The following is a 288,358-nucleotide window of genomic DNA, read 5'->3' on the forward strand; positions in this document are numbered from 1 at the left end:
CTGGAAGTCCTGCACCCTTCCACCCCATTTGTTATTTCTGATGAACAATCTTCAGTCATTCTTATCTTCATTTTCTTGTATATGATGTGTCTTTTATCTGGCTGTTTCTAAGATTTTTTTCTTTATCCTCGGTTTTCAACCATTCCATAATGTCGTGCCTTGATGTGGATTTCTTTCTGTTTTTTCTGCTTGGGGTTTAGTGGGCTTCTTAGATTTATGGATTGATACTATTAATCAAATTTGGAAAAATTTCAGCCAAAACTTCCTTAAATATTCTTTCCTCCCTTAATTCTCTTCTCCTTCTGATAATACTACGTTAGATTGCTTATGTTCCTATAGGTAATGGAGGCTCTGTTCATTTTTTTTTTTCAATTTTTTTTCTCTACAGTTTAGTGATTTTTGTTGACTTTTCTTCAAGTTCCTTGATCTTTTCTTCTGCCATTTCCAAACTGATGTTAATTCCATCCAATATTTTTTCAGGTATTGTATTTTGCATTTCAGACATTGTATTTTTCAGTTCTATGATTTCTATATGGTTCTTTTTTAGCGTTTTCATATCTTTCCTGAAATCTCCATGTCTTAACCCATTATATCCACTTTTTCCTGTAAATTCTTTAACATTTATAATAGTAATTTAAAAGTCCTTATATGTTAATTCCAACATCTGCTTTGTCTGTGGGTCTCCTTTTATTTTCTGGGGTTTTTTTTTTTTTGGTCTCTTTATTATGGGCCACACTTTTCTGTTTCTTTGTGTGTCTGGTAATTTTTTTCTCTACTGGACATTGTAAGTGATACACTGTGGAAACCAAATTCTGTAATGTTCCTCTGATGAGTATTGGGTTTTGTTCCAGAAGGCAGCTAAATTTCTTGTGGATAACTATAATCCTTTGCAGGCTTGTTTCTAGGTTTTGTTAGGCTACTTATATTTTATTTTTTGCCCTTAGTCCTAGGATATAGCTCATAGTCCTGGGATGTGGTCTTTATATCTAAGGCATGATGCTTCTGGTCTGGCATATCATAGGAATGCAAGAGATGTTTATCAAGGCCCTTTAATTTGGTAGATTTTAACTTCAAACTCTATCTCCACAGCACCAGGCAGCTACTGAAATCTCTCCTCTGCTCTTTCAGGCGTCCAGCTGTTGTTTTCTGCTATCCTTCTTGGAGTCTTGCCCCGTGCATTTGCAGTTGAAGAATGGCCAAGGTTTTGAGAAGATTTTATACATAGATCTGGGGGCTCCCCCCCGTTACTTCTAACCTTTTGGGACTTCCCTGCCCCCTTCAATTTCCAGTTGCTCTGACAGCCTTGTACTCTAACCTCTAACTCCTTAGTCCAATAAGTCTGTGTTCTGCAGATTGGTGAATGTCTGCAGGGGAAAAGCCAGTTAAATGTGGATTATATCTCTTCCAGTTTGTGGCTGCTTTTGGTCCTTCTCTAGTGCCTTGAAGCAGATATATAAGCAGAGTTTATAATTATTATCAGGGAGAGGTTTAGTTTGATACAAACTACTCTGCTATTACTTAAAGCCTTTATATATTTTTAAACGTAAATGAGATCATGCTATATATTCTGTTTTATAACATTTTCTAATTGAACAACATATTTTAGATATTGTTCTGTGTCAACATATATTAATTGACCTTATTTCTTTTGCCTGACATATGGTGCTCCAAATCTTCAACTATAAGGCTGTATAACAAGGATAAACTGTTAAATAGAGTTATGGGTTATGAATTAGACCTCTTTCAAAGTTCTTGGAAAGATACTAAGTTATTTTCTTTTGAATGCAACTCCTTATGAAGAATGGACCACAAGAGACTAGTTATATTTGGGACTGTAGCATCATAAATTTAAACAATCCTCTATTAACACGCATTTTGGTTGTTTCCAGTTTTCCCTATTATAAGTAATGATGTAATAAACATCATTGTACATTAATTTTTTGATCTTCTCTATAGAATCATTAAGACTGGAATTGCTGAGTCAAAGCAAATCTACATTTATAATTTTAATATATAATACTCTCCAATAAAAGTTATACAAATATACACTCTCCAGCAGTATAAGAGAATGCCTATTTCTTCACAATTTTAACAATGGATATTATTAATATTTTAAATCCCATAAGCATAAACCACTCATATGGCATCTCATAAAACGGGAATTATCCAGCCCTCTTTTCTGTTCTCAACCTTGATTCTGAGCTATTGCCCCTTCCAATTTTCCAACATTGTGTCTCCATCTTGCCCCTTGAATAGGACAATCAATGCTGTCTTCTGAGCTCCCCTCAAAACCAATATGGATTCTCTCTCCAGGTATGCTTCCTCTGACTGCACTGTGCAACATTTCCAGCTCAACCCGGTCCAGAGCTATATCCCCTAGTGTTGTTCCACCATGAGTATTCACAATTTACCTCATTCCCTTCATATTCCCTCATTTACCTTCACAATTTACCCATTCCCCCAAATTTAAAATAGACAGTTTTGTCTTTGTGAATTAAGATCACTGCAATTTCATTTGAACCATACATCTGCAACAATTGGTTCAAAGTACTTGGTCAGCAAGAAAGGCTCTGATATGCCTCCAGAATTATTGCTGTAGCTTCCTTACTTTTAAAAAGTAATCATGAAGAGAGAACATTACATACTGGAACATTTTCTCAGTAAAATATACATGAAGGAAGAGTCAAATCCACTTTAGAGAGAAGACTAAAAAAACACATTTTCCTGTACTTTCTCTGGATCCCCACTAACTGATACAAGGTGACTTTTTTAAAGACATAAACCCAAGAGGGAAAAGAGAATTGGAGAGGAAATGATAGTTACAAAATGTTGCAAGTTGGAAAGCAAAAGGAGGAAAGACAATGGACCTATCAGACCCAGGAAACCTATGTTTTAAGTGAGCAAGCTAAGTAGTAGCCTGCTTTCCAATGTAGAACCCGAAGTCTCAAGAATTAGAAGCATCAGGGGTGTATGATTTGAGAATGAAGGGGAGGACAGACTTCTAGGAGGGCAGCCAGACCCTACCCCCAAGGTTCTCTTCCTTCTTTTATGCGACCAGGTGACTAACTCTCCTTCCATCTCAGCAGAAAATGGGAGTTTATACTCTGGAGAGAGTGAAAACAGGAGGTGTCTGAGATGGGGGACACATGGCACAGCTGAGGACAGTAGCCATTTTGAAAACAGGAAGATTAAGTACTAAATATTAAGACCTTCCCCAATAGCTCCTGGTCCTTTTCCACCACTGGGTTCCAAGAATACTGTACAGGATATTAGAAGATTCTTCTCTGAAAAACATCTGAGAAGCCAAAACAAAAGACCTTAAGACACTGACATTAGGGTTATCCAATTAAACAGCCCAGGCTGACCACCCTACAAGTGATCTGGTGGACTTCAAGCTTCACCCACAATACAGAGCTGCCATTAAGCTTTTTAGTGCCCCAATTTTAAAAATAAATGAATAGCCAAGGATCACCAGACATTTGAAGAAAGCCTTAAACATGAAAGACAGAGATTAAAAACAAAGAGATTAAAGTAATTTGGAGAAAATAGAAATCAGATAAGAAGATGAAAACTATCAGAGAGCTAGGAGAATATATTGCAAACGAAGCAATAGGACGCTACTTTAATAGGAACATTCATAAAACAAAAAAAGTCTTAGAAATAAAAAAAATATGGCATAAATTAAAAATCCAGTTAAAAGATTAAAAGGAAAATTTGATAACACCTTCCAACGGGTAATAAAATGACATAAAGTAGGAAAAAAAGATATGAACATTTAAGGATCAAGCCAAGAAGTCCAATATCCAAACAATATGAGTCATAGAAAGAGGGGAAAAAAAATAAGAAAATGGAGGAAATGAAATCACTATAGAACTAATTCAAGAAAAATTCTGAGAAATGAAGACTGTTGTCAGACAAAAAGGGCCCATCAAGTGTATAGCAAAACAAATAAAATATATCAGTCAAAATATATCACTATTTTTAATTTAAGAATATCAGAGTCAAAGAGAAAATCCTAAAAGCTTGTAGAGAGTGAAAAACTGGTTAGATTCTGACAAAAAGTCAGAATGACATCAATCTTCTCAGCAGTAACCTTGGAAACTAGAAAAAATTCTGCAGAAAGATGAATTTTATAGAATTTTATGCCTAGTGAAACTAGCAAAAATTAAAATTAATAAAAATAAAATTAGTAAAAATTAAATAATATACATAAAGCCTTTTTCAGACATGCAAGCTCTCCAAAAACATCCCACTCTGCACTGTTCTCAGGATGCAACTGGAGGAGCTGCTTCACCAAAACAGGGGGATGAAACAAGAAAGAGAAAGACATGGGATCCAGGACAAAGGGGGCCCCACACAAGAGAGAGGTGAAAGAAATCTCCTCCATCTGGTTGAAGGGAAATCGCAGGATAACGGCCAGGCAGCAGGCCTAGAGGACAGCTAGTCTGGAGCAAGTCAGAAGACTCTGAGAGGAATCTCAGATGATGAAATTGGAAGAATGCCTAATGTGTATGAACATTTTGAGAGGACGTTAAACTCCCGAGCGAGAGTTTAAGGATGAATTAGTGATAAATACATTGGAAATAGACAAATAAGACAAATAGCTGTAGGTAAAACCAAAAGCTCTTGAAGGAAAAGTAATCATGGTTCAACATTTATATTACCATATTAGTACTGATCCAACCAAAATTATGGTATAAACATTGGGAGAATGAAGGATAGGAAGTGTGTATGTGGGGGGAGGAGGGTAGTAAAGGAAGGCGAAATGACTCTGTAGTGACTCTATAGTGAGAAGGCAGTAGATAAGGTCCACAGCTTGAAAAATCAGTGACTCAGCAATTCTACTCCTAGGTATGTACCCACTGAAAACATACGTCCACACAAAAATTGTACACAAATATTTGCAGCAGCTTTCTTCACAACAGCCAAAAAGTAGAGCCAATCCAACTGTCCATCAAGTATTGAACGGATAAACAAAATATGGTACGTCCATACAATGGAACATCACTCAACTATAAAAAGGAATGGAGGGCCGGCCCCGTGGCTTAGCAGTTAAATGCACGTGCTCTGCTGCTGGCGGCCCGGTTTCGGAAGCCCGGGCGGGCACTGACGCACCGCTTCTCCGGCCATGCTGAGGCCGCGTCCCACATACACCAACTAGAAGGATGTGCAGCTATGACATACAACTATCTACTGGGGCTTTGGGGGAAAAAAATAAATAAAATTATTAAAAAGGAATGGAAGTACTGATAGATGTTACAACATGGATGAACTCAGAAAAAAGTGAAAGAAGCCAGACACAAAAGGCCACATACTGCACTATTCCATTATATGAAATGTCCATAATAGTCAAATCCATAGAGATAGTAAGATTAGTGGTTTTCAGGACTGAGGGGAGAGGGAATGAGGAGTGACTGCTAACATGTATGGGGTTTCTTTTGGGAGTGATGAAATGTTCTAAAATTAGATAGTGACGATGGCTGCACAACTCTGTGAATATACTAAAAAAATCACTGAATTGCACAATTATTTAAAAGCATAAATTTTATGGTACATGAATTACATCTCAATATAACTGTTATAGAAATAATCAAGGAGTGGCAGTTTTAAGAGATGTGGTGAATCCCAAATGAAATAGCTAAATAAATTAAAAGTGGTTTCCACAGCGGAGTTTTTATTTATTTATTTTTTTAAATTTTTTGTTTATTGCAGTAACATTGGTTTATAACATTGTAAAAATTTCAGGTGTACATCATTATACTTCTATTTCTGCATAGATTACATCATGTTCACCACCAAAATACTAATTATAACCCATCACCACACACATGTACCGAATTATCCCTTTCACCCTCCTCCCTCCCTCCTTCCCCTCTGGTAACCACCAATCCAATCTCTGTCTCTATGTGTTTGTTTATTGTTGTTATTATCTACTACCTAATGAAGGAAACCATCAACAAAACGAAAAGACAACCTAACAATTGGGAGAAGATATTTGCAAACCATACATCTGATAAGGGCTTAATCTCAAAAATATATAAAGAACTCATGCATCTCAACAACAAAAAAACTAACAACCCAATTAAAAAATGGGCAAAAGACCTGAACAGACATTTCTCCAAAGAAGATATACAGATGGCCAACAGACACATGAAAAAATGTTCAAAATCACTAACTATCAGGGAAATGCAAATCAAAACTACAATGAGATATCACCTCACGCTCATCAGAATGGCTATAATTAACAAGACAGAAAACAACATGTGTTTGGAGAGGATGTGGAGAGAAGGGAACTCTCATACACTGCTGGTGGGAGTGCAAACTAGTGCAGCCACTATGGAAAACAGTATGGAGATTCCTCAAAAAATCAAGGATAGAACTACCATATGATCCAGCTATTCCACTGTGGGGTATTTATCCAAAGAACTTGAAAACACCAGTTTGTAAAGGTACATGCACCCCTGTGTTCATTGCAGCGTTATTCACAATAGCCAAGACTTGGAAGCAACCTAAGTGCCCATCAAGGGACGAATGGATAAAGAAGATGTAGTATATATACACAGCAGAGTTTTTAAATGAGGGGAGTGGATGGTCATGGACTGATATTCTTTGCAATCAGCCTTGCTAAACTATTTGGCTCTTTATAGGATTGCATTACTTCAATGAAAGTAAAAATTAAAGAACAAGTGACTGAAGATCAAGTGGAAAGATCTGGAAGTTCCTGCCAATACCCTAAGCTGGCAGCACTGACTGTGGTTTTTGTAAAGTCTGGGCCATGTGAATTGGCCTCAACATGATCGTTGCCCCTTCAATGTGGCAGTTCCTCCATCAGCATCCTGACGTGTTCATTTAACTTGGCAACAATGGACACAAGCTGCACTGAGCAAGGTACTGTTCGTGTCTTGTCACCACGGCCCCCTCATTGCCTTGCACAGCACCTGACATTGGCTTAAACATTTTTTGAATTAGTGAACAAATGAAACAACATCCTTAAACTAAGTCCTGTAGGCAAACTAGAGGCAAATGAAATAATACTACATGATACCACCTCTTTGAATATTGAGGTCCTGGGATGCAGGGCCCAGGACAGTATATGCTACCTGAGTGTGGTCAAGGACCAGGGCACAAGAAATGGCACCTCACTGCCAGGGCTGCAGAATCGGCACATCGAACTTACAGTAATGTTCCCAGGTTACAAGCCATTGTGTATCACGCCAACCTCTTTCTTTCTCCCTGTTTCCACAGTCATTGACTAGCATTTATGAAAGAGATAACCTTTGATAGCCTTCACTCTGTCACCTTTGGCTGTAGTTCAGGGAACCAAAAGGCACTACTGAGAAGTGGCATCTTGGAGAGAAGGACCCAAAAGCCAAATAAATGGTCCAACAGAGCCACCAAAATGAAGACTAATAGATGAGGGAACTCCAGGACCAGGCATGAGGCAGACAGTGGGGAACCAGAGCATCCTCACAGGAACCTTTTGACCCCTTGGTGATGTTAGGCCTCCTTTCAGTGTGCTCTCATAGTTCACTGATCTTTTCCTTCTTATTGCTTCTCGTAGCTCATAACTTTTCACTAGATAGTAAAATCCATGAGGACATGATCAGTGCTTCTTTTGTTCACTATGATACCCCTCACCCATGCTTGGCACATAGGAGGTACTATAAAAAACTGTTTTTTAAGAGAATGAATAAATGAACTAGCCAAGAGCAGGAAAGTTTGAGGTGTCAAGTGAGATACAGAGCCTGAAGAAACAATAGGACACCATGGTGGCTTGATGTGGGACACAGCAGCCTGGACATGGGAGGGAAGAGGTTCTTATAGGTGCCAGCCACTCCTGGAGACTCCAGCAGTTAAGACACATACACATTGGTTTGTGCCTGAAGCCCTCACCGTGAATCTTGAATATTGGGGCCATTACTGCCCAAGCAAGCCCCACCTTACAAGGGAGACCACCATGGTTGGAGATCTGTTTAATTCACAGACAATGGGGCTGGGAAGGGAATTCCTCAGATTTTCACTTGGAAGCCCAAAGAGCCAAACCAAACAGGTTGACAAACAGCAACCTCACATAATCTTTGCTGGGATTAACATTTCAGATGATAGGCCATTTCTCAATCCCGTGGATGATTTAACAAGATTAGCTGTTTGGAAGGCAGGATGCAGTCATAGTCATGTCTAAAGGGCAGGAGATTATTCCTCAGAGGGCAGAGTAGGCTAATGACATTTCACTTTGAAAATAGTTTTGAAGTCTGCCCCATGGGGACAGAAGGATGGCTTTGGGGTGGGGAAAGAGAGCAATGAGGATTCCTTAGTGAAGTCAAGAAGGAGCTCAGATTTTATTTGGCTAATAAAGTCAGAATACTCCCCAGAACACTCAGATACTAAGACAACTTCTTAATACTGCCTTCATAATTGTGGGAGAAATTTAAATTTAAACCATTTATCTAAAATCAGTGTTGCCAGGGATGGGATGTGGAATTCCCCTGCTCAGAGAAAGAGAACAGGCCTCTTCTCGCTGAGAATCTGGCTTTTCCTACACTTTCTCATGCAAAAGGCTATCAGGAGGAGGTTATGAATAGAGCTCTTTTCCTTCAGCCAATGAGACAAACACCCTATTCAAAAACCCATGCCCTGCCCTGCCCACAGACTGTCTCAGACTGGATTATCTTGGCTTTTGATGAGATCCCGAAATCCCACGGGGCAGTAACTGCAACCTCGCTTTGCTGTGCTATTTCACATGACTTTTATGGCTAGTGGCAGGCAGGAGCTCGTAAAGATCATTTATTTTATGAATGTCACTCAGTCATTCTCTGCCATAATGAGGGGAGAGAGGAGCTGACACCAAAAATCCAGCAGGTGGGCTGGAAACATTTTGGTGCAAAGCTGACATAGCCATCCGGAGGCCCTCAGTGGTACCTCGGGGGTTTATAAAAAACAACTCAGATGGGGCTGAGTTCACATTTCAGCACTGCTGTGTATTTGAATGAATGACCTTGGCTGCGTTAGTTAATTTCCTGAGTATCAGTTTTCTGACCTACAAAATAAGGCTCAAAGCCTGGCTCCTAAGGTTGTCAGAGGATTACATGATACAACACACTTGAAACTACCTTCCAAGTGCCTGGCTCATAATAGGAGCTCCATCAGTGCTGCTTCCTCTTCTTATCTCCCCTTCCCGCGTCTCTGTGCTCACTGCATGTGAATGTGGCGTTCCCGCAGAATGAGTCAGTTGAGACGGAGCAGGAATTTAGTTAATTGGGTATGTTCTAGCACTGCTCTACATAAATGCCAGGAGGCAGTTCCTGCGCAGCCTGTAATGGAGGGTGGTGGTGGAGGGAGGGGACATCCATCTAGGTTACCTGTTCTGGAAGAGTTCTTTCTGTGCTGAGAACTGTAGCAGGACCCCCTCCCTGGAGCCTGGGATGTTCTGCTTCAGCATCTTCCTCTGCCCCTGGGAACAGCAAAGCATCAAGGATGTGGAATGTAGGAACATTGCGGCCCAGCACTTGTTGATTCACTCTTTTAGCAAATACTGAAAACCTAAGTATAAGACAGGCACCATTTATTCATCATCAAATCTTTCTATAATATTTATTCTATGCCTGACACCGTTCTAAGCACTTGACAAACATTATCTCATTGACTCCTCATAACGTGCTGTGAGGTTGGTACTATTGTCCTTACTTCAGAGGTAATGAGACTGAAACACAGAGAAGATACAGAACTTACCCAAAAAACATGAGTGCAAGACTTTCTTGACTCAGGGAGAGTAGCGTTTATAGTAGTGCATTGTGTGTCTAGTGGTGATGGGCAGCATACATTCATTTGTTCACACTTTCATTCATTCACTGAGACTTTCATTAATCATGAAGCATGTGCCAGACCTTGTGTTAGGAAAGGTGGGGGCATAAGATGCAGGTCTGCCCTCACAGAGCCTACAATCCAAAGAGGCCAATGCCTAATGTTGGAGAGGCTGTGGAGAAAAGGGAACCCTCATACACTGCTGGTGGGAATGCAAACTGGTACAGTCACTATGGAAAACAGTATGGAGATTTCTCAAAAAATTAAAAATAGAAATACCACATGATCCAGCTATCCCACTATTGGGTACTTATCCAAAGAACTTGAAATTAGCAATTCAAAGAGATTCATGCACCCCTACGTTCACTGCAGCATTATTCATAGTAGCCAAGACTTGGAAGCAACCCAAGTACCCATCAGCTGGTGAATGGATGAAGAAGTGGTATATAGATACAATGGAATACTACTCAGCCATTAAAAAAGACAAAATTGTCCCATTTGCAACAACATGGATGGACCTTGGAGGTATGATGTTACGCAAAATAAGAGAGACAAAGAAAGACAAACACTGCATGATTTCACTCATATGTGGAAGATAAACAAACACATGGACAAAGAGAACAGATTAGTGGTTACCAGAGGGGAAGAGGGTGGGCAAAAGGGGTAAAGGGGCACATATGTATGGGGACGGATAAAAATTAGACCATTGGTGATGAGCATGACATAGTCTATACAGAAACTGATAAACACTAATGCACACGTGAAATTACACAATGTTATAAACCGTTATGACCTCAATAAAAATAAATAAAAATGAAAATAGAGAGAAGCTGAAAAAAAAAAACCCACAGAAAAACAAAGAGGTAAATGCCAAGTGAGCCTCACTGTGGTTTTTTTGTTTTTTTTTCCTAGTGAGGAAGATTGGCCCTGAGCCAACATCTGTGCCCATCTTCCTGTACTTTGTATATTGGACACCACCACAGCATGGCTTGATGAGCGGTGTGTAGGTCCATGCCTGGGATCCGAACCTGCGAACCCTGGACTGCCCAAGCGGAGTGTGTGAACCTAACCACTATGCCACCGGGCCGGCCCCTGCCTCACTTTTATCCTTTGACTTTGGCACCAGCAAAGAGACAGCTGGCTTGGGTCAAGGCTTGCACTATTGCCAGTGCAACAGACTTCTTCTTTATATAAAATAAATGACTTTATGGGACATTAAACATGTGGCCTTTGGCCTTAACAAGGCCCACGCTAAGGAGCCTATCAGGAGCACTTGCTTAGACCTTCATAGTTCCGAAGAAAGAATGTGTGTAAGGCTGATGTCCCCATCAAAAACCCAACAGGGTACATGGCCAGAAGAAGGGCCCCATGTTCCCAAACTTCATATATGTATCACTAATGAAGAATATTTTGTATGAGGTGTTAGGTATTTATGTTTACATGTACTGTAAAACATTATATAAATAATGACATTGACCCATTATTTCAAACATACTGTTGCTTAAAGGAAATTTTTTTAAAAAGTGAGTTAATTTAAAGAAAAATATTACACTAATAATGGCCCAGGTGGTACATTAGATATTGAAGATTATCCAAGTGGTACTCAAATGACTGGAGTTTGTGAAGCACATATCGCGTTTTGGGTGGGGCAACTCTTCCTTGTGTACGGCTATCCCCCACACTGCCAAATGCCTAATATCCCCAGCTCCTGCCCACTACATGGCAATGGTGCCACCTCCCTTCCCCCCAATGCATGGTGACAACCCCCCACAAAAAAATACCTCCAAACATTTCCAAAATGCCACATGGTAGAGGGCTGGGAGATGTGGTACCACTCCTGGTTGGGAACTGTTGCTAAAGGTTTGCTGGAGGACCCTCCGGAAAAACAAACAAGCTATTTTCAGATATTTTTTAAATAGAATGAGGGAAGATAAAAGTCAAGTTCAATTATGAAGTGGCTTAGTGGGTGAGGCACCAGAGTAAGCAAATGAGACCCAAATGAGAAGACAGAAAAGACAGAAAGTCCTGCCAAGAGTGAGGACAGACAGAAAAGACCTGGGGCAACAGACAAAGCCTTCCTGGCTTGGGCTGCTGTTATGGGGCAAGACCAGCTCCTTCCTGCTTGTCTTACAGGTGCCACCCGGCATCTGACAATGACCAGAGAGAGTGCCCACTGCATGCTGAAGAATAGGCCATACAGCCTACTGCTTGAACTAAATGCAGTATGACACTAAGCCAGGAAGGTATTTTTCAAGGACACAAGAATCATATGATGAAAAATGTGACAGGTTATCAATCGTTAAAGAAGGCAAAGAAGGTTCCAGAAAACCACAAGTCTCTTTCCAAGTGACCCAAAATGTACTGCTAACAGTGAGGGTGAATTGTGAGAAGATGAGAATAAATTAACGCTGTTTGTATACTACCCAAGATATTGTTAACACCCTTTAAAAAATCTTGGTTATTTTTGGTACCTTTGAGCCTAGTTTACCCAGCACACTCCAAGGTCGAGTGTCTTTTGCCTCAGTCTGTCTGTAGAACAAATCTTTCTCAAGATGTTAATAGGTGGTGTCATGGAAAAAAAGCTTCCAATGTCAAATAAGTTTGGGAAATACTGCACATTTCCATTTTGGAGATTCACAATGCACACTGGCACCTTAAAGGTTTGAGAAGATTTCTTCCGTTCCCTTCGTAATCTGAAAGGCAAAATCCAAACTCCTTATCTTGTTTTACAAGTCAACTGCCCTGCCCCACTTGAGCTCATCAATGTAATTTCCTTGGGAGGCAGTCTCATCATGACTGTTCCTATATGTATCTTTTCCATCCTCACTGCTGGGCCTTCTCTCACAGTCCTCCTTCCTCTAGAAACACCCTTGCCCAGCCTTTCTACTCACTGTACTTCTGTCACACCCCAGCTCAAGTTTCATCTCCTAACTTCTGTTCCCCACGGTGAACTTGCTCTTCGCTGTGAATCTTCTCAGAACTATATCTGTACAAGGCGGTGTCACGTCATTGTGATTACTTCCATGTTGCCTTGGGAGTATTGTCTGAGTGTGTGATATATGCAGTTTGTAAGCAGGTTTGTTTCTTTTCAATTTCTCATGTGGATTATAAAGGCCTGGTAGAAAAAACACTGTTGATACACATCCGGGTGGATGTGCCAATGGCTGGCTTTGTTCCCTTGTAAACACTCAGATTCTCTGTGTCTCTGTGAATTAGCAACCATTGGGTAATGGGTGAACATATGTAGTACTCACATTTTCTATGTTTAATTACTCGGACATTCCTCAAATTAAATAAAATGTCTGCTGTAACAGATTCTATCTAAAACTGTACAATCTTCAGAGTATTCAAAGTTAAGAATGTGCTCCTGGAAATGGAATTTGACCTTTTACCTGCACGAATACTGAGTTTATTTTTATTTCTGATATATTCCCTACCTTCCCCTCCCATCCACCAAAAACCTGCCTTTCCCATGGTCTTTCTCATATCAGTTAATAGTGATTCCATCCTTCCATTTGTTTAGGACAAAAATCTTGGTGTTCCATCATTGGTTTTTTTTTCTTTTTAACACCACATCCAATCTATCAGCAAATCCATTTGGTTCTACTTTCAAAATATATTTAGAACCTGACCACTGCTGACCACCTCCATGTCACAGCTTGTGTTCCCCGGAAGCTGATTCTGAGATGAAGCTAAGCAGGCAGGAAGGTTATTAGGGAGTGCTCCTGGGATCAATGCCTGTGGAAGGGAAGGAAACAGGCTTGGGCAGAGGGAGAAGTTGGGCTGTGATGCAGTCACAATGGAAGGCCTGAGCTGACTTCACGAGGAGCTCTGAGCTGGGATGGCCTTTACAAGTTGTCCTGAGTTGAGGTGAGGGGCCAGGCCTTTCAACCCCTTTCCAACAAGTCACTAGAGCAGGCTGCCCCAGGAATGGGGAATGCCATGGGGCAAGATGACTATTTTCAGTGAAGGCAATTTTTGAAAAGGGCTGACAGCTTAAGGCCATTAGCCGGAGACCTCCCAGCTGCTGGAAGAATAAATCTTTCATTCCTGAAGGGAGCTGAGCAGCCTATCACACACCCACTACGCTTCTCCATGACCTTCCAGATCTGAGCCCCCATCTTCTCAAGATTAGTGCAATAGCCTCTTCACTGTCTCCCTGCTTCAGTCCTCTTAAAACGTTAGCTAGAGTGATCCTTTGAAAAGATCTTAGATGATGTCATGCTTCTGCTGAACACCATCCAGTAGCTTCCCGTCTCACTCCGAGTAAAAGCCAAAGTCATGACAGTGGCCTACCAGACCCTCCACGCTCTGGTCCCCACGGCTCTCCGACCTCAGCCCCTATGACTTGCCCTCCTGCCCCCTACACTCTAGCCACTCTGACCTCCCTGCTATTCCTCAAAAATGCTTGAAATTCCTTGAAACTCCTCAGGCCTTCACATTTTACTCTTTCCTCCACCCAAAATGTTCTCTCGGGCCTCAGCATGGTGCCCTCCCTCTTCTTCAGGTTTTTACTCACACTACCTTCTTATTGAAGCTTCTCTGACTGACCTTCTTAAAATTGCTTGGCTCCTTCCCCTGGCTCTCTGTGTCCCTTTGCTGTGTTCTTTTTCTCCATAGCAGAGCGCTCCAGGAGGTGAGAAATTTTGGACTCTTGTATTGACTGCCATAAGCCCAGCACCTATATCCATGCCTGGCACATAGTCGGTACTCAAAACACATGTGTTGAATGAATTTCTGTAAGTTAAAGAAAACGTCTCCATGATTGGACCAAATTGACAATTGTTCCATGGGTTCTCTAGGTCTCTAGGAAAGTCATAATAGCTTTTTTTCCTTTCCTTCTGTTAAACTTTGGTTATGCAGACCATTTGTTTTTCTTTATCCAAATTAAATGAGGAGATAACCTAAGTGTCTTTTATAGAATAGACAGGATGCCAGAATTCTGACTTTATCTCATATGCAAACCTTACGAAAACAGTTTTTTCTTTCAAATTTGCTTTAGGCTCTTAAAAATTGAAGAAGATATGACTTTTGACACTGTTGAACCTTAACTGAACCCTGCGCTCCCTGAAAGCCATAATGGTTAAGAAATCCCCATACCCTTTTTTTTGCAAGGAAGATCAGCCCTGAGCTAACATCCGATGCCAATCCTCCTCTTTTTTGCTGAGGAAGACTGGCCCTGGGCTAACATCCGGGCCCATCTTCCTCTACTTTATACGGGATACTGCCACAGCAAGGCTTGACAAGCAGTGCGTCGGTGCACACCTGGGATCCGTACCTGCGAACCCTGGGCCGCCGCAGCAGAGTGCGCGCACTTAACTTCTGCGCCACTGGGCCGGCCCCCCACACCCTTTTGTGTTCCAAGAAATAGCTAACCACCACAAAGGACAACCCAGCCTTCCCATATTCTGAGATAAGACCCACCTTCATCCTTCCCCATGATTCCCATGTGATCTGTGGATGCCTCTCTTGTTTACTTGCTTCTATGAAACCCAGGCCTCATCCTCTTCCTTCAGACATTCTTCATTAACAAATGTTCTCCTTATTGCAACTGCCTGAATAAAATTACATCCGTAATTGACTGGTGTATTTTGTCTTTCACTCTTTCATAAAGAAGGGATTTGTGTTGGGAGGGTTTATTTTTAGCCTCAAAGATAGTGTTGGAAAATCTGCAGCTGACAATAGTAAGTGACAAAAGTACTCTTGAAAATAGACAACAGATAACCAAAGGGTCTACTCCCTCAGCAGAAAGCCAGCGTGGAGCTCAGCTTCAGAGCAGGGAATAATTACTACTTCCAGAGGCTGACAGAAACTGGATTCAAGCAGATGGTTGGACAAGAAGATATTTTTGGAAAAAATTTCCCAGTACATAAAGTAGAAGTGGCTCTATATAATTTCCCCCTGAAATCAACTATCCCCAATGTGCTGGGCACAAAAATCTCAGCTCTTCTCTGTCTAGAATCCCTGGTTCTAAAGAAATAGGATGGAGTCAGGAAGCTCCTAGAAGCTAAAGATTGTCATACATTGCATGTCTGTAAGCTCTTACCTTCTCAAGAGGTGGGTCCAAGGAGGGCCACCAGCTTGCCCTCCCATTGGGCAGAAGCTTTGTGACCAGCTGTATAAAGATCGGGGCTTAGACAAATGACTTCACCTTTATTCCAATACCTTGGTCAGCCCTTCATACAAGGATTTACGTCCTAGCGCAATCCAACAGAAACACTTAGCTCCATTTTGTTGGAAGCAAGACCTCCAGATACTCTATAAAACCAAAAAATGACCAGTCAGGCCTAGATGCTGATGAAGTCTGGTGCTGGGGGCCCATTTATAACCTGTAGACTTAGAGTTCTTGGGGTGAGTGAATTGGATTCAGGGGTAGTGGGAATCCCCTAAAAATTATGTGTCAAACGTTGTGTGTGTGTGCACATGTGCATTTTTCTAAAGATTGGTTCCACAGCCTTTTCGCATTCTTAAAGGGATCCATGCCCCCTGAATGGATAAAAAGCACTACCTATCACAGCTATTCTGAGCCTTCAAACAAATATTCCCCCTCATCCTTGGCCATGACGTGCCTAGGAACACCAAGTTCACCACCAGTCTATGAATGGGCGTACTTACTTCATTTGTAGGCACTCAGTCTTCTCCTGGGATCAGTAATGAGCTGGTAAGTCATGCCAAAGACTTTGGTATCAGCAAAGTCCTGGACTAAACCAATTCATTTCCTAGAAGCTGACAAGAGGGAGGTTATATGCCACCAAGAGAACGACTAGTAATTGTTTGATCAAATTCAACCCATTTGATATTGTCTTAGTCTGTTTAGGGTGCTCTAACAAAATATCACAGAGCAGGTAGCTTATAAACAACAAAAACTTATTGCTCACAGTTCTGGAGGTCGGGAAGTTTCAGATCAAGGCACCAGCATGTGAACGCCCTCTTCTAGTTCATTGCTGGAGCCTTCTCCCTGTGGCCTCATATAGTGGGAGGAGCTAGGGAGCTCTGTGGGGTCTCTTATGAGGGCTCCACCCTTGTGACCTAATCACTTCCCAAAGGCCCCATCTCCTTATACCTTCACCTTTGGGGGTTAGGATTTCAACATATGAATTTTGGGGGGACACAAACATTCAGAAAACCATAGCAGATATTTTCCACAAATAGTATCCATTCAGAATGTAATCTGACACCAAAAACAGCACTGGCTAGAGAAAGAATATGAAAATGAAAGGGAAACATATGAGCATTACGAAGACATTGGGTCCATTTTTTTCTTTTTAAGTACTCAAACCTATATTTCATGGTCTATGTTTTGAATTAACAGCTTTCAGAAGTATTGTTATATATTTTGCCCAATTTTAACAGACAAAGCTTAATTGACTCACCGAACTGTGTCTTTGTGAGACTTTAATTTTCCTATAAAAACAGTAAATGCCAACAAGATAGACATCCCTGTTCTTCTAAACTCTGTTTACAGTTCTAAGAAGTTATCAGGCAGTTATTACATTAAAAACATTACCTGCATGCCAGCAACATCTAATTTTAATCTGTGGGGCTTTTAGAGAAATAACTGAGGGCTAGAGAAGAATCTCAAAATATGCCTGATATCTAAAACCTGAAGCCTGATCCAATTCCACTGTGGATAAATAAACCACACGCTTCTCAATATCATTGTTGTCTTGATACATACAATGGGATAATATTGGCCACTTAGTCTATCAACAAGATTCTCTTAGTTTCTAAATTGCTTTGAGATAGCATCTTGGAGGCATCTTGTAGATCCATGGCAAGAAGTGTCATTTGTCAAATTGGATATAAAATAAACTAAGTGGAATTCTGGTGTCCATATGCATTAATGTTCCCCAAAGAGGCCAAAGTACTAACTTGGGCAGAACTTACAAACGCTCAGTCGAGGTGTCACCTCCTCTGTGGCCAACTTAATTGCTTCCTCCTCTGTGCTGGCCAAACAGTATCATAATTGCTGGCTATTATGTCTGTCTCCCCAAGAGGCTGAGGTCCTACAGGGCAGAGACTATGTTTTATCTATCTTTGTATCGCTGGTAGCTCGCACTAATTGGTAGCTTGCTGATTGTTTTGCAATCAGTAAGAATTTGTTCGATGACTGTAGGGATTCATTGAATGGTAGCCAAGTGTTAGATCAGAATCCCATCCCAATTCTGAACATGCTCTGAAGTGTGCCTACCAGTTCACGTTCCTTACCTTTAGAGACTGGCAAAGGTACTGAAGGACCATGGGCTTTCTATTTCCATATCACACATCACAGCAGGAGAAGGTGATTCTGACGCTCACACTTCTCTGGGTCCTGCTAGGGAGAAGAATATTAGAAAAGTCCTGATAGCTAGAAAAATTCAGCTCAATGATTTAGCAATACATTTCTCTGGGCCAGGCACTGTTCTAGGCAGGTTACACCTTTTATCTTGTGAGGTCCTCACTGTGACCTGAGGTGGGTGCTATTACTGTACACATTTTACATAAGAGGAAACCAGCACAGAAAAGGGGAGGAACTGAAGCCTGGGGGACTAACTGGCATTTAAAACCAACCCCCTATATTTTGCTCCAGCAAAAGTAGTTTTTAAAATAATTTTTAAAAAGTTTTAGAAAGTCAAAGTAGTTTTGAAAAATATGTGTAACTTTAAACCAGGCAATTCCACTTCTAGGAGTTTACCCTAAGAATCTTCATGGCTATGTGCCTAGAGGCCATCAACATAAATATCTGTGGGAACTGAGCAGGTAATGCAGCAGGCAGAGGAGCTGGGTAAGGGGCACGCATTCTGTCGATGGTGTGGAGGGTGGCACGCTGGAATGGGCCTGCCCATTATTGCAGTGTGACAAGGGGGACCCAGAGTGGCTAAACTTCGTTTTTTAATAGGGCTGAGAAATACCAATTTTAAAATATTGGCTTGTGGTAGATTGCAAAAAATGAACGTAAATCATTCGCCTCCCTCTTTCCATGACCTGGGGTAGAGCCTTCCCGTACTGACTCTGAGCTAGCCTTGGGACTCGCTTTGGCCAACAGGATATTAGCAAAAGGGATGCAAACAGAGGCTTGAAAAGTGTTTGCATACTGAGGCTTGCCTTCCTGCTGCCCATGGGACCTCTACTGCCACACCCAAGTGAAGATGGCTGGACAAACCTGATGGGCAGAGACATGTGATTTAGACACCTCTGTTGCCCCAGGCAACAGCATGCCGCCTGCCAGACATGCGAGTGAGGCCATCCTAGATCACCCAGCTCGGCCAGCCCACCAGCTGACCACAGATGCACCAGAGCCCAGCAGAGATCCGCTGAATAGGCCCAGACCAGAAGAACAGTCCAGTCGGCTCCCAGAATTGTGAGCTAAGTTTTAAGCCAAAACATTTTGAGGTGGTTTGCTATATAATAAAAGTTAGTAAGAAAATTTAAATATGTTTGGAGCGAAACAAAATAGGGATCCAGTTCATTGTAACCTCTGGTAAATTTAAAGATTTAACAACTAGGACTTTTCCTGCATCACTGTTTTTGATAATGAAAAAGCCAAAACAACCTAAAGATCCATCTAATGCACTAGGGAAGTGCTAACAAGTGATGGCAAGTGCATACACTGGAAAGGTGTGCCACCACTAACAACAATGGCAGAACAGCAGCCACATACCCACGTGATGTGGTGGCACCACATTTGGATCAATAGGCACAATTTTACTGCCCCCCAGAACACACACTCTTGTAGAAACGGAACACTGAGCTAAGCAGATCGCACGGGGCAGTGGAGACGGCATCTTGTTGTAAGGAAGAGACAAAAAGCTCAGAATAAAACCCAGAATGTTTATGGGAGGGTGCTCAACTTTGCTTTTTGCAGATTTAAGAGTGCACAGTGGGGGCAGTAAACAGCTCTTCTCAAGTAATGACATGCTTCTAAGAAGGACTGAGCAAACTGGGATAACCGTGGATGACAGGGAGAGACATTGTTATACTTAGTATTTAGTGTCTTTTACTTTCTTCAGACGTGCTACCAAAAATTATAGGACTTAAAAGTGTGCTCCAAACACAAAAGACATTGAAAATCACTGGTATGGAAAAATATTTAATGACATGGAAATATATGTTAAAAGAAGCCAATTGTAAAACAGCATGCACAATACAATGCCATTTTTGTTATAAAAAGAATATGCAGGCACAGGAAAGTAACTGGAGGATACAGACCAAACCCCGGGTGTAACAGTGGTTATCTTTGAAAATTTGAAGTAGGGGTAATTCTTATTTTTTTCCTCTTACTCATTGGTATTTTTTCAAACTGCTATAATAAACATGGACTATTTTTGTACTGAGAAGATTTAATAAAAGTTATAGCTTTAAAAAAGTTAGGGCAGGGGCTGGCCCGGTGGTGTAGCACTTAAATGCGCACCCTCCGCTGTGGGGGCCCAGGGTTCGGATCCTGGGCGCGCACCGACACACTGCTTGTCAAGCCATGCTGTGGCAGGGTCCCACATAAAGTGGAGGAAGATGCGCATGGATGTTAGCCCAGGGCCAGTCTTCCTCAGCAAAAAGAGGAAGTTTGGCGACAAATGTTAGCTCAGGGCTAATCTTCCTCACACACACACACACACAAAAGTTAGGGTGCATATTCATGCATGTGCATGAGCACATGTGTGCACACACACACACCCAAACTGAAGTGGAGCAAGGCTTTTCTTTTTTTTTTTTAGTCAAATGCTCTGCCACCTCACTGCACTCATTCAGAATTTCATTGGGGGTAGGCAATCTCTGGAACTGTAGAATCTCCTCCCATGCACAAACACACGGACTCCTTGCAGACACATCACCCAGCAGATTCTCCTGGGAGGTAGGCAGATGCCACGTAGCATCACTCTTTGCAGCCAGAGGTAGAAACGAGGCAGTGATTTCGATGCTCTGTTCTTCTGTCCTCCCAATCTTCTGCAAGAACGTAAGCGGCCCGAGCAGGTGCAGCTGCCATTTGCTGATGGAGACATTCTGCTCATTAGGGACAACAAGTCAGAGCTCTCTAACAGCCCCCGCAGCCCATCGTGGGCAAGTTTGTCACGAACTGTCCTTCACTGCTGACAGAGCACAGGAGTGTCTGTGTAAGACAGCTTCCTTACAAATGGCGGGAAGATGACCCAGCTAATCATCAGACCCACTTCTAATGCCATCTAGTCAGATGCAGCCGAGCCAAGCTATACTCACTCATCCATAAATGAGAACAAAAACCAAAGCAACTCTCTGTCGGAAAACCCAGGGGGACGAATAGCAATGTAACAAGTCCAAGGCTCAAAATGACAGGCAGTTTATTGAAGATGCTGTGGAAGTACAGTCTATCCCTGGGCACAGTGATGGGGCCAAAAGTATGAGAATTTTACAAGATAATGAATTAATGGCTGGGCTACAAAATGGAAAATTAGAGCTGATGAGGCCAGCAGACCATCCTTCTGAACTGTTTGTTGAACAATAAAATAACTGATCTATTTTAGGAAAGGAAATATGGTTACTAGACGTCTGAAAGGATGCTATCAACACACCCCTGTCATCTTTTCGAGCACCCACTTCGTGTTCAACTCTACCACTCTATATACTTGTCCTCGGAATGGAGAGAGGTAAAAAGTATAATTTGTTCCCTTTGAAAAATCCTGAGTTAGGTGAGGATTAGGAAATAGATTTTCCAATTATTCAGGACAGATCACAGATTGGGAATGTTCACCTGTCCCGCTCTAGATTGGACTGATTGTAGAGCTAATAAAGTCACATTCCATCTTAAAGCTTAGCGAGTACCATGGCAACAGCACTTCCTCCTATGGTGCCTCAGCTTTGTCTGTGAACTGCATCCACGTTCAGCCACAGGAGCATATTAACAGCTACCGTTTCCCAAGAGCTGACCACGGGCCAGCCGCTAGACAGGCCCTTGGCAGACATTATCCCTTTAGTCATCACAAAAATCTTGGAGGTGGGGACAATCATTTCCTCATTCTACAAATGAGGAAACTGAGGCTTAGAGAAGTGAAGTAACTCGCCCGAGGCGATGGGGCTCACAGGAGGAGAGCAGGACTCGAGCTTCTTCCGAGAGCACATGAGAGAGGGGAGGAGAAGCAGCGCGGAGCAGTTGGAAAGGAACACACAGGAGCAGTGCTCCAGAGACACACATTCTAGCTCATTCGCTCCAAGCAAATCACTTAATCTCTCTACAGAAGGAGGCTCACCTCTCTCCCCCAACTACTTCATAGGATTTTTGTGAGGTCCAAATGAGATCACATATATGGAAAGCCTTGAAAACAGTAAAGCATTTGACAAATACCATGTGTTCTTAATACAAAGACAGAAGCCTAAATCATACTCCTTAGGAGCACACACTTCAATCATTAAGGCTCCAACGGAAAGGCCACGCCCTCTTTTGTCTTCAACTAAATCCTTTAAATAAATGCACAGGATTTTCTTAAGCAATCTTTTAAAGACAAAGGGCTCAGGTATGCATGCTGGTACTTGAACTAGTCTTTGTAGGGAGCTTTAGTATCTTAAATTTAATGCAGACACCCTGCCTGAGCTATTTATCTTAACTGGAGAAAGTAATCATTTCACTGTTACTATCACTTCTGTTCCAAAGAAATGACCGCTGTAGGGCCGGCCCCGTGGCTTAGCGGTTAAGTGCGCGCCCTCCGCTGCTGGCGGCCCGGGGTTTGGATCCTGAGTGTGCACTGACGCACCGCTTCTCCGGACAACGCTGAGGCCGCGTCCCACATGCAGCGACTGGAGGGATGTGCAACTATGACATACAACAATCTGCTGGGGCTTTGGGGGGAAGAAATAAATAAATAAAATCTTCAAAAAAATAAAAAAAGAAATGACCGTTGTAAAATTAATCTTATCTATGCAATCCAAAAATGAGAAAAGAATGAACAATACTTTCTCACGAAAGGACCACATCATATATAGTAATTCACTTTTTATTATCATCATCATTATTAATAGCAAAGTCCAAGTTCAATTCCCAGGAAATGTAAAAGTGGATGTTTTCTTTATAGGACACCTGCATGTCATGTGATAACACGGTATTCTTTTTTGAGCCACTATGATTTACCAGTCTATTAAAAGGCAACCACGCAATTAAAACCTGCACAATTAAAATAATGCAATCGTTGAGCAATTAAAAACAATGAATTGTCAAGCCAATGTGGGAGATGAGTAATCTAGCCTTTCAAGCAACATCAAGTGGAAATCCTATTTTCTCCTTTCATCAAAAGATCATTAAAAAGAAAAGACCATCCCCCCACCCCCCCACCCCCACACCCAAGAAAAACTACCCTCCCTGGGTGAAAGGCAGGATTCGGCACATGTGACCTGGGGATGCTCTCCCCAGTGGGCTGATGGAGGCACCATCATTCCAGCATGTGCTGGAGCACTGAGGGGTCCACCTCCACGGCTTGGAGAGCCCTCTGCAAGCTCCACAAGGTGGCCTGCTTCCCGTAGCGCTGCCTCCAGCGGACGAAGGCCTCCACCATCTGGGACTGCACGTTGTGGGGGTGGTTGGCCTTACAGCGGTAGATGTCCGTCTGCGACAGTCCCAGAGACAGCACCACGGGCTCCCACTCGGGGCCCAGCCTCTGGGCCAGCCGGTTAATCTGCCGGTCCGATGGGGAGCTGTCGAGGATGTGCAGGGGGATTCCAGTCATCTGGTCGTCTGGGGAGGAGAAAGACACGAGGGTGAAAAGAGCATGCGAACATATCGGTCGGGGACAGAAATGAGAAATGTGGGGAGAATGACACAACGCTTCCAAATGGCAGGGGCCAACTTTTCCTAGTCTCCTTAGGGGTTGCTCAGTACAAAGCCATACATAGGGGCTTAAGAAATATCACTTAGCATCTATGAAAATGTTTATTACAGAAAATTTGAAAAGAAGAAAATAAAAATAACTAGAAATCCCATCAGAGAAACCCATTGATAATAATTTGATCAATTTCCTTCCAGTCTTTTACATATAAAACATACATTTAGGATTACATTGTACATACTGCTTTGTAACATGCTTTTTTCACTCCTATCTCTTTTACCAGAGAGGCCAAGCTGGTTCTGGGGGAATTTAAGAACGCCTGCATGGGCCCCATGTCCCTCTGGCACTGGCCTGTGGGAGCAGGGTGACACTCTCTCCTGCAGGAATGGCTAGTGCTGGAGGGAAACAGGCCAAACAGAACAGCTACTCCCTCCTGATAAACTTGAACATTACCAAGAAAAGTTGCAGTTTCTCACAGAAGCACGAGCCAAGAGGCCCGCTGAGAAAAAATAAAATGTAGAGGCCATGAGGCAGCAGGAAGAGAGGAAAGCCCAAGTTCATCTCCCAGTACAGGCCACAGGAGGAGAGTTACGGTTCCTGGCAGAGCACACAGGAGGAAGACAAAGCATGTGCTGAGGAGGGGTGATGAGAGAACCTGACCTTGCACTTCCTAAACTGGATTCCAGTCTTCTGAAGGCCAGTCTGCTGAGGAAGTCTGACATTGAGTGAGTGACTATAGACGTGCCAAGCATATCGAATGTGAAGTGCCACTGGTCACATAGAAGGCCTTCCAGAAGAAAGAGTAAGCTCTGAACATGAGAAGAAGGAGCCCAGTGAAAGGAAAGGAAAGGAAAGTGTGCCCTGCGTAGAAGGAACTGCATGTGCAAAGGTCCTGAGGCAGGACAACACAGCCCCTTCAAGGAAATGAAAAAAGTTCACTGTAGCAAAGTGTAGAGATTGAGAAGGACTCCAAACACCCAAAATTACGGTGCTGGTTATTGGTTAGGCCAGGTCTAGAATAAGGTTTTCATATCCTGGTTCAGACATCTGTACGATAGCACATTGTACTACACTTTCTGTCACCAGCATCACAGGATTTCAGTTCAATCCCACTTCACACTCAGCAGCCCACTCTTTTGATTTATGAATTTAATAAGAAGGCAAAAGCCATCTTATTGAAATAGCTGATGTTTGCCACTGCATGTGCCTTTGGCCTCTAGGCAGTTGCCAATACCTTAGGCATGAGTTGCAAAAATATTGTCAAGGACTCTTTCTGGTGTTTGTCAAGACAGCAGGTTGTTTTTTTTTTTTTTGAGGAAGATTGGCCCTGAGCTAACATCTGTTGCCAATCTTCCTCTTTTTCTTTTTTCTCCCCAAAGCCCCAGTACATAGTTGTATATCCTAGTTGTAGGTCCTTCTAGTTCTTCTATGTGGGACACCGCCTCAGATGGCTTGATGAGCAGTGAGTAGGTCTGTACCCAGGATCTGAACTGGCGAACCCCGGGCCACCGAAGTGGAACGTGCAAACTTAACTGCTACGACACTGGGCCAGCCCTAAGACTGCAATTGTTTTTAAATGACTAAGAAGCAATTAGAATAATGATGATACTTCTGACCAATATTTTATATTAACAGTAATGATTTTATGGCTTTTATAAAAATATGGACCCATTAAAAAAATTCAAACAACACAAAATAGTACAAAGAAGAAAACAAATCATTCAGTATCCCACCATTGAATTTACAGTTGGTGAACATCATTCTGGATCTCTTTTTATGCACGTATACTGTTAGAAGGGTAACAGTTTTTTTCTAATAAGAATTATTTAATTTTGCTTGAATATAACAGAAGAAAAAGGAGTAGAAATGAAACTAAATGGCTTTCTGATCTGCACTTAAATACTTTAAAAAACACCAAACACATATAGACGCAAAAGATTTAACGCTAAGAAAAAAATTTATGAAAATTTAAGAGGTAAACTACATGTTTTCACACCAGTGCTCTATAATTAACACTTTATATTTCCTCCCTCTTTCTTCACACTTCTCGATTTTCGTTGCTTATATCATTTTTATTTGTTGGGTACATAACATTTATATGCTTCTGTAACAATAATGCCCCTTTCATCCAGTTGTTTAGTCTTAAAACTACGTTATAACTATTTGAATGTTCACCAGTGCTGTTTTATTGTTACTGTTTTTTAACGGTGGTTTTTCTACTTTTGAATCTGTTATTTTGACTGTAGTCATTTGGGTCAATTTCATGATAGGGTTTTTTCAAAAAATGCTCATGGTTCCTATAAATATATATATATATATATATTTGTGTGTTGCGTGTATGTGTGTATGTGTGTGTGTGTGTGTGTGAGGAAGATTGTCCCTGAGCTAACATCTGTGGCAATCTTCCTCTATTTTGTATGTGAGTTGCCTGCCACAGCATGGTCACCAACGAGTGGTGTAGGTTGGCACCCGTGAACTGAACCTGGGCCGCCGAAGTGGAGTGCGCCAAACTTAACCACTAGGCCAGAGGGCTGGCCCTCATAGTTACTATATTCCTTGAGCTCTTTCAGATCAAGACTGTCTGCTTACTGCCTTCACTGTTGAATAATAACTTAATATTTATAAAAACAATTTCATATTATATTATTTTAATATCATACTTTAAATTATGAATATAATTGTATGTTATTTAAATAATTTTATTCCTCTTACAAGTTTATAGATCTTGCTCATATTTTCTGGTGGAGAATGTTGGGATGGAGAATTCTGATAACAACTTGATCACCCTTCAGTTTGTATAACTTGATTTTTCTGTCCAGAGTTTACAGTATTGAAGCTTTAGACCAGGATATATCTTGGTCATTCTCTGTCTGCTATTCCAGGTATGTAGCATGACCTTCTGACCAAAGATTTAGTCCTTCCTTCCTTTTAGAAAAATATTCCTGTGTTATACCTTTGCATTCTTTTTCTGCTCCATATACTAGATGGCTTTGCCTATCCTCCACGGCTATCATTTTCTCCCTTATTGGTTTAATTCTCTTCCTCCGATTATCTCATAGCTTTTCCTGATGCCATTCATTTGATTTTCAGTTATGTATATTCTGTTTTGTTTTTTTCTGGTTCAAATCTTGTATCGTGTTTTTGTTCTCAATCTCTTTTCTTGGCTCTTTAATCCATCTTTTAAAAATCCCATTCTACTTCATACCCGTTAGGATGGCCACTATCAAAAACACAGAGAATAACAAGTGTTGGTGAGGATGTGGAGGAACTGAAGCCCCCATGCACTGTTGGTGGGAATGTAAAATGGTGCAGCTGCTATGGAAAACAGTACGGAGGTTCCTCAAAAAATTAAAAATAGAATTACCGTATGATCCAGCAATTCTACTTCTGGGTTACATACCCAAAAGAATTGAAAGCAGTGACTTGAAGAGACATTTGTACATCCATGTTCATAGCAGCATTGTTCACAATAGCCAAAGTGGAGAAGCAACCCAAGTGTCTATCAAGGGATGAATGAATAAACAAAATGTGGTATATTATATATTAGAATACTATTCAGCCTTAAAAAGGAAAAAAATTCTGGCCCATGCTACAACGTGGATGAACCTTAAGGACACTACGCTAAGTGAAATAAGCCAGTCACAAAAGGACAAATACTCTATGATTCCACTCATATGAGGTACCTACAATAGTCAAACTCATTGAGACAAAAACAAGAATGATGGTTGCCAGGGACTGTGGGAGGGGGGAATGGGAAGTAGTTCTTTAACAGGTACAGAGTTTCAGTTTTGCAAGACAAAAAGAGTTCTGGAAGTTCGTTGCACAACAATGTGAATGTACTTAACACTACTGAACTGTACACTTAAAAATGGAAAAGATAGCAAGTTTTATGTTGTATATTTTACTACAATTAAAAATAAAAATTAAAAAGAATCTCATTGTTGTTTTATCATAACTACCTTGAGTTTTTATTTCTACTGAATTGAATTGATACCGAACTCTTCTCTAGCATGAAGTACTTGTGCGGTTTTCACGGATTGGGTTTGCTCTCAGACCAGGTTGGTTGTATGTTTATTTTTTGCAAGCGTGTTCCTTTCTTTCATTCCTCTGCTGCAGCATTTTCGCCTAGCTGTCAGGACACTTGTCTTCATCCTGCTCATACTTAACAGAGTATCTCTATCCAAAACTTCTGTTTGCTCTCTTACAGTAAGTTGATGTCTCCTTGACACTCCGCTCACTTTGTAGGGGACCAGTTGTCTTCCTCCCTCTGAGCTCTAATTTGAGGTTGGCTGCTGCTTTCTATGCAGTGTTCTGCCATGGAGGAGAGAGGTAGGACTCACTGGGCCTGCCCTTGCTGGGGGTCCTACGTGCTGCCCTCTCTTTTGGAAGCCAATTAAAAGTCTTATACCAGATCCCGCTCTGCCGAGCCAGGGTGCATTCACCCCTACGGTTTCTTTCCCGTAACTCAGTATAGACTGGGAGATGGCCTGCTCTGGGTTGCCTTCCTGCCTCTCCTGAAGGTGTTTCCTGACATTTACCAAGCCTATCCGCTCACCTCCTCAACCAGCTTCTTTCCATACTGATGGAAAGGAGGAATCCTCAGGATTTTGTCCCCTTCCCTACCTGTCCCAGTATTGCTTCTGAGGGGTCAGAGTGGGGTGTTTCCCTCCTAGTCGCCCACTTTTCAAAGAGCATGGCAGAAAGTTGTGATCAGTTTGTTTGTTTGCTGCTGGGCAATGTTTTTGTTTTTAACTGCTTTTTGGTTCAGTGCATTGGGTGTTGGGGAGGAGCATCTGTGATTCTGCTGCACTCTGCCATCATTCTGACTCCCGGCCAACTATTAATGCAACATATTCTTTGAGCCAATTATTTGGAAGTGAGGATAGTATCTGCTGTCATTCCTCCACATTTCAGGGTCACATATCCCTCGCGAATACTGCCACATAACTGGGAGATGAGCAGCAGTCTAGGGGCACAGACTGGAGCAAAGATAACTGGCACATAAGTGCCACCCAGCCAAGAGCAAATCCAGCTCTTCCAAGAAGACCTTTACACACACAGAGAGACAATAACAGCTGTTTGTGCCGTCTGACCTCTATCTGGAAAAGTATCCTCACGAGGCCCTTCCAGCTCGTGAATTCTGCTGAATACGACGTTACTTAAAAATGAGAGTCCTCAGGCTCTGGTGTCAGTTCCCAAGGACATACTACACAAAATCAGGTCAGGCTACAAATTAATCCACTGTGAACATCTGGCCACTGTTTCTCAAAGGTTGATCCACACCACTAGTGGTGTGCAAGATGATGGCAGGTGGGACACAGGTGAGCAGTCTGTATTAGAATAGTCAGGGATCTCTTTTAACAGAATTAGAAAAGTATAAATAGAATTTCAGACCCATGATTGCAAGGATTAAGATAAGTAAATAAAAAGCAGATATAAAATGACAAAAAGTAAACAAAAAAAGTAAATTTTAAAATAAAAAGTAAATTTAAATAAAAGCATTAAATTAGTGGCACAAAGATATGGCAAAAATTGTACAAGCAGAGCCCAGATGACTAAAGTTTGGGAAGGCCAGCGTTGTTCAACAAGTGCACCACCGGCATTTCAGGCAGGACAATCCACTGTGCAGGGCTGTCCCCAGTGCATGGCAGGGTCTTTAGCACCTGCAAAGGGTTCCTGGACCCAATTCCAACGTGTGTGTGGAGGCTTCCCCACACCAACAAGCAGTTCTCAGGCACCAGCAGGGTGGCAGAGAATTCAACTCAATTCTGACACTCTCTACCCAGAGATAGAAGCAGATTCCACAGGTGAAGGGCTCTGTTCCCCAAGACTGCCCTTCACTTCAGATGCCAGTCGCAACGCCAGGCTGTTACCTGTGCTTCTGACTGACCGGCTACAAACTGGAGGTTCCAATGAACCCCTCCAACTCCAGATGCAATTGCAAGTCCAGGCTGTCATCTGTACTTCTGACGGACTGGCTATAAATCAGAGGTTGCCTTGACCCCCTTCTCAGGTTCAATTAATTTGCTAGAATGGTTCACAGAACTCAAGAAAACCCACTTGCTCAGATTACTGATTTATTACAAAGGATATTACAGGATATGAATCAACAGCTGGATGAAGAGACAGACAGGGTGAGGTCCTGAACAAAGGAGTTTCTGTCCTTGTGGGGCCTGGGGCCTGGCATGGTGGCACGTGGAAGCATTCTGGTTCCCCAATGTAGAAACTCCTCAAAAAAGGAGTGATGAAGTGTCCTTTTGTTTTTTTATGGAGGCTTCATTACATAGTTATGATTGACTGACTGACTGGCCATCGGCAACTGATTCAGCCCGAAGACCCCCGCCCCTCCCCGGATATCAGGGGCTGGGACTGAAAGTTCCCATCCTCTGCTCACCCGGCTGGTGCTCCTGGCCACCAGCCCTGCTTTGGACAGAGTCCAAAAGTCACCTAACAAAACACCCGTTTCGCCTCTACGGCTCTGAAGCATTTTTAGTAACTGAGAACAAGAGACCAAATATTATAACCAAAGATGCTCCCTCTGCTCTTATTGCCCAGGAAATTCCAAGGGTTTGGGGAGCTATGAGCCAGGAACTGTGGAAGAAGACCAAAAATATCTGAGAAATCTATTTTGGTCATCTGAATGACCAAATATATATATTTCTTATAAATCACAATATCACACATCCTTGGCCTGTACCTACTTAGTGCTAATACTGTCCCCTACCCCTGCCTGAGCACAAATGTCCACACACCCTGGGGTGAGGCAGTGCCACCCCTGGTTAAGATACAGCACATAAGAAAGTCCATCCTAGTTTTAAAAACCCTAAACAGGGATTGAACTCCCTTTTTTTTTTTTTTTTTGTGAGGAAGATCAGCCCTGAGCTAACATCCATGCTAATCCTCCTCTTTTTGCTGAGGAAGGCCGGCTCTGAGCTAACATCTATTGCCAATCCTCCTCCTTTTTTTTTTCCCCCCAACGCCCCAGTAGATAGTTGTGTGTCACAGTTGCACATCCTTCTAGTTGCTGTATGTGGGACACGGCCTCAGCATGGCCAGAGAAGCGGTGCGTTGGTGCGCGCCCGGGATCCAAACCTGGGCCGCCAGTAGCGGAGCGAGTGCATTTAACCGTTAAGCCACGGGGCCGGCCCTGAACTCCTTTTATACTGACAAAATGTTCTTCCTGTGCAGATCCTAAATCTTTCACGCAGTCCTTTAATCTCATTCACAGTGAAGGTAAAACTCACCTGTTTCAAAGGGAACAGCACTCTCTGACAAACTCATCTATCACGATAAAGCCAAGGATCCACTTAAAGAAATGAACGCCCCCCCACCCCCCACACCCCCGATCTCCCTACTTACCCTCCCACCCTCCACCCCCCTGTCTTTGTGGTCATCACACGAACAAAAGCAGCAGTGTTCCCTCCTCCTTCTCCAACTATCTCTTCCTCCCTCACACCTATTAAGAGCTGCTCTGGCCTCAAACCGAAGTCTCCTTTCCAATTCCTACTGCATTTAGAGTCAGGTCTGAAAGAGTCACACACAACTTTTCTATGTTTCTTATACGATATTGCTGTCCCCCAAGATCATTATGGGTAGAGACCATGCCTTCTACTTCTGTGCCCTCCTTCTCCAACCTTTAGCTCCTTGCTGAGCACAAAATGAAACTCAATGTACACGTTTTCAGTACCTGATCGTATTCTTAAAACAAAAACTTCCTCCAAGTCAAGTGTCCGACTCACCATCTCCACTAGCTATGTGTTTGTGACTGTTTATTTGTTCTAGGAAAAAAGTCATCCCTTCCAACAAATCTCTGTGCAGGCAGCACTCCTTGGTCTGTCTTGGCTGGGTGTGGGTTCTCCGAGTGAAGGAGTGTCCACAGGCCCAGTGTCCCATCTGGTCAACCTCCCCTTTGTACCCTGCCTCGTATGATACGTGGCCACCTTAATGGTGACCTGAGAAGAGGAACTATACGGGTTCAAAAGCACAGCTCAGAGACTGAAGGCCATGGTAGAAAGGAGAGGCATGGCACACATGTAAACAGCCACTAGAGAGTCAGATAAAGCTGTGGTCAGGGGTCTAGAATAACAGAAAGGTTTTTAACTGTAACACTCCCTTTTAAGTTCAGTTATTTTGTGATATCACTGGAGATGTAAGCACATATGCGTTCTTTATAACAGTGACTCAGTTGGGTATAGGGTAGCACTTTGAAAAACCATACACATTCCTTTGGAGAGTCTGGTAATATGCCACCCTCCCCAACTCACTGCTGCAGTGAGCCACTGTCACTGTCACTGAAGTGTCATGTGCTTTAGGTTTGCTGGGCCAGAAAAAAAGCTGAGTTAAGAGACTGTCCTCTTCTGGTGCAGCCACTTTTTAGGAGTAAAAGGCTAACCCCTGCTCGAGGACATTTAAGGCCCCTGCTCAGGTCAAGTCCACTAATGTTCCATTGACCAAAGCAAGACATGTGGCCAAGCCCCAGACCAATAAGACAGAGAATTAAATCTTCTCACAGGGTAGGAGGAGTGAAAATTTGCTGAGCAATACTCTATAAACACTCACAAGTATACTAATACATTTTTAAGATCTAGATGAAGTGATACACTACTGGGAATACATAAAATGCCAACATTGGTGCAGGAAAAAATAGAAAACTTGAACAGACCAAAGTATTAAGTCGTTGAAATAACAATCAAAGCCCTCCCCTGCTAAAGAGCCCTATGCCCAGATGGTCTTACAGAGGAGCTCTATCAAACGTTCTTGGAACATTTAATTTCCTGTCTTATATAAGTTGTTCCAGAAAACAGAAATAGAACAAAAGCTATGTAGCTCATTTTATTAGGCTACTATACTTTTTATTCCAAACACAACAAGGAAACACAAGAAAAGAAAAATCATAGGCTTATTTCAGTTATGATTTTTGATATTATGTTATGATATTAACATAGTTAATGATATTAATTATGTATGATATTAACTAATTGAGAAAAAATCTATTCAAAATAATATATTGTGATCAAGTAGAATTTATCCCAAGATTATAATAATTTCAACATCATAAAATCTATCAACTCAACATGTCAATAGTCTAAAGAGAAAATTCATTATTATCTTAATAGATGCAAAAAAAGCATTTGATAAAATTTGACACCCATTTATGATTTTTTTAAAAGATTTCTTTAAAAATTAGAAATATGGTGAACTATTTTAACTCGGTACAGATTATAAAAGCCTTCAATAAGCACCTGATTTAAGCGAGGACTTTAAAATGTGTTCCCTTCAAGAATGGGAAAAGACAAAGATGTCCACTATCTCCACTACTGTTGAATACAGTAGTGGAGGTCCTGACCAATGCTATAAAGAAAGAAAAAGAAATTAGGAATAAGCATTTGAAGGGAAGAGATAAAACTATCACTATTTTCAGACTATATGATCTAATATACAGAAAAAGGCCAGGAGCAATAGACAATCCAATAGAACAAATGAGAGAGTTGAGCAAAATTGCCAGATACAAGATCAACTTAAAAATCAACAAAGCAGCATTTCTACATCCTAGTAATAATCAAATAAAAAATAAAATAAGCAATGAAAACTATAAAGGATCTAGAAATTAAATTAGCAAAGATCACATAAGACCTCTAATGGGGAAATTTTAAGACTTTATTAAAAGACATAAAATAAGATCTGAATAAATGGAGAGTCATTCATGTGCTTGGTGGGATGACATTATTATAGAATGAAGATGACAATTCTTGTAATGACAATTAAAATTTCATAATGGGGAAAGGAGAGTCTTTCTCCAAACTGGGGGAAACTAGATAATTACATACAGAAAAATGAAACTGGACTTTTACATCACATCATAAACAGTGACAGATTCCATGTGGATAAAGGCCCAAACATCAAAGGCAAAACTATAAAGTTAATGGAAAATAATGTAGGAGTATCTTTATGACCTGTGGTGGGAAGTGACTTTTTAAATGAATTACAAAAAGATGAATTTTTTTACACTAAGAGTAAAGATTTCTGCTCAGTGAAGGAGACCATGATCCAAGCTGACAGAGCAGAATGGGAAAAAATACTTGTTAATGTCTAAAACCAAAGAGGGAGTGCTATCTGGACTGTATAAAGTACTCCTGAAACCAACAGGAAAAACATAAGACCTCCATAGGAGAAAGGACAAAGGTATGACCAGGTGATTCAAATCAGAGGAAATGCAAAAGCAAGTGTATGAAGAGACGCTCAAATTCACAAATTTAAGAAATAACAATGGAAACAGCAATGAGAAATCACTTTACGTGCATAGAAATCTAGACAATAGCAAATTGGGGCTGGGATGCAGTGAGGGATTCCCTCCCTCATTGCTGGAGGGAATGAAGACTGGGCAGCAATTCTACGAACAAGCAGGCAGTGTGGGTAAAATTGAATATAGTATACAATCTTGTTCCTAGGTCTACGTACCCAAGAAAAATTCTGAAAGAGACCCATAAGGGACAGGTATAAGGTTGTTTGTGTCAAGTTGCATTATTTACACTAGCAAATATACATATACCTTATAACCTCGCAAACCTGTTTTGGAGTTTATATATCCCAGAAAAATCCTCATATAGATCCATGAGGGGTCATGTACGAGGTTGTTTATATCAAGTAACACCGTGGGAAGAAAGGAGCCGGAAGGAATTGAAGAGTTCATTACCAGGGGAACAGATAAATAAACATGAAGGAGCACAGCTAGGATGGACTAAAGCAAAAATGTATGAAAAAGAAAGGAATCTATAACAATGCAAATTTAAAAAACATGTTCAAAACAACACCATTTACAAAAACACACACAAATAAGAGAATATCCATCAAGACACAATGTTAGGATGGGAGGCGGGGAATGGGGCGGCGGGGGGGGGGGGGGTGCTCCCAGGCTGAGAAAGCTGACCTGACCGGCCACCTCCCAGGGCCCACATATTAACCTTGGTCCCTGACTGCAATGGCTCTGCAGAGAAATCCCTTTGGCCCAGGGACTGGCTGCCTGGAAATGAAAGAAAAGCACCTCGAAGAGAAAACTAATTAGAACCCCTTGTTCTGACAGATAATCACAGAGAACAATCTGGTCCTCAGAGAGGTAAACTGTTTGGTCTTACCGAAACCAATTTCCAGGATGATGAAGTGACAGCCTGCTCCAAATAACAAGGCCATGTTGCAAAATACGAGTAAATCATGCTTATTGTAATGGAAAACTTGATTTGACTATCAAGTCCATGGAAGGTCAACAACAAACTGTTAGCAATAATTGGGTCCTCACTGAATTAAAAGGTGGGAGGTCGAGTGGACACAGCTCTGGGCTAAGAACTAGCAGGCCTGGGTACTATCTAAATTTGAATCTGTCCCCAACTGGCCATAAAATTTGAGATAAGTCATTTAGCGTCTCTTAGATTGTTTTCTCATTTGTAAAAGGTTAAGGACTTTCAATGCCTTATTTAGATATAACATGTTATACTATCTTTTTTTAAAAGTAATTTTATTTTCTACAGATCTCATGGTTTTGACTCCTCATTAACCAACAATTATTCATTTATCGTTGCATCACGTCTCCCTACATGTCTTCTAAGATAGAACCAAGACTTTGGGGCTTTTAGTAATGTTTTTCTGCTTGTTTCTGCTTTTTAAAGATCACTCATGGAAACTTATCCTTCTATAGCAAAAAACAGTTAATTGAATACTGGTACAGTAAATTTTTTCAAAAAAAGTATTAAAAACTTTAAAGGTTCATTTTACAACTGGCTGGGCCACTCATTTTTCTCACGTACTTGCACAGACCTGACGCAGCACCAACAATTTGTCATTCATCCTGCTCCTTGAACACACCAGCCAGCCTGAAACCTTAGGGCCTTGCACTAGCTGGTCCCTCTCCCTGAAATCTTCTTCCACTGACTCGATCCACCAAATGTGATGTCTCAATGGAGCCCACCCTGACTGCCCTACTCTCAATCACAACTCTCATTCCACTCTGTGATCCCCCTTATCCACTCATCACCTCCTAACATGTTATATATTTTACGGTTGTGCTATATTTGTTGTTGCTGACTGCTCCCACCCCACACACCCATCCCATGGCTGCTAGAATGTAATCTCCTCACAGGCAGGTGAGCTTTGTTGGTTTTGTTTTGTATCCTAGGCACCAAGAATAGCGTTGAGCACATAGTAGACACTCACTACATAAATGAATGTTGTTAGATAAATGAACAAATTAAAAGGAATGATCCATTACAATTACAACATATTCATTTAGCTCTGCTCTCTACGGTCACAGTGTTACCAAGTGCTCCTACTTTTAGTTTACTCAGCACTTAAAAACCAAAGAAATTATATTGCATAATTTGGGAGGGAATAGAAAATTTAAAAAGAGGGTGACTCCATAACAGTAAAATATTGTCAAGGTTAAGGGTGGGTGGTTCCCTACTTTCTATACTAAACTGGGCCACAATGAACTTGTCCCTCCCACTAGAAAGACAAAGTCCGAGATGGCTTCTGGGTAAGTACGGCAGGGCGAGGCCTGATCCCAGAGTCTTCATCCCTCCTAATACCTAAGGAAACGAACAAAAGGTAAGAAAAAGAAGCCAACCAAAATAGATGGCAGACCCACGCTCCAATTCCTATTTCCCTTAAGCTATATCAATTATTCAACAAAACTCATCTCTAAGAGGTTCACTCTAACATCCTCAAATCTGGAGAGGATGAATTAAGTGGGTTTTCTTATCATTTTTTCTCTCTGACTTCAGTTGAGTGGTGATAGTAACTGCTGCATGGAGGCATGGGGAGATCAGATATGTGAACAAGGACTGACTGTCCCTGGCAGGAGCAGTAAGACCTTTCACGTGGTCTCAGGAGAGACTGCAGGGCACAGGTGTTACAACGTGGCCCACACATCAACAACTCAGCCAAGCTCACTCCCCTGCCCCGACTCCTCTGCCAACATGTGTCCTTAAGCTAAAGAAAGTGGACAGAAGAGGAACTACCCAATCCTCAAGGGGGAACAAATTGTGAGTCAGAAGTGTGTCAAGGATAAATCACCCCAGTGTATCAGAGCACCAAAGACTGAACACAACTGCTCAACCATGAGCAAGATGGGATGAAATGGCAATTGAGTAACACACTATAGTAATAAATGATTTAAAAAGGAAACATTATGCAGAAAAAAAAACTGACAAAAAATCCACAATCCCTAAGGAATAAGAAAAAGTATTTTGTCATAGAAAAATTTAATAAGAGCATAATGGAAACATGAATATGGCAAAACAAGAGCTTAACAATGAGATAATCAAATAACAAAATGAGATTTAAAAAGAAGCTTGTCATACTAAAATGATAAATTGAGGACTAAAACAGCACCATCATGAAACTAATAAATAAACTAGAAACACCAAGGAATAGAATTATCATGACTCAAAATAAAATTATGTATATTCAGGAAAGGCTTGAGATAATCAGAGATAAAAGGCAGAACTCAAAGCAATTAGAGAAAAATGATAGATATGGAAGGGAGAAAAATACAATCCATTAAAAGGTTAACGAGCATCCCTGAGGTAGAAAACCCAGCCCAAAGTATTCAAAGACCTAATACAAGAAAATATCCCTAAAATGAATAAGCAACAGAATCTCTAAGTTGAAAGAGCATACTCTGTTTCAGGAAAAATTGATATAGAATAATCAACTATGAGACATATTCTGGCTAAATAATTAAATTTCCCATACCAAAAAATAATTCTTCAAGCAGAAAAAGCAAGTGGCCTACAAGGAAGAGAAAGTCAAATTGTCAACAGTACTTTAAATGCAAATGACAATGAAGCAATTCCTCTAAAATTCTAAGTGGAATAAAGTGTAGTTACTGAAGATTATTCCTAGCCAAGATGATTTTCAAATGTAAAAGCAATCAGTAGATATTCCTGAACATAAAAACAACTCAAGAATTCACCATTCTGGGCCCTCCTTTTAAAGTCCTGACAATCTAGTCAGCACAAATAAAATAAAGATATCAGCGGTGGCATACCGAGGGTGGGTAGGTGGAAATGGTTTGCTGCAGATGCAGATGCATAGTTTATAGAGAATTTTCAAACAGTAATAAAACCACTAAAAATCAGTCTGCTTTTCATATCACCATGTGCCAACAATTCTAAACAATGCGAATGATAAAATATCCCTCCTCTCTGGGGTGGAACGCTCCCCCAACAGACAGTCTCCCCTAAGACCCCTGACCTGCCCCCTGATATCAGTAATAGGAAAGCCACAGTAAAAAATCAGTACTGGACATTGAATTGATTTAAATATAAAACTAATTTTAAACAATGGAACAGAACATGTTATCTATCTTGATTATATGAAAACAGTAATATAACTAATCAAAATCAAGGCTAGATTATAAAATAGAATGTAAATATTATATACCTTGACTGTGTGAAAATAACAATGTAACTAACCAAAATCGAGAAGAGGGGAAAGAGAGTGAGAGTGCTTATGATGTCATTTACCTTGGCAGGGAAGAAATCCATACTGTCTGAAATAGAGATGGCAGCAGTCAGGGGAGGCTAAGGTATTTATGGGAGGAAACAAGCCCTAAATCTCAGCGACTTAACAGAGCAAGAGCTCATTCGTCACGCACACAACCTCCACTGCAGGCCCACGTGTTTCTTCAGGGCAGCACCCCCACGTGGTGGTTCGGCATTCTATGCCACTTGATGTTACGCCCCTCCACATTCACTTGAGCATCCATGTTCACCAAGATGGGGAAAGAGAGGGTGAGAGACTGGAGATCTGGCAATTAAATGCATCCATCCATAAGTGACACTGGTCACTTCTGCTCACATTTTGTGGTTAAAGCAAGTCACAAGGCCACAGCTAACTCGAAGGGAGTGAGGAAGTACAATTCTCCTAAATCCCAGATGGGAAAAGAATTGGGTGAATAGCAATAACGTCTACAAAGAAACATAATTAGAGGAAAAGAAAAAACAAAAACATCAAGTTCTTCATCATCTCTTCATAACCTCATAAGGAAAAAAGAAATAACATTTCTTGCTGTGAGAAAAGTTTTTTCAAAGTTCAGTAATTTCTCAGTTTTCACTTAGTTTGTTTTTCTCCAGTTAAATTCAAATAAAATCAAATGTAATGGTTTTTAAATTAAAAAATGAGCATATATCATGATTCCACTTTTATGAAAGCATTTCTCCCTCTGTATTTATCTATCTATCTATCATCCAGCCAGCCAACCATCCATCTTCCCATCTACAAACTTGCTTAGAGAGATGTCCAACAAGATGTTCACTTAGTGTTAATGAGGCTTATTTCTGAGTGATAGAATTTGTAATCTTTTTCTTTTTACTTTTCTGCATTCCTTGGATTCTTTATAACAAGCATGTGTCATTTTTACAAACACAGTAGAGTCATTATGAGAATACTGAATACTGAATGAATGAATAAATGAGAAATAACACTTCACCTTCTATTATTAAGCCTTAAAACCACCAGATGGTGAAAGAGATGTTTTTACATTGCTATAGGAAAGGAAGTGGGATTAAAGGAGGACAAAATGTAATATTTCACGATCATTATACAAAGTCTGAAATTACAAAATGGGAAAATACCAATCGCTTCAGGCCACGTAGCCAGCTTGAAACAGTTATGTAAAGGACATACATTTTTATTTTACCAAAAATTTAAAAGACTTTTATATCTTATTCAGAATGGTTGTTGATACAGGTCAGGGCTGATAAGGTCATTCCTATGAAATATACCAAATATGCAGTTGCTTAGTGAGTTTAATAGAGGTGTTGTATGGAAAAGGAGTTGGTTTTTTCCATTAAAAAATGGACATTCAATACAAAAGTACAATTAATAATCTGGAGAGGAAAAAATAGTAACTTCTAACCAGAGCGATCTCCATTAGGCACAGTGGGAACAGTGCTAAGAACTCACAACACTTTTGGGGGCCCATGAAAATGTTTCAATTTCTTTAAAAATCACAAGAAAAAATAGACTTTGGGTCAAAGAAAAAGTCTGAATATGTAATATTAATATATTCATCTTTATACCAACACAGTCATAAATGTAATTTGTAATACATTTTTTTAATAGAGGAAGGGGCCACAAAGGCAACAGTGCCTCCAGCCCATGAAAGTCATAACGTCGCCCTGTTTCTAACATTTCTAAGTCACAAATTCATTGGCAGATGGTAAAAATTACTTGGTTTATTGAAACGTCCTTAGAAACTACCGTTTGAAATTAAAAACAGAGGGTAAAGAGACAAAATTCCAGGGTGCCTCGTCAGTTACCCAGGGTGTACAGATAACTACCGTAAATTCTCAACATGAATGACAACACTGCTTGATCACAGGCTGTTAGCAAACGACATTAAAGATTCCTTTATATGGAAGTTGCATTATATGGACATAAAAATTTGAGTTTTTCCCCTTTTATAAATAGGGAAAATGAACCCCTTAATCACATTATTCCCCATAGATGACTGTTCTCCAAAAATTTCAAAACTGTTTAAGAATATTTGTAACTTTATTTTAGTCTTCAAGATCAAATACATAAATATTTAAACTGATACCCAAAAGAAAGAAAACAAGCTGGCCCAGTGGTCCCTTGACACTATCTTTGCTGCTGCTTCCTGTGCAGTAGAGAGAGAGTTCATTTAAGAAGCTTCAGTTGCACATTATAAATTATAAAATAACAACTCTGATAGATTTAAGTTTTCCTTATCAGTCCCAAACCTGGCTAGAAGAAGGATGGGATCATCATTAATAAGCAATTACAGGCAGCTGACTTCACGCATCAAAAGTACATTCCTTTGATGGAGTTCAGCTAGGTTGAGTGGCTTGGTCATAAGACCAAACAAGGACGAAGGTCACGTAAATTTGCCAAGCAAAATCTTTCAAAGCTATGACACAACAATAACCTTAAAAATGAAACTTCCCGTCCTCTTATCAGCAACCTAGGGAGAGAGAGAGAAGGCAGACGTTTTAATTTGCCACCTTCCCAAAACTAGAAGGGACGACGAATATGGTGATTGACATAATGAAGAATCAAAATAATTTCAATAGATTGATGAAATGACACTAATAAGATTTAATTTGTTTTGGGATAAATGTGACATCCTATCTAGCTTAAAAAAATCAATCATAAAGATTCAGAATGTTTTCAGCCTGCCTGAAATGCAGTTCGGGAGAGAAGGTTCAGATGTTTTAAATGACTACAAATGCAATATGATCCTAGCGAAAAAAACCAAAAACAGAACACGAGTGCAATCTTGGTTCCAAACGCGTAAGTGTGGAATCAGGAAGAAGGCAGATGACAGTCTCACAGAATTACCATTAGTCAGACAGACCACTTCCAAATCAATGACCTGACTGCACATTATATGGACAGTGATGCAGGCAAAGCCTGAACGCATGGTCTGCCCAAAGACCTCAACCTGCAAGCACATAGGAACTCAGTGTGAAAGCATCTGGGATCTACCCCGGTGAACTGGGAGCTCTAGCAAGACAGGAACCAAGTCCGTCTTGTTCACAACGAGGACTAGCACAACGTCTGGTATGTAGCAGCTCCCAGGAAATATCTTTTAAGATTTTCATTTAAGAAAACATTTGGGTTGGGGCCGGCCCCGTGGCTTAGCGGTTAAGTGCGTGCGCTCCGCTGCTGGCGGCCCGGGTTCGGATCCCGGGCGAGCACCGACACACCGCTTCTCCGGCCATGCTGAGGCTGCGTCCCACATACAGCAACTAGAATGGATGTGCAACTACGACATACAACTATCTACCGGGGCTTTGGAGGAAAAATAAATAAATAAAATCTTTAAAAAAAAAAAAAAAAGAAAACATTTGGAGCGGTTGCATTTTATGCAGGGGATGCATTCTGAAGAGTTCACATAACGTGAAACTAACCTGGCAAAGCACAGGCGCACTGCCATGCAGCAAGAGTTCAGCACAGCAGAGAACCCCCTTTGGCTCTGGAATTTTGTGAATCTTGACAAAATTTTAATTTTCTAGGATTTGCATTATTTCAAATTTTGTGCCTAAAGTGAGACTTCAGTAATAATTTCCTGTAAAATGCCATGGCACTTTAAGGTTAGATACACTAATTCAGCAAATATTGACAGCTACTATGTTGCTGGGCATTTTTCAGTGCTGATGATACAGCAGTGGGCAAATTTAGCTATTTACGTAAATTGTATGCAGTTTGTCTAAAGTATGTCAGTAGATCTTAGGGCTTGAAAACTATCTATCTAATAAATTCATTTATTTTACCAATGAAGGAAATAAAATCAAAGGAATTAAAGTCACTTGCCCACTCACAATTAATTGGCAATGGCTTGGAAGACAGCGATCTATAGATGCCTATCTAGCAGGTACTCAGCACGTGCTTGTTGGCGCAAGTAAGTAGCTGAAGTTAGCAGTTTGGGGGTACATTTACAAAAGAATCTCAGAAATAACAGAGTCATCATTATTAATACATATTATTTTAACCTCATTTTTAACATTCTCAAAAATGAAAATTTTTCCAGACTATGTTTTCTGTTTTTTAACCAAAACTTTCTTTAAAAAATATACATGTATTGGGGCCGGCCCGGTGGCACAGCGGTTAAGTGCGCGCACTCTGCTGTGGTGGCCCAGGGTTCGCAGGTTCGGATCCCGGGTGCGCACCGACGCACCGCTTGTTAAGCCATGCTGTGGCGGCATCCCACATAAAGTGGAGGAAGATGGGCACGGATGTTAGCCCAGGGCCAATCTGCCTCAGCAAAAAGAGGAGGATTGGCATTGGATGTTAGCTCAGCGCCAGTCTTCCGCACACACACAAAAATAAATAAATAAATACGTGTATTAAAAGCACATTCATGTATGTGTGTGTGAAACAAAAAGTTTAACAAAACAAAAAATACTTACCTTATATGCTATCCTATTTTATTTTATTTTAATCTTGATTAGCAACCACTAAAACCACTAAATTGGTTTTATGTTCCACTAACAGGTAGCAACCAGAAGTTTGATGAACACTGTTCTAGTGTACATTCGGCTGATTAATTTCTACTCTACATTCAATAATCAGCTCACATGTCATCTCCTTGGAGAAGCCTTCCAAGACTCCTCCAAGTATAAATAACCTTGCCCTTCTTTAAAACCGGAAATGAGGGACAGTGAGGACACAGGGAAGGGGCAGATTCAGGAAAGAATGGGAGGCAGCCCTGGGATGCCTCTCTGTGTCACACCTAAGCCCCTCATTGGAGCAGGACCCCCTTAAGCAACGGGCAGAGAGGGTCCTTTCCACCCCCAATGGATCGATTTCCTGGCTATGGAGCACTTCCTGGCACATCATGAGTGCTCAAGAAGCAATTGTTGAAATAAATCCTTGAGGGAGCTGATGAAAGAGCTGACCCTGAAAGCAAATAAAAGAGCCCATCCATCAGAGGCTGCACACTGGTAGCCAATGGACTGAATTTGGCCCACAGATGTGTTTCATTTGGCCTGTGCTGTTTGAAAAACTACAGAGACAGCATTTGAAAATTCAGAGGTTTCACAAAATTCCAGATTTGTGGCTTTGCTTGTCAGCTCACCAGAGTCATCCTCGTGCTGGTTGTCCCCCAGCATTCACTCTCTCCCACAGTGCGTGTGAGAGCCCAGCTGCTGTGCTGCCTGCCTACGCCCAGGACCGCTCAGGCCCCACAGGTGTTGGCTTTGTGACTCCTGTACCACGCAACGGGAGAAAATCCTGTAGGGTGCCATAGCCTCATGCTTGGTGACTGAGCCTCCAGCCATCCGGGGGAAGAGAGCACACAGAAAAACGACCCTTCTCGCTCAAGAAAGCACAGACCCTCCCAAGTATCTGAGATCTTTCCTAGGGTGAAAGCCTGCCTGTGATAACTGTCTTATTCTCTTTCTGTCTCTGGGAGGACATGAAAAAAAAAAAAAGGGTGGATTCATAGGAAATAAGGACCAGAATTAGAACATTTTATTTTTCCTTGTATCCGTTGGCCCTGAATAACACCATTTTGCACAGGTGGGTTTTCAATAAACGTGGAAGTGAGGTTGTGGAAAATTTCTTAAATGCTGTATTGGTCTCAAAATTCCAGTTGTTCAGATATAAAAGTGATGTTTGAATACCTTCCTCCCATGGACACATCCCCATGAAAGCCCAATCGAGATCACTCTCAATCAAAATCCCAGCATATTTTAAAATAGAAATTGACAAGCTGCTTCTAAAACTTGTAAGGAGATGTAAAGGAACTAGAATAGCCAAAATAATTTTGAAAAAGAACAAAAATGGAGAAATCACACTACTTGATTTCAAGACTTATTCTAAAGCTACAGAAATGAAGACAGTGTGATGCTAGTGAAAAAAATAGAGAAATAGATCAATGGAACAGACTAAAGTACAGAAATAGGTCTACATCTCTAAGGACAACTGATTTTTGACAAAGGTGCATACGCAATTCAGTGAAGAAAGGAAAGTCTTTTCAACAAGTGATGCTGAAACAACTGACTATCCATATGCATACATAAAAAAGAGAGAACTTCAATCCATACCTCATACCATATACAAAAAGTAACTCAAAATGGATCACAGACCCAAATGAAAAACCAAAAACTATATAACTTCTGGAAGAAAACAGGCAAAAAACACTTACAACCTCGGCTTAGGCAAAGATTTCTTAGAAATGACACCAAAAGCATGATCCATAAAAGAACAAGATGTTATCAAAATGCAAAACTTCTCTTTGAAAGACACTGTTAAGAGAATGAGAAGACAAACTACAGATGGGAAGAAAATATTTGCAAATCATAAATCTTATGAAGGACTTATATACAGTATATATAATGAATTCTCTAAGCTTAATAGCTGTATATTTTAAAATATACAGAAGGCGAATGAATACATGAAAAGATGCCCAACATCATTAGCCATTAGAGAAATGCAAATTAAAACCACAATGAGATACCACCATACACCTATTACAATGGTAAACATTAAGAAGACTGATATACAATGTTGGCGAGGATGTGGAGGAATTGGAACTCTCATACACTGCTGGTGGGACCATAAAATGGGACAAGCACTTTGGAAAACAGTTTGGTAGTCTCTTGAAGAGTTAAATATACCCTACCAAAGAATCCAGCCATTCTACTCCTAGGTGTATACCAAAAAGAAAAGAAAGCCTACGTCCATTCAAAGACTTGTACATGAATGTTCACAGCAGTTTTAACCAACACAAGTGTCCATCAACAGGTGAATGGAGAATAAACTGTGGTGTATCTGTACAATGAAATACTGTTCTGTAATAAAAAGGAATGAAGTATTGATACACACGTCAACATCAATGAACCTAAAAATAATTACGCAGAGTGCAAGAAGCCAGACAAAAAAGGGTAATGTATAACTCCATTTATATAAAATTCTAGGAAATGAAACTAACATATGATGACAGAAAGCAGATCAATGTTTGCCTCAGGGTAGGGGTGACGGGAAGAAGGAATTACCAAGGGTTATGAGGAAACTTTTGGGGGTGACAGATATGTTCATTATTTTGATTGCAGTGACGCTTTCATAGGTGTATATGTGTATCAAAACTTATCAAGTTGTACACTAAGAATATATGCAGTTATACCTCTATAAAGTAGTTTGTTTTAAAAAAACAAAATGAACAAAATAAAACAACACTCAGCTGTGCTGTCTCCTTGTCCACTGACCCCATATCACTGAGCTAGGTCCTCGTTTCTAGACTTTTCCATAGCACTGCATGCTGACCCCACTGCAATCTTTATCACTGTGTATAGTTTTCATCTAATTATTAAATTGAATGCAAAACTGCCAGTGTTTTACCGTTTCTGATCTAGAAAATGGCCACTTCACAGGGCTCAACCGAAATGCTTGCTTGGCAACCGTACCCGACCGTGAACTCGCTGAGGTCCCAGGAGTGTCTGGCCCAATGAAGTCTGCTGAGGGAATGTGCTGCCACTTTGAAAATCCTTTTCTCTCCAGCTCCTCCCTCTCCCTTGGGTCACCCCAAGCAGCTGAGAAGAAGGCTCCGGGGCCTGCCTTCACAGCCTCATCCCTTTTGTCCATTTAAAATCACTAGAACACCCTTTCCTGTAAAACATCCTTTTTGCATAATTTTAAAACTTCCCATTTGAAAATGATCTTTCAAAGCAACAGAAACACACCCCTAGGCTGCTGGAAGCAGAGCATATAGCTTTGAAAATGTAAAAAGTGTTAAACATTTAAAGCAACCATAAATCAAAGTAAGACTCTGATTCCTGACATTTCTCTGAGGAAAAATTCCAGAGGCTGCAGTACTTTAAAATAATATCATGTGCTTCGGGCCTGGCCTTGGCTGCTTCTCCCTTGGAACAACAAAGAGAACTGTGCCAGCTATTAAAGGCGGTCTTGTTATATAATGCAGTTAATCTCACATGCTCTTCCCTATGGGATTTAACCCAAGTTTCACAGTGGTCTATTTTACTTAGCATTGATAGTTTTATTCATTTCTTATTAAAGAGATCTTTCCACAGAATTGGCTGCTCTCTCAGCCTTGGCTTGAGAAGGAAGAATATCTGAATTAAAAATCTGTGCAACAGATGGACCTCAGTTACAAAGAAAATCTCTGGCTTCAGAAGTTCCTCACAGAGGCAGGTGTCAAGCCTGTTAATAAGCTCCTGGCTTTCAGATTTCCCTGAAGACAGTGGAGCCCTCCCATTTATGTACTTTGTAGGCAGAACAGAAAATAAAAGCACAGAGCTCCATAAATACTTGTCAGATTCTGGGGATGTATTTCCCTCACCTTTTGTTCATTTAAAAGGAACTGTACTTTTATTGGGAAAAACAATGCCATCAGGCAGATTTGAGGAGGAGGGAGAGACGGGCCACTTTGTATTGTGGACATGCCCATCCTCCTGTATAGGTGGGGTCCCAGGCAATGAAGGGTCTGAGAGGTAGGGAGAGAGGATTTGGACATCTTGTTTACCCCTCCTTGGTGTGGTGGCTCTTTCTTTTTTTTTTTTTTTTGGTGAGGAAGATTAGCCCTGAGCTAACATCTGTTGCCAATCTTGCTTTTTTTTGCTGAGGAAGATTGGCCCTGGGCTAATATTTGTGCCCATCTTCCTCTACTTTGTATGTGGGACGCCTGCCACAGCATGGCTTGATAAGCGGTGCATAGGTCTGTGCCTGGGATCCGAACCTGCGAACCCCAGGCCGCCAAAGCAGAGCACGTGAACTTGACACTATGCCACTGGGCCAGCCCGGCGGTGGCTCTTTCTTTACCAGGAAGGGGTTGAGAAGGGGCTGCACAGAAGAGGTACTCTTGGCTCCTACTGTTGTTCCTCATCCTCATCTTAGGCAGCACCTCTACTTCCCCTCCTCGCTACTGGGTGGATAACAGAGAGGAGAAGCAAGATAAGTCACATCCTTCTCCTTCTCCACTCCATCCTTCTCCACTCTATGACTAATATGACGAATGTCCTGCTCCAAGCTTATAAACAGTTTCAAACACCATCCTGTCTGGTTTCAGAGAGTCCTCATATGAGTGTGTCCCCTCCTTGTATCATTCGAAAACAAGGAGAAGGGAAAACAAAGGAAACACTTTGACTGTTCAAGCCATCACCATGAGACAGGTTTTAGCATCATATCTTTTTATGAAGAGGGCATTAATATTAGAAGAAGCTGAATGACTTGCCCCAAATCACTCAGCCTGAGAAGTGACAGCCTGGTTTCAGACCCAGGTCTGCCTGGCCCCCGAGTCTGTGCTCCTCCGATGAGTCTGTCTCTGCTCTGCTGGCTCTGAATGATTTGTTGAATGTTGGCAAACCCTTTGAGAGAGAAAAAGGATTACTGGCCAGTAAGTTCATGCTGGTTCAAATATAGTTCCCCGACTGCGCAGATACCCAGAGACACATACCGAATGGTTGAACCTGGAGCCAGTGTGGAAAGGAACGCCTGCAGAGAAGGATTTATTCACTTACAGCCTGAGGATCCTGGAGGGAACCAATTCTAGTCAAACAGTTTTGGGATTAGGTGCACTTTAATAAATAACGCCAACAACAAAAACAACAAAACCTTATTTTCATGATTGATTTAAAATAAGTCCGTTGTAAATCCGCACCTGTAATGTCTATCTGACTGAAAAGATAATGTGAGCATTTAATTGACATAAAAAGACAGATGGACCCAAAGGGGCACCTCCTGTAACGTGCCCCACCCCCACACTCCACTTTGTGTAGTGGCAGCTTTTATCTCCTGCGGTCACACTCTGTGACTAGAAGCGCCATTCTCCCCCAGTGCAGGAGATGCAGACACCACAATCAGCATCTAACATTTTGATAAATGAATACTGTGACTTCCCAGAGTGAGCGCCTTCAGGAACACCACTCAGCAGAAGGCTAGGTTTTAGCTTCAGCTGTAATACGTCATTCTAAACATATTCACATACGTCATTCTAACTGTTAACACAACAGTTCCGTGAGTAACCTGAGCTCTGACAAATACATTCAATGTAATTTTTTTGAATTTCCTTCTCCAGCAGCAAGGTACTTCTTTAAAAAAGAAAGAAGAAAAAAGCGCAAAACAACAGAAAACCGCATGTAATATTCTTTTAGCCTATTTACTGGCAGCATTGTGTGTGTGTGTGTTCCAAAGAGCACAGAAGCAGCTTTTATGGTTAGAAAATTGAAGTGCTATCAAACCTAGGAAATTATAGGGATGAAAAACAAAACAGCTTATCTACATATGTCCCATCTGCTTTTGGTTTGGTGTTTTGCACAATCAATTACTGGAAGCACTGGAAAGTACGCCGAGACACTGAAAATGAGAGCTGGAGTGTGTCACAACAGCGACCTGGAGGTGCGTGTCACGCCGCCATAGAGCCTGCATCAAACTCAGAGGCTCGCAGGAGAGTTTCCAGGAACCATCAATGCAGGGTATTACAAACAAAAACACAACACACACCAAACTGGGGCCAGTGTTTTAGAACATGGTGAAAAGCAAATTTCCATTCACTGGGGAAACGCCGTCTATTTCATTATTCTGTCAGTGTGGGTCAGTGTGTTCTCCACAACTCAGCATTTTTACTGCAGAGAGCAGTTACTCGGAAGCTGCTTCGACTGTGGACAATCTGCTATTGATAATTTCCCAGACTTGTGCAGGGTTTTTATGATGGGACCCCTTTATAGCATGGTCTCTTTGGACCACTCCATTCCAACAGTCCTCCTTCTTCCTCCTCTGACAATTCCCCACTCCACGCCCCACCTCCATTACCTACTTGAACTCTCCCGGCACCCTCAACGCAATCACTATCTCCACTTTGGCATGAACCACAGGCAAGGATAAAGATCTTATTTTTAAAAAGACAAAGCTAGACAAAAATGAGAAGAGCAATGGATTCACACTTCAATTGAATAAGATCAATGCCTGAACTGAAGAGGTATCATAACGAACAAACATTCTTTGGCTGAAAGAACTTGGTGGCAGAGAATTCTTAAAAGAAAAAGAAAAAATCTTTCCAGTCCTGTTGATCCAACCAATTAATGGATATACATCATTAGTGCAAAGTAATTTTAGTCATGATTTTGAAAATTACTTTTGTCTAAGGGAAGAGAGTGGAGGGGGATGGTGTTAGTTATTGACCCAATACTCACTCTTTTGGTGTATTTTTTAAGGAGGGGAAAACAGATAAAAGCCCCAGGGATTCTAGAAATGAAATCAACAATGTGAGCCTATTCTTAAATGAGTACATTTCATTTGCATAAATCATTATGTTCATTAGTCTGCCATCATAAGGGGATGAAAATCTGTGAAATCATAAATCTGATTTCCATTGTTGAACAAAGACTTGGAGAGTTGAAAGAGAGAATTTGATTTCTACATCTATGTCTAGAGCAAAATATTTCTCTTGCTGATATTCTAATTACACTGGTTTAATCATAAGAGAGTGTTAATACATGCAGAAGTTCTTAGATACACTTGAATACAGATTTTTTAAAGTACTATTAGGAATTATCAGACATTTTTGGACTCCAATGGGAAACAAAAAAGAGAATAATACAATAGAGACAAAGCCTAAAAGGTGAAAGCATGTAACACCGAGCTCCCTCCCATGGCTTGCCTTTGGGAATCTGTCCTGTCACTCCTTTTTCCTCCTCATAAACAGCCTGCCTTTCTACAGCTTATGAAGAAGGAGCCCAGAGTTGCCATGAGGATGAGGTCTAGAGTTGCTCATGACTCAGAGCAGCCTTGTCTCTCAGCTTCACAGCAATGATTCACTGTGGTACAAAGAGGATGCAGTATCCAAGAGGTTCTGGTAGTTGTCAAGGCTAATTTCCCTATGGCATGATGTGGCCTCCTTCTCTAAAGAATACAGGAAGACTTTTTCCATCTCACTCAAGACTCTAGGGCTGTAATTTATTCCAGTTCCTCTTGACTTGTCAAAGCCATTGTTTGCCAAGATAAATCGCATATTTCCCATTTTGCAGTGATTGATCTGTCCACAGTAATTCTCAGGGTGTGACAGTGTAGTATGGGGCACTGAGCCCAAAGATTTGCTCTCTAGTCCTTTTCCTGCCACTAACTCATTGCTGTCTACATCTTGATTTCCACATCCCTGAAAAGGTGGCAACCCAGCTGGCTCCCTTCCTCTCCGTAGTGTACCTTTCTGTAACGCACAAGGAAGAGGCTGTGCCCTTTGAAAGCTGTCCAGATTTTATTTCCACGGTCATTTTCAATCTTCTCTATTTCTCCACTTTTCTTGTTTGGGCTAGAGTCACAAATGCAACGTACATGATATTCACAGAACACCATCTTGGTCCTCCAGACCACATGTTCTACTTTTCGTGTGGCCACAGACATAGCAAAACAACTAAAGGGCACATTGGTAGCAATCACAGCAGGAAGAATAAGTAACCAAGTTGCACAGTGCGCTTCCTTTCAGTCTTCAACTGAGAGACAGCTATGATTCAGTAGAGAAGGCAGAAGCCATGAGATGGTTTACAATCCAGTACAAGACTTGGAGACTGAAGTGCCACCCTTCTAGCCTCAGCTTCCTCACCTGTAAAATGAAGGGGTTGAACGACCTTACGGAGCCACAAATGCAAATGTCTACCTGGGCCTGGTGGGGAACCTACAGGGGTATAAAGTATGGAGCAGTAAGGGCTAAGGAGAACTGGAGTGCGCATGCTCCAGCTAAGGGGCACAGCTGCCAGCCACCTGTTGCCTTGGGAGGAAGAGGTCCAATATCTCCACATCTTCTAATCTTTGAGGAGAAGCCAAGAATCGATATTTTAGGTGAAATCTTGATTTTAAGTAGTGTCAACTAATTTAAAATTTTTAAAAACACAAACACAATGTGTCTGCAGGCTGGCTATAACCCTAAGTGTTCCGTCTATGGCCTCTGTACTAGGCGAGTGTCTCTCAGCTCTCTTTAATATTCTGTGATATACCCCAGAGCTAGTTTTTACAGCAAAATCTCCTACCTGATTAATAGCTACTACTAGAATTAATATATTAATATAATGGATATTAATATATCACTGTGGACGACAGAATGGAGCTCAGATTTGATTCAGAGCTCAAGGAAAACAGGAAGTCGTGCAAGACTGGGTGTGGGGGTGATATTGGAGAGAAGTGTGACATGATCCAATTTACGTTTTAACAAAATCAGTCTGACTGCTGTTGGAAGAATGAACTGGAAAGAAGGGCCACTGCACATGGTTGAGCAGGTGCTGAAGCACAAGGGCACCAGCCAAGGAGGAAAGTGGGGGTGACATCTGGCCCCAGTCTGCTCACAAAGGCCTGGCCCAGGGCTGCAACTCCTTATACGAACGATGTACTTTTCCACACCAAGGGGCCCTGTAGGCTTTCTGGTCTTGATTTGGATTAGACTATATTTCTCTTTGCTCGTTATTTTTCAAGGTCCCCTGTTGGGTAACTCTAATATTATAAGAAGCTAATCTATATATTGAGGTAGATTTTCCATCACTGATTCTACTTTGCTTATCTGGTGCAACCCACTATCTGCCCCCTGTCTATGCATAGCTGCAAATACTTTTATCATGCTTACCATGGAGTAACCTGCTCCCTTCTCACAACAGCCCTATGACAGAGGTATCATATTATCCTCACTCTCTTAAACGAGGAAACAGGCCCAGAGAGGTAAAACAACCTGCCCAAGGTCACCCAGGTCATAAGTGCCTTAACCAGAACTTGAACTCAGGCCATCTGGCTTTTAGCCACCACACACGAAGTTCCACTGCCTCCTCAAACATCTGGGATGGTGTTCACAGCTTCTTTTAGTCCCCCCTCTTCCACACTAAATACCCTTGGTTCCTCACTTGAACTGGCTTCTAGATCCCTCATTAGCTTTACTTCCCTCACCTGAGCTGGTTTCTAGACCCTCCTCCCTTCATTAGCTTTATTTTCCTGCTCTTGAACCACCAGTTTGCTGGCTTGGACCACGTGTATGAATGAGTCTTCTCTTCTAGACGAAGGGCAGGAAACAGCCCTGTGTTTATTCCTTCTGAATCCTTTACAAAGTTGCCAAGAGTGCACACACAGAGCAAGCCCTCATATGCAGACCGGGCCAGACCAAGTCGGGACAACAGGTCTGCCCACATGGATAACAGGAGTCGGCTGGGAATATACTTTTATCTGTCACAGCCCTAATTAAGGGAAAAGGCCTTATCTTGTGGCTAGAAATGTCAGCATAATGAGTTGGCTAAGTGTTCCTTCTTGCTGCAGACCTTCTCCGGTGCTGTCTCCAGGTCATGGCTTTGAAGCCGGAAAGCACCTTATTTGGCTATACCACATGATATTACTGACCCCGTGTATGGCACAGCTGCTCTGGGCCCAGGCCATCTCTCACAATGTTTCTGGTCCTGCCTTGTCTCTTTGGGGTATTTTTCTGGGGCAGGGTTACTGCCCCCTTCAAGACAGTGGGGCAGAGCACCCCTTCACTCTCACTCTGTGGTCTTCCTTCCTGCCCTGTTCCCCAGTGGCTGGGAGGGGTCAGAGAATACCCACCATCTGCTCCCTGCAGGGGCCTGAGAACACTCCTTTCTGCTGTCACTAGGTAACTGCTGGCTCACCACCATCCCTGAACACCCTCCCCTCTGCAGATCTTTCTAACTCAACAAACCCCTGCATGCCTCTCCTCCCAACTGGCCTCTATCTTTCCCACTGCTTATTTTTGTCTCCACCTCCCACACTCTAATGTGTCAGGAAAAAATTGGTCCAGGAAAGGAGCCTAACCAGAAGATATAAATCACCTGGCCTGTGCGGCAGATACATCCTTGTTCGGGAAAGGGAGGCCTCAGACAATCTAACTGGAGAAGAAATTGGGAATACGGGTTGTCTCTGGGGAAGAGGCTAAGGAACGAGGAGGGGGGGGAAGGCCTAAAAGGGAGGCTGACCTTTTTCACTAGGTGCTGTTTTGTATCATGTCCTCTTCAACTATAAATACTTCATTTTTCAACAATAACCTAACTCCTCTAGTTTTGATTCCAGGTATGCTAACCTTCTGATAAAAGTCTGACTCTTCACACAAGGTTTTGGGGAGAAAAATATGCTGACCTGCAAACATAAATATCTGTGTCCTCTTAGGAGGAATTTTTCTTTCAACACATTAATGAACAGGTATTCTGACTTATACATCAGTCTCTCATAAGACTGGTTATCACAAATCAGTTTCTCCCATCCCCTCTCCCAGCCTGCTCTGTTGTGGGTCCGAGAATCTCTTGGTCTGCAAAGCTGAGGAATAGACTTGGAGAGGGAGCATCCTGGCAAGGCACTGCCCATCTGCAAGGTCCTGCCTGAGTGGCCAGACAGCCCCCTTCTGGTCTTGGGAAGCAGTTTTTCCTCCTACGAAAGACTAAGGCCACAGCAGCAACAGCAGCAGCTCCCAGTTCTAGATCCCCAGAAGATAGGCAAACTGGATCCTGATTGGCTTAATAATGACCTGACGATGGTTGAATGTCACACATTCCCAGCTTGAGCTTCCTAAAGAAGGAATCGGAGCCATCAAATGGAAAACCACTTCAGAAGTCTGAGAGCCACAGAGAGTGGATTAGAAGCCCCCACTTGTTTTATGATGGGGTGCTCCTCACCTGAAGCACATTTGTGGTGGAGGGCTGAGGAAGGAGGAAGAAGATGTCATGGAAAAGAAGGATATATAAGAAGCAGCAGGCAGGTTACGCCAAGAAAGAAAATTCTGCCAGGCAACCGTAAAGAATGGAACGCTGATAGCTACTGGGACCTGGGGCACGTTACTTAACCTCTTCTGCCTCCATTTCCCTTTGTGGAAAATATGGATAACTAAAGCATCTACCTCAAACGGTTGTTCTACTGACTCAGTACGGCAATATATGTAAGGCAGTTTGCCCAGCCAGGCTCCACATTCTCTGCCCCCACCCACCCTCTACACACCACACACACACCACACACCACACACCACACACACACACACACACACACACACACACACACACACCCCTGAACATAGCTCTCAGGCATTTTGAAAACACATTTCAAATACCTCAGGGCCACTGTGGGGGAGACCTGGCCAGAAGCTGCAGTTCCTTGAAGAACCAGGTCGGAGGCTCTGATGGAGCTCCTTCCAAATTAGGAGACATAACATGGACAGGGAAAGACCTTAGAACATCATCTGGTCTAATTCCCCTTGTAAGTGCATTCCATCAGTGAGCTAAATGAGAAGACGAAGAGAAAATGAGAAGAAAAAAGGAATTACTTAAACAATAGTAAATTTGTGAAATTCTACAATAAAGTTCTATGGTACTGAGCCCTTGAATTCCTGGCACTCAACCACTTCTCCAAATCCCGACCTCTCATTCCAGATCATTGGTCCTCCCTCTGGGGCAGGCGCCCTAGCACAGTAAACTGTGTGAGTAATACTTAGCAGGAATTCTCCTGTATTTTTGTTTTTTGGTGACGAAGATTAGCCCCGAGCTAACATCCGTTGCCAATCTTCCTCTTTTTGCTTGAGAAAGATTGTCCCTGAGCCAACATCTGTGCCCATCTTCCTTTATTTTGTATGTGGGACGCCACCACAGCATGGCTTGATGAGCAGTGCACAGGTCCGCCCCTGGGATCTGAACCCGCAAAACCCAGGCCACCGAAGTGGAGTGCGTGAACCTAACCACTATGCCACTTGGCTGGCCCCCCTCTTGTATTTTTAAAGCCTTTGACTCTGATACAGGGAGTGGGTGGGTGATGGTAAATACCACTCGCTGCAACCCTGCCCCGGCCCACTGTCATTCTCACAGGGATGGGGGCATCCTTTAGGCTGAGAATCACCGCATGATGAGAGAAGTTATGGAGGGTAGTGCCTGGGTGGGTGAACCGGGTAGAGGCAGAAAAAGGGCTGAAAGCCATTTTGCTAGAGCTGTACTGTCCAATAAGGTAGCCACTAGCCACGTGTGAGATGAGCCTCGTATGAACTGAAGTGTGCTATAAGGGTGAATTACACATCAGCTTTTGAAGACCTAGTGTGAAAAAAAAGTGTAAAATCCCTCATTAATAATTGTTTGCTATTCCTTTCATGTTGAAATAATAATACCTCGGATGTATTATTGGGTTAAACAAAATACATTATTCACACTAATTTTACATGTCCTTTTTACTTTTTTAAATGTCGCTACTAGGAAATTTAAAATTACAGATGTGGTTCACACTGTGGCTTGCAAGATATTTCTGTTAGATGACACTGCTACAGAATCAGCTGTCTGTGCTCTTTTTCGTCTCACCATTGCCATCCTCACGGTCAATTCCCACCCTTCACGTGAGTGAGCAGTGATGGGGTGGGGAGCTAACTAGCTACACCTGGGCCTTTGTTACCCTGGAAAAGAAAGTAGAGAGTAAACTAAAATCATGTTCTGTTGGTTGCCGGTATATTCCCCACCCACCCAGTGATCACAGCCAGAAACACTTCCAACCTTAGAAAGCCAGGCCCCTCCCTCACACCCCTGGAGCACCAGGCACAGAAAGTGAACCGGTCCTCAGAGCAATGGCGATTCTAGACGCAGCTGAGCTACTAACCAGCTAAGGGATTTTCTATGTTTCATTTCTTGACATATATCTCATCTTGGCTGCCAGGCTGAAGGCTTCTTAAAGAGAGGGATCTTATTTTTGTCCATAGCACCCAGCTATGTACCCAAACCCCTAGGAGACAGTCAATAAATATTTGTTGAATGCAACACATGAAAGACTTAATGGGCTTCAGTTTACTCACCCATAAAAATGAAGACACTAGACTAAATAATCTCATAGGCTAACAGAATTTTAAAGCTAAAGGGAACTAGGATCCTCTGCCCAGTGGCTTTCAATCCAATCAGATACAATGTATTTTTTATATCATTTTATAGTACTATATTTACTAATTTGATATAAAATAATATAACCTACTGTCTTGACATGAGTACAGCCATGTTTGGCCGCTCCATTGACCTACAGCCACCAGCACAAAAAAGAAATACAAGGCTGCTTTCTGCGTGGTGGGAACTGGCCCTTCTCTCACGGAGGGAGTTGCAAGTTGTAACATTTCAAGGCTCTTGGAGCGTCGTAGCACGGGATGGACTGGCCATCTGTGCCGGGCTGGGACGATAACCAAAGAGAACAATGCACGTACGCAACTACTGGGCTGGGACGTTAGCCAGGGGGCTCAGTGCACGTACGCCACTGATAACCATTTGTGCATGGGAACACTAAATGCTTGCTCTGCAAACTCTGTAATTGCTTACTCTGAAAATTACTGATGATATAAAAACTGCTGGAAACTGAGACCGGGTGAGAGTTCCACCTATGGAAGGGACACCTTGCCCAAGACGTGTGATCCTTGCCCAGCCGCGTCGATTGACAGGGCTCTCCCGGCAGTGGGGCGTGGATGTTGTGAGTAACTGATTTGATGTGAAGTAATTGATTTGATGTGTTCTCTTTTCGGTTAACCTGGTGTTTCTCTTTCCGGTTGATTTGTGTCATTTCTCTTCAGCCGATGTGGGTGTTTTCCCTTTCCAGTCGGGCTGATGTTTTTTCCTCTTAATATTTGACCTATTTGATCTGTTTGCAGACTGTCACCTTTACTATCCTCTATATAATAAAATATACCTTCAGCCCATTTGTTTGGAGTGGAAAGTGTCTCTTACGTCTCCGATCGAATCCCCGAACCTCTGATAACACCTACCGATACACATATTTTTAAAATTAATATGCACAAATTGCAATACAAAGGGGAAATGAAAAGAAAGTAATTTCTATAAAATAATATGTATTTCAATATATAAACACTCTGCATGAACACTGTAAAAAGCAAGGAAGGGGCTGGCCCCGTGGTGCAGTGGTTAAGCTCAGCATGCTCCGCGTCAGTGGCCTGGGTTTACGGGTTCAGATCCCAGGCACGGACCTACAACACTCATCAGCCATGCTGAGGCGGTGACCCACATACAAAATAGAGGAAGACTGGCACAGATGTTAGCCCAGGGACTACCTTCCTCACCAACAGAATCACCATGAATGTGATGAACGTGACAGCCACAACACAGACGGTATAGGTGTGTGGTTTCGGTGACTCAAACATCATTAGTGTTTGTTATTGGTGATCTGATCTTTCTGAAATGATGAATAACTCTTGGTAAAGTTCTCAACAAAACAAAGTACAATCTTTCCTCCAGTTATACATATTCCTGGAATATTCAGTGTATCTTTTCAAACATGTGAAAAATACTATACATTTGCATGTAAATAAAGTTGGATTCTTTTAATATCCAGCAGGACATATGAAAGCCATGCAGGTTATGGGACAATTCTTTGCTTTGCAGGACTGTCCAGAGTAGTATTTAGTAGCCCTGCCCCTGCCCATCAAATATCACCAACACCCACCCCCAATCATTGTGACATCTGAAAAACACCCCCACAGGTTGCTAACAGCACCCAAGGGGGTGATTCCAACCTCTGTAGAGAACCCCTGATAGGCCAAACCTTTTAATCACTGGTGCAATTTGAATAAAATTAGGGGGGCACAGATACCAGATATAGTAATGGTAAGTTCTGATTTTCTATTTTGAAGAAACAGTTGTGTATATACGCTGTCACAGAATGAATGGAACCATGAACCCAGGATTCACAATTTATGTGGCTGATTTCATGCATCCCTGTTGGTTCTGTCTCATTTCAAGTTATAAAAATGACTTGTCCTCTGAGATGCTTTGCCATGTCCTTACTCGACAAAGGAGGCCTGGAGGCTCAGGGCGCTGGTGGCAGGCTCAGCTGGAGAACCCAGGCCTCCTGGTGCCAGTTCCACGTTTTTAGGCTTGTTTCCTCTGGCGCACTCACAAGTCTCTAGGACGTCACAGCAGAAGTTGTACCAGTTGCAACACTTCTGACTCCAGCTGCAGTGTTTACTTTCAGAGCCTTGGTCATTACTGCTTACATATGATTCTAGGATTCATGATGAGGGTAGATTAAACATTTAGATCCCTCAAACAAGTTAAATTACAATTGGACTGGAGTTCTAGTGGGTAATCCCACTTGAACCTCGTTTACTTTTGGGGGGAATGTGGCCTCTACTCATTTCATTCAAAACCTGCATAAACAGAAGGTGAAGTCAGCTCCTCTCCATCTCCCCCAACCGCCAAACTGCTTATCTCAGAATAGGCAATCCATCCAGTTCCTCAGAGGATTCGTCTTGCCTTGCTCACAGCAGTGTGTGTACTCAGTGGGAACAATCTGCTCATGCCAGGAGAGTAGATCCCATTTGAATGACAGTAGTTATGGGAAAACAATATGTCCACAGCCAGCACCAGAGTATGGTTTGTACTTTGTGGCTGGCATTCCCCCAGCAGAGAATCAGCAGGCAGCTGAGAAACAATGCATGCCCACCAGGCTCTGACAACCAACTCGACTACTGCCCTTGCTTTCTCCCACCTGTCTACACCCCTTAATTTGAGCATTTGGTCTGCACGTAATATTCTCTGGCTCCAAGTCAACTTCTTTTCTGTGACACCCTCAGCAGGTGGGGTAAAGGGTGGTTCTGGCTTACCCTGGGCTCTAATCTGCTCTCAGATTCCCCAGAAACACCTTCTTTTTCAAACCTATTCTTCCACTTTCCTGAGTAGCTCTAAGCTCATCCTGCCCCCTTCTCTGGCTCAGTTCCATACCCTTCCTCAGGCCCCTGGTTCCCCAATGTCCACAGAACCCAGGCCAAGCCCATGTCATGCCAGCAAGGGCCCCTTTGTTGCTGGCACTTGGACAACTGAGGTCCCCATAGCTTTGAGATAATCTGTCATACAGATCCCAGCATATGAGCCTGAGACCTCAACCTAAAATAGTTACAGAAGTTGGATAAAAGAAACCAACTAAACTGGTCATTAAGATTTCTCCAACACTCATGGATGATGTGAATGTGAGAGAAGGTATATAGGTACAGATACATGAAGGAAAAAGAAAAGAAAACAGAAAAGAAGAGAGTAAGGGTTCCATCCCAACTTCCCCTGATTGCTTGTAATTCAATGTTTCTGAAATGAGCCAGGAAAGGCTGTCAAGCAAGAGGTAGGAGGTAGGACATAAATGTAACATTTAGTCTTTAGCGCTTTGTGAAAGCCCAAAGACTATCTAATGCATGTTCTCAACAACCCCGGTGTTGTTGTGCTGGATTCAAGTTCTGTGGGATTTGGCCACTTTGGGCATTTTCGCATGGCTAAATTCTTAGTGTCTAGTGAAAACAGGAACGGGACTCTGACACACTCAATTTACAGTTACAGAATAGGTGTTAGTTCTTATTTAGTTACACGATCCCTTCTACTCTATTGGACGTTGGCAAAGTTTTCTGTGCACCATTTCAGTGCTTTGTGATGAAATTCTTTTATGATTTAACATAAAATTTACGTCACTTAAATTTATATTTATGGCTTATTCTTCCCACACTAATTTCAACCATACAAAAAAACTTATACAAAAGAGGAGAAACTTCATGCAGGACAAACAAGGATATTGTATTGGGGCAATTCTTGATTAAAGTTAGCATTTTACATAACAATACGGGATATGGCAAAAATCAACTCAAGATGCCTTATATTGCAATGACCTTATAACTAACCAAATCCAGACCCAAATTTTATACCAACAGTAAATCATGGACTGAAATGAAACTCATGCCTGAGCCAGAGTTTGCTTTCTTGGATTTGGCAACAAATTATTATTAACTTTCCATAAGATAGACAGCAGGGGAGAAAATATTACATTTCTTTAAACCAATTCATGGTTTAAAGAACAGCTAATTCTCATTTGGTAACCAGTTAGATTTTTAAATAATAATATCACTTTTAATTAAAATTGATAAATCTAACCCAAACAGAAACTATATCTAAATGACATTATTGGAACTTAGAGTAAGAATAAAATAATAATGTCTATCATTTATTAGAGCCTAGTATGTACTAGTTAGTAGGTTACTTAGTTTACATACATTGTCTTGTTTGATCTTTTTATAAAACTTTACTTATGTGTTTATTAACGTCCACAGTTTACATTAGGATTCACTCTTTGTATTGTACATTGTACAGGTTTTGATAACTGCATAAAGCCATGTGTCCACCATTACACTATCATACAAAATAGTTATACTACCCTAAAAATCCCCTGTGTTTCACCTATCCATCCCTCAGCCCCTCACCCTAAACCCCTGGAAACCACTGATCTTTTTTACTGTCTCCATAGTTTTGCCTTTTCCAGTATGTCATATAGTTGGAATCAAACAGTATTTAGCCTTTTCCGACTGGCTTCCCTCACTTAGCAATATGCATTTAAGCTTCTTCCCTGTCTTTTCATGATTTGATAGCTCATTTCTTTTTACTGTTGAATAATATTCCATCATGGATGTACCACAGTTTGTTTAACCATTCAATTATCAAAGGGCATCGTGGTTGCTTCCAATTTTTGGCAATTATGAATAAAGTTGCTATAAACATTTGTGTGCCAGTTTCTGTGCGGACGTAAGTTTTCAACTCATTTGGTTAAATACCTAGAAGCAGGACTTTTGGAATATGTGGTAAGACTATGTTTAGCTTTTTAAGAAACTGCCAAACTGTTTCCCAAAGTGACTGTACTAGTTTGCTTTCTCATAGTTTAATCTTTTAGCAGCCCTTCAATGTATGTACTTTACACCTGTTAGTCAGATGAGAAAACTAAGATTACAAGAGGTTAAATAACTTGCCCAAAGTCACAAAGCAGAGTAAGGGCTAATGCTGGGATTCAAATTTGGGTTGGTCTGGCTTTAAAGCTGTTGATCTTTCTACTACACTACACTGCATCTTGGAGCAAACCAACACTCTGTCGGGGCAGGGTCCTTCAATGGCATATGTGTATGCAGCCAATCTCTAGTGGATGTATTAATATCCATGTCCTGATTCTAAAGCCAGACATCAGGGAACTGTCCTACTGCAAAAGCCTTATAACTTTCCTCCTTCCCCTGAATCAGTGTTACTCTCCCCTCCTCCTCTGCCACAGCTCCAGGGAGGGGCTATGAGGCCCTGTGGATAAAGCAGGGGGCAGGTGCTAGATAGAGGAAGCCATGCTTCAACACAACTCTAGCTGTAGGCAAAGACAGTTTGCTATCATTAAACTTTGCATTTGCACTCCAAAAAAGCACTTTCAGTAATGCAAATACTAACCAAAAGCCCCAGCATCAGATTTCTGAATTCAGGGCTTTTTTCAAAGAACTAGAACACCAGCAGCTGGCTGCTCTAGAATGGGAGGCTGGAGAAAAATGTCACCAGCTGCCACTTAGTTGTTTTACCAGAAACAACTTAAGAAGACTGTCATAGACTCATACGTGGAAGCTAAGAGATTTAGTCACCTAAAAATGTTTCTAGATTTTTAGTATAAGATAGGAGAGTTTTGCATTGCACTCCTGAGGTGTGATCTGCGACAGTCCATATTCTCAACCAGGGCAGAAATTCAAATGCTGCACTTGTGCTTGATCATCACAACACACAGCGTAGGTATTGGGGAGGGGTGACAGGCAGTGATGGTTGGGGGGAGCAGGGGCCCCGGCCAGCCTAGGTTCACTCTTAGGAGTGAGTTTGAGGCCCAGCCCTGTCCCTACTCAGTATGACCTTGGGGCATGATATGGAGACGATTCCACCATCTGGAACGTGGGAAATAATATTTGCCACATCATAATACACATATCAGCTATACTGTATGCTGCAAAGGGCCTAGTAAAATCCCCTATACTTATAGTATATCAATTTTTTCTCTTTCTCTCTTCCCCTTTCAGCAATTCCAGCTACATTAGTCACATCAGCTTTCAAACAAGGCATAGAATGTCCTACTTCAAGAGGAAGCACAATTTGGTACAGCCTGGAGAAACAGCTTAAGAAACTTCAGAAGAAGAGTGATGCTTGTTCTCATGGATAATGTGATCTGGTTAATTTAGGGAGTGTGCTTTACACATCAATTTGGACGAGCCTAGAAGCACCGCCCTTTGCTGACAGTAATTTCTTTAAAAAGTTTATGTAACTTTTCAGCTGTTGGTTGAGGTTTATAAGAAAATATTTCTTTGGCTGCCACCTGTAGAAGTGGCTAAATTTCTCAAGGAGGACATAAATTGAGGGGAAGGGATGAGAATATGTTGAATATGAAAACATAGAAATTTATTTCTATAAATTTCTAAATCTATAGAAATCTTATGCCCATGTCTTTATCTGCCAAGGGAGGGCCATAGATTTAATTCATATTAAATCTATATTTCTATCTAGGTAGGAAAGGGAAAGACAAACGTGTAAACCAGCTATGCCAAGATGCCTGATCATTCTTTATTCATTCAATAATTAAAATCGTTACTGTAATTATGAGGTAGTAAAGAGGATAAGGGCAGCAACCTGTACAAACTGGACCTTATGGTCTATAAAGTGTAATCACTTGGGCCCTATGGAGTCACAGGTCTGGCATTCAAGATTCTATGTCATTATAGAAGGACAGGAGGATTTGACTTTGTGATTATCTAGTGTGACTGCTCACCTCCCCCCAATTAATATAAAGGAAAATGGAGTACAATAGGTTTAAATGATTTTCCCAAGGTCACACATTTATGGCAAAGATCGGGCTAGAACCTAAATATCTCCATCCTCAATCCAGTATTCTTTCTAGTACATCCATGTTCCTCAAACTGAGGCAGAACCACTCCCTGGGGCACAAGCAGTGTGTAAAGCAACAGGATAAATATGGTGCATTTTCCTGGAGGGTTGATCTTATTAAATGATAAATATTTTTATATTAAAACAAACATGAATATATTATGGAATACATGTCAAAATTCACAAAACTGTTTAAGATAAAAAGAAGCTTTCACAAAGATTTTGTGCTTGAGATGAGCTACGTTTACCTTTCCAGATCCTCCTGAGAACATGGTCAGTCCGAGGTAGGGGTTCTTCAGAGAAAATCTGGAGAAGTACCAGTGTGCTCATGGTGTTCAGCTACTCAAGGGCATTGGTTCACTCAGAGGTCATCATGGACCGGAAACTTATTAACTAAAGTCACAAAGAGCTGGACTGATAAGATACAATGCAGAGCAGTCCAAAATACTGTCACTTACGAACACCTTCTAGTCTCACTGGCCTCCTTGAGAAACTGGGTAGGAACAGTGTTGCAGTAAAGGGGAGCTGGATAATTCCAAGAGATAAAATCAAACAAATCTACTACAAGGGCATGATGTTACTTCCCCAAGGAACTGAATACTTATATTGGCCAATTAGGATACCCTCTCCTTTCCCTTTACGATAAAACTTCAATAATTTATCTACATTGGCTAAATTGGCTGTTTCCAATTTTTTCCTCCTCTCCCTCATGAACCTATTGCAGAAATGAATGAATGATAAAATGGCAAAATTAATTTCTAAATTTATAAATCAAATAACTTTAATTATATTAGATATATTTCTAATCTCCTTCTGAGTTTTGTGAACCAACCTAGTTCCATGATGAAATTTGGAAAATAGCCAAGTGTCATGGGTAACACTGAGCTTTTAAAACTTTGTTTCCAAATTATGGGGCTATAGTCTGCCTAGATTCTAGATACTGAAGAGATGACACCTCAACCCTAAAGACTACACACCGCATTGTATCAAATTCATAAAACATTTTAAGATAGTAAATATGTACTTCCTTATTTCATCTTCATACTTGAAAAACAACAGACTACAAAAGTTTCTGGGTCCTATACTGTTAATAAAACTGAAACCATCTAGGGAGTGTTCTATTTATACAGAACAGGAATAAACAGCTCACATATATATGTCTTAACTCCCATTTTTTACACAGCACATTTGTACTATTAAGCTAGGATGACCAACTCACACAGCCATGCTCGAAGGTCACTTAAGGCAAGAATAGGTCTGGTTTTCAGAGCACGCCCAGCCCTCTCTTTCCTTGGCTCTAGATCTGCCTATTCCATTCCAGTTTTCACCAGGTCCAGATCTTGTTCTTCTGCTCTTGGTGCTTTTGAATGATTTTGGTTTCCCCATCTTGACTCCCTGTGCCCTCTACAAGATTATGGGTTGTGTTCAATCCTGTGGCTCTTCAGGCTCCGAGCTGCTTTGGATGGATTATCTAAGACCCAACCAACTTGTACTCCAGCTTCTTCTAAGGAAGAATGCAGGTCTCAGCTCTGACCCTTATTAAGCACTCAACATATGTTAGCTGCTATTATTATTATTATCAACATTATCATCATTATCATCCATGCCCCTGGCTTCAAATATCACTCACTCATTTGCTAATGATTTTCAGATATAAATCTCCAGCCAAGATCTCTTACCTCTTACTCATGTCTGAGTTTCAGACATGTATTTAACTATGTATTTGACATTCCCAGTGGGATGTCATTCCCAATGGGATGTCATACAGGAATCTTAAATTTAACATGACCTAATCAGACTTATTTCCCTCTCCATACTCTCCACTCCAAATCCACTTCTTAACACAAACTCCCCTGCCCATCCTTCTGCATGTCAATAAATGGTACTACCCTCCACCCATTTTCTCATGCTGACTTGATTTTTAATTTCTCATTTCTTTTTTTAATTGAAGTATAATTGACATACAATATTATATTAATTTCAGGTGTACAACATAGTGATTTAATATTTTTATACACTACAAAATAATCACCATGTTATGTCTAGTTACCATCTATCACCATTATAATATTATTGACTATATTCCCTATGCTGTACATTACATCCCTATGACTTTTTTATGACTGAAAGTTTATACCTCTTAGTCTCCTTCATGTATTTTGCCCATCCTCCATCCGCCTCCCCTCTGGCAACCACCAGTTTGTTCTCTGTATCTATGAGTCTGTTTCTGTTCTGTTGTTTGTTCGTTTGTTTTGGTTTTTAGCTGCCACATATAAGTGAAATCATATGGTATTTTTCTTTCTCTGTCTGACTTATTTTACTCAGCATAATACCCTCTAGGCTCATCCACATTGTCGCAAATGGCAAGATTTCATTCTTTTTTATGGCTCAGTAATATTCCGTTGTGTGTGTGTGTGTGTGTGTGTGTGTGTATATATATATATGCTACATCTTCTTTATCCATTCATCTATCATTGGACATTTAGGTTGTTTCCATACCTTGGCTATCATAAATAATGCTGCAATGAACAAAGGGGAGCATATATTTTTTCAAATTAGTATTTTTGTTTCTTCAGATATATACTCAGAAGTGGAATTACTGGATCATACGATAGTTCTACTTTTAATTTTTTGAGGAACCATCATACTGTTTTCCATAGTGGCTGTACCAATTTACATTCCCACCAACAGTGCACAAGGGTTCCCTTTTCTCCACATCTTCTCCAACACTTGTTATTTCTTATCTTTTTGATAATAGCCATTCTGACAGGCATGAGGTGATATCTCATTGTGGTTTGATTTTCCTGATGATTAGTGATGTTGAGCATCTTTTCATGTGCCTGTTGGCCACCTGTATGTCTTCTTTGGAAAAATGTCTATTCAAGCCCTCTGCCCATTTTTAATTGGGTTGTTCATTTTATTGTTGAGTTGTATGAATTTGTTATATATTTTGGATATTAACTCTTTATCAGATAAATCATTGGCCAGTATCTTCTCCCATTCAGTAGATTGCCTTTCATTTTGTTGATGGTTTCCTTCACTGTGCAAAAGCTTTTTAGTTTGATGTAGTGACGTTTGTTTATTTTTGCTTTTGTTGCCCTTGCCTGAGGAGACAGATCCAAAAAAATATTGCTAAGACCAATGTCAAATAGTTTACTGCCTATGTTTTCTTCTAGGAGTTTTATGGTTTCAGGTCTTACATTCAAGTCTTTAATCAATTTTGAGTTTATTTTTGTACATGGTGTAAGAAAGTGGTCCAGTTTCATTCTTTTGCATGTAGCTGTCCAGTTTTCTCCTCATTTCTAATCAATCAGAAAGACCTGCTCAATCTATCCCAAATTGATCCAACTATATCTCACGATCTAGGCTACCACTACTCTAATTCGGATTGTAAATTCTTCAGGAGGTTGTTGTATTAAAACTTACGTTAAAGATATTAACTCTTGGTCATTTGTGTTACAAATATTTCTTCTTTACTTGTGTTTTTTACTTTGCTTATAGCTGTTTTGCTGAACGGAAGTTTTAAATATCTATATAATTAAATTTATTATTTTTTTCCTTTATGGCTTCTTGGTTTTGTGCCATGCTTATAAAGGCCTTTCCCTTACCAAAACTATAAATATATTTCTTTACATTTTCTTCTTAGTACTTTTACGGTTTCATTTTTATCTTGAATCCTTCAAGAATTTTTTAATGATATAATATTAAAGGGCTAGTCTATTCAAATTTCCTTCCTCTTCTCTAGTCAACTTTAGCAACTGATATTTTTCTAGAAATATCCATTTCATCTAGGTTTCAAATTCTTTGCATAAAGCTATACTTAAAAGGATATTAAAATGTAAAATAAATATCTCTCTCTCATTACATTTCATTTTTCATTCCTAAAATGCCTTACTTTTGTTTTTGCTCCTTTTACATGATAAAGCTTGCAAAGGTTGGCCTATTTTGTCTCTTTGAAGAACTAGCTTTTGGTTTTATTGACCAAGGTTACTGATTTTTGTACCCATTCTATTACTCTATTTTGCTTATAGCTGTTTTTAATTTTCTCCCTTCTACCATTTTAGGATTTATTTTCTTGGGCCTTTTGTTTTGGCTTCTCCTAGCCTCCTGAATTGAACGCTCAATTCACTTATGTTCCATTTGTCTTGTTTTCTAATTAAACGTATTTAAGGTTGTTAAGTGTTTCTCTCTGTGCTAACTTGAGTGGGCAAATCCTCTCCAGGTTTAATATTTTCCATTCTTATTGTTGTACTGTAATTTCAGGTTTTATTTTCTCTTTACCTTAAAATTATTTAAAATGTTGTTTTAAAACATTTTAGCTCTCCTTTGGTAATTTATAAATTTTATTTCATGTAATTCATAAAATTTTTATATTGTAATTAGACACGTGGCCTGTATGATTTCTGTTTTTGAAATTGGTTGTGGTTTTCTTTGCCACCTTGTAAAATTAAGCTTTCAGTTCTCAAAGGGGTTTACTGGCAAAGTGGAAATCTAACAATTTCTCCTTGTATTTGTATGCTTTTATATCTTTTTATATTTTGATGCAATATTATTAGATCCACAAAGTAGCTCTTAGTACTTCTTTCTATACTGTACATTTTATCAACATGAAACATCACTCTTTGTTATATTTGATACTTTCACCTTGAACTCTATTTCTAATATTGTTATACTCACTACCACCTTTGTTTTGTTTGCCTGGTATATTTCTTCCAATTCTTTATTATTTTTATTAATTTTTACTTAAATTTTTTAGAGCAGTTTTAGGTTTACAACAAAACTGAGAGTAGGCACAGAGATTTCTCATATACCTCCTACCCTTACAAATGCATAGCCTCCCCTATCATCAACGTCACTCACCAAAATTGTGCATTTTTTAATCAAGGATGAATCTACATTAACACACGATAGTCACCTGAAGTTCAGTTTACCTTAGGGTTGACTCTTGGCATGTTACATGCTATGGGTTTGGACAAAACTATAATGACATATATTCATCATTATAATAACATGCAGAGTATTTTCACTGCCCTAAAAATCCTCTGTGCTCTGTTTATTTGTCTCTTCCCACTTCTTCATCCTTGGCAACCAATGGTCTTTTTATTGTCTCCATAATTTTGCCTTTTCAAGAATGTCCTATGGTTGGAATCATAGTGTGTAGCCTTTTCATATTGGCTTCTTTCACTTAGTAATATGCAACTAAGGTTCCTCTGTGTCTTTTCATGCTTGATAGCTCATTTCTTTTTAGCACTGAATAATATTCCATTGTCTGGATGTACCATAGTTTACTTATCCATTCGCCTACTGAAGAACATCTTGGTTGCTTCCAAGATTAGGCAATTATGAATAAAGCTGCTATAAACATTCGTCTGCAGGTTTTTGTGTGGAGCAACACTTTATTTTTAACCTTTCTTTGTAATTTTGTTTTAGGCAGGTCTCTTGTAAACCACTGCAATTTTATTGGGGGTGGAAAGTGGGGAGACTCTCCAATCAGAGAGCCTCTATCTGGTAAAAGGGGGATTTATTCCATTCATTATCTATATGTTCCTGCTCATTCCTCAAAATTTTTTACATACCATATTTTCTTGTCATTTCTTTCTTTTCGTTCCTGATTTTTTGTGAAATAATTAAGTTTGTGTCATTTTTTTACTCCATTTCTTGAAAGTCATGTATTCTGTTTTTATTCTACTGATAAATTTTAAACACACATATTTAAATTAGAGCTTTTAAAACATAATTAGAGTATATTTATATACTCCCCTGAGCAAAACAATATCTGTGAAATGCCTGCTTTTCCTCTATCTCCTTTGCCTCTCTCTACCCCATTTCTGCCACTTCCCCATTTTGAAAATTATGTACAATTTAAGCTCCAGATATTTTAACTGCATAAAATTCAGTACCATTTTTTAAAGTACAAATGAAAGAATAAAAAATTTTCCTTCTGCCTAGAATGCTCTCCCCCAATCTTTAATCCAAAACCTGCTCCCCTATAGCCTTCCCATCTCAACTGATGCAATTCCATCTTTCAGTTTCTCAGGTCAAAACTTTGGAATTATAGTTGTCTGTTCTCTTCCTCCCACATCCCATTCCAATCTGACAGGAGATCATGCTGTTTCTACCTTCAAAATACATTCAGAATACAATCACTTCTCACAATCTCCACTCTAACATACCTGGTCCAAACCATCTTCATCTCACACTTGGATTACTCAGCCTCCGAAAGGGCTCCCTATTCACTCTCACTCCCAGACATCTGTTCTTCAAACTGCAGCCAGAGGGATCCTGTTAAAATCTAAGTTGGCTCAAAACCCTGCAATTGTTCTCCATTTTGCTCAGAGTGAAAACAGAATCCTCCCAATGGCCTACAAGGCCTAGATGGCCTGGCCTCTGGTGATGTCTCTGATCTCCTGTCCTAACTAACACTAACCCCCTCACTTACTCTGCTATGGCGATATTCTTCCCGTTCTTCACACATGTGTCAGCCATGTTTTCAACTGAGGACCTTTGCTGTGGCTCTCCTCTTTATAGTCACTTCATTCAAGTCTTCACTTACAGGTCACCGGCTCAGTGATGCCTACCCCAACCACCCTAATTAAACTTACATCCTGTTCCCATGCTACCTCTTTTCCTTAGACTGTTCTACACCTTTTTTCTTTGCATAACACTCACTACCTTCTAACACATCGTATAATTTACTTATTTATAATACTTATTGTTTATTGTCTGTTTCCCTCCCACCTAGTTGGAATGTAAGATCCCCAGGCAAGGATCTTTGCCTGTTTTCCAATTTAAACCAAGTACCTAAACAGTGCCTGGCAGATAGCAGGCACCCAATAAATATTTTCTGATTTTGGACGTACTGATTGGTTTTTACGTGGATGACTTTAGGTCTCAACTTAGATGCCACTTCCTCTGAGAAATCATTTCTGACGTCTTAGCCAAGCTAAGTCATATCACTCAGGTGATTTTCATTATAGCTTTATCTCTATCTCACGTGTTCTCATAGATTTATTTTCTCTGTCTCTCCATCTCCCTGCCCCCAACTTCACAAATGTATAACCTTATCTGTCTTGATTACCAGAGTATCTCTGGTACCTGGTACCTAGGACAATACCTAGCACATAGTAGATACTCAATAAATGCCCTAAATCATAAGCTAGAGGGCTGTTTCTTCATCTATCAGCCTGAAGGAAAGGAGGCCATGAGTAATCTGAGCCTGAGACTTTGGGAGAAGCTCCTCCATCTCCTCCGTCACCTTCTGTTGGAGGTAACTGCCTGCACCCAGAAAGAGCCTCAGTGCACCCTCAAATGGACCTGACCCACAGGATCTAAACTGATCTAAACGGAGCCTCCTGATGCTTTCCCTCAGTCTGTCTCATCCGCGCCTTCCATATTCCTCCTACTAGAAGGTCCTCATCGGGTCCATGATCTCTTCCAGAAGTCTCTATTTCTGGAAAGTCTTCAAATGGTCTTTCCAAAGGCATAGTTTTATGAAAAAGAGTTCCTACATCCTCAACTTCCAACTACTCTTTTCTACAACTGCCTGACAGCTTTTCGGCATTAACAATATTTTTTCTCCCACTCTACAAAAGAAAGTCATATTATTCATATATCTCAAATCTCACCATGGTGCGCTGCCCTGAATGATTCAAAACATTGGTTTGGGGAAACCTCAGGCTTTTCTATCGCTCCCTGTCCTATTACCAGGTCTGTAGAGGTGAGGCTGTTCAGTGTTGGGAAGTTCCAAACTGAGAACAAAGTAACACATTAGTGATGCAGGTTATTTTAAAAGTAACTATTTTAAAAGTAACTGCAATGTTAAAACAATCTGGAACCATCAGACTTTTCAAGATATGTTAGATAAGGTCTACATATAAGTTTTTTTTATCAATTTCTTTCAGATTTAATATGTTATTTAGTAAGGTTATTAAAACCTATTTTATCAAATCACACCATGACATAATTTATTCCACACATGATGACTCTTCACTTCCTTTCAACTTACAAAATGTGTAATGTTTTCTACCACCTATTTAACAAATGATGAAAACATGTAGATGTCAAGTTAAAAACATGAGAAAATACATCATTTAAAAAAATTCTTTTAGAGGGTATCTAGCAAAAAAGTTTGAAGACCACTGATCTACAGTTAATTCTCTGAAGGCAATGCTTCTGTTTGGTGAAGATAAGTTGAAAATGAATTCTCTGGAACCTGCTGTACTACATCTAGTAGAAACACCTTCAAGTTTCTGACACGTGGATAGCACCCTTCTCTGACTTCTAGCACTTAAGCAACATATTTCTTATTTTACATTTCATTTAGGATGGGAGAGAGGGTCAGATGACTATCCCCAGGTACTAGCCACTATTTAAAAAATAATCTGGCCTGCATGGTGAAACCGTCAGCAATCCAGAAGTCTCACCTTGATCTCTTATAAACATTACACGTCATACCCTGGCATAAAGCAACTACTAAGCTTTGCATTCACAGCGTTTCTCAGCAATAGGCAAAGGGTTGGGGGGAAGACACTTCGTTAGTTTCCAAACCACCAGAGGAACAAAGAATGACAGTGTGTCAGTCCACCTCTTTCGTTTTTCAAAAAGGCCAGCTACACCCGTCTGATGGTAACTGATATTTTCAGCTGCTGAAAGAAAACAGAGGAGAACCTGGAAAATTTCCTGAGGCAAGAAAATACACTGAAATACCTAATCAGCTCATTACCAGCGTGCTGCCATTGCCAATGGCTAAGGACACAGTAACTCTCACAGCGTTCCTGCCTTCAGCAGGCCTGAGAAGTCACATCCTCCATTAGGGGCTTACTGTACTTGCCCAGCCAAGCATCTCTGAGTAGTTTCTGGAGGAACTGAGTCCTATGCAGCATTATGATGACCCACGTTCTCCTCTTTCCCTCTGACAGATATATTCTAATAAAGGCACTTGCCTCACACTGTTCCATGGCCAAGAAGCAGGTTGCTGCCCAGGGTACAAAGTATAGGCCGTAGGCAGTAGGCTATGATTTTCATGTCCTAATTTCACATAACAAATGAATGTGGATTTCTAACAGTCTGGCTAATATATATTTTTTCACGGAATTTGTGTGTCGGGGGTTCCTACATTAGTTAGCTGCGTTTTGTTTTTTGTTTTTTTTATATACAAACACTGTGTTCCTTTTCACTGAATGACTCAATGTACTGGGTAGGAACAAAGGACAAACCGGCTCCGAAGACTAGCTCAAAAAGAAAAAAAAGAAAATTGACTATAAAGTACAATGTAAAATCTTTTTAATATATATAAATAAATTTATTAAAATAATTCATTAAAATTTTTTAATAAAAACAAATGCATTAGACTTTATATATCCCTTCAAAGTAATTTCTATACTTTAATGATTTCCCATTTGCTACTTTAGTTATATATGTGAAGAAGAAAAGACATAGAAATATCTTTTGGACCACAACTGACTTCAGTGTAAGGCTGATATCTATATTATAGGATTCCGCAAATGGTAAGAGAGAGAAACCTCAAATGCTGTGCCCAAAGACAACGAGACTTGATCTTCAGAACTGCATGACAGCTACAGCAAGGAAATTACTGTAGCTTTAAGAATATTTAGCACACAAAGATAACTAAGTGGTGCCCAACTCAGAAATGACTCACTGAACTCATCACAGTCCTTAAAACAAAAGCAAGTCAAATCTATTCTGAGAAGTCTTAAAAGCACAGCTCTTACACGTGGCTTACTCATCATCCTTAACCACCATTTATTAGTTCTCAGCATCTTTGAGTGGCAGGTATTATTAATCACCTTTAGGAGTTCTGGGACGTTAAGAACCAGGGAGGTTAAGGCAAGGTCAAACACTGAGTCCACAGCCCAAATGAGATGAAATCTGAATCTACGACTCTTTCATTCAGCTTTTGTTCCTAGTTATGTGTTTACTCCCTCTCCTCCTCCCATTCCCCCCTCCCCTCTGCCGGGTCATGAGGTTTTATTTTCCAACTGTTTTGCTTGGTGTGAATTAGAAGGGTGACACCCTAACTGAGAGATGAAGCAGCTAGCCACATTTCAACAGTAGAGGAGGGGTGGTGATTTAGAAGGAAACAAAATCTCAACTGTGTTGCTGGCCCAAGGGCCTGACCACAGCATTCAGCGGCTCATCCTGATGAACGCACCATGATTCCAGCAGACATCCAGGACCACATTTCATTGTTCTCCTGAGACAGAGGGACTTCTTTAGCTTCCAGCTGGATCTCACATAGTCTGGATAGGTCAACACTTGCCAGACATCCAGATGAAAACTGCAAAGTTCCCCTCAGACATAGCTGGTCTACACCTAGCTATATAATTCCAACATTCAGATATTTGGAATCATACGTATGACTGACTAAATGTTCACATTTTCCCTTGAAGGTCTGACATCATTTCAACAGCTTGGATATATTTCAGCTGAGGAACATCCTCATTGACATCACTCTTGTCAAAATGCATTAATTAAGTGCCCAAGTTTCCAGAGATAAATACTAGGCATCAAGGACTTTTAAACGTGCCTACTGTACAGATATATATACATACACATATATATTTAAATTTAAGTACTTTTTGTGGGATGGTATATTAGTTTTCTACTGCTGCTAAAGCAAATGATCACAAACAATGCTTTTGAATAAGACATTTATTTATCTTACGGTTTATTATCTTACAGTTATATAGGTCAAAAGTTCAACATGAGTCTCACTGAGCTAAAACCAAGGCATCAGCAAGGCTGTGTTCCTTTTTGGAAGCTCTAGGAGGGGTTCTGTTCCCTTGCCTTTCCCAGCTCCTACAGACTGCCTGCATTCCTTGGCTCATGGCCCCTTCCTCCATCTTTCAAGACAGCGACAGTGGGTCAAGTCCTCAAGTCACATCTCTCTGACCCACTGTTCTGCCTCCCTTTTCCACTCTTTTCATGTGATTAGATTGGGTCATCTAGATAATCCAGGATAATCCCTTCACTTCAAAATTAGTACCTTTGATCTTTTGCCATATAAAGTAACATATTTCCAGGTCCTGGATATTAAGGCATGTACAACTTTGGGGTAGGGGGGCGTTATTCTGCCTACCACAGACGAGTTTCTGTTTTGTCTTGTTTATTTTCCATTTCAGCTGGTAGTAATTTGAGACTTCTGCTTCTCAGAAAACCAGGAGAGACAGACCTCCTGAGTTAAGACTTGCTAACAGCTTATTGGCAAGGCACTTACAGTTCTTTTGGATGGTTTTAGATGCTTAGTGCCAAAAGGTGGATATGGAATGGCTTTAAGAGAACAACTGTATCTGTTAAGGTAGGCTCAAATACAGTAGACATTTCTTTTCTTGCTCACAAACAGTACTGGGTGCATGAACAGGTTCAAGAGGTGAATTCCTCTTCCATGCATTACAAATGGGACTGCCACGCTTTATGCACCTCCTGATGGGACACACTTGAGAGCATACAGCACCACTTACGAAGTATGCTTACCGGAAATATTTAGCCTAAATTTAATCAAGCCTCTAGATCCAACTACTAGCTTATAGGAAATATAGTGGACAGAAAAACATATGAAACACCACTACAAGAATAAAATCACCCAAATCCAGAATGTGGGAAACTGTACGAGATAAATGATCCATCTACCTTAATAACGTATCCCAAAATATATGAAATAAAAAATTAAAATTTAATGAAAAAAGAATCGGCTACTTGTTACTGCATTTTCTACTAATGAATGGTCGGAAGCTGGTGTATTCAAAGGTGGGATCCACGCACCACATCTGCTCACCAAGTAAACAAACATGGCACTGGGTGCTGTGGCACAGGTTGTTTGGATGCAACTGCTTATCGACCTGCGGCAAGACCTCTGTTCCCCCAGCAAAGAGACTCTGATTTGGCCTTTTCTTGGTGTGTGATTCTGATGCACAGACTTAAACATTAAACCACCTGTGTATTTTTCTCAGTAATCCAGAACAACACAGTCATTATTTCATACCTTTATTTTGTTCTCATGATCTCAAGTCAAAGACACAATTTACTAAGTAACTTAAGAAGCTGAAGATTTTTTCTATAAAATGTCTTTTAATGGAAATTTCTGCTGCAAAAGAAAATAGCAACCTAGACATGTTCACCATTAAATGCTACCTTATCATTGTTCTACCTGAAGGCTGTGGGTCATGACAAGCTGGGGAGGGGAGGGGAACAACAGCGTACTTCCTATGCGGCAAGCAGAGGCCACATTCCCCCCAAAAGTAAACAAGGTTCAAGTGGGCTTACCCAGTAGGACTCCAGTCCAATTGCAATTTAACTTGTTTGAGGGATTTAAATGTCTACCCTTTAGATGTCTAAATGACATCTAAATGTCTACCCTTATCATGAATCCTAGAATCACACGTAAGCAGTAATGACCGAGGCTCTGAAAGTAAACACTGCAGCTGGAACCAGAAGAGTTGCGTTTATATTCACACGGATGTGTGTGCTGGGTTATAACGTAAAATGTTATTTCAGAAACTCTGAACGCGGCTGCTTTAGGTGACTGATACTCGCTCCCACTGCAGTCACAATCACAGACACAACGTCAGAAACTGAAATTAAGAGGCAGGAGTCATGGCCGGCCTGGTGGCGTAGTAGTTAAGTTCATGCATTTTGCTTCGGTGGCCCGGGGTTCAGATCCTGGCTACGGACCTACTCACTGCTCATCAAGCCATGCTGAGGCAGCATCCCACATAGAAGAACTAGAAGAATCTACCAGTAGGATATACAACTATGCACTGGGGCTTTGGGGAGAAAAAAGAGAAAAAGAGGAAGACTGGCAACAGATGGTAGCTCAGGGCCCATCTTCCTCAAAAAAAAAAAGGCAGGAGTCCATCAGAAGATGATCCCAAACAAGGTTATGTTAATTTTTTACTTAGTGTTTAAATAAAAATACCCAGTTCTCAGAGAACTTTTGGATCCCCTGGGTCCTCAGACCCCAGTTTGAGAAAGAATAATAAAGTCCCTCGTTTTAAGATAAGGAAACCAAAACACAGACAGATAAGAATACGTGCCCCTTCTCCATCTCTCGCCCTGTCCCTCACCTATTCTCTCGGGACTCTGTTCCTGGAGTCCCTCTCTCTTCCACAGGCTGTACGAGGGCAGGGGTCCTACGGCTAGACAGCCAGGTTACAAGACCTGGGGGGCTGGTGGCTGCTATGCCAGGTTTCCCCAGGGCCGCAGAGAGAAATTCCTCAGCACGGCTTGCCTGCTTTTCCGTCACCTGGCCTCGCCATCCGAGAGTTAACTAGGGGCACGTCCTCACAAAAGGAGTCAGCCACGTGGTTCAGCTTAGCTCTTTAGAAATAGTACAGCAATAGTAACAGCTGCGACCCGGCAGACATCACATGCTCAGGACCTGCGCTCTCGCAGTTTCTTCCAACCTTAGAGAGGAATGAGAATGGTTAAGAACCCAGCCTGTGGAGTTCAGACCCCGTCTGACTACCTACTAGACTTTGAGCAAGTCACTTGACCTCTCTGTGTCTGTTTCTTCCCCTACAAAATGGGGAGGAATGATAATACTAATTGGTATCTCATAGGGTTGTTATAAGGTTTGAATGAGTTAATATATGTAAAATGCCTGAACAGCGACTAACATAGCTGCTGTTTTACTCCAGCAATCTTATTTCTCACTATGCCTCTTCACTTATGCTTCATTCCAGGAAAAAAAAACAAAAAATAAAAACACTTCTGCTTCTAGTATCCCTTTACTCATGTCCCCAACAACATTCACTCAGCAAATACTTGTGGGGAGCCGCAAAACACAGACAAGATACAGTTTCCACTTTCAAGAAAGGTATAATATTCTGGGAAACAAAGAAAAATACATAGAACCAATTACAAAGAACGTGTCAGGTGTAAAAATGGAGAAATGTGCAAAGTGCTATAGGACCGGGGAGGAGAAAGCAACTGAAGGGTCTCAGGAGGGGTCTCAGGCGAAGCTTTAGGAGAGAGGTGAGGGCGGTGAGGCTTCGAAAGAGATTGTTTCTGGCCTTGAGTAAAACTCTACCGGTTCCCTTAATAAATTACCCAAAGTCTGAAAGATGCTACTAGGATGGAAAAACAAAATTAGCTGATTCACGGAGTGCTGGATTGTGGACTCAGCCCTGAAAGCTGCTTAGAGACAGGAACAGCCTCCTATTGGACCTTCTATTCATTCACTCAGCTCCGCCCCGACCACCTGTCTGCCAGACATTGGAGACTTGTTTGGCTGAATGTGTTCCTTTGTCTTCGTTTTTAATATTGCTCTTGGCACACAGTTATGTACTGTTATAATGTTCTTTGGGCAATAAAGACATTTTTAACAGAATTAAAGACACATAAGCACACTAAGCACACATAAAGTATAATATGAGCAGCAGAGCTACCTATTGCAGGGGTGTTAAAATTCTTTGGACAAAATTATACCAGGTCCTACCCAGATGTAGCCCAGATGTCAAGGGGGCTCTCACTGACCTTCAAGAAGTAGGAAAGATTGGCTCAACCACCCACCAACTCTCTAGCCTCTGGAGACCCAAAGCCCTTCTCACCATTTGGCGAGATTATGTTCTCAGGGCCTTCTTTTCTTCCCAGGCTCCTAACAGCTGAGTGTCTTCTCCACACTGTGCTGCATCAACCGTGATGTGAATCTCGGTGTCTCCAAGTTCACCCCTGAAATCCACTCCATGCTCGGCACACACCAGCAGAGCAGACTTCACAGAAAAGTCGCAGGACCACAAGGGACAGCGGCACCATGGTCCTCCCCACCGTCATCTGTACTCGGCTGGTACCCGCCCCGCCTCCACCATGCCCTCTCTTTTGTCTCGCACGTATCTCCCTGGCTCTCTCAACAACCAATAAACGCTTCCCCTTGACTCACAGAGTCGCTCTGCCAACACACAGGCCTTTGGGGCCTCATATTCTTCCTCAAGCACTCATCAAGGTGTTCTTCCCAAGATTATTTCCTTCATAAAGCAAATTCTGTTGCCAGATGTTCCGATAATAGCATTTCCATTTTCCCCAGCTCCTAACATCTATATTTTAGGGGAGGGGCTGATCCCAGTGGAAGCAGGAGCTGTGGCAAGCAAATGCAGCAGTGGCCAATGTAAGGGGCAGAGGGGTACCAAGACATGTCATGTGACCTCTGACCTACACTCAAGAGGGGAGAGAGATCTGCAAAGGGCTGGACCTCTAAAAGAGCAGAGGCGGATAAGAACCAGAAAAATGAAAATTATTAATGTCAGAGACCCATTAACCCTAGGGCCTTAGGAAACAGTGGCTTCAAGTAAAAACTCTTAAGAAAAATTATAATCTTGACAAGGAAAGGTGTAGCCCCATAGAAATGTTTTCATTGATCTAAAAGTAAACACTACTTAAAAGGAAGAAGTGTTATTCAAATGACTTGTACATCGTAGTTCATAAAGAATGATCTTGACAAAACAACAGACTTCTACTTATACCATGCAAAAGAATGTCAATAACAAAATTGTTAGCTGTGGCAGGAAAAACTCCCAATGGCTTAGCTTTATATAAAGTTTTTCCTTAAGACATAATTCTTTGAGAAAGAGCCCAAAAGTCCTTGGGGAAAAAAAAAAAAAAGAAAATGCATCCTCCAACCACTCTATCAAGCAGATACAGATAGGTATTATTACACCCATCAGACAAATAGATAAAATTTGGTGATTCCAACTTATCCCTAGTCTAGAAGATTCTTGAAGTATTGATCTACTCTGGGATGTGACAAAGGATTTCACTTTGGTCAGGAATTTCCTTATGCCCTCTTCAGAGAAGACTAGAATTTGTTCAAATCCCTGGGTCAGTCCTGGCTTGTCTCGGTCTAACAAATGGATAACCTTGCACTAACAAATGGATAACAAATAGATAACCGCAATTTTACAGAAGGCTGCACAATTATCACATTAAAATTAGGATTTGAGCATAGTTTTTAGTTATATAAGTCAGCCTGGGAAAGGGCCTTTCTAGCAGTTGATCTCACTAAACTAGAAATTTATGAATTATTTGCTACATGAAAAGAAAAACATAAAGGGGAAAGGAAGCAGCAAATTGACAATTAAAAATAGGCAGAGACAGATACGAAGACACAGGTGTGTTTTAGATCAAAGAGCGAATGGAACTGGTGGATCTCGGCTACTCTCTGCTCAAACTGGGAAGGGTCCTAGCTCTGTAGACGAATGATGTGAAGTTCAACACTGCTGGAGAAAAGGAGATGCAAGCAACCGTGAAATATTATTGTCTTTCTGAGAAATTGAGAAACTGGACAAAACCCCTCTGGGTGGTGCCCCAGATAGAATCTGACTACTGGAAATGACAAAGAACCCACAGCACAATATTTCTTTAATCTATTTAAGAATGTTGAACAAGCTTTTACACGGTACATAAGCACAGAGTCCAAGGCAGGGGATGGAGGATGGGGGAAGACTGTATAGATCAGCCCTTGGGAGCAAAGTTCTTTGATTTTGAATCAAAAACAAAAGTTGTTTGCTTGTTCATTCATGCATTAAGTATCAACCTCCTACATGTTCCAGATATTGTTGTAGGTACCAGGGATACAGCACTACACAAGACGAACAAGGAATATGCTCTACTGGAGTTTATAGGCTAGGAGCAAGAAATAAGACACAAACACATGTGCTTTTACATAAATTCAAATAAAACAGGCTATGGGCTCGGGTGTAAACTGGGGTGATATGGGTACTTCAGATAGGATGGTCAGGGAAAATCTCTGCAGGGAGGTGACTTGAGCTGAGACCTAAATAGTGAAAGGAAGCCAGACTTACATAGGGATCTACAGTATACGAGGGCAAGAGAAGAGAACTCCAAAGACTTTGAGGTAAGACACCACTTGGTATAGCCAAAAAACAGAGAAGGGACCCGTGTGACTGCAGTAGTGAGCCAAAGGAGAGTGGCAGGAGATAAGGGACAGGTGTAGGCAGGAGCCACATCATGAAGGAGTTTGGATTTTCTTCTAAGTGCACTGGGAAGCCAACGGAGGATTTCAGTAGGGGAGTGACATTCAAAAATGTTTGAAAAGACTGCTCTGGCTGCTATCTCCGTAAAGTGCAGACGGCAAGCATAGAAGCAGAGAGACAGGTTAGGAAGTAATGTGGAAATCCAGTGAGAGACGTCAGAAATTTGGACTAGGGTGGTGGCAGAGGAAATGAGAGAAGTAGATGGATTTACGTAAATTTGGAGGCATTTCAATAGGTCAGACTGATGAACTAGATGTGGGAGATAAGAGAAAAAGAGCAATCAAGGATGATGCTTAGGTCTGGGGCTCAAGCAGTTGGGTGTATAATGGGGTTACTCACTGAGAGGGGGATAATGGGAAGGCACAGGTCTGTTGGAGAAAGCAGGAGTGAGATTAGAGTTCTGATCTGGACACATTAAATTTGAGATGCCTCTCCGACTTCAAGTCTGGAAGTCAAGGGTAAAGATGTAGGTTAGCAAACAGAAAGTATGTAAAGCAATAGGACCCACTGAGATTACCTAGAGAAAGAGTATAGAGCAGTCCAAGGAGGCTTTCCAATAGCCAGATGTCAAGAGGAGGAGGAACCACCAGTAAGGTGCAGAAAAAACAAGAAAGTGTGAGTTCACATCAGCCGAGAAAAGAAAATTCTCTCTCTTCCAAGAGAGACAAAGTGATCTATTACATGAAATGTTGCTGAAAGTCAAGTAACATGAGAAAAAAGAACTAACCACCATATATGGCAAGATGGAGGTCAGCGGTGCCCTTCACAGAGATACTTTCAGTGGACTGGTGAGAATGAAAGCCAAATGAAGTGGGTTGAACAGAGAGTGGAGAATGAGGAAGTAGAAACAAGGTATACAGAGGTTCTTTCTAGAAGCTCTGCTATGAAGAAGACCAGAGAAATGAAGTAGGTAGGATAGGAGTCAAGGAAGGTTTTTTTGTTATTGTTGTTGTTAACTTTTATTTTCTAAAAGATATAGAAGAGTACAGAGAACAGTTTAATGAATCCCCTGGGTCACCCAGCTTTGACAATTATCAACTCCTCATCACATTTCTTTCATCTCTTCCCCCACTCATTCCCAACTCCCCTCCCACAGGAGTATTTTGAAGCAAATCCCAGACATTATTTCCAGGAAAGATTGTTTGTTCATTTGTTTGTTTGTTTTTTGTGGTGAGGAAGATTAGCACTGAGCTAACATCTGATGCCAATCCTCCTCTTTTTGCTGAGGAAGACTGGCCCTGGGCCAACATCCATGCCGATCTTCCTCTACTTTATATGTGAGACGCTGCCACAGCATGGCTTGATAAGTGGTATATAGGTCTGCATCTGGGATCTGAACCTGCAAACCGTGGGCCACTGCAGCAGAGCACGAGAACTTAACCACTAAGCCACCAGGCTGGCCCCAGGAAAGATTGTTTTTATTTTGTTCTGTTTTGTTTGAGAAATATTATTTGTTATGAAAAAGAAAAACAGAAAACCCTGTTAAACAATGCTCTTGCTGAAAAAATTCCAGCTCCATTGCTTTAACAGACTGACTTCAACAAAGGCATAAAATTTATTTTTCTTTTGAAGCAGGGAGTCTCAAACTATGGCCCACAGTCCACTGATGGGCCATGAGGGATTTCCAAGTGAGCAACAAACTGATGGCAAAACCCAAACCCTTCTATTGGTTATAACGGATGGAGGAAGAGGAAGTCCAAGTTCACGGTCTTTTGTTTGGTGTTTTTTTTTTTGTTTTTGTTTTTTTTTGGTTTTGTTTTTGTGCAAGAATAAGTAGCATAACTTAAGTAAGTTGTTTAGGATTACTAAAATGAGTACATTCCTAGAATTTGCAGATGACACTCATTCAAAATTACGCTAAGAATTCTGACTGCCATACAGTGCCTGGCACTGTTGCAAAACACATACCCAGATGGTTGGAATTTCTGTAAATTGGAGGAAGGATGCCTAATCACCCGTGAATGTCTTGAGTTACTTGCAGTTTGCAATTCTCTATTCTTGCTTGTTGACTACAAATTAGCTTCATCGGCAACAATGTAGTTTATTGTGGGTTGTTTGGCTAAACCCACAGTACACAGTGATGCATACTTGTATCATTAACGTTAATTTGCCACTTGTTCATTCATTGGTTATCTGTGGTCCTGGGTACGAGGAGTTGAGACAGAAAAACTTAAAACCTAGAAAATTCTATATATTGTTAACTTTTTCTGTGGATTGAGGGGGACTTGATAATTTTATTTTAGGTGTGGAAACCCTCAATCCTGTTGAGACAGTGTGTAACAGTTACGAGCATAAACTGGGTCTAGCGAGTCTGGGTTCAAATCGAGGTTTTGCTACTTAGTAGCTGTGTGACCTTGGGAAGTTAAGTTACTTTTCTATTCCTGTTTCATCAACTATAAAATAAGGATAATAATAGTACTTGCCTCGTATCTTTAAATGAGTGAATATCTGTAACTGGAACAGTACCTGGCACATATTAAGTTCTATATTTTTCCATAGAAAATATTACTACTACACCTACTACAACAATTGCTACTACTATTACAGTTTGTGATACCAGGGTTCTAAGAGAGGACACTTTGAAAATCACTAAAGTATAACTTGAAATCAACTTAAGTGGTAGATATAATAGCATAAGTGGTGGCTAGCTTTAAACCCAAACCTATTTAACCCATAATATAACCAAACTATTCACTAACAGTACTAGCCTGAATTCTGGATCTTGGAACTCTTTGGAGCAGAAAGCAGTGAGAAGATATGAATCCTTTTGTGAATACTGGGCCAGCCGTAGAAAACGTTATAAAATAGGTGGAGGAGGGTCTTCAGCATCTTCTCACCACCCTCCAGCGAGCCTGTCCTACTTTCTAACTCCATGCTTTCTAAGCCCTCAAGTACCTTTATTTTATGCTGAGTCCTTTACTGTAATACTTATCAGGCCAATTCTCCCCTAAAGTATTCTTGTCTTCAAAAATGAATTCTTTCTCTAGGATCTTCTACCCCCAGTTATGTGTGAGGAGAAAAATTCTTTAAAAAAATTTACAATTATTTGAATACATGGCTATTAACATCTTAAGAGTCTCGGAAGTATATTTATCCTTAAAAGAAAGTTCTTATCACAGTATCTAATCACTGGAAATTTAAGCAGAGTAACAAAGCTAAGAGAAAAAAATCAAGCAGTCTGGGAAACCATACAGCCTATTCTGGAAGCTAGCCTTGAGATAAAGAAATCCATTAGCACTATTTTCATGGTTTCTTCTCTCTTTCTATTTTGAAACAATGTAGTATTTTGTTTAATCTAATGTTTTTTCTACAACAGCTCCTGTGGTAGCAGAGACCCCAATGTTTGAGGGAAGAAAGTGGGGAGAAGGGGGGTGAAATTTGCCATTTGTATAACAAGAGAGTGTGTGTGTGTGTATGTGTGTGTGTGTGTGTGTGTGTGTTTAACATTTTACTCCTTAGAGGAGATGCTGATACTCAATAATCACTGTTAATTGAGTGATTTCTTTCTTATCTTTTGGGGGGTTTAAATATGATTATTTTTCATAAGAAATTCACATTTAGTCAAAATTTGGGACTTAGAGAGTCAATTCCCGAGGTCAGGAGCAAACTTGAGGACTGATCATGCTTAAACCTAAAAAAACATATTGGTTTTTCAAATTTACCATAATCTTTGATTTTTCTAGCACAAGTATCCCTTGCCCAAAGAAAAGTCAGTGGATTAAATCACATATTTTATTCTCTGACTCACTACAAAAAAGATTTTAGGGGATTTCCATCAAGAACATACAAAACCATCAATATTCAAAAAAGATAGAGTCTAAGCCATAAAAATATAAATAAAATAGAAATTCAAGACCAGAGAAAATGTAAACACAAGTATGCAGACCATGGCTGTTACAGTGAAGCTTCCAGTTTACCTCTGAGTTTCTTGGGGGCTAAAAAGAAGAAAGGAACAACACTCCTTACAGTTATGAGAAAAGCAAGCTCTTTCTGCAGCTGGGTTCCACAAGATAGTTTTCAAATGGGCTATAACTTTGTGGCCTTGAGTAACAGAGTCAACAATATTCTCAACTGGGCCAGAGCCCACACTGTTTAAGGATTCCCACAAAATTCCATTAAGTGACAAGCTCCCCTGAGGGTTGGGGGTGGAAGGACTTGTGTTCAATTTACAGAAACAACATATGCATACAATTTTCTGAAACCACATCTACTACCTAGATTATAACTTTAAAAGAACTTCTAAAGAGGTCAGACTACTTTTACGTATTGTGAGATCTCCAATTAGAAGGCCCTAAACAGAATTTGTGAAGGAAGGTAAAAAACCACAGAATAACTTGGACTGTGGTTTTTCTTTCTAGAATGCTAATCTCTGCAGCAAACATTTCTTTTCCAAAATTTCCCTCCTTCCAGAATAATGAAGCTATACAACTTTTAACAACTTTATTGAGCTATACTTGACATATAATAAACTGCACATTATTTTTTTTTTTTTGGTGAGGAAGATCAGCCCTGAGCTAACATCCGAAACCAATCCTCCTATTTTTTGCTGAGGAAGATTGGCCCTGGGCTAATATCTGTGCCCATCTTCCTCTACTTTATATGAGACGCTGCCACAGCATGGCTTGACAAGTGGTGCGTCGATGCGCACCCAGGATCCGAGCCTGTGAACCCAGGGCCACTGAAGCGGAGCGCGCACACTTAACCACTGCGCCACCAGGCCGGCTCCTAAACTGCACATATTTTAATATGCAACTTGATACAATTTGATATACATATACATCCGTGAAACAATCACCACAACCAAGATAATATACATATCCGTCATCCCCCAAAATCTCTGCCTGCTCCTTTGTCATCCTTCCCTCCCACCATGCCCCACCCCCTCATCCCAGGCAACCACTGATCTGCTTTCAATTTTTAAACTATATGATTAAAAAAAGTTTTTTTTTAATCAAAAACTAAAATCTGTACTTAGTCATTCCCTGTATCTTCTAAATCAGCCAATCACCCTATGGTCTATCTCTAACATTATCAACCATTGGAAGTCAAATACCTTGTCTTCTGGTTCCTTCACGCTTTCGCAGAACCTGCTATATCAGGGCAGCATGCACAGGCTGCTGAGGAAAGAGGGAGCAGCCCTGACAGTCTCTGACCTTGCAAAGCTTGACTACTGTATAGTTAAGATATACAAATAACCCACCGGAGGAAGAAGAGGTAAGAGCTAAGATCTGTGAAACAAAGTGCTACAGCACTCCAAGGGAAAGACAGCTCCTTCTATATCTGTGCAGCCAAGCTCATTAATAGAAGGACAATAAAGGCAACAAGGACTATATCCACAGTTCCCAAAATGCTTTCACATACCCTGTCTCCTGCATCCCCCACAACAATGCTGTGAGTAAACCACTTTATTGGTCTCCCTCAGAAGGTGCAAAAATTGAGGCTTAGATAGCTCAAGTGACCACTAAGGAGAGCAGAGCTGGGACTAGAGAGTGCATCTTCTGATTCCAGTGCCATTGCTGTTTCTCCTTCCCCAGACAGCATCCTCAAGAGGTGATGATAAAGGTGACAACAACCTCAGAGCCTCCCTCTAGAATCAAGGACATCATTCAAACAAAGGCTTAGTGACACATTTGGTAAAGAGGTGCTCTGAGATCGATCCTCGGACCTTGGGACCACACACACGGTGCCCAGGTACCTCAAGAGTGTCTACACATTCCAATGTTCCTAAGATGAACCGTATTTCAAATGCACTAGAGAGGCTTGACACTTCCTGGAACTCCAAATTATCCTTTAAGGAAAGGGTAGGATAACTGACAATACTACTATTAATTACACTCAAGTCACTTGTTGAGTAAATTTGTATTCTGTCATATCAGGCTTCCTTGAGGCAAAGCATGTTTGTATCATCACCATCATCACTGCAAGTGCTTGATAATGCCTGTCATACAGCAGGCCTCAAAAGGTATTTGTGGAATGAATAAATGAGGTCAACAGGCCATGCCACAGAACTCTTAAATTTTAATACCAAACACTCAGATGAGAAATTTATTTGTCCTCAAATCATGGTAGAACAATCATAGCGAACAATGAGGCAATCCTTTCCAGTTTTGACAGTTTTAAAGAACTCGGTATAGACATGTATTTCTTTCCGTTAAAGTCATCTGAGAGTGAACCTAATTTGTTTCATTTTCTTGGAGGAAATCTATCCCTGAGCTTGATGGTATGCCATAACATTTAAAAGGAAAAAGCAAATAACTGGGTTTACTAAGAGGTAAGTACAAGGCTCTTTAAGAGGACATACTATAACATACAGATGAACACCACCCCTTTCAAAGCAACCCTGTTGGGAAGCTACAAATATATTCCAGTGATACTGGTTTTGAACAAAAAACTTGCAGAATGGCTCTTTTGCAACTGCCTTTATCTCTGCAATCGATAAAACCTGTCATATTACTTTATGGTCCTGGCTCATTTTTAACCAAAAATTACTCTAGTCAGTTTGATCACCACTTATGTGGCAGACTTAGTGGTGAACAGTTCTCAGCCAGTCCCCTAAATCAAATCTACCTTTTAAAAATGAATACCATCAGTGTAAAAAATCTTCAGCAAAGTGCACCAAGGGCTCTAAAGGCAAATTCCAAAGAGAGATTTCAAAGATTTCCCGAGCAACCGCAACATTATTGGAAGAGGTGTGAAGCCCCTCAAGGTGAACTCATACACAATTCTGCACAAACTGTATTCTAAATCTCTAAAGAGCCAAGACAGTCTTATAGGGAACAATTCCACTATGTCTTAGTCATCTTTATGTTGTTCCCCTAGCATCGTGCCCTGCACGTAGTAGGGCATGTAGCAAATGCTTTTCTAAATAGCTTTCCCTCGGGAATAATCAAACTACGGAATTACCATCAGCCACAGCAGGGCCTTTGTCCACTAGACTTTCTTTCTAAGGAGGAGATGTGGTCCCATGTTTTTTCATTGTCAAAGTCAGTTTTTGCTGCTTTAAGGCTCTACCTCAAGAGAGTAACTGACAGATCTATTTGATTTTAGTGCCTCCTGTATCCACTGGCAAATAGAAAACTTATCCCTCCAAATGGTGTCTCTTAAAGATGAAATCTTTATTTTTAACACAACTGAAATGTAAATTGAAGAGATTTCAGAATCTATGAAAAAGCACTGGCATCTACCATTCTTTTCTAAATTTTGAGCAACTGGCCCTTCTTGTAGAAGAGCCACCACCACAGCCAACATAATGGAATTAACATTTAGAATGTACCTACTATGATGTGTGTGGTGATGGGTTGTAATTAGTATTTTGGTGGTGAACATGATGTAATCTATGCAGAAATAGAGGTACAATGATGTACACCTGAAATTTTTACAATGTTATAAACCAATGTTACTGCAATAAACAAAAAATTAAAAAAAAAAAAAAAAAACAAAGAATGTACCTACTATGTATTAAGTACCTTGTTACACGTAATCTTTAGGAAATCCAATGAAAGAGGTACTACCATTCTTATTTCTACAGATAAAGAAACTTGAAACTTTGAGAAGTTAAATACAGACATACAAGAATACATTTTTTTTTTGATGTTTTAATGGTTTTTAACATTGTGAAATTTTGGGTTGTACATTTTTGTTTGTCCATCACCATATATATGACTCCCTTCACCCCTTGTGCCCACCCCCCACCCCCACTGCCCCTGGTAACCACAGTCCAGTTTTCTCTGTCCATGTGTTGGTTTATATTCCACATATGAGTGAGATCATACAGTGTTTGTCTTTCTCTTTCTGGCTTATTTCACTTAACATAATATGCTCCAGGCCCATCCATGTTGTTGCAAATGGGACGATTTTGTCTTTTTTTATGGCTGAGTAGTATTCCATTGTGTATATATATATATATATATATACCACATTTTCTTAATCCAATCATCAGTCGAGGGACACTTAGGTTGCTTCCACTTCTTGGCTATGGTGAATAATGCTGCAATGAACATAGGGGTGCATAAGCCTCTTTGGATTGTTGATTTCAGGTTCGTTGGATAGATTCCCAGTAGTGGGATGGCTGGGTCATAGGGCATCTCTATTTTTAATTCTTTGAGGAATCTCCATACCGTTTTCCACAGAGGCTGCACCAGTTTGCATTCCCACGAGCTGTGTATGAGGGTTCCTGTTTCTCCACATCCTCTCCAACACTTGTTGTTTTTTGTCTTGGTGATTATAGCCAAAGAATATAAACTTATTAGAGGGGAGAGCTAAAGTTCAAACTCAGGTTTGTCAGAATCCAAAACCTTGTCCCTTACCTCTAAAATGTAGAGTGTACACCAGTAGTCTAAAGCAGAAGGCCCAATGGCCAGCTATATGTGCCCTACAACAACGATCTGATAAAAATGAAATGACTTGCCAGTGTTCAAAAATATGGGTTTTACATAAAATACAGATTTGTAACTCCCCTACACCAAACTCACTTTACTCATTTGCCTACACAAGCCAGGCAAATAACGCATTTGAGTCTGTGACCCCTGCTATTCCCTGCTGCCTCCCCAACACTTTCTTTTAAGGCAAAAAAACAAAACTAATGGTCTACGTGTCCTATCTTACCTGGATATCCCACAAGAACTTAGATCACACCATTTGATGAAGTAGAACATAATCACTGAGATCAAACATAAGCCCTGCATATAGACTCTAAGGTCAAAGAGTTACGTGACTGGGTCAAGGTCACAAGCTACAGGATTAGATCTCGAATGTTCTTATTCTTCTCTGCTCCAATACTCAGCTTCTCACTGGCAGCCAAACATACGTCTGAATTAACGAGCAGTGAAGTGGGGTATCACTATTCCTCCAAAATTTCCTTTGAAATTATTATCATGAGGTTGCATTTCTAATAAACACTACTAGTACTGCCAAGACTTCAAATCTGTTTGCTTTAATTCACCAAAGATCTCCCATGAACAAATCACTCTGCTTTTAGAGATCCACTCCTTGGCCTCTCTTTCCTGTTCTGCCAGGAGCTGCTAGCAGCAGTTGCAGCTGAATACTGAAGGGTAAAAGAAGCTATGAAGGAAGCTCCAAAGAAGCATCCTTGACTTCTAACCCATAGGTCAGAGATTAGGAAGAGGAGGGGGATGATACCAGTGGGTGAGTCATACAGTCACACATACCAGTGGGTGACTCACACCTACCACCCCCTGGAGGAGACACGATTTTTATTTTTCCTTCTGATGTTAGCCACAGAAAATCAGTTTGAGTTATTCTCATTTATTACGTAAATACTAAAGCATATTTCAATCATATAAGCTGGCAAAATTTCTCCCCCTTCCTCCCAAAGGTACTAAGTTTATCAAATTTAAATTTTAAAACTTCCTCTCCTAGACCAGGAAAAGGTACCAAAGAAACAGCTTGCCAATTGCAAATCATTTTTAGAGGTGTTTGTAGCATATGCATTATCAAATATAGTTCCTAAAAAAAAAAAAAGCAAAATACCATGTTGTACTCACTCCAATATTTCTGTATGTGACTGAAGCTAGAAATAGCATTTGTGAAAATATCATTCTTTTGAGGAAAGTACACCACATTAATAATGAGCTGTGCCTGCAGAGGTTTTAGGATTTCAAAATAAGCAGGCTCTGTACTTTGCTAAGAAATTGATAAGGAATAGACACCTCCCTTTATTAAGCAAGACAGATTTTTTTACTTATACCAAAATGATATTTCTTTGCCATTTGTTTTCATTTCATTTCTGACCTAATTTCTTTCTGATCGTCTTGAACGCATATCCATTCTTATGTCCTTTAACTGTCTTGCAAGGTAGGCAGGCCAAGGGGCTTTCCCAAGTAAATCACTCAGGGACTCTGTTTTCTAATATCAAATCTGTGTATCTAATATTAAATACCAAAGATTTGCCATGTGTGCTTTATCAGTCTCTGCATCTCTTTCTGCTTGGCTCCAGACATCTGTAAAACTGTAAAATGGAGGTCTGGCACATAACAAAGGTTTTTAAGGTGCTCTGAAAATCCGCAGAGGGACATGTCACGGCAGTGTGGATTACTGGGTGTTCACATCTTTCTGCTAGTGTTCTGAGATCGCACAGTGGTTAGAGAGCAAAAGCTCTGGACTCAGAATGCCTGGGTTTAAAGCACAGCTCTGCCATTTACTAACTGTACAACCTTGGGCAAATCACTTAACCTCTCTGTGCCCAACCACTATAAAATGGGATTGCTGAGATGGTTAAACACGATTAGGTATTTAAAGGGCTTAGCACAACTCCTGGCATACAGTAAGACAATAAATATTAACAATATTTATTATTTGTCCATGTTTGATGCTCTCACTGGCATGCCCTGGGTATGAGTAAAATTTTGTCATTCAGCTTGAACATATTTAGTGCCTTGATTCTTGAAGGAAACAACAATGTCAGACCCATTAGTATAATTTTCTAAGACTCTAGTCAGACATCTCTAGGGAATAAATCCTTCTGTGGGAGCAGCCATGAAGTACCGCACTGCAGATGTTGTGGAAAATCACACTACATCTTGTAAAGCAGAGGGTGTGATTCATGCATGCCCTGCAGCAGAAATTCAGTGATGTGGCTTGCTATCATTCCCTGACTGATGGCTGCCATTTCTTTCATCTAGAGCATCACACATGACAGATGACAGTGACATGGCTGCACATGCCCACGGGCACACCTGGGTTTTATAAATGCCAAAATAATTTTGCAAGAAAGTAAAGCAAATAGTGGCTTGGGGGAAGTTCAGGATTTTATTTGTTTGTTTTGCTGGGTTTAGAGGATTTCTTTATTTGTGATAGTCTTACAAGTATTTTACAAACACATGAGAAGTGAAATCGGCCATTTTTCTCTGGCCTCCATTTCTAGTAAAAAGATGATCAAATATATGCTGTTGAAGCACAAGCATAAATAAACCTTATTTTGTGGCTTAAATTTATAGAGTTTTACTTTTTTATGAATATGAAGAGAGTTGCTACACATTTCACTCTCACCACCATTTTGCCTTTGATTAGGTCTTTGTAATTATCACAATAGGAAAGATACCTTGCATCTTTCTCATACCCCAGGAATAGGCAGATGCTACTCCACTTGATTTATCCTTATTTACTTATTGTTTAACATTTATCCATAAACAAAATTGAAAATTAAAATTAAAAAACTATAAAATGAAAGGACTATTTCTGGGAAGCAGCACAAAATAATGCATAAGAGCTCAGATTTTGGGGACAGGCAAACTTGGGTTTATGGGCAAGACACTTCATCGCACGAAGCTTCAGTTTCCTCATCTGTAAAGTGAAAATAATAATAGTATCTACATCTTATAAGGCTGGTAGCACCAAAATAGTGCCTGGTGCAAAATGTGGCTCAGTAAACAATTTTTGAAGAAATAGAAGGAATGTAAAAAAGGAAGAGAGAGAGGAGAAAAAGGAGTGAGTAGTCACGACTCTCCCTGAGTTATACAAGTAGTGGCTATGGTCCAGGCCTTTCGCCAGCATTCTGCCTCTAAAATAGCACAACTGGATCTTTTTTAGTATGTAAATTTTCCACATACAACAAAGTAAAGAGAAAAGTGTAGACAACCCCCATGAGCATATCACCAGGCCTCAACAATGATGACATTCTACCATTCTGATTTCATCTATTTCTCTAAACACACTTTTTTTTCTTGTGATGAAATATTTTTAAAGGAAATCTCAGGCATCATATCAATTCAATAGTAAGTGCTTCTAATAAATAAGGACTTTTACAAAAATAATCATAATACCACTATCAGAATCAAATTATCAATAATTACTTAATAACATGTAATAAACAGAGTATGTTTCATTTTCTCCTGTTGTTTAAAAAAAGAAAGGTATTTTTGTAGTTCATTTGTTCAAATCAAGTTCCAAAGAAGATTCACACACTGCATTTGGTTTATCAGTCTCTTAAATGTTTTAACTTATAATAGTTCCCTCTCCCTACTTTTTTCCCATAACATTTATTTGCTGAAGAAATTGAGTCATTTGTTTTGTAGAACTTCCCACATTCAGAACTTGGCTGATTCATACTCTGGTGGTGGTATTTAACATGTTCCTCTGTCTCCTATATTTCCTGTAAACTTGGAGTTAGATATAGAAGCTTGATGAGATTCTGGTTTAAATTTGTGGGAAGGGGGTATGAGCAAGAATACTTCACAGGTGGTGCTATTTCTTTTCTATCAGATCACATCAGGAGGAGTATAATGTTCCGTTGTCTGACTTTCAGTGATGTTGAGATTGATAGTAGTTTCAAGTACTGTCAGGCTGATTCTCCATTATAAAGCTCCAATTTCACCTAATGATTTTAGCATCCATTAATGATTATTGCCTAATTCCATGATTTTATTAGACGTTGCAAAATAGTGTTTTTCTATTTCTAGCAGCCTTCTGTAGTTATTAGCTGTACTTACGCTGAAGTACATACACATACATAAACATATTTGTATTTTCCCTTCTCTTATACTAAAAGCAGCATACTATATAAATACTTTTTTCTGCTTTATCACTTAACAACAGATCCTGAAGATCACTTCATGGCAAAATGTAGAGATTTTCCTCATTCTTATAACTTTCTTAAAATTTTCCTTATTCTTAGAACTATATATTATTCTTCTTTATGAATATACCATTTCGTTATTCAACAGTTTCTCTATTGATGGATATTTGAGAGGTTTCCAGTCTTCAGCTGTTACAAGTAATGTTGTAATAAATAAACCTGTGCCTGTATCACTTTGGATTTTTGGCACAACATTCAGATGAACTTTTCAGTCCTCTCTTAAACATGCCATCTTAAAAATGATCTTTTCAATACATTATACTTAATTAAAAAGAAGCTGACATCCAAGGTAGGATATGGTGCAGAGTGGGTTTTTTTAAACGTGATTCAATAGACACTTGTATCACAATCAGTCTCCTGGGGTGTGTGACAAAATAGTGAATTTCTAAGCCCAACCCCAGTACTTCGAATAGTCAAGTGTGCGAGTCCCTGATCTAGCGGGGAAAACACTGTTCTTAGAATCGGAAGGCTGACGGCCGGGGTTAGTCACGAGATCTGAGCCAACCTGATCAGCCTTGATTTCTTTAGGAATGATTCCTTGTAGGTTGGAGATAATAAATAACTTCGGTACCAACTTCACAGGATTTCCGTGAAGTTGAAATTCAACTATTTATAAGAGAACAGTTTGGAAACTAAAGTAAAATTAAAATGTTAACATCTAGCAATAGAAAGGGCAATCTCCCCACCTTCTTTATTAACAAATATCCTACTCCCACATTCAATCTCAAAGACAAAAATAAGGGCCTTTTTTCCTTCATTGATTCATTTTTGAAGCTTCATGTAAAAGAACCTTGCCAGTTGGCATCTAAAAAACATTCTTTATAGAATACACACTTGCTCTTCAGGAATACCCACCTCTGCCTAGAACACCACGAGGCAGTCATGACAAGGATTCGGTCCAACATAGAGAGGAAAAATAGCTCAAGGCTACTAAGAGTCTGCCTTTGACTAATTTTATATAAAGGTGAAAAATGCTTGATGCTTCAGAAATCATTGCCAGTAATGAGACACACAAAGAAAGAAAGAAAAGCCCAACCCACCATAAATGTCCTAAAGAAGAATTTGTTCTGCCATAATTTGGTGCGTGGTGTACTTTCAATCTAGTTCTATAAAGCCAATAAATCCAGACAGGTTCAGAGTCTGTTTATCTTTTAAATGACAAGCAAAACCACTATAATTTTTGTCATCCTGCCAAAGTAGAAGACTATGCACTATTCAGTGGCAGTTTTTTCTTAAGGATCCAGAACAGTTCCTACCCTCTGATTGTGAAAGTCATTCCTCCAATACAGGGCTTGAATTACAAGGTATGACCAAACAATACGTAGGGGAAAATATGAAAGCTTTCAGAAGGAAAGGGGGATGGCTGAATGGGTGGGAAGAAGCATGGATGTTTTCTATGTCTACTCTGGGGAAAATATCTTTAGTCAACATTCATTGAGGGTGCAAGGTAAGAAAGCTTTAGATGACCTTTCAACTGCTGGATGTGAGTAAAGCATTAAACATCCATTTTCAGGATGCATGTTAGGGGTAGGTTTTTGGTGGATAATTAAATTTAAAGAGTCTCTTCTCTGAATCAAGAATTTACTATTCACAGATGGCCGGTGCCACTAGGATAGGCGCCGGTGAAGTCAGAGCCTCTATTCTCCGTGAGCTGTGGGTTCAGAACAGGCACCAACAGCAAAGAGCACCCTTTTCTAAATGAATGTTGATCTTCTAAACACACATTCAGGTATAGAGCAAATAGTGAAGTCAAATGATTTCACATTCATTCCTCAACACCACTGTGTTTTGAAGTTGTATGTTCAAAAAAGGTACAAGCAGGGGAGTTAGATCTCTCCTTCTTGATAAGAACAGTTTCATGAAAGAAAACGGATTTTTGAAGGCTCTTAAAGCTTTGTAAGGGAGGCCAGGTGACAGATGTGGACAGGGAGGATCAGCCCAGCCCAGGGAGTAGGATGGACGCGGAAGATGAGGTCCAGGCTTGAAGGTGGACAGTGGATTTGCTGACAAGACTGGAGGAACAGGCAGAAGATGGGAGACCAGAGGGCAAGAAGCAATACATGGGAAGCAGAAGATCAGGAAAACCCGAGCAGTTCGTGGATGAGTCTTAAACTATGAGTGAGGCTCTTGGCCATTATTCAAAATAATACTTAACATCTACTGAGGGTTTTACTATGGGCTTTTTACTTTAAGGGCTTTTATGTGGATTAAATCAACAATCCTGTGATGGCGGTACTATCCTCACCTTCATTTTTCAGGTGAGGACACTGAGGCACAGAGGTAACTTATCCAAGGTCACACAGCTAGGAAGCAGCCAAAGTCAGGACTTGAACCCTGGCGTTCTGACTCCAGAGCCCATGATCTCAACCGCCCCTCACTGCTGCCTCTCTGGAAGAAAAGAGGGAGAGTCACTGCAGGATGTGTTGGAGGAGCACGGCACAGTTGGCGTGGCCGAAAGATGAATTCTTCCATAGTGTTCAGGCCCGTTCTGGGAAGAAACAGGAAAGACGAAGACTAAGTTACGATAAGTAAAGTGGGAAATGGTCTAGTTTTGACCCAAGGGTTAAGTAGGGCTGAACACTGGGGATATTATAAAAGATGAGCACAATTTCAGTATCCTTTGAAAAGCGGTACGCCAAGGATCCACCCCAATCTGTGTTTTGGGTGAGGGAACAACAGGTGAGGGTAGACAGGGATGATAGAGAGAAATAAAAGAACAAAGATGAGACACAGTCCAGGGAGGCTGCATGGTGTCATGGAAGGAACGTGAGATTTGGAACCAAAGACACCTGGGTTGAACCCTGGCACTTTCAGTTTATTTCTGTGTGACCGTGTGCAAGGCAGCTCTGTGTCTTTGTTTCCACACCAGTAAAATAAAAAAATTTTTTGAACTGAAAGCATTAAATATGATTAAATACATAATATATGCAAAAGCACTAGCAAGTGCTTGGCATATGTGAGGTATTCCAAAAATATTGAGACTTAAAAAAAAAGAAAAGAAGGAAAACCACATGCCAGCTGGTGCTTCTTAGAACGGGGAGACTGGCAGGAAGGGCTTCAAAAACAGCAGGAAACGGAGGCGTGACTGCAGCAGTATCACAAGTACCATGACATAGTGCCTGCACACCACATTTGCCACATACATGGTAGGATACCAATGTGTGTATTGGCCAGGCCTGTTTCCAGAAAGGTCTGCCAGTACATAGCAAAAATAATTTGCCTGTTCATTTATTCCTCCCTTTGTTCATTTAACAAACATTTGTTCCGGCCACAGAGCTTGGCTAGGAAGACTGTACAATTGAGGAGATGGGGGGAAGAAGACCATCATGATGTAATGGCCCCCTGGAGCTTTGTGGTCACCAGCCTAGTAGCCACATGCAGCAGCCAGGATCGAAGTACAGTACAATGACGACTAAGACACATTCCATAGTTGCCCTCAATGAGCTCACAATCTACTAGGAAGGAGACACAGGAACACATTTTTACAACACAGTATGATCACTGCTATGAAGTGCTTTGGAACAGGGGGGCAAAAGCAACAAAATCCTGTAAAAGATCTCATAACTGTCTGTACCATCATAATCAATGTCCCACAATTCTGAGAGTCAGGCAAGACCATATATGGTTACTCCAACATTACTCTTCATGCAATTTATTCAACAACAGTCATGATTGATCAGTCCCTTGTTCATTTTGTATTGTTAAACACCAAATGTGCCCTGAACATCATAAACCTATTCCCTGTTATATTCTTCAAGTGCTGATGTTGCCATGGAATTCACCCAAAGTCTGGCCCTGAATACCAGCTATAACTCCTGGCACTGTTTTGTTTCAAGAATAAAATACAATCCTGTTAATCCCATTACTTTAGATAATTTATTCATTATGTGGGGAAATGAGCTATTTTCAAAGAACCACCATTTGTTTTGAAAAAGTGAATACTGACTGCAGCTCTGTCCCGGCAAAAATCTCACAAGCATTGCTTCCAACCTACCCACAGGGCAAGATTAATTCCACTTTATTTCAAAATTCTGCAAAGTTTTAATCTCAACACAGTCATGTTATACGCAAACAGGTTCCTAACCAATATTTTATTTCTCTTCTTTGAAGATCAATAAAAAGAAAACCACTTAGAACAGAGCTATTGGAAAGGCAGGCAGTGTGATAACCAATCATTTCCCTGTCATAACCTGAAGGGTCCCTAAAAAATGCCCAACCACCCATCCCCTTGAACAACCAAGGCAGCAATTACTCTTCAGAACTTCCACATGCCTTTCTTGGATAAAAATGGCACCATAAGAAAATAGTCTTTGATTTCCAAGATTTTGACAGTACCCAAGGGCTATCCTATTTTTGACTATGTATGAAACAGAAATGTCTGTAATGATAGAATCTTAGAGTCAGAAGGTCATCTTGTCTAATATCCCATCCAATGTATGAAACACCTCTTTATATCTCTAACAGATATAATATAATCTCTGCTTGAACCTTCCAAATTATTAGAAAGCACTTAATTATATTGATGTGAAATCTATTTGTAACTTCAAATTACTGCTCCTATCTTAAGCTATCAAATACTTCACACACTATGTCTAATTCCTCCTCAAGCCTCAAAAGGTAAAGCATAAATAGGGATTAAAGCCCAAAACAAGTATGAATATGCGTAACTCCCTTAAAGGAGTCCAAGTCACCAAGCCAAGGTGAATTCTATTCTAGGATGCCGAACGAACTGACAGATATGTCTAAAGATGTGGAATATTCTGAGGAATCAAAGTGAAGGAAAATGATCCAGTCCAGATTTTGAAAAGGATAGAAGAGTTCAATTCTCTAAATCATAGATCAATGAACTTGATGTCTATCCCTGGCAGTTTGAGAACAAATTATTACACAGATCAGCATTTCCCAAATTGTGCTCTCATGAGATGACACCTATTAACTTTTCCAGCATCTTTAGAGTTCTTCAGAAAACAGCTTGAGGAATGCTGCCATAGATAATTCATAAGCACTTAGAAGGCAATAAATATCAGGAATCACCAGGGGTTTACCAAGTATAATTCAGGCTAAAAAACTTTATTTCCTTTTTCGATAGAGTTGCTATATGGATATAGAGGGGGAATGCCATAAACATGGTATTTTGATTTCAATAAAGCCTGTCTGTCTAAAGTCAATAATATATATAAAGTAGTAGGTTCACCCAAATATGAATGTACCCCACTGAGCCTAGCTTAATTCAACTTATTTATAAGCCATATGGTATCACCTCTGTCAAATGATAGGGTTACCAGTTAAATAACTAGGAAGGAAGGGAGCAGGGAAGGAAGAGTCTAATTTGGGATGCTTTGTGAACCTATGCTGCCTCCTAAGGATGCTTACTTTCATTTACAATTGTTCACTTGCAAAACACAATCTCAAACATGCCAAGGTTCAACAGCAAGCTCTTTGCTCTGGATAGTCCAAGAAGAACCCTGAAAAAAGAAATCAAGACTGTTTTTGTCTGTTTTTTATCCTTTTGATATTCCATCTTCCTTGTTTCTCCTGCAGTTACACATTGTGGCTCTTCAATAACATCCACTGGGTTTTTACTTGTTTGTTTATGTGTTTTACAACATAATTTAAGATGAAAGACACAATCCTGTTTAAAACAGTGCTGACAGGCATGGGAGTCAGGGTGTCTAGTCAAAAGAGCCAGACTCAGCTAGTCAGATCTGGATCTGAATCCTAGCCCATCACTTATTAGCTATGTAACTTCAAGCTTGTTGTTAAATCTTCCTGAACCTCAGAGTTCCCACCTGTAAAATGGGGTTGATAATAATAACACATACCATACACAGATGCTGTAAGCACTAGAAAAAAATGTAACTAAATTCTCTTTCCTAGTACTCAGTCCTATCTAAAAACTCAACAATTGTAGTTACAACTATTATTATCATCACCAATCTTGTGTGTTTCAATTTATTCTTAACCATGTTTATGTTACACATTCCAGTTTGAAGATCACTTTCTTTGATAGAGAAGGAGAGAAGCCAAATAGTTGAGTAGGTCTGCTTTTCGTCATGTTAACATTATTCCATCTGCCCCAAGCAATGGGCTTAGCCTTTACTTGTTCTTCTTGGTTTGAACACAGCTTTAAAGAGCCCTTTTCTTTTGTCTTGAGCATTCTCTCCAGCCTCAACTCAGTCTGAACCTGAGCTTTGCAGATATTTTCTTCCTGGTTTTATGCCATTCTTCTCAATTTGTCCTTGAGTGTGTGGGTGTCTTTCAAGCTTCTGGACATGTTCTCTTAATCCAAGCCCATCTAAAACTTCCTTATGCTTTGAGTGGTTCCCTCCCTTTTTCTTCCTCATCCAAAAAAATTGTAATTTTGAGTTCAAAATTTTCTTTTTTTTTTCTTTCTTTCTCTCTTTTGTTCTCCATTCCTCTCTTTTTGTCCCATCTTTTTTAAAGTCTAGGGACATTGAAAAACACCTATCTTTTCTCTAAAATATATTTTCCTAAAGTCATCATTACCAGTTGCTTATGCCCAACTTTCCTTTCTTTTGCAGTTTATAACACAATTCTATCAGGGTTACTCCTTCCCAAAGTTTTAGTCAGTTCTACTCCAATAAACAGTTTTTCTGGTTGGTTAGAACTGAATTCAGAGTAGAATTTCCATCTCATTGCTTCCTCAATCTGTGGTTTAAACAAAGAAAACAACAGAAAGGTTTTTGCTTTCCATGGGTTGAAACATCTATCAGACATTGAGAAAGTTAAAGTCCTCATCAGTGACAAGACTATCTTGGGTTTGTGGCAATTCTGACGTTTAGCTGAATCTAAGTATATGCAATACCATCAACCAGCAAAGTAAGACTCCCCCTCACTTTACACTAACCTCTCATAGTTGTTCAGGCGTAATTAAAATGTTTTGGCTCCGCTGCCAAGAGAACAAGCTGTACTTTGAAGTTGTCATGACAGTTCACAGTCACAATTTCTAAGGGGGTTGGCAAAGGATGAAAGTTTATACCCTCAACTCAGTAAGTGGTGGAAACACCTTGCTCTCACATTCTTTTTTATTTTGCTTTATTTATTTTGTTTTTTTCTTTGTTTTTTGAATTAAAAGATAATTGAAACATAATCTCCTACATTCTTGCGTCTTCCCGTGAATTCATTGCTACTTCCAGAATCCTAACATGACAACACAAGAAGGAATTCTAATACAGGCCATAACTGATTACCTTTAAAATGTATTTAAGAGAAACAAACCAAAAAGTAAAACAAACCAAAACCAAACAAAACCCTGTGTGGCTATGTGTAGTGGTTAAGATTTAGCTAATAGCCAAAAACAAAGAGCAACTTTAATTATCTTGCAGTTTATTCTGTTAAAATTGTATTCTTCATTTATTGAATGAGAGGGAATTCCAGGCGAGAGAGTTTGCATTTCAACAATCAGCTAAACACACTGAGTTTTCCCAAAGGCCTAGATATCGACATACTCAAAGTAAAATCTCTAAGTCTGATAAGTATCACTGAGCATGGTTACTCCTTAGTTAACTACAGGCCTTAGACTAAGAATAGCAATAAATATAAAAATATCCACCAGTTGTTATTCAACTGGTGCGCATGTGCCAGAATCACTCCCTTCCTTTCTCTCACGCTCTGAATCATCGACCAAATTTTCTCTCAGTGCTAAAGGTTCTTTAGCAAGTCAAAATAAAATTAGAGGAAAAGTTATTTCTTGGAAAGGTTTAAAAGTGGGTGAGATTCCCATTTACATCCTAATCAAGCACAAGGACTAATACTTTAATATCCATGAGTATATTCTTAGATGAAGTTTCTGGAGAATAAAGCATATCCAGGGTAGTGAATCGAATATAGTGACAAAGAAAAAGACTTCTGCCTGCTACACAATAATTTAGGTCAATACTGACTAACACGTGCTGATCTGGGCTTCTAAAGCAAACTGTTGGTAAAACAGCGGTAGCCACCTAAAAACAATCAACCTTCAAAATGGAACCATGAAGACCTACCTCAGCTCTTTCTAAAGCGAAAACCTCGGACCTGAAAGTAATTAAGAAGGTTTTGGATGTTACAGTCTGATCTAATCTGTGCTGCAGAGCCACGATGATGGGGAATGAGGAAGGGTAAAGAGCGTGTTCAAAAAGCCACCATCACAAGGAAAACTGGGCTTCGGCAGAAAGGTGTGTTGCTTTTCCTTTCAGTGTTCACGGCAAGAATAACCCTCTTTCCTTTGAGCTAAATTTTATCAATCAGCACAACTCAGAGGCCACTTAAAATCATAACTCCCTTTTAAATATTCGTATCATGATATTTACTAGCAAACACATTCCAAGAGAAGAGTCACTTCCACTATGTAGAAAAAGCTTAATTGCTGAATTTAAAACTGACCACTGCTCTCACTCACAGACGAGAGCCTCATTGTCCTTTGTGACCCTAGGTCTCCCTCCCCTTCTCTCTGACTCAGCAGCTGAGCTCAGCTTCCTCTCCCTGACCTTCCTTTTCCAAAAGCTGGAGCACAGCAGGCATTTCTAGGTCAGCAAGGGAAACTATTACTGCCTTCCAGGAGAACAGTATCTTCTGTGTATTCGAAGGACTGGACAAGGACAAGGAGTCAGTAATTCAGTGCACTAACCCCTAGTCTCACCCTGACGAGGGCACAGCATTAACTGCCTCTTGTCTCCATTCTGCCAGGGGGGAAAACCCACAAACCACCACTGTAGCTGGCTACCATCAGCCACCGGAATACTCAGCTCAGTGTCACCCAGAGGAAGGCCTTCCCCATCCAAATTCCCTGCCACATTGCTATAACATTGTCTTCTTGCCTGTCCCACAAGCCCATGATAACGGCCACATCCTCATCCTTTCCATCCCGTTCCATGCATTCCGCCACCACTCATTTTTTCCAACAGCTTTATCGACATGTAAGTCACATACCATAAAATTCACCCATTCAAAGTGTGCAATTCAATGGTTTTTAGTATACGCACAGTTGTGCAACCATCACCACAATCTAATTTTAGAACATTTTCATCACCCCAAAAAGAAACCCTGAACCTATTAGCAGTCACTTCCCAAATCCTACCTCCCTCTTCACCTCCCCAGCCCTAAGCAATCACTAATATACTTGCTGTCTTTATGGATTTGCCTATTCTGAACACTTCATATAAATATGTGTGGTGTTTGTGACTGGCTTCTTTCACTTAGCATAATGCTTTCAAGGTACATCCACGTTATAGCATACATCATTACTTCATTCCTTTTATTGCTGAATAATATTCCATTGTATGGATATATCACATTTTGTTTATTCATTCAACAGCTGACGAACATTTGGGTTGTTTTCACCTTTGGCTGTTATGAATAATGCTGCTACGTACAAAATTTTTGTGTGAACATATGTTTTCATTTCTCTTAGCCACCACTTATTTTTAGCAGGCTCTTTCCTCTTTGCCTCTTCTTCTCTGGCTCTAAGTCTAGGATCCTCCTTAAAAAGAAAAATGCTTGGGAAAAAGGAATTCACATACACTGTGGATAGAATAAAAATAAGTACAGCCTTTCTGGAGGACAACTCACCAATATCTATCGAACTTTTAAATACATGTACTCTTTGACCTGGGAACTCCATTGCAAGCACCCTACAAAAAACCCCTCCACAAGTTTGCAGATAGCTACAAGGATGTTCTCTGCTGCAGAGTGTGTAATAAATAGCAAAGGATTCAGAAAATAAACTTATAGATTGTTCAATAAGAATCACGTAGAAGCAGTACAGGACAAGTATTCTGTGGATTAAAAAAAAAAAGGTAGAACTATGTAGTAGTTGGAAAGCTATCCTTTTCATATTATCTTTTAGTATTAAAGAAAGCAAGCTACAGAAAAATGCATATATTAAATGAATCCATTTATACAAAAAAGGATTTATCTGTGTGTGCTTGTATGAGCATATAAAATGTCTAGAAAGATACTTTTTTTAAAATGAGGATTAAAGGTTTGGGGGAGAGGGACAATAACATTGCATTTTACATCCTTTTGGTACAACTTGAATTGTTACTATAAGAATGCTTTTAGAATATAAAATGTATATTTTTAAAAAATACAAGTTCTCCTGACACTTTACTATGTATATGTTACAGGAGCCTGTGAGAAAATGAACCCAAAGGAGGGAAGAGACACACCAAAGAGGAGCTGGGATGCTGAAAACAAACACCTCGCTTCCTAACTGATGCTGGGCAGCCCTGATTCTAACCTCCACAGTGGAAAGTATCACAGGATTCTGACTCTTATCTGCGTTCTCAGAGAGGCAGGACAGGGCTAGGGGAGAAGAACAGATATCAGACAAGCCTGAGTTCTAAGCCAGCCTCTGCCACTGACTGTGAAATTTTCCTTTGCCCTCTCCTCCCCCAGAATCCCCTTTGCCAGGCTACAGAATAGCCTGTGCTGTTTCACCATTACTGAACAGCTATACTTGAGATGCTTTGCCAGAAAGGCAACCCTGTAACAACCTTACAAATCTAGGCTCTAAATAGTACCTCTCAGAGACAGCTTTCTGAAAATCAAGCCCCTAATCCAAACCTGTATACGTGTTCGCACATCCTCTGCAGTGTGGGTGTGCCCCCCTCTTCATACTGATTCACGGTTTTCTGATACTTCATGCATCTTACTCCTGCCTCTACAAATTCTTCTAAGGGTCTGTATCTCAGCAAAATTTACACAGAGCCCATTGGGCCTAGAAGGATGGAGTCAAGAACTTGCTGGCTCACAATAAAATATCTGTTGACGATTACTAACCTGTATCCAAAAGCTTATTTTATGTAATTATTTACTTGTAAAAACCCAACAAAATGATAGATGAATGGTAAATGTGAGTGCTAAATGCTAATTTAACACAGGAGACTTGATCATGGTTTTGGGATTTTGTCTGTTTTCTTCCCCCATTTTTCTCAATGCCCAATATTATCTACACCGATTACACAAATACATACACAAGTGTGTATGTTTCAGAGTAGATCAAATTCCCAGTAAACTCTAACCCATTCTTTAAGATCCAGTTCAAAGACCTGCTTCCTCTATGAAGCTTTCCTTTACTCCCTCTCCCTCCACACCCCACCAGCTGGTCACTTCCACCTTATTCCTTCCACTGCACTCTCATTTTACGTAGTAATTATTGTTTAAATGTTTGACACTTTCCTTTGGTTGTGAATGTTTCTGTCTTAATCACTGCTGTATCCACATCGCCTTGTGTAATTCGTTAGACATAGACGGGGGCTAAAGAAAGGCTGCTTAAACACACGAGTGGGTGAGTGAAGATTAATCCTCACTCTCAGTACAAAATCACGAGAGGCTGTGGGGCCTCCAGCCCTAGAGTCTCTCTCCCATTACCCTAAAATACCAAATCCTTCCTTCCTTCCAAAGAAAACTGAAATCTACCTATAATGACGGGAAGAACACGTTTTAAAACTCTTCATCTTCACATGCCAAAAGGCAAGGGTGACCCTATGGCAGAAAACAAAGAATGATGTTTCAAATAATTGACATAATAAATAGCAGCATTTGGGAGAAGCAGATTTAGGTCCTCTAGTCCTACTAGTAGCTGGCAGATCTTGTATAGGTCACTAAATTCCCCAGACCTTCAGGCTCCTCATCTATAAAAAGAGAGGGTAAAACCTGACCACTTCTAAAGCCCCCATCAGCTCTAACGCTCTACAAGTCCATGGGAAGGAAAAGAGAGAATCCATTCATTTTTTTCTTTCTTTCATTTACGCAACAAATATTACTGGATGCTTATAGTGGAGGACTATGTGTTCACCAAACAAACTCATTTTGTTTTCCTCCTCAGACACACATTTCCCAGGCTCACTTGAGATTAGGTGCGTCTCGGGAACTGAGGTCTGGCCAGTGGGATATGCGTGGAAGCGATGCGCACCATCTCCAGCCTGGCCCACAAGCCTCCTGCGCAACCCACCTGCTCACGCTCTTCCATCATCTGCCCTCGAGAGACAGATGACCAGTGAAGGGTTCCAAGGCCTCAGGGAATGGCAGGGCCTCCGGATGAGAGAAGTCTGGATCACTGAATGGCTGCATGGAGCAGAGCTCTCCTTCCCCTCAGCAGGAAATAACCTAAATTAAACCACTGGGACTTGCCGGTTCTTTGTTATAGCAGAGAGCTTTCTCTGACTATTAGTACTGTAAATACATTATCACCTTTAACCCTGCCAACAATCTGAGTGGTAGATATTACTATCTATATTTTACTGATGAGGAAATTGAGTCTCAGAAAGAGGAAATAATTTGCTTAAGGTCACACAGCTTCAAAGTGTCACAGGTAAGATATGAACCTATGAATCTCTAACTCCAAAGTTCATCTTCTTTATTCTTTACCACACAGTCACTAGCGAAGCCCCTCTATACCTCTCTCCTTGCTCTTGGGTACCTTTACTTGTTGCTAACAGTTCCTGCAAGTACTGCTTCTGCATAAACTTGTTACTGAGAAACAGTGCAAGGTATGGCAAGCAGTCCTACCTAGAAACCCTGGGCAAGGGAAGGTCAGAACCCGGCTTTGCTGCAGCCAAGTTTGGTCGTGGATCTTACTCAACTAGCCTGTGAACAGGAGAAGATTAAAGCTCCCGCTAAGACCAGACCATCAGAAATACCAATAACACACTCTAGGAAATAATCAGGAGATAACTATAGCATTTTAATTTTCCCTTAAAGGAGTCAATCTGATATCACCAAGAGTGACATTTAAATGCTAATTGAAAAAGCAGTGTTCCCATGTCTCTATAGACAAGTATTTGCATGTTAATTAATTCTGAAGATAAGAAGACCAGCTTGCAGTATGAAGTGTCAAAAGGAGATAAGAGTTCCTTTGCAGAGGAAGACGATAGGCTGTGGCAGAGACATAATTAAATTACCTGGTTTCAAGAGTTTTAAAAAGAAATAAGCTCTCCTTTGCAATGCAAATTCATATTGCCTCTTTTGTGAAGAGTGCATTTTAATGAAATGACCAAAATATAGATTTCCAACATCAATGCCCTTTTAATGCAGTGCCCTCATCACAGATCAAAACTGCTTTTACCAGAATGGTGGCTAATGAGCTCACAAAGGCTGTCAATAGTGGAGACAGAAGCCGAGTGGCCTAAAAGCCCATATACCACAAACACACCCTGAATTGTCACAAAGAACATCAGCTTGAATTTTTTAACAGCAAATCATTTCTTTTTAAAGGAGCCATGCAAATTAGTACAAACCCACAAACCACAGGCTCAGAAAGATGTTAGGCTAAATATTTTATAAATTAGGTTACCTCAAAAAATAACAATTTTAATAAAGTATATATTCAAATTGCTGCACTTATACCATACTTATTAGCATTATAATTTGTACTGCGTAACATTTACAATTTGCAATACTTGTTTTTATATATGATCTCACCTTAGCCTTGTGAGATATATCATATAAATGTGTCTACTATACAGACGAGGAAATTAAGGCTCAGAGAGAGTAAGTGGATTAACCAAGATCATAGAGGTAAAGAGTAGTGGGGCCAGGTCTAGAACCCAGGCTTCTGGCTCTAATTTCATTGATCTTCCCACTCATATTATCTTTCTTCTGTTTTATCTAGTTGCTGATAGTCCCTGCTACCAAGCACATTATTGCTATGATGTTACTAAGCATGTGAAGGACATAAATATTTGGGGAAAAATCACAATCTGAATAGGCTAAACAGAGTTTTCTTTTTTTGCTCCTCTGCAAAGGCCTGCTCTAGTAACAAAAGTATACTGGTTAATGCATTTATTGCACAAATTTATATTTTGTAAATATATGTGACAAAGCGTTTTTATTTGTGATATATAAAGAGCACTTACTAATTAATAAGAAAAGGATTAAAACACTGTTAGAAAATAAGCAAAAGCCATGAACAGGTTATTCACAAAAGAACTACAAGGGCCAAATGAAACCTTGTTCAATCTCACTAGTAATAAAAATGCAAATTGAAAGAACAATGAGTTATTATTTTTTCCTATCAAATAGAAAAATACTAAAAAAAAATCACCAACTCTCTAGGTTGGCAAGAGTGGAAAGTATTATAACTGTGGGTGAGAGTTTAAAATGATACAATTGGCACGGGAAGATAAAAGTGCATGCTATATGACCCAGAAATTCTAGTTTCAGGAGTTAATTCTAAGGAGAGAGAAAGGTACTAAAAAAGGTATATATGTGAATGTTCATGGTCATACTGTTTAAAACAATGGAAAAAAAAATAGAAAGAACCTAAGCTTACAACATAAGGGTATTGATTAAATAAATTCTGATATGTTACCCACAAAATTCTATAGCCATTAAAAAGAATTATGTTAAAACCAAATAACTTAAACGTAAAACACTGAACGAATTAAAGAAGACCCAAATGGGAAGATATTCCATGCACATGAACTGAAATGCTTAATACTGCAAAGACGTCAATTTTTCTATAGATTTGATTATCAAAGGAACTGACCTATAGATCCAAAGCAATCTTGATGAAAATCCCATGCAAGTCTGAGTGTGTCTTTGCATGCGTTTGTGGAAACTGACAAGCTGGTTCTAAGCTTTTCTTGGAAATGCAAAGGGCCAAAGAATATCATCAGGAATCAGTACAAAGAAAACTTAGTCTTTCATTTATTAAGTTACAGTAATGAAAGCATATATTAGCACAAGGGAAATACACCAACGGAAAAGAACAGAGAGTCCAGAACTGGACTTGTGCATATACAGATACTTGCTTTACGACAAAGGTGGCACTGCAGAGCCATGGAGAATGGATGGTCTTTTTGATAAACGCTGCTTGATCAATACCAATGTGGAATAAAATGAAACTTAATCCTAACTTCTCACCATACACATAAATTAACTCCATGTGAACTGTATGTCTAACTGTGAAAGGTAAAATAATAAAGCTGATGGAAGATAACACACAATGATATCTTCATGACCTTGGGGTTGGAAGTAAGCAAAGATTTCTTAGAACTCAAAAAGCACTAATAATAAAGGGAAAAACTGGTAAATCGGATTACATTTAAATTAGGAATTTCCATTAACTTCTATTAAGAAAGTAACAAAAGCAAGCCACAGAGTGGGAGAAGGTATTTTTAACACATATAACTAACAAAGGAACTTACATCTAGAATATATGAAGTACAAAGAAATAAGAAAAAGTCTCACAATTCTATAGAAAAATGGGTAAGAGACTTAAGTACTTCAACCCCTCCCATACCACCAAAGATACGCCAATGGCCAATAAATATATGAAAAACTGTTTAACCTCATTAGTCATCAGGACTATGCATCAGGAAAATGCAAATTAAAATCACACCTACCAGATTGGATAAAACCAATAAAACTGACAATACTAGTACTGTCAAAGATGTGGAGCAACAGAAACTCTCATACCTTGATAATAGGGTGTAAACTGGTGCAACCACTTTAGCAGTATCCCCTAAAGTTGAACACAAACATATCCTATGACCCACCAATTCCATGCCTAGGCATATAAACAAACAAAAAGAATTAAAACCTGCTCATGTATACCAAAAGCCATGTACAAGAACGTTCACAGCAACATTTTCATGATAGCCCCAAACTGGAAATAATTCCAATGGCTATCAACAACAGAATGAGTAAATATTTTGGCATATTCTTTGAATGAAAAAACATTCAGCAGTGACAATAAATGAACAAAAAATACAGGTTAAAAACACGGATGAATCTCACAAACAAATGTTGAGTAAAGAAGTCAAAAACAAAAAACCACATATGTGTCTTTTACATAAAGCTTAAAAACAGACCATACAGTGCTAGAAGTCAAAGTAGGAGTTATCTCTGGTGGGGAAGAAGAAGCCATTGGGGGCCTCTGGGGTACAGGAAATGTTTCTTGACCTGGGGGTGTATTACATGGACGTGTTTGCTTTGTGGTCATTCACTGATCTGTACACTTAGGATTTGTTGCTTTTCTGAACATATGTTATATTGCCAAACATTTTAACCTGTATTTATTGGCTTGGAAATATGTCCATGATGTATTAAGCAAAAAAAGTAGCTTAGTAAATTATATTTTTCTCCTTTCGAGATATAAAGAGTAGAAGCATTCTTATTAACACATCTAGGACCAGAAGTTAATTGCTTAATGTTGAAAGCTAGTAAAAGTGAGGATTCATAAAAAATAAAACGTTTTATTTTTTACTTAATACTAAGGACTTGAGTATTTGCTTACTAGAATTCCACATCGTCTTTCCTGCATAATTGACGTCCATAATCCATCTTCTCTATTTTCAGTTTTAGTTCTGTTAATATGGATCAAAAATTTAAATATACTTGTGAAGCAATACCAGGGTGGAATCCTTCATGACTTTTAACATTTCTTTTCAAATCTTTCACAGTTATTCCACCCACTCTGAATTCCAGAGCAATTGTTTTAGAGATTTGTCTTGATCGCATTTTGCTAAAGCATTCAAACTAATTTTAGTGAAGAAACAGCTCTATTTTTATACACATATTTCATTGGTTTATGTAATATTTAATTAGATTACATAATTGCAATAATAAGTTCAACTGGCATAAATAGGGCTAAGAAAAAAACACAAATGGCTTTTAGTAAGCACACAATTTTGGGTATACTAAACAGAAATTTGTTAGCAGAATGCCTTAAGACCACTTCTAATATATATGTTTAATTCTTTGCATAAGAAATATGGAATGATATACTCCAAAATGTTAATACTGGTTTATCTTGATTGGAGGGGTTTCTGGTAATGCTTAATCCAACTTGCTTGTGTGTATTTCTTCATAGGATTTGTATGCATATTTTTCAAGTCATAAGAAGCTTGTTATAAGACCACTTTATGACACACTCTTGAAGAACGGTGGGAGTAGGGGGAAGTAAATGACATGAACCCTGTCCTCCTCTAAGAGAGTGTGCAATGTGATTAAGGCTTATCAATCAAACAGATCAAGACAGAAACTCCAGGTCTGTCATTATCAAGCTGTACATCCTTGGGCATGCCTGTTCTCTAAAATTCAGGTTTCTTTTCTGTAAAATGGGGATAATACCGTCCACTGCAAACAGCTGCTATGAGAATTAATGTGATAATGTAGGATCTAAAGCCCAAGCACAGTGCCTCACACAGACAAAGCCTCAATAAATGCTACCTTAAAAAGTGAAAACAGGAGCATTCATGTTTGGGTCTCTGAGTTTCAAACTTCATAAAGAAATTTCTATAGCTTCAAGTATTCTTCAAATTGCATCAAATGAGATTGCATTTACCCTCTAATTGTACCCCTTCCTTTGATATTCCATGGCTGTTGACTCTTTTCTAAGCCAAGTGTGTTATCTTTCTTCTTCCAAGAATTCACATAAATTGAACCATAATTGTTCCCTGAAATACTAGTCCTATGAAAAATGGCAATCAACTATCATGTATGTCTTAACACAATGTGCTTTTAATGTCATCTGAGAACCAACCACATTTGGTAGTGCAATGATGATATTTAATTTTTAAAAGAGTCACAAACTGAAGCCAAAGGAATTTCTCCAGCATCATGTCTCATACAGAGTAAGCCTACTTGGTAGATATCATTGTAGACTGTAATTCCAGAAACAAACAATTCATAAATTTTAAATTGCACACCATTCTGTAGCATGATGAAATCTCACACCATCCCACCCTGGACGTGAAGCATCCCTTTTGTCCAGCATATCCACACTGCACACACTACCCACCCAGTAGTCACTTAGTAGCTTTCTCAGTTATCAGATCGACTGTTGCAGTATTGCAGTGCTTGTGTTCAGGTAACCATTATTTTACTTAATAATGGCCCCAAAGTGCAAGAGTAATGATCTAGTAATTCAGATATATCCATATAATCAGGAAGGAACTTTCAACTCCCAGCTTCTCCCTGAGGAGCGAAGGGTTTGGATGAGACATCTAGCACCCCAACTTTTAAGACTCCCCCACAAGGAATGGGCCTCCAAAACACCTAACTCTGAAAGCCAATGGGGCTTGTGTCCATGAGAACCACAAGACTAGGCAAACAAAGCAGCAGTTCTTAATGGACACGTGAGCACTCGTCAAGGTTATCCCCCAAGGGCTCAGTGCAGAAGGAGCAGACAAAAATGCCCATCTCCCAGTCTTTCCCTGGAAGGAGTTTGACTGCATATTTTACAAGCTGCTGCCTGAGAGTCTGGCTTCAAATCAGCCTGCATCTAGGTGCTAACTATGATCCTCCCCTTTGGTCTTGACACACACTTAACTATCAGGAGCCACTAAGAACAAAGATGGCAGCTTGGAAAATCACAAAAGTTTGACAATCAGAAGCTCAGGCTAGGCTGATTGACAAGGTTCATCTCCTACATGAGACCAGTCTGTCAAGAATGGGAGAGGTGGCTGTTTTACCTAATCATGGAAACCAATACAGAGAGTCAAGGATAATGAAGAAACAATATGTTCCAAACAAAAGGATAAAATAAATCTCCAGAAACCAATCTTAATGAAATGGAGATAAGTGATTTACCCAATAGACTTCAAAATAACACTCATAAAGATGCTCACTGAGGTCATAAGAGCAATGTATGAACAAACTGAGAATTTCAATAGAGATAGAAAATATTAAAAAGTACCAAACGGAAATCATAGAGCTGAAGAATACAATAACTGAACTGAAAAATTCAGTAGAGGGGTTCCACAGCAGACTAGATCAAGCAGAAAAAAGGATCAGCAAACTCAAAGACAGGGCAGTGGAATTCATCCAATCAGAGAGAGGACAAAAAGAAAAAAGTGAAAAAGAACAAAGATAGCTTAAGGGAGTGTTGGGACACCATCAAGCAGACCAACATTCACATTATGTGGGTCCCAGAAGAAGAAGAGAGAGAAAAAGGGGTAGAAAGCTTAACTGAGGAAATAATGGCTGAAAATTTCCCTAATCTGGGGAAAAAACAGACATCCAGGTGTAGGAAACCCAACAAGTACCAAATAAGATGATCTAAAGAGACCCACAAAAGAAACACATAATTAAATTGTCAAAAATTAAAGACAGAGAATCTTAGAAGTAGCAAGAGAAGCACAATACAGGAGAACCCCTATAAGACTATCAGCAGAGTTTTCAGCAGAAACTTTGCAGGCCAGAAGGGAATGGAATGGTATATTCAAAGTGCTGAAAGAAAAAAAACTGCCAACCAAGAATACTCTACTCAGCAAAGTTGTCCTTTGGAATTGAAGGCGAGATAAAGAGTTTTTCAGACAAAAGCTGAAGGAGTTCATCACTACTAGATTGGCCTTACAAGAAATGTTAAAGGGAGGTCTTCAAGCTAAAGTGAAAGGAGCTAATTAGTAACAGGAAAATGTATCAAAGTATAAAACTTACTGGTCAAGGTAAATATGTAGGTAAATTCAGAATACTCTAATGTTGTAATGGTGGTGGGTAAATCACTTATAACTCTAGTATAAAGTTTAAAGACAAAAGTAACTATAACTACAATAATTTGTTAATGGCTACACAATATAAAAAGACGCAAATTATGGCATCAAAGACATAAAATGTGGGAGGAGAGATAGCATAAAATTGTAGAGCTTTTGTATGCATTCGAAGTTATCAGCTTAAAATAGACTGTTATGGGGCCGGCGCCATAGCATAGCGATTAAGTGCGCGTGCTCTGCTGCTGGCGGCCTGGGTTCGGATCCCGGGCACGCACCAACGTACCACTTGTCAGGCCATGCTGTGGCGGCATCCCACATAAAGTGGAGGAAGATCAGCACGGATGTTAGCTCAGGGCCAGTCTTCCTCAGCAAAAAGAGGAGGATTGGCATGGATGTTAGCTCAGGGCTGATCTTCCTCACAAAAAAACAAAATAAATAAAATAATAGACTGTTATAAATCTAAGATGTTTTATGTAAGCCTCTTGGTAACCACAAAGCAAAACCTATAGTAGATACAAAAATGGTAAAGAGAAAGGAATCTAAGCATACCATACAGAAAATCATCAAATCACAAAGGAAGAAAGCAAGAGAGGAAGAAAGGAACTAAAATATAGCCAGAAAACAATTAACAAAATGGCAACAGTGAGTCCATACCTAACAATAATTAGGTAAATGGACTAAATTATCCAATCAAAAGATATAAAGTGGCTGAATGGACAAAAAAACAACACTCAACCATATGCTCCCTAAAAGAGATTCACATCAGCTTTAAGGACACACGTAGAGTGAAAGTGAAGAGATAGGAAAAGATATTCCATGCAAATGGAATACAAAAGAAAGTAGGGGTAGCTATACTTATATCACACAAAATAGACTTTAAGCCAAAACTGTAACAAGGACAAAGAAGGTCAACATATAATGATAGAGGGGTCAATTCAATCAGAGGATATAACAACTGTAAATATTTATGCACCCAACATTGCAGCACCTAAATATATTAAAGCAAATATTAACATATCTGAAGGGAGAAATAGACAGCAATATAGTAATAGCAGGCGACTTCAATAACCCATTTTTAACAATGGATAGAACATTCAGACAGAAAATCAACAAGGAAACGTTGGACTTAAACTACATGCTAGACCAGATGGACCTAACAGACATATAGAGAAGATTTCACCCAACAGAGCAGAATACACATTCTCAAGCACACATGGAACATTCTCTAGGATAGATCACGTTAGGCTACAAAACAAGTCTTAACAAATTTAAGAAGATTAAAATCATATCAAGCATCTTTTCTGATGACAATGGTATGAAACTAGAAGTCAATTACAAGAAGAAAACTGGAAATTCACAAATATGTGGAGATTAAACAGCATGCTCCTGAACAACCAATGGATCAAAGAAGAAATCAAAAGAGAATTAAAAAAATAACAAAGATCAGAACAGAAATAGAGACTAAAGAGACAATAGGAAAAAAATCAATGAAACTAAGAGCTGATTTTTTTAAAAAAGACAAACAAAATTGACAAACCTAGATTTTTTAAAAGATAAACGAAATTGACAAGCTTACCTAAGGAAAAAAAGAGAAGACTCAAATGAAAAAAATTAGAAATTAAAGGGGAGACATTACAACTGATAACATAAAAATACTAAGGATCATAAGAAACTACTATAAACAATTATACACCAATAAATTAGATTACCTAGAAGAAAAGGATAAATTCCTAAAAACATACAACCTACCAAGCTGAACCATGGAGAAACAGAAAAACTGAACAGACCAATTACTAGTAAGGGGATTGAATCAGTAATCAAAAACCTCCCAAAAAAGAAAAGTGCAGGACCAGATGGTTTCACTGGTGGTTCTACCAAACATTTAAAGAAGAATTCACGCTAATCCTTCTCAAACTCTTCCAAAAAATGGAGGAGAGGGAACACTTCCAACCTCATTTAATGAGGCAAGCATTACCCTGATACCAAAACTAGACAAGGACACCACAAAAAAAAGAAAATTACAAACCAATATCCTTAATGTACAAACGCAAAAATACTCAGCAAAATATTAGCAAACTGAATTCAACAGTACATTAAAAGGATCATACACCATTATCAAGTGAGATTTATTCCTAGGATGCAAGAATGGTTCAATATATGCAAATCAATAAATGTGATACAGGAAAAGCATCTGACAAAACTCAACATCCTTTCACAATAAAAACTCTCAACAGGGACCGGCCCCATGGTGCAGCGGTTAAGTGCGCGCGCTCCGCTGCTGGTGGCCTGGGTTGGGATCCTGGGCGGGCACTGATGCACCACTTGTCAGCCCATGCTGTGGCAGCATCCCACATAAAGTGGAGGAAGAAGGGCACAGATGTTAGCTCAGGGCCAGTCTTCCTCAGCAAAAAAAAAAAAAAAAAAAAGAGGAAGATTGGCATGGATGTTAGCTCAGGGCTGATCTTCCTCACAAAGAAACACTCTCAACAAACTGGGTATAGAAGGAATGTTACTGAACATAATAAAGCCCATTTATGACAAAGCTACAGCTAATATCATACTCAATGGTGAAAAGCTGAAAGCCTTCTCTCTAGGATCAGGAAAAAGCAAGGATGCCCACTCTCACCACCTTTATTCAGCATAGTACTAGAAGTCCTAGCCAGAGAAATTAGGAAAGAAAAAGAAATAACAGACATACAAATCAGAAAATAGAAGTAAAATTGTCTGTTTGCAGGTGACACGACATATATAGAAAACTTGAAAGCCTCAATCAAAAAAAGTTATAGCTAATAAATGAATACAGTAAAGTTGCAAGATACAACTTTCAATATACAAAAATTTCAAATTTCAATGTACAAAAATCAGTTGCATTTCTGTACACTAACAACGAACTACTGGAAAGAGAAATTAAGAAAACAATCCCCTTTACAATTGCATCAAAAGAATAAAATACATAGGAATAAACTTAACCAAGGAGGTGAAAGATCTAGACACTGAAAACTGTAAGACTTTGATGAGAGAAATTGATGAAGACACAAACAAATGAAAAGATATTATGTCATGGATTGGAAGAATTAATATTGTTGAAATGTCCATACTACCCAAAGCGATCTACAGATTCAACGCAATCCCTATCGAAATTCCAAAGGCATTTTTCACATAAATAGAAAAAACAATCCTAAAATTTGTATGGAATCACAAAAGACCCCTATTAGCCAAAGCAATCTTGAGAAAGAACACAGCTGGAGGCATCACACTTCCTGATTTCAAACTATGTTACAAAGCTTCAGTAATCGAAACAGTATGGAATTGGCATAAAAACAGACGCAGAGATCAATGGAACAGAATAGAGAGCCCAGAAATAAACCCATGCATCTATGGTCAATTAATTATTGACAAAGGAGCCAAGAATATACAACGGGGAAAGGATAGCCTCTTCAGTAAATGATGTTGGGAAAACTGGACAACCACATGCAAAAGAATGAAACTGGACCCCTATCTTACACCATACACAAAAGTCAACTCAAAGTGGATTAGAAACTTGAACATAAGACCCAAAACTCCCAGAAGAACATAGGCAGTAAGCTCCTTGACATTGGTCTTGGCAATAAGTTTTTGGATTTGACACCAAAAGCAAAGACAACAAAAGCAAAAATAAACAAGTGGGACTACATTAAACTAAAAAGCTTCTGCACAGCAGAGGAAACCATTAACAAATGAAAAGGCAACCTTTGGAAAATATTTGCAAACCCAATAAGGAGTTAATATCCCAATATACAAGGAATTCAACAACCAAAAAAAACCCAAATAACCCAATGAAAAAATGGGCAAGGGACCTGAATAGACATTTTTCCAAAGAAGGCATGCAAATGGATAACAAGTACATGAAAAGGTACTCAGGATCACTAATCATCAGGGAAATGCAAATCAAAACCACAATAAGATATCACCTTAGACCTGTTAGGATGTCTATTATCAAAAAGACAAGAGATAAATGCTGGCAAGAAAAGGGAACCCTTGTGTACTGCTGGTAGCAATGTAAACTGGTATAGCCACTACAGAAAACAGTATGGAGGTTCCTCAAAAAATTAAAGATAGCAATACCCTATGATCCAGTAATCCTACTTCTGGATATATATTCAAAGGAAATGAAATCACTATCTTGAAGAGACATCTGCACTCCCAAGTGTATTGCAGCACTACTCACAATAGTGAAGGTATAAGAAAAATCCACATGTCTGTTGATGGATGAATGGATAAATAAAATGCAGTGTGTATATATATATATATATACATATACATATATATATATACATATATATACATATATATACATATACATATACATATATACATATATATATATATATACACACACATACACACATACACACACATACACAATGGGATATTATTCAGCCTTAAAAAAGAAGGATATCTTGCCATGTGCAAAAACATAGATGAACCTAGAGGGCATTATGCTAAGTGAAATAAGCCAGACAGAGAAAGACAAATACTGCATGGCATCACTTATATATGGCATCTAAAAAAAAGGTCGAACTCATAGAAACCAAGAGTAGAATGGTGATTGCCAGGGGCTAGGGGGTGGAAGAAAAGGGGAGAGGTTAGTAAAAGGGTAGACTTTCAATTATAAGATGAATAAGGTCTGAGGATCTAATGTATATATATCATGATGACTACAGTTGATAATACTGTATTACATAACTGAAATTTGCTAGGAGAGTATAACTTGTGTTCTCACCAAAAAAAAAAACACAACAGAATTGAAAAATATTAACAATTTAAATTGTTCTCAGTAATCATTTTGTTGGTGGTAGTGTTAGTACCGTTACATTGAGACTATTGTGTATATGCTGTGGAATAAAGCAAATGAATTATAAAAAAATGAAAACAGGGGAAAGAGAACAAATGTATACATAATATAACAAAATAAATGCAAGGCAACACAGCACAACCTACTGGCAATATGCTGAGGAAGCACCAAGTGAGGCACGAGGGATCTATGGTAGATGAGGCTAATCAGGGAAAGCTTCTTATAAAAGAAGGGGCTCCAGTTAAGGCTTAAGGGAAATGAAGAACAGAAACCAACAGTTTACATTTCACCCAGTCTCTGGAAGAAAAAGGATATGAAGAAATATAAATAAATTTGCTGAGACTATTTGCATATGGCCGGAGCTTGGAACATATAGATAAATCCAAAGAAACCAGATTCTTTGTGAATGTGAGATTTAAATTTTGGAGAGCACAGGCAATCGGCTTTCTGCCCAGCACTAGACAGAAAGGACAAGGCCCTTGTCTCTGGCTGGGTACAAGTGAGGGAGAGAGAATCATGGAAATGTGCCCAAGCCCAGTCTATATCTGTCACTTGCCACCATGAGTCCTGATGCCCAGATCTTTACATTGAGCCAGCTGTCTCCAGAGAGTCTCCAGAGGAAGTGTCATTCTTTTAATCAACAAATCTTCCTCTACAATGTTCCAGGCACTGTTCTGGACACTAGGAAGAGAGGGATGACTAGAACAAGTTCACTGCCCTTGTGGAGCTTGTATTCCAGCAGGTTTGACTCTCTACCACCCAGCAAAGGACAGTTGACGCCATCAACACTTAAAATAGCCGTCTTCTGAGAAGGGGGAATACTCGAGAACGAGGGAGACACAAGTGTCTTCACCAGGACCAGCTGCACCTTGGAGTTAGTTTTAACCTTAACCAAACATATAATGACAACTAGAAAGAAGCATCAGGAGTTTTGCCAATTCAATAAAGGAACTGCAGGACAGCAGCCAGAAAAAAGTCCCTGAGTGGCCAGAGGCATTCAAATCAGATGATACAGCCCAATGGGCAACTCCAAAAAAAGTATATTGTTATAGGTGACAGTGGGGAGTCTTTTAGCTTTCGTTTTAATCAGAAAAAGCAATATGTTTAATTACATTGACTATTCCCTTATTAAATACATCCCCATCACTAAAAGACTGCACATTTTTGGCTAAATCATGTGTAGCAAAAGACATTGTAATGGGGTGGGGCGGGGGGAGACAGAGTATGGCACAGTCTATCTGCTAAGCTTGGCCCCAGACTCTTAAGATTCACTAAGAAAGACCTGGGGTAAAAGAGTCCCAAAAGTAACCAGAGACTTAATAACCTGGCTAGTTTAAGCTGTCAGAAGACGAAGGATGACAAGTGGAATGGGTAGGCGTCTGGAGTTTTCCATAAATAACCCTTCTAAAAATAAGGTTTCCTGTATGTATAATGCTATTCTTTCAAATGAAAGAATATCTAATTCATTTGAAAGAATGAATATGAATATGAATAATCTAAAATCTATACAAATGTTCCTCACAAGGCAGTAAACTACCTTTTTAAGGAATGTCCATTTCAATCACTTTCAAAATGTCTGTTAGTGGTTCTCAAATTATGCCTCCGAGGGTTACTGGTTGGAGTTCCTCAATCTGGACCAAGATATTCTGCTAAGATCATACATAGTTTGACTAATTCACAGAAAAGAAGTCAATAAATACAACATTCTCAATGTATTTTTCACATTTATTTTTCTTAAACCTGTGGCACGAATTAATGTTTTCTTAAAGAATGCTAGAGGAAGATAAGGACACATAGAAATTTTACTGGAAAAAAATGAGAAATGACCGATCATGCTTAGTCCAACATCTTTTTTGTTTCCATTCACATGTGTTTTTGGAGGTATGCTTTTTACATTGCAAACCTCCAACGTAATCCTAGGAGAGAGCACTCAGGGGACGGTTCACTCTCTCACCCTCCCTAAAGAGGCTCCCTTTCTCCACCACACAGCTGCACTGTGGATATCAGCGTAAGGTGCAGGGGATATTCGTGTTTACTGGAAAAGTACTGCTGTAGGAATCAGATGACCTGAAGTCAACTTCTTGGATCTCAGTTTCCTCATCTCTAAAATGGAGATATAATATTTGCCCTGCCTACTTCACAGGGGGCTAAATGGATCATGCATTTTAAAGAGCAGTGTAAACTAGAAAGTGCTATGCAAATATAAGGCATTGTTATTATTACTAGGATTATTAATTAAAACCTTCATTAAAAACAAAAAAGAAAACCAGTAATTCCCTCTTGACCTCTCTCTGAATAACTGTTCAAAAAAGCCCTTTACTCCCTTAGCAGTAGGCAGATTGTGCTAAAACGATGTTTATCCTCAAGCATAACAAGCTCACAATCTAATAATTTCAAAAATATTGAGCCTTTTTTTGCTCTCTGGATTGGACCTGGACTACATCTTACATTTCCAGTTTATAAACATGCTCCAGATTTAAAATATCCATTCAGCCATATCTCAATTTCTGAACTGGAGAAATTTATTGATCCCTTATGTTCATTTCTCCATAGAGATTTCTTTCCCAAATAACTCAAAATTGGATGGATGCCTTTCATTTATATGAGGTATTTATCCTCTTTACCACATTCACAGAAGTTGAATTCCATAAAGATAATTTCCTCATACATAAAATTGCATCAAAAAAATTATTAGGAGAGATAAAATGAATTTTTACCTACTATAAAGTTTTACATTCCATAAAGTTTACATACATACTCCATTCCACTCCCTGTAGACAAAAAGAATGGTAATAGTAATTACTAAATACTATAAAGAATTCTATAATTACGAAGATAATTGTTCTGCGATACCACAGACTCCTTCCTAGCAGGAAGGTGAATGTCCTGAGCCACTGAGACCCTTAAACCTTTTTCTCATGAAAAATTAAAAAGAAAGAAAAAAAAGGGAAAAAAAACATGGAAAGAGATAAAGAAATGTGATATTTGAAACTCCGAGATGACTTTATTTTATTAAAATCCGTCAACGAAAGACTAAGAAATGCCTCCTCTGTATGCCCTTTGTCAGCTAAGAATGCCACCACCATCCAACCAGTTACACAAACCAGAAATCCCCCACGTCAAGCCCTGTTCTCTTCTATCCCTAAACATTTCTAGAATTCTCTCGCTTCCCTCCATCCCCATTGCCAGGGTCACCACTCACTGGGTTACTGTAATAGCCTTCAAACAGGTCTCCCTGCTTCCAGTCTTGTCACTTTCAATTCATTGAGCAGCCAGAGTGATCTCTCTTAAGCCAAAAACCCAATCATGTCCGATTTCCTAATTAAAATAACTCACCAGGAAAAAAGTCCTAAATCCATAATAGAGTTTACAAGACCCTTCAAAATCTGAGCCATGCAGATGGCTCCAGTGTCATGTCTCAACCCTAGCTGACCCCTCACAGTCTGCCCACCAACCATACTGAACTCCTTAAAACCCCCTGAACAGGCCATACTTTCTCTCTGCTTCTGGGCTGTAGGAAAGACAGAGCACCCTAAAGGAACAGTTTCTTTCTCTCATCTAACAAAAAGGGCCACAAGTAAGCAGCAGGAGACCCTGGTAAACATCTCAATGGTTTCAGAGCCAGTGAATCTGCTATTCATTTGGCCTCACCCTCAAGGTCCCAGATGGAAGCCACAAACGGTTGCATTCAAACGCTAGGCATGAAAAAAGTAGGAGGAGAAACTAGAAAATGGGGTGGGACTAAGAAAAAGAATAACAATAGCCAAGAGTGTGTTTCCTTTGGGCTAAACATTGTTCTAAGTGCTTTATACTCATTGAATTCATTTAAAGCTTTGGGGTAGACAAGTGCTTTATACTCATTGAATTCACTTAAAGCTCTGAGGTAGACATTCTGTTCTATTCCTCATTTTGTGGGTACAACTTGCCCAAGGTGCCATGACCAGTAAGTGGAAGATCTAGGATTCAAACCCAGAGCCCATGTTCTTTAACTAGACCTACTCAGCCCCCTAAAAACAAACAAAAATGGCCCATTGCATATCTGTTAAATGGGAGCTCTCACCATCATGATACCATACTGACCCATGTGTCACCATTGAGATGCTGCAGGGAGGGCCTGAAGTCCCCTTCTGCCACAGGATCCGGGCATTGTGAGTGCAGCCTGGGGCCACAGTCATTCACATGCACACTAATAAAAACGTTGCCTGTACAAAACAACAATATCCTCCCAATTTCATTTTTTTTGCATTTAAAAGTAGGTAACAATCTTCATTCAAAGGAGATGCTGGACAAAAAGAAAAAAGATGAAAAGTATTTCTGAACTTGAATCCAAATGCTAATTAGAATTAGAAGAAGTATATATTTGTTATTCATGAGACTCTCATCACTTCAGGTTCAAAAACTCAAAATGAGAAAGGCAGTTTACCCACATTAAGAAAAAAATACACTGCCTTGACTTACAGCCCCTGTAACTGAGCTGTGAATTTGCCCTTTTCCTGTCAGCAGCACTTTTTTTTTTAATAGAGAGGAAGAAAGCTTCTGCTCATTTTTTTCTCTCTGGTCACCACAAGTTCACATCAATGTCTCAGAACTTAAAGCCACAAGAGAAAATAAGAATGACAGCGGTGATTCCAGAAATACAGTACCAAGAGCTTCCAATCCAGGGAGGCAGCGTGACAGCAGAGAAGTCAACTCAAACCCTGACCACACCTTCTATTTGCTGTGCAGCCCAGCACAAGTTTACTCAGCCTGAGGCTCAGCTTCATCATCCGTCAAAGGAGGAAAAGGCCCACCTTGCGCAGCCGTTACGGAGACTAGAGAAATTCATGGTGAAGTTCTAGCACAGCAGTACCCCCATCCTCTAAGCAGGAGGGGTCACAGTTGTTTACTTTCTCACTATCCATATTCCAACTGGTGTGAAAGCAAATACCTCTGGGCAAGCAAAGCTCATTGGTGTGTTGCTCACCACCAATAAATCAGACCAGCACAGCTGTGGCCTCCCAACAGGAAAGTGAAGTATTGGGCTTTTTTTTTTTTTCCAGCTTACATGTATTTTAGCACTGAGGAGGGATAAATTCGAAAAAATGAAAATATTTCATCAATTAAAATAAGAAAAGCTATATATGGGGGAAAGTATTACATTATGTCTGGAAGGAACTGTAAGAAACGAGTCAGCACTGCCTCTGGAAAGGGGACCGAGGGACTGGGGACAGGAGTGGAAAGGAGACCTTCACCATCTGTAATTTGGCGTATGTCAGCAGTTCAAAATAAGTAAAATTTTAATATTAACATATAACATTAAATAAAGGTCTACATATCATTCAAGGTCTGGCTCAACTTCCACCTTGACTCAACCAAACATTTGAGAGCCAAGCCCTATAGCCCAAAGGCCCTTACTGACCTCATGGCTCTTCCTGGCTGACCTCCCCTTTCTCTGAATGTCCACTGCTCTCATCTCCATAATTTAGCCCCCAGTTACGTCTCATGTAAGTGTTAACTAGTTCAAGACAGTCAAGCATATCTCTCCAATAGACTGCAAATCCCTTAAAGGCAAGGGACAGCCTTCTGATCCTTTATTGCCCTCAGCCTCACCCCAGAAATGGAGGCAATAAACACTTATTGATTATGCCTGCCATAACCCAGGGTAGGAGTTACGATTGATCACACCATCCGCAGGTTATCTTTATTCGGAATATATCATGATGGAACCCAGAAGAGGCAGACTAACACTTTAAAGACAATGAATCCTTTCTTGAGCTTAAAAAAAGGTTTCAAGTTATTAACCTTTTCAAATTTATTTTAAGCTCATTGGGCTTGTCCTTTCTGCTGAGTTGGAGCTTTGTTTTAGGTTTTTATTGCAGTAGGGTCGTGTTTCCTCTAATGCTGGGAAGAAACAAAGCACAGAAGATGGCAGGGAGCAAAGCTTGTCCTCCAAAAAGACATCGCAATTTTCTGAATTCACAGTATTCATCTGCCGTCCTTTATATTAAAGCATGCGCAGAACTTTTCTGAAAACCAGCAAGAAATCAATCAGGACCTTAAAGCATACTGAGCAAGAGAGAATTAAAATTGGAAAAATTTCTTAGAATTTTCGCTCCATTCCTACTTGTCACAAAATGAAACTAGTGCATAAGACCAATTTGGTCATATAGTGAATTGTGCTGACAACGCGAGAGTCCATACTAGGCAATACAACCTACCAGTGCTCTAAGAGAGGTATGAGCTTAAAGAGTGTAGAAGGTCACGGTGTGGCATATGAGCTGTGTCTTAGAGGAGCAGTTTGAGTTTGCCAGGGGACAATGAGAAGGGGATGACAATTCAGGCCGACTGATCCCCCTCCCCTCTCCCTGCACCCCCAAACCTGCCTTTCCTTCAGTTGTCCCTAATTCAATTAATGGCCACTCCACCAACCCAACTGTTCAGGCCCCAAAACCAGGAGTCATCCTTGCTTTCTCTCTTAGCCTCACTCTCTACTTCCTGAAAGTTGCCCCCATGGCCACCTTAGTTTAAGCCACCCATCATCTCTTGACCAGACCCCTACTACAACCTCCTAACTGGTCTTGCTGATGACACCCTTTACCTTTCTCCTCCCGTTTACCCTTCACACTACACACAGCCTCAAAGTGATCTTTTAAAGAATGACAATCTGATTATATCACTCCCTTCCAAAAGCTTCCCAGGACAATCAGAATACAGTCATGCATCGATTAATGATGGGGATACGTTCTGAGAAATGCCTCATTAGGCGATTTCTTCGTTGTGCGAACATCACAGAGTGTGCTTACACAAAGCTAGATGGTATAGCGTACGGCACACCTACACTACCTGGTACTAATCTTATAGGACCACCATCATATATGCGGTCTGTGGTTGACCAAAATTTCATTATGTAGCACATGACTATAAATCCAAACCGACGTTAGAGAAACCTGGGGAGCTTTTTAAATATGTTGATGCCTGGATCCCACAAGAGAGTCCTATTTTAACTGGTCTAGGGTGCAGCCTGAACCAGCTAGAGGACTGCAATGTGCAGCCAGGGCTGAGAACCCTGCCAACCCGTCCAGTCTCAGCTCCCACCACTTCTCACCTCGTTCATTGAACCCCAACCACAGTGGCCTTCTCTCCCTTTCTCACACACCCCAAGCTCATGCCTACCTTACAGCCCTTTGCAAGCCCACCTGTTTGAATCAATCTTCCCCTTGATCATGACTTAGGTTTCAGCTCAGATGTCACTTCCGCGGGGAGGCCATCCCAACCTTGCTGAAAGCTGCCTACAACTGTGCATGAGTATCCCTAAATCGTCACTAAAGAAACTGGTGGAAAACAGTGAGGCACATGGAGAGTAGGGAGCCCCTCACACTCATCCAGGATAAACTGTACCTACAACGGTGCTGGTGCTCAGTGGATGTTTGTCAAATGAATGAACAAACGAACCGACGAAGACATGAACCCTTAAATGCAAGCTCCTAGTGAGGAACCACCATTATATATCCAGACTCTGGTTTGGTACATTGTGAACAGTGAGATAGTAAATGCCAGTGACTATGGGGTGGGGCGAATTATATGAAGAGTCTAACATCTCAGACATCTTATTTTCTAAAAACAGACAACGGGAACTGCTAATCTAGCTAACTTTTCTACAAAACAAAAGCAAGAACTAGGATGATTTCTCATAGCAAATAAAACATTTTCAAAAGCAAACAAAAGCAAGAACTAGGAAGATTTCTCATAGCAAGTAAAACATGCCTAAATAAAATGATTAACCTTCTATATACATTGGCCAAACTCCTAAAAATGTGGCCTGGCATTCAAGACCTTATATTATCAGGCAGAAAAATACATTTTCCTCCCCTTCCATACACTCTCCCCTCCAGTCATACTAAATAGGTTGGTCCTTTTCCAAACTTGCCTCATGCCTCTCACCCTCCATATGACAGGTCAGAGATCATCCAGAGATCATCTTGCCTCTTGCTCTAGCAAGTCCCTTCTCTCCAAATCTCTGCTTGTCAAAGTCCCAACAATTCTTAAAAGCCCAGATAAAATGTCACCATTTTCAGAACATACTCCCTAATCCTACAACTTCCTAATACTCCATTTTTTCCCCCATATTATAGAGATTTTATTGTGACTTCCATGCTTCCACTCTGGTATTCTCCATTCATCAAACAGACTGGACTTTTAGAAATAAAATCCCAGCAAGACACTCCCTTTCAACGGTTTTCCACTACAGCTAGAACACAATCCCAACTCCTTATGGTTCCAGGCCCACCTCCTTCTTGGATCTCGTCTTGGACATTCCAGCCTTGCTTGCTCCAGCTATCCTGACCTTCTCCAGCTCTGCAGAGTGGCCCACTCTCCCCCTCAGGGCCGTGCCCTTACTGTTCCCTCTGATCAGGACATCATCTCTTGGCTCTCCCCAAGACTGGCTTCCTCTCATCCTTCGGATGTCTCCTGAAATAGCCCTCATCAAGGAGCCCTCCCAGCCTACACTAGCAAGGCAGTTTCCCCCTTCACTCTCTGCCACTGCAAAGAGTAACTGTTTCCTTCATAGCCCTTTTTAACACTTGTAACTATTTACTATTTATATGCTTGTTTCCTGTCTCTCCATTAGCATATAATAAGCTCCTCCCAGGCGGTGACCATACCTGCTTGTCAACATTGTTAATTGTCTCCTCAGTTCCTGGCACAATGCCTGGCATATGGGGGGGGAGGGGGAGGGGGGGCGGGGGGGGGTGTCTAGGAATGAATGAATGAATGAACAAATGAACGCAGAAAGTCTTGTCTAATTCTTAGTCTCCACAAGTAGATGAAGTCATTTTTCTCAGACCCTCCAGGGAACTTTGTTTTCTGCCTATCTAGTAGTCTTCTCATGGAGTGCCTCGTATTGAAACCGGTGACCAGATAGCCATTAATGATTATTCTTAGAAGTCATGTTGATAAGCAGTATATTCTCAGACTCCCACTAGATTCCTTACAGATAACATCTGTGACATTTCGGTCACCATGGTACTGGGTATTTAAGTTGTTTTTCAGGAACTGAGAGTCGACCCTTTGTCCAGTTCAGGCTGGTTGAGTCCACCAACCCATCAAGTGGGCCTGTGTGAATGCCTGATAAGTGACTCTTTGATGTCAGGGGGCCGAAAACTCCTGCTCAGATCATGCTAACGCCACCATTTTGTGAACATGCGTCCTATGAAGAGCCATGAAGCTTGACCATGCTTGCGCAGATCATCTCTTACCTCACTAATCCTTACCTCCAATCATCTATTCCCACACTTAAGACCCTGCCCCTCTATCCCACAGATATCCCTAATCCCCATTTTCAGAGAGGCGGATTTGAGACTTGTTCTTCCGTCTCCTTGCTTGGCTGCCTTGTAAATAAACCCTTTCTCTGCTGCAAACTCATCATCTTGGTGATTGGCACACAGTGCAGTAAGCAAAATGAGCCTGGTTTGGTACCACCTTGTATTACAGTTATTTGTGCGTGGATCCGTCATCACCCAAGCGAGATTTGTTCTTAATCATCTTTGCTTACACCTCAGCACCATACTAAGCTCAAGAAAGAACAACAAAAGGAAGGAGGATCAGGAGAAAGGAAGGAAGAGAGAAATCAAGGGAGAGGGGGAAAAGGGAAGGAAATCATAAAAAGATAAGAAAGGAAGGAGCGAGTCTATTGGGAACATGAACATTAGAGAAAACTCCTTTATAACTGATTAATAACACACAGTTTAGTAAGGTAATGGTTTTCTCCTAACTGTAGTTTTTGGGCCAACGTTTCAGTATTTTTCCCTATCCTCTTTTCCATCTTCTTTCCATTTCAACTGAATATCCTTCCTTGCCCTTCTGCTGTTTTTACCTTGGGGACCAGATTGACAAGTGACTAGTATTCTCCACTTCTCTTGGTGCTAAGTTAGTCCATTATTTCTACAACCAGCAGACTGACCTTGAAAACCCAACAAGGGTAGCTGCCATTCCTCAGCCTCAGAAGGGAGTAACTAACAAGGCAGTCAGCTCCAGATCAAAGTTTATTTTGAAAAGAGTAGACTACCAATAATTTCCATTCCTGGAAATCAAATGAACAGTCTGCTGTTCTCACATTTTCCTTTGGCCACTTCTGTCTATCTTTGTGGAGCTGAGCTGCGTGTTTTCCTGTATTTCCTGTTGCTTGTTTCTCTGGGATCAGACTGAGGTAGGATGTCTGTGAATGTATCCGACCAAAGGGATTTTTCAGTCGGCTCATAAAAGAGAAAGTTGTTAACAAGTTCCTTCCTTGGAAAGGAAAAGAGGTGGGAGGGAAGAGAGCAGTGGAGCAAAGGAAGAATGAGATGGGGAAGGCTCTCGGGGGCAAAGCACAACCTAAGCTGACAACAGAAATGATTTCAAAATAGCCAAATAGTATCCTCTGGTGACGAAAATGAAAGACGAAGAGCTTCAGAGAGCAAAATAATGGAATTAGTTTTTCATCCAAAGAACCAGAGGAATATTTTTCTTTTATCAAGTAGCTAAGCAAAGAAAGATTGAAGAAGTTTGTAAATTTTCAGGAAAACTAGTTGAAGGTTTTATTATTATTCATTCATCTATGCAACTCTTTTTAACTGTAATAATTTTACTGTAATTGCTAACAGATTTTTTTTCTCTTCTTGTGCCATAATCCCCATTCCCTATGCCCCCCCAACCCCCTCTGAGGCAAATTATATCAACATTTATTATTTCTGTGTTTTTTTCCATTCTGGTTACATCATGTGCAATAAAAGTAAACATATTTATAACATGGCATGTTGTGTAACACAATACACGTCTCCATTTTGCTGGCCCTTGAAACTTAAAAAGTAATAAACACTCTACGCTCCCACAAAATTAAATGCCTTGGTATTTCAAATTCGTAGTAGAGTGTTTCTTAGCCCTTGAATTCCTAGAAACCTGTAAGGATAGCTCAGAAGAAACAAGGTACCACAAAAGCACAACAAACAAGGGCTGAAAATGATTATGAGAACTGATTTAATTTCATAAGACTTAGCTGTGAACAGTCCCAGCCTCAAGGTTACATATTTTTCTTTCTTATAATAAAATAATATAATAAGATTGGACAGCTGAGGTTAAACTGTGTACCCCCAGGATCTTAATGAAGCCTTCGAATATAAATCAATATAAAGTGGTATCAGATTAAAATCTATCAAGTCTAAATTAATGATAAAATTTTCACGTAAATCAAACTAATAACAAATCAAACAATTTGAATAATGCCAAACACAAAACCTTCTACTGCATCTAAAACTCTGAAACACTGAGATTATCTTATTTTATTCAAAGCTGCCATGAACGATAAAGAACCACCAAAATTTTAACTGAAAGAAATGAATCAAATAAGTTATATTTCTTAGTATCCTATGAGAAAAATTTAGTTATTGATTTGGAGATTTGTGTTTATTTCCTTAAAAATTGTGGAACAATTTTTACTAAACAAGCCCCCAAATTACCTTTGTTTGATAAATTATCTAATAAGAATTGCAAGGGGGGAAAAGCTCATGTTCATTGCTAAACATACATTCTGATAAATCTTCAGAATTAGATTTTAGATTCTAATTGCAAACATTTGGATCACTTGCCCACAGGGTGGGGACAGGGCTTCATTCTATATTTTGTAATGTACGTTTTGGAGCAAACCCAACCATGGTAAAAATAAGAGCAATGAGGATTAACTGATATACTTAATTCGTTAGCAACAACAAATGGAGGGTGTTAATACAAATTACTAAACTTTAATAACAGGAGCAATGTACCATATTATCTGCTCAGGCCCAACACCTGGCCCCGTGGGCTTCACTTCGATTGCGTATGCTGAGTCAAGCCACCCTTTACTATCTGTACCATTTCCACCCTCATCCAAGCCACCGTCACCCCTCACTTGAACAACCGCCATCGCTTCTTGACTGGCCTCCCCGCTTCCTCCTTGATCCTCTCCAATCCACTTTCCACTCCAAAGCCAGAGGAATCTTTCAAAACTATCTACCAGAACATGATATGTCCCTGCACATTTTTCCCTTCCCTTCTTCCTCCTTCTTACCCTTCTTTTCCTGCAGAAATAGAGAGGCTGCATGAACAACATCCTATTGCTGTTTTCTCCTTCTCAAGCTCTGATGAGAATGGGGATAAGGAAAGTGGTCCCCCAAATTAACACATTTTTAGTAGTGATATCCTACTACTTTCAAAATTTGGAACAGAAAAATTATGTCATAACACCTCACTTATCCAGAAGCCACATGTCTGATGAGCCCAACCTTCTAGAACATTGCTGAGAAGAACCAAAGATGGGAGAAATGGGAAAAGGGACTCATAAATATCACAAAGTCCATACGTTTCAGTTCACTCATATTTTAGACAAACCTAATAGACTCGGTCATCTATTTTTCTACATATAACCAGAGAGACACATCGTTGAGGACTGGGAGCTCTTGAGGCAGACATCTAGACAGCATCAGAAAGTGAACACTAATAGCCTACCAGAGAGGAGGAGACAGCAAAACTATGAAAAAGAAGCATGAGAATTCAAAAAGTATAATATATGATCTTCAGTGTAACAGAAAAACTCCACCTAGAGTAGACCCTAACTGTATCACTGTTTTACAGCATGATATTTCTAAAATGATCCTGAAATAATAGGAAAATATTAGATGATATTCCAAATACTTTATTAAGGAGCTGGGGAAATAAATGTACAATATGTTTTAGTAAATTTTCCAACAAAATGGTTGAAATAGTTTTAAGGGATGGTGCTTAAAAGTTTACAATTCACTCATCCCTGAGATGAAAAATGCATTCCTCCATGACAACGGTAATAAAGTGAGCAAATACACTGATGCAAAGAAATTAACCTTCTGTTTTAAGTTGAATTATTTCTGTCAGTGGCATGTTCAGCCTCAAGTGGGTGCTCTAAGCTTCCCACCTACAGGTGTGTCAGGAGGAGGGAGACATACCAGTATGGATGAAGGCAAGGAGGCTATGTGTCCTCACTGTTTGGAAGTTCCCTGGATACCTGAGAAGCTAAGAGGTTAAGGTTTTATGCCTGTATGGCATGTTCTCATCAGCTTTTTCCCAGCGGACCCATTTCCTTTTTGGATTGCTCCTCCCTCTTCTACTCCTGTACACAACAGCTACCTACTACTTGGGAAGACTTTGCCCTTAGTCATTAAAAAAAATATTTACTGATCATCTACTATATATCAGGCCCTGTTCTAGATGCTGAGGATACAGCAGTGAACAAGAAAGGCCCTGGAATAAGTAGCTTACGCAGCTCTGCCCCAGGCCTTCATTGTTGTGTAGGGTACGGGATGACACTAGGACACAGACGAAGGACCTTCCAAACCAGAAGGAGATAAAAGCCTGTACAGAGGAGATGCAGGACTCCTCTGACGTGTGGCCTCATAAGCCCACCACTCCTTTGTGAGGGATAAGGCAACACTCAGGAGCTGTATCCATTTTACCATCAGATACAGCCTTCATCCTAACTGGTTGGAGGATATCTTTTACCCAAGATAAGTAAGAGCCACAGCCCTTAGTTCAGTATGTATCCAAGTGCCTCAAATGACCCACTAATCCACAGGGGTCTCGGGCTCTCACAGCCTAAACACACCCTGTTAATTTGACTGGTCTATTTCTCCTGAATACTTAACAGGGGCTGTGGTCTCAGTAGCCAGAAAAACAAGATATCAAAATTCCTCAATGATCACTATCAAAACCTAAAACCCCTACCTTTAATATTAACATGGCCGACACCCTTAGCAGGCCTAGGTAGAAAGGCCTTATCAGTGGACCCAAAGAGCCTCCACACTATGAGTTAGCTGGATGGTCACCATCCCAGTCCTTAATGCTAGCTGTACTTTGGAACGCTGCCCTGCTTTACCCTCCACTAGAGTTCAGTGGGAATGAGGACCCAGGAAAACAATCCTGGCCCACACCAGGCAAGTCAAGATGCTTTCAAGCGTTCCTCAAGTACACTGCAGGCAGTCACCCGCCTGCCCCTCTACCTCAACCTTGGAGGCAGAGCTACCCCATGTTCTGTTTCCTCACCACCTTCTTCAGAGACAGGTGCCCATGGGCACTCCGTTTATAGTTGTCAGATACTCAGAAGCTGCTGCTTTGCCACCACACACTTTTAGGTAGAACTTCTGAGTTCAGTCTGTGCCAGAAGATTAATAGTAACTGTAGTTGTTATGCAAATACAAAAATATTCTGTGATCAGTGGAAACTGAGAAAAGCAACTAGATATGAGTATACTTAAAAAAAATTACTGTTAATTTGTGGGTAAAAGAATCTAAGTTTTAGGTTTGAAATGTTAAGCCTCAAAAAATTGTTTGTTTTAAAACATTAGTCCTTTTGGGATATCAGCCTGCTAAATGACCCAATGATTCTTGCCTCCTAGTATTCACAACCCTGTGTAGCCCTCCCACCCAGGGTGACCTGTAACCAATAGGATACTACTGAAATGATGGAGAAGTGTGACTTCCAAGACTAAGTCATAAAAGACATTGTGGCTTCCACGTTGCTCTCTAGGATTGTCAGCTCTGGGGGACAGCTCTAGGACACAGACGAAGGACCTTCCAAACCAGAAGGAGATAAAAGCCTGTACAGAGGAGATGCAGGACTCCTCTGACGTGTGGCCTCATAAGCCCACCACTCCTTTGTGAGGGATAAGGCAACACTCAGGAGCTGTATCCATTTTACCATCAGATACAGCCTTCATCCTAACTGGTTGGAGGATATCTTTTACCCAAGATAAGTAAGAGCCACAGCCCTTAGTTCAGTATGTATCCAAGTGCCTCAAATGACCCACTAATCCACAGGGGTCTCGGGCTCTCACAGCCTAAACACACCCTGTTAATTTGACTGGTCTATTTCTCCTGAATACTTAACAGGGGCTGTGGTCTCAGTAGCCAGAAAAACAAGATATCAAAATTCCTCAATGATCACTATCAAAACGTAAAACCCCTACCTTTAATATTAACATGGCCGACACCCTTAGCAGGCCTCCATGCTACAAGGACACTCAAGCAGCTCATGGAGGGCCCCAAATGAGAGAGAAGGGAGACATGCCAACAACCAGCACTGTGTGAGTTGCTGCATCAGTCTCAGCCTATTCAAAGTGATGCTATCTGCTACAAATGCCCCAGGCACTCACTTGGGCCCATACTACTTGTGACAAGCCCCCAAGGACATTTTCCCCACCAAAGCCACTGTTGTGGCTGGACCAGTCCTTGTGGTTCTTATTATGATTGCGGGACACACTTCAGCAAAAGCCATCAGGGAACTCGGAAGAACAAGATTTATTACTCACAAGTCCTGGAGGGCACACAGCATGCCAAGGGCCACACAGCAAGGTCTCAGGTAGAGAGAGAGGGAGGGAGGACGGACCTGGGACTGCGCCTTTATTAGAGTCTGAGGGTGGGGTACCTAGAGCCTGTAGGTTCACTCTTTATTGGCTAATTTAAAGCACAAGGGTGGGGATTAGGGTGTGGCAAGGGAGAAGCAGGGTCACTCAAGGGGTGAGCTATCTAGGTTACCCACCACTTTCCAAAAGGGGAAATTCAGGGATGGGGCGGCCCAGTTCCTTATCTAGTTATTTTGCTAGTAGCTTTGTTATACAGCTGGCACTATGTTTATTCAAGATGGATGTCTTTGAAATGGATGCCCGGGCAATCAAAAGCTTAATGCTAGGCACTTAGACTACGTGAGTGCACCATCTTGGAAGCAGATCCTCCAGCTCCAAGCTAGCATTCAGTTGACTCCAGTCCCAGCTGACATCCCAAGATGTCATGAGAGACCCCGAGCAGAGCTATTCAGCTAAGGCACTTTCGAATCCCTGACCAAGAGAAACTGTGTGAGATAGTAAATGCTTATTGTTTTAAGCTTCTCGATTTGGGGGTAATTTGTTATACAGCAATAGATAAATAATATAAAACTTTATACTGTTAAGTTGCTAGCAGATAAATGAATCATTAGATGTTAACTATCAATTCATGTTAACTAGGTCCAGCTGCTACACACATTTGAATAAACAATACATACAAACGGGTAGTCAACAGCCTGGACTCTACAGTCAGACTGACAAGAGTCAAGGGTATGCTCCATACAGTGTGACCCAAGACAAGTTATTCATCATCCAGGCTTGTAAAGTGGGGATAATAATAGTCCCTATCTCATAAGATTGTCGTGAGAACTGAGTTAATCCCACCAAAAAGCAGTGTCAGGAGCACAGTCAGTGCTCAATACATGCTAGCTATTGTGATCATGAATAAATAAATGAGACTATTCTTTATAAAAGGGAAAAATGATAGTAGAATTGATTGAGAAAACACACTCATTTGGCTGTTGACTCTATCTTTTTTTGGCTTCTGCCACATGTAAGGAAGGAAAAAGGGGGGCAGGGAGACCAAAGAAGACAGACAAAATTTGAGTTAATAAGCCTAAACCACACCTGGCCAGGGTAAAAGTAGGGTGACCACATAATTTATCATAAAAACAAGGATACTTCTGAGAGTGAAAAAGAGCCCTATTAAGAATAGTGTTGAGAAATAGGCATAAAACAGGACCGTCCCTAGCATACCAGGTATATATGCACCCTTAAGAGACTATACTATGAAAAAAACTTGAGACTAAATCTCTGGAAAGGAGATTCAAATTCCAGAGCGTTCCTGAGAGAATCAGTCAAAGATAAGGATTTAGAGTCAAGTATTTAAAGCATTATACTAAGACCTTAATTGAGGTCAGTACTAGGATTCCTTTAAGCAGTGATCAAGAAGTTAACAATTTACCAAAATGTATTAAATGAATGTTTTATTTCCTTAGTTTTTCTCTTACTATGTCATCTGTTCAAATACGAGTAGTAATCTTCCTTTTCGTAACACTTATTAATGGGGCAGAAGACATAATAACACAGGTTTCAGTTAATACAGTAGTGACTTTAAGGGGACTTTCAGTGTAGACCAAGAGGCTGTACCCAAAGCATCAGCTGGTGACAGCAGGCCCTCACTGGAGGTAATGGATCTTTGAGGAAATACACACCATCCGGTGCTAAACTTTCAAATGTGATGGATGAGATTTTTATGATCTGTACTTAGTGACTTCCTATGCTATTGGTCTAGTAATTCTTTATAGTAAACAATTTAGAATTGACTTTTTCCTATAATTATGTTCTTACTTTTTTTTAAAGCAAAAGAATCAAGATTTGTATTTGCGGAACGTCTCTCAAGCTTACTTACTTATTTTTTTTTCCCAGCATACAAGAAAGAGTATGGTAAACACAGGCACGTTCCCAGGTCAGTTCAATGAGAGCTTTCCCTGAGACTGGCCTAAAATTCACTAAGATTGTTTATATTGAACTTGGACAGGGACAGACGCCCTCAGAAAACCTCTTAAAGTACAGGTTTTCTGTAAGTGAAATTTTTACCTCTGTATCATACTATAATTCCCCTTATTGTGATATTTATGATCTTTCCAGTCAGACGTTACATGGTAGCATATAATTAGGTAATTATAGTGACATGCAGATTCATGTCTAAGGACTTTACTGAACATGAATGTCAAAATATAATTTTTAAAAGATTAAAAATATAATTCACATACAATTATATAGCGAGCACAAGTCAAAGACTTATGTAACTCATTAATGAGGAAAACAGCAAGGTGGCAAAGAAATTGATACCTATAGTGAGTTTAAAAAAAGAACACGGAACAAGATTGCTAAATTACATACAACACCAGTTAATATTCTATAGGGAAATAAAACATAACCTTTGGGGTTATCTTTTCTACCTGCCAGAAATCATTTGCATCATAACTTTCTATAAGTTAACTTCTAACTTTCACAAGTTTAAGTACTAATCAATAGCAAATAGTAGTAAAATGAAGTTACATTTTCTAGAGAATCACATGACTCAGGTCTTGTTAGACAATGCTCTACTATGACTTTGAAAGGTTATATCTTCATCATATCTTATAACCAAGTTTCAGATCATTTTTCTTAATGGGAATAAAGTCCTGATTCAGCTGTCCATAATGATAACAACTACACTTCTCTCTCCCTGAAAAATCTACTTGATTAAAAAGAAAAAACAGAGGCTAGATCTGAGGTTCAAATGCCAAACTTATATTCGGAAAGTTTCTTTCCACGTTGTAGTCACCTCCCTTTATTAGGGTCCTATGCTAGACACTGACTTGCGGTTCTGAAGTGGTCCTAGCTAGACAACAGTCTGCTTAGAGGAATAAACCTGACATACTCATCTTCATGTTCACCATGAAAGCCCAGCAGATCTCGCTGTTTATTCATTCATGTAATAAAACTTTACTGAGTACCTACTATGTACAAGGAGCTGTTAGGTTTGCTACATTGAACCGAATTCTATAAAGGAAATCAGCACAGCCAAGAGAGGATGCCCCAAAGGTCATGGAAGAAATGGACAAAAAAAAAAAAAGTCTATCACAATTGCAAAACAGAGGGAAGAAAAGAGAAAGGATTAAAAGAAAAAGCATGTCAATGCTGGCAGCAAAGGATGGGTGTGTTGGAAAATAAACAGACAAAATACATAGTAGGAAGCAAAAAACAGGTAATAGGAGAATTGCTCAATATTACAGAGGTGACTGCTCATGCATTCTTTCACCAAAAAGCTCAATTAGTGATGACAGTTAATTGGATTTGAAGAGAAAATCTAAAAAATAAAAAGGGACAAGTGACTTCAAATTATTTACATTTGAGTTAAAAACAAGGGAAACATTGGAATATTACCAAAGGAGCCTAGCACCCTGCCAGTTTTTAATATTGCATGATATCCACTTGAGAGGCAAAGCACTCTTATGCAAACCATGTCCCTCTCCTGCTTAAAACCCTTCAGGGGCTTCTTGCCCTTTGAATGAAATCCATTCTCCTGTCCAGGGCTTACAAAGCTCAGCAAGGTCTGGCCCCAGCCTGCCCTTCCCTCCAGCCCTGATTCTCTCCCCTTTGCTCATGAAATTCCAACCACAAAGCTTCAGACAGTCCCTAGGTCACACCAACCTCCTCGCTATCTTAGGTCCTTTAGACTTGCTGGTCCTCTATCTAGAATGCTCCTGGCTGGCTAACTCCTACCTATCCTTCAGGTCTCAGCTTCAATGGCACCTCCCCAGACAGACTTTCCCTGACCACCCCACCTCAAGGAGTCCTCACCCACCCACCCACCCACATCTTATTATTTTCTAACATAGTACCCTCATTTGTTTCCATGACAGCAGGGATCTTGTCTATGTCATTAACCATTACATCCCCAGAACAGTGCCCGGCATACACTAAGCACTTAATTTTATTGAAAGAATGCATATTATCAATATGAAGAGCTAGAGTACCAACAAACAGGGCCCATGGCAAAGCCCTAGAATAGTTGTGCAACTTCTAGTGGCTTCTTATAAGTTCTACTGCTATTCCTGTTAGGCCCTGGCCCAGGGAGCAATATCAGCCCTCATGGCTGCAAAGAGCTTCAGGTAAGCCCCAAAGATATCTGGCTCCAGCCTAACTCCCAGAAGAGACTGCAGATTATTCTTTCTTCCAGAAACTTCCAAGTCCGAGATCAGGCCCTAAAGAGAGATTGGATGCCTTGGTCAGGCCGGATACAAATGCCCACACCTCGGGGCCTTCATGCCTTTGCTGACCGCTGATCCATCACAGCTGCCATACTCATCACCTGAGAAGCTCCTCCCCTTCTGCTTACAGATACACTGCATCTCCACCGGGTCCTGGCTCCCTGCTTCTCAGCCAATGTTCAGGGGAAGAAGGAAAGAATCACTGGCAGGTATGAAAGGGGACAACAATGCTGAAGGACACTACCATTTACTGAATACCCATTCCATGTGAGCACTTTCACATAACACCACACGGACTTCAGAACCTCAAGTCTTCTCAACCACCCTAGGAAGCAGATCGGATTTTTTTTTCAATTGTACAAGTTGACCAAACCACCTAAGGTCACACAGCTAGCAGAGAGTAGCAGAGGCAAGATCTAGACCTAGATTTAACTACCTTTAAAAGCCAGATTATTTCTGGCACCATCTGATGTCTTTACCGGCAGGTTTTGGGGAAAAGGTGGGAGTAGAGGGGAGAGAAAGTGCCACTCTGACATCACTGCCATGCTCCCTGCCCTAACATTAGAAGGAAAGAAAAAGTTAAGAGAAAGGGGGGAAAAAAGTAGAGAAATGAATAACAGGAGAAGGTAAAGAAAGCCCTGCTCTCCCGCCTGCCCCCATGCTTCTTACCAATCCCCCGCCCTTGGCCTCCGGGCACCTTCACAAGCACCGGCCCCACCAGAGCCCTCTCCTGGGTTACGGGGGAGGCAGTTCTGCTCTGACTCCAGCCTGGTGGAAACACTTCACTCTTGCTGCAGGCCCGAAACAGAGTGATGGCTTACTGGCTTCCCTAATTGGAATTCAACACATTTTTCCATAAAACACCATTACATTGTGGTTAGGGTTTATAATACCAGTGGCTTTTTTATTTAAAAAAAAAAAAAAAAAGTATAATAGAGATCCACTAATCTGAAATCCAAAACACTCTGAAAACCACAAGTTTTTTCATAACTCATTTGGCAGCAAAACCTGACCTGACCTGAACTCATTTGGCCTGAATTCATTTGGCGACAAAACTCGACCTGAACTGACATGAGGCTATTTATAGTTTTTATTTATCCCACTGAGTGTGAATATCCATCAGTTTCACTTCAGAAGTATTAATGAGTTTGATTATAGGATACTGCTCCAGACCACGCTGCAGCACTATGTAATAACTGGTATATGCACAATATTATCCTTCCTCAAAAAAAAAAATCAAAAATCAGCAAAATCTGGCCTCAAAGTTTGTGAATACAGAATTGTAGACCTGTATTTATTCAGATTTAACCTCTCTGAACCTTGGGTTAATCACAAGTCTGAAATTAGGTCATAGACAACACCATTTTGGAAGGAAAATATATTCTTTCAATAGTCAAGCGACTTGTTTGAAAATGAACTTTTGGGACACCACTAATTCATGGGTTGGAAACTATATAAAAGTATACAATAAAGAAAAATTCTTCATGATAAAAGGTTTCATTCTGCAAAAAAATGATCAGTTTCTGCTTCCCATTCCCACAGAATCTTCAGGTAAGTCTTCAGCTTCTGAAAAGGGCCAATCTTCTTGGACCTCTCCATGAGCTGAGGAGAGTGCTGGACTATCAGAACATGGACCAAGGGAAAGAGAGGTAATACTAGATATCCTGTTAACTGCTTCCATTCTGTCATTCCGTTCATTTATATTTCTGCCAAAAGTACGTTTTTATGACTTTTATTGCAATTCAAACTTAACCTTTGAAGCAGAAGGAAAGTATCAAATACCCCTTTCAACACTAGTTGAGTTCAAAGGAAAATCCCAATCTTCTTATAATCATATTATGAATGTGATGAATCCTGTAGCTGATTATTTTCCTCCCATTTGGTTTTAGCTGCTAGAAAAACCAGAGCCAAATTTATAGCCTAGCTCTAGCCCCTGTATAGAATTTTATACTGTACTTTCTTTGCACTAACCCTACCCACCCATACCAGCCTTGTTATTTTTCTCCTAATCTTATTTTCCTTTGGCCCAATTTCTTCTTCTACTTATTTTATGTGGTGGTGGTGGGATTGGGTGTCCGTGTATGTGTAAATTTCCTCAAATCTTTTTGTAATAAGGTGGAGTATGGATAAATAAACAAATAAGTAATTGTATACTTAATAACGTACTGGCGTGGATCCATTTACTTCCAGCTGTAAAGACTTCAGTAATAACAAAACTCTAAATCATTCTACTTGATTAACTGCATGGATATTGAGCCATAATTAAAAGCTTCTATACCAAAATGCCCACCACTGTCATTTATTACATGAAAATAATAATAAATTAGGGAAAGCAAAAGAAGCACCTTAGCTATGTTGCACGTTCCAAATATACACAGTCACTAGAGATGTGTGGTTAAGATTTGATCATCACATTACCCTGAGGGCTGCAGAGGCACGCGTTTCAGTCCATGCTAGATCCATGCTGCCTGTCCCTCCAGCCCATATCTCCAGACCATCAGTTTCTTCCCCACAGCACTACATCTGAGCTGAGATTGTGCGATCCCAGCTTCCTGCACCAGGCCCCCTACTTGTTGGAGTTACTGGAAGAAGATGGGGAACTCCTAAACAGTATTCCTAAAACTCCCCTAAGAGCCAAACACTTTCTGTTCTACTGCTGCATCTGGTGATCATCCTTTTATTTTATTTTCAGTAGTTCCAAAGCACTAGAATTTTCCCATATATAATCCATACTTCTGAATAGGTGTCTAGTTAAAATTTCTGAAGGAAAAAATTAGAATTTAAGTAACAAATGCTAATCAAGATTTGTAAAATAGTAAATTAGGATATGTAATGCAAGCCTGGCCTCCCCCTGCCCCAAGCTAGTAAGAACCTTGCAGCTCTACAAGTGAAGAGGGGGTTTACACATGCACTGCAACTAGAAAGTTGCATATTCAAGTACATTTTAAGTATGAGTAAGTGGCAGCTAGGTCAGGAGACCCGGTGTCTTATCCAAAATTGGATCTTAGTAGAATTCTATTTGAATATAGCAAAAACTCTCCAAGGCTGAAACCAGACTGCAGAGGAAAACTATTCTTTTAAAATGCAATTATTGGTAGTATATATAGTATTGGTACTATAAACTGACTTCTATCTGATGCTATCCTGTTATGATGCCAAAAACAAAACAAAACAGGAAGATTGGGAAAGATTTTGCAAGCCAGAAGTTTGAGTTTTTAAAAAGAACAACTTGTAGGTGAATGTTTATTGTTTTATTAAACTTCCAAAAATTCTTAAAAGTAATATTTGATGTTACCTGGTCTTTTTAATTTTAATTTTACCTTGCAGGATGTTCAGAATTAAGATACTTAAAATCTCTTTAAAATGATGGATTATGACTATTACCATCACAGGAAAGCTGTACCTAGAAGGGTATGGTAAGCAGAATTCTAAAGATGTCCCCCCAGATTCCCATCCTGATCATTCTGTCAAGCACAAAACTATGTACTGCTGTGAAGGGACTTTGCCATGTAATGAAGGTGACTAATCAGCTGACTTGAGAGAGTTTATCCTGGATTATCCAGGTGGGCCCAATGTAATCACATGAGTCCTTTAAAAGCAGAAGCAGAAAACTGAAGGGGAAGGCAGGGATATTCGAAGCACGATATTTCTATACAGCATTGCTGGCTTTAAAGATGGAGGGAGGCCATGAGTTAAGGAAGGGGGAGCTGAGACAGACCCTGGCTAACAGCTAGCACGGAAACAGGATCTCAGTGCCACAACCACACGGAACCGAAGGACCTCCAGGTAGGAGTCCAGGCCTGCTGATACATTGTGAGGCCTTGAGCAGAGAACCTGGAAGAACTACACTGTGCCACAACTTCTGAACCACAGAAATGGTGAGGTAATAAATGGATGCTATTGTAAGCCACTAACTGTGTGGTAATTTGTTATAGCAGCAATAGAAAACTAAAACAGGGGTAAAGCACAAAAGAACCAAAAGATAACCACCTCTGAGTCTGTGAAACTCATTTATCTTTATTTAACGATTTCAGCTAAAGCACAGAACATTACATAGAAACCAAAAAACTCCCATAACAGAAAATTAGGTATCAGTGTGAAATCATCAGAGGAATTTTTTAAGTAAAAAAATAGGTTGCCAATGTAACATTTTATTGCTTAATCTCAAGTACTACCTTGAAATGGGAAATTCTGCCATTGTTTCTAAACAGTTCAAAAGAAGATTCACAAGGCATAAAGCAAGGATTTGAGCCCAAAATGTGGTTATCAATACTATGAATCTAATCCCTTATCATGGTCTTCAAGTATACACCACACTCACTAAAATATAGAAATAATTTTAGGCTTTTATTATTTAAGGGAGAACAAAAACCAAGGGTGACAATTATACAGAGAGAATTCAATTTAACATAATGAATAACATTCTAATAATTAGAACTCTCCAGCAACGGAATGGACTGCCTCAAAAAGCAGTCAGAAATGTTATAAAAGAGATTCTTGCAATTCCGTAGAAAAATTGGCCTAAATGACCTCTACACTCGATTCCAACTCCAAACTTCTGTGATTCCATCAACTTAGTAACAGAGTTATATTGGCTGCTACAAGAATACTGGCATTATCAGAGTACTAGATAAGTTACTATTATTCTATAGGCCACTTGAACTCTTTAAACTGTAATGTTAGGTACACAGAGCAATTCTCACAGCAACATAAATTATGAGCATTCTAAGTTTCTAAACAGGAATAACAGACGCGAATGTACAAAAACGAAACTGTTTTAAAGGGCAGCCTTTTATTTTTGATTCTGCAGAATTCCTTTTCAAAAGTGAAGTCTGGATGTATCCTCTGGTTCTGAGGCGGAAGAGGAGAACGGGAGAGAGACCTGACTAACCTGAGAAGGAACCCAGAACACAACGTGTTAATGTTCTTGAGTCGCACAGGCACCTGACTCTATTAGCACAGCCTGCCCCTTCAAAACGAAATCTGCCAACCTGCTCATAACACAAGAAATTTCCCGGCAGCCTGTGATTGCTAATTGACTGAAGATGGGCAGCAGGCTATCGTAAGGAATGCCGATTTCCCCCGTTTTCTCAACACAAATGCAAGTGTTTATGCAAGATTCACATTTCACTCAGGTTCGTGTTTGGTTTGGTTTGTTTCCTTGAGATTGGCTGAGTTTCCCTGGTTTTGGTGGAGTGAGGACGAGCCATTCATTTCATATTTACCTTTCACTAGGGCCAAATTGCACAAATGCAAATAAACACGTCTTTCAAGTATACCTCTGTCACTCGGGCGCCGCCTTTGCATAATACGCAGGGAACGAAGGGAAACTGCCCGGTCACCCGCAGATCACACCCAGGGGCGCTCTTGGGGCGGCGGGGTGACTTGCCGCCTCCCAGATGAGGCTGCACAGGACCGCCGAGCGCCCCGAGCCAAGCTCTCTGCTTATCTGCTGTTCGCACAGCGCCACCGCACTCACCAGTTCCTAGAGAAGGGATTCTGAGAAAAAAGAAAGAGGCTGGTTCCCTAGAAACATTAAATTAACACAAGGGATCTGGAAACGAAACAGCAGATGCCTGAAAGCCTTCCCCTTGACTGTTTCCTGCCTTCTTGGAAAATCTTTGCATTAAAATAGATTGGATTACCCGGCACAGCCACATGCTGCTGGAGAACTTCATTTTGGGCTAACATGAAAGCAAAGTTTACCATCTTTTTAAAAGATTTTTCTTTCCGAGGTGGTTTGAATAGCGCCTTTCGGTAGTTGATATCAGCTAGGACCTGAAACTAAGGCTTTTTGCATTACAATAGAGAACTTTCCATAACATTGACTTGCAAATCAGATAACAAAAGCATGGCATGCAGAGAAGAAAGGTGGAGCGTGGAATGAGTAATGAGAGTTCAGAATCGGAGATTCATGCCCCTGAAAACAGCCTAGAAAGAGCAGGGTCCAGCCCCCTTATTTTACAAAGGAGAAAATACTATACGTTTTATTTCTAAACCTATTTACTTTGATCACAGCTATAAAACCACAAAAGAGTAAATCTATCTAACAGCATTTCCAGAGTCAAAAATAGAAGCAGAAAGGCTTATAAGTAATATTTTATCAGCCTCCTCGTTCTAAACCCCATGCGCTAACCTCTGTCGACCCTATGTGCAAACTAATCTCACAATATAAAATTGTAAATTCAAACCAAGATTAATAACCACACACCTTGAGAACAGTGGGCCGTAAGTACAGAAGGTATTACCCTTTCATGTCATCTTTACTTTCATATTGAAACATTTTTGATAGCTGAGAATAACATCCAAGGCTTCCTATGAAATCTTAGGGTTTTACAGAGGAAATAAAGTTTTTACTGTAGTAGCACCTTCCTTGATATTTTAACTTTTTTCTTGATAACTTTTAAGACAGGACTCTATAATCCTTAGCCACTATTTTACATGTCATGCTTTCTAGTAAATCAGACAGTACCTGCAGTCCTCAAAGATTCTATACTTATCCCAAACTTGGGAGTACGAGATGGGAGAGAAGTATATTACAAGATATTCTCAACAAAAATAAAATTAAGTATCTTTGCCTAAGCTTGAAAACAACAAAACTCATTTTAAAGCAAGGCAGTCAGACAAAATCATTTCATCTGTAATAAGGCAAGTATACAGCTCCATGAGAATAGGAGTCCTCTAAGTATTTCTGTTTCAAAGCTCACAGGGGATACACAAAATCTATCTTGCCTCCCTGATGTATGAAAAAATAAAGAGCAATTTCATAGTAGCTTCGGTGCTTTCTAACTTTATGGTTGGACTTATGGAAAAGCAAGCAAAATTTTTAAGTGTTTATAAGAAAGCAAAGAAAAATGCTGCAAAAATTATTTGGCAAGCAGGCCACAGAGAAAGCCGGAATCTTTGCAGGACTCACCAAATTACAGAGCTGTTTTAAAACCGAAAGTCAAACAGCTTTTAACAGGTATTAAGCACTTTATGCAACAAAATTATCAAATGAATATACTTTTATTGATATCACAAATACACTTATTTCTAACTACTGGGAAAAAACTATAGTTACACAAAAATAACTAAACTGCTGTGCAAGAGTAAATAACTAGCAACATAATATTATTAGTCAATGCTGGCTTTAAAAAAAAATGACCAGAGAATTTCAAAATGATTATGAACGATCACATATGACTCCTATATTTTCTAGGTAGGTACTCATGTTAAGAATATGGCTTTCACGGAAATATATTCCATTCTAACTTATTTTCATATGTTAATCACAGTAACAAACAAAAAACTACAAACAAAAATGAACTGACTCAGAAAGCTTCTTAAAAAAGGTTTTTTTAACTAAAAATAAAACCTTTGGTAAACCACACATTAGGGAAAATTAACAAATTTAAAAATGCCCCTCCAAATTATTTTTTGAAAATAAGAGTCTTTGTGTCATAGAAAAAGGCAGAGAGCTTATAATCCTCAGAATTTCTTTCTCGTAGCTAATGGGTATCTCATTTCTGGGATTTCTTCAAACTTAACTGAAAAGTTAAAGAAAAGAAGAAATATTTAAATGTTGATAAAGTTATTCTAATTATCCTGTTTCACTATCTAATTTCAGCTCATCAAAGTCAAATATCTAGTAAGTGCCTGGTCTGCTTCGATAGATTTGTTTTTCCTATTTTAAAAAAATCGTTATTAAACAGATGAGGTACTACTAGTTAAAACTCTGAATCCAAATGTCATACACTCTGTTGTAAAAATGTGCACAGTATTAGTTAAATATACTTTTCCTTGTACATATTTTTGTATCTTTGGCCAAACTTCCCTAGTAAAGTTTTAGTTTATGATTTGTATCCTAAAATAAAAATGCTTGTATTTTATGCCATAAAAATCAGTAAACTTCTTCTAAAGTTAGATGCTTCAAAATAAATGATTCAAATGTTTTAACGAAAGCCTTCTTAAAATAAAAGAAAATGATTGGTAACGAGAAAGAAAATTGAAGGCATATTTACAATAAATCAAAAGCAGAGTTGTAATTAGTAGCCTCCACAATAATTATTAGTGTTTATATTGGTCTTTGCATTAATTCAAAAGTATAAGCTGGGTTTTTTTCCTTAATAAATGAAAAATCATTTTCTAGTTTTTTCAATTTTAAGATCTGAATGACTATTTTAAAAAGAGAAGACAACTTCTAGGATCTTTCCCTTTTCCCATTTGAAAACTACGAGTTTTATTTTTATTTATCCTTGTGAATTCTTGAAACTCAATGACATTGTCATAGCTCTGAGAACTAAGATAATAGAAACCACCAACTGTAGGAGACAGCCTTGATGCTTTCGATTATATTTTCCTAGAAAGATTTATATGATATTGATATTTAATCTTAACAGCTTTTTTTTTAAAGAAATCCTCCAATGCCAATAAAAGTTAAATAACCTATATCTCAGTAGTTCAGGCAAATTTGGCCCATCAGCATACCCTAGAAACAGGATAATTTAATAAAACCTAAATAACACATTATATTCGATTTTAAATAATAATATAAATGTCCTGTTAAGATTAGTGGGTACCAACCTCAAATCTGTATTGGAAATGAGCAGGGTACGCATTTTTTACAAGAAGAGCCTACATTAACCACTGCTCAAAGTCTCCACATTCGGGTGTAGGAGAGAAATGGAAAGAAAGTACAGCCGGCATGGTTCTTTATGGGGGCAGCTGCCCATCCAGTGGGCACTTCCTATTATGTCAAAAGTCAATTAGAATAGCTCAGTTCAAGTGTCAATAGTCAGATACCTGTGTATTTTGCTGTGAAAATAAGAGGAAAAAACAAAAAATATAAAACTCTCTATTCCCAAACTCACAGTATCCTTTCAAAATCACACTTTACTAACATAAGGTAGTACGACAAAGAAAGAAACCACCACTAACCTAAATGATTTCCCCTTAAGACACATTTTTAAGGCCAACGAGAGAACACATTCTCTTTTTCTTTTTTCGTTTTTTAAGCCCGACTCTCTGACTTACTAATGATTTTTATTCCATTTGAATCTGGTCCCTGTTATCTTTTGTGATCTTCTGGAAAGAAATAAGATTTCCGTTGTTTATGAAGATAAAACAGGTTGACACTTTATGCACAAAAAAGAATAACCAAAGGTTACAGTGACGTCAGTTTTAGTTTTTGCTGAAGGCTGGTGTTTTTTTTTTTGCGGGGGAGTGGGGGGGGTGGGAGTAGAGGTGGGGTGAGGCAGGTGTGAGGAATGGAGCGTGTTTTCTTAAAGGAGGAGAGGATTTTCACCTCATGTCAGTGCTATCCTGGTTCTAAGGAGGGGCTGCTTTGCCAGCTCTTCCCGGTAGACTTCATAACAGAGTCGGCAGGCTCCATTCTCTAGGAAGACTGAAGTTGGCAACTGCATCTCATGGAAGATTCCACAAAAGGCTAAATTAGGATGAGACTGTCAACAGGCTTCAAAAAGGCAGAGTTCCAGGCCCCATCCCTGAAGCCAAACGGGCCTCCTTCAGGTCCTTGTCCCCAAAGTCTGACACTTCTGGCCTCTCCTCTCTCCTCCAGCTTCCCACCCCATTCTTCTGCCAACCCTTCCTTTTTCCTCTAACCCTGCAAAAAATGAGCAGCGCTGTTGTTTTGCTCCAACTGACAAAACAGCTAAGAAACAGCAGAAGAACATGACTGCCCTTTTCAAAATGGGCCACGTGATCATCCTATTTAAATCCAGCTCTTACAGTAAAAATGAATAGAGAGGGAGCTGTTTATGAAATGCTCCTGCTTGCCTTCATAATACTCTCATCCCCTCCCCTCTCGGCCTCCTAAATACCCAAATGAAATTACATAATGAGCTTTCTTTTCTCACTCCGAAATTCTCCCTTAGTCCAAATTGCTAATACGGCAGGTTCCAGCTGCCTAAATTCCCTAAACAACATTCTCTGTTCCATAAAAAGCATGCAGCTGGAAGCACGGCAGTCCTGCTCCAGTCCTGACGACTATGAACTGACTACCCAGCTCCTTGGCCTGGGAAGGCCGTGGAACAGGCAGCATGGACGATTTAAAGCTATAAAATATTCCAGGTGCCATTTCACTCCTAGGCAGCCAAGAGTGGACAAAGAGAAGCCAGTCTCCATTTATTTTCTGACTATTACATTGATTCCCTGGGACCTAACTTTGCTCCAGAAGTCCCCCCTCCAATGGAGAAAGGGTGACACTGAATTTGTACTGTTTTTTATGAATGCATTTGTTTCACTGAGAGGGAGCAGAGTTCTATACAATAGACTGCCTTAATTAGGTGACTTGAAAACTATATATACAGGAATAGCACATACAGTAAAGTCTGAAGTTTGAGTCCTTTTTTTTTAATTAATTAATATGGTTTCAATGTTATAACAGTCATTGACTTTTACCTGATACATAAAGTATATGCCTCTACCTCTGGCAAAAACACGACCCAGACAATTCTCAGCAGATGTGAATGCTTTGATATTTAAGACTTCAAAGAAAGAGATTCCATAACGTATCTTGGCATCGCCAGCTTCACGACAGCCTTCATACTAAACAATCTAGCAATATCTAATTACTTGGAGTTCCCTGTACACACCATGCTAGTCCATGTCTCCCTGTCTCTCCACGTGCTGTTTCCTCTACTTAGAATACCCTTCCCAACCTTGTCCACATAGCAAACTCCAATTTATTCTTCAATAGGTGGCCTATGCCACCTTCCCTCAGCTGTCCCAGACCCAAGTCATCACTGCCTCCTTTGTCACTTGTACGTGTACCGATACTGCCCCTATCAGAGAGTACCATGTTTGTTCATATGTCTGTCTCTCCCGCTGGACTCAAATTCCTTGAGGAACTAATGGTATTTGTATCTCCAGGGCTTTGTATATTTTGCACCAAAAAGTAGGTGTTATAAAAGAGAACTAAATTGATGTGGCTGTAAAATGACTTCAAGCTTTTAACCATAATGAGCCTAGAGCAAGGCTCATATAGATCCTGATGGCTGATCCTAAGTCTGTCATGCTATAGTCTGAAACCATTTGCTCTTGCTCTACCCTCGGAGGAAAAAGAAAAACTGGTCACAATTCTCTGTCCTCTGTATCATAATTAGATCAGGGTGGGATATGGGGGACCGGAGAGTTATTGGCCTACCCAGTCACATCCTAAAAGAAATCAGTGTGGAACTCAGGGAAATCAGTGGATCTATCAAAATTTAACACACCCTCCATTCACCCATCGTAATTACTTGAATTTGGCATTGATGGAAATGGAAGAGAGAATTTACTGTGGAGAACAGAATAAAACTAGTAGAAGAAATAATTTGAGGAAGGGCTGGGGTTAGGTGATATTTGTCAGTAAAGGTGGGAAAAGTATAAATGATGGAGGTCAAAACAGAAAGTTTTGAACCTAAGGACTTTAGAAATCAGTTTGGTCTCTCTTTTCTAGTAAGAGGCTGACTGTAGACAAGAATAATAGGAACATTATTCCCCAGTTCCTACACAATGTCCTGCACTGCTGTTTAACCATCCCAGCGTCATGCCTGCTTTGATATATACAAGTGCCGTGTACTGATTCCTGTCATAGCTCCATTGCCATGATTCTGCTTTGAGGTTCTCTTTTTCTATTTTAACAATTTACATACTGTAGGGGAGCAGAATTTGCTACCCCAAAATGTGACTCTTTGGCTTGATTATTTTTAAGAGCAAAAGACTCAGGAAGAAACTTTGATCTTCCCCCTAACTGCCTATAAGAATTTAAGATGGAAGGTCTGTTCCAGGAAGGAGCTGTCGCCATAGATAACTATAGTATAATATGAACTAGGTGTGGTAGGCAGGGCGGAACCTAGCCAGGCCCATTTGATCAAAGTCCTCTCCATGTCCCATTGTCTCTGCATGGCCCAGCAAACATTTATTTACCAAACATTTGCTTGTCCATCTCCATGTGAATTGCCTTCCTCCCCTTTGAAGTCCCAAACCACATCCTCTTTTGTCTCTAGCTGAAGATGGTATTTAAGTGGCTTTGGTTGTTTTGGAGAGTTACTCAGTTTTCCTGGGTTTCTCTAATGTATACCTGTTATTAAGCTTTGTTTGATCTTCTCCTACTATTCTGTCTCATGTCAATTTAATTCTTAGACCAGCTAGAAGCATCTAGAAGGGTAGAGGAAAATTTCTTCCTCCCCTACAGTACCACATTCCTCAAAAGTCTTTCTGGGACTAGATCAAAGGGAGAGAGGCAGAAAAGAGGAGCTAAAATCTCTTAAGGACTTATTACATGTGACTGGCGCTTGCTAAGCACTTTATATACGCCATCTATATACCACCCTCCCAACAAGCCCACTTGGGAGGCAAAATTATTCTCATTTTCAATGCAGTTTTAAACCTAAGTCTCTCTGGTTCTAAATCCAGTATTCTTTCCATAGTCATACAATTTCTATTTCTAATATCAGCATTAAGAACACAAGAAGTCAGGGCTGGCCCTGTGGCTTAGCGGTTAAGTGCGCGCGCTCCGCCGCTGGCGGCCCGGGTTCGGATCCTGGGCGCGCACCGACGCACTGCTTGTCCAGTCATGCTGAGGCTGCGTCCCACATACAGCAACTAGACAGATGTGCACCTATGACATACAACTATCTACTGGGGCTTTGGGGGAAAAATAAATAAATAAATAAATAAAAGAACACAAGAAGTCAGATTCAAAGATAGAGGTATATCATTCACTCATTCATTCATTCAACAGCTACTAGGAGCTGGGCACTGCACTCTCTTTGAAAATACTAACACAAATAAGTTCTGGTACTTGACTTCAAATTGATCACAGTTTAGTGGGAAAAAGACATAAAAACAAATAACGGTTTATTCTTTTTTCCCCCAGGCTCTATATTGGGTTTTGTTTTTCCCCTTCGTCACTTTTTGCTGCCACTTTACTAAGTTTCCAAGTCTTAGCAGTTGCCTTCACATTCCTTATTTAAACATTAGTAAAACAGGAGAAACCTACACCATTTCATAAACCGCCTTCATTACTAGAATGGCATTCCGGAGGGAAGTGAAATTGAACAAGCCGTAAGCATTTAAATTTGTTCATGCCGCTCTCAGTTTCGTGCTGCTCACATATTTTTGGAGCATCTAACATAAGGCCCAGTACTAGCTGGGGCAACAGTAGTGGGACAAGATAACCAGAGTCCCTGCCCTCATGGAGCTGATCTTCTGAACATTCCAAGAGAGGAGGATGGCAGTAAGAAAATCCATGGATGGTGGTAGGTGTGTATGAAGGAAAACCACAGGGTCCTGTGAGAAAGCAGGGACTGGACCTTGGCTGTGGGATGAGGAAGGCCTCCTCTCAGAAGCGGCACTGAAGTGAGATCTATGAGTTGAGTGAAACTTGATGAAGGTGGGGTGAAGGGGCAGAAAGGAGAACAGGGAGAAGCATTCCAAGCAGAGGGAACAGCATATGCAAAGGCCTGAAGCTGGAAAGAGCACGATGCTTCTGAGGTGAGGAAAGAAGGCCAATGTGTCTAGAAGACAAGAAATAAGATGGAGAGTGTCCAGGAGAGAGCTGGGAAGGTAGCACAGCCAGATGGTGCAGGGCATTGTAGACTACATTTTTTATTTCAAATCTCACCTAAGAGCAATGGGAACACACTGAAAGGTTAAAGCAGGTCCAGTGAACTCATTTAATGTTCTTTCAAATTACCTGTGATTGGTGTATGAAGAAAAAAAACAGTGTGAAAAAGTGTTTTGATGATGGGAAACATATTTAGAATAGAAAGCAGGGTGTCACAGAAGAAAGGGTGCTAAACCAAGAATGAAAAATAATGAGTTCTATTCGTAGCACTATTACCCTGGGTAGGTCATAAACTCAAAATATCCCCATTTCCTCGCCTATCAAATAAAAACACTGAAAACTTCAAAATTCACATACTTGTAAAAAAACAAATGAGATAATACAATTGAAAATGCTTTGAATCTCTAAAATATAAGCTCCTTGAGGCAAGGATTTTATCTGTTTTGTTCACTGCTATACCTAGCTCCTAGAAGATGGATGGAAGGGAGAAAAGGAGGGAGGGAAGACAAATGGACAAATGGATCACATTAAGCACCATACTGTGTGCGAATACAAAGCAAGATGTACAGCATGTGCATAAAGCCCACCTAGGAGGGCAGCCTCCACAGGGGACCTCAATAGCACAACATCACGAATGCTTGCCAGCCAGCGGGGCCTTCCCTTAGTGCTGGTGCACCGGGCACCTCCAGCCGCTATTCTAGAGGACCAGCCAGTTGGCCAGCCAGCCCAGGATCAGAGGCCCGTGACAAACAGTTCTTAGGGAGAGGGGTGATTGTGAGAAATGAAACCACTGCCCCTCACACTTCTTCTTCCTGAGAGACTGGTCCCTGACAAACACCCCAAAGCCAGGCCCTATGCACATATCCTTCTCTACTAATAGAATGCATCACGTCAAATTATTCTTTTTGTTGACCAAACGTAGTATTATGACAAATTTTTATATAACTTCTTAAACTTTTCTTATATTGCATAGTCTTGGCTGTACCCAGTTTCTTAAAGAATTACAACAAAAGGTAAACAACAAGGGTAAGAGGGAAAACATAAAAAGCCTTAAGATATTCTTTGATATTTATTAGCTCTATAGCAATGATAAAAGCAACCACTTGTTGAATACCTACTTTGCTCCAAAATAGAGTTTGACACTTGGCCTTATAGCTCTAATCCTCACAACATCTGACAAGGTAAGCAGCACTGACCCAACTTCATGGAGAACATTAAGGCTCAGAGCATAAGTGACTTGCCCAAGATTATGGGGCTACTAAGGGGCATAGCCAGGGTTCAATCTGGGTCTGACAATATAGCACACATTCTTTCCATCATACCACATATTATTATAAAAATATTCGAAAAGAGATGGAACTACATACAATAAGAAGAGCAACCCAAGCATTTACTATGTGTCAGATGCTATTAAGCTCTTTATAAAAATTATCTCATTTAATCCTCTCAACAATCCTGTAGGGTTGGTACTTTTCAGATGAAAAGACTGAAGCTTAGAGACACTGGGTAACTTGCCAAAGGCCAAAAACTACTACGCAGTAGAGCCTGGATTTTAACCTAGGTCTGCCTGACTCCAAAATGTACCCTCTTAACTGCTACATAAGAGTTCCACTATTCAAATACTATCAGTGCAACTTGTGCGCCTTTGCAAGAGAATGTCAAAACAGAAGAACAGGGTCAATAAACCATTTTAAAGATAATTCAAAATAACTACTGCACTAAAACACTGTCTCTAAGAGCCCATTACTAAGCATTTTCTCAGCAATTGTCACCTTGTTCTGTTGCCCCAAATGGCCTTTAGAACTATCTACAACCAGCATTTTCACTACAAGTGTTTTCATTTTTCATTTGATAAGCAATTTAAAAATCTATTTCTTAAATTACCAGTTCAATCAAATGGAACTCATGTCTCTGCATCCAAATCTTCAAAGACACCACCAAAATGTACACTAGTTATTTAGTCCGCAATTCTCATCATTAAACAACATGGAGTGGTTAGGAAGACGTTTCAAGTCACTGTGCAAATTGCTCACGTGCCATATAAAATACTAGTTTTCACAGTTAAGATACTCCCAACATGACTGTCTCCCTATCAGAAATAATATTTTTCTAAACCAAGAGATCCCTTGGGCAGGACTCCTCAGCTATATTTGTTAAGACCACTTTTAAAAATTCCATTTGTTATTAAGAAGGTGTTAGCCCAATAAGGGAACCTGACCTTGTTGATCTACTGATGGGGCACATATGAACAGGACTTCCTTATATCTCTTGAGAAGTTGACTCACGTCAATATCACACTGACTAGATTTGTAAACCGAATAGCTGGCAAACTATACTTTAAACACAACTGGTGAAAAAATAAGCCTAGCAATTCTTGGAAAAATATGTGGGAAATCATGTGCATGTGTGAACTCATGCCTATGTCAACTCTCCAAGAGTAAAATGTAAGTACAGGAAGTACCTAAATACTCCCTAACAAAAGCAAAGTAAATATACAGGCCTGGATGAAATCGCCAAACTTTGTGCTTAACCTTCAAGATGGGATGTTCCATCAGTATGGGAAAATTATAATACGTATTTTTAAATACTTTTTAAAAACCAGAGTATATGTGTACAGCAAAACTAAATAAATCAATAAATACTGCAGAAAAATATAAAGAAGAAAATAAATCACTTATAATTAAACCACTGTCAACACCATGTCCCAGACTTTTCTTGGCATATATGGGTATATAAACACTTGGAGTTTCTCAAACACAGGGTTGCGCCACATGTACTATTTTGCAACTCGCTTTGTGTTGTTTTATTTTTCCATCCAATAGTGAATCAGGGACAATATTCAAAAATTAATAAATAAAGCTCTACGTCTTCAATTCTCCCATAACTGATTTAACCAATCTTTCACTGATGGATAAGTATCTTTCAACCTTATGCTTTTATAAACAATACTGAATTGAACATCCTTGTACATATGAGTACTTGTCAAATTAATCCTCTCAGACAAATTCCTAGAAGTAGAAATACTATGTCAAAGGATGTGACTTTTGATACATATTACCAAATTGCCTTCTAGAAAGATCGTGCCAATTGACCCTCCCACCAGCAATAGAAGGGAGTGCAGGCTTCTCCACATCGTGACCTTCCCTGGCAAAGAGTATTCTTTTTAAATCACTGCCCATTTGATAGACAAAACAAATGGTAACTTCAGGTTGCTTTCATTTGCATTTTCTTTTCATAAGTATATTGATATATAGAGGCAGTAAGTCAGTGTCTACTGAAGAGCAAGAGCTTTGGAGGCAAATGATCCCGAGTTACAAAAGCCCTGCTAAATGTGTGGCCTAGGACAAGCTGCCATAACTCCCTAAAGGACTCTCCTCATTGCAAAACGTAAATATTTGCACCTGTTTCAGTATTTCCTTAAGCATTAACTACAAAGCCCTTAGCCCAGTACCTGGCACACGATAAACACTCAGTAAATGGCAGCTGCTGGGTGTAGTAGTCATAATTGTCATCATAGCAGTAGTAGAGTATTGGCAGCCATTTGCATTTCTTCTCTTGCAAACTGCCTTTTCATATCCATGGTCCATGTCTGTGCTGCAGAATTCATCTTTTGTTTATTAATCTGTAAGAGCTTGTTATAAATTATGGGTAATAACTCTTTGGCTGCTATATATGTTGCCAACATTTTTCCCACATTAGCATTAGTTTTTAACTTTATTTATGGTGTTCTTTGTTACAGAGAAGTTAATTTTTACATAGTTAAATCTAATCTCTCTTATTTTTCTTTCTTTTTTAATTCTTTAGTTTCTGCCGTTGGTGTAATGCTTACAAAGATCTTCACTACTATAAGATTATGAAGATGGAGTATATATTTTATTCTATTACTTTTATAGATTCTTTAATTATTTAACAGTAAAATCTTTAATCATAGTTAATTTTGCTATAAAGTGGGGATTTAACTTTATCTTTTTTTCTCTTAAGTGACTAGTATGTAGTCCCAACACATTTCATCACCGATTTGAAATGCCACCTTCATATAAAAAAGTTGATAATTTCTTACCTGAGATTCTGCAATCATAAAGTTCTGAAAACTAAGAATTCTGTGTTTGTTTTTTATAAGTTTGGTGCCAAAATTCATTTGGTGGCAAAGCCTGACCTGAGCTAATGTTGAGACTATTCTAGTCTTTATTTGTTCCATTTAGTGTCACTATTAATCTGTTTTGCTGTAGAAATAAACATGAATTTGACTATGAGATGTTGCTAAACACTGTGAATTCTGAAACATGGCTGGCCCCAAATGTTTCAAATAAGGGATTGTGCACCTGTACTGGGTTTCCATATATACTCAAGCCTGTTTTTAGACTTCCTATTGTAGCTATGCCATTCTAATTTCTCTTTAATTCTGTTAATATGATAAATTACATTGACTTTTGAATGCTAAACCCACCCTGAATTTCTGGAATAAACTCCATTTGGTAATGCTGTATTATCCTTTCTACTTTTTTGCTAGACTCAACTTGTTAATATTTTGTTAAGGATTTTTGCATCTATGTAATGAAGTCTATAATTTTTTTCTTATAATGTCTTTGTCAAGTTTTGGTATCCAGGTTATACTGGCCTCTATTTTCTGAGTTTATATACTACCTGGTTTTTATTTAATATATTTTATAATGTTTTAATATTTGATGAGATAAAATCTCACATTTTTATTCTTCACTATTTTCAAACGATATTTTTCTGAACTTCAGAATTATTTTATCAATTTCACAGAATAATAATCCCATTGCAATTTTGTTAGAATTGCATCAAACTTTAGATTAATGTGGACAAAAGTGATATTGATATATTTACTATATTGACACTTCTCACCTACAAATATATTTTTCTCTATTTATTCTATTGTTCTTTTATGTACCTCAGTTAAGTTTAGAAGTATTCTTCATATATCTCCTGCCCAATTGCTATGTATTTTATAATCGCCTTTATTTTTTAACTCTATTCATGACTATGCTACTATGTTTCATTGGTTCTGATTACCAATTGTGAATAACTAGTATAATTTTTGGTAAAATGTTTTCCTTGGAAGGGATGGAGTACCACGTGGAAAAAAGGAGCCAAACATCACTTTTTCATTTATTTGAACATTTATTGAGCACATAATATGTACTAGCAACCGAGTATTCGGTGATAAGACACTAACCCATCCTCAAGGGCTCCCAGTCTAGAGGGAGAGATAAACAAGGAAACAGACAAGCATCATACAGCAACATAAGTTCTGTGTTAGAGGAGAGCCAAGTAGAACAGCACCAAGTCCTCCTCCAGGAGTAGTATTATCAGGAAAAACTTCCTACAGAGCTGACCCCTGACCCCTAAGGTGGGTCCCAGTTTCTCCTTTGAACACACCTGGCAATGAGTAGGCACACCCAGGAACTGCATTAAGTCCTCCAAACCTAATGAATGCCATTACTACAGAGCTGAGGGTGCCCTGTCTTCCACATCTGAACATGGCAGCAAATCCCTTTAATTTGCTGGCTTCTCCCTCTGGCTCAGCTATCCTGGCTGCCAGTCACTGAGCTGGGGACTGGACACTGTGGGTCAAGGAGTAACACTTCCCCTATCCCCCTCTCCTCAATAACCTCAGGAAAAGTCAAGTCATTACAGCTTCAGTTAATAACGGGACTGGCTCTGGACTCCTTAAAGCCCATAAAGTGCCATCACCGACTTCTACACAGGGACATTATGTTCTGGGAGAAAATGGTTCCACTTCATGCCTAAAACGGTAACAAAAGAAATAAAACTGCTGTATGTGTCCTGGACAGTGACAGGTTCTGGTACCCAAATAACTGATCAAAGCTCTGAGAGTCACTGCTTATATGAACTATTGACCCCTCCTCCTCGGTTCAGTGTTCACAGAGGAATCATCTCACAACTACAGAGCCCTCTGCAGAGAGACCACAGGAAGAAGTGGAAGGGGGCAAGAAAACAGTCACTTTTGTTGTTCCCGAAGAGACCCCAGGGACCTGTCCAGTTATTCAAAAGCACATCTGGAAAGAATTCACCTGTCTTGAACCCTGCTTGCTTAACAGCAAAACAAGTGAAAGCACCACAAAATGCTCAGTCATCGTGATCTTTTCAACTGCCGAGGCTGAAAGTTTTCCCACCTGAGCATCATAAACGAGACACACTGCATCATAGGAGAATAAGAGTTGTTGCCGAAAAATGCAATCACAAAATAAAAGGACCTTTCAAAATCTGAGTCGAGTTGATGATTCTCCAGGAATGGACTATAAGGAAGAGCAAATCCAAGGTTCCTGCTTTTTCATTTTATCGTGAGACTGAGACAGCTCAATGTCCAGGATTCCCCTCTCAGTTACAACAGGCCTTCCTATGTCTTCAGTGACAGCTCTGTTGCTTCCTGTTAAGTCGGGTGCTGCACTATGCCATCTTGTTTCTCAGTCTCATCTCAAACGCCACCGTTCACAAAGCTGCTACTTGTTCTTTCCTGCTATGAAAACACAACTTCTACCTGGTAAGAGTCACACCATGATCAGTGGGATTTATTCCAGGGATGGTTTAACATTCGCAAATCAATCAACATAATACACCACATTAATAAAATGAAGAATAAAAATCACATGATCATCTCAATAGATGCAGAGAAAGCATTTGACAAGATCCAGCATCCATTTATGATAAAAACTCTGAATAAAATGGGTATAGAAGGAAAGTACCTCAACATAATAAAGACCATATATGAGAAACCCACAGCTAATATCATCCTCAATGGTGAAAAACTGAAAGCTATCCCTCTAAGAACAGGAACCAGACAAGGATGCCCACTCTCACCACTCCTATTTAACATAGTATTGGAAGTCCTAGCCAGAGCAATCAGGCAAGAGAAAGAAATAAAAGGGATCCAAATTGGAAAGGAAGAAGTGAAACTGTCACTATTTGCAGATGACATGATTTTATATATAGAAAACCCTCAAGAATCCACCAGAAAACTTTTAGAAGTAATAAACGAATATGGTAAAGTTGCAGGATACAAAATCAACATACAAAAATCAGTTGCATTTCTGTATACTAACAACGAAGTAGCAGAAAGAGAAATTAAGAATATCATCCCATTTACAATTGCAACAAAAAGAATAAAATACCTAGGAATAAACTTAACCAAAGAGGTGAAAGATCGGTACACCGAAAACTATAAAACATTTCTGAAAGAAATTGAAGAAGACACAAAGAAATGGAAAGATATTCCGTGCTCTTGGATTGGAAGAATTAACATAGTTAAGATGTCCATACTTCCTAAAGCCATCTATAGATTCAATGCAATCCCTATCAAAGTTCCAACAACATTTTTCACTGAAATAGAACAAAGAATCCTAAAATTCATATGGAACAACAAAAGACCCGAATAGCTAAAGGAATCCTGAGAAAAAGAACACAGCTGGAGGTATCACACTCCTTGATTGCAAAATATACTACAAAGCTATAGTAACCAAAACAGCATGGTACTGGCACAAAAACAGACACACAGATCAATGGAATAGAATCGAAAGCCCAGAAATAAACCCACACATCTATGGACAGCTAATCTTTGACAAAGGAGCCAAGAACATACAATGGGGAAAAGAAAGTCTCTTCAACAAATGGTGTTGGGAAAACTGGATAGCCATATGCAAAAAAATGAAAGTAGATCCTTACCTTACACCATACACAAAAATTAACTCCAAATGGATTAAAGACTTGAATGTAAGACCTGAAACTGTGAAAGTTCTAGAAGAAAACATAGGCAGTACGCTCTTCGACATCGGTCTTAGCAACATCTTTTCAAACACCACATCTGACCGGGCAAGAGAAACAATAGAAAAAATAAACAAATGGGACTACATCAAACTAAAAAGCTTCTGCACAGCAAAGGAAACCATCAACAAAACGAAAAGACAGCCTAACAATTGGGAGAAGATATTTTCAAACCATACATTTGATAAGGGCTTAATCTCCAAAATATATAAAGAACTCATGCATCTCAACAACAAAAAAACTACCAACCCAATTAAAAAATGGGCAAAAGACCTGAACAGACATTTCTCCAAAGAAGATATACAGATGGCCAACAGATACATGAAAACATGTTCAAAATCACTAACTATCAGGGAAATGCAAATCAAAACTACAATGAGATATCACCTCACGCCCGTCAGAATGGCTATAATTAACAAGACAGGAAACAACATGTGTTGGAGAGGATGTGGAGAGAAGGGAACTCTCATACACTGCTGGTGGGAGTGCAAACTGGTGCAGCCACTATGGAAAACAGTATGGAGATTCCTCAAAAAATCAAGGATAGAACTACCATATGATCCAGCTATTCCACTGTTGGGTATTTATCCAAAGAACTTGAAAACATCAATTTGCAAAGGTACATGCACCCCTGTGTTCATTGCAGCCTTATTCACAATAGCCAAGACTTGGAAGCAACCTAAGTGCCCATCAAGGGACGAATGGATAAAGAAGCTGTGGTATATATACACAATGGAATACTACTCAGCCATAAGAAACGATGAAATCCAGCCATTTGTGACAACATGGATGGACATTGAGGGTATAATGCAAAGTGAAATAAGTCAGAGGGAGAAGGCCAAATACCGTATGATTTCCTTCATTAAGTAGTAGATAATAACAACAATAAACAAACACATAGGGACAGAGATTGGATTGGTGGTTACCAGAGGGGAAGGGGGGAGGGAGGAGGGTGAAAGGGATAATTCGGTGCATGTGTGTGGTGATGGGTTGTAATTAGTATTTTGGTGGTGAACATGATGTAGTCCATGCAGAAATAGAAGTACAATGATGTACACCTGAAATTTTTGCAATGTTATAAACCAATGTTACTGCAATAAACAAAAATTTAAATAAATAAATAAATAAATAAATAAATAAAAAATAAATAAATAAATAATAAAAAAAAAAAAAAAAAAGAAAGAAAACACAACTTCTACCTGGTAAGAGTCACAGCAGACAAAGGAAAAAATAATAACTTGTGGTTCTTCATGCTGCAGTTGTCATGGCATGTATTTATCTGAACAAGATTTTTGCCTAAGAGACGTACGTACCCCTCCAAAGAGTCCCAGTAAAACTTGGTTCTCTAATACAAAAGCAAGACCTGAGAAAAATCAAATATGTAGTTAAATGTCAAAATACATTTATTGTCCCAAATAAATAGCACATAGTTGAGAGAGAGTCATTAAATAGCTAAACTATTTACTTGCTGCCAGTTCAAGAACATTAACCACAAAAACAATTAGAGCTGCAGACTTTGCAAACATTCAGATTAACTCAATAGGAGAATCATGGGTCTTGGAGTCAGCCCTGGGTTTGAATAACGCCACCATGATGTATTAGCTTTGAGACCTTGGAAAAATTCATCTCTCTGAGCTTCCTTCTCTGTAAAATGAGGAAAATACCTACCTCATAGGGAGAGGTTTTTGAGCTAGGAGAGATCGGTACATACAAAGCCTAACAATGGGTAGGACAGAGGAAGCACTCATGCCCACCCAGTTTCCTATTCAAATTCTCTGCTCACTAAATGATAAAAATAAATGTCCCGAGCTTCTCAACCCACAATGGACCCTTACAGTTTAATATATCAAATTCTTTCCATTCCAACACACCAACCTCATTTTGCATTATAATACTCCACAAGTCAATTCTCCTCTTCAGCAAAATTTGAATTTCTTATGTATTTCCAGCCTTTCATTTTCACACTCTTAGGAATGCTATCACATCACTGCTACCATCATCATTTCCCAAAGTGGTTCACAGGGATTTGGGTGGGAGGAGTGGGGTGTGGTATGGTGTGATGGGGGCCTTGAGTCTTCAAAGGCAGTAGTGGCATCTGGTTCAATTTCTTCTTTTTTTTTAATCAATCAATAATGTTTTTTTCTTCAAAAGAGAACAGCTTGAGAACATGCAACTGCATATCTAAGGAGTATATGCAGCAGCTGATGACAATCAGAAACTGGGCTGAACATTGCCAGTAATCATGGTAGTATAAAGATTTTTTTTTTTTTTTTTTTTTTTATTTTTCCCCAAAGCCCCAGTACATAGTTGTCTGTCATAGCTGCACATCCTTCTAGTTGCTGTATGTGGGACGCGGCCTCAGCATGGCTGGAGGAGTGGTGCCTCGGTGCGCACCTGGGATCCGAACCCGGGCCGCCGGCAGCGGAGCGCACGCACTTAACCACTAAGCCACGGGGCCGGCCCTATGGTAGTTTAAAACTGTTTTATTCTCAGACATAAATTTGTTCCACTGATACTCATAGAGAAATACAAGTTGATAGAGAGATGAACACAAAAATAATAAGTTTGTTCCTTACCAGATACATATTACATCCATCTACTCAAAATTCCCTTGTAGTAAAACAAATGTCCAAATCCATGTTAAAAAGATGCAAGAGAGTAACAATTATATCCATTGTGCCTTATCAATTTGGGGGACTATGCTCTCTTTGCTAATGAAATAAGAGAGGTGGAAGATGGCAGAATGAGAAGTCTTACCCCTACCCTACAAGAAATTTATTTAAGAATCAAAGACATGAACTTCTCTGGTCCTCAGTTTTCTCATCTCTAAAAGAAGGCATTGTTTAACAAAACTCAACGCAGGCAATAATCATCAGTAGCAGCTAAAATCACTTGGTGAAAGAAATTTTTAAAATAAAAAGAGGGGATTGGATGATGTTCTTCTTGACTCTGAAGCACTTGAATCTGATTTGGGAGTAGTGCCCTCAGTCACACCTACGACTACCTGTGGCGGACCCTGTTCTTTGGGCTAACACAACTACCATTCCCAGCCTCCTTCTCCTGTACTGTCTCCACTCTGGAGGCCAGAAGAGCATTCACTTTGCAGCTTCCCTTGACAAGGAGTGGCCATGTGACAGTTTTGGCCAATGAAACGAAAGAGGTGTGCTGGGGATTTCTGGGAAGACTGTTGCTTTCCCTGATAAAAGTGATGGCCTCTTCCCCCGTATCTTCCAGCCTTTTACAGATGCGCTGTGGGTAGCTGCAGCCATCCTGCTACTACAAGGAAAAGAAAAGCCAAGAGCATAGCAGAGACACTGGCCCTGATGCCTTTGAGCCAACGAACCAACGCCAGAAGCAGCTGACCTCCAGACTTCTCGTTATATGATTAAAATAAATCTCTACTTATTTTGCCATTGTCAGTTTGGTTTTTTTGTGTTTTTGTTTGTTTGTTTGTTTGTTCCACTTGTTGCCAAGCACACTCCTAACTGATACAGTGTTCACCAGATTCACTAGGCTTAGAAAACCAGACATCTTTCTGTAACCAAGAATGCAAAGCTCCTCAATTAAACAATATTAATAGGAAAGTTTAAAGGAAAAAGACACAAAGAGTAAAGTAAATTTTGTTTTCTTCTCCTGCCAGCAGAATCCATTTACTTCATGTTTCTATAAAATTAGCCCTCTGCTTGTTTTCATCTCAGGATCAGAATCTCAGGATTGGAAGGGGAATTAATCTTAAACACCTGAACCTTCTCTAAATCCTAGTAAGCAGCCAACTAGCCTCTGCTTGAATTATGTATAGTGATGAGGAATTCACTACCTATAGAAGGAACCCATACCGTCTTTGGACAACCGTTTAGAAATGTCTTTCTTATATTAACTTGTCATTTCTATCCATTTGTCTTCCTTCTACCTTCTGAGAAATACAGAACAATTTCTTTTATGAATGAGAGCCATCCAAACGGTTGAAGGCAGCTGTCGTATTACCTCTTCTGCACAACGATGCTCACCAATTCCTTCAACCTTTCCTCCCGAGAGGCAACAGGCTGTAACACAGCACCATCCAATAATGCAAGCCACATATGTAATTTTAAACTTTCTAGTGGTCTAGCAGCCATATTTTTTTTAAAAGTGAAATTAATTTTAATAATATATTTTATGTAACCTAATATATAAAAAATATCATTTCAAAAGATACTCAAAATAAATAATGATATTTTATAATATTTTTTTGTACTACATCTTTGAAATCCACTATGCATTTCCCACTTCAGGATATATCAATTTGGAGTAGTCACATTTTCACTGTTCAACAGCACCACGTGGTAGAGACTACCATACTGGCTAGCACAGGTCTAATAAAAGAACATACGCTGTCTTCTGGAGATGGACAACAGGGAGTGTTTGGTTAATCAGATAAATTGGCAACATATCATAGTGCTAAGTTTCTGACCCTAGAGTACTACACAGACCTCTTTTACAGGGGCACAAGGGGGAATTATCTCGTGGACCTCAGACTATATTCCTGAACTTCTAGGGGTCAATGTTCCAAGATTGAGAAACTGTCTTCAAAAGCAGCTTTTTTTTTTTTTTTTTTAGCTTATCTTTAAAATAAAAACATACAAAAAAGAGTCCTAAAAAAAGATTCTATTTCGTATAGCATTTGAGGAGCTCTAAGACCCCAGTTTGAAAACACTGTTGGAGCAGAATCAGATCTTTATTCTCTCACCAAACTAAGCAGTGACCTGAAAAAAAAAAAACAATTTATTTTTTCAGGCCTCTTTTCTTTAAGGGTGCCCCACTTTCCCACTAAACAACACCTTTCTAAGCTTTCACAAACCATCCTTTTAATAATTCATTCTAGAACTCTGCCCACAAGTAGCATAAAGCTCCCTCCCAGTATATGGTTTTTGAACCCATATTCCTCACTATTGAAAATCAAGATTTCATTTACCTACCTTCATAATTCTGACATTTTTCCACTCTTCAAAATTCCATAAAAATAGAACTTAACAATAAATTATCCCCAAGTTCTTTCCATGTCCTGGAATAGAATTCTTCTGGATCAAAAATCTTAAACTCATTTTGAGCAAGTAAATAATCTCATACAATCCATTCAACTCTCTCAAGCTTTAATTCCATGTGACCAATGATTTTTCTGGACTATTCAGGATGACCATTCCTGCCTTTCGTTTATTCATTTTACAAGTACTTGTTGAGGATGTACTGCATATGCCAACACAATGGGAACATAGATGAGACAGGAACAAGACCAGCAAAGGCAGTCCCTACTTGCTATTGATGGATGAAAAACAAAACACAAGCAAATAAACAAGCAGGACAATTTCAGGTAGTAAACAGTGATATCATAATACAGCTAACACTGGAGAGCACATCATACGCCAGATACCCTTCCAAATATTAATGATAATTCATATATTTAATATAATTTATAATTAAATTATAATTTAATCCTCATAACTCTATGAAGTATGTACCGTTACTATCAACCCCGTTTTATATGTGAGAAAATTGAGAAGCAGAGAGGTTCAGTGCTAGAAAGAACGGAACAGAGAACCTGTGAGAGAGAGTGCCTGGTGCACTACTATAGTCTGGGAGGTCAGGAAAGGTCTCTCTGAGGTCGTCTGGGCTGGGCCTTGAATGAAAAGCCAGCCATACAGAGATCTAGGGGCAGAGTCTTCCAGAGAGAGGGAACAGCACGTGTAAAGGCCCTAAGACATGATGAACATGGCAGGATGAACCTGGGGGGCTCCAGGAACAGAAAGAAAGAAAATGTGGCTGACAGAAAGAGGGAGGGGACAGTGGGAGGAGGTGAAGTTGGGGAGATGAGAGCAGGAGCCAGTTTATGATAAGGAGTCTCGATTTTCTTACAAGTACAATGGAAACCCAGTGGGGTATTTTAAGCTGGGGTATGACACAATCTGATTTATATTTTTAAAAGATCTCTTTGGTTGCTATGTGGGAAATGGATTGTAGGAGGCAAGAATAGAATCAGAGAAACCAGTCAGGACAGAGAAGATGGAAGCCAAACAGCAGTTGAGTAGTTCTAGCTTCCCTTTGCCATCTGTTAACATTATATTAGCCCAGAGCAAGAGGCTTGTTTCCTTTTGCTTCTTGGCCTGTGTTTACCTGCCCTGCTGATGGAGTCACCCGCTCTAGGTTACACTGAGAACCAGAGAAGAGTCCAGAACCACCCTTCAGATCCTTTGGCTTCTGATTCCAACCTCCGCTCAAACCAGGGGAACGTGTAAAACAATATAAACGGCAAGTAAAGCAGAGAACAAGGGCAACACAGTCAACGATAAGCTTCAGCTGCTGCTCAATGAAGCCCAAAATGTTCACAGTACTTCTCTCTATAAACAACTCACAATTCAAAATCAAACAGTTCAAATAATATTCAAGGGCCTTGGACTTTATTAATAATGTTCTACTTCTCACTAAAAAGATAATACTAATGAATATCTAAGCACACTGAGGTGGATTGTCTGCAAACATTGCCACTAATAATTCCTCCCATCCCTTTATGGACCTGCCACCTATCCCATCAAGAAATGGAGTTTACGGGGCCAGCCCGGTGGCACAAGTGGTTAAGTGCATGTGCTCCGCTGTGGCAGCCCGGGGTTTGCCGGTTCAGATCCCGGGCGCACACCGATGCACTGCTTGGCAAGCAATGCTGTGGCAGTGTCCCATAGAAAGTGGAGGAAGATGGGCACAGATGTTAGCCCAGGGCCAGTGTTTCTCAGCAAAAAAAGAGGAGGGATTGGCAGATGTTAGCACAGGGCTGATCTCCTCACAACAACAACAACAAAAAAGAAATGGAGTTTACTTTCCCTCTCCCTGAATTTGGCCTGGCCTTGTGACTCCCTCTGACCAAGAGAATGTGGGAGAAGTTATGCTGTGCTAGTTCCAGATCTAGGCCTCAAGAGAAGTGGCAGCTTCCATATTCACACACTTGGAACCAAGCCACCATGCTATACAGCGGCTGGTCTAGATACTGGAGGAAATGAGGCCTTATGGAGGAGAACAAAGGTGGTCCAGCCAATAGCCAATGTGAGACATGTGAGTGACGCTTTCTTGGACATTCCAGTCCCAGCCAAGCTCTGAAACTGAAAGCATTTGCTTTCAGTGACGCTAGCCGACACCACATGGAACAGAAGAACCACTCAGCAGATCCTAGCCAACCCAAGAAATTGTGAGAAATAGTAAATTGCTATTATTTTAAGCCACTAAGTTTTGGGGTACTGTGTTATGCAGCAATAGGTAACAAAAATGTGTGAGTTATTAATTCTACAGGCCCTTTGTAAATCATGAATGCAATCTGAGGAAGCTAAACAGATCAAACCAAAAAAACCCATTGATGAAGATACTTTATTGCTTAGTTTCTTTGGGAATTTAGCATCGCCTCTTCTGATTTCTAGGCATATGTATTCGTTTTACACTAGAAACTGAAGTACTCTGATTTCTCATATTCAATGAAATTTAACACATTTTTAGAAAGAATCTCTTATATACTGCATGGGTATATAAAAGACAAACTAGACCCAGGCTCTGCCCTATAAGAGTTTATATTCAAGTAAAAGAAATACATGTACACAAATACTTCCAGTTGAAGCGGAATGTGCTTATGTGATAATCAAATCATGCAAATATTAAATACAATAGAGGAAAGAGATCATTCATGTGGAATTTCAGTAGGTCGAGACAAAAAGCAGGATTCCAGATAGAAATATGAACAGGAGCAAAGACAAAGAAGTAGTATAGTACAGAGCATTGTTCAGGAATGACAAGTTCTCTGACAATTGAGACCAGGCATGACCCAGCTATTCTGGTCCAAATGAATTACCCCCTGTGCAAGCCCTATTATAGTGCTTATCACATGGAGCTACAAAGAGGATGGTTTGAAGGACCCAAGGTTGTAAAATGAGGACCCTTGACATTAGAGTGTTCAAACACAATCTATGAATGTATCATGTACACTTTTGCTTCTCTTTCACTCTACCTTGCAGGCAGCCAGCAACATCATCCATTCTACATGTCTGCTAAATCCTTCCCGTTTCAAGGTTCTACATTCACTTACTCATTTATTCATTCAACCTTCTTTTACTGGGCACCAGCTATTTGCCAGGCACTGTTCTAGGTGCTGAGGACACAATAACGAACAAGGCAGACAATGGCCCTGGCTTCATGGAGATAAACAGTGAGGAGGGGTAGGAAGTAGAAGGATGGGTGGGCAGAGAAGGCTTGAGGATGGCACATTTGACCAGAGATCTGATTGAAGTGAGAAAGCAAGCCATGGGAATGAATATGTGAGGAAAGAGCATTCCAGGCAGAGAAATGAGCAAGTGCAAAGGTCCAGAAATGCCTGCATATTCAAGGAAGGAGGCCAGTAAGTGAGGAAAAGAGAGGCAGAAAAGGAGATCAGAGAGGAAACAAGAATCCAGGTCACATAGGACCTGTAGATAATGGCCAACACTGTGGATTTTATGTTTTCAATGTGACGGGAAGCCTGTCTCCTAACACCCTTTCCCAGCACCCAACCCAGCCACAACAGCCCCTACTGATCACTTCTCCTTGTGCACACTTCACCTGTACTTTTGCTTGCCGTTTAGTCTACATTCCATGGATTTCTGTTCATCTCTTATTCATCAGCCCTATTTTCTCAACTATGTCTCAAGGGCAAGAATTCTGTCATATTCTCCTCCCAGGCCTGGCACCTAAGTGGTACTGAATAAATCTTTTTGGAAGGTGATAATGATGATGTAATCCCTTAAAGTCCTTTCCAGCTGTAAGATCTATGATTCCTTTGAACTCTTCCAACAAACTAGTTTGTACAATGACTCAGAGGACTGACATCTTTTTAGATATTGTGAGATTACAGTCATGCCACTTTCAGGCTTTCTATCCATCCAATGACGAGGATGAATTACATCAGAGTTTTTGTTTAAATAAAGGCTGTACCACTTGGAATGGGGTCTCCTTACAGGGAACTACTTATTAGTATTTGTACTTTAAGACACTTGAGCCTCAGGAGGGGCATAAATTGCTATTAAATAAATGCTATCCTGATGTGATCCCCTCACCAGCCATTAAAGATGGCCTGAAATTCTTTGCTGCTTCTCCCAATGAAAGGTAAAGAACAATTCCCCTCCCCTTGAGTCTGGGTTACTCTTAGTGACTTACTTGAGAGGTATTGTTCTGGGACTTATGGGGCTATGTCATAAGAAGCCTTGAACCTTAAAGTTTCTATCTATATCTTTTGGGAATGCTTTCTCTGGAAACCCAGCTGCCATGCTGTGAGTACCCAAATCACATGGAGAGACCACATGTTGGTGCTCAGACCAACAGCCCCAGCTGAGCACTCTGCCAAGAGCCAGCATCAACTGCCAGCCACCTCAGCCCAGGAACCAGACATATGAGTGAAGAAGCCATCTTAGAAGCAGACCCTCCAGCTCCAAGTGCCTCAGCTGACACCATGTGGATCAGAGACAAACCACCCAGCAGAGCCCTTCTGAATTCCTAACCCACAAAATTATGAGCAAAATAAAACAGTTGTATTAGTCTGCCAAGTTTAGGGGTAGTTTGTTATACAAGAATAGATTGTTTTTGAATTAAAAAAAAAAATTATCATGCAACATCACAACTCACAAGACTGCCTCTCCTCCAATCACTTATAAAAAGGACAGACACACACAGTCCAGTGACTGCTCTGCCCAGAGATTTGATTCATAGACATGAGGAAGACAGAGAGGTGACTTTGAATGAGTACCCTGAATCAATCTTACTAATAAAACTGCAGGCCAACAAAAGTCACCTGAAATTTATCCAATGCAAAAGCCATAGCATCCATTTGGATTATACAGGTTACAGAATTTTGCTCTTGGGCAAATTATACATATTTTCACTCAGTCACCCTATAGGCAACAGAACAATTTATTACACTACTTTAAAAACATGGGTGGGACTTAGAAATGAAATGTACAATTTTATCATAAAGATAAAAATATCCAACTGCTATGCAATGACTGCATGCGATACTAGGAATTTCTGTAATTATTCTCAGTCAGATGCTACCACTGAATTGCAAATAGTCCTCTCCTTTTGAATATCCTTTTGTGCAAAGAAGTCCTCTTATGAAAACAAAAGCTCCCCAAAATGGGCAGACACTGTTACCCCAGTCAGTATGAAAATTACTTGTCCCAACAACAGTCATTTCAGACCCTGCAAGTGAGAGGCTTCTGGGAAAGCAGCTGCTCAGTTTGTACCCCTCCTACTCCTCCCTCTCCCCCACCACCTTCTTCAAGTCATGTTTGGCTCTCCAAAAAACATAGAACCATTTAGTGGACCCGAGGAGACGGGGAGGGGTAATACAAAAAGAACAAATTTTGGTAGTAAATGCTCTAAATCATCAATTTTTCACATAAACTATTACCTTGAAGTATGTCTAATCATATTCCATCACTCACAGTTTTCATAATATGAATTCACACCACTGTACACCATTTTAAAAGATCAACAAAAGAAAATAACTTCTCAAGAAAACAATTTAAAAGCTAGGGGCATAACAATGTGAAAATGGCAAAATGCTTTGAAGAGAAAATATCATCTTCCAGATTTATGAGTACTTATTTGCTTGGAAATTAATTCATTAGCAATAACAACAATAAAATTATAACAAAAGGAACCAAATGTCAACATTTTCATCACTGGAAGCTATATAAGTACACATATTTTTCAAAAGAGAACTTAATTAGAGAAGAGAAAATGTATTAACCTCTGATGAGAACATTTAATGAAGGACTAACCATTTCCTTCACACAGCAACCATTCCTTAGGTAGCAGTAAATCATTAACTCAGCATAACTCATGTCTACAAACATATGTATTTATATTCCTGCACTGCATCACATTTCTAAAACTGCTTAAAGGGCACAAGTAGCTGGTAACACCATTAAAAGTAAATATAGTGACATTTGGGTTATGTGGCTCTGATAATCAATAAAATGAAAGTTAACGGGAATTTAAGAAATGAAGCAGAGGATATAAATCGTGTTCTTTTCATACAAGTGAGAACATTAGCAGCTCCATGTCTTCCAGCTCTGGGAGCCATTACTTACATGTTAAATTCAAAAGAAAAGGAATGTGTTTAGGATACTAATGAAAGCTAGTTTGGCTAAATGTCAAACCACATGATAACTAAGTTTCTTGCACCTTCTGTATAACCAGGAAAGTCAAACTCCGCTCAATGGTTTTCTCTAAGGCAAAAGCACAGTTAATGGGGGACATGAATGTATTTCAAATTTACCTCTTCAAATCACTAAGGTGGTCTGTCTGACATGTTCAGGCAGACAGGAGGCTATCACCAGGGTACGGAGGACTTACCTTTCCCATTTGAACTGGTCCTGCCTCAGAAAAAGACCTTTGAGGCTACAGAAAAGGAAACCTAGGAATTTAATTTTCATGTTCTCCTCCAAGACCCAAATACGGAAAGAATATAATAATCTTAAACATCAAATTATTTCATTTAATCAAATAATTTTTTCAGTTTCAAGAGTGATTATCTGGTCCACTAATGCATCTACTCAATAAACAATTATTGATGCCTTCTATGCGGCAGACACTGTCGGAGGCTCCGAGGATGCGGGGTGAAACAGGCAGGTAAGGCAGCCCCACTTCTCTAGTCTAAGGAGGGTAACTCCCTGGTCAAGGAACAAACAAGTCCAATCAAGCGCAGAGGATGGTTTCAGATAGTGTGAAATGCTGTGGAGGAAAGAAACCAGCATAGTATGATAGAAAGTGACTAGGGAGCTGTCTAACTTGGACTGACCGGGTAGGCCTCACTCAGAGGCCTGACACTTACATTACCAGAAAAGGCCAATTACAGAGCAAAACTGGAGCAGGGCACACCAGAGAGGGAACAGCTAGAACAAAGGCCACAAGGCAGGAAGCAACTTGGGCAACTGCAGAGACAGAGGAGGCCTGTGCGGCTGCAGCGGCGAGGAGTGAGGATGGGAAACGTGACTGGAGCGGTAGGAGGAGCCTTCAGATCACAAGGGCCTCGTGGGCTCTGGTGAGGAGCTCCGATTTTATTCTCAGGGCAATGAGAAGCCATCGGGGCAGGCTTTAAGCAGAGGAATAACATAACCTGGTTTGTATTTTTAAACAATGGCTCTGGCTGCTGTGTAGAAAATGGATTGTAGAGGAGCACATGCGGAGGCTATTCCAGGAATTCTGGCAAGGGATGGAGACAAGTAGACAGATTTGGGGAATATTTCAGAAGGCTTGCTAATGGATTAGACATTGGGGAGGAGGGCTGGTGCGGCAAAAGATGAAAGCAAGGATTCCTAGGTTATGGGTTGGAACAACAGGAAATCAAGGTTTCTGTTTGGTTTAGCTCCCTCATTTCTTCTCCACTTGAAGAGCTAGAATTAGAACCTGACCTACTTCCTAATCCAGAAGTCTTTTAATTACAAGTATTAAACTCAGATTTCCAGAATAAATAATTTGCAGTTTTGCTCTTTTGCTATTCTAATTATTCACACAAAGGCTCAAAATAATTTCAAGATAAGTGTGCACTAAAAATCAAAAGCATACGCGAATTCACAGATGTGATAAAATTTCATAGAACTACACACATATACACAGAGTACATGTAAAAAATATCCCAATAAGGTCTGTATTTGAGTCAGTAGTATTGTAACAATGTCAGTTTCTTGGTTTTGACAAGATGCTATGGTTATATAACATATTATCTTTGAGGGGAGCTGAGTGAAGGTACATGGGAACTCGCTGTACTGTTTTTTTAACTTCTTGTCTTAAGTTATTTCAAAGTAAAAAGTTATTTAAGGGGCCAGCCCCATGGCGTAGCGGTAAAGTGCGTGCGCTCCGCTGCTGGCAGCCCGGGTTCGGATCCCAGGTGCGCACCAATGCACCGCTTGTCAGGCCATGCTGTGGCTGCGTCCCATATAAAGTAGAGGAGGATGGGCACGGATGTTAGCCCAGGGCCAGTCTTCCTCAGCAAAAAGAGGAGGATTGGCATGGATGTTAGGTCAGAGCTGATCTTCCTCACACGCACACAAAATAAATTAATTTAAAAAAAAAAGTTATTTAAAAACAAAACAAAACAATCGGCCTGAGGACATAGAACCAGTGGGAAACAGCCAATATATGAGCGTAGGTCAACCGATTTCTACTTCTTTTGACTACACCACAATTTTTATTCAAATGTTCTTTAAACTAAAAGGACCTTAAAAACAAAAACTACCACCTAATTTGCACCTGTTTTCCTTAGTGAACAAAGAGAACCTGCGTTTTTGTCCCTTTTGAAGGTAGTAAGAATCTTTGTCTGGGTTCACTTTTCCTGCCCTCAAGAACACAATCAGCACACAGTCAGCAACTTCTGAGCCACAATCTGCATTTGGCCAGCTCTGGGAGTCTATAGTAGGTGCAGCACTGTTCTAAAACAATTAAAATGTCTATGCTTTCATTTCCTGAGTGGACTGAACAAAACAACGTAAATGATTTAAGCCATCTGTGAAATGAATCAGAATGGAGCTTACCAAATCTGAGTGGCCCAAAGTACAGAAAAACAGTAGCCTTAGTGATTTTATCCCATTTATCCAGGGCCCCTGCTCTCAGGGCCCCGCAAAAAACTATCACCAATGCCAAAATGAAGAGAGTTGTGGGGTTTTGGTTTGCTTGTTTGTTTCGTAGGGTGTAGAGGAAGGGTGGAAGGAACAGAGATACAGATTCCGGGTGCGGGACAGCGTGAACAATAAGGCTCTAAGAAGCCTATAGGCAAGGAGACCCTGAAAAGGAGTAAAGACTAGGCTATTTCCCTCTCACCAGGGAAACTGCTGAGTTGAGCATCATGTCATGCAGAGCCACAGTCAGATCCCAGCTGAGATGTGGGATTCTCAGCTCCCCCTAAAGCCTATCACCATCAGGCCTAGCAGCAGCACCAACCTGAAGACAATTCAGGATAGATTTGCTTAGTTAAGATGAGAAATTGAATGCAAGTCTCTATCCCAACTAAAATCTGGAAGATACAGGGCAGTTAATGAAGTCAGCCCTGGAAGATGGGAGTTGGAGTGATATTCTTCTCCCTCCCTAGGCCAGTCTCCTCACACTCAAAGCTCACTCCCCCACCCTATGAAGCCCAAATCCAATGCCTAGACATCAAGATCTTCCATCAACTCTCTCCTCTCTCTTACCTGTCTCTCTCTCTCTTTTTTAAACACATCAATTTTTCATTTGAGCCAAACAATCTATTTGCTGTCCTTCCCCTCACAGAACCCACCATTCAAGAAGCTACTTTGGAAAAGGCAGGCGCATAACTCAGAAAACAAAATGACACTGATGAGAATACTGAAGGCAGGAGGCAGAGCTGGATCTAGCAGGAAAAGCTCGTTCCATTCTCCACGATGGGTTTCAGGTTCCAGCAAGGCATCCTGAGAAGACGTCTAGGAGGAGGTACTCAGCATCTACTCTGTCTGGACTGCCTCTTCCCTAGTAATCAATGGCTACTTTCCTCAAAAACCCAGTCGCCCTAGAAGCACTCCCCACTTAACCCCATGCCCAGTGAGATCACTCCTTCACGCTGCATGCTCTGGTGGAACTCCATTCACTGGTGTTTCTTTGTAGGCTGCTGTTAAATGTTCAGAAATTCACATGCATGTCACCCCTCTCTTGCCCTGTGGACTACCAACTCCTTGAAGGACAAGGGCTCTACCTTCTATTTCTGATGTAATCTTTCTGTTGCCTTTTAGAGGCCACAGCACTCTGAGAGCACTCAAAACGCACTGTTAACAAATGCCTTAAGGGATTGAGAAACCTAAGACAGCTACACTTCTGAACAGACAGAAACAGCACAACGGCTACCTCAGGGAATGGGAAGAAATCCTTACCCCTGCTTAGCATTACTTGTCAGAAGGTTTAAGTTTCAATGATAAGTGATTTCCTTCAAAGGAGGGGAAAACAAAGACAAGATGGGGGAAGGGTGTAAAAAATACACAAAATACCTAATGGATGGGAACAAAACACAAATACTCATGACTGCAAACCTTGCTTAAATTTTTTTGTGGTTAGTACTCAAATGCTAACATTATCTCATCGCCCCAATACTTAAAAATCTCGAGACTAAAGCATGAGTAAGTATACAGGAGAAGCTGAAATTAAATCCTCCTGTGAATGCCCGGAGTACAAAGGAGTTTTATCTGTTTGGTTTACCTAATTCTTTCTCTCTTATGTACACTTTTAGAAGTGAAAGAAAAGGTTCAATGGCCCTGGTATGACAAATCTCTTCTGGCAAAATTTAATTCAAAAGAAATGGCAAAGATAATGACATACTTTCACAGAAAAAGTTTGCCCTGAAGAAAAGCCTCTCCAGTTTTGACTCTCACAACAATTTTAGAACTAAGCATTAGCTTTAATCCAGCACTCTGGGAAACACCAAGAAAAGAAAGGTAACCAAAGCTGATTCCTGTCATGCAAAGCTATTTTCCGGCCTTTTTCACTCTTTATATGAAAAGTGGGCAGACTTTCTCTGTAAACAGCCAGATAGTCAATATTTTTTAGGCTTTGCAGGCCATAGGTCTCTATTGCAACTACTCAACTCTGCCGGTATAGTGTGAAAGCAGCCAGAGACAACATGTCAACAACCCAGCACAGCTGGGTTCCAATAAAACTTCATTTGTAGACATGGAAATTTGAATTTCATATAATTTTCACGTCATGAAATATTACGTTTCTTTTGTTTTTGTTTCAACCCTTTAAAAATGTAAAAGCCATTCTTAGCTCACAAGCCATACAGAACAGGTAGAAGCCTGGATTTGGCCCACAAGGATTTGGCCATAGTTTGCCAAGCCCCTGCTTTATACCAAAGGCAAGGTGGCAACGAAAAGTCAAAATTGGCTTACAAACTCTTCAGCTTATTTCTAAAAGGAGAAGGCTGACGGGGAAGGAAAGCAGACAGGAACAGACGGTGAATAAAAGGGGAAGAAGAGATGCCCATGAGAAATTAGAAAACTACAGCCTGGGGGAAAGAAACCCCAGCAAAAGAGGTGAAAGCTTGGGGGGTACGGGGTTAAAGAAAAAGACAGAGGAGGCCAAGTCCCAAGGGCATTTGTGGGAAATGAAGGGAAGTCAGCTAATGACCAGCCCAGGGGATAGGCTGTAGATTAAGCTGTAGGAAAGGTGAACATCATAAAAATGCAGATTCTTAAATGCAGAATTTAAGAACCAAGGTCACTATGCGCACGAAATTATTCTCTTAGCAGGCAAGGACAGTGCGGTGTTAGAAGTCTATTGGGGTATGTGTTGGAGGGGTGATTTTCATTCTGCTTTTGTTTTGTGCAGTGTTAATGGAAATATCAGTTCAGAGGGGCCAATCCTGAAAGCCTCAAATCTTCAGTCTTAGAATTTCCCTCATCTTTAAAATGATATGGTCCTAGGCAGAGCCGGGCTTCAAAGGCCTGCTGTACCATACCCTATACCTAACCTGTACCTCCATGACAGGAATTTTCAGCAAGAAGGAAGGTAAGGAACACCCTCCCATGTGAGATTTCATTATTACAACAGTTACTAATAATACTGATAAAATGGATTAATAACCAGATAGGTTAGAAACTGCCTTGCACAGCGACCAGAAAAACGGTTTCAAGTTTGGTAAACTGGATGACTAATGGCTGGCATTCAGCAAACATGAAATAGCAACCACTAAGAAATGCCCAAGAATTACTTCCATGGAGGTTCTAGAACTAAAGAGTTATTAACTGCTGGTTATGCAGGAGAAGCTGAAAAATAAGATAAAGTTAAAAAACATAGCAATAATGGTGTTATGGGCTGAATCATGTCTCCCCAAAATTCACATGTTGAAGCCCTAACCCCCAATACTTCGGAATGTGACTGTATTTGGAGTCTTTAAAGAAGTAATTAAGTTCAAATGATGACATTAGGGTGGCCCTAATCCAATCTAACGGGTGTCCTTATAAGAAGAAGAGATTAGGACACAAGGAGAGGCACCAGGGATGTGCACACACAGAGAGACGACCATGTGAAGAGGCGGCAGGAGGGTGGCCATCTGCAAGCCAAGGAGGCCTCAGAAGAAACCAAACCTGCTGACACCTTGATCTTAGACTTCCGGCCTCCAAAACTATGAGAAAATAAATTTCTGTTGTTTAAGCCACCTAGTCTGTGGCATTTTATTATAGCATCCCTAGCAAAGTAATATAGTTAAGGTGCTTGGAGAGGAAGGTGAGGGGAAATAAGGCCACCACAGATTCATTCATTCAACCAACATTTATTGGTCCCTCCAGGTATCCGGCATCATGCTAGGTTCTGAGTATATAAGGATGACAAACTAAGTTCTTCTCCTCAACGAACTCATAGTCTCCTTAAGGACAAAATTCTAACATAGTATAAATGTGCCATAACAGAAATATGCCCCTGGTGCTTTGGAAACACAGAAGAGGCGGTTCTCAGCCAGCCATGAAAGGGTTGCGCAAAGCTTCGAGAAAGAGGCGATGTCTCGGCTAAGTGCTTTAAAAAAAAGACCACTTTCTTCTGATTATTTGAGTAGAAGAATGTATAGAAATATATTATTTGAGCTAGAGAAAATAAATATCATTGAGGAGGAGGAGGTCTGATGTAAGAGATGAGGGGTTTTATTTTGGCCATGTTGAGTTAAGGTACAGAGGACCACAGTGCAGTTATCTATCTGAACTGGAGATGGGGTTTAGAAGGGGTGAGCATTGAGGTGGTCATCAAGGCAGGGGGCAGAGGGGCTTTGCCCAGGGAGAATGGTGCTAGTGAGAGGATAAGAAGGACTTAACAGAACTCGGGAGGAGACAAGCATTTAAGAGATGAGCAGAGTAAGAAGAAGCTGAGAAATAGCAGATGGAAAAACATGACCAAGGAAACAGGCAACATCAAGAATAAAAGAGAGAGGACCCAATGCCAGATGCTGCCATGACAGCAAGTGGTGACCTGAGAAATGTCCATGGACTTAACCAAAGGTCACTGATGACCTCTGTAAAAACAGCTGCAAGGGGCAGAAGTCAAATGACCACAGCTTGAGAAGTGAATCACTGTGTTTAGATGGGAGGACATTCACGAAAACCCAAGGAAACAAAAGCTGCTGAGTCATCTTCTGGGATTGAAGAGAGGCGAAGAGTCAGACAACATGGAGGCAGTTGCGACAAAAATGGCTAGGGGGGTGGGGGGTAGGGGGGTGAGAGCTGCTCGAACACAGAGGGGGAAGGCAAGAGGTGAGCAAGGGAAAAAAATGGCATTTATTGACTACCTACGGTACCAGCTAATGTTAAAAATACTGTTTACAGGGGCCAGCCCCATGGTATAGTGGTTAAGTTCAGGCGCTCCGCTTCGTCGGCCCAGGGTTCGGATCCCGGGGTGAACACGCACACTGCTAATCAAGCCATGCGATGGAGGCGTCCCATATACAAAATGGAGGAAGATGGGCACGGATGTTAGCTCAGAGCTAATCTTCCTCAGCAAAAAGAGGAGGATTGGCAATGGATGTCAGCTCAAAGCCAGTCTTCCTCACACACACAGAAAAAATACTACTTACATTTACACAGCACTTTATGTTTTGAAAGATTCATTTGTGGGGCTGGCCTGGTGGTGTAGTGGTTAAGGTCTTGTGCTCTGCTTCGGCAGCCCGGAGTTCACATGTTCGGATTCCGGGTGCAGACCTAGGCACTGCTCATCAAGCCATGCTGTGGCAGCATCCCATATAAAGTAGAGGAAGATGGGCACAGATGTTAGCCCAGAGCCAATCTTCCTCAGCAAAAAAAGAGGAGGATTGGCAACAGATGTTAGCTCAGGGCTAATCTTCCTCACCAAAAAAAAAAAAAAAAAAGATTCATTTGTATATCCTCTCATTTAACCTTAATAACTACTCTTGGGGATGAGTAAGAGGCAGCTCTGTTTTACACATGAAAAAATTAAAATATAAAGGAAAAAAACCAAAATAATCCACCTGAGGTCACACAGCAGATAAAGGTAGAAGCAGGACTTCATCCTGAGCCTAGACCCATACCTCCAAATGCTTACCGAGCATTTTCACAGAAGGAAATGCTGGATGGCTCTGGGCTGGGTATCAGCTCCCCCATCCGAAAAAATGGGCACAATAGTATCTACCTCACACTATTGATACACGTAAAGCACTTCAAGGGGCCAGCTCACAATAAGTGCTCAATAAATGTGAGTCACTATTAGCTTAAATTCAAGGAGCATAACCCCTACACCAACCATACACTCTGTGTATTCTGTCTTGGTGAATTTGAATAGTTGTCCAAACCAGATATCCAGGTGCTATCCTAGAATCTTCCTTCTCCCTCAGTCCAAGCAATGATTTCTTCTAATGCAGGGCTCCTCAACCTTATTTTCAATATTGTCTTCCTCAGAAGACTTTTTAGACACTTTTTCCCTAATTGCACCTCCTCCCATAAAATTTTATACCACGGATATTTGCATTTCTGTTTATGTACTGTGGCCCTTTGGAAGGCCACAAACCATTGTATATCAAAGACTTCATTACACCACTCCCACTCACCAGAACCAATTTTTGCCCCCTTGGGGCCATATCCCCACATTGAGAACGCATGTAATAATCCTTCCTTCTAAATCTCTCTCCAGCCCATTCCCCTTTTCTCTACCCTCAACGCCAGTGCCTTCTCCTCACAATCTTTCACCTGGATTATTCCAACAGCTTCCTAACTGGGCTCCTTGCCCCCATTTCGGCCAGCTTTCCATCCATATGTCACCAGAGTGAGCTTTCCAAATACAAGTCTGTTCATGTCCATCCCTTTCTCAAAGTTTGTCAGTTGTGCTCCATCATCTGTTGGAACTTTACATGGCACTCGAGGCCCCTGCTGAGCAGTCCTGGGTCTGAACCCCCAGCCTCAGCTGCCCCCACCCCACCTCACCCCACCAGGCGCGATGGCCTCCATGCCTCGGCACTTTCTGTTCTCTCTGCCCTTCCCCTTTGCCGTCCTAGTTAACTCCTACTCACCCTTCAACACTCAACATGAGGTATACACGTGCTCTTTAAAGCCCTCCCCAATTCTGTCCTACCACAGGCTAAGTGGAGCCATCACTGTCCCTTTCATATATCTGTGTCACAGCTCTTCAGTTACCTAATGATAGTGATCATAACTAACGTTCACTGAATGTGTAACATACACCAGGCTCTGCTCTAAGCACTTTACACGTATCATCTCATTTATTTGGAGCACCTTGAGGGCAGGGATTATACCTTATTAATTTCTGTACCTGTTTAACTCCTGTCCCATAGTAGACATTTAATAAATGCTTGCTGAAATAATGCAGGAAGCAAAGTTTTGGAGTTTCTCAAAGTTGCTCTTTTCTCTGACTTATACGGCCCCTCCTACAATGGTTTACGGTGTTTACCCTGGTAATAAGGAGTGAGGGGGATGGGATATGATTATTCTGCAAAGGCTTTAACAATTACTTTGAAATACACTCTATGATTTAGTGAAAAAAGTCATTAGGAATGCCTTTCCCAGTACAACAAGGAAAAAAATCTAATCTACTATCCAGAACACTCATATATTTACAAATCTAGTCAATTTGAAGGATATAAATATACTTAAAATGCCACACGCAAAGGCTTAATCACCTATACTCGAATAGTTTGGGAAAAACAATGAAGACAAAAGATTTAGAAACATAATATTTAAAAGCATACAAACAGGAGGCTTTGAAAAAAATCAGCTTATATAATAATCTAGTGAAACACTTTGAAATACAATACTCATAGAAAGATAAACATAAAAATACTTTAAACAGCTGAGTGAAAAATATTCCTCTCAGTTCCTTAAGAGTCACTGGGGAAGGTCATTTAAGTCCAATGCTCCCCACCCCCACCTTCTGCTAACTAAAATAGCAACTAGCCTTAATAATAATTTGAAAAGACTACTTTAAGTTGATTCAGAAGGTTTTACTCTCTGAAGAAAAAAATATATATATATTTACACACACACATATAATCTTCTGAATTTTATTCTTTGGCATCACACAAGAAATTCTGGATTTAAGTGTTAGTATCAAGTAAATAACTTTCTGGAAATGACTGGAGTTCAGAAAAGAGAGAGCTTCCAAAACAGAAATTTCTATGGTAAAAATCCAAATATTGCATTTCACTACTCATTTATTATGAACCATGGTTATCTCCGGGCAATAAGACTACGACTGATTTCCATTTTCTTGACACCTTTCTAGAGCCTTTTTTTTAAAACAACAAATACATGCGGCTTCTATATTCAGGAAAAAAAGAGCTATTTTCACTTTAAAACATGCATTTTTTGTTAAACTAATAACAAACATTTGTTATTAATTTACAAGTCACTTTCATGTATGACAGCTAATTTCCCATTGTCACAAATATATATATTTTTAACTACTCAGTCTGATAAGTGTTATAAGGCCCCAAAATGATTTGACACATCTCCCAAGGAAATGTGAGGTCTCCATCTCCTCTCTTTGAATCTGGGCTTTGGGACAGCTTAACCAAAAGAATACAGTGAGAGTTAAACTATGCCAGTGTCCCGGCCCAGGCCTTAAGAAACTGGCAGCTTCCACTTCCTGCCTCTTGACACTCAACCATCATACTGTGAGGAAATCCCAGCCACGTGTAGAAAGGCCAATATGGAGAGGAACCAACAAGCAGCACCAGCTTACCAGAAATGTGAGTGACTCATCTGGGAAATGGACGCTCCAGCCCCGGTTCAGCCATCCCAACTGACAGCACGTGGAGCAGAAATGAGGTGTCCCTTCTGAGCCCAGCCCAAACTGCACATTCATGAGTAAAATAAATGACTGTTATTTTAAGCCACTAAGTTTTGGAATAGCTTGTTACACAACAAAAGAGAACCAGAATACCATATTATATTTTATTTATTTGCCTCTACCTTTCCCCAATTACAATTTAAACTCCCTGAAGGAATGACTCTGTCTTTACATTCATCTTTACAGTCATTCCTTCAGTCATTCAATAAACAGGTGAGGACAAACATGTATCTAGCACTATGCTAGATAGGTTCTGCAGGTACAGAGATAAAAACATCCTCTGCCTTAGAGAAGATTACAGACTATTTGCAGAGACAAACAAAAAGATGGACAATGACAACCATAATCTCAGAGCCTTAGCAGAATAGCCAGCAATGGTAGACAATAAATGTGGCTAAGTGAATGAAAGAATAAATCAGGTTCTCAGAACTACTTTGAGAATTATGTACAATCATCATTTTACAGATGAGGTGCACCAATTAGCAATATATTACTTCTTAGCTCTAAATGCACCCTCTTTGCCCTGCTTTGTGATACTGGGGCTGGACCCTGTAAACGTTTTTCCTTTGCCTGATGGTGCAGTGTTAGTTTTCATCAACAGAGGGCATTGGAAGGACACTGCAAGGCCAGAGTTGAGGAAGGGGCTTTTCATTCTGGTTTGGGATGCTTTACCCCCTCTAAAATGTACTGCCAGTGGCCTTTGGGAAACCCAATGATGCTCACTCCCCAGGGAATTTCTCTGCCACTCAGCAAACTGCTTTCTGAGGATTAACTCTGGTCCACTCACATTCTCTACCAAGTTTATCAACCCAGTGGGCTGCTCTTACAGACCAGCTCTAGCCTGTACCCTCTGAGAAGTTCACTGCCCACCAGCAGGCTGCATACTCATGTGGCAGTCACTTCGTCTCCAGTGAGGTCTGAATCTCAGCCCTGGGGGTGGGGAGGGGGCCTCTTGCAAGCTCCCATACTCTCCTTCAGCCCTAGATAAAGGAGCTTCTTCCCTCTGCTATTCCTGTATTCCTTAGAGACCTCTTTTACTCATTTAGTAGTTAACCATAGTTACCTTTTTACTTGTTAATAATTCTTTATATTAAATTTTCCTTGTTCAAATTACTGTGCAGTTTTTGTCTCCCCAGTGGATCCTGACAGGCATGTGAAGGAATAAAAGGGCTCAAGCGAATACCAGACGTCTGAAAAAGCACATTTGCCTGGAGCACCATCAAATGACTGATTAAGAATAAAAAGAAATTAAAAGGGAAGAGATAAGTTTAAAGACTCAACGAACAAAAATTGCCAAGTTAATCTAATTCAAAATCTTTATTTTGTCTCATCGCATTTTTTAGAAAACATTTTTTATCTCCTTTGGTATTTTTTTTAATCTCCTATTTGGTAGACTGTTAAAAAACACAATGAAAATGTTGGCTACATGTGAGACCCAAGGCAAGAAAGAGTCAGAAAATAAAGAAGCCGTAGCTAGCCCAGGTCGGCTAATCTAAGACATGTGACTCCAATCAGAACCAAGAACTGGTATTACAGACAGGACAGCCTAGTGATTTAATAGCATGGACTGGAGGACCAGTGTCCTCGGTGTTCAAATCTCAGCTTGGCTACCACTGGGTTGTGTGACCTTGGGCACTTTATCTAATACCTGCATTTATAAAATGTAAATAATAATAGTACCTACAACAAAGGTCTGTGAGGATAAAGTGAGTTTATATATACAAAGCCCTTAGGCCAGAACCCAATCCAACTTCTCTTTCTTTTTGCAACCTCCTCTCTACTTCAACATTCTCAATCCATTTTTTTCCCTAATATCTTCTGATTTTTAAAAGGTTTGAGAAGACCTATCTTGCTCCAAAAACTGCTCTCCTGTAATTTTCCTACCACCTCTGGCCTTCAACTTGGGCCTTGCTATATGAAGATGTGGAATATTCTTCCTTAAAGGGCTATCATTGCTTTCCAGGCGCACAAGTGTGGAACCTGTTCAATATCAAAAGAATGGGAGTGGTATAGTATCGTGGACATCCCCTAATCAGCTTTCACCTCTTCCTTTTGGAACTGTCCCTTCCCCACTCTCAGTGACTCTGGTCTCCTACGGGAAGGGCTCATGACTCAACCTAGGCCAATGAGACTCTGAATCTTGAGAGAAGGCAAAGTGGAGGAACTCAGCTGGAGATGATCATCAATGGCCAGAGATTCCCCAGGGTTGCTACATTCATGCCCTTACTGAGCCCTGGAATTTTAGCAATTCCTTCAAAGTTGTGTACTACTCAGTATACGTTAGAGAAATTCCTATTTTTGCTTATGTTAGCAAGAAGTCTACTGCTTGAACCAAAGAGTGCACATACATGCTGTTAGACTGTCTTGCATCCCTTAGTTTCCGCATCTGTAAAGTGGGAGTCTCTGAGGTCTCTTCCAGCTCTAATATTCTACAGTTCTAAAAACAGGACAAGTCCTAGCAGATGTGCTCTGCTTGCTCTGTAATTGCCCATAACAACTTCACCGTTACCACTCAGCACCCATATACCTTACGTAAAAATGGTAGAACTGAGAGATGCTTTAAAAGTCTTATATTTAGGTTATAAAACCACAAGCCTCTCGTTTGCCACTTACATCTCAGCAGTATTATTTTGGTAACAGCGTCGCCACTCTCTCTGCTATGGTGCTGAGCATAAATAGAACATGAACATTTCCAGGAATTGTCAACTTGGCACTTCTTACAAGGAGTTAAGATTTCTTTTATAACAAAAATAAAGCCTGGGACTAAAACGTGCCCCAAACTTCTTCTAGAGGTTACATTTCCTTCTCAATTAAAATTTACTGTTTGGAAAAGCACATGTACTCTTTTTTTTTCTCTGGGGGAAAAGTCCTCCAAAGAATCATAGACATATACTCCCTACTGTTCAAACTAAGGAACAAGTATAAACACAGCTGCCTATTAAAATTAAGTAAAGGCAAACATTCCTGCAGCTAGCTACAACAGCAGCCTACAAGTTTGAACTTTACCCATAAAAAGAGAAAGCTACCTTGCTAAGCTTATGGTTAAACTCTGAGGCCACGCCACCAGAAAAGCTGGTTATTGGAACTGATGGCTTTAGATAGCATGATTTAAGAACTGCAAAAGTGGAACCTGATGCTACTATCAGGAGAGCCAACACACCGACCACCTCCTGATCACAGCCAAGAAGATGCAGCCCTTTTTTTTACTCTCAAGGTAACAAGTTGTGATGGGAGCCACCCAGGAGCTCTGTTCCTTGACCCCACATGACCTGACATTAGACCTTACCCTCCAAAACAAGGATAAAATGGGAGATGGGGGAGAGAGAGAGACACCAACCAGGAATTAGTCTTCTGACAAGAAGCAGCAGAGAGAAAGACAGAAAAGCCCCTTGGGCTGCATGTCTGCGAGACAGTGGAGTAGGAGGAGGGAAGAAGAATGGGGCTGGTAAATGATGGGCTCTGGAGCAGCCACAGGTTATCGGAATTAGGAAGGAGAGAAAAGCAAATTTTGAGAAAATGTTTTTATAGGACATGAACGAGCAGCCTTTGAAGTCAGAGTGCCTGGATTCCGAATTTGGCTCTACTACATTGTATGATCTTGAGCAAGTGACTTAACGTCTCTGTGCCGCCATTTTCTCATCTGTGCAGTAAGGGTAATAACACCACCTGCCTTATCAAGTTACTGTCAGGATTAAATGAATTAATAAATGCAAAGGACCAGGGACAATACCTGGCACATATAAGCCTCCAATTACTATTATGATTATTTTCACTGATATTATTTGAGGCTCTTTGTGAGACATAGAAAAGACTAAAATTCATTTTTAATTACAAAAACTATAGGCAAACAGATTGTCTGACCAACCCACAGATGGACAAACTAAGCCAGTTCTAGTCTTCCCAGCTGGCCACCTGTCTCTCTCCCACTCTTGTCCATCCTAAAGCCATCTTCAGCTCACTTTGTATCTGGGAGCAGCATCCAACTCATTCTCCAATGGCAGGTTCTGTCTCCATTTGGACATAGCTTGATCTACAGAGCACAAAGTATTGTGGATGGTTTGTAATGACCAAACAATATGAATAGGCAATAATTCCCCCAAATCCAAATTCATCAGCTACTTCAAAACCCTTCACATGATTTTGTTCTGTGCACATTAGCCTATGTGTCCCCATAGAGCTCTAATGGATTTTAATGTTGGTAATAGAGTCATACCTGTATGGGGTCTGAGATTCTGGAACATTCTTAAGCAACAATGTTCAAGAAATTCAAAGAATTAAAAACATTTCTGATTACATATTTAATACAAAACTATAGAACCTTCTACATCTCCATTCCTACCACCTTTCCACCTCCTCCCCCCCAAAAACAAGAACAACTCTTCAAGCAAGTGTACAGCTTTGAGAGGCCCATACGTGGGGAGCAAAAAGTGAGAAAGGTGCCAGGCGCCTGATCAGCTGGTCAGATCTCAAGGTTCTCAACCCTGGTTGCACTTAAAATAACCTAGTAAGGAGTCTGCGCATGTGCATGGGTGTGCGTGCATGTGCACGTGTGTGTATTTGTGTTTTTAATACCATTGCTCAGACCCCACATCCACAGAGTTTGGCATGAATTGGCCTTGGGCAAAGCCTGAGGATCAGTATTTTTTTTAAAAGCCAGAGTTGAGAAACACCGAGTTAAATCAACCCTGACGGCCAGTAGGGTGATTGATATAGCCTAGTGACCCACACATTCACAGGAGGGAGAAAAAAATGTCACAGTGAGAATTTCTAAGAGAAAAGAACATTAAATCCATTTTTTAAAGTGAAATGGAAGCATCCCTGTGGGGAGAGACCTGTCACATGGTTTGTTATTCCTAGAAAGAGCTACAATTAGCTGCCAACAGATGCATTATTTCATCAGTCCCATAAATACTCAATAAACGTCTTCCACTCTTTCTTTACGTCAGCCTTGTACAAGTCAGGGGGTGGGAGAGTGGGGGGGGGGGTGGAATCTTCTGACAAAATGCAGTACTGAACTATTAAAATCTCCTTTTAAATGATTAAAATTAGCATTAACAAAAATAAAATACTTCAGTAAAATCTCATCCTAGTATACCCCTAAAAGCCCTTGAAAGTTTTCCTCTTAAAATGAAAAAAAGGACAGTAGTACAAATTTTTTTAATGTCCATTTCACTTATTAACACTACAGCATAATACAATTCCATTTTAAACCCAGTGGGGAGCCAAGATTGTGCAGCAGAAAAAGTCCTCAATCAAGGGTTGGGAGGCCTGGATTCCACTCCCGGCAATAAATTACATTAACTAGCTGTGTGATCATGGGCAAGTTGACTTAATCTCCCTAGGACTCAGTTTTCTCAGAGAAAAATTAGAGGATCTGTAAGTCCCTCCCAATCTAAAAGTCTGGAATACCAGGATTTGTCTCCATCTTGTTGACTTTGTTACATTAGCAAACGAACGTGCTCACAATTTAGACAACTTAAAATTAAGTCATTCTGGCAACTCTACTAATAAATTTAACCAGTTCCCAGCCACTATTCGTAAACTGAATGAGCAAAACAGTAAAGAACCTTGAATATGGCACTATTTTCTATCTGAACCACAACTGGAGCCTTCCTTCCCCAACTCTGCCAGCCAGGCGATGCTTCCTGCCCCAAACTCCTGTCACTCTTTTTAAATGAGAAACACACGAGGGCCGGCCCTGTGGCTTGGTGGTTAAGTGCGCGCGCTGCGATGCTGGTGGCCCGGGTTCGGATCCCGGTTGCGCATCGAGGCACCACTTCTCCGTTCATCCTGAGGCCGAGTCCCACATACAGCAACTAGAAGGATGTGCAGCTACGACACACAACTATCCACTGGGGCTTTGGGGGGAAAAACAAAATAAATAAAATCTTTAAAAAAAAAAAAAAAAAAAGAAACACACGAAAAGCATCTTCACACTTTCTGCCATATCCTCATACCATTATTATTTTCTTAGCATTTTTCTTTATGTTGACTCATTTTTACTTAAATAAAAGCACCGTTTTTTAAAGGAACTTCATAAATAGAAAACAGTTTTACTTGCCATAAATGGAAGGAAACTGTTAAACCGACACAAGGGGAAAAAAAACAAAACAACTAAACTCTAGCTAAATACTGTTGTCCACAGCAGGCTTTAAGCATGAGCATCTTTCTGTCTACTGAAAAGAAAAACTGGTAAGTGTCAAAAGAGATGTTACAGAAATACTTGCACTGAACAGAGGCTTTCACCTGGATGTTATCAGGATTGAAACAGAAAGAAAAGGAAATAATTCTCACCATGTACTGCAATTCCACGTCTGCATATCATCTAAAATCATTTGAAAAACAACCCACGATCACGGCTGTGCACACATCTCACAGTTTCGGAAGCAACCAGAAATGGTCACAACTGCGCCTGTGCTGATGGGCACTGAGACTCATCTCTCCGTGAGGAAGGTTCTTGTCCCAGATGGGCCTGGGCTCTGGGCACACTGTCGCTGGGGGCCCCCTCTTGAGTTCCTTTGCACTGTGGTCCCCTCTACCCAAAATGCTCTTCCTCCATGATCCACTCTGTTGCAGAATTCAGCTCTCTGCTCAACGTCCCCTCATCCGAAAGCCCTTCTCCGACCACCCCGCATAATATGCTAAGCCCTTCCTCAACACCTAATGTACTATTTATTCATTTGCTCGGTGCCTGTCCCCACCAGACTATAGAATAGTCAGTGAGCTCATAAGAGCAGGGGCTTTGTTTACTATAATATCCCAGTACCTAATGTCTGGCACAATGTCAATACTCAATATTCGTTGAATGAACGAATGAACCTCCTCAGTTGATCTGGAGGTCCTTCATATGTCTTTATTTCCTAGTGCTTGGCATCTGGTTGGTCTTCAGGACGTGTATGATAATCATGCTGGGGATTCACAGAAATCTGGGCTCTCTGTAGACTCTGCCCTTACTATAAGGAAGGGTCTGGCTGTGGACGCTGACCCACCATTCCCTCTCTAGTACACAGGATGCCACAAAGTGAACTCTGCTCAGTCACAGTGGAAGTGCCTGGATAGACCACAAGTTAGATAAACTGAGATCAACACTGAACTTACCATATGTAGAGTAGGGTCAATTACAAGGTATGACTGGGAAATCCCAGGCTAAAAATCTTTCTAATAAACCTATTACAATACCTAAAATTTTTGCCATTATTGCTCAGGAGGCCAGCCCTGGTGGTCTAATGGTTAAGATTCGGCGCTCTCACCACCTGGCCCGGGGTTCATTTCCCAGTCAGGGAACCACACCACCCGTCTGTCGGCTGTCATACTATAGTGGCTGCATGTTGCTGTGATGACAGCTATGCCACCGGTATTTCAAATACCAACAGGGTCACCCACGGTGGACAGGGTGTCTTAGTCACCCAGGTCACAGAGACTAGGAAGAAGGACCTGGCCATCCACTTCCAAAAATTGGCCATAAAAACCCTATGAATAGCAAGGGATCATTGTTTGATATAGCACCATAAGGTGAGAGGATGGTGCAAAAAGACCGGGCAGTGTTCTGCTCTGCTGTGCACAGGGGCGCTAGGAGTCGGGATTGACTTGAGGGCATCACCAACAAATTGCTCACTTACTTCAGATGCATCCAAGTATACATCTGAGAGTCAGAGTGCATCTTGAGACAGTGACTGATGTGGCTCTGTATGGTCAGGGAAGTCCAGCTCCAAAAGGGACAAGCTGAGCCTTGGAGCCCATGGGTAGAGGGAAAACAGGCCAGCCTGAGTCCTGCTCCAGCGAGGGCAGCCATGGAGTCCAGGGCATAGAGTCCACGGTGAAGACCAGCTCAAGCTCAGGGAAGGCTGAAGCAAATATCAGCCCCAGGACAGCCACTCCAGCAGGCTAATGAGTTGAGGCATCTGATGCTAACGCAGGAGGTGATGAGCTGTGTTCCAAGATATCTGTCCTTCATCCCTGCCAGTGGCGAAGAGAATATAAAGCAGGAATCTAGCTTAGAGAGGAGGAGAAACAGAAAACAAAAACCAACTTCCAGGCCTAAAGGAAGAGTGGGGTTAAAGGCAGCGTTGCCAGGCTGTTAAGTGAGAGTCATGGCAGAGACCCAGTCCACAGCCAGGGCCAACACAGTGGAACAGGCAGTCCCGGGGCCCAGGAGTCCCTCCCAGCATGACTTAGGCTAAATCCCACCAGCTGTGAGTGAGCCTGTCAGTGCTGACAGGGCCCAGCAGAAGCGGGAAGCCAGGCGGGCAGGCACATGCTGCCTTCGCCCAGATTCAGCACTATCCTCATCTCCTAAATGAGCTGCCAGGAGCCCAGAGAGGCTCTCCAGCCCATCTAGGGTCTACTATGTGACCTTGGCCAGTAAGGGACACACCGAGAAGTGTTCCTTCCATGGTGCCAAGCAGGATTAAGTCATTTTATCGCCAGAATTCTTCTTTTAAAATATAAGAGTCCTTATAGGGTGAGAAAAACACAAAATCAATTATCCATTAATATCTTAGACTTTTTTTTTTTTTTTTTTTAACAGAGATAGGGAGACCAGTCATCTAGGCAGATTCTGAGAGAATCAAAGGTTTAAAGTGTTTATGCTTTGGAATTTGCTGGGGGTGGGGTTTAGAAGAGTAGAGAGCATCAAGATATAACTCAATTCTTCTCTAAAAATTACATCCAGATTATAAATAAAAAGCAACTAACTAGGATCAATCACCAAATAAGGCTTTTAAGGCAGCTCAAAATTTACAAATGAAACATAAAAATTAAACAAACAAACAAAAGGGAAACCAAGAACCTCTGAGAAGATCAAAACAAGAAAACTTGGTAATAAAATCAGTTCATTCTTGGAGAAGGATTGACCTCTTGGCCAAAGAGAAAGCCCTTCCTCTCCATTTGTTCTCAAGGCATCCCAAGAGCAGACCACCAAATCTATACAAATTAATTAATAATTACAACCAAAATGAGTAAAAGGTCAGACGAGGTTAATGTATACATAGACATATATAAGCACCACATTTTCCCACGGTCTAGTTCCTCAAAATTCAAAAACGCCTTGACAAAAATTTAAATGGACTATTTAAGAGCTTATTAAAGTTACTCTTTTACAACACTGGAGAAGCACTGGGGTCCTGGGAAATACGCCTCTGGGTCCGTTTGCAGTTTTTACAGGGACAGTAAATTGAAGGCATTTCAATTCTAATACTCTTTCCAGGATTTCCCAAAAAAAATTAGGTTTCCAATTAATTAAGTCCCAATTTAATTTTAGAATTAAGATACTGCCATCAACTTAATTAATTTAAACACCTGAATAAAGTTTAAGGTCTCAAATAAGAGAAGGCTGTTAACTAACAACTCCTTTAAAATATATCATTTCCTGCATTGCTTACCCTCCCTCCCCGCCATATATATATATCGCTGAAACTTAACAGTATAGCGGATTTTCGACAAAAGATGTGAATTTTAAAAGTGATTTTTATGAGATGGAAAACCACAAAGTGAAGAAAGGAATGACAGACTCCAAATTTAGAGTTTATCAGTGAGTGGGGGCTGGGGATGAGCTAGAATTGGGGAGGAGCACCCAAGGGCCCTCAAAAGCAATGGTAATATTTTTTTTTTTAACTGAGTGATGGAGAGTCAGGTGTTCACTGTACCATTATTCTCCACACCTTACTTACATTTTGTAATCTTACTTAAAATATTCAATAATTAACAAAAACTATTTAAAAAGTGAGTTTATCTAACTGTCATTGTGGAATGTATATATAAAGACATATATAAATCAAACTCTCTCTTCAGAACATTCTTTTCAGTAGCAGGTTACTCAACAAAAAGGAAAACAATAAGAGCACTTAATTTGTACAGTAGCCAACCTATCGCTCCATTTGAGCACTTCCACAGAATTAACAAATTAACGCTATTTTTCTAAACTTCAACACAGATACGCTCAATTTTTTCCCACTCTATACTGTTTCATTCTGCTTACTTTGAAAAAAACTATCTTTCCCTCAACTTCTCTGTAACTTTCACCAGTTGGTAAAAAAATCTTAATTTTTTTCTTGTTCTCTGAATGAAGCTGAACAAACGAAAATCGGGTCACGCCTCTATGAACAACATACAACAGTACTATTTACATCACTCAAAACGATTATAAAATGACATTAAATATTTTGGTAGAAACAGCCTTTTAGTTTGCCTGTTCTGTTGTTTCCAACTGTGTGTTGCCAAGAGGAATCTCTAAGTCAAATACCAGCAAAAGACACTGGGCACCCTAATATTTCTCTTAACATCTCCCCAATTCAATGTTATTTATTCTGCTTTCAATAAACTGGTAGAAGTGTCTTAGATACTTTAGCTTAGCTTTATTCACACACCTGGAGTATTTAATTTTGTAAAGACAATCCAACCCAAGAATTCCTGTGGTCCTCAAAGGCCAGCTATTTTCAGTATTTCACAAAAGCCTAAAACCTACATTTACCTATAATTTGGCCACAAGGGGAAATGAAAATATTTTTTCTTTTTCCACTGGGACTTTACTAGGCCTTCCTAAGTTAACTGGTTATCTTATGCTGATCAGATATTCAGACATATGTCATTAATAAAAATAGAAGAATTAATCAGGATTACTTAACACAGGTGGTCTGGAAAATCAATCAGAATATGAGGTCCATGGGGCAAAAATAATAAAGGTGGTCTTTTATTACTGGTATTTGTTTTTTAACCAGTTATATTGGTATTTAAAAAACAGCAACAGCAAAGTCGGGAGACCACTGACTTGGAGTAGTTTATCAAACTACTAGTTTGATAGTAGTGATAGTAGTGATAGTAGTTTGCTATCAAAAACTCCAGAGAACGTTGATTTCCTAAATCTGTTAAACACGCAAGTCAACTTTCAATTTTTTTTTCACCAATTCAGTTCTCTGCTCCTTAATCTTTGTAAAAAGGAAAAGTCATGGGAGGAGTTAAGAGGGAACAAGTGTTTCATATCATATCTTCTTCCTGTTACAAGCCAGGCTAACAGCACTAGAACTCTCTTTTCCATAGCTTCCAATTTTCCTTAAAATCAAAATGAGCCCCTCCTCAAACTACTGTCCTTACAAAACTAAATACTCCGGGTGTCTGAAGAAAGCCAAACTAAAAAGGACTTGAAACCAATAACCTTTAAAAGCAAACTAAGCCAGCCTTCCAAATTATCCCCTCTAGCCATGGAGGGCAGCCCAAGGAACAGGTGTAAGGTGTGCCTTCCTAAAGGCTGTCTCCTCCTCTATGAACCTGACCTCTTCTTGCCGGCAGCTCTGGCACCCCATGAACCAGTTATCAGTAGGCCTAATGCCTGCTTTCCCATCTGCACTTTCCAATGGTCCTGATGCCAACGACCTGGCTCTTGGATGAGAACATGCCTCCCAAGTGACTTGCCAAGTTTCCCTGGAAGCATTTCTAAATGTATTCTCTGAGCTCCCTCCTGACCCTCTCAATCATGGTTCATCCTTCCTTCCTTCCCTGCACTTCCTAATTCCACCTCCTCATCCCGTCCCTCCAATGCCACGTGCCTTCAGTCCAAACTCCTTATCCACTTTCAGGAAACGCCATCCCCCTCCCAGCCTAAAACCCCAACTTCAAATCCAAAGGACATAGTTCCATCAATTCTGGAGCTGGTCTGAAGTGATCTTTTTGAGGCCTACCTGCAGGCAGCTCAGTTAGGGCTTCTTCTCTTGCCTTCTCCAGCTTCTCCCTCACCCAGGGAAATTCCTGCAGGGAATCTAGGAACGCATCAAATGCTTTAGGACCTCTGGAAGGTAGGATATCCAGCAGCAGCATTGTTTTCCGGAGGCCTGTGGCTTGAGCTTTGATTTCTTGAACGTGGTTTTCCGTCAAGACCCCTTCCTGGTAAAGATACTGAAGAACCAGGCCCTCCACCAGTACCTCTGCACCCAGCTCCAGGCGATGGGAGCGCAGCACTTGCTTGTCTCTAGCCTCCATTTCCTCCTGGGAAAAGACAAAATCCACAGCTCAGATTACAGGAATGCTGTTGAGCCCCTACAGATGGGGTCCTGCAGTGTATGCTCCTTAAGGTCATGGATATCTTTGAACCTTAGCAGAGGGCCAGGCCACGGTGTTTCATACACGGCTGTTGAGCCAAGCCAAATTAATTTCAAATGTTTCTAAACATAATGAACAACACTGAACATGAATTATCTTTTCTGTTTTTGCTTACCACATAATGGGTCCTAGCTCAATTCCTTGCTCAATAAAGAGATCTGGAAAAACGCGAGGTCAGAGACCCTGCTTATAAAACAACTTGTATCTGAGGATTACAGAGCAGCATTTCATCTTAACACACTTGAGAAGAAACAGTGCTTTTATTTTAACATTGCCTTCATCAGAGATACCCCACCACCACAGAAATTGCCAGTACGCATACAGGTGCCCTTTGGACCACGGGCATTTTTAGAACCTGATCAGCAATGGGAGTGGGGCCAGAAGCCTGCAGGTACCAAGAAGTTGAAGGATCTTTCCCCCCATGAGAAAAGGCCTATACACCATCACGAAAAACATTTACTAGTAAGTGTTTGTGCCCAGTCTACAATAAACCTTATACATAGTCACAGACTCCATCCCTTCCCTCTAAGAATTCAGAATCTCTATCACAACACTGCCGTGGCCACACACATATGGGTCACTGAATGGGATTTTTTTTCTTTAAAAAAAAAAAAGTCCACAGGCCAGTCCCGGTCAGTGGCCAGGCAGGACTGCCCGGCGTATTTCCAAGACCACTGCACCAGGGAGCTGAGGGGCGGGGGTGTCGTGGCTATGAGGGTAAATAAGGGGAGGCAGCGACGGCAGACGGGGCTTCCAGACGCCTGCAAAGTACAATCACGGCCTGCGCCCCCCGCCCCTGTCCCTCCTAGCACCCTCTGTGAAGTCCGGGAGGTGGCAGGGGAGGAGGAGGATGCGCACTTTGGACTGCTAGCGCCCATTTGGAATTTCTCTTTATTCCCTGCCTCGCCAGCTGAAGCCCTCTTGTATTGCGAAGAGGAAGAACTAGGAGAGACTTTCCGGGCAACCTGACTCGCTAAAAAGGGGGTGCTGGGAATGATCTTCAGAGCGGACCGAGGGCAGAGTGGATCCCCGGCACCCCCACCGCCACCCCACCCCGGGCCGGCTCTAGAACGCCGCCAGCAAGTTAGGGGGGGCGGGGGAGCCAAGCAGGGCCCAGGCTGCAGACGCCACGGCGCGGGACCTTGAAGAAAAGATGGATACGGGGTTTCTGGATTCCTGTTACTTACGTCTGCAAACACGTATCTTAGGAAAAAAAAAAAAAAACTGCAACCGGAATCCAGACTGTTAGGGAACCTGTACCATAAGCGCCATCTTTGTTTAAGGCGAAAGCCCTGAACAGGAAGTATCGTCGCCATCTTTGTTGAGGGCAAACACAGGAAGTGCTGTAGCCATCTTTATTGGGGGCCCAAGTGTCAGACTGACGCCCTTTCCGCCATGTTTGCTGTGGGTAAACGATATAGCTGCCTGGAGATGGAAAATAGTTGCATCACTTAGGGGGTTATCTAAGCAAAGGAGTGATTGGATGATTGCTTTTTAACACAGTAACTCTACCAGTACCTTGCACACAATTGGCATAATAGATAGTCAGATTTCAAAAGTCACCTTAATCAGTGAAGCCTTCCATGACCCCTCTATTTAAAATTGCAACACACTCGCATTCATTTCCTGCAGTCTCCTTCCCCTTTTCCAGCTTTATTTTTGTCTGTAGTATGTATCGCCATCTTACTAAAACTTTTACTTAATCATTTATTTATCATCTGTTTCCCTTCACTAAAATGCAAGGTCATTTCTTTATATCACAGTGTGCCTGCCTGTAAATAGTTTACAAGTCAATCAGTCAGAATTCAGTTGCAGCAATCAGCTAGCTGCTCTAGACAGAAAGGGATTTGCCATAGGAAATTGGGGACATTCACAGTCATTGGACAGGCTGGAAAAGGTCTGGGCATCCAAGGATGACTCCCTAAACAGCACTGCCAAACTGGCTCCTGGCCGTAATCAGGAAGTTGGAGTCAGGAAGCCACCACTCCACAGTCCCAACCTTTTCTCAACACTGACAGAGCAAGTGACTGGACATTGGAATGCTCCTGCAGAAAAAACAAGGTCTCCACAGCTGTATTTGCCAGCAGCATCAAAACGGCATCTGCAGGGCCGGCCCTGTGGCTTAGCGGTTAAGTGTGCGCGCGCTGCTACTGGCAGCCGGGGGTTCGGATCCCGGGCGCTCACCGACGCACCGCTTCTCCAGCCATGTTGAGGCCGCGTCCCACATACAGCAACTAGAAGGATGTGCAACTATGACATACAGCTGTCTACTGGGGCTTTGGGGGGAAAAAAAAAAAGGAGGAGGTTTGGCAATAGATGTTAGCTCAGAGCCGGTCTTCCTCAGCAAAAAGAGGGTTAGCACGGATGTTAGCTCAGGGCTGATCTTCCTCACAAAAAAAACAAAAAAACCCAGCATCTGCAAATCTTACTCTGATGCATGCAATTGGTGAACCCTAATTCACATGCAGAACATCAGCAGCAAGGGTGTGTGAGTTTGGAGTTTTCCAGCTTCTGAAGCACGGAAAGACATGCTAAAAAGAGAGAGGGTCTAATACTGGGAGCCGATCTGCTGAGTTCACCACATTTTTAATTTGGAAGGCAAGACAAGTGCAAGATCCAAATATAGAGAGATAAAATAATGTCAAATTGAGGGTCCTTCCTCAAATTTCTTTATGAAATGAGACAATCAATAAATATTCATTGATTCACTTTTAAATCAATTGGGTGATATATACAGAAAGTCATTCGCCTGCTAAAAGCTGGTTGACAGTAATAGTAACCCTCAGTAACAAAAACCCTCAAATATCATTATTTCTATAGAGGTTTTCACAACCAACACCTCTAGTGGTGTTGATGTTTCATCATCAACAGTGATGAAACTAGTGAAGATGAAAATATCTTGGTAAGCAAATCAATGGAGAGCAATTCTAGACCTCCCTCCTCAAAACCTTTGAATTTTTGTAAACAGTTTAAAGTGTTACTATGCCAATATACCATTTTACTATAACAGCAGTGACAATATTTTTATATGGATGGCAAGTATTATTATTATGATTAGCATTTTACATATGTGAAGACTGAATCAAAGTGGTCAAGTGTCTTAGCCAAAATCTGACAGCTAATACATAGCAAAACCTGAATTCTAACCAGTTTCCTCTGATTTCATGCGCTTTCCAGTACACAGTACACCACACAGCCCTGCACGGTAAGAGTCTCTTGTTCTTATGACAGCCAAAATATTTGCAAATCATTCTGGTGCCACCTCTTACTCTTGGTACTTTTGAGTTCCAGGTACTCTCTTCACTCTCTCCCTCTTCTTTTGTTTTGGAATTGCTGTCCTCTCCTGGGCGAGATTGCCCTTCTGTATGTAAACGAGTGTTGGCAACATTCTCTGTCTTCCTCCAGATAAAGTGCAGACCTCTTGCGATACTACCAATAGCGGAGGTTACAGACTTTTAGGGGAGGAAAAACAAGTGTATTTTTTCCAACTGTAAACTTTGATAATTCTTAAACATATAGTAAAGTTGAAACAAGTAGCACAGAAAATAGCCAGCCATGTAAAACTACCTAATTTAAAGCACTTCTTGATGACTCGCTGTATTTAAAAATGCTTGCGATCTCCTGGAAAATAGAAGAAGACATTGATGATGTCCAGGAGGAGGTAGAGAGCCAACAGTGTGTTCCATGACAGTTCACAGAAGAGAAGACAAGAGAGTGAGAGACAGCGTGAGAAGAGTTAGTGCAGGAGCTGAGAGGCATGGAGTTCTAATGGTGAACAACCTGAGAGGTTGGCTATTAAGGATCTGACTTAAATCTACGGGTGAAGCTCTTGACCATGAAATTCTTCTTCCTTTGGCAAATTTAGATGCACATCCATGCTGCCTCCTAAGCAACCATGCTGGGTTTCTGATTGGCTAGCCAGCTGCCATCGGTCAGGTTGCTGGAGGTCCACCACCCCGGGCTAGCATACAACGACACATCTGAGCAGCACACCAAAGATTCAGCCTCACTTATATAAATATCTAAGGCCAGCAAGCCCCGAGAGAATCAAAGACAGATCAGAATCACTATCACAGATGGTCACGCCTCCACTCTGTCCAGTCCCTCTCTGTAGGCTGGAATTGTGCCCCCACGGAGGATTAAGCACCTGTTACCCAGTGGTAATAAATCCATTTTTAGGAAGGACAGATATTTTCCTTTTTCTCTCTCCCCACCACATTTACTTGTGTCAAGATATACCCATTGTGAGTCTGCAAAAGAAAGAGTCAAAGAGAACAAGCATAGGGGCCAGCCCAGTGGTATAGTGGTTAAGTTAGCATGCTCTGCTTTGGACCCCCAGGGTTTGCAGGTTTGGATCCTGGGCGCGGGCCTATGCACTGCTTATCAAGCCATGCTGTGGCGGGCCTCCCACATATAAAGTAGAGGAAGATGGGCACGGGTGTTAGCCCAGGGCCAATCTTCCTCAGTAAAAAAAAAGAGAAGGATTGGCCACAGATGTTAGCTCAGGGCTAATCTTCCTCACCAAAACAAAAAAAGAGAGAGAGAGAACAAGTGTAGTGTTTTTCTGTCTTTCAGTTTGGTGTTTGGTTTTACAACCTTCAAAACAAAAATCAAAGGAGTTGGATATTTTTGGTTCTTCCTGTTTTACAGATGTGGAAATTAAGCCATGGAGAAAAACAGATTCTTTTCAAGCACACTTGAAACTGTTACAGAAATAGGTCATGAATCGAGTCTCAAAGAAACTTCAATAAATTCCAAAAAATCAATAGCACACAAACTATGTATCCTACCATTTTACAATAAAGTTAGAAATTTTAACAAAAGGATAGCTTCCATAAATCCCATACGTTTGGAAACTAGGTGCAACAAATCTTAAACTCTTGAGTTAAAAAAAAAGTCACATATTTCTATTGGCACAGCCACGTGGAAAACAGTATGGAGATTCCTCAAGAACTTAAAAAAAGAACTATCATAAGATCCAGCAATCGCACTTCTGGGTATATATCCAATGGAAATGAAATCAGTACCTCGAAGACATATCTGTACTCCCATGTTCCTTGCAGCATTATACACAACAACCAAGTTATGGAATCAACCAAAGTGTACCTCGACAGATGAATGGATAAAGAAAATGTGATATATATAAAATTCAGCCTTAGAAAAGAAGGAAATCACACCTAGTAGAAGGGCCAAAATCCAGAACTCCAACAACACCAAATGCTGAACAGGATGTTGAGCAAAAGGAACCCTCATTCATTGCTGGTAGGAATGCAAAATGGTACATCCACTTTTGGAAGACAGTTTGGCAATTTCTTACAAAAATAAATATACTCTTATATGATCCAGCAATTGTGATTCTTGGTATTTACCCAAAAGAGTTGAAAATGTATGTCCACACAAAAACCTGCACATGGATGTTTATAGCAACTTTATTCATAATTGCCAAATCTTGGAAGCAACCAAGATGTCCTTCAGTAGGCGAATATTATAAATATCTACCACAGAATATAAATATGTACCACAGAAAATAAATATACTGTGGTACATTCAGACAATGGAATATTATTCAGCCCTAAAAAGAAATAAGCTATCAAGCATGAAAAGATATGGAGGAAGCCTAAATGCACATTAGTAAGTGAAAGAAGCCAATCTGAAATGGCTATGTACTATTTGATCCCAACTATATGACATTCTAGAAAAGACAAAATTATGGAGACAGTAAAAAGACCAGTGGTTGCCAAGGGGTTGGGGGGGGAGATGAATAGGGAGGGCACAGAGGATTTTTAAGGCAGTTAAAATACTCTGTACGATGCCATAATGAAGGATACATGTCACTATACATTTGTCCAAACCCGTAGAACATACAACACCAAGAGTGAACCCTAAGGTAAACTATAGACTTTGGATGATTATGATGTGTCAATGTAGGTTCATCAGTTGTAACAAATGTAGCACTCTGGTGGACGATGTTGATAATGGGGGAGGCTATGCATGTGTTGGGCAGGGAGTATATGGGAAATCTCTGTACCTTCCCCTCAATTTTGCTGTGAACCTTTTGCTTGAACCTTAAACTGCTCTAAAAAAGTCTTAACAACAACAACAAAACAGAAAAAAAAAGAAGGAAATTCTGTCACACACTGCAACATGGATGAACTTGGAGGACATTGTGCTAAGTGAAATAAGCCGGACACAGAAAGACAAATACTGCATGATCTCACCTATATGTGAACTCTAAAAAAATCAAACTCATAGAACCAGAGAGTATAATGGTGGTTGCCAGGGGTTGGAGGGTGGGGGAAGTGGGGAGATGTTGGTCAAAGGGTACAAAGTTTGAGTTATGCAACATGAATAAGTTCTGGAGAGCTAATGTATAGCATGGTGACTATAGTTAATAATGCTATATTGTATACTTGAAATTTTGCTAAGAGAGTAGATCTTAAATGTTCTCACCACACACACACACACACACACACAAATGATATGTATGTGAGGTGATGGATATGTTGATAAGCTTGGTTGTGGTAATCACTTCACAATGTGTTTGTATATCAAAATATCACCTTGTACACCATAAATATGTACAATTTTTATTATCAATTATATCTCAATAAGCCTAGGGACAAAAAGTCACACACTTAGAGTATAGAAAGAAAAAAAACTTTATAGCAGAGAAACTTGGCAGACACTGTCTGAACCAAGTGATCGAGATTAACATCACCAGAAATAATTCATGTTGATATCACGTGCCTCAATATGTTGTGACAAGAAGAGCACATCACCTCTGTGGTATTATTCCCCAAAATTCATAATCTCGGTCTTTTTATGAGAAAACCTCAGACAAATCCAAATTGAGAGATCTTCCACAAAATATCTGAAAATTACTATTCAAAAGTGTCAAGGTCATGAAAGACCAGGAAAGACTAAGAAACTGTCACAGACTGGAGGAGACAAAGGAGATATGACAACAAAGAAAGTAAAGGAGTGAGGGAGGGAAGAGAGGAGGAAAAAAGTATAAAAGGAAGATGATGAAGGACTTGCCCATTGTCAGGAAGATACGAAGACTTCTGGACCTAAATTCTTATTCCCCATTTCATCTTTGCTATTTTCTTGACATGCAACAGAACTCTCATGTAGCCTCCCTTTCCTATACCCCCCACACACCCCCAAAAAAGATAAAAACAGAATTTGTCAAAGGAAATATAGGCATCTATCCCTGTAACTGTAAGTCTTAAAATACACTTAAAATATGCAGCCATGCTGTCCCCTCTTTCTGTGTAACTCTTTTTTTTTCCCCCCAAAGCCCCAACAGACAGTTGTATGTCATAGCTGCACATCCTTCTAGTTGCTGTATGTGGGACACGGCCCCAGCATGGCTGGAGAAGCGGTGCGTCGGTACGCGCCGGAGATCCGAACCCAGGCCGCCAGCAGCGGAGCGCGCACACTTAACCGCTAAGCCACGGGGCCGGCCCTCTGTGTAACTCTTGATAAAGTTATTATGCTGTAGATAATACTACCTGAATCATGTGCACTAATCAATTATTCTTTTAGTAAGTTATGAATTCTAATGATTCCTTCAGTTCTATGATATCTCATTTTGATCTTAGGCTAATTATTGCTTATTATAAAAATCCTAGGACAGTTCACAGAAACCTAAATTGCAAACCTTTTAAAAGAACCAAATGTATTATTATGCAAATTATTGTGTACTAATTTAATACCCCAACAACATTTCTAGATGTTTGAAGGATTATACTATAAGACTTTAGCAATTGATAATACTAGGATTATTACAATTTACACATAATGTGACGGCAATAAGTTTTTATTGAGCATTTATTGTGTGCTGGGTCAGCGAGGGCTAACATCCTGAAAGAGAGATATGGTCTCTGTCTTCATGGGGCTTAGAGTCTAGAAAAGGAGACAAACGTAAACAATGAAACAAATAAAATTAATAATTACAAATTATTGTAGGTGCAATGATGGAAGAGTGCTTTGATAAGAAAAATGATTCAGGGGCTGGAAGAGGGGAGCTGATTTCAACTGAGTCTTCAGAGAAAGCCTCCTTGAGAAGGTGACCTCTCCTATTTTTCTTCAAAAAAGCTTGCAATCACCAAGACAAAAAACAACAAATGTTGGAGAGGATGTGGAGAAAAGGGAACACTCATTCACTGCTGGGGGGAATGCAAACAGTGCAGCCTCTGTGGAAAACAGTATGGAGAGTCCTCAAAAATTAAAAATAGAAATACCTTATGATCCAGCTATCCCAAATCTGGGTATTTATCCAAAGAACTTGAAATCAACAATCCAAAGAGGCTTATGCACCCCTGTGTCCATTGCAGCACTATTCACTATAGCCAAGAAGTGGAAGCAACCCAAGTGTCCCTCAACAGATGATTGGATCAAGAAGATGTGGTGTATATATATACAATGGAATACTACTCAGCCATAAAAAAGATAAAATCGTCCCATTTGCAACAACATGGATGGACCTGGAGGGTATTATGTTAAGTGAAATAAGCCAGACAGAGAAAGACAAACACTGTATGACCTCTCTCATATGTGGAATATAAACTAACACATGGACAGAAAGAACAGTTTGGTGGTTACCAGGGGAAGGGAGTTGGGGTGTGGGCACAAGGGGTGAAGGGGGGCATTTATGTGGTGACTGACAAATAATAATGTACAACTGGAATCTCACAATGTTATAAACTATTATGACATCAATTTAAAAACTTGCACTCTTTATAAAATTGTACTACATACATTTAAAAGATGAATAAGAAATCAATTAAGAATTTACGATATCTGGACACCTAAAGATATTAGGACATGCTAAAATAAGTTCTTAGTTTCCTGGCATTCACAATAAAAAGAGAAAACCATTTATGCTGTATAATTTCCATCTCTCAAAGAAAGAAAACAATCATCTAACGAGACTAATATTTCTTTGATGCTGGTTTCAAGTAGGTGTTTATCATATGATTCCTTATATAACGAACATCAGACAAATTAATAAACTAAAATTTTCCTGTGTTATTTTGTATAAAATACCAAAATGTTCTTCAAATGTACATTCCTGCTATTAACCAAATATAAAGTACAGGATAATAAAATCTAGGTGCTGACTTTCTGGTGATATAACTAAATGCAGTGACTGAAAGAAACTGGTAAATGGATGTCATTTAGACTTTATCAAGTACTAGCTAACAACTGAACGTAGGTATTCTGAATGGCAAAATTTAATAGCTAAATTTTCTGCTGAATATCTACTGGGCTGACATCATGTACCATTGATTGGAACGAAATCCATACACTTTGGATAGCAGGCATAAAGGGATTGACTTAACATTTTGTGATGAACAATTTACTAGCTAACCTTCCATTCTTGTTCAAGCAGAATAACATAGAAGCAAGCTCCACTTGGTATCAAAAAAAAGGACCAAGACGTTTTTCCATGAATAATAACAAAAAAAGTTTGAACCTGTTTAGGCTTATGGCCAAGTATTTGGCTGAGACCACAGAATTTGACATCATATAGCACAAAGAAATTATTTTGACCCCCTCTCCAAAATAAACCCTAAGTATTTCCATTACCAATTGGCCACATAAACCATAAAAAAGCTTCACATGGACCTTACTGAGAGTTTCTTTCCAAGCAGAACTACATCATCATAGGTCTGCCAGGATGATTTATCAGTAAATGTACCAAGTGGTTGAATGAATTAAGCTTTTATCTGGGTTTATTTAATAAAATCCATTTAAAAATTAGACAATGACTACTAAATATAATGATTTTTGTTTCAGCATAATTGATGCTAGGCTGTTCTTTCTGACAACAATCCACTGAAAGGCTCAGCTGCATCTTAATAAAGCAAATACGGCCATTAGCCCAGAAGAGGGTGCTTCCCTTCCTTCCCACTTGCATAGATAAGTGGGCATGCATCCAATCCATCTACTAGCTATACAGGAAGTATAGAATTTTGAACAAATAGTAGATATGAATATTGAAGCATTAGAACTGTTCTTCAGAGAGACTGTGTTTGATTTAATAGGGAAAAGAAATTAGCCATTAAAAGTGCTAATGGATTCTTTATGTCTCTTCTCCCCAGATAATGAGAATATGAGAGCTAGGATGCTTGGAATACCAGTCAACTGGAAGTATGAGATCAGCTGAAATAAGCTTCTCTCCACCCAGAGAAGCCCTCCCATTGACCAGAAGTAGAAGGAAGGGGAAAAGACAAAATGAGTTATATGACTATGGCCTACCTCACCAAATTCCTTTGGCCCATATAGATTTCTCCTAATGGCCTAAGAATATCAGATATGCAGAAGGAAAAGTAAACACACTATCCTTGTGACTTTTGAGTGGTTTGTTCTCCTTCTGAGTGGCAGATTTAGACTGTCTTCTCTTGGGGACAGAGAATTGATTTTCCATTTTTGTGGTCTCTACTCAAATCACCTAGTACTATGCACATAGCTTGTGCTCAGTAAATATATTTGACCAACAACATGACTGTTCTATTTACTTCATTTTACACATAGTGCCCAATATGGTGACTTGCAGTAGGCACTCAAAAATATGGGTCAATGAGTGCATATAAGACCAGTGTATTACAACCAGAATTCTTTTTGGTCCCCATTTATGTATACTAAAGAATGTGAGAAAGTCAAAAATTCCTATCAATTCATTTTTATGTGGCTAATTCTACAAGAGTTATATGTTATTATTATAAGATTTTGTTATGAGTCATAAGTACCTGAAATTTTAAGAATACTCCTAGAACCTCTTCTCTTTTCTAACTGTACTCTTTTCCTTAAGTGCTCTCATTCAGCCCACTCTATTAAATATTATCTAAAGGCAAAAAATCTCCCAAATGTTTAGCTCTGGCTTCATGTATCTGGTTGTCTACTTGACATCTCTACTTGGAGTTCAATGGGCAACTCAAATTTAATCTTTCCACATTTAGACTTCTGATTCTTCTCACCCTCAACCTACTCCTCCCCAACCTGCTCCACTTCTGTAAATGGTACCACCATCTCATCAAGCCAAAGACTGTAGGAGTCAGCCTTGATTCCTCTCTTTCCCTCACTCCTTCCATCCAATCCATCAATAAGTCCTGTTGATACTACCGCTACAACGTCTCCTAAGCCAATCGCGTCTCTCCATTCTAATCACCACGACCCTCATCTAAATCACTATCATATCTTGCCCAGACTCCAGAACTTTGCTCCATCTTGTTATTCAGGTGATATCTTAAATGTCACCTCCCTAGAGAGGCCTTCCCTGAACACCTGATCTAAAATTGCTTCCCAGACTCTATCACATCATCTTCTTTCATTTTTTTCTTATCATTTATCACTACTAGTTAATTTTCTTATTTATTTGTTTGTTTGCTTGCTTATTGGAAAGGGGAGTATTTTCTGTCTCTCCCGTTAAAATGCATGTCCATCAGAGCAGGGACCTTTGCTGTCTTGTTTGCTGCTATGTTTCCAATGTCTACAAGAGAGTCTTTCACATAATAGGTGCTCAGTAAATAGTTCTTGAATTAAGAGGTCAATGAATCAATTAACAAATAAGCCTAAGACACACTTGAACACAAAGAATAAGCAGAATACAGAACAACACAGGGTTTTATATAAAGTAACGTATTCATTGAGACCCAATTCAAATCATTCAATTTCCCTCAACAGCACTAATCTTAATTTTTTAAGCTAACAATTATTGAACATTTACTACATCCCAAGTACTGTGGACATTCTTTACACATACCATCTCGTTGAGTTTTTGTTTGTTTTGTTTTGCTTAGGAAGACTTGCCCTGAGGTAACATCTGTTGCCAGTCTTCCTCTATTTTGTATGTGAGCCACCATCACAGCATGGCCACTGACAGATGAGTGGTGTAGGTCCACATGTGGGAATCAAACCTGGGCCGCCGAAGCAGAGCACGCCAAACTTAACCACTAGGCCACCAGGGCTGGCCCTCATCTCATTTAGTTTTATTCAATCCTTGTGCAACCTTATGAAGGAGGTACAACTAGCTAAGTGTCAGAGCCAGGGTTCAAATACAAGTTAGTCTTATCCCAAAGTCGTTAAGTCCTAATTACTGCCATATTGATATTATGCTCCCTTCAGATTGGCCAGGTTCCCTGCGAACGTTCACCCAGGAGAGTGAGGTCAGGGCAGCTTAGCCTCAACTGAGAGCTCACGGGTCTCTCCTAGAAGGTGGCAGTGATAATGTTCCCTTTGAGAGCACGTGGAGATCAAGGCTTGGCTATACAAGAACATTCTTCTTATGATACACATCCTGCAAGCACAGCAAGACATTCTTCAAAACAGCATTTCCCAAGTTAGTTAATTATTAAATATCCGAACCTTCTGTCAAACCTATACAATGATTATTACATGCTTTCTAAGACTCGGGTCTCCCAAGTTAAACATTTCGTTTACTGCACAGAAGGATTGGGTTCTTGTAAAGGTCAAGAGAGCTATTGCATATGATATCTCTTTGAAAAAAACATGAGATATTTTCCAGAATGTGCAGTATCATACAATCACAGAATTCTGGAAATAGAAAGGAACTAAGATATGGCCCCCTATTTCACAAAAGTAAAAATGGAGGCACAGATAGGTAAAGTGACTTGTGGCTGCAGGGCTAGTAGCTGATAGAATGAAATTATATCACTTACCAAATTTACTTCTCAATGTGTAACTGAGCAATGGCCTTCTCAGTCATTTTGCTGAGTTAATACATGATTTGAAACTTTCAAAATGATGCCAAGTATATGATTGATGTGGACATATTTTTTCCTAGACTTTACATTTTATTTTATTTAAAACTTTTCAGGTTACCAATCTCCCATGTAATAAGCAACGGACATCATTTCACATTGATGTCTCTGGAGGAAAAAAAAGAACAAAGAAATTACTATATATTCTTGATAAATGATCTCTTCAAAAATTGACTGTCACAAACGCAACTGGAGGAAGGTGTTTATACATGGCTCCAATTCCAGCAGGAAGTAAGTGAAGGCTACCTTGAAGAATCTTCTTCATTACACGTGCTTTTTTCTCTATGGTTACTTTCTGAATTACCACTATCAATTTCTTCCCTAGTTCAAAATGGTTGAACAGTTCAATAGTGGTTCAAGATGATCCACTGGTACCAAACCGAACTTAACTCTTCACTGTCTACTTTTATGTGTCTCACACAGTGACCCTGATCCTTTAAGTCAGTGGTTCTCAAACTTTAAAGAACATCAGAATCCCCAGGAGGGCTTGCAAAAGCACAGCATTGGGCCCCGCCCCCAGAGTTTCTAATTCAGTAGGCCTGGGATGGGGCTCAGGAATTTGCATTTCTAACAGGTTCCCAGGTGACACTGTCTGGGGACCATTGTTTTAAATTATGCTGACAAACACATTTCCATTGAGATTAACTGGTATTGAAATTACTTGAGATGGATTTTTATAATCCTAGATTAAACCTGGAACGCAAGGATTGGTGACACTTAATCCAGATGTCAAATCCATGCCTTCCATAAAAACAAATGTCTGAAACCTTCTTGTTGAACTCTTTCATTCAGAGAACAGAACTGGGAGCTATTGTCAGACTCCCATGAAAATTCGTTATCAACTGCTGATTAGTGCTTTGAAAAATAATGAGTGTTATTGTTGCAGGTAAGATTCTATTAAGCATTTTCCATTTAATAATTCTTCCTCATACTGAACAAAGAAGAATTTTTACTCCTGTGCAGTCCAGACCTGGTTCTGTTGCTTAGCAATGGGCTCCACGTACCATTACAGTATTGTACTTTCCTCTTCAAAAAGGGACAGTGTGCCCAGGTACTTTTTAACTTTATCAGAGTGCTCCCAGGAAAAAGAATTAATAATCATTTTGTGTTTAATCTAGCAGACTAAAGAGTCTCAAGGTGAGAAGCTTTCTTTTAGGATGTTTTTAAATGCACTGTGCTCTTTCTTCAAAGTGAAGCTCTATCATTCATCATCGTTGAACCATTCTGGAGGGATTCATCTTTCTGACAAAGGTACATCAATCAGTTAATACGCATTGTAGAGTGCCTTGTCCGTGTCCAGCTGTGAACTGCGCAAGTGGGGCATTCAAAAGATGTGTAAAAGAATACCTGTGGACACATTTTGTACACTATAAAGGAGCAGGGTTAGATATTATTGAGACAGGCTTTCCTTCGTAAGATCTATGATGCATAACAAAGATACAATTAACTTAGAAGAAACAGTAGCAAACTATATAAGACAGTATGTAATTAGCTACTAAATTATAAGACACTCCACCAAAAGCCTTTTAAAAATTCAGAGAGGGTAGAAACTAATAATAAGAAGAGCTGGCATTTATCAAGTGCTTCCTATAATCTAGGCACTTCAAATACATTCTCTCTTTTAATTGTCACAACAGTCCTGTGAAGTTAGAATTATTATTATCCCCATTTTCAGATGAAGACACTAAGGCTTAAAGGTTAATTAGCTTACGAGTAAACAAACCCAGGTCTGGGCTAAGGACAGGAGAGCTTCCTGGAGTGCAGCTAGATAGAGAGCCACCCATCATGCTGCCCTTTTCCCTGGCGTCACTCTGCATTATTCATAAATGCAGCGCCTAATTCCAGGCCCGGTGTCCCTCAGGGGAGAGACTTCAGCTTTAATTCATGCCTTTAAAGATTTGTGAATACCTATCCTTTCAGCCCTTTCAGCCCACAGGTAGTCCTCTGGGGCAAAAATAAAGGAAGGAGAATTATAGTATCTTGGAACAATGAATTCTGTAGAATGATCCATGATTTGCATAGAAACAAATATATTGACCTATAAAAGCACACCCTGTGTTTTCGTAACAGCAGAATCACATCAACCTTCCAGATTTGAATTGTTCAGCATCTCTGTCCAAACAACCTTTCCCCTTGATTACACTAACACCCTGGGCCTGTTTTGATGAACGATTTTTGATTCAACTATTCCTTGAATTTTATCTCCACCCCGTCTTAAAGTTCCCCAGACTCTCCAAATAAGGGTATATAGTTTCACCCCAATACTCTGCCCCCATACCCCATGCTCACTTAGAAAAACACAACAAGATAAGAAGTCATGTTTTCCAGGCTTTTGAAATGAAATATAAGACTGCTGCAGCACCTCCCTACTAGACTGGGGGTGAGGGAGATTGTCAGGGCAAAACCCAACTCCAGGCCCACGACTTTGTCAATTATCTTAAAATATTTCTGAAAATTCTGTAGACAGTAGAGGTAAAAGGACATAAATGGTTAATATTTAAACCAACTACTGAGCCCTGGGTTAGGAATGAGGAGTCCTGGGTCCTAGAACTGTTTTTGCCCAAGTCCTAAGGTTTTCAGATACTATAAAATGTGAGGGACAGGAATGAAAAAATCTGCCACTATCCAGCACTGTCTAGGATACAATGACACAAGAACTCTCACATGCACCCAATGGGTTTCTTCTACACAGAAAGGAAACAAGCAACAGAGCGAAAAGGCAACCTATGGAAGGGGAGAAAATATTTACAAATCATCTATCTGATAAGGAGTTAATATCCAAACTATATGAAGAACTCCTAAAACTCAACAACGAAATAAACAAATAGCCCAATTAAAAAATGAGCAAAGGACTTGAACAGACATTTCTCCAAAGAAGATATAGAAATGGCCAACAAGCATATGAAAAAATGCTCAAGGTCACTAATCATGAGGACAATGCAAATCAAAACCAAAATTGGATCTCACCTCACACCTATTAGGATGGCAATTAGCCAAAAAACAAAATAACAAGCATTGGCAAGGATGTGCAGAAATTGGAACCATTGTGCACTGTTGGTGAGAATGTAAAATGATTCAGCTGCTATAAAAAACAGTATGGAGATTCCTCAAAAAATTAAAAATAGAATTACCGTATGATCCAGCAGTCCCACTTCTGGGCATTTATCCAAAAGAATAGAAAACAGGATCTCGAAGAGATATGTGCACCCCCATGTTCATTGCAGCACCATTCACAATAGCCTAGAGGTGGAAGCAACCCAAATGTCCAATGATGGAGGAATGGATAAACAAAATGTGGTATTTACATACAATGTCACATTATTCAGCCTTAAAAAAAGAAGGAAATCCTGTCATACACTACAAGGTGGATGAAATTTGAGGACATTACACTAAGTGAAATAAGCCAGTCAAATACTGTATGATTCCACTTATATGAGTATCTACAGGTGTCAAATGCATAGAAACACAAAGTAGAATGTTGTTACTAGGGGCTGCTGGGGAAGGGGAAGTAGGGAGTTATTGTTCAATGGGTATGAAGTCTCAGTTTTAGAAGATGAAAAATTTCTAGAGATCTGTTGCACAACAATGTACATATAGTTAACACCACTGCACTGTACACTTAAAAATGGTTAAGATAGTAAATTTCATGTTATGTGTTTTTTACCACAATAATAATTTAAAAAGCACAATCCATGAAAGAAAAATTCATAAGTTGGACTTCATTAAAATTAAAAATCCTTTAACTGAGGACAAGGCTTTTTGTTATACAAATAAAATTGAAATGATAAAACAAAGAACAGGTGAAACTCTCTATAGTGAAAGAAGTAACTCACATAAACCACGTGTAACAGTGCCTGGCACATAGGAAGCCCCAATAAATGATTGGGTTATTTTATTTTGTTACTGGCAAGGTTCATATTGTAGTTTGTGTTCAAGTGATGAAGCAATTTCCTAGGTTGGAACAACACTTTCTTGAAATGATTAAAATGTAGTCCAAGAGTTTCTTTAAAATGTATTTGAAAGCTCCATTTCTAGGCATCTAAACTAGAGAATACTCTTTCAAGTGCACACGAGGTATATATAAGAAAGTTTATTACATTACTGATTCATAGCCTCTCCAGAGAAAGTGGGAGAACAAACTATCTACATGTAAATAAATCTCAAAAACATATGTTTATATGAAGATGGCAAGTCTTAAAAGAATACTATGCTGTATATTTAAAAAATATATATATAACAATTCTATAGATACATACTTACTTACCTATGCAACAAGCATTCCAAAATATGTATGGTGATACTCATCAATTTCAGGATAGATATTACTTCTGGATAAGGAAAAAGTAAAGGGATGAAGGATGGAACTTAAGCTGTAACTATTACATTTTATTTCCAAAAATTAAAAAAAAAAAGAGGAAGGGGAGATATCTAAAACAAAGCTTACTTATATTACATCTGGGTAGTGGATATACAGAAGTCTGTTACAGTATTTTCTGTTTTGTGCATGTTTAATATGCTTCAAAATTTACAATCTGTAACAGTAGAGTGTTAATATTAATTTTCACATGCATTTTTATTACTTAGTAAAACTCAAAAGTCACCCCTCTTGGCAACCTTCCTGGAATCCTCTGGAAATCTCACTCCCTGGGTTCCCATAGTGCCTAGTTCAGTCCCCTATGGTCAGTTACTTATTTACATCTCAGGTGTAAACTGTTAGATTCCCAATTGCTGTGACTGGCAGTTAGTCATCTTTGTATCCTATTCAAAGCTTAAGGCCACAGTGGCTATGTTAGTATATGCTTAATAAACGATTATTCAATAAAGTAATGAAGCCAAATTGCATATTCCATAATTGCTGATGAAGTGTGATATGGTTGCTAATAGAAATGAGGAAACAAATTAATATGAAGAAAGATATCGTCATGAGACAATACATCTGAGAAATCCAATTTGCTTAGCAAATCCTCAGGAGCGTAGATCTCAGTCTGTCTTAGGCAGCTTGGGCTGCAATAACAAAACGCCACTAACTGGGTGCCTTAAACAACAGACATTTATTTCTCACAGTTCTGGAGGTTGGGAAGTCCAAGATTAAGGTGCTGGTCAATTTGGTTGCTGGTGAGAGCTCTCTTACCCAGCCGCCTTCTCACTGTATCTTCACACGGCAGAGACAGAGCTCTGGTGTCTCTTCCTCTTCTTATAAAGGCACTAATTCCATTATGAGGGCCCTACCTTCATGACCTAATTGAATCCTAATTCCCTCCCAAAGGCCTCACCTCCAAATACCATCACATTGGGGGTTAGGGCTTCAACATATGAATTTTGGGGGTACAGAAACATTCAATCCATAAAATCAGTCCAAACTTAATACTCCACCTCTGAACATTATTACAAAGTTGGAAGGCAGGTCTAGGGCACTGGGGACTACTAGCCATGCTCAGAGACTCATGTCTGGGTAAGGCAGGTAGAGGACAATGGTCTCAGAATTGTATGGCATTTTTCTTACTAGCACATTTCTATAATCTCTTCACACATCTGAGTTCCAGGGGAAATAAAGGAGTTTTAACACTTTGTAATTCTAATCAGTCTGTCATTGATTGCTCTCATGTCTAGATGATGGAGGATTATAGAATTTTGCAATCAATTATAGAATTTCATAATCAATTGCAGAACCCTTGAACGGTCCTCATCTCCTTCATGCAAAAGTCATTTCAATGTTTAATTATTGAAAAATCCCAGTAAAGCAAAGAAAGAAAGAGTGATTTGATGCATTCCATTCCCTATGGTAAAAAAAAAAAATGCAGACCCTAAGCATAAACTGTTAGAGTTAGATAAATTGTTGTAAAAATCAATTTAATAGCACTATCAGTAGTTACAAATCTAAATAACTGTTTCCACATGAAGGTTGGTTATGTTAACATGAACAGGTAGTTGGTTACTGATGGACCAATGGGTGCATAATTATTCATTATCTTGGAGATGATGCTGATTCATCACTGTGCTGATGGACATCATTAACCACATAAAAAAGAGATCTGGTTCACTTATTTAAGGCTCTGTAGAAGACGGTTCTTATTTTTTTGTCCCTACACAAAAAAGATTCCTTTTTTATTTTTAATCATGAAATAAAAAATTGTGCACTTTCCTCATTTAGAACTTCAAGCTCCTAGGTTTGTAAGACAAACTTCCAAACTTCCCATTGACTAGAGAAACTTTCAGGAGTGCCCCCATCCCACCTTATTCAGTTTTCAGAAACCTCAGGATTCAAACCGATGACTCAACACATTAGTTCTTTAGCAATATATTGATATTTCTTGCCATTGCTCTCTAGATTTCTATACTTTTAGCCTTAAGAGACCATGACAATTTCTCCTACCTGCAAATTCACTCTCACAAAACCCGGTGATAATTACACAAGGACTCATTAACATAAGGCTCACTGTCAAGGTGAACAATTCTGTAATTAATATCTGGGTTGCTTTTTTTCTCCAGGTGACAAATTTTTTCTCCATAGCCCATTAAATCTCTTTCAGCTTAAATAAGGATGGCATTGTAAAAGTCCTCGTAAAACTGATTCAAAAGCTAGCCAATGGAAAATACACTGAACTAATAGAAAGGAGAGCTGAGTTTTGGACATGACAGCCTGATTTCTCCTGGAAAAATCTCTTATTCTGTTCCCAGCCTGCCTTAAGTCTATACCTCACAACTTTCCAGTCTCTAGATGTCAATTTCACTGTGAACCACTCTCCCATCTATGCCTACTATTACTACAAAACACACACTAAACCGTGGGTAGGCACATATATAGGCATTCAATCATCTGACAAGCCTTTATTTGGGGTCAGCTACTATATATGGCAGACACTGTCGAGGGCTCTGTAGGATTCAGAAAATAAAACACAGTCACTTTTGAAAGGATGTGCATATTTCTATAGTATATGAAATAACAATGCATCAAATCACAAAAGAAATACAATGACTAATAAATATTTGAAAGAATGTTCACACTCATTAGTAATCAAAGAAATATAAGTAAAGATGACAATGAGGAACTATTTGTGACCTACAAGCCAAGCACTACTTTTCTGGAAATTACCCCTTCTCCTTATCCTCACAGATATCACACATTGACTTGTTCAGGGATCAGCACCCAATACCAGCTGGACTTAACCCAGTTCTCTCAAAGGAATTTGAAATATGAAATGAGTGTTTTCAGTTGCAATCAAGTTGTTCTCTTGAATGGAGGAGAGGTCGACTTTGTTGCTGTTGCTGGTGGCCATTTTCTACCCTGATGAATAAGAAGGCAGAGAAAGCTGGTGTGCAGCAAGAGAGATAAATGATGCAGGGGGCAGGGAGAGGCGGACTCAAGACATGGTGTATTAGGGTAGACTAACTACTATAAGAAACAATCCCAAATCTCAGTGGCTTAACGCAATACAAGTTTATTTCTTGTTCACACGAAGTCCAACGCTATGTTCTTGGTTGGGTGGCTCTCCCACACAGCTCTCTCCGAGTGGTGACTCAGGGACCCAGGTTCCTCTTATCTCATCTCATGCCCCCACAATCTTGTGATTTCAAGATGCCCCTGCCATCATCCCATCCCACCCCAGTATTGAAGAGAGACAGCAGGAAAAACTACATGGCACATTTTGTAATCAGGCCTAGAAGCGGTATGTATCACTTCTTTCCAGAATCCATTGGCCAGAACTCAGTCGCATAGTTCCTCCTAGATGCAAGAAGGGTTAGGAAATATTACCTCACTTTGTGTCTATGAAGGAGAGTAGAACCAGATAGTGGTGAACACTAGAAGGATCTGCTTTATATGGAGAGAGAGAACCTCTTGGTTCCCCTCAGCCCCTCAGTCTTGCCTTATATAAGACTTGGTTGGTCAAATCCAATATCCTTACTCAAGCTAGCTCAAGTAGGTTTCTACTGTTTACAACCCTAGGAAAAAACTAACAAATAATCAAAGCACTTTTCAGATTATAAAGCATTTTGACCTCTCACAATCTCATTTAATTTTAATTTAATTTTTACATTAAGATTGTGGGATAGATATTATTATCATTCTCATTTTGTTGACGAAGAAACAGAGTCTCAGAGAAATTACGTCAATTGCCCAAGTCCCACAGCAACAACTACAGCCAGGGCTGGAATTGAGTCCTTCAGACCCCAAAGCTGAGCTCTCTTCCCACTTCATTGTGTGTAAGAACCTCTGGGAGGGAGAAAGTTACACTCCTAACCCCTTACAGTGAGTGTTACCATCAGATTACTTGCACTCTGGAGGAAGAGCGAATGACATGCTCTTGGCACGAAGCCACCAGCTCTCAGGAGGACGGGTAGATGGAAATGAAACGAAGAGTGTGGAGAGGAAAGTCCAGGCACACTAGACACTTCATCTTCTTCCCAATTTTGCAGAGGCTGCGCTGGGAATTCAGAAAGAAAATCTGAGCAAAGTCAAAAGGGTAGGAATCCTTGTTCTGTGGAGGCCTACATTTTGTGTTTGACATTGGAACATACTCCAGACTACGACAGAAAAATCTTATAGAAAGCCTGAAGGAAAGAAGACAAATGGCAAAGATCTTGAGTCATGGCACCAAGATGAAAGGCATTAAGTTCTCCTAGCCTGGGTGAGAAGAACAAGGATGGAGGAGAACTGTGAGGCCACCTTTGTGCACAATAAATGATGAGATACCTCTGGAATGACAGCAAACAGCTGCTCGGTTTCCTCAGAGCCAACAGCTGCTGGCTCTGCTGGGCTTTCTCTACCATCAGCTCCTTTGACATCCAGCCTAACAGAATTGATGATCAAGGCTCTCCAGTGTGGCAGTGAAGCCTTTGCAGGAGGGAAAGATCTTTGCATGCAGCTGGAGAGAGGGGCAAGTGCCAGGTAGGAACAACATTGACAACGCGAAGATAACGGAAAGCGCTCAAAGCAAACTGGTAAGAGGGTGTGGAGAGCGCCCCTAAGGCAGCAGTTCTTACACGTCTTTGTAGAGAGATTTTCACGGGGATCGCAGGCAAAAAGAGAAAAAGGACAACGTAGAAACTTTTTCTTTTTAAATGCATTCCACTTAAAGGACCTTCTTTTATTGCAAGATTACTTCCTTGCTTGCTTTGATGTTAAAATGTCCTTTTATGAAATGATAATTATAGAAAATGGTACTCTTTTTTTCTTTTTTAATATATACTCCTGGCAAAATAAAGTGTTGGCAACACGGTGTCAATCCTCGACTTTCTTGTTTTCTTTTTTATTGGTCCATGAAATTGAAAAGTCTGGTACTCATTCAAAAGTCCGAAACTCTTTAACAATCATTCACAAAGAAATAAAAAAAGCAGGAAACACCCACACATATCGGAATGATAAATCGCACAACTTTCAAGGACAAACCAATGCTTAGAAGTGGAATAAATAATAGCATCTTTGAGGAAAGTCATAAAACCAAACAAAAAAGAATTAAATAGTTGGTTTCTATCAGCCTTGGGAATCTGAATTTCATGCCTCATAAAGACATGTGAAAAAAGGAGTGGATGGCCCAACCAAGCCTCGACCATTACTCACAATTATCTCTAAGATGGGAAACACAATTGACGTGAAAAACCAGGGGCAATTAAATTTTTCAGAATGGATTACAAAATACCAGCCAGGAGCTGACTGCAAAGATTTTGACAACAGAATGGTTCCCAGTGTTCACGAGGGTACTGAGAAAAGCTAACAATAGCAGCTGTTTTGCAAAAGTGCAAAAGAAGGATGAAAGAATGAGAGGAACAAATAGTGAAAATTCACCATGTAACTCTTGGAATAGAAGGTTTAAATGTTTCCTACAAAGGGGACTACCTCTACCCACCACCTGCTTACACTCCAGGAGCAGGGCATGGGACAAATGAGACAGTTTGGGAAAAGAAAAGGCTTAGGCTGAAGTCTTAGGCAGAGCAACAGGAGTGAAAGAGTGAGGCATATTTTCCTTGAGTGGTTTTCCTTGAATTTCAGATACCCATGCACCAATTTAATTGCAAATTGTGTTCCTGACTTGCAATAACTTAAAGAAACATCACTGTGATATAAGCAGAAAAAGAATTGTAAATAAAATGTCGAGACATTTACATTCCCTAAAAATTATAGCGTTCATTCCTTCCCCCATATTTTTAACTTTCCAATGGAAATGGAAGTGATTGAGGAGTGTTTGGGGGAAGGAGCTAACGTTTATAAAACACCTGTATTAACCAGGTATAGTGCTTGAAACTCTCTCTATATATTATCTCATTAACTTCTTTTTTTTTTTTTTTTTAAGATTTTATTTATTTTATTTTTTCCCCCCAAAGCCCCAGCAGATAGTTGCATGTCATAGCTGCACATCCTTCTAGTTGCGGCATGTGGGACTCGGCCTCAGGATGGACGGAGAAGTGGTGCCTCGGTGCGCACCCGGGATCCGAACCCGGGCCACCAGCATCGGAGCACGCGCACTCAACCACCAAGCCACGGGGCCGGCCCTATCTCATTAACTTCTAACAGCAACATTCTGAGGTTGGTATTATGGTATTTCATAATATTCCCATTTTCCAGATGAGAAAACTGAGACTCAATGACAATAAGATGCTTACCCAGAGGTCGATAGCTGAGTGTCAGAGTAGTTTCATCACTACTTTCAACACCTGGTTACCCTCTTTGCCTGGAGACAGAATGAATGGCTATAGAAACTGAGATAAAGACCACCCCTTCTTCAGAATCTCTCCTCCCACTGCTGCCCACTTCATCACCGGATGTGTTGATTCCGTATGCCTGGGTCTGCCCTACCTCGTGCTGAACACTATTATTAGCTCACATTAAAATTCAATTCCTTGTCCTTTCTGGTAAGGCCAGAAAGTCACTTCTGTGTGCCGAGCTAGAAGATAATTTATCTGATCTAATAATACATACTTATCTGCTGACAGAAGACAATTCCCCTGCCAGAGAGAGATAATGACCCTGTCTTTATTAACAACCTATTACTAATTCTACTGGTTTGAAATTTCAAGTCCACTAACAGGAGAGCTAAGCAGAAATCTTGTGGGGTCTTCCACTTCTACTACCCCAAAGCATTCCTTTCATAGTAATTATCAGTTCAAAATATGATGGTTAAGAAAAATATGTATATATCCCTTTTCCAACACCCACAAAGATGTGAAAAGAGACAGACTTACTGTACTGGATTGAATAGTGGCCCCCTTCACCCAAAATTAATGTCCACCCGAAATCTGTGAATGTAACTTTTTTGGAAATAGGGTCTTTGCTAAAATGAAATCATAATGGATTAGGTGGGCCCTGATCCAATGACTGGTGTCCTTATAAGAAGAAACACACAGAGGAAAGATGGCCATGGGATGTGGAGGCAGAGACTGGAGTGAGGCAGCTACAAGCCAAGGAATACTAAGGATTATGGGCAACCACCAGAAGCTAGAAAGAAGGAAGTATTCTTTCCTAGAGTCTTCAGAGAGAGCATGGCCCAGCCAACAACTTGATTTCAGACTTCTAGCCTCCAGAACTGTGAGAGAATAACTTTCTGTTGTTTTAAGCACCCCGTCTGTGGTACTTCGTTATGTCAGCCCTAGGAAACTAATACACTTAGCACATTCCTTCAACGAGAGACTCCTGACTGATATTGCAAAACGGCTAATTCTGCCCAAATTCATGTTTAATGCAACTCCAATCAAATACCTAAGACCCCCCCCATCCTAATCAAAATCTCAATGGGGTTGGCAGAGGGGGCAACTTAACAAAATGACTACATGTTATCTGGAGAGTATTGGGCCCTGGCAGGACACTGAACTACCAGGCCTGTGTTCGAGGGGCTTTCTCCGAGAAGGCCTCACAGAGCAGAGACTTGAAGGAGGCAACAAAGGGAGCCTGGCAGGTGAGAGAGACCTCCAGGCAGAGGAGCAAAGGGAAAAGCACAAAGACTCTGGGAGGGCGAGTGTCTGATGCCTTGAGGAACAGCAAGGGGTGGGGGCCTGGGGCCGTGAACAGCAGGGGATGAACTCAGAGCAGTCGGGGGCCAGAACAAGAGGGGCGAGTGCAGCTCTGTGAAACCCACGGGACCACTGTGAGAAATTCCTGGGGGACGAGGCCAGTTGGGGGAAGAGAGGACAATCCAGGAGGCCTGGCCTCCTGGCCAGGGATTGTTTGGGAGTTGTGTTCTTTCTCTCTCACAATTCCTTGGGTGGATTTTTGCCTGCCTGACACCTCTAGAGAAACAGAAAAACAGCAGCACCAGCCCCGCAGTGCCAGGGCTGGCAGGGTAACAAGTTACCAGGTGGTCCTGGAGCTGGCCAGGTAAGGAGGAGAAAACAGAAGGTACTCCTTCCCACTCCCCTGCCCACCCCAGGAGAGCAAAACTCTTGGAGAAGGCTGGAGTGTAAGGCAGAAGAGATGGAGGGTCTTTAGGAGGTCACAGACAGGTGACCTGCTCTGTGCATGATGGGCAGGAGACAGCGAAGGTTGCTCAAGCCCACACTGTGGGACTGGGGTGGTTGGGGGGAACTCTCCACCCGGGGAGAGGAGCCCCACCTCCTCCCAGGACCTGACCCCACCACAACCCCAGTACATATTGCCATGTACTGAAGATGATGCTCCAGGGAAATGGAAATCCAGAGAGAATAGCTTCACCGTAAAAGAAAGAAAATAGAAAGAGAACAGAATTAATGTAGTAGGTAAATAACTAATACCAAATAAGCATAAAGATCTTCAAACAAATAAAAGACCATACTGGTAACATGACATCAGAACTAATAGAATAAAGAACCAAGTGGAAAACCTGGCTATAAAAAAACGGGGTAGTTGAAACAAAATGACACTCAATAAGTGAGATTAATAACTCAAGAAATATACCTAAAGAACAAATTACTGAGCTGGGAGATCAAGTTTGAGGAATTCTGCCATGTCAATACCCAGAAGGGATAAAGTGATGGAAAATATATTAGAAAAATTAAGAGATAAGGAGGGTAGACATTGAAATGTCAACATGCATTACAATAGGAATCCCAGAAGGAAAACAAGGAACAAACAGAGAGAAGGAAATATTTGAAGGGATGACAGAATTTACCAGATTAAGGAAATTTTTCTCAGTTTGAAAGTCCTTAGAGAATGCCAAGAAAGATTAAGGGAAAAACAACACCTAGATGCATTATGTTTAAATTTATAACCAGCTGAAGTATCTCTTCCATGTGAGTGTAAAAGAAAAAAGAAAAAAGACTCAGAAAGTTTATCACGCAAAGACCCTTTTTGAAAAAAGAGAAACAAATATAGAAGGATGCTACAAGATAAAGGAAAGTAAATTAGAAATATTTGTTGTTAGAAAAAACGAAATTCAAGACGACAAAGCCCAAAGGATAAAGACGGACATTATGCATTAGAAAAAGGCACCAAGTTCAGTGAAACAATGACTGTGAACATCTCTCCTTTAAATAAAACAACAGCTGGCAGAACTATGGGGAGAAACAGAAGGTACGATTGTTGTTGGATATTTCACATATCCTCGTCAGAAACTGTTAGGTCAAGCAGGCCTTAAAAACCCAAAAAACAAAACACACACACACACACACACACGCACACACAAATGTATGGATTGTTTGAAAAAACAATTAATAAACAGGGAACAAGTAGAGAATACGTATTCTTTCCAAGCAAACATAGAACACCCACAAAATTAATAACAAAAGCAACCTTAATAAAGTACCATTAACATCTTACCAATCATGTTCTAGTAACACTAGAAATCAATAACAAAAGGATATTAAAAATTATTCTTTATGTCTGAAAACTAAAATATATTCTACTAAAGTAATTCTTGGGCTAAAGCAGAAATTACAAGGAGCACTATAAAATGCTTAGAATTGAATAACATTGGAAATGTTACATTAAAAAATTTGTGAAACACAATTAAAGTGGTACCAACAAGAGGGTTAATAGCTGGGCCGGCCCTGTGGCTTAGCGGTTGAGTGCCCGCGCTCCGCTGCTGGAGGCCGGCCCGGATCCGGGTGCGCACCGACGCACCACCCCTCCCGCCTCATGGCCGCGTCCCACATGCAGCAGCTGGAGGGATGTGCAGCTGTGACAGACAACTACTATCTACTGGGGCTTCGGGGGAAAAATAAATAAATAAAATCTTTAAAAAAAAAAGGGTTAATAGCTTTAAATACATTTATTAGAAAACAAGAAATCAAGAGAAAATGAGCTAGACTCTCAATTTGAGAAATTGGGAAAAAAAATTGCATAAGCCCAATGAAATATAAGAGAAAATGTAGGAACAGAAATACAATAGAGAAAACTAATAAACCAACAATGGATTATTTGAAAAGATGAACCAAATAGTCACAGCTGTAGCAAGAACAATCAAATAAAAAGCAGAATGATCTGTGGGATTTTACATTGAATGTACGTTTTAAGCACACGCAACAGACGACACATATTATATAAGGATGCCTATATCATTCAAGGATCTATATCAAACATATTAAGTTGAGTGTCTGTGGAGCATAAAAAAATGGGAGTGGAATCAGTGATGAAAGTGAAAAATATAAATAAAGAGAAGGGTCTCCCATTGGTGAGTGGGGAGACAGAGTCTCGAGGCGTCGGATACAATGGGCAACAGAAGAGTCATTCAGTAATTTGTGTGAAGACAATTTTGGGGGAAAAAATAATAAAGTTAAATCCTTCTTCACTCCCTACAGTAATTGTTGTCAGGTGGATCAAAAAATTTGATGTTGGGGCCGGCGCAGTGGCGGAAGCGGTTAAGTGTGCGCTCTCTGCTACGGCTGCCCTGGGTTCGCCAGTTTGGATCCCGGGCATGCACCGATGCACCACTTGGCAGGCCATGCTGTGGCGGCATCCCATATAGAGTGGAGGAAGATGGGCACAGATGTTGGCCGGGGGCCAGTCTTCCTCAGCAAAAAAAAGAGGAGGATTGGCAGATGTTAGCATAGGGCTGATTTTCCTCACAAAAAAAAAAATTGATGTTAAAAATGAAACCAATAACTAGACAAATATACGATTATTTATCTTATCTTGGTTTTGGGAAGGACTTTATAAGCATAAACACTGTAAAAGAAACAACAAACGAGAAAAAAATGGATGCTTTGACTTCATTAAAATAAAATCTTTGAAGAATAAAATCTTTTTGTCCATCAAAGAGACATTTAATAAATTAGATACAAAAAGCAAATAGGAAAGAATGTTTGCAACAAAAACTACCAAAGAAAAATATCCACAGTATATTAAATGTTCATGCAAATAAATAAGAAAACACATAAATAAACCTTATTAAAAGTTGAGCAAGAATATTTTTTAACAATTGACAAAGAACATACAACTGGCTAATAAACATGAAAAAATATTTGATCTCAGTGGTAATATAAAAAATGCAAATAAAAACTGGAATTTTCCGTCTACCAAATTTGCAAGCTATCACTCTCTTATATGCCTCTTGGGAATAGAAAGCAATTTTACATTACACGTCAAGAGACTTTTAAATTTTCATATCTTTTGACTCAGTAATTCCTCTTCTAAGCATCTGTCTTTGGAAAAAACTTACACATTCATCAACATGAGAATCCTGAATTTGGCACCTCCATACTGTGACAGTGAAGCTCCATGAGGGCATAGTTTCTGAATCTCCAGGGCCAGCCACACTGTAGGGACTCAACACACATTTGTTAAATGACTCCAGAATTCTATGTGGCAGTCCTCAAAAAAGGAATGAGTTCAAATTATGACATGAAAGATCCCCTAGACATGTTGTTAAGTGAAGAAAACAAGGTGAAAAACAGGACATACAAGATAATCCCATGATGTAAAATTAAAACAGGACCAAAATAAACAAACAAAAAACGTATTTCTCTCTCTCTCTCCCTCTCCCTCCCTGTGTGTGTAAATGCATAGACAAATATATGAAAAAGTATACACACCAAGCCAATAAGAGTGCTCACTCTTGAGAAGGGCATGGGGATGGTCTATGAAGGGGGACTTTGTATTTTCTGAATGATTTGTAGATATAAATATATTCTCAGATTAATTGCATACATTAAAAAAGATGTATATGCAAAGATGTTTATGATAGCATCGTTTTAACAATGATAAGTTGAAAATAACCTCTTAGGAGAATAGTTAGATACATGTTGACTATGGAATATCATGTAGGTATAATAAGTTATGTTTTTGAAGAAGAGTTGACAGGAAAATGACACAGTACATTATTAAGTGAAAACAACAGCAACAACAACAAAGATTCAATGCAAAAATATGGGCTCACCTTACAAGAAACACTACAGAAAGTTGTTCAAGCTGAAAGCAAGTGACCCTGGAGAATAATTTGATTCCACACAAAAAAAACAAAGAGCACCAGGAAAGGTAATTATGTAGGTAATTATAAGAGAGAGGATAAATGCATATTTCTTTTCTTAATTTATTTAAAAAGTAATTGTATAAAACAATATGTATATAATTGTATTTTGGGGCCTAGAACATATAGAAACATAATATATTTGACAATAACAGCACAAAGGAGGTGGATGGGAGCAAAGCCGTATTGGAGTAAGGGAATAACATGGATGGTAACACATCCACAGGAACAAATGAACAGATCTGAAAAAGGTAAATAAGAAGGTTACTATAACAAACGCCATACATATACACTTGCTGTCCTTGCTTCTCTCAACTTCTTTAAAAGACATAAAATTATATGAAATATACATGTGTACACATATATTATATACGCAGATATAAAGCACAAAAAGGGGGAAGAGGGAATAGAGTTATGTAGGACTAAAGTTTCTATATCTCACTGTAATTAAGTTCGTATAAATCTGAAGTCTTTTCTGATAACCTAAAGTGTAAATGGTAAGACCCAGAGCAACAACTAAGAAAATAACCCAAAAAAATGCAGTGAAAAAAATAATTAAAGGAATTAAAATGTTACACTAGAAAATAATTGCTTAATGCAAAAGAAAGCAGGAAAGGAGACTAGAGGAACAAAGAAGACATGAGAGGAAAAAAAGTAAAATGGCAGACATAAATCCAACTATTTCAACAGTAACAGTAAATGCAAATGTATTAAACAATCCAGTCAAAAGGAAGAGATTGAGGGCCAGCCCCATGGCCTAGTGGTTAAGTTCAGCATGCTCCATTACAGCGGCCTGGGTTTGGTTCCCTGGCGCGGACCCACACCACTCTTCTACCAGTGGCCATGCTGTGGAAGCAACCCACGTACAAAATAGAGGAGGACTGGCAACAGATGTTAGCTCAGGGCAAATCTTCTTCAGCAAAACAAAAAAGGAAGAGATTTTCAGGATTAAAAAAAAGCAAAATCCAAATATATGCTGTCTACAAGAGACACACTTTAGATTCAAAGATACAAATAGACCAAAAGTAGAACGATAGAAAAAGATATACTATGGAAATGTCAACCATAAGAAAGCTGAAGTGACTATACTAATATCAGACAAAAAAAAACAAAAAATGTCACTAGAGATAAACAAGGACATTTTATAACAATAACAGGGTCAATTCATCAGCAAGATATAATAATTATGAACATATCTCTGCAGTTAACAAGAGAGCCCCAAAATCTATGAAGCAAAAACTGACAGAACTGAAGGAAGAAATAGACAATTCAACAAGAATAGCTGGAGACTTCATAACCCTACTTTCAATAATTGATAGAATTAGGCAGATCAACAAGGAAATGGAAGACTTGAACTACACAATAAACCAACCAGACCTAACAAACATCTGTACACCACTTCGTTCACCAACAGCAGAATATACATTCTTCTCAAGTGCACATGGGACATTCTCCAAGAGAGATGATATATATTAGTCTTAATAAATTTAAAAAGGATTGAAATGATACAAAGTATGTTCTCTGATCATAATGGAATGAAATTAGAAACCCATAACAGAAAGACTTTCAGAAAATTCACAAATATGTGGAAATTAAACAGCACATTTCTAAGTAACAAATGAGTCAGAGAAGAAATTACAAAGTAAATTAGAAAATACTTTGAGATGAATGAAAATGAAAGCCCAATATATCAACATTTAGGGGAAGCAGCTAAAGCAGTGCTTAGACGGGGAATTTATCAAAAAGGGGAAAAAATCTCAAATCTATAACTCAACTTTATACCCTAAGACACTGGAAAAAGAAAAGCAAACTAAACCCAAACCAAGTGGAAGGAGGGAAATAATAAAGATTAGAGTGAAAATTAATAAAATAGAGAATAGAAAAACAATGAAGAAAATCAATAAAACCAGAAGTTGATTCTTTGAAAAGATCAACAACATTGACCAGCATTTAGCTAGATTGACCAAGAAAAAAAGAGAGAAGGCTCAAATTACTTAAATTAGTAGTGAAAAGAGGGACATTACAGCCAACATTACAGAAACAAAAAAGGATTATAAGGAAATACTATGAACACTTGTATGCCAACAAATTAGATAATTTAGATGAAATGGACAAATTCCTACCGACATAAATTACTGAAAGTGACTCAAGAAGAAATAGAAAATCTGAATAACACTATAACAAGTAAAGAAATTGAATTTGTGTATTAATCACACCTTTTTATTTTCTGTATTTCTGATCCTTTGACATCTGGGGCCTTGTGGACCCTGTAAAGACTGCCCTTTCCAGGGCTAGCCAATTCCTAGGGATAATAAACTACTCCCCTGTGAGTGTACCTTTCATACGCAAACTAACGAATCCAGAGCTCACACCCCTATCACCTCTGCTTTTGGGCTCTTATACTCTGGGCCACTATTCCCCCGCCCTAATCACCCCAGGTCCAGGTACCAGGCAACTAGGGACAACCTCTATGCCCCAGAGCCAATCTTAAACCTGCTTACACTGCTTGTTCCTTCCCACAAAAGCACAAAAATGCTGTAGCCCACGTCTTCCCCTTGATCCCTTTGCCTCCTGACTGACCCTGCTGTTTCTCCATGTGGCCTCTGTGTGGTGTGCGATCTTGGGAACTGAGTGTAACAAACCATCTTTTCAGGGGCAATCACCTCCTGATCTATTGGCCTTACCATACCTGATAACAATAAAACCTACGTTTTAAAACAATTAGTAATTTTAAAACTACCCACAAAAAAAAAGTCCAGGCCCAGACGGCTTCACTGGTGAATTCTACAGATATTTAAAGAATAATTAATACCAATTCTTCACAGACTCTTCCAAAAAATAGAAAAGGAGGGAACAATTCCCAACTCACTCCAGGAGGCCAATGTGACCCTGAAACTAAAATCAGATAAAGACATTACAACAACAACAAAAAACTACAGACCAATATCCCTAATGAGTATAGATGCAAAAATCCTCAACAAAATATTAGTAAACCAAATCCAGCAACATATAAAAAGGATTATACACCATGACCAGGTGAGGTTTATCTCAGGAATGCAAAGTTGGTTTAACATCTGAAAAATCAATTAATGTAATATACAATGACAATAGAATAAAGGACAAAACCCACATGATTATCTCAATATTCACAGAAAAGCATTTAACAAAATCCAACACTCCTTCATTAATTAAAAAAACACTCCACAAACCAGGTATAGAGCAACTTTCTCAATCTGATAAAGGGCCTCTATGAAAAACCCACAGCTAACATTAAGACATTATACTTAATGGTGAAAGACTTGATGCTTTCTCCCTGAGATCAGGAACAAGACAAGGATGGCCACTCTCACCACTTGTATTCAACACCATACTGCAGTGAATTGGGCAATTAGGCAAGCAAAGAAATAAAAGGCATTCAGATGGGAAAAGAAGAAGTAAAACCATCTCTATTTGGTGGCATGATCTTGTATATAGAAAACCCAAAGAATCCACTAAAAAACTATTCAAACTAAATGAGTTCCACAAGGTTGTAGGATACAAGATCAATATATAAAAGTCAGTTGTATTTGTATACACTTGCAACAAGCAATCTGAAAATGACATTAAGAAAACTATTTCATTTACAACAGCATCAAAAGGAATAAATTACTCAGGAATAAATTTAACAAGAGAAGTGCAAAGTGCATACACTAAAAATTACAAAATATTGTTGAAATTAAAGAATACATAAATAAATGGAAAGACATCCCATATTCGTTGATCAAAAGACTTAATATTGTTAGGATGGCAATACTCCTCCAAGTGATCCACAGATTCAATGCAGTCTCTTTCAAAATCCCAGTTGGCCTCTTTGTATAAACTGACAAGCTGGTGATAAAATTCGTATGAAAATTCAAGGGGTCCAGAATAGCCAAAACAATCTTGAAACAGAAGAAAGCAGTTGAAAGAATCACATTTCCCAATTACAAAATTTAGTACAAAGCTACAGTAAGCAAGACACTGTGGTACTGGTACAAGGACAGACATATAGATCAATGGAATAGAATTGAGAGTCAGAAATAAATCACTTATAGTCAATTGATTTTCAACCAGGGTGCCCAAACAATTGAATGGAGGAAGAATAATTTCTTCAACAAATGGTACTGGGACAACTGGACATCCACATGAATAATGTAGGACGTCTATCTCATATCATTTACAAAAATTAAATGAAAATGGGGGAAAAAACCCTCTTAAATATAGGAGCTAAAATTATAAAACCTTTAGAAGAAAATATAGGTGGAAATCTTCATGATCTTGGATTAAGCAATTGTTTCTTAGAGATGACACCAACAGTGCAGCAACAAAAGGAAAAAATAGATAAACTGGACTTCATCAAAATTAAAAACTTTCATGCTTCAAAGAACACCATCAAGAAAATAGAAAGACAACCCACAGAATGGGAGAAAATATTTGCAATTCATATACCTGATAAAGGAATTATATCTAAAATATATAAAGAACTCTTACAATTCAATAAGAAAAAGGACAAATAAAACGATTACAAATAGGCCAAGGATCTTAATAGGCATTTCTCTAGAGAAGATATATAAATGGTCAATAAGCACGTAAAAAGATGCTCAACTTCATTAGCCAACAAGGAAATGCAAGTCAAAACCACAATGAGATACCACTTCAAACCTACCATGACAGCTATAATCAAAATAGCAGATAATAATAAGTGTGCGTTAAGGATGTAGAGAATTTGGAACCCTGATACATTGCTGGTGGGAATGTAATATGGTGCAGCCACTTTGGAAAAAAACTCTAGAACTTCCTAAAAAGGTTAAACATAGAGTTACCATATGACCTAGCAATTCTACTTCTAGGGATATACTCAAGAGAATTGAAAATGTATATGTCTACACAAAAACATGTATGCAAATGTTCACAGCAGCATTATTCATAATAGCCAAAAAATGGAAACAACCCAAATGTCCATCAACTAATGAAAAGACAAATAAAATATGATATATTCATGTAATGGAATATTATTCAGCCATCAAAAGGAGTGAAGTACTGATATATCCCAAATCATGGCTGAACTTTGAAAATATTATTCTAAGTGAAAGAAGCCAGACACAAAGGACTGCAGAGCTGCGTATAGTATAATTCCATTTATATGAAATGTCCAGAATAGGCAGATGTCTAGAGACGTAAAGTAGATAAGTGGTTGCCTAGGGATGGCTCACGATATACGGGAGACTGATGTTCAGGTCAAGAGTGTGAGTGCTGCAACGGAGGTGTGCACAAGATACAGCGGCGGATCAAAAGCCCTGGAGCTATTTGGAGAGGTGGGAAGTTCACAGAAGTTAAAAAATGTTTGAATTGGGTGTTGAAGGATAAGTAGGAGTTTTCCAGGTAGACAAGGTAGAGAAGGGCCTTCCAGGAAGGGAACAGCATGTTCAGAAGCTCTGATGTGTAAAGCAGTGGGCCTGCTTGGTAATTGTGTGATTAGTTAGGTATGCCTGGATCGTAGGATGTGTGGGGAGATTTCAGTGGGGGCGGAGGAAGGCAACAAGATAAAGCTGGGAGGCGTGCCATGCTAAGGAGTCAGGACTTAGCATAATCTACAAAAGTATGCTTGCATTCATCAGCAATACTACCTTAAGAAGCCTTTAAGGAGTACATTGTTAAGGCAAAATGGCAGCTATGGGATAAACAAAAAGAGGCTCATTTTACTTTAAATCCTCCCTAGGAAGACCAAAGCAATGATCTCAAGCTGTAAAGAGCCAAGACTTTGGCAGACCAGTCTAACAGCTGGGCTAAGTACTCGCTGTGGTGCCAGCCCTGAGTCCCTCTCATTTCTATTGTCACTTTCATCAAGGCTTCTTCTCTTAGTTACTGAGCACCCTATATTTTCAGTGCTTTTTAAAAACAATAAAATAGGCTCGCACCACTGGCTCTGTTAGTCTCATTACCGAATGATTTCAGACACAGGGTTTTGATGCCAGAGCAGTAGAAGGTAGCAAAGCAACTGATGCGAAGGGCAAAATAGGAAGGATACGGCATTCTTTTTCATCAAAGAAGTCTTACACTTTGTAGGGCTGAATCCTGAATTTGACACTCGTGGCTAAACCTGGGACTTGGTTAAAGATTAAGTAATCAGACTTTTATTTCAATTGTATCATCTGGAAAACTAAAATACAAGCAAAGACACACACTGAGAAAGCAGAGATTTGGTTTTATATCACTGAATAAACAGAAACTCTTTTTGAGCATCCTATTTTGCGCGTGTGACATCAACAAAAAAATAAATAAAAGAACTGGTAAGGAGCCATGAGTCACTGAGAATGTTTAAAACTATTTGGCTCCCCCAGGAGATGGCCAGAGAGTAAGTGAATGATTCAGCACGAGAAATAACCAGTAAGAGTGAATGTAAATGGTGAAGGGACCTGAAAGAGACCTCAGAGGTGGAGAACAAGGAGGACTTTCACTTGCTGCTGAGCGTTAAAGGGATTATCTCAGGGGATTAGGGAAGGACTGGGCTCCAACCTCATAAGATATAGATGACAAGAACAGTAAGAAGCATCAGCCACTATAATTGCTAAGCCAAGAAAATTCTTGCCACCAAGAAACCTCTTGCTGGGTCTTGTTTTGGGGTTCTATCTTTAGTATAGAATCAGAAGCAACTTGAGCTACACAGCTTCTACTTACTACAGCCTTTCCCCCCTTGGTTTATGGAATGGCATGCAAGCCCTATTAAGAAGTTCCAGCAATTTCTGATGCTGCAGCATCCACATGCCCACTCTGTTCTCTTATAAGACAATGCCCTCCAGAGTTGTTTGAGTAACAAGCACCTAGAAGGTCGTGCCCACAACCCTGTATAGCATCTTAAATGGCATCTTCCATGTGCACCTGGAGACACCACAAATATTACTTGGTGCTGTCGATTCTCCAGGCAGGAGTAGACATCCCAATTGAATTTCAAACTCTAAACAGCAAAGTCATCTTGACACTTTGAGCTATGTAGGGCTCCTTTCTAAAGAACTCAAAGCGATTAAAAAAAAATCTGCCTAAATTATTCATGCCTCAAACCTCCCACAAGAAAGAATTAGTAGCTATCATTTGTTGAGTGTTTACTATGTGGCAGGCATTCTTCTAAGCATTTATTAGTTGTGCCACTTTGGGTAAATTATGTATTCTCTATGAGCTTCAATTTATCTGTAAAATGGGGAAAACGCTGTCTTCCTCAGGAATCACAAATTCGGTTGCCCACAGGTGGTTAACCAGGTAGAAGGAGCTGGGTGTAAGGACTTGTGCAGTTATCGGGGGAGACGTACCTGGCATTCTTGGTGGCCCACTCACTAACCTGACCTCTTTCTCCCTGTGGTCAGGTCCTGCCTTCTCACTTAGAGCAGCAGGAAGTTCAAGACATGCTCCCCCAGGCCACTTGCAGCTAGGGTATTGGCATATGAGCCAGTCTTGGCCACTTGTGAGCTGAGGGGGAAGTCAGTTAGGGCTTTTTCTATATGAGATTTTCCTATATAAGAAAGAGACCAATGAGAGGACATGCCCTCTCTTCTGGACATGTATGAGTCTGCAGGTGACATGTGAGCATTTTGGAGGCTTTGGTAGAAATGAGAGGAACGTTGTAGTTGACATCCTGAAGATGTCAGAGAGGAAAGGCAGGAAACATCAGTGTGGGGGGAGCAGCAGTCCTTGAAAACATTTTTGTGCCACCGTATTAACCCTGGAACTATCCTACCTTGGGCTTCTTAATTGGGATAATAAATCCTTACTTGAAGCAACTCTTGGATGCGTGTTGTATCACTCACCACTGAAGTCATCCCCACTGTAACAAGGCGCACGCCTCCTCTAAAGTCGGCAGCACTCAGCTCCCGCTGGTTGCTGCCAGGTTTTTTCAAGAAGGGCCAGGATTCCAGACTTTTACGTGAAACTCCAGATTTTAAAATGTCGACTCAAATCAAAGAAATATGTACAGGCCAAACAGAACACATCTGGAGGCCAAGTCCAGCCCATAGGCTGAAGATTTTCAACTTGTGATCTACCTCAGACAGTTGATGTAAGAACTAAATTAAATGAGTTTAAAATAAGATCAGTAATAATAACAGCAAACACACCTATAGCACTTAATATGTGCCAGGACCATTCTGCTTGGTTTACTAATCTAGTCCTCATAAGTAACCATGTCTTACCACAACCTTATGGGGAGATGTAATTATTACTTCCACTTTACAGACAAAGAAAAGAGAAGTTAAGTAATTTGCTCTAGTTACACAGTCATCATGAATGGAGCAGGGTTTTGAGCCCTGACCAGGTAATCTGGCTCCAGATTTCACTTCTCTTAATTGATGCATTATACTTGCAGAACATACACCACAAATTTCTGACGCATAATAGATACTCAGTCTATGTAAGTTCCCTTCCTACATCCCCTTCTATGCTTTGAGGTAATTTCAGGGATAGAATTGGAGATTTTCTGATGCTAAAGAGGACACCTTGGTATTTTAGATACTAATGAAAGTTGTGATTCCAGTTGGGTGCCTCAAAAGCTGCTGTAATATCCAGAAAGGTGATCAATATCATAATAAATGGATTCCATATGGTCTTGGCTGGGAGGTGGAACAGCCATGACCACATCTGTGCTCAGCTTCTTGGCCACCAAATAACAGGGCTGCACCGAAGACAGTGAAACGTTACATCATCGGAGAAGGCCATCAACTTCCCATGGTGACTGCCGCACTCGCCACCAGGGTTCCTGGGTAGTGTGGACTGGATGAGTGGATGGATGGATGCTGGGTGATCGATTGGCTTCCCAAAGGTTTTGATACATCTGCGTATAGCAGGAGACAGTGTTATTTTGACTTTTCCTTTAGAGTCAATCCCAAAATCGATTACAAAATAAATTAGAGTCTCAAAGCTAAATCCGTTTGGTATAATTATCAAGTGTAGTGTTTAATCAGTTTTAACTAAACGTTCCCTAAAAATGGGTTCTTACGGAAATGATTCTATTGCGAGAAATGAATTTCCAAAAATGTTCCTAACAATATTGATATGGGGGGAGGAGAAGAGGAGAAAGCCATATACCCAAATGGCCAGCAATAGAAAAGTAAATTTCGGTATATCCATAGGATTGACAATTAGATCACCATTAAAAACATTGCTTACAAAGTATGTGTAATAGAAAATACTTATGATCCAATATTAAATGAGAAAAGGAGACAAGTTGTTTATACAGTGTATGTAAAAATGCATCATTTAAGTGAATTTTTCTTAAACAAACACCGACAATGACTCATAATACAGATAAATGGACAAACCAACAAATATTTATTGATTACCTACTATGTACCATAGATGGTAAGTAATGAAAATAAATGAACAAACAAAATTTCCTGCTTCCAAGAGCTTTCAAAATAGTTAAAGAGATGAGATGCTCTCAAACAATTACATAATAGAGACATTAGGTGGTAATTGGAATATAAATGACATACACAGTTGCTACAATATTCAGAGGAGAGAAAGATGACTTCTGACTGTGAAGATCCAGGGCAGGCTGTGAAGAGGAGGCGTGGAGCTGAACCAGAGGTTGACTGGGCATTCCAGGCAGGGAGGGGTACAGAGTCTGGGCAGATGCAGGTGTGGAAACATGCAGGGTATGTTTAATGTCACATATTGGAAAAAACTTAGGACCTGAATTGGAATCCTGGCTCCATGATTTCTCCTGGATGAGATATGTTAACCTCTGAGGTCTCAGGTTCTTCAACTGTATGTGGGGACAATAATGCATCTCATAGGATTTCTGTGTGGATTAAACAAGATCATTTATATAAGATGCCTGGCATATAGTAGGAACTTGTGAAATGTTAATTCTTTTGATATCTTTTTCTCTTTCTCTTCAGCTTTGTTTATTCATTCATTCATTCATTTGTTCATGCATTCAGTCATCCATTCATTCATTCAATCAGCATGTGTTGAGTACCTACCATGTACCAGGCATTGGGCTGCTTATTGTCTATTTGTTCCCATCCAGTTCCATTCCACACTCTTCCCTGCCCTGTTTGGGTGCCCAGGAGGCTGACTCCCATGGACTGCATCGCTCAGGCTCCCTTGCCCTCTGGCTTCCAGTTGGACTTGGCCAGGAAACATTGGCAGGAAATCTGAGGGTGGGAGGAGAAAGACGTTGGGCAGTTTACCCCTCTCTACTTCCTCACTGCCTTGTCGTGGGTGTGGTGGGCAGCCCCTCTTCCATAGCACAGCTCTCACCACCTGTGGGACACAGCTCCCTCTTCTTGCCCCTTCAGGCCTAGGGGTGGGGATGGCTTTCCCCAGGGGCCTCCCAACTATGCCATGTGGGTTCTCTTCACCCTGCCCACATTTCTGTACATGGTCTGTCTGTCAAATTCCCTTCAGTTAAACTCTTTTGAGTGTGCTACCTGCTGCTCGCTGGGACACTGACTGATACAAAGGATGAAGAAGGCAAACAAGTCCTTGTCCTCATGGCTTCTGATAAACAACTACATTAACAAAACACCCATGGGTGCTATGAAGAAAATAAAGTAAGATAATGTGATAAAGAATGGCTGGGAGAGGCTACTTGAGGGGATGACATTTGAATTGAGACCTAAAGCCTGAGGGGGAGCCAGCAATCCAAAGACCTGGGAGACCCCTGTTTCGGGCAGAAGTGTATATGTAAACGCTTAAGATGAGGACAAGCTTGCGGTGTTGGAAGAATGTAAAGAGGCCAGTAGGGCTGGAAATTGGTGAGCTGGAGAGAGAGTGGTGGGAGGATGGTCAGGGAGGCAGGAGGGACCAGTCAATGCTGAATGTAGTGGGCTGTCAGAAGGGATCTGGACTTGAAGACTAAGAGTATTAGGAAGTCTTTGAAGGGGTTCAGGGTGGGGGGTAATTGGAGCCATGTTTTGAATCTATAGTCTTCTACTGTGCGGGCAATGGATTATACATCAGGCAAGAGTGGGAGGTTATTGCCATGGCCCAGGCTGGAGTTGCTGGTGGCTTGAAGTAGAGTGTTGGCAACGGAAGTGGAGAGACGTGAATGGATTTCAGATCCATTTATGCTAAGATTCTGAGGTATCATAATACTTCAGTTTTTCCCAACCAGTATCCTAGACCTCTGGAGGTTGATGAGCACTCTACTATATATATTTTTTAATGTATATCTTCATTTTGATGACTATATATCTCAAAATTAATATGAACATATTCTGGATCATCTGTATGTCCACCTTGTAACAGAATAGTCTTATCACATAATTTCAGTGGCACCCATTTCATTTTGTTTCTAAGACCTCCACAGTGCCAAATAATTGCCTACAATGACAGGATTTAACTTAATTGATGTTTTTATTGAAATATAACACACATACAGAAATATACACCCCTCATAAGTACATAGTTCAGTACATTTTCATTTCAGCACACAGTTTCAGAACCCAACACTCTAGGTATGCCTTTCATGCCCTCTCCAAGTCACTTCCCACCCACCCCCACATGTAACCATCATCCTGATTTCTAACACCATAATGTAGTTTTGCTTGTATTTGAACTTTATGTGAATGCAGAGATGAAAGTTACGTAAGTGGGATGAACTCAACCTCTAAAAATCCCATCCTGGTCTGTGGGCAGTATGGGATTCCCACTAGGAACAGTCCCTCAGTTTCAGTTCATGCTTCCTGGTATTGTGATGAAGATCTGATCTCAGAGACTAGAAACCAAATTTTCCCCAAAGCATGAAGCAAGGTCATTAGCATATCACCATGATATCATTGTTTGCCTGGATCCGCATCGGTGGACATGGCCCAGCACAGTTACATCAGTAGTGCTGGGTATGTGGAATGTTTATTTATTGCGGCTGCGGCTGTTGTGCAGCACATCTTCCCACACCTTAGGTGAGTCATGAGATGTTAAGAGTAAAATGGTGACATCTTGACTTTTGTCCTTGCTTTTCAGTCTGCCCTCCAGCAGCTTTTTCGGGTCCAGACCAAAAAGTGTGTTCATTAATTTAGAGGAAAAGTCCAGCAGAATCTGCTTCTAGTCACATGTAGGACCCCACCAGTCCTTATTCACTAGACTGCCAGGGTCAAGACAGGGAAGAAGGCAAAATTTGGTTTTGATGTACTCTCTTGTTCACTCCAATTCTAACCGCTCCCATTACCCCAGTGACCTCATGCCTCCCACTGGTCCCTAGAGGCCCTCGCTGAAAGCACACTCCTCCCTACCCATCAAAACGTAGCCTTCTTGTGCTCGCTTCGGCAGCACATATACTAAAGTTGGAACAATACAGAGAAGATTAGCATGGCCCCTGCACAAGGATGACACGCAAATTCGTGAAGCGTTCCATATTTTTATGATGTACACCTGAAATTTATGCAATATTATAAACCAATGTTACTGCAATAAACAAAAAATTAAAAAAAAAAAAAAGTAGCCTTCTTGTCTCCCGTTCTCTCCCAGTTCTGCTTTGTGTTATGCAATGATGGGCGGCATGGGGTTTATCAGAGGAATGCCCAGTGTGGGTTAGTGGAAAGAGCACTGCACTGGGGAGTTAAGAGGCCTGGGTCTAGTTCTAACATTATATCAGTTAGGTTAATTAGTTGAAAGTGACATGATTCAACTTAAGCAAAAAAAAACGGAAAAAAAAATCCAGTAATTAATGAGTTCCTACAGGGGTCAGGGATCAGACACAGCTATGTCAGGGTCTGCAACAATGTCATTAGGACAGACGCACTTTCTCCATCTCTTGGCACTGCTTTCCTTGGCTCTCGGCCCATGGTGACAAGATGGCTGCCAACAGTCCTATCCTCTCAGCAACCCCAATGGAGCATATGAACTTCTCTATTCCAACAACCTAAAAATCAAGTCTTGTTAGCTTTGACTGGCCTCCTGGGAACACATATCCTGATGCTCTGATTGGCCAGGCCTAGTTCACATGCTTATCTTGGATTTGGGAGTGAAGTCAGCATCATCCAAATGTTAGGACTGAGAGTAGGCAGGGCTGGTTCCCCAAGGGACTGAAGCAGGCAAAAGCAACAGATGTCCTCTGCATCCATTAATTAATCATGAGAGCTTGACAGATCTTCCCACCTCTAGGCCTGGTTTCTATCTGCAAAACAAGAGGGATGGACCCTATAACCTGTAAGATCCCTTCTACTTTAACAATTCCACCTAATTTCTCATGAGAATGCTATGCAGTGTTTTCACTTCTCAGAGGATAATACCTTAATCCAATTACAATGGGGAACAGTAGCCATAACTGCCTATCTGATAAGCCATTTAGGAGGGGCAAGTCCCACCATAGATGCAGGCCTTCTCCATCCCCTCTGCAGGACCCGTGCCCAGTGACCCCATGAGAAACAAGCCAGAGAGGCTGGTGCCACTGGAGAAGGAGGGATGGAATCTGAACCAGCCAAGCATTGATTAATTTGACCAACAATTATTATTCACATCCTGTATCCCAAGCACTGTAGTAGGCGCAGCCCCTATTCTCTAGGACAACAGTCTTGAGGTGGGTGCAGACAAGTAAACCGCTGACGAACAATTCAGAATGCCAAGGGCTGTGGCGGGGTGATAAGGCAGCTCAGATGAGGGGCACCTAACCCAGTGGGAAATATGGTTTAGGGCATAAGAAGACGACAGGATAGTAAGGGAAGTTGTCCCTAAGAAGGAGTTCCCGAACAGGGCCTGGAAAGAGAAAGAGAAGAACCTAGCCTGTCGAGAGAAGCAGAGAAAGAGCATTCACAGTACATTTAGTCAGGGCATGCTCAGGGCATTGCAATTTGTTCTGAGTGGCTGCCTTGTGGAGTTCAAATGGGACAATGGCAAGAGGGGAGGCCAGGCCGGATTGTGAGGGACCTGGAGTGCCAAGCCAAGAAGACTGGATTTTATCATGGAGGCACTGGGGAGCCATTGAAGGATTTTAAGCAGGAAAGTAACACAATATTGTAATTACAAAGGATCTGCCAGTATTATGTGAGATATAAGAAGACCGGATTGCTGTCTTCAGGTAGTCTATAATCCTACCCTCTCAATGGTAGAAGGACTTCAAACAGAATCTGTCTGCTTGCTTCTGTAATTTTTGTGTTGTGTATGTCTCTTTATTCACACTTCACCTTGCTCCACACAGAATCTAAAGCTCACTCTTCAGAAAAATGCCTGCAGCTGGAACAAAGAGTTTTTAAAATCCCATCCCTCTTCCAAAAATGCTTACAGGTGGTCTGTAAGTCTCTGCTGAACGTTTGACCACACCTCACGCCTGATTACAAAACAACTCGAGACCTCTGCAGCCCCCGACTATTATTACACTGATTTAACAATCCCTAGGCATTAAGGGGGCAGAGCTGGGACCCTCTGCTTGCTGCTCGAGGAGCCTCATTGGTGTCTTCTGTAAAAGGGAGACAGTCCTATATTCTGCAGAAAATTGCTCTACACAAAGGAAATCATGGATCCCTACACACCCAAGCTTGAGAGTGGGAGATCATTCCTAAGGACAGAAATCCTCAGAGCACAACGTGTCTAGAGGAAAAGCAGAGATGCATCAGAACACCAGGGCTGCCTTAGACAGAAGAGAAACAAAGAAAAGTACGAATTGAGCTGTGAAAACAACATCAACCCACTCGACCTAAAAACCTGGTCAGGAGAACAGGTGGCTTCCCAACTCTGTCACGAATTAATGAATAAAGGAAAAAATGGCTGGTTTACAGAGAAGTGGCACATGCTCTGTCCACTGCAAGGACAGTCGATTCTTAGTCATGTGGGCTCACAGGTATCTTTGCCAAACATCATGCTAAATGAAGAATACTTTTTTTTTAACTTTTATATTTGGCTTTGAAGTGCACTCTTGTTTTTTCTTTTGCACTAGCTTCAACTTTTAAACTGTTTCACTAAAGATTAAGTGACAATGACAGTGACAATTTCTCCTTAGAGTCTGTCACAATTTTCAAAACTTGTTGACATCCATTGTCTCATTTGAGCTTCTCAGTGACCCAGCTCTGAGGTGTTCACCTTACAGACCAACTGAGGCTCAGAGACTCCCCAGCTACTAAAGCAGCAGAGCTAGGTCTCAAACCCGGTCTTCTAACTCGAATCTGGTATCTTTTCTAGGAGGGGTGAAAGGAGCCAAAACCAAACCAAAACAAAACAAAAAACTGGGTTGCAGAAAATAAAGCATTGACTGCCTAGGCTTTACATGAGGATGAGAAATTAATAACAAAGAGGCCATTTTTCACGTGGACTCAAAATGTGAGTTCTCATTATTTTTCTATTTATACAAGAGCTTTGTTGTTTTAGAAGGCCCTTTCTTCTCTTTCAAAATGAGAAAATACCTTCTGACAGCCACGCAATTAGCAGAGCCTCCAGATACTGATTTCCTCTGTTTCTTGGCATTGCCCTTTCTCACAGGGCTCCACTCAGGCTCCTGATAGAAAGGAAAGCTGGAGAGGCTGAATTGGCCTCTCTACTAATTTAGCTGTTTCCCATCGCCATCTCGCAGCTGCTTTCCCAAGGCTTTCTCCTCCCTCCTCAGTTACATCTAAGAGGGAGGGATTTGAGAAAGGGGGAAGGTTGGAGAAAAAGAGACTGGGAAAGTGAAAGGAAAGGGCGATTAGAAGGAAGAAAATTATGTCTGAATGGAAACCCAAGGAATTCCTGTGCCAAAGGTACATTCCCTTTGAAGAAAGGAGAGGGGGTGGAGCATAAAACAGGAAGAACCATGATACTACCAACATTGATTCATTGACTCATTTGCTCCTTCCACAAACATTTGCTGAGATCCTACTGGTACCAAGGACTATACTAGGCTCTGAGAACACACACAATTGGCAAAATCAATATCATCCCTACCTTTATTGAGGGTACAGTGGTGCAGGTTGGGTTCCCCAGGAAGCTGGCTCTGAGACAGAGATTAGAATGCATAAACTGTACTAGGGGGTGCTCTTAGGATTAACATCATGGAAGGAAGGGAAGTAAGCAGGATCAAGCAGAGGATGCAGTCAAAATAGGAAACAGTCTCAAGGGAAGCATGGGCCAGCCCTACAAGGGGTTCTAAAGATGGGATGAGTTTTCACAGCTGTCCCTAGGTAGGTGAGAGGGCCAGCCTTCATACCCCCATGTAGATCCATCATTGGAAGGGACATGGCCTTGGGCAGGGCAGCTTTCTTCAGCTGAGGCAAGGCCAAGTGGGCTGGCAGCTAAGGGCCACACTTCCAGCAGCTGGGGCTATAACAGCCTTCAATACTGAAGGTGGATCTGAGCAGCTCATCAGAGCCTACAGCACATGTAGTCTGGTAGAGAGGGCAGCCAGCCCTAAAATAATCACAGAAAAAATATATAATGGCACTATGCTACAAAGGAGAGGTATATGGTACCCTGAAAAAGTGCAACCTAGATTGGGGGGAGGATTTCAGGCAAGGGAAGCACACCTGCAAAGCCCTGGACTGGGAGGAAGTGAGAAGGAAATAGACAGATTGGAGAGCTTCTTTGAACATAGCACGGACAGATCACGGTCGAGTGCTCACCACATGCCAGGTACCGTGTTCGGCATTTTAGGTACATCCTCTAGTTTGACTGCACAACAACCCCATGAGGAGGGATTGCTCCCACGGTCCTTCTACCATCTCCTGAGATCAAAGAACAACATTCCCTGGAGCCATGGGGTGCCAGAAATGACAGGCCTGACTGAGCACTGAGTCAAAATAACCAGTGGTTGGGGCCGAGCTCAAACTAACTGAGCAGAGAGAGGAGTTGGAAGAAAAACAGAGAAGCTGGACTAGGACTCCTTTGTGGAAAACGAAAAAAGAAAGCAATCAATGTAAACTGAATACCAAAGTAAGTTTTACCAAATTTACACATAATAGCGTTGATCGTTATAACAAAGCTCAATAAAAGATTAGATTTGGTTTATTCCTACATTCGTTTAGCAATGCTGTATTTTGGGGACTGCAGAAATCAAGTAAACTGTACTGAAACATAAAATCAGAATAAAATATGACTCTCAATGCAGCCATAATACATTGTAATGAAAGAGGATTTTTAAAAATATTTTTTGGTAAGCAATTATGTGGCTCTGGTTTCTATATCTGATGGTGCAAAATTTGTTGAAATAATGCAATCTGCAAAACAAAATCACATCTTGACAATTTCTTTAGTTCTTAATTAGAAAAAGTATATATAAGTAAGCAAAATTTGCATAGCAGGGGGCCCCACTTGAGTCTCTGCTGTGTCCGCTGCGGACCTATGGTAATGACTGTCCAGAAGCCCACTTCTCTGGGGCATTAGGGCACCCCCCTGGGGAGAATTCATCCCAAAGTGAGGGAGCTGAGCCCAGAAGTCTGCGGTTTAAGGAGGAAGGATTGAGAAAACCTGTTTTGGTGTCAGACCTGGGTTTGAGTCACTTCTTAGCTAAGTGACTTCAAGCAAATTACTGACCCCTCCTAGGCCTCAGTTTTCTTGTCTATTAAACGGGGATATTAACACCAACCTCATAGGGCTGTGAGAACCCCTGTAAAGTCCTCAAGTTTTAGAAATGGAATACCGAGTACGGGCGTCAGTATGATAGAGTCCTCCAAGACTGTGCTCCTCTAAGTGTGGTCCTCAGATTGGCAGCAGCACCTGGGAGCTTTGTTAGAAATGCAGATTCTCAGGCTCCATCCAACACCAGACCTGCTGAATCAGAATCTCTGGTGGTGGGAGCCCAGGAATCTGTTTGAACAGTTCTCCAGGCAGAGCGACTAACCGTCCAGGTTTGCCTGGGACTAAGGAGCATCCTAGGATGAGAGACTCTCAGGGCTAAATCTAGAAAGTCCAGGGCAATCTGAGATGAGCTGGTTACTCTAACTCCGCGTGATTCTTATGTGTGCTACACTTTGAGAACCACTGCTCTAACATATGTATGGGTATGTATTTTTAAAAAACATATGTATTTTTAAATTAATATAATATAGTGGGCAACATATTTGAAGATTCCACTGGCACTTTCCACAAATCCCTTGGGGACAGTTATGAATTACTGCTTTAAGATAAACCAATATTTATTGAGCATCCTTTACAGGCCAAAAGTTTGGATAGATGCTCTCTATTTTACCTCTTTGATCTTACTGCATCTTCTGGGAGGTATTTGTATCCTTCTCTAGAAATTTGAGATTTAAAAAAGTTAGTGACCTGCCTGTAGGATCACCAATTAAGCCAAAGGCCCTGGGATTCAGGGATGGCACTTTCCAGAGGCTGTGCTGGTTCCACTAAACCCACGTTTCCCCAAGAGTGGGACGCATCTCACTGGGGAATGAGAGATGATTTAACGTAGTATAGAAGATGATTTTAGGAGGCAGAGGGAACAGCATTAAACAAGACATCACATTGTGAGAAATAGTACTAAAAATTGCTAATGCTTATATAGCCCTTACTATGTGCCAGGAACTATTCTAAGAGTTTCATGTATATAAAGTAGGTAACATTATTATCCTCAGCTCTACAGATGAGGAAACTGAGGCACCAAGGTCACACAGCAAGTAAGTGATGTGGCCCTGGAATTAGAACCCAGGCATCTGAGCTATTGGCCTCTTCCTTTATAGTTCTCTTTCAATCTGTCTGATTCTATGAAGGAAGTTCAAGTTTAGAGCTGGCTTGTCTTTTTCACCTTTCCAATATTTGCTAGTCTCTCTTTGTAACTGAGAGAGCAAACATCAAGTTCAGAACTCTCCGTTTTGCTGACATTGTAATTGTTCTCACTGATACCTTCTATCTATGGCAAATGATACTGGATTTCCACTAAGGCAGAGACATCAACTTCCTTTTATTTAAGGGAAAAGGGAGTTATTGAAAGGAAAAACTTAATAGTAATATAGAGAGAATCGTGAAGATGGTAGGTGGTGTGGTACCAGGATGGGGGAAGCAGATGAGAAGGAGGTGAGCGGGTGACTGAACTTGGGGAGGTAATGCATTTCGGCACGATGCTTCCACTGGTCTCAATTCTCAAGCTGTTTTGATTCCCTAGATTCCCTTGTTAAATTGAGGAACCCTGAACCACGGACAGAAAAGTACTCGGAATTCTTAAGAAAATATTTTCCCCTTTCACTACTGGCTCTCCTTATTTCCGTCTGCTCAGACTTTTAAACTTCCTTCAAATTTTTCTCACAAGGAGCCCTGACCCAACAACCAGGATCTCTGCATTTGAAAAGGAAAATACTGCAGCCGAGACTTCTCCTGTTCACTCATATTCCATTCTCTCTCTTTTCTGGGTACAGGGGAGGACTATGCTCCCCAGCCTCCTTATGATTAGGTGGTCTGTGAGACCTGGTTCTGGCCAATGACTCGTGAATGCAAGTGATGTGTAGCATTTAAGAGGGAGCATGCATTCTCCATGCTCTCTTCCTCTGCTGCACTGGCCTGGGAGCTCCCTGGTGGAGTCACCAGATGCAGCAGATTCGGTCCCCGAGCTTCCACTTGCAGAAAAGCTACCCTAGAGATCCACCAGACCTGCAGAGCACCAAGAGGAGGTGGGCGGGAAATAACCTTTGTGTGTTAATGCCACTGAGATTTCATGGGTTAGTTTGTTACCACACTTATCCTAGCCTATCCTGACCACTACAAGTACATCTTATCAAGATATTATTCATTACATTAGAAAGCACTTTCCACTACTGGGAGAGTAATTTTCTCCAGAGTAAAAAGGAAATTTCTAAAATGCTCAAGAGGGGGCCGGCCGGTGGTGTAGCAGTTAAGTGCGCGTGCTCCACTGCAGCGGCCTGGAGTTCGGATCCCAGGCACGCACCTATGCACTGCTTGTCAAGCCATGCTGTGGCAGGCGTCCCATATAAAAGTAGAAGAAGATGGGCACAGATGTTAGCACAGGGCCAGTCTTCCTCAGCAAAAAAAGGAGGATTGGTGACAGATGTTAGCTCAGGGCTAATCTTCCTCAAAAAAAATTTAAAAAATAAAATAAAATAAAATAAAATGGTCAAGAGGATTTTGCAAACAAAGATCGCTCGAAACTATAGGCCCAGAACCTTCAACAATTGCCACGTACGTAATCCTGGTGGGACTGGGCGCTGAGGAATGTGGAGGATACAAAGGGAAGTTGAAAGAATGCTTTAAATTCTATTTTTGAGAAAACATCCCTTTCCCAGAGCCAGCGCACCTCCAGCTTTGTGGCTGATAGAAGCGCTCAGCATGATTCTGGTAGATAAATGTGGAAATGTTAATCCTCCCCTGGAACCAGGAGTGATAATCATTTGCTGCCCTGGGAAGGTTTCTACTTGTTTCTGTTGTCAAAATTACCCCTGCAGCCTTTCACATAACCAAAGACACTTCTCCTGTTTGTGTGGGTATATTTTCTTGTTGTTTTAAAAATCACATGGAAAACTCTCACCCGAAGTTCTCTCCAATGGAGCCTTCTGCAGAATTCAGAGTCAGCATAATTATGAGAAACTATGCATGCAAATGTCTTTGTTTTATAAAAATAAGGCTTCCTATTAGCTCAACGATTTTGTGTGTTCTCAAACACGTGCACATTACATAATACTGGATTCTAACAATAGCCACCGTCTACTGAGCACACTCTGTACTAAGCACTGTGCCTGCCCTTCATGGACGCCTCCCAACAGCTCTACAAGGTAGATCTTGACAGAGTTCTCAATTTAGACAGGAAAGAGAGTCCGGCACCTTGTATAAGTCACACAGCTAATGACTGGCAGAGGCAGGATTTGAACCCAGGTCTATCTGACTCCAAAGCCCATGCTGTTCATGGAATTACAGGCACTGCCGTGCTCTCTGTCAGAGGAGGAAAGGACATCGGGAGGTCACGTTGTTTGCTGAGCATCCCCAGTGAGATCAGTGCAAGAGCCTTGCAATATCAGTAGTTCATGCAGCACTTTTATGTTGGGAAAATGTTTATTTTTAAAACTGCTTAATATGCTACTTCTGGGATGGAGAGAGATAGGTGATAATGTCATTTGTCACTCAGAGCCCTAGGTGATTTGAATGGCTGATACCACACCAATCCCAGTGTCCAGTGAAACCAAACTGCAGCCCACTGCAGTGCTTGGCAAGTCCCCAGACATCCTGGGAGGGAGTGACTAGCTCTAGGGCAGGAGGCCCAACTGGAAGTATCTGAGGATGGAATCATCATAATAGCTAATCTACCCAATTAATTCATTTAATCCTCATAACCCATAGCCCTGCAAAGGGACTCTCTGAGGCTCAGAGAGGTTAAGAAACTTGCCTAAGGTCACACAGTAAGAGAGGCTGAGCTCCAAAGCCAGATAGGCCAGCTTCAGTGCCAGCACTCTTAATCACCATATGGTATACAAAAGGTAAAGTAGATTGGGAGCCTGGGGGATTGAGTCTAGGCCTCACTGTGCCACTAATTAGCTATATGTCCTTGAACAAGTCCTGTAACCTTTATGTGTCTTATTTCTCGGTCTGTGACTAAGGGACTTCATAGGAGTCTATTACGATGATTGTTCCAAGGTCAAGAGAATAACAAAGAAGAGAGTGTGCTTCTGTCTGAGAGATATAATGACCCCATATGTGGAGCCCGGGTATCCAGAGATGCTAAGATGCTACTTTTTCCCATCATCAGCATCATCACCATCATCATTTCACAATTGGGACTTTGTATACATTATCTCTAATCCTCACAAACAACCCTGAAAGGTAAATATGTGTGGTGGACACCAATTGTTTAGTCTGCCTGGCATCTCTCCATTTTCTGGAAGAAGCAACCTCTCGTCTTCTGAGGAATAATCCCCCACCAACTCCAACATGTGCTTCTACTGAGAGCTGTCAATCACAGTAAAGCACCCACCCTTGCCAAAGCTGATTGGTCCATGGTCAGCATGTGATCCAAGTCGGGCCAATCAGACCTGTCCCAGGATTTTTCAAATTAGATCACAGAGAAGAGAAGCAATCTCTCTCTGATGGAGAAGCTGTGATATAGGAGGTCATGTTTCCCACCACTGGAAGAAGCCCTCCTTAGGAACTAAAATCTTTGTGCATAGAAACAAGAAGAGAACAGAGACAGAAAGAAGTGCCCTAACAATGTTTCAGACCCTGGTTCCAATTGTCACGGAAATCCAGCTAGACCCCACCCTTCCTGGGCTTATAGGAGATAAACCAGATAAGCCCCTCTGGTTAATTCCCATTTATGCCATTTAAGTTATTTACATCCATTTAAGTTAATTTGACTTAGATGTCTGTCGTGTGTAACCAAGAGTTCTGACTGATAGAGTATTAATATTATTCTCTTTCCACTTTCTCAGTTTCAAGCTAAGACTAGAGCCAAATTTATCTGACTCCAAAGTTAGGGCTCTTTTCCCTCACCATTCTGCCTCTCCCAACCCGATAAGACAGCCTTGGAAGAAGATTACTTGCCTGGTCTGGTGCCTTATTGCAAAAGCATGACTTGAGTTGGCCAAATATTTTGAATCACTGGCCTCCTCAAGGAAGGTAGCTCCCAGATTCTCCTGATACTATCCAGAAGCTCCGAAGAGAAGGCGCTCAGAGAAGACATGAACTTGGACATAGAGGCTTCACTGGCTGCAAAATGGCATAGTGGAGGGGAGTGGGCTCTGGTGTGAGGAGGCCTCTGCTATAGGGGTTCATGGACAGATTTAGCTGGTGGGTAGGGCAGACCTAAAGAAAACAAGGAGACTTTGGACCTCAGGGACTTGAGCATGGCCAAGGACCTACAAGAGAATGAGAATGAGACCTACTCGATTGTTCAAGGGAAACCCAGCCCATCTTATGAAAAGCATCCTGTTCTCTGTTAGAGTTACACTTCGCATCCAGGCCTCCCAACTTCCAGTCCAACACTCTTTCCACTAAGTCAAACTGCCTTTGCCTTACTACCCTTCCAGATATTGCAAAACATTGCTGAAAATGTAAAAGTAGTTGTCAGGTAGGAGAGATATTGTGCATAGAAACAATAATTAATCAATATCTAGCTCAGAAAAGAAAAAATTCATTGACATTTGAAGGCATTTTTATTTTTTTTTAATCGTGTAGCATCATTACCAATAACATTTATTAAGCACCTGAAGCTTTACTTAGAATTGGACAATGCAGAGAAGCCACTTGTAAATTCATTTACTATGAAAAAGTCTGTATGCACTCCCTACAATATGCCGACACTGTGCTAGGTGCTGGGGGCGGACTGATGAGCCAGCCAGACATGCTTCCTGCCTTCATGGAGCCTGTAGTCTAGCAGGGGAGACAGATGTGAAATAAACACACACATGCAAAGTTATAAATGGGAATAAGGATTAAAAAGGGAGAGAAAAAAGAGGGACCTAATTTATGAAGAGAAGGGTTGGGGAGATGGGGGTCAGGGGATTTCCAGCCTAGGTTAGACGGTATTGATGCATCTCTAGACAGACCAACCAAGCAAAAACTCCCATCTGGTGTGAATGAAAAAGACTAAGTGCAATTGTGGCATGGTGACTAAAGGGCAAGCAGTCATGTGTTCAGCCAAATGGTCTCTGAGAAGGAGCCATCACTCTGAGGTCTCTCCCATAGCGATGGCTCATCTAGCATGAAGGGCAGTCTCCCCAGAGGTCCTGAACAGTGCCCTCGGGAGCCATATTGGAGCCTAAGATAAAGGAAAAATGTGCACTCCTATTTATGCTCATCAAAATATCCTCCAAAATATTTTGAACCAAGTGAGAAAAATTAACAAAAGCTCTATAATCAGAAGACATGACAATCCATGAAGCCCCACATTGCCCAATCTGTTGGCACACATTGTCAGCTCTCATAAACCTGCTCAGCAGGGGATCTGGGGACTTCGGAGCCAGGAACCTGGGGCTGATTGGAAATTCCCATCACACAACAATGCGATGTGGTAACACAAACAACAACAGCCTGTCTTTATTTAAATTTGGGTATTTGCTCATCATGAATTTATTTTGCATTTATTTTTAACTTTTGCATTCAAATATTAATTATCTTGATTACTAAGTTTTTTGACACCCCTGTGAATTTTGCTGCCAGAAGTGAGTACCCATTTGCTTCATCCTAATCCTGACCCTTGTCCTGAACCAGGCAGACTTCAACTTTTAACATTTCCAAAGACAGAAATCTACAACAGCAATGAGGGTGTGCCTTTTCCTAGGGTGTATTCTTTTGATTTCACATGAGCTTGCATAATGTCAGATGTGAACTTTCAGGAACCAGATTTCCTTCTGAAATTTTGTTTTCAGCACTTGCCATCTCTTGGAAATTATAATCTGGGTGGAAGAAAGGGGTCACTCTCCTGCCAAAATTTGTTGCGTGGAAGATGCTGGTGGTTGGATGATGTCGTAGAAGAGCAACATCTGGTTTCAATGCTACTTTTTTCTCCTTAAAATAAAATCATTTCTAGAAAATTTGCTACTGTTTATCTAATGTTTAGGAGATAGTCCATAGTCTTAATATTGGGCTCAGAAAAAGATGTTAGAATATATGTTTTATTAAAGTATTTCCTTCTTAGTTAAAAGATTTTGGAGGCACATTTTCTAGCCTAACCAGAAGCCCAGTAGAATCTGAATCAAACTTAAGAATGACATTTCCCTGGTCTAGGTTCCCAGTTCTGAGTGGGCAACATGAAAATGTGCTACTCATTGCTCCATATATGTCAGAGAATTCCTTGAACAAAATTAATGTGTGCTTGCTTTCAACTCTCAAGCACAGGGCACACAGTGCCTTCCAGGATGATTGTTTCAAATGGTGTAATGAAATCAAGCAAACACTGATGAGGTGTGGCAGTCCCAAGGAGGCTAAGGACTGCTAGCCCAGATCCTAGTGTTAACACTTCTCAGAAAACCAGATGCAAATGCAAAAAGGGACAAAAATAAAGCTACGCCCAGCTCCACGAGTACTAGCTATGTGACCTTCAGCAAGCAACTTCATCTCTCTTTTTCTCAAATGTGAAAATGGGCCAATTTGGGCTTGACTCTTAGTGTGGTTGTGAGGGCAAACAGAAACTATCCACTTGCGGCCCAGACTTCTTATGACCCGCATGTCCGTCTCCTCTTATTCTACAGGAATAGAAACCCCACTTTTTACAGCTACCATACATGGCCGTGCATAATAAAGACTACATTTCCCAGCTTGCTTTGCAGCCAGATGTGTTTGTGTGGTTCAGTTCTGGCCAAGGAAATATGAGCAATGACTAGCGATGGAGAGCCAAGAACCACCCTGGACCATGAGCAGCAGGGCAATACCCCAGCAATGGCAGAGCAACAAGATAGGAGGGGCTTGGATTCTTGACCCCCATGGAGCCATCACAGCAGCCATGGGCTGCATATGTCCAGACTGTTACGTGACAAACAAAATTCTTTCTTGTTTAAGCCACTGTTATTTTGGGTCTCTATTACGGTGGATGTATCTGTCTCCTAACTAATACTCCATGTAAAGTCTTTGGCAAGTGCCTGACACATTATATAGCAAACAATACATGTCAGCTCTGATGATGATGGTGATGGTTATGAATTCCACCTCTGCTATCCCTCAGAGGAGCATCAGACAGAATAAAATTAGGAACTACACAATTGGAAGTACATTTCCTTTTCCTCAAGTGACATTCATACAACAGATATGCATGCAAAGGACATCTACTCACGATCATTTCATGTAATTCCTTTTTACTAATTTCAAATATTCCTGAGGGAGGCTGGGGAAACATTTCTAAGGGACCAGTTCTACTTGAAAAGTCAAATGGTCTCACCATATGCTTTATACTGAAAACGTCCAGGAACCAACAGTTGTTAACATTCTCCATATTTGCTTCAGATGATTTTTAAAAATAAAGCATTACAGATGTGGTCGAAGCCCCTGACCTCACCCATCCAATTTCCAGCAGGTAATGACCCTTCAGAAGTGGATGAGTATCCTCCCCATTGTGTATTTATGTCTTAATAAGTATATATACTTATTCTGTAAGAAACATACAGTATAGCTTTGGATAATTATTAATCTTACATACATTGGTTACACACTGCAGGTAACACTTGGCAACTTGCTTATTTAGGAGACTATTAAAAATGATGCCACAGTGATCATCCTTGTTAAACGTGGCAGTGGGGGTGGCATTGGTGTCCTATTATTCTCTGTGCTTTTTGTGTATCTGAAATACATTTTACACAATTTTAAATAAAAATTAAGAGAGTTGTTCTACTCAGAAGCTGTATCGACATATAACACCATCAAGACCACCCAGGTTGGGAGCAGGAGGGAGGGAGGGCATGGCTCATGGTTTCCTTAACATTTTACCCTATCTGTGTGAGCAATCAACTTAAAAAAAAACCCAACACGCAAAAATTCTGAACTTACACAGCAGAACTGTTAATAGGTGACTAATCACTTTACAAATCTAAGTTTAACTTCCTAAAATACCCACCACAGTTGTTTCTTAAAACACTCAATTCAGGTATATTTGATAGGCATAACTGTACCTATAAAATAATGTCTGACAAAATGACTTCTTTACTATAGTTATTATAGTTAATTTTGATAGGTGATCAATAAAACTCTTTCAAATAAAAATATTAGATTAGGACAACATGAATCAGTTCTTGGTATGAGGAATAAAAATGCAGAATATTGGCGTATCAGTTTTTTAAAATAGGTGTTCCCCATATTTCATTGATAGATGTCCTAATTGATGCAAGGATAGCATCCACTTCTCATATTTTTCCCCACAATTAGATGAGTAACAGTGATAAAAATTCAACTTTTTTTGAGAATACGTGTGTTCAGAAGAATAGAAAGAAAAGAATCTTCTTGGAAACTGACCCTTCTCACACAGGCATTGCCCGGTGAGGCCATATGTGAGCCCAATTGCCCCACCTCCCCACCCAGACTGACAGCTGGGCTTGCTGACCTGAGCTGGGCTGGGTCAGTTACATTCTCTGATCCAGAACTGGACTTGAGGTACAGAGTCAGCATCTTTTGGTGGCATAAGCTGAGGATGGATTTCACTGGGAGTTGTGAAGCAGCTGTGCACAGAGAGGCACACAGAGCTGGTCCACAGAGGACAAGAAGAGAAAACAGAAGGATGGAGAAGCAGAGACGAGGAGCCACGGGTCCCAGAGAGGAGGTGCCTGCGAGGACAGCTGCCCTGGACAGCTGCATTCTGGTCTCTCCCGAAGCCCCCAACACTTGTCACCCGTGGATTCCGTGAGATAACCTTGTATCCTTAGAGCAAAACCCCTGTCCTATTTATATTATCTCATGTATGTATGTATGTATATATGAAAATATTACTATTATTCCTTTACTTTTGCTTAAGCTAGTTTGAAGTAGGTTTCTATTACTTGCAAGCAAAAGAACCTTGCCTCTTACACCTCCCAGGGCAGGCATTCTGTGAGGCCGCCACCGGCCACCCCACCTCGACACATAATTACTGGAGATTTTACACACTCATGTACCCAATGAGGACTCACCAAGAAACGGCTGGCACCGTGATGTTTTCCCTCTGAGAGCTGTCAAACTAGAAACAAGTATATTGTCTCCCTGTGGGTGTTCCCTGGGCTTTTATTTGGCAACCAAAACGTTACTTACTGTTTTCCACTTGCCATTTACATGAGATCAACAGATTTAAGTCAGACATTTTCCAGGTACGGCTACTCTGATAATGCATGCCAATCATCTCAGTAAACTCAAAATCCTGAACTTGATTTTTCTGCTAAAGCAATCAACAAAGAACAGGCAGCCACATTTCTGGTTCCGCCCCTGGAGCTTGCTCATACTCGGATGGTTTTATTGGCCATTTTAAGACTACATTCTACACAACTTCTGGGCGCCTTTTAAATGGTCAAGCAATTACCCCAAATAACACTGTGTTGGAAAAATAGCTCCAGTTTCTCTGCAAAAAGAGAACATGACGAGAAGAACAAGGTAACTTGTCAATCCAAAGCCTTTAAAAAATAATAAAACAATAAGAAAAATGATATTTAATATCTCCCATATAGATGGACATAATCTCTTGATTATTTAACCTGCATCCAATTATGAACTAAAGTTCTTTGAGGTACGTGGACCAGATCCCACGTAATAAACAGCCCACCACAGACACCACTATGCAATGTGGGAAAACAGGAATGAGATGTGGTCAGAAATATGGACTGTGGCATACGGCTGGACTGACTGGGGTTCAGGACCAGGTTCTACATCTGAAGGGCTGTGTGACTTGGGGCAGGTGGCCTAACCTTTCTGAGTTGTGGTTTTCCCATCTGAAAAACAGGGATAATAACAATGACTACCCGGTGTGAGAATGAAACGAGATAATGCATACAGAGCACTTAGCACGACACCTGCACCAAGTAACCCGGGGTAAATGTTAGTGGTGACTGTTGAGGTGGTGGTTACCACAGGATGGCCTGTTAAGCTGAAGGCTGCCAAGACGCAAAGGTCTGGATTTCGAGCTATTTTTGCAAGTAATGGACTACTAAAAATAGGAGGCAGTGTTTACTCTCATAGCTTCGGGGAACAGCTATGACTTGGTCTCTGACCAAGTAGATTTGGTGGTAAATGGCCTGGTAACTGCCTCTCACTTCAGACCACATCCTGACTGGACCTCACTCCAGAGAGGTTTGACAACCTAGAAAAGCAGTCCCAGCAAATTTCTATAGGCCAGGCCCTTAGGAAGGCTTTCCAAGAGGAGTGGGCCTGTTGCCTTTCCTGTTTCACATAGGAAACTGCAAAGATGGCAGAAGACCTAGGTGACAACCTGGTTGTCAGTTGTATGAATTCACTGACCTCTTGTGTTCCTCATCTTACCACCCCCACCCAACATAGTGCTAGGGCCAATGTCTTAGTGAAGTGTAGAATGCAGGGCTCTGAGGCAGAAAGGAGCCCCCTTCTTTCCTAGAAGCTGAGCAATGAAGGAGAGTTTTGCTACAACCCACCCTGCAGACTATCCTGACCACAATCCTAGGAGGTGAGAACCACCCAAACTTGAACCACTCATGGTTCAAGGGACCCGTCAAAGAGGAGGGACTCATCTCCAGAAATAATACCTCCTTCAAGTCTCTTACAGACCTGTCATACACTTTTGAATCTTAATTGGAAACTAGATCCATTTCCTGGATTTGATGTTTCCCATTATAGAAAATATGTTCTCATGTCAATGTGTTACATAGCTCACATGACACTTATTATGTCAATCCTCAGTATGTGTAGAACACACACACACAGACACACACATACCATACTTCATTCATCTTGGCCTACATCTTGCAATCTGTTATATGTGCAGCATATATCTGAGGCTACAGTGGTGTCACAGTCACCAGCAAGTGACGAATGATGTCTAATCTCTAGACAAAATTTTGATGAAAATTTCCTAGTAAACTGAATAGACAAGGGAATAGGAGGCAAGAGTAAAGAAAGATTGTTGTACAGTGTATCAAGGTATTATATAATGTATCAGGAATGAGTACCCATACTTAACTTTTACCCACCCTTATTTACAAAAGCACTAAATAGAATCACAGATCCTAGAGCTTGGAAGGGACTTGAGGAGACTCACAGATCCTAGAGCTTGGAAGGGACTTGAGTAGACTATCTATCTAAATGCTGATTAATTGAAAAAACTAATAAAATAATTATTTGCAGATAATATAACTGCCTACATAAAAAAATCAAAAAGACTCTTCAGACAAACTACTAGAATTAGAAAGGTTGTTAGATACAAATGAATATTCAAAAATCAATAGTGATTCCATACCCCAACAGAAAACGAAAAGCAGGTATAATTAAAATACAAAAACAAGATTCCATTAACAGCAACAAAAATGTGGAGAACTCATAAACAAATCTAACAAAGGAAATACAAGATTATTGTGGAGTAAATCTTGATTAAGGCACATAAAATATCTAAATAAATGAAAAAATATACCATGTTCATGTATGGGATAGTAAGACTCAAGGATGGCAATTCTCTCCTAATTAATCTATAAAATCATTGCAATTACAATTAGAATCCATAAGTTTTTTTTCCCATGGCATTTGATTCATAGGTTAATATCAGAGTAAAGAACCAAAAATGCCCAAAATAACTTAGAAGAAGAAAAACAATTCACCACATTAGACAGCAAGGCTTATTATAAAGCTACAGTAATTTCAAAAGAATGGCATTGGTGTACAGGCAGACAAATAGAACAGCAGAAGGGAATAGAAAGCCCACAAACAGACCCATGCTCATGGGAAAACTTGATATACGACAGAGATAACATTACAGATCAGCAGGGAAAGGATAAGACTATTCAATTAATGGTGCTGGATCACTTAGTTTTCCATTTGGAAAAAGTGTTTAAAAAATCCATACTTCCTCTCATTCACAAAATTAATTTCCATGTTAATTCAATAATTACAGTGGAAACTAAACTTTAATATTTTTATGACGTCAGCATTGGAAAACATAAAACATAAAGAACAAGACTGGTAAATCTGACTGTAATAAAATTTTAAATGTAAACCATCATTTAAAAAAGTAAAAAGACAAGCTAAAAAAGGGAAGAAAATATTTTACTGCTTAAAACCCAAGAAGGGTGTGTTCAATGCATATTTCAATGCATAAAATCTAACAATGGATTGTTATCTAGAATGTATAAAGAAGTCCTACAAATCAATAAGAAAAAAACAAACAACCCAACAGAAAAATGGGCATAGGATAGGAACAAGGAATTCTCAGAAGAGAACTCTAAAGGGCCAAAAAAAATAGTAGCCAGTAATCAGTAAATGCAAATGATAACAATGACCTTCCATTCCATATCCATCAGATTGGCTAAGGCTGAAAGTACAATACCCAATGTTGAGGATGTGGGAAATGGAAATTCTCATACACAGCTGTGACTATAAATGGCTACAACCTCTTTGGAGAGCAATTTGAACTATCTGACAAAGTTGACAATGAACATACCTAAAGAGCCCAGGAATTCTATTGCTAGATGTGTATCCCAGAGGAACTCACATATCCTATCCACAAGAATCCACACATAAGGATGCTTTGGGCAGAAGTGTGTATAGGAGAAACATATATCTTTTAAGTCTATTGAGGATATTATGCTAAGTGAAATAAGCCAGACTGAGAAAGACAATTACCATGTGACTTCACTCTATGTGGAAGATAAACAAACAAACAAACACAAAGATACAGAGAACAGATTTGTGGTTACCAACAGGGGAAGGGGCTGGGGGGAGGGTGAAAGGGGTAAAGGGGCACATGTGTTGGGTGATGGATGGCAACTAGACTTTCGGTGGTGAACACGATGCAGTCTATGCAGAAGTTGAAATATAAAGATGTACACCTGAAATTTATATAATGTTATAAACCAATGTAACCTCAATAAAAGAAATAAATAAATTTTAAAAAATAAAGTCTATTAATAAGAGAATGAATAAAGAAAATTTGGTATACTCATGGAATGGGATTTACATAGTAATTAAAATGAATTAACTTTATCTAAAAGTAGCAACATAAGTAAATCTTGAAACACAATGTTGAATCCTAAAGGCAAATTGCAGAAGGATAAGGTGATACCAAGACTTTGCATCTTATTAGAAGGCATCACCAACCCCTGGCTGATCTCTTCCCTGGAAAACTGCAACAGTCTAATTGCTCCCCATTTTTGTCCCTTCTTGTGCCATCTTCCACATGGTAACATCCCGGCTTATACCTTTCAATGGCTTCCCACGGCAGCCTTCATAAAATCCAAACTCCTTCCTGAGGTCTCCTTGGCCTTTCCTAATCTCCCCCGATGCCCCTCCCACATCCCACCCTCCACCCATCTGACCTCAGCTCCCTCCACGCTCCCTGGTGTTCACACTGCTCCAGCCTCCGTGCGCGTCTTGCTCTTCCGTGTACACGTCCAACTCACTCCTATGTGAGGGCATCAGCACTTGCTTGCTGTTCCTTTTGTTTGCCTTGTTCCTTCTTATCATTTAGGGTTCAATTTTAAATGCAATATCCTCAGCAAGGCCTTTCCACAGTGCCCTGCCAACCCCTTCTTGCTCCCACCTCTCTGCCAATCTGAACCACAATATCATTTTCACACAGTTACAGACACCTACAATGATCTCATTTATTCATACATTTATATATTCAGGACACCAGTTTTGCCTTATTCACCACTGTATTCCCAGGGTCTGGAGCAGTGCCTAGCACATAGTAGGCACTCAATAAATATTTGTTGACTTAATTATGTAAGTTTTAAAAACATACACAACTATGCTATATAGTGTTTATGGCACCTAGGTATATGGTGAAAGATAAAAACATGGACAGGAAGGACACACAATAACTTCAGGGTAGAGTTTATCTCCAGGGAGCGTAGGTGATCAGTAGGATCAAAGAGTGGGACAAAGAGGTCTAAACTCAATCTGTGATTTTTTTTAAATTGTGAAGGAAATACAGTAACATTTATTAAATCTGCTTGTTTGTTAAATCTGAATGGTGGTTATATAAGTACTGTTACAGTATTCTCTGTTACTTTTCTGATTATTTCATAATCAAATCACAATTATTTTTTTAAAAGAGAGAGATTTGAAATGACAAAATTATAGAGATGGAGAACAAATTAGTAGTTGCCAGGGATTAGGAATGTGGGGTGTGACTATATATGGGTAGCATGAGGGAGATGTTCGTGGTGATCAAAAAGTTCTGTATGCTGACTTTGGTGGTGCTTACACTCATCTGCAGGTGATGCGAGCATAAAATTATACACACACCTTATACTAATGTCAGTTTTGTGGCTCTGCTTGTGCCACAGTTACATAAGATGTCACCACTGGGGGAAACAGGGTGAAGGGTACACAAGTCCTCTCTGTTTCTTTCTGGACTATCTTCCCAACTTCCTGTGAATCTATAATTATTTAAAAATAAAAAGGTTTTTTTATAAAAAGAGAAATATGTAGTACACCTAAAGTAATATGACTTCTATCTGACAGATGAGACAACTGAGGTCCCCAAGAAGAAATGCAATTTGTAGTAGGTGGTGTCTGGGGTGGGGTGGGGAGACCAGTAGAACCTGCAGTTTTCGTTGAACAATCAAGTCCACAAACATCTGGGTCTAGATCCTTTGGTGGCCCTTTCTTAGGACTCTGACATAACAGTGAGTAACTCAGGCTGCATAGCATAGCTGAAGATTCATGTTAAATCAGGTATTAAAATTGGATAACCTGGCTTCAAATCCCAGCTCTGCCACATAGTAAAGGGATGGCCTTCTACTTGAACCTCTTTGAGCTTCAGTTTCCTCATTTGCAAAATGGGAACAATGTGATCATATGCCATACATGGTGTTTGAATCAAATAATACACGTAAAGTGCTTGGCATCAAACTTGGCCCATAGTAAGAGTGCAATTCAAAGTCAAGAAACACAGCCTATTACCTGCAAAATAGATCCAAATGCATCTACTATTTGTCCCAAGGACCCTCCTATGCATATAACAGGGTTTTTGTGCTGGGTGAAGTGTGAAGGTGCTTGCTGAGAACCATCGAATTGTGGGTAAGTGGGGGTAGGGGTGAGGACAGGGGTGAGGCAAACTCAATAAAATTACCACCATTGCCTATGCCTTCTATTTACTAGTAGAAAGCAGCTGAGAGAACCATATCCCCATCAGAAAAAGAAAAGAATATAAAATAAAATGGCTCATTTTGTTCACATAACGCCATAGCCTACAGTAAGGTATAATCACAAATTCAATGCCAAAAGAATATAGACTCTATTAGATTAACCAGACACAAAGCCAAAAAACATAGATTGTGGTTGCTTAAAATTAAAAAGAAAAATGAGGGCACTTCATTTCTTTTGGTCACGAACCAACTAAATTTAAAACTACTGAAACTAGATTTGCTCTGCGAGAGAAGGAGGAGCAGGCTCCACTGTCTGTTGGCTGAAGGAAAACATTCCAGCTCCAGGAGCGCACACACAGGCAAGAAATTGGAGACTCAATATATTCTCGAAAGGTACATTAAAGCTGACAACAACCCCACTTGAAATTCTGAAATCAGAACAACAAAGAATGGTAAAAATAACTGGTCTTTCAACTGAATTTATAGTGACAGAGTCTGCAACATGTCTTCAGAAATCCATAAATCAGGTATCTAAAAGGAGGGATAATCTAAACTGCAACTCATTTTTAAAACTAAATCACAAAAATTAGGTAAAATATGTGATGTGTTGCTAAAGTTTAAGTCTAAGTATCAGCTTGGAATCAGTAAAATACATGTCTATTTTCAGTAATGAGTGAGATTCTAAAAGCATAACCATCTCCCCCCACAAATGCTTTTAAATCAGTAATATTTATGACAAAATGTGCTTGTTTCATTTTGACAAGATTTTTAAGTACACTAGTAAATCTCAGTTAAATACCCATCACACATTTTGCAAAAGTAATGAAGTCAAGGTAATAAAAGAACTCTCAATAAATCTCTACTTTTAAAATATTGCTGACAAGAAGAATCGGTACCCTGTGTTTCTGGATGGATTATTCAGTGTGACATATTAACAGAAGGTACTAAAATTTGCTTAAAGTACTGGTTATAATCGTGAAATTCTTTTTTTATTTTTATTTAAAACACAAAGATCAGTGACCTACAATTTCAAATTTGTCCCTTAACTCCCAGTGTCCAAGAGCTGATATTCTCTAACTCCCTTATATAACATTCTTTTTTAGCAATGTGGGTAAATATGTATTCGTATTATTGGCTGTCAGAATAACAGAATTCTCTACAATGAATTAATTTCATATTAACTACAAAAGAATAAAAAGAATTACATCTAAAGAAATAAGAATAATAAAAGGAATCAGAAAATTTCTTCTTATGGAAAATAAAAATGGAAAAATCATATCAATTCCATTAGCAAATTGTTAATTAAAGACAGATTTGGGACAGAATATCTTCTAAAGTCTTAATGGACTTAAAAAGTTAGAAGAATTGGGCAGTAGAAATTATAATAGTTGAGAAGCATCTTTGTTTCACTTTTAAGCTTTTTTTACAGAATATGTAAAGAGCTGTAAAAATGAAAGTACTGTAATATTGAAGGTTAATTTTAGTCAAAGTAAGAAAAGGAGATTCAGAGTTAAGCTAAAATTTCCTATCTCAATTTCCTATCTTGATGTTATCTGCATTCTTCCCTAAATTTAAGTATATTTTTAACTTGAATTCATTATCATCAGAATTCAGATTATAAAAATGTATGTGTATGAAGATGTTAAAGGCACCTGAACTCAGAACCTAGTTTATTTTTCCCTTTTTATTTCAAAAACAATTTATTTCCAAATTCCTAAAGCAAATAATCCCCCAGGTGCTTCCCGCCAGTTGTGAAGAACATCCTATTTGGGGACAACATGGAACAATCCATTTCACCTCCTCTCTCTTCCTGCTGGCTTCTGATGTGTTACTGGGAAATTAAGAGTTTGAAACGAAGAGTTTTGATTAGACAGGCTTTCTATGCCTGTTGGTTTCTTTCTTTTATTTTAAGGCATAAGTCTCTGCATGATAGTGGAGTAACGTAACTAACAAAGCCACAGAGATTCAGACCTTACGTGGGAATTTTATTTTATTTTATTTTATTTTAGTTAGTTGTTTTTTTTTGTTTCCTTTTTGCTGACACGTAGATCCTGTTCTGATGTGACTGTATCCTTAAGAGGAGTTTTGAGGGTGAGAGAGGGTTTTGAAAGGGCCATTTTCCAGACAAGCAGGTAATTTGTGAAATAAAATATGTGTCAACATTCTGTAATTCTCAAAGAGTTGGCTATAACATAAAAGGAATTTTGGGATGCTACTATGGTCATTTATAAAGCAATTTAATAGCAACTTGAATCGCAAGTGTTTTGAAATTTGACTTATATCTTGGTATCTAGTCTCATCTGTAATAGGTGTTAACTATTAAAAAAACAAATTAAAAATAAGAAACAATAGGTAGAATGTATAGGTAGAATGCTCCAAGCATTTGCAGTCATAAGAAGATCAAATATCCCATGGGGAGGCAGAACCTAGATCTAGAGTCTGGTGATCGTAGTAATAACCACAGGCAAAGTTAATTCCTCTCCAGAACCACCGTTCAGTAGCAAGAAATCAATTTTGTTGTCCCTAGAACTGGCCACCCCTCTGGCATCATGAGTGGGTGCAGAGGATAAGTGGTTGGTATGAAAAGAAACAAAAAGAGAGAGAAGAGAGAAAACTAGGATGAGGAGATAGAGAGTAGGGAGGCTGTACAGGGAATTGTAAAAGGAGGAACTTTTTACCATAGTTGTGCTGAATCAATGTCTTTTGAACAGAATTAATTGAAGGTGATATTATTAAACACACACAAAAAATGTTTTTCCAATTCTGCCCTAGAGTTTCTAAAGACAGTCAGTTGTTTCAACTGGAGCCATGGTCAACGAATGAAGCCAGAGCTCTGGCCGTCTCTGGTCAAGCCGAGTGCGAGGTTCTCTGGCTGCTGGGCCAGGCCTCTCGCAGGTTCTAAAGGACCAGGGCAGAACCCCTGACACTCCAGAGACATCCTTTCGGGAATGGAGATTTAACTTCCAGGTCATTTAATTAGCAAATGAACAAGCTTATTTGGTCTCAACACTAAATATTCTGTTTAAAAATTAACAGTATTTTAAGGAAAACCCTCAACTATACTTAAAAGATAGCAACTTATTTAAGCCTGAAATATTAATTGGTGCAACACTTTTGGAATATGATTTAGAAATATCTTTTAAAATGTTAATGCACATATCCTTTGATCCTAAAATTCCACTGCTAGAAATTTACTCAACATATATATATTCCCATAACCACATAGCCACATTAGCAGAGATTTTTACTACATCATTGTTTGTAATAGCAGAAGGCTGGAAACACTGGTAGGGAATTGATTTAATCAATGATGATGCATTCATATGGCAGAATATTGTACAGATGTCAAAAAGAATGAGGTAGAGCTTTTTGTTACCATAAAGATATATAAAACAGTATAGATATAGAGTGATCCCAAATATTAAATTAAAAAAGCAAGTTGCAGAGTGAAATGTATAGTATAATACTATTGGTGTGTGCTTTTTAAAAACGATTTAAATATATACTTACCTTGCATTTAAAAATTCCAGAAGAGCAAAAAAGAAACTTATAACAATAGCTACCTCCTGAGAGTAGGACCATGGGGGGTTGGCAATTTTATTTTTCACTTTGTACCCTTCTGAACTAATTAGATTTGTAACCATGGTAATAACCATGTTATTACTTTTAGAATAATTGAAAAACTAGCTAATAAAAGCTTGTATTAAACCTACATTAACAAAAACAGAACAGATGCTCTTTTAGGAGACAGCCTCTCACTTCGCCTAGCCACCTCCTCATCTGTACCAGGATAACTAAAGGCTATGTGAACAGATGTTAACCCGTTAGATACACAGCAAAATGTTAAAACAGCCGTTTACTGTCAATGCCACACTCCTCTGGTGTGTTTCCACTATTAAGCACGTTGACATCGGTCAGTTTCTAAACGTCTCCTTTCTTCCGACGCGGCATGACAGGGGTCCAGGAGCCCCGAGCGGCGCCGGGTCGCGTCTGGGAGGAGCTGCCCGGGACACAGCCGCGACTGGGCTCCGCACTCACGCACGACTGCACACAAAGGACTTTTTCTGCATCACCCCGTGGCGCCGGGATCACTTCCCTGTCGACTGCAGTGTGCACGTCGTAGGCATGAGAGCCAGCCCCGGGAGGAGCTGCGTTTGCAATTCTCAAGTAGAAAGGACGGAAACTGTTATAAATGAGATTCCTCCTCTCTCAGACAGACAGACACGCATACTGTCTTCTCCTCTCTCCTTTCTCATTTTCCTTTAACTAATTCCTAGAAATAGCTAGCGGGCTATTGCATTTCTGGTCTCGTATACGTAAATCAAAGTCAACTCGCTTCCCGTCTCTCTACTGAGTCTTGGGTTTTACTTCCTTTATCAACCACAAAAGTTGTCTCTTCCGGTGCTTCCCTAACATGCCCATTAAAAGCCTTTTGAAAAAGTTGGGTTTGAAGGTCTGTAGCTTAAATATTTCTTCCAAATCTGAAATTTTCCTCCACTAAAAATTATATTTTAATACAGCATTTTTTAAAAATAGTCATTTTGCTCCAAGAGTATTCTGAGGCTTAAGTGCAGCGCCAACAAGCACAAACTTGTTACCCAGCCAGTCAGTGTTAAGGGGGAAGCCAGTAAGTTTAAAGAAAAGTTAACTCATCGTATTACCAGGTAATAGCTCTCATTTCTTCACTAACAATCTCTAACTTGTTCTTCAAATATTTATTTATAACACAAATGAAGAAAAGGACTGTGATTTTCATGTGTAAAATTGGGAAGCTAACTTTTCCACAGTCTGTTTCTCCCAAACTCTGCTCTCCGTCCCTCCAAAACACAGCAAGAACATTAAAACAGCAATCAAATCTCCAGGTTAACCCCAGAACAGTCCCTCTAGTTACTAGATTGAGAAATGTTATTAGAAAATAAGGGGAAAAGGTGCCTTTTTCTAAAAGTTTGGAGGCTAGTGTAGTGTCAGTAGCTAAAACTGTATTTTACTGTATCAGTAACTCTTAAAAGTCCAGATACTTGCTTACTTTTGTCATAAATCCATAATAACAATCCAGTTCTTTGTCAACCTTCTCAGCTTTGGCACTAATGGAAGGTGCTGTTAACAGCCCTCAAAACTGAAGTTCCTTTATTTCTTCTGCCACTTGAGAAAAAGTCCTGCCACAAAATTCTAATAACACTAAGTTCCTACAAATCAACTTGGAAACGTCTAAATGTGTTTTTCCTAGAAAAAGTGCCAGACGTCAATTTTATCTGGCAACCATCAAAATACATCAGACCACAAAACTATACATTCCTGGACCTCACAAGAAGCATGGCAAGGAATTTCAGCCAGCCAACCCAAGTGCTCAGTGGCAACTCCATCTGCAGTCTCCAACCTCGGCAACAGCACTGAAGTTAACCACCAAGGCTACCAAGACATGTTACACCCCCCACACCTCCCCCCACAAAAGGTAATAGTTGGGAATTTCAAACCCACCTTCTCAATTTCTGGTTTAAGATTACATAGGATTTTTCAACCCACCATCACACTAGACTCACTTTCACAAAAACAACCAGAAAGTGCAAGTAAATGGAATTTTTATTTGCACATTCTGTGTAATTTATGTGAAGACAAATGACAGAAAACATGGGAATTTAGGTAAAAGAACAATTTCCTAGAATGTCACAGTTGGTATAACTTCTGTAACTAGAGTGTGGTATAATTGATGTACATAGTGACCTCGAAAGAGAAAGTGCGTTTGGAATCTATCAGTCAATTATTCATCACCTAAAATGAAAAACATAGTGGGGATTACAAGGCACTTCCTGCACAGAATTTGCAGTCTAGCTCGAGAAGATAAAAGCTGTAAGCGTTCAAAAAAGTGTAGGATTGGCAGGTGGAGAGGAGAGGAGCAAGGGATGGTTATTTTACATTGTGTTTTTCCATACTACTTGATTTTTTTAAACCATGCTACATGTGTGACTTCGGTAAAAGTTTAAGAGTTAAACAGCAATGGGAAGGAGGGGACAGCTGTGACGAGCAATAGGAATAGTTCTGCTCTGGCCGGAAACGTGATGGGGGAAGTAGGGTGCATGCGGACCCCTCCCTCTGCTGTACGTCCTGGATCCATCAACAAGCTCACTCTGTCTTCAGAATATCCCACAAGGTCTTCCTCCTCACCCTCCTCTTCACCACTGCTTTAGGCTGCAAGGACCCCTCACAATCACCTTCATCTGGTACATGAGTGCCGACCTTTTTTGATCCCTTTGGCAGCCCACCGAAGACTATGGACCTCTTCTCAGAATCGTGTGTTTAAATCGTAAAATTAAAGATACAGATTACAGAAGATGAATTCTATTAAAATGCAAATATCAAATTCTGAGCTGTGACATAATAATATATGTGCTTCTTTATTAATTCATTAAATGACATGAAGTAGCTGTGGGTCTAATGACTACAGTAATTTTCGTTTAGTGAAAAGTGTAAAGGACACAGGAGCGTCCCCTTATCCACGGGGGATACGTTCCAGATCCCCAGTGGATGCCTGAAACTGTGGCTAGTACCAAACCCCAGATATACTATGTTTTTTCCTGTACATACGTATTTGAGGTGTGACAGCAAAACTAGCATGAATTTCTTTTTCCTTCTTCACAATTGCACGAATAGAAGATTCATTCTTACTGTAGATCTTAGCAACCTCGGCATACAATGTTTTTCTTTCCTTATTAAGTCGAGAACTTGCACCATTTCTCTTAAAGGAAGCACTTTATGGCTTCTCTTCGGCATCTCTGTATTGCCAGCATCACTACTCTCTCGATTTGGGGCCATTATGAAGTAAAATAAGTGTTACTTGAACGCAAGCACTGTGATACCAGGACAGTCCATCTAATAACCGAGACGGCTCTTGAGTGACTAATGGGCGGGTAGGTATACAGTGTGGATATGCTGGACAAAGGAATGATTCATGTCCCGGGCAGGATGGAGTGGAATGGCCAGAGATTTCACCACGCTACTCAGAATGGAGCACAATTTAAAACTTATGAATTGTTTATTTCTGGAATTTTCCATTTAATATTTTCAGACTGTGGTTGACTGGGTAACTGAAACCACAAAAAGCAAAACCATGGATAAGGGGGGACTACTGTATTTTGAGATATCTGCAACAACTATAATATATCAAAATACCTGATTTCTATTGGTGATAAGCTCACATCTTCTGCTAATTCTACTGTGATCTGTTGCCTAGATTCGTATTTGAAGGAAATGCTAAATTTCAGTGAGCAGTTAGTGACAATAACAATGTAATTTTTTTCCTGTCCAAGTTCATAGTTCTCAAGCATTCTATCCATGGATCTCTTGCAAGTCCAGGGACTGGGTTAAGAAGTCCTGAAGTAGGGTCATGCCCTTCCAGACCAGCCTTCACATTGCCACCAAATCTGACGCTGTCATTCTCCTGCTCAAAAGTCTTCAATGGCTCCCTCACTTCCCAGGTAAAATACAGACTCTTCTAAAACGCAGGCAAAGCCCTTGGTGCTCTGTTCTCTGCTCACCAACTCCGACTGGTCCCCCCACCAACCGTTGGTTTCCTCTTTTACATTTGAAATTCCACCCACAGTGGTAGAGCTTTGTTCTCTCACACTTCCGTGACGTCCTGTCCCCTTGGAACTCCCTCACCCTGCTTGTCGGTCAGGTCAACTCATTTCAAGTGCCAGGTCAAAAGCCGCCTCCTCGCTGATGCCTTCCTTCCCTGATGCCGTCAAGCTGACCCAGGTGTTTCTTCTCTCTTCCACTGCTCTTTATACATACCTCATTACGGCACTTATCTTAACTATAGTATAATTGCTGGCATGTGTGTCTCCCCACCACCCAGAATCTCCTTGAGGATGGAGACTGTGTTTTTTAACTTTCTCCGGGACCTTGACTGATGCCTGGAACAAGAAGATGCTCAGTAAATATTTACTGAATGAGTGAGTGAGTGAATGAATGACTAAATAAATGAAAGAGATAAATATGAAGATGGAGAAGTCAAAGATAATGCTACAGTTTCTAATCTGGGTTAATGTAGAAAAAGTGAAATGGATGGGCTGGCCCTGTGGCTTGGTGGTTAAGTGCGCGCGCTGCAATGCTGGTGGCCCGGGTTCGGATCCCGGGTGCGCATTGAGGCACCACTTCTCCGTCCATCCTGAGGCCAAGTCCCACATACGGCAACTAGAAGGATGTGGAGCTATGACATACCACTATCTACTGGGGCTTTGGGGGGAAAAAATAAAATAAATAAAATCTTTAAAAAAAAAAAGAAAGAAAGAGAAAGTGAAATGGAGAATGAAGGAAAAAATTGTATTCATAAAGTTTTAAATTAAGTACATTTTACGTATTCTAATTTTTTCAGAGATAATAACTCATGCATGCAGTAAAGCATAATTGCCCATTAAAACACAGCATTTATTCTAAATTCAGATCATACATAAATATGCTGTAGTAAAAGACCCCTACGCAGAAATAGGTTGCATTCTAAAACAAGATTTGCAAACCAGTTGTCTGGAATTTACAATACAATTTCCCTCAGAAGCCGATTAAAATTGGTGATAAGGCATCCACACAAAAAGTCCATCTGATTTGTAATGTGCCTGAATGGCTCCATGTTTAATTGAAAATTGGTAGAAACTACTACTATTCAATACTATTGCAATATAGCCAATTAAGCAAAACAGTAAGCAGAAGTGAATGTGAACATTATTTATTTTGAATATTGACATTGGAGGAAAGACAGGTTTAATTTTAGCAGGGTGAGGAAGCCCAGAGAGATATTTGTGAAGATCAGAAGGAACTTCTGGTTATTTCAGAGGCAAAAGGTTAATAGCCTTAGTTCTTTAATATGTACGATTTCACTTCAAGACTTAATGCCTTTCCTTTCAGCTCACACAAAGAAAGAAGTTATTTTGCAGTACTTGAAAAAGTTTTGGAAGACAAAGAGGAAGGAGGAATAGAATTAAAGAGGCTATGGGTGTCCTGTAAAGCTTACCTGACATCGAATTAGCCAAGCTAGGGAGAACAAAACAGGAGGCATAGTATATGCGGTGGTTATTACTGCTGCTCACCAAGTATTTCTGTTTTTCTCCTCCTCCTGGGCACAGAGGCCGGCGGGAATGCCCGGCCCCCTTGTGGTTGGGTGGCACCATTTTACAGAGCTCTGGCCAATGAGTTGGGAGCAGAAGTGACAGGGCATTTAAATGCCAACAAGAGATCCTCGGATTTCTCCTTTCCCACTGGCTCAGCATCCCAGCCATGTTCAAGGAGGTGGCTGCTTTGTCAGCCTGGGTTCTGGAATGACTAAGAGAAGAGCCCCCCGGTGACACATGACAGACACATATGGGTAGAGAAATCTTTGTTTGAAGATATAAATCTTTGTTTTTAAGCCACTGAGAGTTTGGGTTTGTTTTTTTTGCAGCATATCCTAGCTTATTACGACTGACATATACATTTATATACAGTCATGCATCGCTTAATGACAGGGATATGTTCTGAGAAATGCGTCATCAGGCTATTTCATCATTGTGTGAACATCCTAGAGTGTGCTTACACAAACTAGATGGTATAGCCCACTACATACCTAGGCTACATGGTACTAATCTGATGGGACCATGGTGGTATATGTGGTCCGTTGTTGACGGAAGGGTCGTTATGCGGTACATAACTGGAGTTTACGTCCAGAGAAAGGAAAGGGTAGATTGGGAAGAGAGTGAGTTATGCTTACACTGGATAGAGCCCTAAAGGAGATTAAAGGAAGGGAGGAAAGGTGTAAATTCAGATGGAAAGGATCCTTCCAAGCTGGATGCGCAGGGTTTGGGGAGATACTTCTCATATCAAAGTCCCAATAATACCATAATTACAAATTGGGCAGACAGGGTCCTAGTCATGTACCATGACTAAAAGGTACACGGCTGAGCATACATCATTGAGGTACATGCTGGCTGAAGGCCTCCGAGCTGAAAAGTATTCATAAGCCCATTGAGTAAAAGGATAGAAGAGTGAATAAAAGCATGGATTTTGGAGTCAGACTGGCCTGATTTAAAATCTCAGCTCTCCGTCTTAAATCACTAAATCTCTCTAAGTGTCAATCTCCTTATCTCTAAAGTGAAGATAAAAGCAGAAAGTACCTCAAAGGTATGTTGGGAGCACTAAATGAGGTCATATTTGTAAAGTGTCAAGTGCAATGGCTGGCATTACTGAATGTTCAAGATTTTTCCAGTCCCCTGGAAGCCCAAGCAGTGATTTGTTATAGAATGGCTGCCTCAGCGTCATGCCTTGAACATAATGAATCCCATGGCCTACCCAATGTGGCTGCAAACTGGACCTTGTGGGAGCTCTCAGCCATTACCAGGCTTAGTGATGTACCTCTGCCTAAGGTGTCTGTACACTCCTGCCCTCCTAGGCTATCAAGATCAGAGGTATGCCCTACTTTAAGACAGATCCAGGAAAATCTAAATATGCAAGATGGGTAGATTGGGGCAGGATCTATCATGCTCCAAGAATCTTTTCATTTTACCAAAGAATCCAAGAATTCCCTTAGTACTTTGCAGAGTTTTTTACTTTTCTTCTCTCTATCTATCTCTCTTTCATGAATTGCTTGACAGAGAAAATTAAAACTAAAGCTCAAAGGCTTCCCTGTCCCTTGAGGATCAATCAGAAATGAGAGTAATCTATAAGTGGGAAAAATGACTTGCAAAAGCATATGCTTGGCCCACAATTTTCTGGGAGCACTTCTACCATATTGGCCAGGGAGCAGAGCAAAGACAGGCCTCCAGGTCCCTTGATAATGGAAATTCAACCACGGGGTTATTGTGACCATGGATGACACACATCAGATTCCTGTTTCTCCATCACAACCAAGATCTCAAGACCCAAGTTGAAACTCTCTGATTATCGGCTAGTGCTCAAAGATCCACAGCCAGGAGAAAACACAAAATTCTTCTAACCAGGATAAAAATGAAGTCAACTGACTCCAGCTGTGAAAAAGTCCAGAGTGAGGAGGAAGTAATTTTCAAAATAAATGGGAATATATTATGGCATAAAGGCAAAGTCTATACTACAACTTAAGTTGAAACTGAGACTCCACAGAAATGTGGAGCTTGCCTCTCCTCTGGCCACTCCCACCCCATTGCTCTAGTATCTCTCAGTGGAAGTTCCTCAGTGGAAGGGACCAAAAAGCATGAAGGTACCAAGCTCTTCATTTTACAGAGGGGATCGCTGAGGCCCTAAGAGACTCAGTGTTTGGCCCAAGGTCAAACAACCAGAAGTGAACCCCAAGTTTTCCAATTCCTAGTTTCAGGTTCTGCCTACTACACCACCACTTCCTCCTTTCCTGAGAATGGAATCTGCCAGTTGCCCCAACTTGCCCACTGTGGGAACAGGCCTTTGGGGAAGCGTGTATCCATGGGACCCAAAGCCCCAAACTCCAGGGCAAATGTGAGCCTGCAGACAAGGAAGGGGAATTATTGTCTGCCCACCACCCTTATCTCCCAAGCCACTGCCTCCTTCCCACCCCCTCACACCTAGCAGCTCACACCCAACCAGTCTCCTCAATTCCACTCTTGCTTTGTTCCAAGCCATTTTCCAAAGGGCCCCCAGAGGGATGAGATAAAACACAAACCTAGCTCAGTTACTCCCCTATTTAAAAGGCTTTTATCCTCTGCCCTCTGGATAAATTCCAGGCTCTTCTGCAAGGCCTACAAGATCTGCCACAATTTACCTCTACCCTCCTGTTTAACCTCCAGCAGAAAGACCTTCCTTACCCAGGGGTCTAAAGGCACAAGGCACCTTCACTAACCCCTTGAGGCATGTTGACGGCACCTTGTCCACAGGTAACAATTATGGCCTTTATCACTGCGTTTTACAATCAATTGTTCATAGAGTTAAAGCTCCTATACAATGTGGTATCCTGAGATGCAGAACTGGCTTCAGAGCCCAACAAAAACCTGGGTTTGCACCATGACTTCACCACCTACTGGGCAGGATATTTATCCCTCCAAGCCTCATTTTCATTTTCAGTAAATGGGGAAATACATACCTTACCAGTTTGTTGCAAGCATTAAACAGAATTACTATGCAAAGCATACAATGTATTAGATTGTTTAATAAATGTTAGTTTCTCTCCTCTCTATTCCTTCCCATGGGCTATAAGAGCTCCCTTAATGCAAGAACATTTTTTTTTCTTTTGTATTCCTGGAGAATAATACAGTAGGCACTCAATAAATGTTGGCAGAAAAAGGGGGAGAGGGAGGGAGGGAAGGAGAAGGAAGGATATTAAATAATGAAATGAATGAATGCAGCTAGAAGCAAAAAAGAGACCCTGAGCTGTTAGAGCTAAAAGAATTGTTATAAATACTAGTTAAGACTTTGAAAATGTCCTGTCCCTTCCTACTAATAAACTCTGCAAGGGTATCCACAGATGCTACTGTGTAACCAGGAAAAGACCCTGAATTAAGAGACTGGTGCTCTACTAGTAGAAGCTGTGTAGCCTAATAGAGGATTGGCATATATACTTCAAAAAAAAATTCATTCCTCAAATTGTTTGTTCCTACTCTGCTGTAAACACTGAGGTTGGTACAAAGGCGGATACAAAAGACTGATCTTACTCTAGTGAGGTCTCAATTATCAAGGATGTAACACCCAGGACAGTCGGGTGTTCTTAAACCAGCTGGGGGCGGGGGTTGGGGGGGAGCCTTAATTTGTAGCATCTGCCAATTTCTGTGGTGTAAATACTCCCACCACTGCTGACTAAAATCTACCAATGATTTACTCATAATCATTTAGCTCACAAAATCCCTAAGCATTTAACAATTGGCTCTCAGGAGCCCTCAATAAGCCACTGATTCTCCATGCTCCTTAATTTTCTCATTCTTGCCATCTTTTTAGTCACTTGGTTGTTTATTAACAACCGCATTGCCTGATGGCCAAGGAAAATAAAACAACAGAGCAGAGAAGCAGCTGATTTTCTGTCAGTGGCCCTAGTGAGGGAGATTGAGTGGGGAGGAAGTTGAAACTATTAGCTCGATGTGTTTATGGGTTTCAATTGTCCCCAATTTCTCTGCCCCTTATTACTGCAGATAATTGAAAGCAGATGCCCTAATCAAATGTGCAAAATACAAACATGCTTTCTAACCAAATATAGAATTGATGGCCACAACCTGGAAATAGAAATGAGGAGAAAATCTATGCTGGAAACCTAAGAAGGGTCAAGTTCATGAAGATGGCAGAGAGGATGTTAAAATGGGAAATCAAACAGCTTCTCTGGGTAGAAAGAAGATGGAAAATATTCTTCTGAATGTTAAAGATCACAGCAGCTTTCTGGACCAAAATCTAAACGGGAAAAAGCATATTAAACGAACAGAAGGGAAACCATTTAACAAAATATAAATTTTTATCTTAACACTGTGGGAAACCGGGGAGATGTAGGAAAATTCTGTGAAGTTATGTGATGGTTTAACTAGCAAAAAAAGTCTCACTCTCTCTGCCCTGGGAAAGGGGCTCTTTGGGTGTTATTTATGCTTAGATAGAAGAGGAAGGGAGCTGGCAATACTTCCTTCCCTCTCACTAGGACTCTGGCTTGCCTTCCCGTTCCCTGTGTTTCTGAGAGAGACAGCACCACATGAGTCACCAAATGTGCTCCTGATCTCTAGGGCAAGTAAGAGTTCCTGTAAGCTAAGGGTGTAGTTCAGAGTGCGAGTTGTCTATAAAGCAGTTTTATTTTTATGGCTCAGTAAATGTTTACTGAAGTGAACCCCATTCCCTGATAACACTCATCTGATCCAGCCTCTCTTGTTGACAAAGCTCCCAAAGGGCTGGGAATCCCCAGCTTTGCTCCGTGAGTTCAGTTTACTTACTCTCTAGGCATTTGGGACTCCAGGGCTGTGAAAGGCTACTGTAGCACCAGCTGGTACTATACTTTAGTAACAAAGTTAAGTAACCTGAACTCAAGCCACATAGAGGAAAAATTAGAAAAATCAAAAATATGCGAAGATGAGAATACAAGAGAAATATGCCTACGTAGGAGGGGTGAAACAAACTATGAAAGAATCATTCTTACATATAGACCAGCAGAAGGCAAGGAATGGAGGGCGTTTCCACTCCATTCAAATGAAGTGCAACTTAGGGAGGGAGGAGCCCCCGCTACTTTAAATAAAAACAATAAAAACATGCACGTAACAAAAGTGTGGCCTTTGGGGCTGGCTACTTGTTTTAAAACCTGCAATGAATCAAACAGAGAGACAGAAACATTTAATCTTAAGGTGTTCTAAATCACTCAATTACCCAGCTCAAGGAGAATATAATGACCCTCCTGCACAGCAGTATAATATGGCCGGCAGGGCTGTGTCAGATGAGCTAAAAGGGCAACTTTATGATACAAAAGGGAGAAAGTAAGGCAGGAATTAACTGTGCCATTATGCCCATGAGCGGGCAAAAGACAGAATGGGCTCCACTGGTGAGGACAGGAGGGTGGCAGTCACCCGGCATTGATGGCCTTGTGAGTCACATCTGGCAGAGGCAGAAATGAGATCATAAAACAGCACGGAGGACAGGTTTTAGATTTTAAAACAGCAAATACATTAGAAACGTTGAGGAGTTATAATTAAGGCAAAACTCTATTGTGGATCAAGACATGAAACCCAGCACAAGCTGATTCTTAGGTGTGGGGTGGAAGGAGCCAAGAACAGGAATTATCCCACGTGGTATTCCAAAGGCCTGCTGTCTACATTTCAGAGGAAGCAAAATGTGATGTTCAAAGAACTCTATGGCCTACGGGGTAGCCAAGAAGATTACTGACAATTGAAACAAATACTAAACCTGAGATTAAAAGATCCGTGTTCAAATATGGACTCTGGCATTGAATTAGTGGGTTAATTGTGTGTGTTTGTGAGCACGCATACCCGCGAATCTCTTGACCTCCCTGGGTCTGAAAGTCTTCTATAGTAAAATGTCAGAATTGAAATACGTGATCTGAAAAGTGGTTTCAAGCTTTAAAATTCTAGGAAGTTAAAAACTGGGAGAGGTTACAGGCCTCTTAGTAAACAAAAGGCCTAGAATGAATGACAACATTTTTTTGCTCCAAAGGCTAGAAATGACCACTCAGAGACCAGGGAGGCCTCAGCCCAGCTGTTAGAGGTAGTCATAGCCACTCAACCCCCACTATCCTTGGCCTAAACCCACAACCGAGAAGGGCACAGCCGGCCTGGTCTTGGGACATTCCATCCCGTGGATTATTTGATGACGTCTCTGTCTTCCACCCTCCTACCAGGGTACAATTTTCTAAAAGCAGAGAAAATCCTTCCCAAGAAAATAAACACTCCCAAACAACTGTCCCATTCTGTTACCTATTTGGATTACATAATTACTATGAAGTCAAGACTTTCTTACTGACACGCCAAAAAAGAACTCTCAGCTCATAAGCCAAACTGCCTTTTCTCTGCTGTCCAAAAACCCCCAAGTCCCTAAAAAGCAGTCTCCAGTGCCCACTGTGATGGAATGAAAAATGTCACTGCCTCAACTCTGCTCAGAATGGAAACAGATCAAAATATTTTAAGTCCATGGGGGATATATAAGTCCTGTATACTATCTTCTCCAACAATAACAACAATAATACATACCCTCACTAATGCCCCAAACAGCCATTCAGAGGGAGAGAACACTGGATATTTTTTCTGGCTCTGTCGAGGATAATTTAAACAAGTGTCCATCTTAAGTTTTTTGTTGGATCGTCTGTAAAAGGAGGGTACCGATAGTTGTAACTGGCATCATTTACCAGCCATCAAGGAAAACAGCTAACTCCCTCCCTAATCACCCCCACACCAGGAAAAAACCACTGGGCCAAGCTGACTAGACTCCATACAGCACAAGACTCATTAAGGCACCTCGACTCTTCTGGTTGAGGCAGCAGTAAAAACGCTGAGGGTTCCTTTTATAGCCTGCTCTAACTTGTTCGTCTGGATCAATGTAGAAACAGCAGCAATTTTCTCTTTGTAATTCCTCTCCAGGAATTAAACAGGGCTGGGATATTCCTGGAAGGGCTCCTCACTCCCAAATCAGAAGGCCCTCACTGTACCTTGCTCCTTTGGTTGGTGTGAAGATGAAATGAGATAATGCATGTAAAGTGCTGAGTTGAGATCCTGGCACACGATAAATTCGATAAAGAAATGATGTTAGTAATTATTATAAAAAAAAAATAATAACCAAGAAAACAAAACCAAAATAAAAGACTGTCTCCTGATGCTTATCGACCTACTTGGAACAGGGAAGACTGAAACGTAAGGCAACAGTTTCACAGCACACTCCGGAGATGTCTTTGCTGTCCTCTGGATTTCTCATAATTAGTCACTTGCTAGCAATAATGCAGAACTTTCCACAATTCCACGGATACTCATACCCTGCTAGTGCATCCAACTCTCAATAACTGGGAAGTATCAGAGTGTTTGAAACAATGAGAACAGAAATGCAAAAGACCTTAAAGAAATTCCACAAAGCCCCCTTAGCACTGATCATGTGGAAGTTTTGCCAGAAAAGTCAAACACCCCACACTAGACAACTGCTGTCAGTAGGCAAAAAGGGTAAATAAAGCACAGACTCTGAACATCCTAATGAAAAGGTTATCTCCCCATCACAGACCAGACCCTAAAAGTATAGCTCTTCTTTATATTTTAGGCTACAAATAACTTCTTCCTAAAGCCCACCTGGCAATCTCTTGTGTTGGGCTCTGCTGTTTGGACACACCTTGTTATGTTTTCCTTCCAGGCACAAAACTCTTTCTCAGGAGCTTCATGAAAATATGAATATTTTCATGATATGTGATAAGCAGGTTTTACTATAATTTATAACCGAATTTTCTAATTCACTTGGGGCACACACATGATATTACAGGTTCCCCTCCCCCAAATATTTTTTAAAAGATGGCAAAATGAATGTCTGGACTCCAGAAAAGATGGTGCATTTGCAACAGTCATGAGACTGTGTAGCAAAAAGTAAATGGCCATAAAACTTAATTTTTATTTTCTTTTATGCCTACTCAACCTTTAAAAGACTAGGATATGTCACAATTTTTGTAGTTTCTAAACCATGTTTTTGCAAAGATAAAGGGCATTCATGTTATGCGCATTCAACTTGTAAAAGACTTGGCAATTCTTGCAGTTTCTAAACCATGCTTTCAAAAATGCAAAGGGCAAATGTGGCCCCTAACTTTAAGAAGGGCGAGTAATGTTTCCCCTCTTGCTGAATACTTGGCTTCTTTCATTTGACATAAGTTTTTATGGCAACCCTCTATCACCATGAAAGTGCACGTTCTCTATGATTCAAAGTCATAAGAGCAACTTGTAAAAGTCAAGTTTTTTTATTTAATACATTCTAATCAAATAGTAACAGCAGTAAATAAACACTTTGAAAAACAGGCAGGTATCCCCCTATATCTGGAAGAAAATTAAGTCAAAGTATTCTACGTGGTAGAAGGGAGACAACTGCTGATGTCCATGGTTAGACAATCCCAGGACAACTGGGGAATTTCTGAAGCCATTTCCAAAAAATCAATGGCCACAGGTTGGGACAGAGCTACTTCAAAGGGTAAAATGTCTCTATCTACATGGTTTTATTGACAGGGATTGAGTGGCACCTATAGAGCGTGACATTCTTGTCTTTAGCCTTAAAGGAAAAGACCAAGTCTTTTCCGTTTGCACCAGTTTGAAATATTTCTGAAATAAGGCTCCCTTAAAATGGATTACTACAGTACTCGTTCACAGGAGCGAGTTCATACATGTAGTAAAAAGACAAATACAGGATTTCATGGTCACCTTTTTTTGGTTGATTTGGTTAATTGCATAAAACGAAGGATAAATACTCAGAAGCATATCTGTTTAACAAATCTCCTAGGTACATCAGAATGCAAAATATATAATGTCCTAAAATAGACTCTGATCACCAGGCAGATGAAATTGAAGGTAAGCCTGTGTCAGTTTGGCTCTACCCGCTTCCTCAGGACTCCCAGGTGGAGTTCCTTCCCTACTACCAGCGCTCGGACCTTCCACCCAAAAGAAAGGAACCTCAGAAAGACAAGGCATTCTGATCAAATGTTCCTCCAGCCTTTCCTTGGGACGTTTTATTTTTAACTCAAAGGGATCAACTGTTCTTGGTCAGCCTTAGGAAGGGAAGCCTCACTCAGGTGAAAATATTCGGGGGAACTTGAAATACCTAGCTACCTCATCACACGGTTAAATTAGATTGACTTCAGCTGTTCTTAGGATTCCGCGTAGTTATCCAGAGCAGTCACTCAAGTTTTGGTTCTCTTTTACAATAGCTGCATTCGGAGATACTCTATATGAGGCATGTTTAGAAAAAGAGAAACACTTATACCTGGAATTTATATTCTTCCAAGTAATCTTTTAGTCTTGTTGGTAAAGGCAGTCCCCAGATGGTACCGGTACATTTGTTAATGGTGAGTCTACAGAGATGCTGCAGAGGTGGTGCTGACGTGTAGAGCGGTTTGGTCAGATAAAGGTGAACAGTGCCGTTCCGGGGGGCTTCTGGGCCCGTCCGCTTATCCTTGCACATCTGAACATAGTAGTCGATCAGATGAACCACACTGTCAAATTGTTTAAGCTTGGATTTGACACATATGATAGAGTCCAATCTGAATTTCCCATCTTGGTATTCGATTCGCAGGTTAGTTGGTCCAGCTGATGTTTTAACAGAGATTGTTAGTAGGTAGTCTGAATGCGAACTATCTCTAAGCAAGAAAGTTCCTTCTGGTGCCTCTTTTAATTTCTCTTTGGCTTCATTAACAGTCATACTTCCCCAGTACCAACCTGGGGTTTTCATTCAAAAAGAAAAAGAAAAGAGGATAAAATAGTTATTATAAAGAATTTTCAAAATAGGGCAAGTACTTGACAACAATCTTTCTAGCTCTAAGAAGAAGCATGTGAATGCAAGTTTACCAGAGGCTACCATAAATACTTTCGGGAGAAATTTAATGAGACTGTGGTCCACTGGATTTTATGAACACAAACTGTGAGCCAGTTTTCTTTTCGAAAAAGTAACTTTCTGTAGCTGTTCTTTCAACTATCTTAACATTTTCTCTGAACCAAACAAAAGAAGATTTGCAATATGACACACTGGCTGACAAAGCATGACACTTCTAGCACCATTCAAGTGAAATCAAAGATTTAAAGTAAATTAGAAATAAATCAGAAGTTGGAAATAAAAGCCATGCCCTTAAAAAAGTGGGAAACCCAACTCCAGTAATTCCAATAGAGTAAAAATAGAAGCAACTTTCTGGGTGGTTGGAGTCCCACCTCCCCCCTCCCCAAATCTGTTCACGGCTGCGTCTCGCTGTTCAAAACCCCCGACAGCGCTGCTATTCGCCTGTTTTAAAAGTGCAGTTCAAGTACAACAACTTCTGTTTGCAGCTTGGATTAGAGCTACCTTATCACTCACCGAGAAACGAGGGAAACCCCAATTGCTAATTAGTGCTTCAAGTTTCCAATCTCCCCTCAACTCTGTTGGACTTTGCTCTCATCCAAACCCAATCACAACCGTCGGTCTCCCCCGCATTCCCCGATTTGATCTGCCTGCACCATTTCCCGGGCCCATCCCGTTTTCAAGAATGACTTAGAGACATTCTGCATTTAAGAACGTTGAATAATGTGCCCACTCCCCCCTCCAAAAAACTCGCTCGGATACCTGCAATCTGCCGGTTCCTCCCGCTGAGGGAAAGCCCGTGGCCCGCACGGAAAGACCGGAACCGCAAGTGAGGGGCTTTTCCCTCTTCCTGGTGCTACTAAAGCTTCAACTTTTTGCCCCAAACGAAAGCTTTTAGGATTCAGATTTTGAAAGTTTGCATGGTTTGCCAGAATTTTGTTTTTTTCAATCTTTTCTTCTTTCAGATGCCGGGAAACGACAGCGAGCCGCGCAAAGCGCAGGGCTGCACTTGAAACAAGCAACACCCTCCCGGGCGCGCCGCCCCCGAAGGCCGCGCTCGGCGGGGGCTCGGCCGGCCGCGCTGCTCCCGGCGGCCGCAGCCGCCTGCGCGGCAATCTGTCGGTCCCTGGCCTGGGCCGCCAAGATCCCGGGCTGCAGCGGCTGCTCCGCCCGGGAGCCGGATGCAGCTGAAGCTGCGAGCAGCGCAGCGCCCACTAGCCGCCCTCGCACCCCGCGGAAAGAGAGGCTCCAGGCACTTTCTCCCGCAAGGGTTCGAGCCCGAGTGCCGACCCGCGAGCAGCCGCGGAAAACAGTCAAGGTTCCAGCGCCCTAAGTGGTTATTTCCATGGAGCCTTTCTCGGCTTTGCCCTCCCCTAGGCCTCTGAGTCCCTCGAGAACCACTTTCCTTTAGCATTCCAAGGATCCAGGGCCGCGCGGGCATCCTCTCCGCGGTCCCCCGCCCTGAGGCGGGGACGGAAAGCGAGGGGACGTATTTCCATCCCATTCTTTGCGCTCTCTCCTCGGCCCCGCTTCCCAGCTGCGCTACCCACCAGCACAGCCCCAGCCGCGTCTTTGGGGAGGCGCCCCCTCCCGCACGCGCCGCGGCCGGTCCGCTCCCTACCTGTTTGACTGAGCTCCCGCAGGGCCTTCGCCAGACGCGCCGCCTCCGGGGACGGCTCCTCCGCCGGCCCTGCGGTCCCCCACTGGCTCCGCGTCCCTTCCGCGCCATTCCCGGAGGGCTCGAGGCACCGCAGGGTCATGGGAGAAGGGTCACCACGGCAAAGACAGGTGGCCGCCCGAGAAGGAGTCAAAGAGGGGCACGCGTCCTTCCTGGAAGTCAGTGGGAACCCAAAAACGCGTCCCTGGGGGGTATCCGAAATGGTGGGGGAGGGGATGGGGAGCTGCTGGCTCTTCCTCCCCAGGTCCCGGTTGACGGATGGCAAAGTCGCCCGCAGGCGCGGTCACCCACAGTTTGCCTGCAAAGAGAAAGTGTGGGGTTGGGTCAGTTCGAACTGGACCCCTGCGGTTGGGGTGTGGGTGGGAAGACACAGACGTGGAAAATCCCGGGGACTCCTCCGCGTCTATGCTCTTGCACCGTTTAACCCCAAGCATCCAGTTACCGCCCTGGCCCAGTGCTAGAGAAAGGAGGATAAAGAGAGAGCAAGGATCCAAGACGCAAGAGTTGGCGCGGGGGGAGCGGGGGGAGGGAGGGGACAGGATGAGGGTGGGGAACGGGGTGTCTTCCCGCCCAGGGCTGCTTGCTGAAATCGCAGACTAGAAGGGCAGAGAGTCACCTGCGGGTACGGTGGTAAATAGGCCGTAGTCAAGGAAGAGTAGAAAAAAAATTTTTTAAGGATCGCCAAATGGGCGATCCTATCTCACATTCCGCACAGCCCGGGGGGCCAGGGAGGAACCACCCTGCACAACCCGGTTCCCCGCCCTATAGCGCCGCAGGGCTCCCGGGGCCAGAGCCGCCAGCCCGCGGCGCCGAGGTGCGCGAGTAGCCGCATCCCCGGCCCGGAGGCTGCCTCGCTCCCCTCCCCCCGCTTCCCGGTGCCCCCTTGGGGCGGGGTGGGGGGCGCCGCTCCCGGGGCCGGGCGGCTGCTGCTGCTGTGGCCGCCGCGAGCGCTGTCGAGGAATCGGCCCGAGCGCGCAGTCCTCGCGGGGGCTCGGACACAGAGCCCGGCCGAGCAGGGGGCAGCGAGCGCCTCGGAACGTGCGAGACAACGAACACCGAGCCCTTACCTCGGCCTCGGCCGCCGCCTCCGCACCAGGCAGCCTCCCCAGTGGACATGGGGCGGAGGAGCCGGGAGGGGCCCAGGAGAGGCCCAAGTCTACCCGAGTTTCCCCTGCTGACTTTTAATTTGGGAACGAAATGCCTGAGGATGCGACGAGCCCTGCGCTCTGCAGCGGCGGCCGGAGTTCTCTGAGCAGAGGGCAAACAAAAGCCCCGGGGATCATCGCCTAGACCCCCCGGGCTCCGAAACCCCCTCCGGGCTCGGACAACCCCCACCTCGGGCAGCTGCTAGGTTTCCCTCCGGCTGCGACCAAGGAGGTGGGAAGGAAAGAGGGAGGAGGAAGAAGCTAGGGCGGGAGGCAGGCGGGTGGGGAGGAGCGGGAGATCAGGTCATTAGCAGGATTATTAATTTGGATGGCAGTTTAGGGGGGAAAAAAAACCCGCTCTGGAGACTCCCCGACGCCGAGAAGGAACCGGAAAAAGTAGGCAGTAGCGCCCGGCCGCGGGGCAGAGCCGCGGCTCGGACTCTCCCCCGGCGGCTCTGAACTGCGGAAGCCAAGGCTGCCGGGCGCTCGCGGCCGCGCCCCGGTGCCCTCCCCAACGACCCTCCTCGGGGCGGAGCCTTCCGGCTCCCCAGACCGGTACCTGCCGCCAGCCTCGGCCTGAGCTCCTCCGGCGCCCGGAGTGTGGGCGCAGGGGATCCTGAGGCCGTGCGCCCGGGGCCCCGGCGCGCACTGTCCGCGGCCCGCGCAGCGCCAGGGGCGGCGGGCGAGGAGGCTCATGCTTCAAGGGAAGTCCAAGGCCCGCGAGCCGCGGCGGCGGCGGCGAGACTTGGCAAGAGTTAAACGTCTGTCCCCGGAGCGGTGTGTGCGCGCGACTACCCGGCCCGACGCGCCTCCCTCGCTCCCCTCCTCCCTCCCCCGTCTGCGCTCCCCTAGCGCCCCGCCCGACTGCTGCGGAGGCCGCTTTCCAGGAACTTTCCAGGAATCCACCTCACGTGACCGCGGCCCCCGCTACTGCTTTAAAGAGGCTCGGGCGCTAATGCGCAGGCTTCGGGGGAGGCGGGCTCCGAGCGCTCCGGTGCGGGTTAGGGCCATGTGGATGCCTTGGGAATCCGCCCTCCTCCGACCCCACAGCCCGGAGTGCTGGGAGACGCGCAGAAGCCCCCGGCCACCACCGACCCCATTTCGGCGGCCGGAGCCTGACCCCCCCTATCCATGCCGGCTGTGCGCCGGGGTCGAGCGAACAACAAACATCCTCGTCCCTCGGCCCGCCCCGGAGATTTGTCTTTCCCATCCCCTCCGCGCCTTCTCGGCGACCTTCCAGGCCGCACATTTTGTGAGCGGGCTACAGGAGAGACCGGAGGGCCTCCTCCGGTGCTAAGATACATTAATGGGGTGGGAAGTGGGGGCCTTTCCCGCCCCCCGTGCCCATGCCCGAGAGCCGCAGAGAGCAGGCCAGAGGCTGTCTCCTCGGGCCAGGTCCTAGAAGGCAGCCGGCGGGCGGAGAGGAGCGCCTCCTTAAGCGGCGCTGACCGCTCTCAGTCCCCTCCCCGGGGCTGTCCTGCTGGCTGTCTCCCGCACCGGCGCTACCGGGCTCCTCCCCTCCTCCTCCTCTCCGCTGCACCGTCTCTTTCCGGCCGCCCGGAGGCCCGCCCCGTTCACCTGCGCGGACTGCGGAGGGGGCGCACTTACCTGCGCGCCCCGGTGGTGCTGGGCGGCGGGCTCGGTGCCTGCAGTTGGGAGAGCGCTTGTCTCTGCGATTTCCCGCAGGGCTGGCGCCCAGGGACTGGGAATTCGGAAAGATCCCGTCACTTTTCTGCCCGGGGACCCTCACCTCCTCCCACCCGGTTGGAGGCCACCTGGCCGCAATTGGAACTCATCTCCTTGCCTGCACGCCCGCCCCCCGAAATGTGACCTACTTGAAATGTGACCTACTTTTTAAAAACCATCAACACTCGTGGGAAAACCGGATCCAAAATTTCGATAACCATTTTTCTTTGAAATACTCTTCTATTGCATCACTGCTCAAAAGCTTGAAAGGTCAATGGCCACTTTTAGTTGAAGCGGTGGCTATGGGGAAGTCGGGCGAAGAAGGCGGCGGCGGCGGCACCGGGGAGGCGCGGCTCACAAACCTTGCCGGATGCTCCCCCTGCTGGCTCTAGGAGGAAGCGTAAACCAGCTCCCAGCCTTCCTGGTCCGGAGTGAGGGAGTCAGGGATGAATGGTTTTCTCAATTTGCATGCTTTTGAGTAAGGAACTATGCAATTAATAGGCAGGTGAGTCGGGGGTGGGGGGGTGGGGGCTGGCGACACGCATTTCCCAGCTGTTAAAGGCCTTTGTCAACGATGAAGTCGTGTGCACAGAATCATGTTTTATTTTTTAGACAGTCTTTGTTGTGGAGGGCAGAGCTAATTGAACCCTAGTTAAAACCCCTTATAAAGTAGCTGAATGGTTTTGCACAAGTCATTTACCGTCTTTGGACCCTTGGCCTTTTTCTATAACATTAAGTGACTGGACTCGGTTCTGGGTGAGGGACTGAGATGAACGAACACGTCAAATTCAATGTAGAGCTTGTGTGTAGTCTGAGGCCCCAAACCTTTAAGAACTACTACATCTCCTAGGGTGCACTATGCCCTGTTATTCCATATGGCTTCTTCACTGGTAGAGAAGCCCAGAGGAAAGGTTTACCCACTTTTCTGTAAGTTTAAATAAAAGATATTTTAAAAATTTTACAAAGATAAAATAAATTTAATTTCTATTTAATTGTCAGTTGAAATGAATCTGCCAGCAACCCTTCTAAATGTGCTTTCCTGTTGCCTCCCAAGGGCCTTTGCACATGCTGTTCCCTCTTCCTGGAGTGCCCTTCCCCAGATCTGGTGCGTGGCCAGCTCTCATCATTCAGGTCCCAGCTCAAAGTCACCTCCACAGAGAGCCACTGGCCACAAAGCTTACAATAAGCACAGTGCCAGCTGTAGGGGCCCCAAGCTTTGTACCAAAGTAGGATTTTCAACTTTTGTCTCTGAATTGTTTCTCAGCAATGCCCAGCATTTTTTTGGCCTTTTAATCCCCAAGAAACACGTATTGGAACTTATTATGGAAATGTTTATGGGACCATGTTAAATGAAAAAAAGTACAATATTAAATTGTATCATCTGTACTATGATTACATTATAAAATTATGCATGCATGTAGGCAAAAACAAGGGAATGTGGAGAAATGAAAGCTGCTATTTTTAGTGTGGCAGGGTATGGGTGAATTTTTTAATTTGACTTTCCTTAATACTGTCCCAGTATTTTGGGTATAGTCATCATTTTCCCAAAATCACGTGTGGGTCAGTGTCTTCAATTACTCTAAGTGAGTAGAGGGTAGTTTGTAGAGCTTTTAACTCCAGTCCTGATGGACGTCTCCCCTGAACTGCAGACCAGCCACTCAGCATCACCTTTCAGATGTCTAATAGGCATCTGCAGTTTAATGTCCCAAACTGAGACCTGATAACCCCTTAAAAGTATCCCCCTTTAAAACAAAAACAAAAACAAAAGTCATTCCTCCCTCATTCTTCTCCATCTCTGAAAATGTCAATTCCAGTCTTCAGTTGCTCAAGCCGAAAGCCTTGGAGTCATCCTTTCCCATACACTCCACGTCCCACCTGTCATCCCTCCCGAGTCAGTCCTTGGACTCTGATTCACAATAAACCCAGGATTGAAGCACTTGCCACGTCTCCACCACACACCAGTCCAAGCCACCGCAGCTCTGCCTGGCTTCTGCTGCAGCCTCCTTCCTGGCATCTTTGCCCCCCTTCCAGACTCCTCCTGATAGAGCAGTGAGAGTGCTCCTCTTGAAACTAAGTCATTTCATGTCCCTCCCTCTGCTCCAACCCAAACGGCTGCATCGCACCAGAGGAAAAAGACAAAATCCTAATAGCCACCCACAATACCCTACAAGATCTGGTCCCATTTACCTCTCTGATCTCATTTCCTCCCGCTCTGTTCCTTGATCAATCCGCTCAAGTCATGTTGGACTCCTTGCTATTTCTAAAACATGCTGCCCTTGGTCCTTCCCCAGGGCCTTTTTCTATGCTGCTTCCTCCACCCACCATACTCTTCCTTCAGATACCTGCATGGTTTGCTCCCTCACTTCCTTAGATCTTTATTTAGTGTCACCTTCTTAGTGAGAGCTTGCCTAATCACCCTATTCAGAATTGACCCTCCCTCCCCCACACACACTTCTGTCTCTTCCCTGCTCTAGCTTTTTCCTTAACACTGACCACTCTCTAACCTAGTTTATGTTTTATTTATCCATCTGGCATCCTGTCTTTCTCCCCCACTAGAATGTAAGCTTCATGAGGATGTGTATTTGTATTTGCATTGTTCACAGCTGTATCTTAGCACCTGGAATAGTGCCCAGCATGTAGTAGGCATTCCACACAATTGTTGGATGGATGGATGGATGGATGCTTCAGCAGCATGGCGTTCAAGTTATATTGCCCAGGCACGAATCCTCACTCAGCCATGGCTTATAGCATATGCGATTTTTGGCAAATTATTTAGCCTCTTATGGATATAATGATGGAACTTACCTTATAGGGCAGTTGTGAGAATTAAATGAAATAACCTATGAAAAGTGCTTTGGCACTTAGCAAATAATTGACATTAGCTGTTATTTCTGCTATCATCCTTTCACTCTCAGTGAGTTTGGATTTTTCTCACTCTGGGTAAGATTACCTTATATTTGCCTATATGAAACTCAGCGGTCACCCTGCTGGGACTGCCTGAGAACTCCTTGTACTTGATTCTCTGGAGCTCCCCTTCAGCTTTAAATTTATAGGGTAAAAAATTGATTCCCTTGTCCCTAGATTTTCAGGAATATATCTGTTCTGTCCAGTGGGGCAGGTGCATGGCTGCAGTGATGAACTGTCGCTCTACTTGACGAGGGAAAGGAGAGTGATTTTCACAAAACGAGAGCTTCTTCTGTGGCCTGCATTGAGGAATTGCCAAGCCTTGAAAATCCCCTCTGTGTGCCAAACCCAAATGGACATTCTTGATTTTGCAATGTGGATGTTCTAATACTGGAATTGATGAGTACTCCACACTGAGCTTCTGCTGAGTTGCAAAGAGAGGTTTTTAGTTTTTGTTTTGGGGATGGGGAGCTGTAGGATGATCCTGGGCTGTTGTCTCTGAAGCGCCTGTGGGCAGAAGGTACTCTTGTAAGTGGCCATCATCCCTTCCTTTTAGAATTTGCCATCTCACCACCACCACCACCACCACCAGCATCACACACACGCGCACGCACACACACACATGCACACCACCCTCACGACTCCCTGTGATTCTGAGACCCACTCTTCTGGAGAGCGTGTGACCCAGGTAACTAATAGGAGTACCCCGTGCCACTGGACAACCCAAGCAGATTCTTCTTTTAGGATCTGATATAAATACTGCAAGAGAAATGATCCTCCCTTTTTGAGATGATGAGCAGTAATGACCATGTAAGCCAACGCTTCCATCACTTGGAGAGAGACTGCATGGTCAAAGAACAAAGGCAACAGAGAAGAAAGCAGAGCTCAGGTTGGAGTGTGAGGGAGAGATTCTTGAGCACTTGAATCCAACCTGCCTGAAGCTGTACTACCCTTGGGCTTCTCAGATACAGGAGTCAATGAGTTAATTTTTTCCCAACTGGTTTGATTTGGGTTTCTGTAACTTGCAATCAAAGACACTCATGGGGCGTAGCGGGTTGGGTATGGAGGGCTCTATGGGAGGGAGTGGAATGGAGAATTGAGAAGATGAGGGGTAAAGTTACCTTCTACTTTAATGAGCATCCCTTACTTTTCCTCTGGTGCTTCAGTACCAATTCCCTTTTGCAGTTTCCTCCTTGCTCCATCCTCATAATGGAGGACACTCACTGGTGGACAGAGGAAGAGGAGCAGATACTGCTGGCTTCAGTGCTCTGGTTCAGGGGTGGTGGGAGGGAGAAGCCAGGCAGATGGCTGTCCCCTAGACTTCTGGGACCCAAGAACATGGTAGATGGCATGCCCTTGGTCTTTCCACCCACAGAAATTAAGGGGAATCATGTTCTAGGGCAGTGGTTGTCAATGTGAAGTCACAGATCTCTCAGAAATTTGGGTAAAATCTACAGACCAGAGTTCACAAACCACATGCCTATGGGTCATATTTGACACCCAGAGCGTTATGGTTGATGTGCCAGGATTCTAAAAAAAAAGTGAGCCAAATTTAAAATCTAGAGATTTCACACCCAAAGAGATCCAGAGTTCTGCTTCCTCTTAACCAACCACAAGATCTGTCCACACTGGATCCCACTCCCTCAAGGCAGTGATCAGCCGAAGCAGAGTAGTGGCTGCCCCCTTTGGAAGGCACATGCCCTCCCATTCACTCTGGTCCTCACCGTCCCCTATGGTCTCCCCAACACTGAACATTACTTGCCATTTGTCATCACCCTTGCATTGTTGATTTTCTTATGGTGGAGAAGTATTTCTCTGGCCCCAAGTCTCTACCAGAAGCAGGGAAATAAAAGATAGACTCAAGACACTGAATATTTCAAGACAAATGGGAAAGAGCTCATTTCTCTGTGGAAGGGAAGCATATTCCTCTGTGTTTAATAAGCAAACAAAATGTGGCTGGGTTCTCACACCTGACCTACTTCATTCTTCTACATTCCTATCTGGCCCAGCAGACATTTGTGTGCAGGCTCCATTTAAGACTTGCTCCTCAGAAGAACATTCTGGAGGCCCCGGATTAATTGACAACCTGAAGCCTAACTGTGAATCTCCAGGAGTCTGTTGACCTCAGGTGAGAACCCTTGTCCTAGGGGGTGGATGGTCTCCATTTAAGTACTCTGAGACGGGAAGGTCTGCCCTCAGCATTGTAGGGGGCTCTCTTTATTGGAATTGGTCTATCTAGTCAGAGGATCATCAATCATAAGACTTTAGTGCTGGAAAGGACAGCATTTCACTCATGCAGAATAATTTTCTTTATCTCCTTTTTCCTCCCTCGCAAGGCTCTAACCCTCTGGCCTCCTTGTTTCTCAAACATACCAACCTGCCCCAGGACCTTTGAACTTGTTGATCTCTCTGAAATTCTCTTTCACCAATATTCTCAAGGCATTGCTCCCTCACTTTGTTCACTTGTTGATCTCTCTGAAATTCTCTTTCACCAATATTCTCAAGGCATTGCTCCCTCACTTTGTTCACGTCTTTCCTCAGAGAGGTCTTCCCTTTCTTATCAGTGACTATTTCTTTCCTCTGCTTTATTTTTCATCCCAGCACTTACCACTACCTGACAGTATAATGGTTTTTCATTTGTCATTTGTTTAATGTCTCTCCTACTGGAATATAAGCAGGGACTTCATCATATTCACTACCATATCCCCAGCACCTCAAACAGCTCCTGGCCCATAGTAGATACCCACTATAAAGTTATTGAATGAATGAATGAATGAATCAATCAATCAATCAATCAATCAAATGCATGTACAAGTGAGTGAACTGAAACACTTTTACTACCTTCTTTCTGGCCTGAGTCCCTTAATCTCTTTCTTCTTTCCTTGCTTAGATGTGCTTCTCAGCTTAATCTATGGCTTAGCCTTCAGGCTCTGGTCTGCTACTAAGAGGAGCTTGGCTCTCTTAGAGTTTCTCCTTAATCTCCATGAACCTGACCTCACAACTATAGTACCAGTAGATAGCATGTGACAACTCAATCACTCACCAAAGGTTCATGAGTACTTAAAATGTTCCAGGCCTTGGGGACAAATATAACCCAGCCCACTCTTAAGGAAGTCTCAGTCTAGTGAGAGAGACCCCATCAGCAAATTATTCTAACAAAGGCTGAAAAGTCATGGAGGAATGCACAAAGTGGTTTTGCCAACAGCTGGGAAGGACCACTACCACCACCTTGGGAAGTCCAGAAGGGCTTCACAGAAGTGGGGACCTTGATCAAGCCCCTTAACTTCTCTGGATTCTTGTTTTCTCATGGAAAATTTGGATTCAATGAGCTGCTATATTTTCTTCTCATTCAAATCACCTTCCAAGCTCTGTTCCACAACCTCCCAAAGAGCAGCTGCTGGTGTTATTAGATCTAAGCCTGGGCAGCTTCTAGGTATGTTTGATTTTCCAGAGAAGTTCACCGAGGTCAAGGCCTGGTGTGATGATGTGGTAAGCGGAACAGGCAGAAGAAATTCCTATTAGTAAATAACAAACACCACTCCTGGCTTAGTCATGGAATTCTGAGAAGCAGCTGCACCCAGTGAACCAACCTGGAGATTGGCAAGCATGGGTGGGACTAACTTTAACCAAAGGCATGTGGCAGTGCTACTAAAGGCAAGCTGTAAACAGTACAAACAGTAGCCACCTCCTCAAGCCAAAGGACAACCTCCATATATATCCACCTGGAAATCAGCTGATCACACACACAGGCCTTTTCTGCTATCCTAGCACATTAAAATTATAATGGTCATGTCCTACCATAAAGGAGAGCGATATGATATCAGTTTGCCTTTATACGATGGTTTTAATCTCTCTTTACCAATATATTAAAGCACATATCTGATTTTATTCTTATAACAACCCTTTGATGATAGTAGGAAAAAATACCTACTTTACATGTAAGTAAATTAAGCCAAAGTAGATTAGGTTATTCTATACTTGTAACAAATCGTCCTTAGGAAAACAGTATAGAGTTTAGATGGAACAAAGAAAACATTTTAAGTGGAAAAGTAGCTTTGAGGGTAAGTTGCTTTTAAAATAGGTCATTCAAATCACTGAAAGTGCTATTCCAACAAATGTGGCTGTAACATTTTCAAAGGTTATTTACAATATTTAAACATACGCCAGGGCTAAAGAATTGAGGGGGATAGTTGGGTTCTTGCTGTTTTGTTTTAAAATACGCCCAATCAAGAAATTGTTATATTTCATTATGTGCCAACAATTCTAAAATAAACACTAAAGTCAAGTCTTGTTTCTTATAAAATACAAAAAAAAATCTGTTTAGAAATAACTCTGTGAACATCAGCCTAGTAAGTCCTGCCATTTTCCCTTCAGATTATCCAACGCTTGTTGAGAAGGAGATTTTTATTGCAAATTCCTTGTTTTTTCTGCCCATTTTTAAAACCAATACTTAAAAGAGGCACATTTTTCTGACAAAGCCATCACGCAAATCCTTGTCTCTCATGACATAATATTTTTAGCCCAAGGTCTATAATGCCTTCCACTCTACTACAACCACCAAGTTTCCCCTGCCACATGTCCATTGTCAACCAGATTAATTGTATTGTAATCTGTTGACTCCAGTCAGTAAATGGATAAAAATAAAGATGGCATAATAAAAATGGCACAATAAATAAGGATGGTATGAATAAATAAATATCACTGATAGCAACTGGGAAATCAGAAGACTGTTATAATATGCCAACATCTCACACAAAGAATAAAACACCAGCTACCAAAGCCCACTCCCTATAGATCAATATCGCTCATGAGCACAGTCACAAAATATCCAGGAAGGCAAGCTTGGTTCAACATTCAAAATCAATCAGTAAAATTCACAATCTCAACATACTAAAATAGTAAAATCATATAATTATCTCAATACATGTAAAAAAAAAAGCATTTGTAAAATTCAACGTCCATCCATCATTAAAAAATTTCAGCAAACTAGGAATAGAAGGAAACTTCCTCCATCTGACAAATCTTATCTACAAAAACCAACAGCTAACATCATTTTTGATAGTAAAAGATTGAATGCTTTCCCCCTAAGACTGGGAACAAAGCAAGAATGTCCATTTTTACAACTTCTTTACACCATTGTACTGGAGGTCCTAGCCAGTGCAATAAGACAAGAAAATAAGTAAAAGTATATAGATTGTAAAGAAAGAAGTAAAAATGTCTTTAATTGCAAACAGTATAATCATACATAGAAAATTCTAAGGAATCAAAAATACAAATAGTTACTACAACAAATATGTGAGTTTAGCTAGGTTTCAGGATACAAGTCAATATAAAAAATAAGTTGTTTTTCTATTTACTAGCAGAAAACTATTGGAAATTGAAAATGTTAAAAATGCCATTTACAGGGGCTGGCCTGGTGGCCTAGTAGTTGAGTGCGCATGCTCTGCTGTAGCAGCCCAAGGGTTCGCAGGTTTGGATCCCAGCCACGCACTGGCTTGTCAAGTCATGCTGTGGTGGCATCCCATATAAAGTAGAGGAAAATGGGCACAGATGTTAGCACAGGGCCAATCTTCCTCAGCAAAAAGAGGAGGATTGGCATTGGATGTTAGCTCAGGGCTGATCTTCCTCACCTAAAAAAAAAAAAAAAGCCATTTACAATAGATTAAAAAACATAAAATATTTAGAGATCAATTTAATCAAATATGTGCAAGACCTGTACCTTGAAAAAATTTTTTAATGATGAAAGAAATTAAAGAAGAACTAAACAAATGAAGAAACAGACCATGCTCATGGATGGGAAGAGTCAATATTGTTAAGGTGTCAATTCTCCCCAAATTGATCTATAGATTCAACACAATTCTAAACAAAATCTCAACAGCCTATTTTGTTGTTGTGAAAGTGACAAACTGATTCTAAAATTTATTTGGAAATGCAAAAGACTTAGCAATTACTTTCAGAAAAAGCAGAATACTTTCAGATTCACTCTATCTGATTTCAAGATTTATTCTAAAGCTACAGTAATCACAACAGTGCAGTACTAGTCTAAAAATAGGCATATAGGTCAAAAGAACAGACTAGAAAGTCCAGAAATAGGTCCACCAAAATATAGTCAACTGATTTTCAACAAAAGATCCCAAGTAATTCAATGGAGAAAGGATGGTTTTTCAACAAATAGTGCTGGAACAACTGGACATCCATACACCAAAAAAAATGAACCTTGACCCTTACTTCATACCATATACAAAAATTAACTTGAAATGGATCATAGACCTAATATAAGAGACAAAACTACAAACTTATGAGAAAACAAAGGAGAAAATCTTGTTATCTTGGGTTAGGCAAAGGTTTCTTAGAACACAAACATCACAAACTATAAAAGAAAAAAATGATACATTGGATTTCATCAAAATTAAAAACTTCTGCTCTTCAAAAGATAATGTTATGTGAATATATCTCATTAAAGCTATTATAAAAAAAGATAATGTTAAGAAAATGAAAAAAAGAGCAAAAGACTTGGAAAATTATTAGAAAATTCTGTATCTGATAAGGGACTTGTATTCAGAATACTTATAAAGAACTTTTACAGCTCAATAAGAAGAATATAAAAAATCCAACTAAAAAATGGTCAAAATATTTAAACAGACATTTTTACCAAAGAATATATATAAATGGCAAATTATTTCATAAAAAGTAATTTGAATTTAGGGAAATGTAAATTAAAACACAATAAGATACTATTGCACACCTAGTAGAGTGTCTAAAATTTAAAAGACTGACATTACCAAACATTGGCGAGCATATGAAGCCACTGAAACTCGCAGATTGCTGATGAGAATGGAAAGTGGTAAAATCTCTTTAAACAGCTTGGTGGCTTCTCATAAAGTTAAACATACACTTATTATATGAGCCACCAATACCACCCCAGGTATTTACATGAGAGACATGAACTCATACGTCCACACAAAGACCTGTACATGAATGTTTACAACAATTTTATTCATAATACCTAGACTGGAAACAGCCCAAATGTTCACCAACAAGTGAACAGATAAACCAATTGTGCTACATTCAGACTACAGAATAATACTCAGTAACAAAAAAAGAACAAACTACTGACACATGCAATTATATGAATTAGTCTCAAAAGCAATATGCTAAATTTGAGAAGCCAGACACAAAAGGCTACATGTTAGAGGATTCTACTTACATGACATTCTGAAAAGCAGATCAGATGTTGTCAGGAAATGGGGGTGGGTGAGGAGATTGACTGCATGAGGGAACTTCTGGAGTCAACAGAAATGTTGTATATCTTGATTAAGGCGCAGTTACGTGACTGTACACAAGTGACAAAACTCACTGAACAATAGACTTTAAAGCGGTAAATTTTATTTCATGTAAATTATTCCCCAACAAACTTGACTCTTAAAAAGGTAAAACTAGAAAAGAATTACCTTGGAGAAGGATAAAGAAGGAGGGAAAGCTGAAATCTTACATTATTCAGGCTAAGAAGTCAGTGTACATGGAAGACTGCCTCACTGAAGAACCGCCCTTCCTTCTAACCCACATTGTGGCATTTCTGCGGTGCTCACCCCGGGAAGACAAGGGAAGCAAGGGTGATCTTTTTTTTTTTTTTTTTTAATCCCTACAACTAAAAGATCTAGGCACATCTCCCCACTTTAATTCAGGTTATTCTAGAAAGAGAATAGTTCAGGTTCAGTGAAATTACATAGGAAAGGATACTGACATCTTTACTACTAAAAACAGGTTTAAAAACAGCAGTCTTACTAGATCTTAAA

At 40.7% G+C, this 288,358-nt stretch overlaps 2 protein-coding genes and 1 non-coding gene across 5 annotated transcripts; 1 reads left to right on the forward strand and 2 right to left on the reverse strand.

Moving 5' to 3' along the window:
- Window positions 1-23,087: 23,087 nt before the first annotated feature.
- CRADD (CARD and death domain containing adaptor protein) lies at window positions 23,088-192,760 on the reverse strand. Its single transcript, XM_014779921.2, has 3 exons — window positions 192,677-192,760; window positions 191,072-191,375; window positions 23,088-23,473 (listed from the first exon to the last, which is right to left on the reverse strand). The coding sequence occupies exons 2-3, from the start codon at window positions 191,367-191,369 to the stop codon at window positions 23,172-23,174; spliced, it is 600 nt and encodes a 199-aa protein (XP_014635407.2). The 5' UTR covers window positions 191,370-191,375; window positions 192,677-192,760; the 3' UTR covers window positions 23,088-23,171.
- Window positions 192,761-232,910: 40,150 nt separating this feature from the next.
- On the forward strand, window positions 232,911-233,017 carry LOC147913761 (U6 spliceosomal RNA). The gene has a single exon (XR_015556431.1). It is a non-coding gene; the product is annotated as a U6 spliceosomal RNA (small nuclear RNA).
- Window positions 233,018-271,553: 38,536 nt separating this feature from the next.
- SOCS2 (suppressor of cytokine signaling 2) lies at window positions 271,554-276,751 on the reverse strand. 3 transcript variants are annotated; one of them, XM_004417957.3, is made up of 3 exons: window positions 276,532-276,751; window positions 274,771-275,125; window positions 271,554-273,037 (listed from the first exon to the last, which is right to left on the reverse strand). In XM_004417957.3, exons 2-3 carry the CDS (start codon window positions 274,907-274,909, stop codon window positions 272,580-272,582), a joined length of 597 nt encoding a protein of 198 aa, XP_004418014.1. In that variant the 5' UTR covers window positions 274,910-275,125; window positions 276,532-276,751; the 3' UTR covers window positions 271,554-272,579. The 3 variants fall into 3 exon arrangements, with proteins under 3 accessions (XP_004418014.1, XP_004418012.1, XP_087305235.1); XM_004417955.3 differs by lacking the exon at window positions 276,532-276,751 and adding an exon at window positions 275,895-276,276; XM_087449109.1 differs by lacking the exon at window positions 276,532-276,751 and adding an exon at window positions 275,444-275,589.
- Between the last annotated feature and the right edge of the window lie 11,607 nt (window positions 276,752-288,358).

The sequence above is a fragment of the Ceratotherium simum genome, chromosome 25, assembly GCF_057802395.1.
Source record: "Ceratotherium simum simum isolate JZ-2026a chromosome 25, ASM5780239v1, whole genome shotgun sequence".
Classification (NCBI taxonomy): domain Eukaryota; kingdom Metazoa; phylum Chordata; class Mammalia; order Perissodactyla; family Rhinocerotidae; genus Ceratotherium; species Ceratotherium simum.

Coding starts and splice junctions, on each gene's coding strand:
- SOCS2 (XM_004417957.3), bottom strand. CDS start 274,909: ATGACCCTGCGGTGCCTCGAGCCCTCCGGGAATGGCGCGGAAGGGACG. Junction 273,038..274,770: donor GCGGGAGCTCAGTCAAACAG/GTAGGGAGCGGA, acceptor TGAAAACCCCAG/GTTGGTACTGGGGAAGTATG.
- CRADD (XM_014779921.2), bottom strand. CDS start 191,369: ATGGAGGCTAGAGACAAGCAAGTGCTGCGCTCCCATCGCCTGGAGCTG. Junction 23,474..191,071: donor CCTAACTGAGCTGCCTGCAG/GTAGGCCTCAAA, acceptor TCTCCTCCCCAG/ACGACCAGATGACTGGAATC.